The sequence below is a fragment of the Dryobates pubescens genome, chromosome 5 (genome assembly GCF_014839835.1).
Source record: "Dryobates pubescens isolate bDryPub1 chromosome 5, bDryPub1.pri, whole genome shotgun sequence".
NCBI lineage: Eukaryota > Metazoa > Chordata > Aves > Piciformes > Picidae > Dryobates > Dryobates pubescens.
Window position 1 is genome coordinate 6,799,569 of NC_071616.1, and position 264,637 is coordinate 7,064,205.

Consider the following 264,637-nt stretch of genomic DNA (forward strand, 5'->3'; position numbering starts at 1 on the left):
CAGTCTCAAGCTGCGCCACGGGAGGTTTAGACTCGAGGTGGGGAGAAAGTTCTTCACTGAGAGAGTCGTTCGTCATTGGAATGTGCTGCCCAGGGAGGTGGTGGAGTCACCGTCCCTGGAGGTGTTCAAGAGGAGATTGGACGTGGCACTTGGCACCATGGTCTAGTCATGAGGTCTGTGGAGACAGGTTGGACATAATGATCCTCGAGGTCTCTTCCAACCTTTGTGATACTGTGATACTGTTTAAGCTTTGTTAAGTTCAGTAGGGATTTTATGGGATTGGACTAGTTTCCAGAAGAATCTTTAGAGGAGCTGGCTCTTGCCAGCCTGTGGTGTGAAGAAGCAGGAATTTGTGAAGAGGAAAGAGGGTTTGAATGCATTAACAATCTAAGTGGGACTATAAGATATTGCACTACATGCTGATAAACACCTAACCAGTACCTGTGACAAACGGGGAGCTGGGAGAACCGGTGGGGCTTTGGAGAGAAGCTCGCTCTGCATGCTGCAACATGGCAATCCGTGCAGCAAACCCAGAAGGTTGCTGCTTTCTTAGTTAATGTATAAGACAATGATCCTGGCTGCCACCCTGTCACTACCCGAGCTGCGTGGGAGACCGCTGCTGCCCCTTTACTTCTGCTCCACCAATGAATGCCTCTGCAGCAGCCGCTCTCGCCTGTATGACGCGGCGCTAGCTTGGAGCAGAGCCCTTGGGTCACTCGCTGCTGCCTCTCCTTGTTTCTTCTTCTTAAGTTACCTTAAAAGAAAAAAAACAAGGTTCTCACTGCTAGATGATGTAAAGCAGCATGCCTCCACTAACATCAGGCAAGGGTCAGACCTAATTAATGCATTTCACTGCATTATTTGTCTACATTATCCCTCCTCTAGATACACAAAGAGAAAGAGAAGCAGAAATATCTTGCAGGCTTGTGACTGAGCTTACGAGGAGGGACTGAGCTGCAACAGCCTTTTGATGCCTGTGAACCTTGTACCCAAGCTGCAAGGTGGAAGGGCAAAGGAAGAAGCATAGTTGGGGGTTGTGCAGGGGACTCAGACTGCACCTTGGAACAAAGCAGACGCTTAACTGTTGTTAGAACCTGTGTCAAAAAACCTGTGTCAAACCCTGACTTCAAGGCTTGGCGTTCCCTCAGCAGACAGTCTAAGACCCTGCTCCCCCACATTTGTTTGCTCCCCTCTGCTGAAAGTGGGGAGCACGGCAGCCGAGGCTGGCAGTGCCGGTGCTGCTGAAGGTAGCAAGCAGAGACAGCAGAGGAAGCACAGCGAAGGATGAAGCGCGGGCACATGTTTCTACCAGCGCTGCTGTGGGGGTGGAAATCTCCGGCAGAGCAAACAGCCGGTGACTTCTCACACTCCCTCCCCCCCCGCGTCTGATTCACTCCAGCCTGTCTGCCAACACTCCCAGCTACGCCAATGCACGTTCACAGAAGCTGATACGCTGGGCTGTACCTGAGGCAACGGCTGGGCTCGCTACGTGAAACACATCCCACGTTTTCCACCTATTGATGGAATCTCTCTGGGTCACCACTGTAATCACTCAGGGATGCTGCCCTGCCAACAGGCCAACTTCTTCTGCAGGCATCATCAGGCAAGGCTCCAAATGAGAGGAGCTGAACCTATTTATAGCAGAAAACAACACAGATCGATAATGCTCCTTTGCCTCTCTTAATATACTCCAGCAGATCCTGCCAGTTTGCTGAGCTCCGTTAAGTTGTGGGGCTGCAGTGCTGTAACTGGAGATGACAGTTAGCCCACAGGGACCTTATTTGGGGATTTATGCTCTCACTTTCGATTGCCATTGTCTCAGTGGAGCAGACCTTATCCAAGAGGCCTCCTGCACCATGGGCCTGAATCACCTGCTGCTGACACCGGTGTAAATCAGTGAGAAAGGTGCCGATACCATCGGAGGTTGGTTCCCTGGTATGAAAATAACAAAACTGAGAGAAGAATGTAGTCTGTAATCCAGAAATGGACCCAGCCTGCCTTTGTACCGTGCCCTGACCTCTTGCCAGTGAAGGTGACTCGCTGGGATGATGTCGTTTTTCCTCCTCGTGCCTCCTCATCTGCTGAAGCATTACTTAGCACCACCGAGCCCTGGGGCTGATCCCACGGCAGGGGCAATGCGCAGCGCTCCACGGAAGTCCATGGGATGATGATGCCGTCACAGGGCTGGCAAGCATTCAACATCGTGCTTTACAGCTTGCCTGCCTCTAGACTAATTTCTCTTGGCATCAGAAATCTGCGAGCATAGAAGAGCTGCACACACCTTCCTTCCGGGAAGGCTCTGCACTTTCACGAGCGAAAGATAATGGATTAATTTTCTTGGTAAACATCTTACAAATGCTCTAGGCAACAGAGCATCACTGGCAGGGAGCCTGGCAAATAAACAAAGAGGTGTTCTTAGTTCAACGTTGGAGCGTGTAGGGGTAAAACTCTGAAGACAGCAAGGCTTTCTGTGGTCTTGCCAAGCATTAGCAGGGTGAGGTCTCCCTCTGCCTCCCCCACAAGTCTCTTTTCCTGCACCCACTATCACAGGTGGAAGGAAGCAAGGCACTGCCTTGTTTTCACCAGGTAAGGTGGAAGGGCACAACCTACCTTCCCCTCGGTGCAGATGGTGACTGTCCAGTTTCTTCCCACTCACGCTTTTGCTTGCAGAGAGGATGCTAGAAAAAGTTGAGCTGGATGTGCTCAGGTGTTGGTGCTGGAATTCCTCCTGAGGTACACCAAAAAAACTCAGGGCAGCCTGAAGTGGGCAAGGTTTTACCCTAAGGAGGATGGTGCCAAAATGCAGGTTTTGCCCCCCAGGCCACCTGCAGAGAGCTGGCTGCTTCAATGGAGAGCTGGGAAAGCTCAGAGAAGGCAGCAATAGGATAATGTGCCTGTTGGGGACATTTTGTCCTCTGCAGCACAATGCCCGTATCTCTCAGAAATGCTGGCTTCCTCTCCTACAGCAGGAATCAGAGCTGATCAAGGGACTTGGCTGAGAGCAGGCTTTGCCCTGTTTTTAAAAATCCCTCACATTTCACTGTTTACCTTCCTCAGAAATGTGCCTGTGAAAGTGGTTGCATATGGGCCTTTCAGAAAGCTGAAGTCTTGCATTTACGACCTGCACATCTATAGGGAAATCCTTCACCGCTCACCAGAAGGTTCTCTTTCCTCCCTGTCTCTCCCTCCAGCCTGCCCAGCCACAAAATCCTATTTTGCATCCTGCAAATGCAGTTTCAGTACCTCCCCTTGACAACATTCTCCATCATGTCCCTTCCCCATGCTGGGTAGAAAGTCACCACTCTGCCTGGCCTGGGGCAGCTCCAGCACCAATGGCAGCATTTCCGCCCATGAGGGTGCAGTGTGTTCCCATCTATATCCTTTGCCTTGCCAACCAGTTCAAGACCTTTGCCACCATGCCAGAGAACTGTCCTGTGTGTTGAGGTGGCAGGCATGCTACCCCAGGTGGCCTTGGTGCTCTACTCTGCTTAGCAGTCTTGCTGGTGAATAGTGAAGAGCCATCTTGCTTATGTTTCTGATATGCATTTGAATGTGCTTCAGCTGTCAAGAGGGAGCAGCAGGATGCTGAGCAAGAGAAAATTCTGGTCTCTGGCTCCACACAGTCTGAGAGTTGAGAGTTGGGAGACTTTCTTGGCCAGACTTTTACTCCTGCAAAACTACAGCAACTGAAATGAGAATTTGGCCCCAAGCTAGCAATTTTCCTTTTGCATTGACATTCAGCATGAAAAACCTGACGAGATTATGGATGTACAGTTGGTGAGTTCCCCTGTGCAGCCAACAGTGAAATAGGCTTGGGAAAGATGCAGAAACACCTTTGGCAAGTGGGAGCACATAGTCCTTGCAGAGTTTGTTGCATGTTTGCTCCCTAGGGTGCTTATGCAGCTTTGTGATGGCCACTATGTTGCTTATTGGCAGCATCTGTGGAGCAAGTGCTTTGTGTATTTGATGGCTGCCCTGTCTGTGCCATTTTGTAACCTCTCTGGATGCATTTCAGAGAAACACATAATGTGTGGACACTGGCTGTAAGTGGGCACCTCAGCAAGCCCTTGCTTTGCATAAGGATGCCACTTTCACAGTGAAATGTCCTGACAGCCCCCCAGCCCATCGGCCACTGGGGAGTTTTGGCTGAAGCCCCTCTGGGAGATGGGCTGTGGAAATACACCCCCTGCTCACAAGATGCCCAAGGGCCGCTGGTTACCAGAGCTGAAGAGGTGCTGGACTGAAACAACCATCCCTGCCCCAAAACGGGTGCAGCAGAAGCAGCAGGTTGCTAGCATCAGCTGGTTTGGTCTGTCAATATGCTCTGGCTGCAGTACTCTCTGATGCAGCCAGAGCTTTGGAGCAAGTTTCCTTGCCTCAGGGGAGATGTGAGGGCTGGTGCCAGGTGCCTGAGCTAGTCTATGGCTTACCTGCCTGCCTCAGGAGCTTTATTTTTCCTTTGCATCAGCTTCTGAGGTAGAATGTGGGTGGCAGCCAAGCATGCAGGTGCCTAAGGTGGTGAATTGCTCCAGGTGACAAAATTGTCCATCCTACTGCTTAGCTCTGCTAGGCTGGGAGACGAGGGGTGCTGGGAGATGGTGCTTCCCCATACAAGAGGGATGGCTGAAGCTTTGGGCTCCCCACCCTGCTGTGGGCCACTCACACACCCTTGGGGATGGCAAAAATTTTGCACGTGTGGCAGTCCCTAGATAGCTCAAAAAAGTCTGAAGATGGCTTCCAACCCATCCAGCCCTTTCCCCTTCTCCTCTTCCCTTTTCTTCCTTCCTGTTACCCCCAGGGGAGGTCTCTCGCTTTGGGAAAGGGCCAAGGCTTTGGCCCCAAGTGTGCTGGTGAATGAAAGCCCTGCTGGGGCAGAGCAGGAGGGACAAGCTGTGCCTGCTTCGGTGTAAGGCAGGATGGAGAGGCTGCAGGGCAATGCTATCATCTGTCTTTCAGTGCCCTTCAGGTTTTTAATATCATTTGGGGCTCTCAAAGCTGCTTTAAATGAGGATATCAGAGCACAAGAACTACTTATGAGAGCTCCTCCGCATCTGCACAAGGTCCTCCGCACTGTGTTTCAGGAAAGGTTTCTCCCCCACACCCTTGCCTCCATTTATTAACAGGTTTCAGATTTATGCTGTTTTGATAATGATCTGACCTTGCAGAGCTGCCTGCATCCTCTTTCCTCTGCATCCTCCTTCCTCAAAGCTTTGGTGGGAGAAAGGTTTAACCCCTCACTCTGAGTTGCCTGTTACAGTGGGGAAGGGCACAAGACCAGGTTTCAGCCATCCAAGGTTTATTAGGCTGCTGTCCCTTCAAAAGGGGAAAGGGACAGAAAAGGACCAGGCTCTGCAGCAGGACAGTCAAACCTCTGGTGGATAAAGCAGCTGGGAGAAACTATAAGGTTGGAAGGGAAGGGCAGCACTGGGAGAGTTGTTTGTTGTGCCCTCAGGGAGCAATGATTTGTGCCTGTTAGGAACTGGCCCTCAGCAAGAAAGCCAAGTCCAAGCATGTCACTACAGAATTCTTTCCTAGGAGGTTTCTGCTTGAAATACACACTATGCCAAGAGCACACTGCGGAGTGACAGTCATGGTTCAGGTGCTGCAACACACCTCCTCTCTGCAGAAGCACAGAGGGTGAGGGGCTGAAGTACAGTCCTGTTTCTGCCCTGCCTTCTTTGGGCTGGGGAGGGTAACAATTTGGATACTCAGAGATCACAGTTGTCCCTGGCCCCTGTGTAGGGGCCCTGTGTAGGTCCCTCCAAGGGAATATCCTGTGGAGAAGGGGACTTCACTATCCTGCAATCTTCTTCCAAGGAATGGCTGACAGACCTGGAGCTGTTTAGCCTGGAGAAGAGCAGGGGATCTTACAAATGCTTATCAGTATCTAAAGGGCAGATGTCAAGAGGACGGGGCCAGATTCTTTTCAGCAGTGCCTAAGTGACAGGAAAAGGGTCAATGGGCACAAACTGGAAGGTCTGTCTTTACTTTGAGGGTGATGGAGCACTAGAACAGGCTGTCCAGAGAGGCTGTAGAGTCACTTTCTCTGGAGACGTTCAAAACCCTCTTAGACTCAATGCTGTGCAGCCTGCTTTAGCAAGGGGGTTGGACTAGATAATAGAACCACAGAATGGCTTAGGTTGGAAGGAACCTTAGAGATCATCCGCTCCAACCTCCCCGACTTGAGCAGGGATGCCTCTCAATTAGACTCAGCTGCTCAAGGCCTCAGAGGCCCCTTCCAAACTCCACCATTCTGTGATTCTGTAAAAGAGAAACCAGGAGCCCAGACTCAATAGCACAGAGTCTCAGGTGTCCAGAGAGGTGTCTTCATTACAATCAACCACCAACCAGGGAAGCAGTCTGGAGACCTCAAGTGAACTCTTGGTGGGCTTTATTACATCTGTGAAACAAAGCCAACAGTGAAGTTAGGGGCAGGCCCTCTACTTTGCCCACTGCTTTTTCTTGCAGCCTGGACAGGCCTTCCTCTGAACCTTGCTTCTCCAGTCCCAACAGCTGATTCCTAGCCTCAGGATTCCGAAAGCAGAGTCTTTCCTGCTGTGCAATTACACTCCTGCCTTTGCAGCCCTGGTGACAGGCACAAAGCGAAGGTTCAGGCTTAAATCATGATGATAATGCACAGCAGCAGCACCTCCAAGTGTAACCAAGACAACTGATCATTTTTAAAACTTTGCCCAATAAAAAACAGCATTTGGGAACTCTTAGAAAGCAGCCACCACAAATGAACCCTCTCCATGTACCCAGATAAAAAAAAAAACCCGTGTCTGGGATGCAAAATCGAGACAAAAAGCTGTTCAATGCCAGCTCCACAATTACCTCAGCAATCTTTATCTGGTTGCTGTGTGCATAATGCTGATGTGATGAAAAATTCACACATTATTTTCTTTATATGATCCTGAGTCATTCTGTGCCCAGGAAGTTGCATCCTGACATTTTGCAGGCTTTGAATGATTGATTAACGCATTTAAATAACATACTTGAAACACAAGGGTGGGGGTTGCTGTTAAACGCAATTATTGTTGTTTAAAGGTAATTATTTTTACATTATGACTAATTATAAATGGATATTCTTAATGGAAGAGCAAAATCTGTTTATCGGGGTTTGGATGCTGCAGTCATCAGGAATAAACACAGCAGGTAATGAGTTTGGCAATAAAATGCCAGCCTCGGGCACGGAGCAGATTTAGCGCCGCCCTTTCTCCGTGTATCACACTTCCTCCCTCCCACCAGCTCAGCCCACTCAAAACCTGTATCATTTCTTCCTGGGAAAGGATGTGCCTGCTTCTGCTCCCTTTTCGAAAGCACATGCTTTCATTTCCAAATATGGTCCTCAGTGGGAACTCTCCTAATGGATCTCCAGGCCCCTTTTTGTCACTTTTACTGGGATGGGTGAGAATGGAAGAGCTGAAAGAGCTGGACTGAAAGGTTTGCTTTAGAGTGAAGGGGAAGGAGGCCTGTGGTGAATGACCTGCGAAAAGGTGAGCAGAGAGAAGCAGGATAGTGAGTGGGAACCTTCAGGGAAGCCACAGATGTGGGAGAGCAGTGGGCACCCAGGCCACTGGAACAAGCTCCACGCTGCTCCCCTTTTCCCCTTCTTAAGGTTTTATCCAGAAAGGAAAGGAGTGGAAGAGAAGTATTCTTTCTGTCACTTACATCATCTCCCTGAGTCTCTCATGAACTTCAGCTCCCCAATACTCAGCTTTCAAAGCCAACCTGGTTAGTCAGCAAACAGGAGATTCTTTGTAGGTGACAAAAAGCAGAGGGAATGAGGAGCAAAGGATTTTTTTCTCCAAAGCCTCAGTGTGCAATTTGTTAACTTCCCTGCTTCAAGATTACATGCTTATTTTCAGAATGACCATTTCCAAATCTGACTTGTGCAGCAGAAATGTCTTCAGCAGAGCACTTCTGAGATCTGCCTGCTTTGGATAAGGGATGGATTTTGCACTTGGAGACCAAATCACTTTGTGTTGGTTTTTTTTCCCCGCTAGCCATATCACATTGTTGTCTTCTTTCTGCGGTAAGTCACAAATGCCATCAGGTTTCCTTCAAGACAACTCCAGTCAAAATGTCTTTTTCCCCTGAGAAGTAAGTACCAGTGACCTACTTCCCCTGCATGTGTTCTCTTTCATTCATCTGGAGCCCCAGCACCTCTGATTGCTTTTGCATTACTTCATTCTTTCCTGGGCTCACAACATCATTACATCTGATGTCAAACAGTGAATGTAATTTGCACAGCATTCCCTCTGCCTGGCCTATTAAGTAGCACATGTCTTGCAGCTGGGAACTGGACATCACATCCCTCATGGTTGCAGGAACTTCAAAGTAGCCATTGGAACTCAGCCATGCCTTGATCTGCTCAGGGACTCCAAAAAGCCAGGACCTAAACCCACCAGTGGACACCTAAACGCTTCCAAACCTCAGCAGCAGGGTTGCACAAGCCCACCCAGGTTTTAGCTTAAGCACCAGCTAACGTGCTTGCACCATTGTACATGGATGCCTCAAAAGCATTTATCCAATAGGTGAGAGAAGGTATTTTGGAGCTTCTCAGTGATCTGGGATCCAACCACTCAACTCAGTATCCAATTCCAAATGGTCAGTTTTGTTAAAGTATAAATCTACACCTAATTAGACCCCTCCCTTTTAGCATCCCTCCTGGACTCCTAAATTCTCCAAGACGATAGCATGCCTGTGGAATGCTGATTGCTGCCATCACTGAGCTCCTCTCGAGGCCAATACTTCCATCACAGATCAACAAACACCTCTTGAGGCCAAGAGCTCCATCACAGAAGTTTTGGCCCAGGGCTTTCTTTAGTCATATTTTGCTTCCATTTTAAGATGGTTTCCATCACACGGGATCTGTCCACACCCAAGGCAACCAGAAATTATCTTTACAGGCTGCACAAGATGTCCCTCTTCACTGTCACTGCACTCTTTGGGTCACCACAGCTGCTCAGTTCATCCAGCCTCACCTACCTGTATGTGTCCACACTGCCTACAGCTCAGGGGGCTTTGTTTACTTGTCCCATTAGTTCACTTTGGACCCAATACAGACATTCTGGCCGGTCACCTCAAGCATCACCTTTCATCTAAGCTGTGCAGGGGTGTTCTTAGACATACTAACAAGTACGTTCCCATCTTAAAGGCTACCCAACCTTTACTCATTAAAGTCTTTTACCTTGTAATTAATCCCTGGTAGCTATCTAAGTCACTGCTGTAGTTGTGGTTCTGTGGACGCTCAGCAAATACACTCTTCCCCCTCGGAGTCTCACTTGGTACGGAGGTTTTGTGTATGGCAGCGGTAAAGAAGTACGTTTATGAGACACGTAGAACAGCGCTGCAATGGAAGCCGTTCCCTGGAGTTTCAACCACCACTGGAACACGGCGCCCCGATGCGCATAACTCTCTTCTACCGAAGGACAGGCGAAGCCGCGGGGTACCGGCTGCTGCCAGGCCTGCCTGAAGGCGCAGTAGGCGGCGGCGGGCAGAGGTCCCCTGCGCCGTGACGGGGCCGCCGGCAGCCCCACAGCCACAGCGGCAGAGCGCCCACAGGAGGCGCCGGCGGGCACCGCGCGGCCGCCACTGCCCCGCGGGCGGCCGAGCACCCTGTAGCAGCGGTACCCGCCCGGCCGCCGGTCGCCCTTCGCCGCCGGAGCGGGGGAAGGGCAGCCGCTCCCCCTGCCGCCCCGCCGCCAACGGCGAACGCGCGTCCGTGCGGCCCACGCGCGAGCAGCATGTTTCCCTCGCGCAAGGGCGGGGGAGGGGCAGGAAGGGCGTGGCCCGGCGGAGGGGAGCGGAAGTGCGTCGCCGGGCGGCCCCGGCCAATCAGCGGCGCGCTGCTGGCGGGCGTCGCGAGGCAGCTTTACCGCGGCCGCCGCTGGCTGCGCCCCCGCGAGCGCCGCCCGCCTGCCGGACGGCAGCTCCGGTACCCACCTTGTGGGAGCGGCCCTGCCGCAGGGTAGGGGTGGTTGGGGTGAAAGCGAGAGGAAAGGGGCAGGAAAAAAAACCAGAAAACCAACAAGCGGGAGCGGCCCACGTGATGGGCTGCTGTAGCCAATGAAGACTGCAGGAGGTTGCGCGTGGCAGGCGAAGGCCGCGGGAGCCGCGAGTGGGGCGCGTGGGCCGGGACGTTGCTCGGCGCCCCACGCCGCGTGGAGCCGGCGGCGGGAGGCAGGTAGGAGCCGAGCGGCCGTCCCCGGGCGCTGCCCGCCGTCCCTCTCTCCTTTCACCCCCCACTTCCCCCCCGCCCCGATTTTGAAGTTTTATTCGAGGAGGTGGCGTGAGGTGTGCGCGTCACGTGAGCGCAGCGGCCCAATCACACGTGCGCGCTCCCTCCCCTTCGGCCGGCAGGGCCGCGTTTGAAGCGAGGAGGCTGTGGGGCCGCTCTGGCGGAGAGCGGCGGGTGGGTTGTCCTCTCTGTGCGCTCGCCTCCGCGCCGCTTCGCCTAGGGTCGTGGACCGATGGGCGGGGTTGGAGGCTGGGAGGGGCCGGGCAGTGGCTGGTGGTCACCTGACGGGAGAAAGGGGGGGGGGTTAAGGAGCCGAGCGGCTCCGCATCCGGGCTCTCCGGCCGGGAAGGGTCGGGTGAGGCCCGGCCCCGACCAGCTGCTGCCTCCCAGAGCCATCGAGCTCCCGGGGATCGTCCCCCAGTGGGGGCGTGGTCGGCGCCACCCGTGAGAGAGGGTTGGGCTGCCTGCACCTCGCCCCGCCCCGCCCTAGCAGGAGAGCCTTTCCCGGAGACCTGCCCCGGTGTAGGGGGACGTGCCCGCTCCTCTGCCCGCTCGGCGCCACAGCAGGGTGGCTTAGGGGGCGGAGTGGGTTGGCGAGTGTTGGCGGCTGCTGGCGGCTGCTTAGCCCGGCGCGCCGGAGGCGGAGCGTAGCGACTCGGCGGAGCGGGTCGAGGGCGGCCGCAGGCCCGCGGCGGCGCGCGTGCGCTTCGGCACGTCGCGTGCGGCGGCCGTTGGTGGCGGGCGGGGGCAGTGCCACCTTGTAAGCCCCGCGCCCGGCGCCGTGTCCTGCCCGCGCCCCGTGGTGCTCGGCTGCCCGGCGCGGCGCGCCTGCCGTCGTTCTGGTATCTTCCAGCTTCCCCCGACTGACACCGAGCCGAGGACGCGCCAGCGTGGCGGCTTCGTGTGTCGGGATTGCGGGCTCCGCCGGCCGGGCAGCCGAGTAAACAAAGAAAGAGCGGCGCTGTCCTGGGAGAGCGATACGGTGCTAGTGTTGGGTGCCGTGGTTGTTGGTGGCCTTAGTGCCACGCCATTTGATAAGCGATTCGAAAGGGAGTTAATAGCAAGGTGAGCTCAATGCAGTTGGTAGGCATGAGGCCTAGCAGTTGTTTCGTCAGCTTGGTTAAACGAGTGTGTTCCAGTAGTGTCTTTCGAGTTTCTTGCTTGTCTTCTTAAGAAGTCAAAGCTCACACAGTTACGCTGCTTTACTTCTAACACGTAGTGCTCAAACTCATAGGTTGCAACGACACTGATGGAGCAGGCTAAAGCCCTGGAGATTTAAAGTTGCTGCAGACTTTGGAGATAGAAGTCTATGTAAAGCAAAGGGCAGGCTGATGAATTGGTCTTGCCGCTTTAAGGTGTTTTGCCCGATGCAGCAGCTGGCTTTGTGGCTGCAGCACCCTTTCAGTGCCCTCAGGCTCAGTTCCTTTGGAGTGTATTGAGAACCAGAATGGGTAATGGATTCTGTCTGAAAAATGTTGCTGTGGGTGAGCACATTTGTGTGCACGTGTGTGTTTGTGTGTGGGGAAAAAAGCTTAGTCCTTAGGTCTGGCAGGGATGGGCAACGTTCATTCATACACATATTCTGCCTGGCAGCAGCTATTAACTCGCTGGCTGTTAGCTCAGTGTTGGTACAGATGCTGTTGTGCCTGTGTTAGTCCTACTTGTGAATAAATTTTTTTGGTCATCTACCAGAAAAAAAAAAATAAAATAATTGAAAAAAAAATGTTTGAGCTTATGCCACTTGTTCATTTACGCTCAAATTGACTAGATCACTGTTAAAGCATGTGGCTATGTTTTCTGGCTTTTCAAAAACTGTTATTCCCCAAGGAATCAGGAGTCCAAAGACATTAGCAACACAAATAGATCTCTGCCTAGAGGAGTGAGGAGGAGTGACTCTTTTTCTAAGAAGGGTCTCTTGTTTGTTTGCTATTTCATAGCCAGCAGAGAATCTACTAAAATTTAGCTGTGGCATGCACATAGCTAACAATGCCATTAGCTGTGACACTAGCAGGGCTAACTTGATGCCTGGTTCTTCCACTAATGAAGGACATGGTGTGTGTCAGGTTGTCTTTTGGTGTGTTGTTTGGATTCTTTTTTGTTTTATTAATGCTGGGTGACTTTAGAACAAAGAGTCAAATGATGGTGGTGGAGTTCTCTGTCCGCAGAAAGATGGAATGTGCTTTCAACATTGGGTTCTGGTTGGTTTTAGTACTTATCATAAATCCTTGGTGCATCTTTTTCTGAAATGGATAAAGAAGAAAACAGTGAGAAATATGGCTGCAAATAATGATAAAGGTTTGTCATGATAAGAAAGCAACCAGAAGAAAGTTGTGGGGTTTGGGTCTTTTTTGGTTTTGGTGTTGCCTTTTTTCCCCCAGTCAAGCCCAAACCAGAGAGAGGCTGTAAAGGATGCTAACATCATAAGAGACAGAAAACAAATGTGGGAGCCAGATAAAACACATCCAAAATATAAATGTTTGCATTCATTGCAATAGTCATTATATTCAGGAAGGGCCAATGTTGAGAATGACAAAATTGTGACCTAATTACTACTAACTGAATACTTGTGGTGATGAAGTTGTGCTGTCTTGCTAACACTGGCAGTGCAGCGCTTTCTGCTAATACAGTGTAGTCTGCCTGACCACAGAGTCAGTCAATAAGTCAATAATGAGGGTGGATATAAACCTGGAAGCTATCACCAAGTCTGGTACTTTAATTGGTGTTACTCTCCTTTATACTGTAACTTAAAAGGGGAATGACAGTTCCTTGGCAGATTGAACTTGACAAGCCATTGGTCACTCTGTGGCAATGAGTATTGCTGTATGACAAGAGCTGAATGAGTAGGATATACCTGAGCTCAGGTAAGGGTTTTTTCACTTGTCTGACTTGTTTTGGCAAATGGATTTTTTTTGCTCTCATTTTAGTCTTGTGATTTAGACAAAGTCCCCAGCTGAAGATCCATGTATGTGACAAATGTTCCTCGTGATGGCCATAAAGGGACTGAAACCAATCAAAATGGTGTTAGTTCTGCTGATTATGGCTTGTTTCTGTCACAAAAAGCTGCTTTATTCTTTTATTTAGTGATTTTTCAGTAGTTGAAATAAGAGTACATTGAAACAGCACAGCTGCCATTTACTGTGCAAGTTGTGGATGTATCAATGACTTTCTGATAAAATAGGGGAGGTGATGTAAAGCACATTGTTTTGAGTGCTGAAATAATAATAATGTATACAGATTCAAAAGAACACTCGTTTGTATTGAAGCCGTGGCTTTTCTTCCTGGCCTCTCACCGTGGTTCATGCTTTGGATAAATGGGTTGTGCTTTCCTGTTTTGCAGTCTTCAGTGTTTGGCAAGATTCCTGTACTTCCCAAAAGTGTGGGTGACTCTTGGGAGATGGAGAATATCATGCACTGTCCACGGCAGGATTAATGCTGTTAAAGCAGCAGCGCCTTGGGGGAGTGAAAGTTCGGGCTCTCCTGACAGTCAGTACTGGAGAGGAGAGGCAGGTATTTCCCTCCTCCTCCCTCCCAAGTGTTTGCTCTGTTCCTCCAATAGAAACTGCTGCTTTTGTGGGGCTGTAGGTGAGAGCTGGTGAAACACTTCCTGAACTGCCACCTATTGATCTTTCAGTATTTGGGGCTCTGAGAGCTCAGGGAATTTGGTTTCAAGATGAAATAGTTAAGTTAATTTGGGTTTAGTGTAAAGTAATACTCTGGGCTGAAATCTGGTGGTGCAAAAGCTGTGTCACACTTGCTGTGGGGATGCATGCTCTCTGCATTGCTGGAGCCTGCATTTTGGCATGATTGCATCAGCAAGAAAACCTGTATCTGGAAAAGCAGATTTCTTGCACTTTTCCCCTGCAACAGTCTATTTCTTGCCCTTTTTTCCCCCCTTTTCTTTGACTCTCACACATTTAGCTAGATTCTGCCATGACTTAAACCTTTAATCTTGAAACTGGATTTTACTTCCTCACTATAGCTAAAGGAAGACCTTATCTATAAATAAAATGACATGCACTTCTTTAAATTAGATTTGAGGTGAGATTCTGTTGCCTAAGGACAGACGTCTGAAGCTGTCATAGGTGCTGCAAGTTGTTGAAGACATCTGTGTAGAGCAAATACTCAAATCTTGGAGGCAAGTACTCTTCTGGAGAAGCAATTGGAAGCTGGTGGGGCCAGTTATGGTATAGAAAATGGGACCCAAGTCCTTTCTACAGGCAGTGTAATCCAACCCGGAGTTTCAGAATCAGCATACAATCTTTGGGGTGCTGCTGTGTTAATCATTCTCCGAAGTGGCAAAACACTGTCTGAGGAGAGTATGGTTTTGTATTTTAACCCTTCTAGTGTGCACCTTGCACAACAGTTCAGACTGTAGCATCACTGGATTTGCAGCTCTTTGGATTTTTTGTTTTTCTTCTTTTTTCTTGAATGGCCCAAGCTTGGGACTTGGCGTGGCTGTCCAGGCTGCCTGGTCATAGTAATAAGCTTGTAGACCAGGCTCCACTACCTGCCTGCTGCTGTCAATGTACTGCGTTGGAGCAATTGGTTTTGATAGCTGTTGTTTTCAGCCAGTGAATCTAACTTCAGTTAGTAAATTTGAGAGCTGAAAGCCTCTTTTATGCTCCAGTAATGCTTCAGCAGTAGTGCCTTTCAGAGTACACTGTATGACAGAAGTGTCCTGTCCTGTAGTCAAACTGTAAAGGCAAATGTAGTCCGCACAGCTCCTGTGTTTTCCACAGGTTGGCAACTGTAGCTTTGCTTAACTGTTTGTAACATGCATTGCCCTCCCACATAGGGATCTTTAGCAAAGCCTGGGCCATGTGACCCTCCAGCTCCTAAGTGAGTTTTTACAGAATCTTGTTTTTAGTGACAAAGTAGGAATGAAGAACACTATTTTATTTGCTACAGCTCCAACTAGCAATCTCTGAACTGCCCTGTGCTGAAGTTACAGGCTCTGTATTACCCGCGTGGTCTGTACCCTTGAATTGGTGCTTTATGCTTGTGGGTATCACTGAAAGAAGGAATGTAGGTACTAGAATGCAGTTTGTAAAGACCTTCAAGGTGACACAAAGTGGGAGTTAGGTCTGAAAGCAGCGCTTTGGGGAAGAGGGCACTTCTTGGTCATGTCTTCAGCATTTCAGATACAACTGTCACATAACTGTGAGTATAAGGTAGCTCCATCTGATCATGGCAGTGTTCAGCTGGTGCAAACCAGTTCATTTTTGTGCTGCCAACTGGTGTTTAGCATAAACAAGGCCTTAAACTGGCATTTGTGCTGATCTAAATGGGATGTTCTTCTTTACTACAGCACTCCTGTTTTGTGCCAGCTATAAGCTGCTCAGAAATGGATTACTGAAACTGGTGCAAATTTGTGGTATGTGACTACTACAGGTGAAGCTGTTCTATTGATAAACAAGAGGTTCTGTTTGTGCTGCAGACCAAGATTTCTACTGGCATTAGGTAAAACAGTAGCAAAATCCCTGGCAGTGTCAACAGCCTCTGGTGTTGCTGCTTTTATCACCACTGGAACATCTGGCTTGCAGGCCCTGAACTGTCTGTTGTTCAGATCTGTGTGTCTGCTCTTACTCATAGAGATGGTTCTCTCTCGTGCTGAAGGAAAAAAGCTGCATTTTGGTGTTGTCACTGGAATCCCATCACTTAGTGCAAAACAGTGTGGGTGCATCCTGTGACCCTGAAACTTGATGGCTGCTATACCTAATATGTGATTGCTGATGACTACTCTTGATGAGTCTTGGACAGCTTGGCTTAAGTTTTTTAATTAGTGTAATTATTTCTGATTGAATTTGTTATGGGGAAAAGGACTGTGCTGGATGCAACAGCTTGAGGCTGCTGCAGCTCTCTGTGTCTCCAGGTATAAGCAGAAGCAAGGGCAAAAATGTGTTTCCAGTAGGCACAAGTACATAGAGCACAGAGAGGCATGGCATGCATGAGTGTACGTCTGGCCATGAAGGTCAGGCAGACACAGAGGAATACAGACAGCAGTGACTGCCTAATCCTGCTCCCTTCGCCATCTGAGCAGGATAGTAGTCTGCTAGAGTGTGTGTACGTATAAAAATGTTTGTGTGCATATGTGTATATATAGGTATGTATGTACAAGGTAGAATCCCTCAAGTAGCTGGCTTAGCACTTGGTCTGCCTAGCAGTTGGTGCTGGATTCCAGTCTCCCCACTTATTGGCTTCTGGACAGTGAAGCCCCAGAGGCCACAGGCCTGCTTCAGGTGATGGTACATGCTGACTGTCTCTTGGCTGACTGGAACTGCGCCTGATGTCCAGCACCCCTTTGTGCCACATGACCTGGCCCTTCAGTGAGACACAGATGTGCATATACACACAGAGCACCCCCTGGTGCTGCCCCAGTCCCCCAGTAGCCAGGACCTTTGTTAAACTGCACACACATGCACCACACCTCTCCCAGGGTTTATAGCTAAACTAGAATGTTTTCTTGATTCCTTTCTTCCCCTTACCTCACATTTGTTACATGAAAGCATTTGGCTGTTAATTCTTGGCTTTTGTCTTGTGCAAAGGTATCTTAGAAACTTGTGAGAGACAACTGTCATGCAAAGCTGTTGTAGAATGGCTGAACATGACCCTTAGTTAAAAGGATACTGTCTCCCTGTGATTTTTTCCTGTCTCCTTCCTTTCTCATTCCTCTGAGTATTTTTTCCTTTCCAAAGCTGATATTGCCAGGATTTGGGGTGTTTCCATTCCACCACACCAACTCTATCTAGTGTATGGGTGTTGTGGTTTAACCCCAGCTGGCATTAGTTGCTTGCTTACATCTCCTTGGTGGGATGGGGGAGATAATTGGAAGGATGAAAGTGGGTTGACATAAAGACACCTTAATAGGTAAAACAAAAGCTGTGTGTGCAAGCAAAGCAAAACAAGGAATTAATTTGTCACTTCCTCTTGGCAGGCGGGTAGGTGTTTAGCCATCTTCAGGGAAGCAGGGCTTCATTACATGTGATGGTGACTTGGGAAGACAAATGTCATAACTTTGAACATCCCCCTAGTCCTTGTTCTTCCCACAGCTCTGTATGCTGAGTGTGAGGTCATATGGTGTGGTGTATATCCTGTGGGTTAGTCCAGCTGTGTCCTCTCCCAGCTTCTTGTGCACACTAAGACCACTCGCTGGTGGGATGAGGAGCAGAAAAGGTCTTGACTCTGTGTAAGCACCTCTCAGCAGTCATGAAAACATCTCTGTGTTATCCACACTGTTTTCAGCACAAATCTGAAACACAGCCCCATAGCAGCTCTGCCCCAGCCAAGACCAGCACCGTGGTGCTGAGTGCCTCCCTTTTGCTGCTGTCAATATGCCTTCACAAAATGCTGGTAGTGTCAAAACCACAATCTTGGATTCTTTTCTCTTTGCAGAATCCTGTATTTAAGCAGTTTCTCTGTAGAGACAGCATGCCCAGTCCTTATTTTACTTAGCCTCAGCTCATTTTTCTAGTCAAAAGGGAAAAAATACTTCATGGTCTTCTACAGAGCCTACCTATGTTACTGGTTTGAGGCACATTTTTCAAGTGCCTTAAAAATGTATTTCCTTCAGTTAGGTGCTTCTGAGATACTCTCCCACAGCATAAACTTAGGTTCCCAAGAAACTTTGAAAGGGTGCTGGTCTTTGTTGTGTTGCTGCTCTTTTGCCCATTTTCTGCATCCTCACAGTAAAGGCACAACTGTGTTAGTTGAACTGGGGAGCAGCCCTAGTGAAGTTACACTGTAGTAGGCAGCAGGCGGTACAAAATTCTGGTCTACTGGTCGCTCTGGATTGTGATGCAACCCTTCTAACCATGATGCTGTGACTTTGTGGCACCGCAATGTAAATATCCATCCTTATGCAGTGGATGTGGTGTCATGAATAGCCATAATGGAAAAAGGCAGTGTGGGGCTCCACAGAGGTGTTTACCTGTAGCTGTTCTGCATTTTGGTGTGAATTCCCTTACTGTTCTGAGTTGGTTTAGTGGGCTTGTTCTCAGAAGTACCTGGTTGACAAGATGAAGGACTGCTAGTCTAAGCGTGGTGCTGGGTGAGGTGTCGAGGGAAGGAAGACTGTTAGGTTATGCCTAGACTGTGCAAAGCCAGTTTTTTTCATTAATTAGTTTGCCTGACATGGCACAGGACACCAGGCCTTGGGTACTCAGTTAACATAGGGCACGGGTTGATAACTTAGTGTTAGCTGCCTGAAAGCTCTGACACTGCAGGGTCAGATTCTGGCGTGAGCTTTGGCAGTTCAGTGAAGCCTTCCGCAGAGGGCTGGAGACTAATGCTGGTCCGGGCTGTAGTGTTACCTCCTCAATAAACGGTTTCCCCGGGGAGGCAGGAGGTGTGGGTGCTCACATCCGTGTCTCGGCTCAGCTCTCCCCAGGGACTGGAACGTGCGGCACCCATTGTGTTTACAGAGGAGAACCGCGAGGGAGGCGGCAGCCTCCACCCAGGGGATAGCGGGGCCGTGCGGCTGCGGCCTGCCGGCCGGGGAGATGGCCTTAACGCCCCCGGAGCGCAGGCCGCGGAGGCTGGCGAGCAGCAGGCACCTGCCGAGGCCGGCCCGGGGCGCGGCGCTTGTTGCCTTTGCCCAGCCCGGGCGGCCACCGGGAGCGCGTCCCGCCGGCGCCGCCCCCCGGCCGTCGTGTGCCAGCGCGGGAGGTGTCCCCACCGACTCCGGCGGGCGCCAGGCCAGACCCGTGACCTGGGGCGGAGCCGGGTTTCTCCGTCGCAGGGTGGGGGCGAGCGGTGCGGTCAGCCGCGTCGCCCGCTCTCGTCGGACGGCGGCAGAGGGGCCGCGGCTCTGCCTCTCGGAGCTCCGCGGGGCTTCGAAGGCAGCAGCCGGGGCGCGCGGCGGTGCACCCCATTCGAGAAGCTTCCCTGCGCGCGGCGCTGTGCTGCGCGGGACCGGGCTGGGCGCCGGGCCCCGCGCTCGGTGCGGGCACGTGACGAGCAGGCGGGAGGGAGGGGGGAGCGCTGGCCGGCTGCGCGTCTGCGCCCGTTGCGGCGCGGTGACGTCAGCGCGGTGCGCACGCACGTTGTCCCCAGCTGGCGGACACACGGTCCGCGTGAGGAGAAAGGAAGTGGGAGGCCCCTTGCCTCGCCGCGCCGCACGGTAACTACGGGGAAGCGGGGTTGCGCTGGGGCGGGGAGGGTGTGCTGGCTCCTGGCGCCAGTCGCGCCGCGCTCCAGATCCGCGCGCCTCCCCCGCGCCTCCTGCCTGCCTCCCTAACTGCGAAAATTAACACCAGGCGCAGCCACGAGGCACCGGGCGCGGGCCCGGGTCCGCCGTCCGCTCTCCGGCGGCTACGCGAGGCGCCGCTTCGGGGTTGCACCGGGAGAGCCGGGCAGGGCTGCGCCGGCTCCCGGCGAAGAGCGGTACGGCTTTTCCACGTGCGCCCGTGCCGCTGCATTCCGCTGTCGTCAGGTGCCGCAGGCAGTGGTTCTGGCCTCCGCCGTTCCCAGAAAGTCCGTGCGGTTCCTGGCTGCGGCTGCCTGCCCCCATGCCCAGGCTTCCGGCTGGGGGCCGTCCGGCGGCAGGGAAGCGGGGGCGGGCATTGAAAAGCGACAAGCGCGCCGCTCGGGCCGTGACCGTGCCGCCACCTGCCCCGGGCGGAGCGCTACCCTTTAGCCGCATCGGGCGCAGCTCTCCGGGCTGCGCCCGCCCCTCCGGGTGCCCGGGCGGGCGGCACTGCTGCCATGGTGTTGAACGGCAGCGCCGCGCGTTCAGAGCTGTCTGCCATTGGACCCGGCGCCGGGCTCCCGTCGGCAACGCGGCGGCGGCGCTTGGCGGGGTGTGCCGCGGGTCTCGCGCTCCGCAGCTCCCCTCCGCTGCGTGCCGGTTCTCACGCGGGCAGCAGTATGTCGTCATCGGCTCGCTGTGCCTAACGGTCCTGCCGTTCGGGACCAGAAACCCGGGCAAAGCGCCTTCCCTCTCAGCCCTGTGCTCCAAATCGCGGTCACGTTTGCAGGTTGGGGCGGTTGGGCTTGGGTTTGTTTTGAAACGGACTTCTTCCCATCTGATGGTTTTGGCAGACCTCAGTGCAATTTTGAGTGCTTTTGGCCACTGCTGCCTCGTTAGATGTTGGTTTTCAAAGAAAAGGTCAGCATATACGTAGAGATTAAGTCCCAATACCCGAAGCTGCTAGAATTTAAGCTTTCACAAATACGTTTTGAAGTGCTGGATTAGAAACCCCATACTATGCTAAAGTAATAGCCTAGTGTGTATGACCGAGGGTAGTAAAATGTGTGAAATTGTTCTTTTAGTAGGCCATATTAGTGCTGAAATGATGTAGCTTTGGGCTACTCTAATTACACATTGAAACCACACACATCTTAGGCTGACTGGATGCTGTGAGTGGTCCTTACAGTGGAAATAGCTGCAACAGTGCAATGTGAGAACTTCACATGTTGGAAAACAGAAGCTGTGACTCAGTAGCTCTTTGTATGCATAATTGTTGTTTTTTTTTTTCTGAATGCATGGTTATTGAGCTTTTAGGAGTTTTATTTCTACCATGTCTGGAGTTCTACCTTAAGTACATCTTAAAGTTACAGGCTTTCTGCATATCTTAAACCAGATCTGGTTTGTGATTTTGAATCACTTTGATAGTACATTTCCTTAGTAAGTTGATACAATTTTGGTGTCTGTTGCACAGCATTGCTGTGAACTCGCTGTATGATTGTACCTTCAGTGTACATAGAAACATATAACCTGTGTATATAGAAAGGGTAGGTTGGTGGGAAAATCGACAACTTAGGATACAGTTTCTTTCTCCTCATTCCATGTATCTGAATTTTAAAAGAGAATTATGTGGGTTTGGTTGGTTAAGGTTGAGGGTTAGCTTTTTGTGTTGCTGAGACTTAAGGTTATTCTCTGTTGAACAAGTACGGCAGTGTTCCGGAAAATACAAAGCTGGTTTTGAACAGCTGCCTTATTTTGTGTTCTGCACTCTATTAACTAGTCCTGGGTGGGTAGGGGTGTGTTTGTAGACCTGTTTCCTCCTCAGAGTAAAACTGAAAACCAGGTCTTCTAACTCAACAGTTTAAAACCTGTGAAGAACAGTTTTGTTCTTTTCTTCTAATTTAGCTTTTGGGCAGAGTTTTAAAAGGCAAGGTTTAAAGGATGGAAGAAGGTCTCATCTGTTTCCTGGGTGTCAAGAACATTTATCATAGAGTACAAATTGCCTGCCTCCTGAGCTTTGAGGTTATTTCCCACATGCATATGGCAGCTGGTTTGCACAGGGGAGTGTTTCCTCCTAGAGTAACCCAGTCCTAACAAAATATATATATGGAACAGGCTGCCCAGGGAGCTTGGGGAGTCTTCCTCTCTGGAGGTATTCAAAACTCGCCTGGGTACATTCCTGTGTAATCTGGTATAGGTGATCCTGCTCTGGATTGGACTAGATGATCTTTTGAGGTCCCTTCCAGACCCTGAAATTCTGTGAATACCTCGTTATCTTAAAACTCAGGAATTGGGGCTAATTCTCTGGGAGGGAGTATGTTCATTTTCAAGCAGCAACCTGCTTGTGATGGTGATTTGGTCTTGTCCTTAGTTCCTACCATCTATGCATTTGATGCAAGATTCAAGAGTATTTTGTCAGTGTGGTATTCCATATGTAACAGGGATCAATGGTATCAGCATCTAACTGTGGGAATGAATTTGTGTGAGTTACCAGAAACACTTAAGTTTACATTTTCACCGGGAAATGTACAGACCGTTTGAAATACGGAGTTTATGGTCTTTTGTAAGAGTGTTGACATAATGCTTAACCTGTGAGGCAAACACACAAGGTGAAATAGGCAGATGAAGGTAACTTTAGTTCCCTAGACAGGGATTAGGCTGATTGTAACAGTACAAATGTTTTCTTACTTGATGTAAACTATTTCCATCTTTTAGAAGATAGAGGTAGCTAAGGTTACCTGGTGCTTCATGTTGATCCTTTTAAGTTTAGCTGCACAGCCTTTTGGGGGTTAGTTTGTATGTGTCTCCCTAAAGTTTATCTATTTGAACTGGTTTTTCCCTTTCTGTTGTTTGTCTCTGCCTTTGGTAGATGTTTAAAAGCTCTTGGGCTTGAAAGGAAGTACAAAGAAATCCCAATTGCACAGACAGTCTGTTTCAATCAAGAAATGTGGGGACAATGTCTCATCCTCCCCTGCCCCCCTCCTTTCTCTTTTCTTTTCCATTTTTCAGTTTGGAGAAGTTTTGGACCTCTGGGAACTTTTTTGTTCTGGCGACAGCAAGTGACTTCTGCTGGTGTCAGACAGGCACCGTTAGCTCTCCTGTGTGTTTTGCCAAATGCTGTTTGTTAAGCAAATTATCTGAAGAGTTGAGGCAAGATCAGAACAAAGAGCACTTTGAAATATCAAGCAAAGGAAGGAGTTCTGTGGTGGCAAAGCATTATATGAAAATGCAGTTTGAAGGTGTCATAGCCCTTGTGTCTGTGAGGCCTAAATTATATACACACGGGCAACCTTGATTTGATCTGTCCTAATTGTGCTTGATTTCATAGTGCTGATTGTCTTTTAAGTTTCTAGCATGAAGAAGTGTTACAAAAAGGATCTCTCATGAGGCTTAATTACTTTCTTAGACTGTATTTGAATAATTTTAATGTGGTTTTCCTTTTTTTCCAGAATGGTGAACACACATAGGAGATTATCAGAACTGTATAGCACTTGCATTTGATTTGAGAGCTTGTCAGAGCGCTCGTCATGGAGAATCAGCAGATTGTCTTGAGTAGCCGGGATGGTGGGACTGTGTCTGGTGCAGCACCTGCTTTTTTTGTCATCTTGAAACAGCAACAGGGGAACGGTAAAGCTGACCAAGGCATCGTAGTAGCAAACCATGATGCTTGTGCTCTAGCCAGCAGTGTATCAACTCCAGTTGAAACCAAAGCCAAGGCCTGCCTGCCAGCTGAGTGTGTCTCCGGGGGCATTACTGTCACCCTAGATAACAACAGCATGTGGAACGAGTTCTACCATCGCAACACAGAGATGGTCCTGACAAAGCAGGGGAGACGCATGTTCCCTTACTGCCGATACTGGATTACAGGTCTGGATGCACGTCAGAGGTACATTCTGGTCATGGACATATCGCCTGTGGACAATCATCGATACAAATGGAACGGCCGTTGGTGGGAGCCCAGCGGGAAGGCAGAACCCCATGTTCTTGGGCGAGTGTTTATTCATCCAGAATCCCCTTCCACTGGTCAGTACTGGATGCACCAGCCAGTATCCTTCTACAAACTCAAGCTTACCAATAATACCCTGGACCAGGAGGGTCATATCATCTTACATTCTATGCACCGTTACCTGCCACGGCTTCACTTGGTGCCTGCAGACAAAGCCACAGAAGTCATTCAGCTCAATGGCCCTGATGTCCACACGTTTACTTTTCCACAGACAGAGTTCTTCGCAGTTACAGCCTACCAGAACATCCAGATTACCCAGCTGAAAATAGATTACAATCCTTTTGCTAAAGGATTCAGAGATGATGGGTTGAATAGTCGGCCTCAGCGTGATGTGAAACAAAACCGTAACTCGGGATTGGAAGGAGGTGACATTTTTAGCCCTGGTAGCATCTGTGGTCACGCTGCTGAGATTGATACGTTAGACTTACATCAGAAAAGTTCAGATTCTTCATTCAGTGGTCATAACCTATCAGATGCTGATCTGGACAAAGAGTCTTTTAATGCAGAAAGGGACTTCCTGGGTTTCCTGGACGCTGACCTATCTTCAAGTGGTATGCCAAAGCTAAAACAAGAAGTCTCTGAAAGGTGGGTTATCTTAATATTTCTGGCTGCTGGTTGAGAGGAGTGTTCAGTGAAACATCAAACACAGTTAAAAGTTCTGCCTTCAAATGGCAGAACATGTAGTGTTACTAAAAGCTTTTCTTTGCTTTGACAGCAATCTATTAGTCTGGACTTCCTGATGTGTCTGAGGGGGGTGTAAGAGTTCAGTATTCCTGTGTTGCTTTAACTCTTTTTGTAAAGAAGTGTTGAGGGATTTGTCTTAACCCTGTAAGCATTTTAGAAGACTGATTTTCTTCAGAGTTTCAGAGCAAGTTGCAGTCATTGAAGTCTTTAAAGTTGCTTATCATAGCGACGTGTTGTCTTATCTTTAGTTGGTGCGTTAGGATGTGTGGTGTGTATGGGTATTTAGATTGGGGTTGCGTAGGGGTTGCTGCAGGGCAGTTGTAACTGGCAGCATGCCAATGTTTTGTTAAGAACTGCTCCAGTAGGTGTTTTTTTTTTAATTCCACAAAGTAGAAGGAAGCATCCTGCCTCTTGGTGGTCCATTGCTTCATGCTTGCTGTGAGGTAAAAGACCCTGCACCTAGAAAAGTACTTCAGAATAACTGTTATGCTGTTCAGACCATAATTTACTCTCTGGTAGTTTTATGTCTATGTGCTAATCCAGTATTGACTTTTTGAACCATTCTGTTTGTCACACATACAGAAATCAAGGTTATATTGGGAGCCTACTCATAGTGTTGAACCTGCAAACCAGCAAGTGCTTGTAGAGCAAGTCTGGTGAATCTTTTTACTCCACTTGCATCTAAGTTTCCAAAATCTAGGCAAAAGAATACAGCCAGTCTTAGTGAATAGCTAATCTGTGTCAAGAGATGACAGAAATACTTCAAACCTGAATAAATTATTAAAAGTCAAACAGAAAAACCTAACTCCAACCAAACCAAAGCTTTCTCTCATGTTTCTTCATGTCTGTCTGTGAATACCAGATTAATCTGGCACAGTTTGAGTGACAAAACTAGCCTGAGGTAGATCAGTACAGCAAGAAATTATTTAGCTGCAGGATATCAGGATGATGTTAATGGTGTAATTAGAGGCCAGTTCTGGGGGAAAAATAAGTTGTATGACAATTACACAGTTTGTTTCAAAGGCTGTATTACTACTACAATATATTTTAGAGAAGACAGATTTGCCTTTTTTTTTTAACTTTGAGAAAGCCTCTATTTGCCTTTTGAATAACTGAAAACCTTTCAAATTACAAAAGTCTGTATTCTTTGAGGCTTCATTGAGGTTTAACTGTAATCATTCTTAAGAGTGCTAGAACTGTTTTGGGATCTAGAATGGCCTAGCCTTTAGAATAGAACAGAATTAACCAGCTTGGAAGAGACCTTTGGGATCATTGAGTCCCACCTATCACCCAACACCATCTAATCAACTAAACCATGGCACCAAGCATTCCATCCAGTCTCTTGCTAAACACCTCCAGTGATGGTGACTCCACCACCTCCCTGGCCAGCCCATTCCAATGGCCAATAGCTCTTTCTGTGAAGAACTTCTTCCTAACATCCAGCCTAAATCTCCCCTGGCACAGCTTGAGACTGTGTCCTCTTGTTCTGGTGCTGGTTGCCTGGGAGAAGGGACCAAGCCCCACCTGGCTACAACCTCCCTTCAGGTAGTTGTAGACAGTAATAAGGTCTCCCCTGAGCCTCCTCTTCTCCAGGCTAAGCAACCCCAGAAAGCACCACTTTTCTTTGGCAGTACTTTACAGTGTCAGTGTATTAGGAAGAACATCATCATCTACACTTTTTATATTGTCCAAAAATGTAAAAGTCTAGAGAAAACTTGAAGTCTGAAAGTGCACTGATTACAGAGAGGGTAGCTTTCTTCAGTTCTTAAGAATATAGTGTGGAGAAGTGTGTAGGTAACATTGGATACGGGAATTGAAACAGAAAGGTTTATTTTTGTCTTGAAAGAGAGAGGTTTTCCCCTCTTGGGGTCAGCTGCACTAGGAAAAGCTGAAATTTGGGTAATTTTTATTACATGAAGTTCATTGAAGCAGGTTACTCGGAGAACTATTTGAACAGCTTGGTGGTTTGGCTTTCTTGCTTCCCAAGGAATAAATCCCATTGTTTTAAGGATCATCTTGAAGGTCTCTTCCCCTATTCTTCCCCTATTCTTCCCCTATTCTTCCCCTATTCTTCCCCTATTCTTCCCCTATTCTTCCCCTATTCTTCCCCTATTCTTCCCCTATTCTTCCCCTATTCTTCCCCTATTCTTCCCCTATTCTTCCCCTATTCTTCCCCTATTCTTCCCCTATTCTTCCCCTATTCTCCCCTATTCTTCCCCTATTCTTCCCCTATTCTTCCCCTATTCTTCCCCTATTCTTCCCCTATTCTTCCCCTATTCTTCCCCTATTCTTCCCCTATTCTTCCCCTATTCTTCCCCTATTCTTCCCCTATTCTTCCCCTATTCTTCCCCTATTCTTCCCCTATTCTTCCCCTATTCTTCCCCTATTCTTCCCCTATTCTTCCCCTATTCTTCCCCTATTCTTCCCCTATTCTTCCCCTATTCTTCCCCTATTCTTCCCCTATTCTTCCCCTATTCTTCCCCTATTCTTCCCCTATTCTTCCCCTATTCTTCCCCTATTCTTCCCCTATTCTTCCCCTAACAAAGGGTGCATATTGGCATACTTAATTTTTTTGGTCCAGAGCATGTTACATGGTTTCACCTCCAAGACACTTTTAACTCTGAAATGTGCTAAAAGCTTGTAAGCACAAATTATTCAGTGAATAAGTGTTAACACAGTTCTAGAACTACCTTCAAGCATTGCCCAGGTTTTTGTTTTATGTTTTTTGTAGTATGTGGTGGAAAGTCAGACCCTGTACCTGGAAGAGAAAAATTGAGCTCATCAAAGAAATGTCAGAACTGTCTTTATGTGCTGCAGTTCTCAGAACTTTAGTTTTCCTTTTCCCTTCAGATCTGTTCACGGTGTTTTTATGCTGTGCAGCCGATACCTATTCATAAACATGTCAGCCTTGCAAGGACAATAAGCAGGTGGCACTTTCCTTTATGACACTGGGCTCATAAATACTTGCATATTCATGAAGGTTGGGCAATTTGAATTTATTTATTTTTGTCATGAGCAAGCTACTGCTAGTAATTGATGAGCTCTCTCTTGCTTTTGCACATGGTAGTGTTTTCTGCAGAGTTTAGCTTTGAGTGGGAGTCCAAAGCTGGAACTTGATACCTCTCAAATAATATTCACTAAAGGAAGTGGAGTTCCTAGTGCTGTCATGTATGTTATTTCACAGAATCAATAAGGTTGGAAAAGACCTCAGAGATCAAGTCCAACATTTCACCCAACACCTCATGACTAGCTAAACCATGGCACCAAGTGCCATGTCCAGTCCCCTCTTGCATTCCTCCAGGGATGGTGACTCTACCACCTCCCTGGGCGCTGCATGTGGTTGTTGTGGCCAAAGTGCAGCCCCCAGCAGCTGGACTTGCTGAATGCCATCATGTTGGACTCCTATGAATTTCCCACTATTTCCCACCAATGCTTAACTTTTCTGACACTTTTGAAGTGGGAATTAGGTAAAAGTTTACATAGACCTGAGGATAATATTATTCTTGAGTTATTAGCACGATGTGGAAATAAAGTACTATTCTATTTATACAGTGTGGTATGGTTTTCATTGTGGGGCCTGGTAGTATGTTTCCTCAGATGTACTGTAAATGAAATAAATACTCAATTTAAGATGTGGATGCTTACACAGAATCATAGAATTGTTTTGGTTGTTAACTCAGCACTGCCAGACCACATCTAAACCATGTCCTTCAGCACCACATCTGTCTGTCTTTTAAGTCCTACTGTAGATGGTGACTCCACTTCCCTGGGCAGCCTGGTCCAGTGCTTGACAACCCTTGGAAGAAATCTTTTTTAATTTCCAACCTAAAGTTTCCCTAGCATTATTTGAGGCCATTTCCTCTTGTCCTGTTGGAGAAGAGTCAGCTTCCCCACCTCACTGCAACCTCTTTTCAGGTAGTCTCAGAGTGACAAGGTCTCTCATCCTCCTTTGCTGAAGGCTAAACTGCTCCAGTTCCCTCCACCACTCCACTCTCCTCCATGTACATTGTGCTCTAGACCCTTCACCAGTTTTTGGTGCTTGTGCTCCAGTAGTACCTTAGCGTCCTTCCCATAGTGAGCAGCTCAAATCTGACCACAGTATTAGAGGCTTCACCTCACCAGTGCCAAATACATGTGGACTATCACTTCTCTAGTTCTGCTGGGCACACTAGTCCTGATATTGGCCAGGATGCTGTTTGCCTTCTTGGCCACCTGGGCACACTCCTTGTTCATACTCATTGGGCTGTTGACCAGCAACTACAGAGTCTTTTCCACCAGGCAGCTTTCCAGCTACTGTTCCCCAAGCTTCTAGTGTTGCATGGGGTTGTTGTGATCTAAGTGCTGCACTCAGCACTTGGTCTTGTTGGACCTCATCCCATTGGCCTTGACCCATTAATCCAACCTGTCCAGATCCCTCTGTACAGTCTTCCCTACCCTCCCAGCAGATTGCCAGAGCCACCCAACCGCAAATTCACTGAGGGTGCACTTGATCCCCTTGTCCATATCATTGATAAAGACATGAAAAAAAACAGGCCCCAGTCCTATGCCCTGGGAAACATCACTTGTGATATGTCACCAACAAGCTCCAACTCCATTCACCACAACTCTTTGGACATGGCTATCCAGACAGTTTTTTTATCCAGGAATATTTATAGGAATAGTTATGCCTGGAACCAGTCAGATATTGGGGCTGTGAAGGGAGCCACAAGCAGATTTCGGTGGGTTTTAAGCCTTACAGGCTAATGTACTCTTTCTCCATTCTGAATTCCCCTGCTTCAAAGTTACAAATACTGTGGGATTTCTTTAAAGATCCAGCTGTCTTCCTTTTCTATTGTAGTTGTCTTGTGTTTACTCCAACTGTTTGTTTTTCTTCCCTCCTTGTGTTCCTTTTGGAAGAGGAAGGCAAGTCATCGTGAGGTTTGAAAACCTCAGTCACAGATTGCTAGATTAATTCTGAACAAAACTGCTTAGCTCTTTTTCCCCATGGTATTTTGTAAAATGATTTGGGGGAAAAAATAAATCCCTGTATCTCAGTGTTTTCAGTAAATGAGCAGCTAAATGGTTTTTAATGTGGCAGAACGCAAGCAAGTGGTTTCTCTGCTTTTACTGTTTTGCTGTGAGGGTACCAAGTACAGTATCTGGGGTATAGAAAAAGGTTGGTTAAATATGAATAAATATGTGGCAAAGAAGGAGCTAGGCAAGACATTATTTCACCATTTCAACCTGATCTCACATTAAGCCAAGACTTCTGAGAGGACAAACTTGAATCTTTCCTTAGGAAGAGAACTTTTCTGTGGCTGTTATCTTCCACATAGCTCCACAAACCGAGGGCCCAGTGAAATTACTTTGGTGATAAAAAGCAACTCTGGAATTGTTTTAAAAGTTGCTAATTGCAGGTAAATTTAAAAATTCAGAAAAATCATGCTCAGCATTTTTGTCCAAATGCTTGGGTGATGCCTCATTTTTGTCACCATCTTGGCTTATGGCTGAAATTATGCAGACCAAACCAACGTTTGTGTCTGAAAATTTCATTTTTACAGTGGAGCTTCTTTTTTTTTTTTTTTTTTTTGGATACTGTCCAGATCCTTAACAGAAAGGTCATCATTGGCCCAAGTATACATCTTGCAACAGGTAAAGAAAAATGGCCAGAGAAGTCCAGGCTTTAACTGGGCTTCCAACTGGAAAGAGTCAAATTCCAATGAGAAACTTCTAGCCAGCAAATTTATTAGTGGTGTTTTTTCCCCTGTCTCTCTGCACATTGGCCACAGCAGCCCAGTGGCTGGAGAGCAGCCAGGCAGAGAGGTACTAGTCAAAGGTAGGCTGAACATGAGCCAGCAGTGTGCCCAGGCAGCCAGAAGGGCCAGGGGCATCCTGGCCTGCATCAGGAACAGTGCGGCCAGCAGGAGCAGGGAGGTCATTCTCCCACTGTGTGCTGCACTGGTTAGGGCACACCTTGAGTCCTGTGTCCAGTTCTGAGCCCCTCAGTTTAGGAAGGATGTTGACTTGTTGGAGCGTGTCCAGAGAAGGGCAACACAGTTGCTGAGGGGTTTGGAACACAAGCGCCAGGGGAGGTTCAGGCTAGATGTTAGGAAAAAGTTCTATACAGAAAGAGTGATTGCACATTGGAATGGGCTGCCTGGGGAGGTGGTGGAGTCGCCATCACTGGAGGTTTTCAGGAGGAGACTTGATGGGGTGCTTGGTGCCAGGGGTTAGTTGTTTGGGTGGTGTTGGATTGGTTGATGGGTTGGACGCGGTGATCTTGAAGGTCTCTTCCAACCTGGTTTATTCTATGTATTCTATGTATTCTAAGCCCTATGAGGAGAGACTGAGGGAGCTGGGGTTGTTTAGCCTGGAGAAAAGGAGACTCAGGGAAGACCTTATTGCTCTCTACAACTACCTGAAGGGAGGTTGTAGACAGGCGGGGGCTGGTCCCTTCTCCCAGTCAAGCAGCACCAGAACAAGAGGACACAGTCTCAAGCTGCACCAGGGGAGGTTCAGGCTGGATGTTAGGAAGAAGTTCTACACAGAGAGAGTGATTGGCCATTGGAATGTGCTGCCCGTGGAGGTGGTGGAGTCACCATCATTGGAGGTGTTCAGAGAGAGCCTAGGGGGCTTGGTTGCATGGTTTAGTTGATTAGGTGGTGTTGGATGGTAGGTTGGACACGATGATCTTGAAGGTCTCTTCCAACCTGGCCTATTCTATTCTATTCATTTTATTTTAAGATGAAGGAGCAGATGACTTAGATCTTCTTAACAGCATTCAATTGTGGATCTGCTGTACTGAATCTGCCCTAAGCTGTGATGTCACAGGGTTTTGAGTTGCCAATAACCTGGATTTTGCCTTAGGATTTCTTTCACAATAAACTCACTGAAGAATAAAGGCTTTTTAATCTTACAAAGGCTTTTTAATATTCAATTTAAGACTCTTAATTAAATGAAAACTAGAAACTCTTTAATAGGACACTCATTGGCCAGAGAAGACAGTGGATACAACAGGACTGATATGCCCATCTGCTGCCTGGCCATTTCCTCACAAGGCAGGTTTTTGTTTCAAGCTTAATGGTAGTTACTTAGTGTCCTTCTGAATTGGAGCAAGTTTTCTACATAGGTTCTGTCTGGCTGTTTATATATTGTGTTTGTGCACTTTTTACTATAAAGTAATATTCCCTTTACAATGTATTGTTACTACAATGATGTTGACTTGTATTTGAATTTATGTTAGCATTAACTGTCTAAAACATTGTTAACATTTTTATAACATGTGTAATAATAATTTATCATCATTACAATCTTAGTATCATATATATATATATAAAGGGAGTATTGGACTGCTATCCTGTATGTTTAGTAAGTAAGTTCAGAGGCTCATTAGGCATATGAGTTTCTGGTTTCTTAGCTGCTTCCTCTTACAACGGGGAGCCAGGTTCTGATGTGCTTTAGTAAACTGCCAACTGCAGCTTTATGGTTTGTGTGCCTGTTCCTTCAAGAAGGCCATCATGGGAGTGGAGCTGGCTGCACCATTAGCCTTCTTAGTTTAATGCTCAGACTTAATGTAAGACTTTATGGAGCATAATTCACTAGGATGTGCAGGTAAGTGTTTGAACAGCAGCTGAGTTTAGGAATTGTCTGTGTGTGGCTTCAGGGTGAATTAAAAATATTGTTGTTAAATCATGTAAATTGAAGTGCCTTAAGCACTCACTTGGCTGCTCATTTGCCAGCACAGTAGCTTTAGTATGCTGACTTTATGAGATACGCAGCAGACTAAGGCTGCTTCTGAGCATTTAAAACATCATAGTTTAGTGTGAGTTCACGCTGAGTCTCGAGTAGGAAGAAGTGCACATGTCACCCTGCTATTACTGGGGAAGGAAATTGTGCTGCTGCCTTCAGATAAGACGTTGGATTGGTTTTGATGATGGCAAGTTGAAAAAAAAAGGGGGTTTGTTTGTTGGTTTTTTGAGCATGTGCTTCTAAAAATGTTCGCTTGTAAATGGCAGCATGGTTAGCAGAGTCATGCCTTGCAGTGTTTTGGAAGGGTTTTACAATAGCTAGCAAAGGATTCTTAGGAGATAATGGACTTTTGGTAAAGGAAGGGATTTGATAAAGATCTTGTGTGTTGTTTTTGTCCTCTCCTTCCCACCCCAGTCCCATTGCTAACAGTTACGAGAGCAGTTCCCATGTGGCATCTCCACTGGACCCAAAGGGGCACTTTAACGTAGTTGTTAAAGAGGAGCCAGTAGATGACTATGACTATGGCTCAGGTATTTGCACACAAGAAGTCAGTGTGAAACAGGAAGACACAGATGAAGAAACTGATGAGTATTCCAACGCTGAGGAGGATGATCTTGTCCTACAAAAACACCTGATGAGACGCAGGGAAACAGATGAAGTCGACGGAGAGCTTGGGTCTAGGAAGCGTGCGTTAACCAGTCCTTCAGGTGTTGCCAAAGCCAAAATGTTAAAACTGGATAGTGGGAAGATGCCTGTGGTCTATTTGGAACCTTGTGCGGTCACAAAGAGCACGGTAAAAATATCTGAGCTGCCGCAGACCATGCTCTCCTCAGGCAAAAAGGATAAATCTCCTTCGAGTGCAGCCCTGGAGTCTGTGCCTGTGTGTTTTGAAAATCACAAAGACACTTGCTCAGGCACAGCCACTGTGGCTGAGGAGCTGGTTATGAAAAAGCAATCTCTTGGAAATAAAATGTCACAGAAACACGCTTCCATCCGAGGGGCCCAGTGGGCTTTATCTAAACCACCGAGTTTTAATTCCAGGGGCTCAGTAAGTTGTCACTTTTCAGCTAAAGAGATCTCTGAAAGAAAAAGGACTGGCATGCTGAAGAATCCTATGTCCCTGAAAGGCTCTGGTAGCAATCCGAGCACCCTGTCCTCCGTTACGGCTAAAAGAGGAAGGCCACGGAAGCTGAAAATGTCCAAAGGTGGCCGGCCACCTAGAAGCATAGGGAAAACTGTAATAGCAAGCAAGAACACCTCTGTGGGGCCTGGGAGCATCCTGCCAGATGTTAAGCCAGACCTTGAAGACGTTGATGGAGTCCTCTTTGTGTCCTTCGCATCAAAGGTAAAACCTAAACCTAACTATTCTGAGTAAATTGAAAACTCTTGTATAAAAAATGTCTCATTTTTAAGCCCTTTCTACTTAGGAGCTGGAAGTAAATTTTCTTTTAAACTTGAGTTTTGAGGTTTGTGGCCTGCTTCCAAATCTGCTCTTAGCTTGTCTTTATATTACTCATAATATCTTCTCACTTCTTAATAACTTGGGGGAAAGCAGTGGGATCTAGAGTTCCGTATAAAAGAATGCGTATTTATTTAACAGCTTCATGTCTTCCCTATTTCAGTCATAATTTGATGTAGCCTAGTTTGCATCTAAGTCAGTGTTTTAAGGTAATGCACTGATTCAAGGCTCTTCATGTATGCAGGAAGCTCTTGACATTCATACCGTTGATAGAGCTGGAGGAGAAGAATCACAGAATCTTCAAGCTCCCTTGTTGACTACAAATGATCCAGGTACATCTCTGTGGTTTTGGAAAGTGTCTGTTCCCTTCAGTAAGGGAATTTGTAAAGGCACACTGAAAAAATAACCATTTCAGTAATGGTTTGTTTTTCATAGTAAATATTTTTGATATGTTCTCACCATCTTTTTGAGTAGATTGTCAAGCAAGAATACAAGTACTGGAAAAGGAATTGATGGAAGAGCTGAAGACCTTAAGGCATAAGCAAGTAATACATCCTAGCCTTCAGGAAGGTAAGTGGGCAACATACCTGTTGTTACAGCTGGTTGTGCATTATACTTTATCATACTGAGCTGATAATTTCCTGTGGGATGCCATACTGTCTGTGCCCAGTACAGCTGGCATCTGATCTTGGATATTGTTTTTCTAATGTAGGAAAGTGCACGGGTCTGTAGATACAAATATTAGACAATGTAGAGAAATTCCTGTGAAACCATCAGTTTCCCTCTTGCCACTTGTAGCAGTGAGACAAAACTGGGTCAGATGTGAGAGATTCTTCTTCTTGGAGGCTTTAAAAGCAGTTTCAGCTTGCCAGTAAAGATGTTTTCACTTTCACACATTCATCTTGCAAACTAAAAGAGGTGCAGGAGGCAGAAGATGAATTCTGAATCTCCAACAGCAGAGCAAGAGGTTGCATGTCATTACACACCTCCTGCAGAAGATGCTGAGCCTTCAGACTTCAGGCAGTGCCTGGTTTGTAATGAGCTAATTCTTGTAGAAAGCAGATGAAGTTGATTTTATTTCTCCTGGTAGTAGAGGAGCTTGAGATCCAGAAATGTCTCTACAACTACCTGAAGAGAGGTTGTAGACAGGAGGGGGTTGGTCTCTTCTCTCAGGCAACCAGCACCAGAACAAGAGGACACAGTCTCAAGCTGCACCAGAGGAGGGTTAGGCTCGAAGTCAGGAGAAAGTTCTTCACAGAATGAGTTATTTGCCATTGGAATGTGCTGCCCAGGGAGGTGGTGGAGTCACTGGCCCTGGTGGTGTTCAAGAGGGGATTGGACGTGGCACTTGAAGCCATGGTTTAGTTAGTCATGAGGCCAGGAGTTTGCTGTGGGGGACGGTGTCAAAGGCTTTGCTGAAGTCCAGGTAGACTACATCCACAGCCTGCCTCACATCCACCAGGCAGTCACCTGATCATAGAAGGAAATCAGGTTGGTCAAGCAGGACCAACCCACATGCTTTTGCTCCAGCTTCTAAATGAGCAGTGGTGAAATGTGTGGTACCTTCTGAAGGGCGTTGAGCAGTTCACAGATGCCAGAAAATTGATAGGAAAAGTCAAGCATCAGGCTAAGATCTGATCAATTTTGATTTTATTGAATGCTTATGACCATCATTTCCAGTGCTGGATGGTATTCTACTGAGCCTGTTAAATGGTGAAATTGTAGTTCAGCAATGAAGAGAATGACCCTACCTGAATAATTTGCAAAAGGAAAAGCAGTTCTGTGAAGATTATTCACAGCAGGAGCATTAGAGCAGATAGATACAGATGTAATTTGATCATGCTGTGAGGTTTCTTTCTGAGATCCACTGAGGATGTGTTAGATCTGTACCTGAACCCCACAATTGCTGTTGATTTGTCAAGGTTAAGAAAACTACTGTTGAGGCTTTCTGGGTCTTAGAGGCACCAAGTCTGCAGGAAGAAGATGCTTCAACAAGAAGGGAATTTGCCTTAAGCATGTTAGGAGTGCTCCTGCTGGAGTACTGCAGTGCTGTGGGGGTGCCTCTTTTATCTGAGTCTCTTACCATATTCCTGGAAATCAAAGGCATTGCTGCCATGCATCCTATTTCAGATTTATCAGTTGCATCTGGTGGAGAGTTCTTAAGGTTCTTCATCTGCTGTCGTTAGATTATAGCAACTGACATTTAGCAATACTCTGGAGACGATAAGAATTAATCAAAGTGATGCCCATCATGTGCACAATGCCTGTACTGGCATAATACTCTGACCTTCTGTTCTCCTTTGTCTGCTTGTGTTCATGTTACACTTGGTGGAGTCATCCTCTTGTTTTCTGTCTGGGTGTTTTTTGCTTCTGATCCTAAACTGATGATACATTTTGGGGTTGTGGGTTTGTTTGAGCAATAAACAAAGCTAAGCTTGTTTTGGAAGGTGACAAAATAGTTACAGTATCACATTATCACTAAGGTTGGAAGAGACCTCAAGGATCATCAAGTCCAACCTGTCACCACAGACCTCATGACTAGACCATGGCACCAAGTGCCACATCCAATCCCCTCTTGAACATCTCCAGGGATGGTGACTCCACCACCTCCCTGGGCAGCACATTCCAATGACGAACAACTCTCTTGGTGAAGAACTTTCTCCTCACCTTGAGTCTAAACCTGCCCTGGTGCAGCTTGAGACTGTGTCCTCTTGTTCTGGTGCTGGTTGCCTGGGAGAAGAGGCTAACCCCTTCCTGGCTACAACCACCTTTCAGGTAGTTGTAGAGGGCAATGAGGTCACCCCTGAGTCTCCTCTTCTCCAGGCTAGGCAACCCCAGCTCCCTCAGCCTCTCCTCACAGGGCTTGTGCTCAAGGCCTCTCCCCAGCCTTGTTGCCCTTCTCTGGACACGTTCAAGTGTCTCAATGTCCTTCTTAAACTGAGGGGCCCAGAACTGGACACAGGACTCAAGGTGCGGCCTAACCAATTCAGAGTCCAGGGGCACAATGACTTCCCTGCTCCTGCTGGCCACACTATTCCTAATGCAGGCCAGGATGCCATTGGCCCTCCTGGCCACCTGGGCACACTGCTGGCTCATGTTTAGGCAGCTGTCAATCAGTTCAAATGCAGTGTCAAGGAAAACAAAGAGTATACACTTTTCATTGTATTTTAACTGGAGTTTGAAAAGAGATGGATGGTACCTTGTCATTTTGCAGTTGACATGTTTTTATACAAAGCACTAGATTGACTGGCTGGCTGCTCATTTTCCCTGTAGATTTGAAAATTATCTCACTGCAGCATCTTTGATAACAGTGTCTGTTAAAACAATCAGGTCTGAGATTTGTTCCAGCTTGATTGTTTTCATGCTGCCACTAATCAGGTCTCTGTGTTGCCACTTAAGAACATAAATACGTACCAGCAATACAAAAGTTCTACTGTATGTGCAGATGCTGCTTTGTGTCCTAAGCTGTGTCAGGTGATGCATTTCACAGGCCTTTGCAAGGCCTTTGACACCATCCCCCCCCGCAAAGTCCTGGCCAAGCTGTCAGCTCATGGTTTGGACGGCAGCACTCTGTGCTGGGGTAGGAACTGGCTGGAGGGCCGAGCCCAGAGAGTGGTGGTGAATGGTGCCACATCCAGCTGGCGGCCAGTTACTCGTGGTGTCCCCCAGGGATCAGTGCTGGGCCCCATCCTCTTTAATATCTTTATTGATGATCTGGATGAGGGCATTGAGTCCATCATCAGTAAGTTTGCAGATGACACCAAGTTGGGGGCAGATGTTGATCTGTTAGAGGGTAGGAGAGCTCTGCAGAGGAACCTTGCCAGGCTGGACAGATGGGCAGAGTCCAAGGGCATGAGATTTTAACACATCTAAGTGCTAGGTTCTACACATTGGCCACAGCAACCCCATGCAGTGCTACAGGCTGGGGTCAGAGTGGCTGGAGAGCGGCCAGGTGGAGAGGGCCCTGGGGGTCCTGGTTGACAGTAGGGTGCACATGAGCCAGCAGTGTGCCCAGGTGGCCAAGAAGGCCAGTGATGCCTGGCCTGTATCAGGAATAGTGTGGCCAGCAAGAGCAGGGAAGTCATTCTGCCCCTGTACTCAGCACTGGTTAGGCTACACCTTGAGTCCTGTGTCCAGTTCTGGGCCACTCAGTTTAGGAAAGATGTTGACTTGTTGCTGGAGTGTGTCCAGAGAAGGGCAACAAAGCTGAGGAGGGGTTTGGAGCACAAGCCCTATGAGGAGAGGCTGAGGGAGCTGGGGTTGCTTAGCATGGAGAAGAGGAGGCTCAGGGGAGACCGTCTTGCTTTCTACAGCTACCTGAAGGGAGGTTGTAGCCAGGTGGGGGTTGGTCTCTTCTCCCAGGCAACCAGCACCAGAACAAGAGGACACAGTCTCAATCTGTGCCAGGGGAAGTTTAGGCTGGAGGTGAGGAGAAAGTTCTTCACAGAAAGAGTTGTTGGCCATTGGAATGGGCTGCTGAGGGAGGTGGTGGAGTGTTTAGGCTGGAGGTGTTTAGGAAGAGACTGGATGAGGCACTTGGTGCCATGGTTTAGTTGATTAGATGGTGTTGGATGATAGGTTGGACTCGATGATCTCAAAGTCTTTTCCAACCTGGTTTTTATTTTATTCTATTTTCAAATTCAAAACTCACATATTTAATATATAAATTTCAGACCTGTTGGCAGCTGTAGCAACATTTGTAGGTTTTTGTAGCAAGTAACCAAAATAGCTGTTCTCAGCTCCAGACTGGGAGCTGAATTGGATTGGCAACTCTTTCTTGAACTCCGTGTAAATACTTTATGAATAAGCTTTCAAGTCATATTTGCAAGCGTCTTTTTCTCTCAGCATTTCTGTAGCTGTGTTCATTCTGCCTTTGTGACTATGTCAAGTCTTTTGGGGAGTTTTTGAGTGTTTTGGGGAAGCTGATGAAGGAAGGTGATGCCAGCAGGTAAGCAATTGTGATGGCATCAACACTGTGGATTGTTTAATTTCTTTATAACCCTTTTTTTGCTTAAACCCCCCCATCCCAGTGTTATATTACAAAGTGCTCAACCTGGAAACAAACCAACCTATTTCATCAACAAATGAATTGTGGGAATTATTCCCATGCTGGCACTTCAGTTAATATGTTTCTGTGGAAACTTTGGTAGTAGTCAGGAAAACTATGGAAATGTATTTATTTATGTATTACATTTCCTATTCCCTGAAATACTCTTCGTAGCTGCTGCAAATGCAGCATGTAAGTAATGGGCACAGTCACAAATTCTCTTCTCCAGGTCTCTTCAGATGGTGGGTCAGTGCTAGCAAGGCCTGTATATAGCTTAAAGGTTTATTACTTAGCAAATACTTTGACTTTATTTTTCCTGACATCTTGCTGTATTGACACATTCACTGATCCTTGCATCTTGTAGTGGGACTGAAGTTGAATTCTGTGGACCCAACAATGAGCATTGACCTGAAATACTTAGGTGTGCAGCTTCCTCTTTCCTACTCAAATTACTCTTTGTGGAGCTATCCGGGAGCCAATCCTAATTCTCCAGGTGGGTAGCACATGAACACACAGAAGAAATTTCAAGTATTGCCTTCTAATATTAATGATCAGAAGGAGAGAATGGCCATTTAGTTGAACTTGGTGTCTTAAAGAGATTAAAATATTACTAAAATGGCAAAATATGAGAACTGCCTTTAATCACACTGTGGTTAATGGCCAAGGAGTCTTGAAGAATTCTGGCCAGCTTGCCTTCAGCCTTCCCTTTTTGTGATGGTTATGGTCCAGTAATATTCTCTGTCTGGTTTATTTTTAACAGCCATGTTTGTCTGTTTGAACTGAATCTTATCAATGTAAATACACCGATTAGCTAGCCTCAGGTTGCTCAGAAAACCCTAAGCAATTGACATTTCCCTGATGTAGCTCACATGCAAAACAAAGCTGTCTTCCACAGAACTGAGCATCAGAACTTTCCAGAAGAAGCCCGAGGCTCCACTTGGTGGCTAACCTATAACTTCATGATAATTATTATAAAAGTGCTGACCAGTTGTGCTTTTTTAAAACTCACTTGGTATCCAAGCAATGCATTTCTTGTGGTACTCTGTGATTCCAATACTGCTGATAGCATTTTTAATAATGAGCTAGTTGGAAAAAGCACAGGGATGATTATATTTCTCTTACCTCTTTCTCCTACTTTAATATTATTAATAAGAATGGTATTAATAAAGCACAATATTAATTATTAACAAGAATATTATTAATATTCTTAATAAGACTATTACACTCACTGTCTTTCTTAATCTGCTGCTTTGGAAGCTGGTAAAGAGGCAGCTATTGTATCTTGGCTTAATTTAGACTGAAAAAGAGGCAGATTCAGTTCAAAAGCCTTCAGCTCAGTGTCAAATGCAATTATTTCTAGCCTGGTGATGTGTAAGATGGTCACACAGATCCCGGTTAGTGTTTTTACATTCCAACTTACAATGCAGAGAGCTGGTGGGTAACTTGACAGAGATGTTGCTGTCTGCCTTTTGTGATTGTTCTGTGTCTCTACCCCTAACTGGAACTCAGATAAATTTGACAGCAAACGTTAAATGAAGTTTCTACACGTTTTGCAGAACTTCCTGGTTCATTTGAAGGCAGAGACTCAAATTCCTTTCTTTGCTGAGAAAGGTTGTATCTTCTCAAAGCCTGCCTGTTCCTTTTTAAACTACTGCCTAGCTGATTCACACCTTTGAGTTTTGGAATCAACTACTTGATCCATTGCTAAGGAGGAGACTAAAACTGAAAATACAGGGGACATATTTTGTGTAGGATAGCAGCTGCATAGCCATACAGGAAGTTTAGCTTGTTGAGTGTTAATAATTAATTAAAAAAAGCAAAAGCAAAACCCAGCTGCAAACCCCAAAACACACAAGCAAACCAACAGAAGCAATAAACACCGAGTTTCTTTATTTGGCCTTTTGATTTGCTACTGTTCCTCTACTCCTGTAAAGGAGAAAGCACAGTTTGCTAGGATATTGATGCAGTCAAGCTTGGCTCATAAACTGAGGCTAGCTTTCTTCTTTTCCAGATGCTGGATTTCCTTTTGTTTCCAGGACAGGAAAGACAAACGATTTCACAAAAATCAAAGGCTGGCGAGGGAAGCTTCACGGCGCTTCTCGAAATGAAGGTAAAAAAGGGAAAGAGGAGATCATTATACCTATTCCCAACATGTGGCCTTTCTCTTGATCTTGCATAGATCTTGCAATTTAGTAACTGTTTGTATCTTGATGAGAGATGGCTTTTCTATATCAAATCTTGTCATGAGTAAAGGATTTTTTTGGTGATGTTTCCGAGGCCAGAGTGGAGATCAAAGCTGTAACGGCTTTGTTATTTGTTCACCAGTTTTGAGTTTACTTGGAAATAAGCTAATGCCAGAGCTGTGTTGCCCTAGGAACCCTGATGAACTGGAGTAATTTTCATTTATATTGATGTATTTTTAGCTCTAGTTAGAGTAGATGGTTCATAGGCAATTCCTTTGCCCTGTTTCTGGGAGAAATGGGTATTGGGCAATTTGCCATTTTTCACTTTAAATCAAGATAAAGTATTTAGCTTGTGCCTTCTGCATTTTCATACAGTGTTGTGTTGGGGCATTACTGCTGTGTTTGGTTGTAGCAGGAATGCCAGATGTTTAGGACAAACAAAGTAAGTTGGTAGAAACACTGATCAAGGCTTTTACTGGTTTTGTGAACAAATGCACCTATAAAATCTCTACAAAACCAGTTGTTCTGACAGCTGGTTGTGCTTCAGAGTGGATTATATTTGGTCTGCCTGTGTTCTGCTCTCCTAAAAGAATTGTATTTCTTTTTGAGAGCTCCTGATCTCTGTGTTGTTTCATTAGTATGAGATTTGACAGTGTGATTGCCCAGGAAATAGGTGATGTGCTCTTCATTGATTTAGGTGGCAGTTCAGAAGGTTCCTTGAAGAATCGCTCAGCATTCTGCAGCGACAAGCTGGATGAGTACCTGGAAAATGAAGGGAAATTGATGGAAACAAGTATGGGATTCTCTTCTAGCACTCCCACCTCTCCTGTGGTATATCAGCTTCCCACTAAGAGTACAAGCTATGTGCGAACACTCGATAGCGTTTTAAAGAAGCAGTCCACCATAATTCCATCAACATCTTACACGTTCAAGCCTATTCCTCTATCATCTACCTCTAGGAAGAAAAAGGCTCAAACCAGACAGACATCTGCAAACAGCAGAGTAAAATCATCTTACAAGCTTATACTGCCATCACCTTACTCTGTAAGACAGAAACAGAACGCTGCAGCATCAGGGGACAAGGCTACTAGGTCTGTCTCAAATAGCAGTTTGAGTAACCAGGGAGATAATTTTATGGTGCCGGGTCTGGACGAAAACATGCTTCCAAAACAGATCAGTTTGCGCCAAGCTCCGCAACAGCAGCAGGGAGCTCGCCCACCAGGTCTGTCTAAATCTCAAGTGAAGTTAATGGACTTGGAAGACTGTGCCCTCTGGGATGGCAAACCACGGACCTATATTACAGAAGAACGAGCAGACATCTCTCTGGCAACCCTGCTTACAGCTCAGGTATATCTGTTGTAGTTTCTTACCTTTCTGTGTGGTTGCTCTTCCAAATCTGTCCACTTGCAGATGTTATGTGTAGATGCAGAAAACATACATATATCTATATGGCAACTGGGTAGGTTTAGACTGGACATTAGGAAAAAAGCTTTCACAGAAAGAGTGGTCAGAGGGCTGGCCAGGGAGGTGGTTGAGTCACCAACCCTGGATGTGTTTAAACGTCATTTGGATGTGGTGCCTGGGGATATGGTTTAGGAATGAACCTTGTAGAGTAGGGTTATCAGTTGGGCTTGGGGATCCTGAGGGTCTTTTCCAACCTGAATGGTTCTTGTGATTCTGTGATACATGAAATGCATCTATAAATGCAGCTCGAGGCTGCTAAGGTGCATGATAAAGCATGATGTTCCTTTGTGGTGTAGTCTTTGAGTGGAAGTTGAGAAGTGCTGCCTTAGCAGAATGTAAAAAACTAATGGTGATAATAGCATGTTGATATGAAGTGTTAAGTTATGTAGTCTCAAGCTCTTACCATAAAAAATTTCTGGAGAACAGCATAGCATAGAATAGAATTAACCAGGTTGGAAGAGACCTTTGAGATCGAGTCCAACCTATCACCCAACACCATCTAATCAACTAAACCATGGCACCAAGCACCCCATCCAGTCTCTTCCCAAACACTTCCAGTGATGGTGACTCCACCACCTCCCTGGGCAGCACATTCCAGTGGCCAATCACAACCACACAGTTGGAGGGGTTATTCAAGGTTGACTTCAAGTAGCAATTTTGCACATGCTTGATCTAATCATACTAAAAGCTGAGGTGTAAACTTCTTCACAATTTTTCTTAGGCTTCTCTCAAAACCAAACCTATTCACAAAATCATCAGGCGGCGAGCACCTCCTTGCAACAGGGATTTCTGCCGGCTGGGATGCATCTGTGCCAGTCTAGCACTGGAGAAACGTCAGCCCACCCACTGCCGCAGGCCAGACTGCATGTTTGGCTGTACTTGCTTTAAGAGAAAAGTGCTGCTGGTGAAGGGAGGATCAAAACACAAGAAAATGATGAAGAAGGCTGTGCGTGGAAGTCTTGTGGTCTATGGAACACAGGAAGAACAGCAAGGGGATGAAACTAGGGAAGAAGAGGGAGATGGGGAGGAAGATGAGCTGAAGCAGAAGGATAAGAAGAAGAGAAAAAGAGTGGAGTACAGTGAGTATTGCTGGGAAAAAGGGATTGTGTACAGCTGTGCATCCATCTTGATGGGCATTTTTATTGGGGCATAGTAGTGATGCCATTTCTAAATCCAGAAACTGCGAATGAATTCCAAGAGATTCATAGATTCATCGAGTGGTTTGCATCATCTGCTTCCATATAGTTGATGAGCAGCAAGTAACATCTTTTCTCTTATTTGTAACTCCTACCTGTTGAGTGTTTTGGGTACTACTGAGTTGTTCATGAACTTCACCTATCTCATCACAATAGCCAGCTTCCAGTTCCTTAAGAGGTTAGTCTGTAGGACCTCAGGGACAGGGTGGGCAGAGCAGAGCTGGCAGATTTTAAGGACATTATCCTTGATCCCCATGTGTAAGAAATCAGGAAAGGAAGGGAAGATACTAGCACGGCTGAATTAGAGATCTGCTGGTCAAAACAGAGAGCAAGAGGGAATTGAGCAGGCAGTGGAAGCAGGGACAGGTAACCTGAGAGGAATATAGGATACAGGAACACTGCCCCAGTTGTGTAGGGATAAGATCAGGAAGCCAAGGTGTGGCTGCAGCTAACCTGACAAGGGATGCCAAGAATAACAAGAAAGGCTTCTAGAGGTACATGAACCAGCAAAGGAAGGTTAAAGTGTGCCCTCTCTGAGGAGTGAGAATGGAGAGCTGGTGTCAACGGACAAGGAGAAGGTTGAGGTACTCGACATTTTTGGCTCAGTCTTCACTGGCAATTTTTCTCTGTCCCCCTCCCGAGTCAGTGGACCAGTAGGTGTGGATCAGCAGGGTAAAATCCTTCCCACTGTAAGAGAAGATCAAGTTCAGGACCACGTGAGGAACCTGAACATTCATAAGTCTATGGGACCTGATGAGATGCATCCCAGATTCCTGAATGAATTGGCTGATGCAAAGCCACTCTCAGTAATACTTGAAAAGTGCTGGCAGTCAGGTAAAGTCCCTGGTGACTGGAAGAAGGGAAACGTTGTGGCCATTTTTAAAAGGGTACAGAAGAGGACCCTGAAAATTATTGACCTGTCAGCCTCACCTATGTGCCTGGGAAAAGATCCTCCTGGAAGCTGTACTGGAATAAATGGAGGACAGGGAGGTGATCTGAGACAGCCGGCATGGCTTCACCAAAGTCCTGCCTGACCAGCCTAGTGGCTTTCTACGTCAGCAGACAAAGACCAACAGTTGTCATCTGTCTGGACTTCTGTAAAGCCTTTGACACAGTCCCCCTCAACATCCTTCTCTCTAAACTGGAGAGATGGATTTGATGGGTGGACTGTTGAGTGGGAAAGGAATTGGTTGGATGATCCACATACAAAGGGTATTGGTCAACGGCTCGATGTTCACATGGAGACAGGTGACAAGTGGTGTCCTTCAAGGGTCATTATTGGCACCAGTGCTGTTCAGTATTTTCATCAGTGATATTTGACAGTGAGATTGAGTGCACCCTTGGCAAGTTTGCAGACAATACCAAGCTGAGTGGTGCAGCTGATAAGACTGAAGGACGGGATGCCATCCAGTGGGACCCTGAACAGGCTGGAGAGGTAGCCTGAGGAGAACCAGTCCTGCACCTAGGTTGATCCAATCCTTAATACCAATACAGGCTGGGGGATGATGAAATTGAGAGCAGCCCTGCAGAAAAGGACCTGCGGGGTGTTGGCAGGTGAGAAGCTGGACATGAGCCAAAAATGTGCACTTGCAGCCCAGAAGGCGAATTGCATCCTGGGCTGCATCAAAAGATGCATGGCCAGCAGGTCATGAGAGGTAATTCTGCCACTCTGCTCCTAGTTACAGGACCCCCAACACAAGCGAGATGTGGATCTGCAGTGGGTCCAGAGGATAGCCACAAAAATGATCAGAAGGGGTGGAGCACTTGTCCTGTGAAGACAGACTGAGAGAACGGCCTGGAGAAGGGAAGGCTCTGAGGAGACCTTACAGCTACTTTTCAGTATCTGAAGGGGTCCTCCAGGAAGGCTGTGGAAGGAGTGTTCAGTAGGACTTGTAGCAATAGGACGAGGGACAATGCTTTGAAGCTGGAGCAGGGTAGATTCAGGTTGTACATATGGAATGACAGTGGTGAAATACTGAAACAAGGTGCCCAGGAATGTGCTGGTGGCCCTGTCTCTGCAGACGTTCAAGATCAGACTTCATGTGGTCCTAGGCAGCCTGGTGTAGTTGGAAGTGTCCCTGCTCACTGCAGGCAGTTGGACAAGATGGCCTTTGAGGGTCCCTTCCAACCTGATGCAATCTGTGAAAATGAGTTTCTTTTTGATAATTTCAATTCTTGCTCAGCTCTTCAGGCAGCCAAGATGAAGGATGTGACATAATTACTGCTGTCAGTGTTGGTAATCTTCTCTGTGAAAATGCTGTTTTCTCTTTGCATCTTACCCAGTATCTGTATTTTCGGTTACCCAGCTGTGTTTTCGGTTGCTGTGTACAGCTGCATGATTCATTGACCTCAGTGGAAATAGAGTGATTTAGGGTAGTTTCAGGTCAGGTCTAGGGTATACTCAGAAAACTGAATTGCCAGAAATAAACCATGAATGACACTTTCAGTTTCTTGCCTGGCAGTATTTTCAGCAGCAGCTAGAAGTGAACGTATTCCACTGGAATCGATTAATTCTTCCATTAGAGCTGAGATAGGAAGGCTGATGTTTTGGGGGAATTTTGTGGATTTTAAGTATTCAGCATCAATGGAGATCACTAATTCATCAGTGTTTTTCTGTATCTGCTATTACAGTACAAATGAGAAACAATGATTACTGAAGAGTAAATTTGATTTTAATTTCCTCTTTCTTGTAGACAAATCTCAGTTACATTTGGTTAGAACTGGAAACAATAAAGAAAACCAGTAGTGTTTTATGGCAGTTCAAATTAATGGTTACTACCTGAGTAGACCTCAGGCTCAAGCAACAAATTTCTGTTACTGCTGTGAGTTAGATGGGATTTCAAATAGAAGTGTGTTTTGTGTTCCTTCTCTCTTTTTTTTTTCCAGCTATCTGTGACTCGGAGCCCGAACAGCCTGTTAGGAATTGTCCATTGTGGGTCAAAGTAAAAGGTGAAATAGACCCGGAGCCAATTTACATCCCAACACCATCTGTTATTGAACCAGTTAAATCTGTGGTACCATCCAACCCTGAAGTCCTGCCTCCTACTAGGCACAGATCTTCCAGCGGAGTGAAACCTGGCAGAGTGTATACTCCAAAACCCAATCCAGTGGTAAGAGAGGAAAAGAGACATGTTTGCTTTTCTTTGTATTGGCAATTAAAACAGTCCCAAAAGCTCCTGTGCTGGGCCATTTGAGATGAAATTTGAGATAAAGGCCTGAAGTTGACTGTTCGTAAGTATGTTGATAAGCTAGGATGCACTGACTGTATATCCATCTTCAACTCTTGTCTTCTGTTGAGAATTCTCTGTAGCAATATACCGATGGTGAAAAGTGATTGTGATTCACTAACAGCCTCATGTCAAAAATGCTATCATATATGCTATTTTTGGCAAAATGATTGCTGGTCCTGGAATGGTTGTGAAAGTCATTAGCTGCATAATGCAGCCTCAGTAATGAATTACTTGCAAAAACCCCCAAACCTTGAGCTACAGACACACAGTGTTCAGTGTAGTTCTGGAGTCTTGTTTTGGGTCTTTTTGAGGTTTCCCTGCCAATATTGAAAGAATCTGCCTTTGCTTCTCCCCTCACCTTAGAATCTTACAAAAGCAATAACAGTAATAGAGGGAAAACAGCAGTAGAGTTGCATCTAGTTATGTCTGAAGGGCAAACATACTGGAGTTGCTATTTAATGTATACCAGATAATGTTGAACAATGCATAACACTTTGGACTCACTTTCACATTGATACCTATATAAGTATGTGGATGGCTGTAGGTTTTTGGGGCTGTTGGTGGTGGTCTATTTTCCCCCTTCCCCCATGCCCAGAAGCAAAATGTAGACTGGGCTATGTGATACAAAGAGGGCAGATGCGGTTAGGCCTTTCTTTTGATGGTTGTTATTGAGGCATTGGTGTTGAAGCATTGTTAGAAAGCAAAACCCTTTCCTGAATGAGGTGTGCATCTAAAATGAAGAGGTTTTATTTTTGTGTTTGGGGTTTTTGTGATTGTTTTTTGTGGGTTTGTAGATTCGAGAGGAGGACAAGGATCCTATCTACTTGTACTTTGAAAGTATGATGACTTGTGCAAGGGTCCGACCAAACGAACACAAGAGAACAGAGAAAAGGCAACCAAAAGTCAAAAGTGATTCACAGAGTTCTAGTGTAAAGGTAAGAATTCACACTGTAACTAAGATGTATCATAGAACAGGCTGAAATAGTACATGGTGAAGTAATTTTTAACCCAGGAACTCCTCGGTGACACGAGGGCTTGATTTACATCTGATGGTGATAAGGCTGTGGAACCTGGAGCCTAAATCACCTGGCAGTGCTGGTAAACCTAACCTGTTACAGCAAATGTCTTGTCTGTGGAAATTCTTGGCTGCCAAGTGTATTATCATGTGAGGCTTAAAGGTTCATTGTTAAACATTGTCCAAGTTAGCCTCAATTTTATGATTGGGGGTGACAGTGTGATGAACTAGTATAGTCTGTGACAAGAGGACACAGTCTCAAGCTGCACCAGGGGAAGTTTAGGCTCAAGGTGAGGAGAGAGTTCTTCACTGAGAGAGTTGTTTGCCATCGGAATGGGCTGCCCCGGGAGGTGGTGGAGTCACCATCCCTGGAGGTGTTCAAGAGGGGATTGGATGTGGCACTTGGTGCCATGGTCTAGTCGTGAGGTCTTTGGTGACATGTTGGACTTGATGATCTTTGAGGTCTCTTCCAATCTTGGTGATACTGTGATACTGTGTATTTTAGTGTGTTAGATACACAGGATGAATTCGCGTTGCTTTCCTCCCACAGGAGCGTGAACCAGAGCTTCGGCCTCCAGAGAAAGCAACCTGTGAGGCAGACAAAGAGCCTGACAAAGTAAAAGGTAAGAGCTGAGTCTTGAGTATAATTCGACCTCTGTGGTATTTCCACATTTCTGGGGGGGGGTGTGGTGTTTGTGTTGGTGTTGGTTGGGTTTTTTGTTTTCCCAAAAGTTACAGCTACTGATGAAACAAAAGTCCATTTGGGTGGGGGGTGGTGTTACTACAAATGTCAATAAAACCTGACAATGTGCTTACAGATTCCTCTTTTCTGAAGCAATTGTGCACACATGGGAGGTACAGCAGACTAAATATCCAGTGCGTAGAGGTTAAAATGACCGGTACTGCAGTAGCTTGTTTAGCAATAAAAGATAACACTGCACAGCAGAGATGTCTTCAAGTGATAATTAGATACTTGTGAAGGAATGGACATCACTTGTTCTGGTTTGACTCTTTTGGGGGCTTTTTCTTCGTAGTTACTGAAGAGTTGCTAACTGTCCAAGTAGTGGTACAGTGAGGATGGGATCCTAATGTTCTCCACTTAGTCTCCACTGGACAAGGGAGCACTTAATCCTTCATTTAGAGTTGCTTGATGATGAATTCTTTTAGTACAAGTTGCAAGGTTGAATTGAAGTTTTGCTCCATTATGTATACTGGGGTTGATTTTCAAGTTCCTAAAGAAGTAGGCTAGGCCTGAAGTGGCGAAAACCATGTTCCGAACTTTAAAATGAGAGGTATCCTAGAGGCATTGTGTGTGTCACCCACTGATGAAATATAGTTGCCTTTTTGAGCTGGATTTTTTTTACTGTTCAATGTATACAACAGCGCACTTTACGTTTAAGGATGGGAATGGAAAAACTAACACAACTAGAAAATGCTGGTGAATTGGTAGGTGAAATTAAAATGGCCAGGACACAGGGGTCAACATCCTTCCAGTTTTGCAAAAAAGTGACTTTGGATCTTTAATGACAACAAAAGGTCATGCTCCTGATACACATCTTCTGCAAAAGACAGTTCTGCTAGCAGCATGTTTGCCATTGTAGGACACTGGTTCTTTTCTGACTCCAAGAGAAAAGTGCCATCTTTTGAATAACCAGCGATGCTCTCTACTGCATGTTGGTGTTGCTTGGAGCTCTTTCATCCACATACTGAAACAACCCAACTTTGTTTAGCTTGTGATGCAATGGGATGCAACCGGAGATGGTATGGCTGCAGGGAATGAACTGTGACAAATAGTGACATGAGTTTTGCAGTGAGGTTTTGCTTGTCGGTGAACCTCTGCAAGGGGAAGTGATGGTTTGAACAGTTCTTTTATTTGTTGTTGCCCTGCAGCTGAGACAAGGGTGGAGGTGTGGGCAGAATGAAACTGTTTGAATATCCAGGTGATTGAAATCCCACAGTATTGCAGAAACCTATTTCAATTCTTTCTCAGAGAAAAGCTGGTGGTCTTCCCATAGTGAGGTGGACTCTTCTTCCACCTCCTATGTTCATCACACCACTCCAGGTGGACCAACCAAACTTATCGAGATTATCTCTGACTGCAACTTGGAAGAAGATCACAATAAGATCTTGACCATGTTATCACAGCATATCAACAGTAATGCGCCACAGTACCTCAAAGTGGGTAGCTTCATTATTGAGTTGGCTTCGGAACACAAGGCCCAGGATGAGAGCCACCTTCCCATCTACTCCTCCAGAGTGAAAATTTCAGTGCCATCCCACGAGGACAAGGATAAGAAGCCTGAGGTGCCTGTCTTGGAGACTTCTGGCAGCCAAGAGCCATCATGCAAAACCTCAGAAAATCTAAAGTCCTTGCGGGCAAACACTTTGGACAAAGTGCGGGAGAAGTTGCATGGGGGCAAAGGCTTGCCTTTTTATGCGGGAATTACTCCTGCGGGAAAGTTGGTCGTCTACAAACGCAAAGCTAATATGAGCCCCTCAGGCTTGATTCAGGTGGGTCCCTCTGCCTTTACCGTGCAGATTAGATTCAGTTTCATCCAGTATCCCAGAACTCCTTGAAGGAGAGAACAGTCTTTTGGCTGTCCAGAATAGGAGTCTTAGTATCTTGTGGCACTCCTGCCTTCTCCATAAGCTTGTTCCTTTCAAGGTTGGCTTAGTAACAAGAAATCTCATTGGAAGTGTGAAGTCTGATGGTTTAGCTTGTCAGTTTAGCTATTTAAGGCTTGGTGGCCCAAGTACAGAACCTCTCTGAACATCTTTTTGATGCTTTGAAAAACTCCCTGCAGATCCGTTTCAGATGATACTTCTAAATTACTGGCCGTGAGAGGCCATGAAAAGAATCTTTCCTGAGGAAATGTACACTGGGACAAAACTTTGAAAGGAAGCTGTAAATATTCTATTCCCTTTTGCTACAGCTTACTGTTAATCTTCACTAATAGGCAGCATCCTCTTTGCAAAATGCTAAGCTCAAAGTCAGCCCTTTCCCTGCAGTTCTGTTGCTGCCAGCTTGGCAATATGAATCAGTGGTAGGAACCTACTGTGGGGCTAGGATGAAGGTATTCTCCATTGAAAAGTATTTGTGGTAATACCACTTTCAGAGAAGGCATATGAATTAGAAAATCAGCATATAATTTATTTTCATGACACTTTGTAGATACAGCCTCCTCAGAAAGAGAAGGTAGTGGAGAGAAAAATGTAGGAGGAGATACTGTCCTTTAAATAAATTTGATCAGTATGAAGAGTCAGTTACCATGTAGTAGTGGTGTGTTAAATATATTTGGCTTTTAGAAGATTTATCAAACTACCTGAAAGTAAAGCACAACACTAGCAAAACTTAGTATTGATCACTAGGCACGAAGCCAGACATTCAGAAAGATGTTCTGTTCATAATCTCGCGTGCAGGTAGTTGCCACTATGACTGGATTTGAAGTTAGTCAACTATTCCTTAACTACAGTCTCAAACAACAGTACAGATGAGAAAAAAAGCTGATCAAGCTCTTCAGAGTTTTGTCCCAATGTATATGACACGCTTTCTATTGTGATGCTAGGTGCTTGTTAGGTTTGAGGATTTTAGCCAACCCATTTTTATACAGGACTGTAGCATAAGTGAGGGACAGGACAAATAGGTGCTAGCTTCACTAGCTGATTTCAGTGATGCCACGTGCTCATTTGGACTCTGCTTCTCAGAGTCCGAGTAGCATCTAAAATCTGTTTTATGAGGGTATAGCAAAGTTGTTTAAAGTTTTCCGGGGCAGTAAGGAAATTGGGAATTCCCATGCTGAATTGCAGTGTTTTTTAGAAAAGGAGTCCCACGAAATGAAACACCTCTCCAGAGGTGGTGAATTAGCATTCTTTTCACAAAGTTTCCCTTTTCCACTTTTTTCAGGTTAATGATAAAAGGTATCCTCAGGCCAAACTGCTTTTGGGACAGATGGGGGCATTGCATCCTGCCAATCGGCTAGCAGCTTATATCGCAGGCAGGCTGCGACCCACAGTACTTGATATCTCAACCCTCAGTACTGTGATCACCAAGGTAGCATCCAATGGTAAAGCAGCTGCTTCTGGGACACCATCAGTCCAGGTGCCCACATCATCATCTCCCAATACTACATCTTCCACCAGCACTACTTCAACCCCCACTGTGACGACTCTGAAAGCCCATGTCCCAGCACAGAGACAGATAGGTAGGTTGGAAACTTCTTACTGTGTTTTACATTGCGTGAAGCTGAAGTGAAGAGTGAGTGTACAGCGTTGCTGTTGATTTCTGTGCAGCAGAGCATGCTGCCTAGGGCTGCCTTGCCTAAGACACTTTTGCAATAAATAACCTCTTTAAAGCAGAAAGTTGTTTTTTTTATTTACTTCAGAATAAGATTACAGATGCTGACTGTTACTTTACTAATGCTACTAGAGCATATTTTGAAGAGACAAGGAAGAGTGGCTGGACACACACTGAATGTTAAGCTTGGATTTTTGTCTTGAGAGTTTCCTTACTGTGATTTTAATTCCTTTCATCAAACATGGATATGACTTAAACTATTTTGAGTAAAGGATCACTCTAACCTGTGGTTCTTCACTGTTAGTCTTTCTGATGATGTTGCACTTAAAACTGGAGTTCTTGTGACCACCAGCGATGCGTGAAGCAGCAGTGAAAGACAAGATGGTCCAAATCTGGATTAGTGAGACGACAGGTGTGCAGCAGATAACCACACTAGCCTGTAACCTCATTGGATTTCACAAGCTAAACAGGGTTGGACTTAGCACTTTGTGTAAAGAAAATAAGAGTATTGGAAGAAGCATGTGGTCCTTGTGCCTGAGTTGGTACTGAAATGGTTACCCCAGCGTGCCAAGAAAGAAAGTTGCCTTTAACGGTTACGTTTTGCATGACTTCAGAACAACAAAACAAAAGATACCTAGTGCCCATCCACCCACACGTTAATTAAAGATCTGAAGAAACTTTGCAAGAGAAAAGGATGTTACCTGTGTCCTGGCAAAACTTTTAATTTCTGATTGCTTGTTTTGTTTCTTTCTGCCTAAACTTTTATTGCTGTGTAAATGGGTGTGTTGGGTTTTTTCCCTCTTAAAATAAAGCAACTTGTTTTGTATGTTTATGCAGTATTAAAGAGATGGATGCATTTCATTGGAAGGTGAAGTGGTTGTTACCTGTATAAGTGTTCTGGTATCTTTGGGGTTAAAGATGTATGAATATCTACAATATTTAAGTTGGAATTGCTCTGTAATCTCTCTGCTGTTCTACTCACCTGTCTGAATCTGCAGTGATGTAGGTGCAGTATTCTGATGCCTTTGAGAGCAAGGAAAGATGGGAAGGATTTTCCCAGTAGTGATTACTTGACTTTGCTCAAGTTTGTCCCATCTAGTGCTCTGTTGCACAAATGTCACTGCAACAAGAAGGGGACACGGCAAACTCAATTTCCCTCTTGCCCCTTTCCTCCATGGCTGCGTAAGATACGGATGCAGTAAAAGGGGGATGAAAACCAAGAAGCAGTGAAATGTAGATCATACAAGCCATTACAGCAAGAATTAGTGGTTCAGAAAGCAGTTTGAGCCCATTATTCACATAGGTGTTTGTTTTCTTGCACTGTAATTAAAATGATCTGCTCAAAGTTTCACGATACAGAACAGCCCCTCAAGACCTGATTCTTCTGTGTCACCAGGAAGAAGTGGGGAAAAACAAACCAACAAAACACTCCAAAGAACTGTAGAAGTGATATAAAGCAGATGCGTTTGTAATATGTAAGGCATGTTCGGGACTGTGATAAAGCTTTCAGTTACAAGGTACAAAGGAAATGAAGGCTCAGGTTCATGCTGAAATTGCAAGTGTAGCTCCTTATGAAAGGCCCAGGGGGAATTGGTAAAAATTGTAACCTGTGAGTTTTTATTTGCAGCTGCCCGACCCTCACCTGGTGGTATGTTTGCACAGTTTGTTATGAACAGAGCCGGAGCCCTACGGCAGATTCCTCTAACGAGCACACGCCTCCCTTTGTCAGAGTCACAGAATTTCAGTGTCAAGCCTGTAACGAGCACATACCTGCCTGTGTCAGAGCCACGGAAGCTGGCTCTCAAGCCTGCACCAGTAATGGTTGTAGCTCCAGCAGCTCCCTCAAAGCCATCTCCAACTCAGTGCATAGTGTCTCCTCTGGTCACTGCAGCCATCGCCGCTTCTCCCGTTATTGTGGAAGGTCCCGGTGTGACTCCTAGCCAAGCAACAATTAATGAACCTGCCTGTTTTTCTGCAATTGCAGTCACAGCTGCTTCTGCAGCACCTGTAATCGACACCTGTGCTGCTACTTCATCCATCATTCCTGCTGCCACAGTGAACACTGCATCAGCAACAGGGCTTGTTGCACCAGTAACAACCACATTATTGCCTAAAACTGTAGTAACAACACCAACTGTTACTTGTCCTGTTGTCACAACATCAGCTTCTACAGTTTTATTAACAACAGCTGTTACAGCTGCAACAGCAGCATCTGTGGTGACCACACCGGTTTCCTCTCCCAGCTCTGTTCCAGTTATACTACCTGGAGTTAATTCAAGTCCTTCACTGACTCCAAAAAAAGGTAAAGCTTAGGTGATTTGGGTTATTGCTGCAAACACCTACTGGTTTTATTCTGACTTCTTCATAGCTGGAGAGGCTGCAGCTGTCAAACACAATTTAAATACAGGTTCACTTGCCTTACCTTCCTTTCCAAAATAGGATAAGAAATGTAATCTTTTAAGTTGCTTGTTTTATTCCAGCCTGAGCTAATAGAAGAGGGAAAAACTGTAGCTGTCTGGTCAGTGACTGCTATGAAATGAGCTAGGAGTCTCACATTCTTCCTTGTCCCATTAGAGAAATGTACAGCACAATTGTAACTGCTAGAATTTCACAGCTGGCATAGAGTCCAAGAAGTAGATGTGAAATTACTCTCTCATCATTGACACAGAGTTCTTCTGAGTCATGGCTGAGAAATGTTGATGGAACCACCTGGAAAAGACTATTGGACCTGATGATCTCTGGAAGTCCCTTCCCACCTCTGATGTACTGTGATACTGTGATTTTGGCCTGGTTGGTTCCACCTGCATTCTGTCAGTGAAAAAAAATTGGTTTTAAATTTAAAGAGATCCAGTCGTTTCCAAAACACTTGTGCTTGTTTTCATCAGGAATAACACTTGCTTTATAGGCTGTTGTCTCAGGCTGATTTTTATATGCCTTTTCGAATGTTTCAGAAGATGCTTCTCCACAAGCTGGGATTAAGACTCCTCCAAAGCTGTCTCCTGGAACGGAGAAACGCTTGGGTCCTCGGTTATTGCTGATTCCTGTGCATCAGACATCTCCTGCTTTGCGGCTGCTAAACAACACACAGCAGACTCAGAGGCAGAGGATGATCCTTCAGCCCCTCAGGAGCCCCGGCGCTGTGAACTTGTTCAGGCATCCTAATGGGCAGATAATTCAGCTTGTCCCCCTGCAGCAGTTTCGAGCTGCAGGTGCCCAGCCCAACGTGCAGCCAATGATGGTTCGCAATCCAGGTACAAAGTGCAATGATTCTTCCTTGACTGACCAGTGTGTCACCCAGAAATTAACAATGCAGTAAAAGCACCTCTCTGATGTTCCTTCTCCTGATGGAAGTAATTAAAACAGTGTCCTAATTTGGTTCTGCTTGAGTGGTTGAAGAACATAGTGTAATTGTTCAGTGCAATGCACATTATGGCAGCTGTCCTGTACCTGAAAGGGGTCTACAGGAAAGCTGGGGAGGGACTTTTAACAAGGGCTTATTGGGATAGCATGAGAGGGAATGGATTTAAGCTTGAGGAGGGTAGATTTAGACTGGGTATTGGGAAGAAATGCTTTACTGTGTGTGGTGGTGAGACATTGGGATGGGTTGCCCAGGGAGGTTGTGGATGTTCCCTCCCTTGGAGGCGTTTCAACGCCAAGTTGGATGAGACCTTGAGCAGCCTGGTATAGTGGAAGGTGTCCCTGCCCATAGCAGGGGGGTTGGAACTAGATGATCTTTAGAGTCCCTTGCAACCCAACCCATGCTATGAATCTATGAACTTAAATTCCATGTGTCTAAAATGCAGACAGTGCAGAGTCACCAGAATCTGGGAGTTCTGTGCAGCAAGTAAAGAACCTCTGGCAACAGAGCCTTGTTCACTGTACTCTCATAACTTAAATTCTGTTGATCAAAAAAAAATTATTCTTGGAGATTCTGTTAAAAGAATGAACTGTCACCTGTGTCTCAGTGGATGTGCTGCTCTGTTTTGGTTTGGTTTGCAGAGAAGTTAATGCTTTTACCAGAAACCAAGATAAAATGTTACCCTACAGTACAAAGTCACTGTGAGGAGAAAAATAAGTTTTCAGCTGTTTTTCTAGTGCGTAGTTGAAGACAAGGTTGAAAGAGTTAGAAATTGCAGGTGTCTGACAGAAGTTAGGTAGGGTGGTGGTTGGAGTATTTTGTTGTGTGTATTTGTAAGCAATGTTTATAAACTACCCTTTAAATGCATGTTTACTTTCCAGGGGGATTTGTTTTTGCTGTTCTCCCTTTATAAAGAAGCATCTTGAAGTTACAGAGGCAGAGTGGTGTCGAAAAGAGAGAGAGAAGTGAGAGCAAGCACAGCAGATAAAACTGTAGGGAGGAGAGAAAACAATCCTGTGCCTGCCTTAGGTGAAGCTGGAGCAAGAGGTGTAGTAAAGAGTCAGGCAACAAGTTCAAGGAATTATTTTTCGCTTTGGGCTTTTGCTGTTCAAAAGAAACTAGTTGCCAGTGGTGGAGGTTTTCCTCCTGTGTTTTACAGAGCTCTGGAATGCCGTAGAAGGTGAAAAAGATTGTAGTATAATTGTGTAATTTTGTCATAGTTTGTTTTTAAGCTGTGGAAGTCTTTTTTGGAGAGGTGCTGGGGGGTGGAATATTTTTGAATGAATTAAAAAAATAAATCCCCATTTTACTGTTTTCCAGTAAATGGGAAAATAAAATGCAGAGGCCTTTAAATGCAAGGTCCTTTTTGTCTAAAAAGCTTATTGCTAGAACTTGTTGTTAAATCTGTTAACTTTTTTGAGCAGCCACTTGTTTTATTGGGGTGTTCCATGCAAAAATTCAACAGGTCATATGCCTTTATGTAGTACCAGCTCTTTCACCCTGTATGGTTTAGTGGTAGGTTAACAGTTGGACTGGATGCTCTTAAGGGCTTTTCCAACCAGAACTTGTGGTAGAATGGAACAGAATGAAATGGAATAGAATAGGATAGGATAGGGATAGGAATTGGGATAGGGATAGGAATTGGGATGGGATAGGATAGGGATAGGAATTGGAATGGGATAGAAATAGAATAGAATTAACCAGGTTGGAAGAGACCTTTGAGATCGAGTCCAACCTATCACCCAACACCATCTAATCAACTAAACCATGGCACCCAGCACCCCATCCAGTCTCCTCCTAAACACCTCCAGTGTTGGTGACTCCACCACCTCCCTGGGCAGCCCATTCCAATGGCCAATCACTCTTTCTGTGAAGAACTTCTTCCTAACACCAAGCCCAAACCTCCCCTAGCATAGCTTGAGTCTGTGTCCTCTTGTTCTGTTGCTGGTTGCCTGGGATGCCTGATTACATTCTGATCCTTGAGAATGCTGGCTACTTAAAAGACAGCATCAAATACTAAAACTAAAAGAAGAGGAGATTGCTTTGAGTAACTACTAGTTGATGTTTTGTTTTCCTCACAGGATCTGTTGTAGGAATCAGGTTGCCTACACCTTCTAAACCTCTTGAGCCACTTGTGCCTCCCGCTACCGCTCTGTCTTCCACTACTGCCACAAGCTCGACTGTCCAAGCTGCAGTACCCAAGTTATCCCCTACATCTACTGCAATCACTCAAGCATCCTCTCTTCTTCCTTCAGTAACAAGCTTTGTGTCGCAGGCAGGCACTCTGACTCTGAGGATCTCTCCTCCGGCTGCTAGCAGTGTGACAAATCAAACCACTTCCGAGTCTAAAATAACCTGCAGCTCAGGTAGTGTGCCGTCTACCACTGCTAATATCATACCTTTACAATCCGGTAGTTTTGCTTTGCTTCAGCTCCCAGGACAGAAAACTGTGCCAAACTCCATTCTCAACCATTTTGCATCTCTTCAGAGGAAGAAAGATTATAGGAAAATATGTAAGAAAGAAGACTCAGGTGCTGCACAGCAGAAGGAGAATGGGAAGGCTTCGCACTCAGATGACACTGAAGTTACGGAGCCTGAGGTTACAGTGTCAGGTATGAAACAAGAAGAAAATGAGTTGCCAGTTAGCCAGTCCTATGAGGTCGAAGAGTCCACATTTGACACAGTTGCACCTGATAAAAGTTCCACTGTGTTAGAGGTGGTAGAGAAGGACTCAGTGATGCCAGATAGTTCTTGTGATGATAGCGCTTCTCAGCATGATGTTTCTGTAGATGTTGTATCATCTGACCATTCATACATTAGTGAGAAGCCAAATGATGAGGAAGAGGCTTCTGATGAAAAGGAGGATTCTGTCAGTTCTGAAACTGGAGTGGAGGCTGTTTCAACTAACTCTGAAACTGTTTGTGAGCCCTCAGGTCAGTCTCCAGTCGTTTCTCCGGATAATGCACATCCACAGAGCCTTGAGAATCAGGAGACCACACAGTTGAAGAACGACGGGAAGGAACAAATACATGCTGAGCAGGAAGAGAAACCAGTAAAAGAGGAGAAAGGTGATTCACAAACACAGGTGGAGAACAACAAAGCGAGTTCTGGGCAGTCACAGAGTCAAGAGCAAGATACACAGCTGGACAACAAGACAGAACAGGCAGGAACTGAACTGTCTCAGAACAAACAAGAACGTCAGTGTGATGCTGTGCAGCCAGATGTGGAAAGGAAGAAACACAACAACTCTACAGAAGTAGAAATCATAGGAGAGAAAATAGGAAGTAAAAATGAAACCAGTTCAGCAAGAGGGCACGCTAAAGCTTCAGGTGTAGAGCATGCTGTCAAGCTGCAAGGCAGTAACAACAGAGTACAAGTTCCTTTTGATTGTCAGGAAGGACTGAAAGCAGGTCATGATATTGTAACACATGTCAACAGTTCTTGGAGCAAAATATCCAGCATCGTACCTGCTTTAGAAAATAGAATGGAGGTGGAAAACAGGGCTGATACCGCTGAGAAAAGTGACTTCCTGGCAGCACAGCGGAAGACACAGGAGCCCAGGTATCAGAAAAGTACTTACGTGCCCATTATTGACGTCACTGCCGATGATACGGAAGAGGAGGAGGAGGAGGAGGAAGAGGAGGATGAAGAGGAGGATGAAAAAACTGATGATTCTGCTGATGAGATGCTGGATGGCGGTTCTGACTATCCAAGTGAAGAGGAAGTAGACGTTGAAAAAGTGGTAAGCATTTAAGTGTTTTAAGAGGAGATTTGTTGTTTTGTTGACTCAACTAACAGACGTGTCAGAACGCGTGGATTTGAAAGACACAAAATGCGATGTGTGTGTTCTTACTTCTTCTGAGTTCCATGCTTTTTCATAGCCTGGGTTGTAGGGGCCTTGTGAAAACTGCCCATTTTTCAGCTAACTGGAGTTACATGAAGCAACATGTAGTAGAACCTTTGCATGTCTTCCTCTGGTATTTACTCAAGCTACTTAGTTCTTCATAATAGGACTTGTGATCCTAAAATGTAGCAGCCAGTCTAGTATCTCTGTTACTTTAAAGTGTTTCCCTCTGCTTAACTTTTGTAGCCCTCAGTTAATGTTCCTTTCTGGAAGCAATGTTTCAATTTCTCCTTAAATTCCCCTTGAAATCCAGAAATACTCTTAAATTCCCCTTGAAATCCAGAAATACTCTTAAATTCCCCTTGAAATCCAGAAATACTCTTACATTCCCCTTGAAATCCAGAAATACTCTTAAGTAGTGCGTGAAAGCTGTCATGCCACATTCAACAGAAAACAAACTGCTTGGGAAGTCAGAAAATAGGGGTAAAACGTTGTGGCTACTATAGTAAAATCATATTTAGATTTTAATGCTTATAGAATTTCCATCAAATTTCACCCCCAAATGGAAACAATCCCATGTGTAACTTGGTGGCATACCTCTGGATCAGTGTGTTGCTTAAGAAACAGTGTGGTGGTACGTAGAATTTATGAAGTTGAGGTTTTGAGAGACAGTCAAATAAGAAGTAAACGGACGAGATAAAAGGGGAAAGAGAAACCTGGGGGAGGACTGAAGAACAAACAAAAGAAGAAGAGATTATGTTGGTGTCTTCAGGAATTGGAAAGTATGTAGTTCTTTCAGCCCTTTTGTGTTAAATGTAGTCCTCTTGCAGGTGAAAACCAAATCAGACTTCTTTTTCTGCTAACCATATCCAGAATAACTCAATCAAGTTGACAGCTCTGGCTTTTAGGTGATCTATTTTAATTTCCAGGAAAATGGACTACTCAGTTCATATTTCAGCTCACTCTTCTCAGACAAGGTGTTAGCACCTGTACACTGCACTGGTTAGGCCACACCTCGAGTCCTGTGTCCAGTTCTGGGCTCCTCAGTTTAGGAAGGAGGTTGACTTGCTGGAACGTGTCCAGAGAAGGGCAACAAAGTTGGTGAGGGGTTTGGAACACAAGCCCTATGAGGAGAGACTGAGGGAGCTGGGGTTGCTTAGCCTGGAGAAGAGGAGGCTCAGGGGAGACCTTCTTGCTTTCTACAACTACCTTAAGGGAGGTTGTGGACAGGCTGAGGTTGGTCTCTTCTCCCAGGCAACCAGTACCAGAACAAGAGGACACAGTCTCAAGCTGCGCCAGGGGAGGTTTAGACTGGAGGTTAGGAGGAAGTTTTACGCAGAGAGAGTGATTGCCCATTGGAATGGGCTGCCCAGGGAGGTGATGGAGTCACCATCATTGGAGGTGTTCAGGAGGAGACTTGATGGGGTGCTTGGTGCCATGGTTTAGTTGGTTGGGTGGTGTTGGATGATAGGTTGGACACAATGATCTTGAAGGTCTCTTCCAACCTGGTTTATTCTATTCTATAAACACCTCAGCTTCACAAAGATGAGGAAATCGAAAGCACGAGCAATTTGTGGAAGTTCTTCCAAGCTGAAAAGTGAGCTGTTGCTGTCTTGTCTTGAGTCAGAGAGTGACATTCTGATAACTCCTGTGTCCTTCAGTAACAGCTGCAGGGTTAGCATCAGGTTTTGAGAACCACAGCTGATTCATGCCTGATGGTGGATAAACTTTCCAGGCAACAAGGTAGTCTTAGGAACCTGGGTAAGCCAAGAGGTGATAGAGTGTCTGGGCCACAGAGAAACCAAGTTTGGTGTTTTGAAGATGTATTTTCTTTTGTCCTAAAAGAATGATGAACAGGGGAAGAAAGAGGTAATAAGAACTGTTTGTTTTGGCAGAAACCTACTATGCAGGTTGACTCTCAGGTTTGGTAAGCCATAGGGCTATGGCTTTGCCATAAACTCACACAAACATAAGTGAGCTACTTTTGGTTGTAGAGCTGGCAACCAGAGGAATGAGATCTTGGAGGACTGTAAAAGCCTGTCTGGACTTTGGATCTTCTTAACCTGTGCTGCCTTCAAGTGAAGTTAGCATGTCAGTATCTAATGGAGAATTCAGCTTTAAATCTAAGTGAGGCTCTGTTCTTTTTCACTAGGATGTGCTCTTTTATCAGCATAGTGCTTACAGAACAGGCTGTACTGGTGTTGTTTGTCAGGCTTGATGAAGTCAGATCATGTAAGCAGATCATATAAAGAGGAAGTTTGTTTCATTAAGCTAGTGGAAACACAGAAGCAAAGTGTTACATGCATGCCCACTAGTGCTTTTGTTTAGTGCAAATACTAATGACAGCCCTTTCGCTGCTAGTTTGGAATATGGACTGATTTTAATTGTTCAGGAAACAGCCAGTAAAGCCCCTAGAAACTCCAGGGAGATGCAGGATAATTGCTACTTACCTGTAGTAGCTATAACTGTTTATTTTTTTAGTACATTTCCCCACATTAGTTCTTGCTGCAGTAACAACTTCACTGCTCTTTATTTTGCATGTTGATGCTCTTCAGATTACATTCTTGTGTTAACTTTGTGTAATTGACTCGAGAGGCTCTTGTGAACTTCTACTCAACAACAAAGAGAGATGCTTGTTGAGATGGTATCTTTGCTTTTTTGCTTTTCTTACAAAGTAGTGCTTCAAAAGAAGCTTAGCAGAGTTGATTGCTGTGCATTTGGTGATGTGAATAAAAGCACCTGAGAACATCTGTATAAACAAACTAATCAATATCAGGACTTCTTGTCTGGACAAACAAAGTGCAATGGTCTGGGGCGTGATGCTGAACTCTTGATCTCCAAGGCATGTTGATTGCATCTGGAATTTCTCTTTGAGAATGACTACTTGGCCTGGGCTAAGTCCTAGACTGTGTCTGTGAATCATTCACCTAAGTGCTTGTAGCCTTAAGCCGAAACCATGCCAGGGTTGTTGTAGTATTTTAATGCTACAGATGAGTCCCGTCGTCCTGTTTACCTTACTAGCCTTAACACAGCTTTTGTGGCTGGCAATTTGTTTTATTTTAGATGATGCCAAAAGGTGGTTTCCAATCATTCTTTTCCTGAGCTGGACTTTCACACCATTTCCATACCCTTCTAATCATCATAACATTGGAAGCTTAATAAAAAGTGCGAGTGACATATTTTTGGGGTGATTGAACTTCTAACAGACTTTTGCATGTTCTGAACTTGTGTGAAATTTGCAGATGTTGTAACACAGAAGACAGATCCAGAAAGGAGGCATTTGCTTGGGTAAAGCCTAACAACATCTGTTGCCATCTACCCTCCTTCTTTCTCAGCACTGTCACTGAGAATCCTCCACCATGAGGCGGTTTGCTGTTTACGAACCACCAATAGGATGTAGGCTGCCAGGAACAGACAGATAAGAGGAGAGGGCTTAGAAACAGGCATTGAAATACAGACAGGGCAAAAGTGCTGACATTTCTGCAGTGACACTGGAACTTCTGTTTTAGTGCCAGGTTGTGCCCCTTGTGTCTTCATTCCTTAAGGAACTGTACAAGCTCAAAGGCATTGAGAAGTTTGACGTGTGGAAAGACTGCTGTTCAAAGTTTGGGCTTCCACAAGCGTTTAAAAAGTTGTGTACCTTGACAAGAAGTCTCACTAGGCTATGAATAAGGTTCAGCCTCCTGTCAGCGTGGCAGAACTTACAGAAGAGTAGCTGTCCTTATGGCAGAACCTCACTGGACTTCTGACAGTCTTCACGAGGTCAAAGATATATTTTGTGTTGTTAGGAAGTCAGAGATAAAGAGGCAAGATTTACCATCTTCAAGCATTTTTCTTTTGGTTACTAGATGTAAGAACAGACAAATAATGGGCTTTTTTGTGAGCATATGTCCATAATCGGGATTTATGGACTTAAAGATGTGAAGGTCTTGATGGGGCAGTGGAGAGTTTTTAACTGGTGTTTTCCCCTCCCCATTTTGGGGTTTGAATACTGTTTGTTCAGTAAGACAGCATTGTGGAAATTTCCACTATGCCAACAGCTTGAGCTGGGTAATTAGCATCAACCCTTTGGGTAGCCCAGTGTAAGTTATTAGCACTCAAAATCTGTCCATGCTAGTGTTTTTACAGTAAGCTAATTTCCTAGAGTTTCATTCCCCTTACTCTGGGCGTGGTAGTTTCTTTTGAACTATGCTGCACATCTGCCTTCCCTGCACTGTGGTGCTGTCCAAATGAACTCTAGACAGAGTAGTACAGTGTTGGTTCCCATGCATATGGAATCACAACATTGGTGCTGTAGAAAGTGGGAAAGCCAGAAAAAGTGTCAGGAAGTTTCTAGCATCAGGGAGGCTTTATGGATGACCTGTGAGAGCAGGCAAGAATGGAAAGTGTGCTATGTGATCTGTGTTGTCATAAAATGTGATCTGTTAACATGATAACCATGTACCTCTCCCACATGCAATACTTCTAGTGTAAGGGCATGTATCTGTTCAGTAGTTCTGTAAATTAAGTAGTGTCTTTTTGTTTGAATACTCTTTGTTCAGGCAGGATTTTTTTCGTCTGGCTTTAGGATGCTTTTCCTTCTCTCATCAGGCTCTGGGGAGGATTAAAAAAGGCTGTGGAAGCAGCTATGCTGGATATTTACATAACCTGTTGCAGCTCAGCAGAAGGTCTGTGTCAAGGGAGATGTTGCAATTTTGGTATCTTCCAGCATCCTTTCTTTTGCTTTCTGCTTCCTCCACTCTTATCAGTGATCAGACTTTGATTTCCGATTCAAGCTCCTGTTCTGCTCAGCTGAGGAGTTCTTGGCATTTCAGCACTCCTCTAGTTCATTCTGTGCACCTCAGCTCATCAATTAAGGGCTTAGAATTTGAAATCTTCAGTTAAGTTTTTGATTTTCTTGCCTTCCTGTGACTCTGTGCAAATGGATCAGTCTGTTCTCTTAGAACAAAATTACTTGATTAAAAATAATACCCCAAAAGTTGCTTCTGTTGCTTAAAACTGGATCTTTACAAAGTCCATAACAAGTAAAGCAAGTATGAGAAGGCTGTTTGGATAAGCAATATGCCTGAAGCAATGTTCTCCAGCTTCTTTCAGGAGGCAGAACTGTTCAGACAGGAGACAAAGCTGCCTGCTTTTCACAGGCAGTGTTTGAAAGCTGTTGAAATACCTATGCTGAAATGCAGTGTAGCCTTAATTGAAATGTCAGTGGCCCTTGTGTATGAGTTCTGGATCTAGACTGCAAGCAGCATTTGCTTGGACCTCATCAAGGTCCCAGGAACATGACTTGCACTCTGCTGCTGCCTTGGGGGGCAGTAGTGACATGCAGCTTCTGACCAGCCTGTCCAGTTCAAAGTTAGAATGCATCAGCACTGCTTCCTTGGTAAAGGCAGTTTATTTTCTCTGGGCTCTCCCAGCTTGCAGTGCAAACAAGTCTTGCTTTGTGGGAGGATATGTCAAAGATGGGAAAAATGGAGGATGTTACGGGGTTTTGTGTGCAGGCAGAAACAGCACTTCCCTAAGTTCCTGCCAGTACCATGCTTTCCAACTCAAATGAGCATTTGTTCTGCCTCCATAATGCCCTTTATACTCATAACATGAACTGTTAATGGCATAGTACAATAACAGGTGCAAGAAACCCCAGAAGTTAGTACTGGTAGAGCACTAGCTTAATTGCTTTGCCGGTACAGAACTCAGCAGGTATCGTAGCTGCTTTCCTGGGGAGAGAGGAAGTGGTGTCTTTAATGTCAGCATTTTTGGAAGAAACCATGAGAGTGTTCTCAAAGGCTGGTAGTCATTGCTTGTCTGAGGTCACTCTCCCTGCTCTTCTGTCTTCCCCAAAACACATGACTCTGTAGAAGCACAGAGACAGAGAACATGGAAGTGTGCATAGCACCTTGTAGAAGTAAGGATGTGCAGACACACTCTTCTTAATAAGCAGCTATGCTCTTTTTCATATATATGCACATAGACTCACTATGTACTTTGCTAGAGGCTATATTGCTACAAAGTACACATTGCTGTACTTCACAAAGGTTGTATCCCCTGAGTAGCCTTTAGCAAAGGAGTGCAGGCTTGCTTTGTCTCTCATAGTGATTTCTTTTCCAGTTGTCTGTAGCCTCAATCATACAGCCACAGGAGGTGATGCATTAGACAAGGTTTAAAACGTGCTGCTACTTCTATGTGGGAGCATGGTTCATAGTAGTGGTCATTCTGCTTACAGAATGGTGCAGGTTTTGTGTTGATCATTGAGTTTTAGATCTAACTGCAAGTTGTGGGTTTTGGGGCTGTGTTCTTTTTGTTTGGTTTGGGTTGGTTTGGGGTTTTTTTCCTGTTTGTTGGTGTAGAAAAGGCCACATTTAGTCAGTATGAAGAAGCCAAATATGATACCAAATACTGGGTTATTAGAGATCCTGCTTATCTGTCAAGTTATCATCTCAGGTTGGCTCTAAATCAACTAAGTCTGATTACAAGTTTAATCTTTTTAATATAGGTAGAGTAAATTTCATGACCAATGATTGGAAATGTGTGTCCTTAACCACTTCTTAGTCGTGTAGTCAATTTAGGCTGCTTTTGCTTGGTTTTGTTACAGTGGTCTAACCTGTGGTCATCAGTCAGTGCAACACTCTCCTTTCTAATCAGATTTCCTAAACCAGCAGAGTTGCAGATAGCTTCAAATAATCAATACTATGGGAAGCATTTATTAGAAGCCATTTAATCATCCACAGTTGCCCATTGGTTTTTTTCCCCCCTCCTGCTCCACACTTCCTTTTTTTTTTGTGAGTAACTTGTTGCATCTATTTCAGGTAAGTATTCTGTTCAGAGAAGGGGGAGATTGCATCTCCTCAAAAAGAAAGGAAAGAAGGACAAAGAGAAGGAAGGAAAGACAAGAAAAGAATAGGAGGAGGACAAGACTGTGTTAATTGAGGGAACTTCATGAAATAGTCTACAGAATGGAAGTACAATTATATTTTCTTACTGAAGGAGGAGAAAGAGTTCTACATTCTGCAAGCAGAGCAAAGAGTATAATAACTTCAATAAGAACTATAATGTAAAAAATAGGTTGCATAAGGCTTGTTTTGTTTGGGGAGTGGGTGAGGGAGTCACTTGGCACTGCAAATGACCACAAGATTGATATTTAACTCTTGCTAACAGCACTCACTGCAGTTCCCCATCTCTGTCTTCACAGAGGGTAGCAAGTTTTCTTGGTCAGGCAAACATGAAGAAAAAGTGATTTAAGCCTAATTATCTAAAATTATTATTGGGCCTGATTGTATAATGTTCAGACTGTTGCTATCCTAGGTATGGGAAACCATTACCAAGGTGGTAACTATCTCAATTTGTGTCTAAAAAATTTAACTAGAAAGAACCTCTAAGTAGTAGGTTGTAAAGGCAGTTGAATCTTATTTGAAAGTGGAAGCAGGAAAGCTCTGCTCTGTGACAGCCTTTTATCCCACCCATAGCAAAAGCATAAATGAAAAAGATGGGACTTGCCCTCACCAAAATGGATTTTGCCAGCTTGCTAGTGGGAGGAATTCCTGGAGGGGCCAGTTAAAATTAACCACCTGCTTAGCACTGTTTATTGACCCGAGTAGCTGGAGATGTTGATTCTTTAATAGTTCTTATTGTTATGATGTAATCTCTTTTGAGACTGAAGTGAAACTGTTTTGGCCTGAGCTCTATTGCTGAAGCAGATACTCATTTTAAAAAACACAACAAAAACTGTTCCAGGATTCGTGTGAATTCAGTGAGGATGACGAGCAGGTGGACATTGAGACCGTGGAGGAGTTTTCAGAGAAGATTAACCTTGCCCGTCTGAAGGCCACAGCTGCTAATTCCAAGCCTTCCAAACAGAAGTAAGCATCCTTGGAGAGCACTACAGCTTTGCATTTGATTGATGAGCTGGCGCTGAATGAACCTATTGAACAGGTTTAATGCGATGGTAAGATGAGGGGAGGCTTGTGCCAGGTCTTCCTGAGCACTGGTGCTTCCCAGTGCCCTGTGAGGATGGGGCTGTCAGAACTAAGAGCAGGTTCAAGGTGTCTTAGTCCTTTTTCCCTCTTCCCCTCTAATGATTTGTTCATGGGGATGCCTTAGTTTGAACATAAAGTTACTATGAGAGAATGACCTTCCCCTCCTGCAAACAGTATGAGCAGGGTCATCTTTGTTTTACATGTGACTTTGCAAGCTTTGTTTATTCTTGCTGGTAGATTTGTTGCTTTCAGGAGGAGCAGTCATTAGCTTAATCCCTGATCCTGTAAATGAAAGCTTTGTCTTTGGGGCTATAGCCTCAGCAAAGAAGTATTTTCTTACATACAGTCTGCCATGGTTGGATAGCTTGGCTTTTCTTGTTCTGACTTAATAGTTTGTTTTTGTTACCGTTGCTGCCATTGCATTTGTAATGACAAACAGCAAAGTGCAAACATGGCTTGCTTGAGGTATGTAAAGATGGTCATGGTTATTGCTCAGTTGCACCAAACAAAAGAATGAGGAACTTGCATCTGTAGTTTGGTTTAGGGTGTTTTTTCCTAGAAACTTCAAAATATCTTGTTTGGTGATACTATATACCACCCAGAGAGTTCCCCCCCTGTTTTTTACCTCCTCTCTTCAACGATACAGCTCAATTTCTGTCCCTGGATGGTGACTTTGCTGTACATTGCTAAGATGTATTGTCTTTTTTTAATAAGAGAGAAAACCAGATGCAATGCTCTGTAAAAAAGAATTCTTTCAAATGTGTATTGTTCTGTATTTTCTTGAAGCTCCTGAGACATGAGTTAAGCCATTGTTAGGGTAGTCACAAGTGTGAGGATTTTTGTTTGGGTCTTGCTGGGGGTGGGACTGCTCTGCCATCTGTATTGAACTTGTGTTTTATTCTAATAAGAATCAAAACACAATAATAATAATAATACTTTTTGGAGCTGTTGGTCACAGGCTGAACTTACTCTCTTTGGCATATAGTGAAATAGTTTTGTCTTTTGCACTGGGGGTTAATTGTACAGCTCGCTTTTTTTCCAGGACCAAGTGGCATTGGAGATAAGAACAGTGAACTCTTAAAGCTCAGCAGCATCTTGCTTTCATGTAGTCATGCAAGAAGAGTTAATTTCAAGGGATTAAAAAAAAAGGAGCAATTCTGGGCTGGTGGAATGTAGTTGATGAGGACAGAGTGCATGAGATGAGTAGCGTTGGGAAAAACTTTTTACCTTTCTTCCAGATACCATGCTCGTAAATCTTCGGATGAGAAATTGTCAGAAAAACGTGCCAAGGTATATGTTTGCTCTCCTCTTTCCTTACACCTCCATTGTAAAGATAAACCTTCATCTCCAGTGCAGCTCTGAACACTATTTGGCTACCTTCCATACATTTACAGTTAAATGCCAGAAGCCAAATGTGTGTAGCGGGGCGGGGGAGGGGCTTGGTCCAAATCTCATTAAAGAAAAAGGACTGCTGCTGGCATCAGTGGGTTTCAGACTTGGCTGGGTGGGATAGCTGCTTCTTACTTATTTGTATGCTTGCTTAGGCTTTGTGTCCTTGGCATAAATAATTTTTTTGGCACACATAGGACAATGAACAACCGAGAAATGCTTTCACGTGTGGAAGAAGACAGTATGGAAGGTTGGACAGGCACAGGGTGAAGGGTTTCTGAAAGCAGTAGTTGAAAAACAGATATTTAGGGAAGTTAAGCATAACACAGAATCCTTCCCAAAGTCATTGCAATCCTTCCGAAGCTTAGACTGTATTCTAGGGTGGATTTGAATTCATTTCACTACCTGCCCATGATAACTTCCTGTGGTGTACTTGATGTCAGATCTACAGCTACCTGCTGGGGTGAGGTGGGGCTTTGAGGTGGAGCGGGAGCCTGGTACATGTCTTACACATTAGAGCAGACTGATCCGTATGCTTTTGCCTGAGATTGAGATGGGTTCCAGGTTGCTCTGCCTGCTTCGCCTTCTCTGTGTATTCTTCTGTCTGCCCTTCAAGTTTTGGCATGAGGCCCTTCCTTGAGAGGAACCTGATGCCTGACACAAGACCAGATGCAGTTACAGTCTTACTGTACTTGGTATGCCTATGAGGGCAAAGCAGATGTCAAGACGGTCTTCAAATTCCTCTCAAGGCCAGCAGGCTCAGAAATTGTATCACTGCACCTGGGGGAGTAGTTCCACTAATTCAGTGAGGTTTGGAGCAGACCTAAATGGATAGAAAACCCACAGGAGTGCTGCTTTGTAAACATTGCTTTGTCATGAAATAAATAGCACAGTTGTACAAGACCTGTAGGAGCGATGACGAAATAACAAGCCTTCAAATCTGCAGCCATCAGTAGTTCCTCTATCTGCCTGCCAACGGTTTTGGAAGCTTAAGCAAATTCACACTCAGAGCCTGCCTGACACTCTCTGTTCCTTGCTAGATGTCTGGGGTGACAAGTTTCAATGCCGCCTTTCGCATTCGTGCCTGTAATTTCTCTTGGCCCTAACCTTGTGCCCGTGGAACAAACCAGAAATCAACCCAGTTTAGCTCCAGGGGGAAATGCAAGCATCCTGTATTTGCTGTGGTTGTTTCACTCATTAGGAGACTTTTTGTTTGGACAATCAGCCAACAACATCAATTGGCTCAAACGTGTTGATTTTTGCTGTCATTCTGTGGTGGACCTCAGTAGCCTTGTATTGCAACAAAAAGGAAAGCTTATGGCAAGAAGGGGCTGCCCATCGTCTTTTCCTTCAGGGTTGGTGTGATTATGTTGGTCTTTCCTTTTGGTTTGGCATTTCACGCTTGTTGCCTGTGCTGCTGAGGCTGGAGACGTAAGAGCAGAACAGCATGACATGAAACTTTCAGGTGTCTGTACAGACCTTGTAAATCAGGCATGCCTTTGAGCACTGTCTGCCATGACAGTCCCTTTTTTCCTTTAAACTGGTGCCTACGGTTACTTCTTCAGCAGAAACGTCAATTCCAGAACAAGAGGCTGAAGTCTGAAGCAGAAGCCTTTGCTCATTACCGCCAGGCACACACAGCAAACGAGCGCCGGCGGCGTAATGAATTGAGAGATCTCTTTGAAAAGCTGAAGAAGGCTCTGGGGTTAAACAACCTTCCCAAAGTCTCCAAATCCTACATTCTCAAGCAAGTAAGTATTTTGTAGCTTAAGTGAGGAGGAGAATCTCTGGATGCTTGAATGTGTCCAGAGAAGGGCAACAAGGCTGGGGAGAGGCCTTGAGCACAGCCCTATGAGGAGAGGCTGAGGGAGCTGGGATTGTTTAGCCTGGAGAGGAGGCGGCTCAGGGGACACCTCATTGCTCTCTACAACTACCTGAAGAAGGGTGGTTGTAGCCAGGAAGGGGTTGGTCTCTTCTCTCTAGCAACCAGCACCAGAACAAGAGGACACAGTCTCAAGCTGCACCAGGGGAAGTTTAGGCTGGAGGTGAGGAGAAAGTTCTTCCCAGAGAGAGTTGTTAGCCATTGGAATGTGCTGCCCAGGGAGGTGGTGGAGTCCCCATCCCTGGAGGTGTTCAAGAGGGGATTGGATGTGGCACTTGGTGCCATGGTCTAGTCATGAGGTCTGTGGTGACAGGTTGGACTCAGTGATCTTTGAGGTCTCTTCCAACCTTGGTGATACTGTGATACTGTAAACATTGAATGTGGACAGAGTAACTAAGCTAGTATGAGCATTTTGGGTGAGCCCCAGTGATGCCACAAGTAGAGAAATTCTTTCACCATGACAGGACTCTCTAAAACAGTGTCTGAAAGGAGCTGTGTTCCTAAAAGCTTAATCTTGGTGACACATGCATGTTTTCAGATTGGCCTTCTCCTGGTTGTATTCTTTGTGAATGTAATTACAGAAGGTTGCATCTTAATTCCTCAGTGATTTGCTGTGTACACCTGGCACTTTCAATGCCAACTGAAAACTTAAGTTTTATTAATGCAGGAGATGGTAGCATTTTATTAAGTATTATACAGAGATTGAAAACTTAATTGTGAAGTTTTCAATGACAGGAAACAAAACATAAGTTGAAGATACATAATTATGCTTACCAGCTCTACACCTGAGGCTCAAGGTGAGGAGAAAGTTCTTCACAGAAAGAGTTACTGGCCATTGGAATGGGCTGCCTGGGAAGGTGGTGGTGTCCTTGGAGGTGTTCAAAAAGGGATTGGATGTGGCACTTGAAGCCATGGTTTAGTTAGTCATGAGGTGCTGGGTGATAGGTTGGACTTGATGATCTTTGAGGTCTTTCCCAACCTTATTGATTCTATGATTCTATGAAATTGTGGGGTAGAAGATGGATTTAAAATAACCACACCTTGGAGGAAGGAAGAACAAAATGCTTATCACTTCTTAGCTTGTGTTTAGGGAAAGCTGGCATGACATAGCACTTCACATGCTTCCTCTGAGTCCTGAGTCTCAAGGTGATGAAGATGTTTCTGGGAAGGATAATTGTTTAACTGTTATGTATGTTGTTGGTTTATAACTCAGTTCTCTGACACTTTCCTAGGCCTATGAAGAAATCCAAGGATTGACTGATCAGGCAGATAAACTTATTGGACAGAAGAAGTTGCTGTCACGCACCCAAGATACTTTGATTCGAAAAGTTTCCACACTTTCAGGTGAGACTGGTTTTGGATGCCCACTAGCTGGAATAATCAAAGAAAAGGCTTTTAAGAGTGGGAGTGAGTGGAGTAATCCTCTAGATCCTGGTGAGTCATTAGTTCCCATAAAATTTAGACTCCTGAAGACAAAGAAAGACCTGCAGAGCTTTTGACTCATCGTGCTGATAGAACTGCTTTTGTTTTGCTTTATGCCCAAAGGAAGTATAGAATGATCTCTGCATACTCCTGTGCCTTGAGTGTGCTGTGGTGGTGGTGATAAAGTGCCAGCATCCTGTCACTGGTCACTTCCTCAAAGCCCTTTTCTACTCACTGCTTACAAATGTGCACAGCTGTCTTTGATCAGAACTAAAACCTCTGAGTCCTTTGGTCAGCTTGGCAAACAACTATCCTTGTACTGCTTTTCTCAGACAACTAGGGTTAGTAGTGTCTAGCCCTGTCCTTAGTACAGCTCTATCCTTAATACAAAATTGGCAGTATTCTGAGCTGCTGCTCACCTGGGCACTTTCAAGACAAAACCAGGTGGTATTTATTTTGTCTTTGTCACATTTGGAAGTGTAGGAAAGCTGTGACATGCTCAGCTGGTGCCAGAAAGTGTGTGAGGAAACCAAACATTAAATTATTCTTGTAATCTTCTTACTGTCTGGGAATAAACCCAGGAGACTGCCTGTGAAGTAGAAGTAAAAGGTACTTATGCAGCATGTGTGTATGTGAGTCTGCTCATGTGTATTTGAGGTACTTTGAGGAAGAAGAAAATAATTAAGTAAAATTAGAAAGCATTTCAGTGAACCCTCATCTTAATCCAGAAATGTATGCTAGGCCTCTTGGGCAGGGAAAGAAAGTAAGCAACTTCACAAAATAGTTTTGTGATGCTTTGCATTCCTGGTGAAGTACCTTAAAACTGACGAGTTCAAAAATCCTTGCTCAGGAGAGTTAGACTTAATTAAACACAGGCCATGACATCAGAACATAAATACTAAGCAGAAAACAAGCCACTATAGTTGCTTCAACTTTGATCATATGAAGTCCTTCAGGGAGGTTCTCCTCCACTCTGCCCTGATGAGACTGCACCTGCACTACTGTGTCCGGTTCTGGGCTCCCCAGTTCAAGAGGGAAAAGGAGCTACTGGAGAGAGTCCAGTTGAGGGCCTTGAGGATGCTGAGGGGACTGGGGTATCTCTGATGAGGAGAGGCTGAGAGACCTGGGGCTGTTTAGCTTGGAAAAGAGATGACTAAAAGAGAATCTTACAAATGTGTGCAAATACCTAAAGGATGGAGCTCATGAGGATGGGCCTGAGCTCTTTTCAGTGGTGGCCAGTGATAGGGTAAGGGACAGTGGGTACAAACTAGAACATAAGCTTTCACTTGAAGTTCAGGAGAAATTTCTTTTCTTTGAAGGTGGCAGCTCTGGAACACGCTGCCCAGAGAGGTTGTGGAGTCTCCTTCTCTGGAAACTTTATGAATCTGTATCTGTAGAAACTAAAGTTAGGAAACTTTTGTGTTTGTTCATGGTTACAGGCTTCATGTCAGTGGTAGTCTGTGTGAGTTTCCCTCTTGTCCAAGAAGTTTCATACTGGGGAGAGACAACATTTTGTGTGGTAGTCATACACTGATCAGGAGAGATGAGAGGGATATGTTCAAATGGCAGTTGCTCTGTAAGAGCTAGTGCTTGTCCAAGCTCATCAGAATTGCAGGTCATTTTAAAATGCATGGATGTTTATGAAGCAAAACAATATCTCTGGTACTCTTTCTGCAGGGAATACAGAAGAGGTGGTCTTGAAGAAACTAGAATATATTTATGCCAAACAAAAAGCAATAGAAGCACAAAAAAAGAAGAAACAACCTGAGTCAGAGGCACCTGTTGCAAACAAAACTCCTAGCACACAGCAAGAAAGACCACCTCCTCCTCCTCCTCCTCCCAGAGAGCTGACCGAAATACCTATGACAAACAGAAGAGGCAAGCCATTGATCCTCACCAGGAAAGCAGTCCGTGCCACCACAGGTAGGCTAAAAGCAATGCACCTTTTGCACAAAGGGATGACAGACATTGAAGCAGCATGCACCAGGAGGGCAAAACGCAGCCTCCTTGTATAGGCAATTTCATTCTTGAAGCAGCATTGAGCATAGGACAAGGTGGGAACTATTTGTTTTGAGTAAGGATGAGACCAGCATTACTCAGTTCTTCAGATGAACATGACTTGAGTTTCAGAACAATGTGAAGCAAATTCCTACTGAGTTGTCCTGCAGTCTCAGAGATTTACTGCAGTCCTGCAGAAATTTCTGAGAGTCAGAGGTGGTTCTTCTGCTGCTGACTCAAAACCTGAACCACTCTGGAGAGTTAGGATTGTCACACTGCTCAAATTGATGGCACATACTGGCTCTGGCTGTGTAGGTGAAGTTCCTGGAGCCTGCATGGCTTCTGTATCAGCTTTTTAATCTAAGGCTTGTAAACCTTCTAACTGGAGTTTCTTCCACAACTTGTATTTAGTGCTAAATCACAGGGTGTCATTTCCCACCAGGGGTGCTGGGCCAGAACAAATTACTGATTGACAAATTAATGATTGACTGTGTTTTTTACAGAGGACACCACATCCTGTCTCACACTGACTGCGGCAAGCCTAGTGATGACTGCACAGGGGCAGGTGCTTACGCTGAAGAGCCCACTGGTACCAGGGCAGGTAGCAGCTGTTCCTTCCACGCTATTGCAAGCCGAGTTAAACCCTCAGACCATCAGTACTGCCATGACAGCACAGCCAGGTATGGTCATAGGTCATGTTGTTAATGCTATATCAGTACAATAGAACAGAGTAGAATAGAATTAACCAGGTTGGAAAAGACCTTTGAGATCATCAAGTCCAACCTATCATCCAACACTATCTAATCAACTAAACCATAGCACCAAGCTCCCCATCTAGCCTCTTCCTAAAACACCTCCAGTGATGGTGACTCCACCACCTCCCTGGGCAGCCCATAGCTGTGCACAACATTTTGCTAAGTAACATTTTCTTTGTTTTGGCTGAGGTAGAACATGACTCTGATAAGAGGGCTTCAATGTAGTTAAACCATCAGTATATCAACAGGAAAGTAAAATGTGTGAAATATTTGCTATGCCCAAATTAGGGACACAGAAGATTTCTTACTTAACAAATCTATCTATTTTTAATGCTTTTGGATGGTTTTATAGCATCAAGTCTTGCCTAGAGGTGAAAGGTTCTTACTTTCCAGGCTTAACTGAATATCTAAAAAGCTCTTCTTTCCACTTTACCTCCCCCTCCCCTTTTCTTGGATAAGGTATTGCTTCTGTGATGATTCAACTGCCAGGATCAACAGTTCCTGTCCAAGTAAAAGGAATCCTTACTAACTCTGCCATTCCTATTACACTGTCAACTGTTGCTGGGAACCCAGTGCCAACAACAGCAGCACCAGCTGCAGGGCCCGAATCAGGTAGGCTCTTTATTCTTATGGATCTTTCTGCTTGCATACAGAGAACATTATCCTTGGGAAAATTAATGTGAATTGTCTTCTTACTAGGAAGCAATGAGAGGTATCAGTGTCTGGGTTTTCAAAGAAAATCACTATTAAGTGTTTTGCACAGGTGAGAAGGGCCTATAGGGGATTATAGAGGAGAAAGTTTTCACTTCACCTCACTGAGCCCCCTTGCCTTCAGCAAGATTGGGGTGAGGAAGGACTGGAGCATGTCTGTGGAGTAATGCTTCCTTCTGGGAAAGCTGCAGTGCAAAGTGGTGGTGGAGGGTGGTTGAAAATCTTTGCCTTACATTGGCACACCCCCTTCCTGTACCCTGCCTGCTCTGCTGCCCACTGGAGAGATGTTTCCAGGCTGCTGTGTGTTGGATCTAGGTGTGGAGTGATTCCTGCCCATAGTGTGTTCGCTGCCCTCTGCTGTGTTAAAAGCAAGGAGCTGGCTTTCTGCTTCATTGTAGTTATGTCATCAATGGAAATGGAAAGTTCACTTCAGATGTGGGGCTGGGAAAAATCTGAGTGCTTAGAGGCACAAAGTACAGAACCATTTAGTCCCTGACGTGTCCTTGTGGGATTGTGCGCAAAGCCAGCACTGCAAAATGTCTGCATCAAAGTAAAGCCCCAAAAAACAGGGAGAAAAATAGTCACTCTTTTCCTTTGTGCCTCACCATCAGAGGTGTAACTGAATACAGAACTGCTAATAGCCACTTGCCTTTGTGCCAGCCTGCTGAAGGAAGGGTCTGGGCAGGTGGCTCTGGAATAATGGATGTGGAGCTCGCTCTTGTTCTACAAGTTGAAAGCCAAGCTTAGTAGTGTGCTCAGTGTGCTAGTGTGCTTGACCAAACCTGTATAAGCAGCTGAAATTGTGAACTGAATCTGACTTGAGGACCTGAAAGGGAGCAAAGTCTGTTTGGTTAGAAATTACCTTGTGGTTAGCATGGATCCTGATGGGTGCTGCTTTGTTTTTGCAGAAAATGAAGATTCCTTCATGATGCCAAAGATCGTTAATGTAACGTCACTGGCTGCTGAGGAGAGCATGAGTCTGAACCTGAACAGAAGTAATTCCGATGTAACAACGGCGGCAGGGGATCAGGCTTCGGAGAAATCCTTGTCTGCATCACCTCCTGAAAGCGATGACATTCTTGCAGAAGACAAAATCAAGTCGTGTTCTGGAGACAGTGGTGGAGATGGAAGAAATTCCACAGGTCCCACGAAAGCTTCCTTTGAAACTAAAGACGGCTTTCCACAGCTCCGGAACGTGCCGTGTCCAAAGGAGCCTCCAGAGTCCTTCAGCAAAAAGCTCAGTGTTGGTGACTTTGTGGGAACCCAAGCCAGGAGGAAAGACAGTGACCTGGGAGGGGAGAGGGTGAAATCAAAAGAGTTGCCGTTCCGCAAGCTGCAGATCAAAGATTCCAGGATAGAAATGGAATTGAGGAAAGTAGCCTCAGCAATGGAGGAAGCGGATCTGGATGCCAGCGAGTTACTGAGCAGCATTGAGGACAGCGATGACACTGATGAAACCCTCACTTCCCTGCTTAATGAGATTGCCTTCCTCAATCAGCAGCTGAATGATGATGCATCTTCAGAACTTCCCAGCACTCTAAACTCTGACTTTGCTCATGAAGATGCAGAAGGTCGTCGGAGAGCAGCCGGGGATCTCGCTGCTGCGGATGGGTCTTCCTTCCAGTTTGGTCATTTGGGAGGCAGTTTTAAGGACCTTTCTGAAGGTCCAGAGAGTGGTGGCTCTATAAGTCCTCTTCTGCTGCATCTAGAAGATGATGACCTTACTGATGGAGAGAAGAACTCTGGGGAGCCTTCATCTGAACCAGATGTTTTAAAGATAGTAATAGGTACTGGACTGAAGGATACACTTCCCAAGCTGTCCAAAACCAGCGGTGGGAATGGCAAAACCGCCGCAGCTTTGGCAGAGACCTCTAATGTGACTCCGCCGGTTTTGCAGATGAAAACTAATCCTGAAGCTAGTAGTGCTGACACTTTGTGGAGGCCCATGCCCAAGCTGGCACCCCTTGGCTTAAAAGTAGCAAGTCTGCCAGCGGATTCGGAAGGGCAGAGTAACAAAGTGATGCCCTTACTGGCACCTATAGTTGCAAAACTGGCACCCAGTGGGGCAAAAACTCCATTACCAGCAGCTGCCCAGGAGGGGCAGGATAACAAAGTGATGCCCACGTTAGCACCTGTGGTTACAAAACTGAATGCTGCTGGGTCCTTGCCTTCAAATTCATCAGGCAAATAAATGCATCCGTTTTTAATTGGAGATCTGGAGCAGTGCAAACCAGTGGTGGTGTTGAGCAAGCCCCCATGTTCTGCATGGCATCAGCGCTCTGCTCATCCCAGGGCAGGCCCCAAACTCAGAAATAAGTGCTATGAAACTTGAAGCACGTTGGCTTATTTTTACCTCACTGTTGTGTTCTGAGTGTCCTCCTCCCCTTTCAACAAAACAAAGCTGATGATCTCTAACCATTGCTGGGCACATGGTATCCTTCCCCAATTGGGTCCTTCACAGAAATACTTTGTCAAAGGACAAACCTGGGCTAGTGAAAGAGATTGCCTTTTTTTTGGTTTGTTCTGGGTTGGTTTTCCTCCCCAGCAGGAAGGCAGCCAGCTTGTTTGGGGGGAAAAAAAAATCTGGATTACCTGTTTTTTGTAACCAGGCAAATAATCTATGCAGAAATGGGGTTGTTGACGTTTGCTGGGGTTGGGGTTTTTTGTGTGTGTTGGTTTTTTAATGTTTGCAGAATAGAATGAATGTGCAGAAAGGGGGACTGAGGCTACTCTCAAACCAGTCACCCAGAGCAGCAGAAGGGGAATCTGAGACTCTGCAGAGGGCTGAAGTGAAAATTTGTCGTTCTTTGGTGCTAGATGGTTCTCTGGCAGAAACTCTTTTTAGGAGCTCGTGCACAGGAGATTTTAATAAACAACTCTCACTACATGGGGAAGCAAATGCTGTTTCCCAGTGGAATTAGAAGTAGGACAGTACAGTAACAAAACTACTAAACCCCCCCTCACTTTTACCTCCTGCCCCTATACAAATCCCCCTCTCCTCCCATGCTTAGGGCATGTGGAAGGAAAAACTGCAGAGAGTAGGAAGCATCCCGCTGCTTGTCGTGGTTTCCCTTCACGCTGCTGTCGTGCGGGGTGCCGGCGGCAGCCGGGAGTGCCGGTAGGAAGCGTGGCTTCACAGGGACGCGGAAGGCGCCGGGGAGCCAGGTGTACATGTGAATGTATATATGGAAATATGTGTATATCCTTCCAGACCTTCAGCTTCTTGATGAATTCAGGAAAGGTACTCAGAGGTTTCTCACTGCATTTGCACAAGCTGTGTATAGCAAAAACTAATTAGAGAAGTCAACAGACCCGCTCCTCATTACCAGGGAAACAGGGCAGTATTGAATCACAAGATGTATTTTTTATTCTTCTCTGCCACTGCTTACTCAGTAACCCTGTAGAGTACTCTTCAGTGTTCAGCTGTTGGATGTGAAGGGCCTACAGACTGTAAAGATATTTATATTTTTGTACACAGGGGTTTTTTTGTTTGTTTGTTTTCATAGTTTTCTTGGCAAAAAGAGATTTTCAGCCTAGGAGAGATGATTTGTTAATGAGTGTACACACAACCTTTTCCTATTGGGTTTGTAAATAGGAGCGGCGGTGCGCTCGAGGGGCTTCTGGACGGCTCCCAGACGCTAACAAACCGTGCTGAACTTGGTGGTGCATATTGCTTTATGTCTAGGAACGTCGTCCCCCCGCCTTACTGTTCCAGCAACAGCTGCTGGGATGGCCTCCCCCAAATTCCCCACCCCTGGCCGTGCAGTAATGCAGAGGTTTCACCTTTCCAGCACTGAGGCTGTGCGGGTGTCAAGCGATGTTCTTCCACAGCTGGGGAGCAGTGTTTGTGCACAGCGCAGCCCCGTGCTCTGGATGGGATCCACCAGGATCCACACGCCCCTGGAGCGTTTCCTTCTCTTCCCGATGATTTTAGATCATGTTGCAGAGGAGACGTAAAGATACTGCAGAGCCTACATCAGAAAGGCTCTTCACCCAGCCACTCTGGATGGTGTGGTTTAAAGCAGTTCCCTGTATCTCTGTATTGCCTTTTGTCTATTTGCTGTCTTAGTATTTGGTGCAAGTCCTGCGTCGGTGACTGGGAGGAGAGAGTTTATGTTGGCATGGGAGTGATGCAGGGGCTTAGAATTGTCACTGAATGCCTTGGAAAAGGGACTTCACAATATGAATGAGTACTTGGATATGTTGGGTTTTATGAAGGAATTTTTAACCTGATTTTAAACCAGTGGAAATCTGGAGTAACTAAATTATTTTAGTAGCCCTACATTCAGACTTAAAACTTACTTACCTGGGAATCCGGTTCGGAGCATTTCTAATAGGCTGAAGTTGCTCTTGTTTGTTTCCCTGGGGCAGTTGTTTTGCCAAGAGATTTCATTCCTCAGCTGTGGGAAACGGCAGCCAGCGCTGCGCTGTGATTCCTTTCGGATTGCTGATCACTGACCTTTTCTTTCTGCACCCCATCCCTTTACCACTCCAAATAGATAACTGTCATGACAGAATTAGGTGCTAATCACACCTGCATCCTTTTTAAAAACAGGCTTACTTTGCACACTGCTGGGGGCAGAGAAAGCTGCAACAGGAGAACCATGCAACTACTGCCTGAAACGAAGGCTGTGCTGGGGGTGTTTCATCCGTTGCCAAGGTCATGGGGAATGCCTTGGACGTAGTTAGTGTTGGGCGCTGGGCAGTGAGGAACTGCACTGTAATCAAAATGTACTGTGTAAAGCTGACAGCAGATCGTTTTGGAACGTGATCACTGCATTAACTTAAATCAGACCCCAGATTTGGCTGTAAAAAGTAGCAGTTTGTGCAGTTCCAGAAGGATCTGGGATGGGCTCTACCAGGCGACCAAGCGCGTTTGAAACGCTCTTCGTTCTCCCTCTCCTCGTTTCGCTGTCTCATGCCTGCAGCTCAATATTTTGCTGTGGATTTCAATGCTGAGTCTTTTTTAGCTCTTCCCTCGACGCTCCCATTGGTTTGGAACAAACCTTTTTAAAACACTGTGTATGTCTTTTGAGGCAATAATGCAAGAAGAGTCTGGCACGGAACGGCAAGGTTTGGGAACGGGGAGAAGAAAGGAAACCCCTGCAAGGCACCACGTGCTCCCTAGACCAAGAGGACTGGCCATTTCCTTTGGGTTTTTTTACACACCTGTAAATAGACTGGAATGTTTTTAAGAATATAATGAAATGTCAGATTTAGCTTCCCCCCCTCCCCCCCTTTTTTTTTGTTTCCCTCCTCCCCCTTTTATATATTAAAAGATCTCTTTCCTTTTCTGCTTTTGAAAAATGGATATTTTTGTAGAAATCTTAACAGTACAGGACTCTGAAATAACTGTGTGTGAGGGAGAAAGTGTACAACTCAAATAAACCAATCGAGGTCAACTAGAAATCGGCTTTGGGAGTTTATTCCGAGGGAGGGAGAGGGAGCGGAGGTGACGTGGTGGTGTCCCGCTGGCGACACGTGGCGGTGGACCTGAGCAGATGACAGGCGTGGGCTGTGTGCTCTGAGGCAGAAGGTTTGGCAACACAAACAGCTGGGGCTCCGTTCAAGTAATTGGGCAACCGGGAGGAGTTTTCTCTCGTCGGTCTCGAGCAGTGTGCAGGAAGTGTTACTGGTTGTAAAAAGGGATTCTTAACTGGCTGAAGCAGAAAAGGTACTGAAGGGGCTTTGTTTTCGCTGGAATGCATCTTAAGCAGGGAGTCAGTCAGGTTATTGCCTGATCCTAGCATAAAAAAGGAGGAAAAAACCCAAACAACCCAAACCAAACTACAACAGTTGAGGATTAAGTCCATGTAAATTGCTCTCCAGCCTCCCTTTCCCAAGTCCAAACCTATTTCTTTGTTTTCTTTAGAGAAAGAAGCTGTACAACAGCTGTACAAGTCTGCAGTACTGCCTCCCAAGTGAAGTGTCAGAGGAGATGCTTTTTTTGCAAGAAATAGCTTAAATGTCTGTAACAGTCACTGTCTGTTGCTTCCATAGCCACAAAGTGGAAGGTAACACCTGCCCCCCTGCCTTTTTGGAGCAGAGAGGAAGGATCACCTCCCTCCACCTGCTGGCTATGCTTCTCTTGATGCAGCCCAGGATGTGATTGGCTTTCTGGGCTGCAAGTGCACACTGCTGGCTCATGTTGAGCTTCTCATCCCCCAGCACCCCCAAGTCCTTTTCTTCAAGGCTGCTCTCAAGCCAGTTGCTGCCCAGCCTGTATCAATGCTTGGGATTGCCCCAGTCCAGATGCAGGACCTTGCACACAAACAAGCTCAGTGGACTATGAAAAGTTACAGGGAACCTTTGCAATAACTTTTTAGCCATTTTTACTTGAGCCCATAAATTCAACCAAAAGAAAAATGTGCAGAGGAGCAGTTTGTCCATAATTAGCAGTTTGTCCATAATTAGTGAATGGAGTCTAAATTTAATCACTTGGGATCACATGGTAGTGGAGAAATTGTGATCACTTCAGCTCAGTGCATCATCTGTTTGCCCCTTTAACTGCTGCTGCAGCCCAGGAATTTGCTGGGCTGTGTACACAGCTGTGTACTTGGGCATTGCTGTGCATTTGACTTTTGTGTTGCCTCAGCAGGCACTTTTGTTCTCTCTTGAGAGCTGGGGGTCCATGACAGAGTGGCAGCTCTTTTGCAGGTGCCCCACTCTTCATTTTGAAATGGAATTTTGCTCCTAGAAAGAGCTGGAGTCTCCACTGTCCTCACCAGCCACCTGGGGAAGCATAAACAGCCTGTGCAGCATTTCAAGCAGATGGCAAGTCCTTTTCCTCAGCTTTGCAACCACACAACCTCCAGCATCCTCATGAGCACTTCTCTGTACCAGTGAGGCCTCTGGCTCCTGTAGTTAACATTAGTAAATTCACTTACACTCCACCAGCCTGGAGGGTGACCTGCATTAATGCATCTGTGACTGCCCCTGTCCTCTGCCAAGGCTACTGTCTAATAGGACCCATGTGCCTTGAAGCATGAGTGAAAAATCTCTCCTTGCTTGAGCAGTGTTCACTTACCTGGTTCATCTTGCTCTTGTTTGGGGTTCCTTGGCGGGGTTTTGTTAGGACTATCACTGTACAAGGCTGTGGCTCCTCGAAGTTACAGCTGTTAGCCCTGCTTCTCCTCTGGTGAAAAGCAGATGCTGAAAAACAAGGCTGAAGGACTCGAACCTGGAGCTGACTTCCTGACAAGATGTCTGCAGCCTTTGCTCCTCAGCTCTCAACATGAAGGTTGCCGCAAATCTGGCTTCCAGTGAGATGTGGATGGGAAGGGAAGGTCATCGAGGGCAGCCGTGCCCATCTGGGCTCAGCCACAGGCTACGTGGGTGTAAGCAGGAAGGCTGGGGTGCTGCAGGAGCAAGGATCACTCTTCCGTGCCAGCCTTCAGGGACCACCTCTGAAGAGGAGGAGAAAATGGGCTTTTCTGCCTGTGTTTTGGTTTCCTTTCTCCTCTGGCCACTGGCAAGGCTGCCAGCCTCGAGGTCCCTGTCATTCCCCGGTCCAACACGGAGGGGTGTCTCTACAAGCTTCACAGTGTGCAGTGCCTCATGGGCTAAACCCAGGCAATTAAATAGCAGCTAAAAAAAGATACACCAACATAAGCTGTGTGCCATTTTTAGTGGCTTTCAGTTGTGATTAACTCCTTAGATAACAGCTCTGTGGAACCCCTTGCCTGTTCTCAGGCCAAGCCTGGGACCTGGCAGGGCTGCAGCTGAGGCCATGCAGTCAAAACCATGAAGCGGGTAGCTCTGCCCCCATCTCTCCCATGCACAGGCTACAAAGCTGTTAGATGAGGTCTGTAGGCTGGCATGGGTCTGCACAGCCTGTGTCAGCAATGGGCTCCAGCTGAGGCTGCTGCAAGGACATAAAATGCTTCAGAGTGCTGAGGTTCCAAAGTGCCTGGGAAATGGACTTTGAATCCCTGGACTTTGGTATCCAGTCATCTGTGATTGATTAGGAAAAAACGTTGGATACCCCCAGAGTTATCACTGATCAGCTTTAAAACAAAAGGGGACAGAGTTTGGTTTTGGGCTGTGCTGGTGCAAATCTACATCAAAATCTAAAGGGGAGGATGGCTTTATGACAAAGGCTCCCTGCGTTCTGGAATGGCACCGTGTGTTTTCCGCCCATGGGATCTGGGGGACTGAGGATCCCCATCCACCCTTCACCTGGGCCTTCTGCTGCATGAAAGTATGATCAAAGACTTGTTTGATTTGTAGCTGCATGATTGTTGTGATTACAAGAAGTCCCCGAGCAGGACAGAAACAGCTTTACAGGTGTTTTAGGACAACACCCTGCTGCTCCTCTGAAGGACTGAGAATGCCTGCTGCAGCAGCACATGCTGCTGGAGCTTCCAGTTGAAGCCCCGGCCAGGATTTCCTGCAGCAGTTAGAGAAGTAGAGTGGGTCTGTGCCGGAGGTGACAGGGTAGTTTGGCAGAAGCAACTGAGGAAGTTGCTGCTAGCTCCTGCACCACCTTGTCCCTTGCTGCCTCCACAGTACCCTGTGTGCCAGACCCCCTGTAGGAGCTGCACAAGCTGCTCTTGGCCTGAGCGATTGGTCCTCTTCCACCATTCCTTATGCTTGCTCAGGCCAGGATCTCTGAGTTGCCATGCTTTGCATAAAGGGTTCAGATTCTGCTGCTTCCCATGCTCCACCCTGGCCTGCTGTGATGCACAGAGAGCAGTGCCTCAAAGCCCAGGCCTGTGGCTACAGTGGCCTCCTGCCTCAGAGTCAAGGGCTAAGCAACTGCTGGGTTTTCTCCTCTTGAAAGCAAGGCTGAGGCCACTACAGCACAGCCTTGCTGGTCCTGGTGAGTGGAGCTCCGGTTATCCAGTAAGCTGGGAACAGCAGATCCACAGCACCAGCCTCATAAGTATTCTGTATCTATCCAGCTATCTCCTGCTTTCCTTTGGGGGCTGCCTACCTGCTTCATCCTGCAGTCAGCAAACCTGCATCTGGTTGTGTCTGTGTAGCAGGATCTCAGCCATGAGCTCTCCACTCCCTTCTTCTTCCCTCTGGCTTCCCTTGCCCCCTGCACGCCTGAGGGCTTGCTACTTGTGCTCTTTTATCCACACAATGTTTTCCACCCTGAGGTGTCCTAAAACAATGATAGAATTTTAGAAGGGGTGCTAGAATTCCTTGCTAGGTTGCTTTTCTCCTGAAGGAAAAATGCCAGTGGTGACCAGGAGTCTGCTTTCTTTCGGTGTCAAAGGACGCCTGGAGCTGTTTGGGTAACAGCAGCTAAGTATGGCTCTTCCTGCAGGAGCCACTTGTTGTTTGACATGAATGAAGTCGTGCTGTCCTCAGCCATGAGCCCTTGGCCCTTTTTGCATGGGGGCACAAGCTCTTGGTTACACTGCTCTGTCCATCCCCACCTAAGCCTGAGCTTTGACAAGGTGTTGGCTGGTGTTCTACATTATTTCAGAGACCTGCTGGACTTGGGCTTTACTATAAGTTGGTTACACAATAAAACAGGGTTTGATAAGCCATTAGTGTCCCTTTGGGGCCTGGCTAGAGCCACGGTCTGCCTGCTCAGCCTTGCAAAGGCAGCAGGGCCCAGAGCAGGTCCCTCCCATCCAGGCAGTCCTGTGTGGGAGCAGGATGCTTGGGCAGATGGAAGGCTGGTGGGGAGCCCCCACAGACTGTGCCCTCAGATGCAGGGTGAGGGGCAGCTACTGGCTTAGCCAGGTTTTGCTGGCTTTGGGCCACGTGGGAGGAGGCAGTGGTGCCCAGTGATGGCTGCTAGCCCCGCTCTGAGGACATGGCACAGGTTATGGGGCTGGAGAAATCTGGATGGGCTGAGCTTCAGCAAAATTCAAACATATGTGAATGTTTCTGTGCATGAGGTGGATAGCACAGCAGAAAGGATCGTCCTGCTCTGATTATCTTAACAGGGAATATTTTTAGGATGTGGATCTGATGTGATTGAGTTATAACTCGATGGCATCCTGGCCTGCATCAAGAATAGTGTGGCCAGCAGGAGCAGGGAAGTCATTGTGCCCCTGTACTCTGCAGTGGTTAGGCCACACCTTGAGTCCTGTGTCCAGTTCTGGGCCCCTCAGTTTAAGAAGGTCATCGAGACACTTGAACGTGTCCAGAGAAGGACAACAAGGCTGGGGAGAGGCCTTGAGCACAGCCCTGTGAGGAGAGGCTGAGGGAGCTGGGATTGTTTAGCCTGGAGAAGAGGAGGCTCAGGGGAGACCTCATTGCTCTTTACAACTACCTGAAAGGTGGTTGTAGCCAGGAAGGGGTTGGTCTCTTCTCCCAGGCAAGCAGCACCAGAACAAGGGGACACAGTCTCAAGCTGTGCCAGGGGAAGTTTAGACTCGAGGTGAGGAGAAAGTTCTTCCCAGAGAGAGTTGTTGGCCATTGGAATGGGCTGCCCAGGGAGGTGGTGGAGTCACAGTCCCTGGAGGTGTTCAAGAGGGGATTGGATGTGGCACTTGGTGCCATGGTCTAGTCATGAGGTCTGTGGTGAGAGGTTGGACTTGATGATCTTTGAGGTCTCTTCCAACCTTGGTGATTCTGTGAACTCATGTTAAGGTGACTGGCTGCAAAGGCATGACAGAAAAAAACAGAGGTGCAACAGTGGTGATCAACCTCTGCTCCTCAAGCAGCACTCTCACTTCCAGGTCACTGTGACTCTGGTTTCAAAAATGGCTCAAGCAGACTTTCGATTGGTGACTGCTTTGCAAAGCTTTATGCTTTTACTTTCTGGGCTTTTCAATGTCCATAGCGAAAAAAAAACAACCCAGAGAAGAGTTCTCCTGCAGAATCTCACCCCACAAAGGTTTGGTGGCTCTGACACGTGGGGCAATGAGCTTCAACCTGGAGGCTTAGTCTCCAGGAGGAAATGTTCATAAATGGCTCCCAGCCGGCGAGCTGAACTGATGGCAGCCACAGTGGGAATTGTTTGCTCCCGTGGTCCAGCGTAGACAAGGCCTCATTGTCTGGATTTGACAGGGAAAATGTCCAGTTTCACAAACTTTGCTGAGCAAGGGAGAAAATGATGATATTGCAGATCAGCTTACAAGGGGCACATTCATGTCTGAAAGAAAACTCGATTTTCCTGCAGCGAGGAAGAGAGGCACAACTGCCAACGGGAAAAGGCAGCCGCTTCAGTGACCTACTAACATTGCCTGCAGTCAGAAGTTATTCCTGGCTGAAGGTGGGCCCTGGGGGGCTGGATCCTTGGCTCTGGCTGGGAGGCAGGCAGTGCTGGGAGGAGGCAGTGCTGGGAGGAGGCAGTGCTGGAAGGAGGCAGTGCACACAGGAAACCAAGCGCTCCTCTGCCTCCGCAGCTACTCTGGGTACGGCTGGCACCCCTGGGCAAGGCAGGCAGGGCAGATGGCAGAGCCCTTGCTATGGCTGGCCAGAAAGGCATTGCTGCAGCTGCATCATGCTCAGCCCCAGCACCTCCTGTCTCCAAGCTTCCCAATGGGTGCTTGTTGGGGCAGAGCTCTGGTGGCAGGGTTGTGTGTCCCTGTCTGCTGCCTGCTGACTCAGGAGCCCACAGGCTCTTCGGAGCAGGTCAACGTGGTGCTCCTCCCGCCAGTCACCAACCCATGTGGACAGCAGGCTGCCCTGCACTGCTCTCTGGGTGGGTGACATCGTGCCACAGGAGCACTGCTGCCCAGCATCTGCCTGGTTTCAGCTCCCAGTTACCACAGTTGTGGTTCCATTCGCAGTATCTGAGCAAAGCATTGGCAGCATTTTGCTTCACGTGATCTTACTTAGGAGGACGCTGAGGTGAATGCTGAAGGAATACATTTTACAGCGCTGTGATGAGCCACACACAGCTGGCCTGGGCTGCTGACGGGCTGCCTTCCCCTGGGTGCTGGGAGTGTGAGCTGAAGCCATTTTAGCTGTCTCCCCAAGGGGGAGCATGTAATTATCTTCTTGTTGCAAGATTGCATGTAATTTTCTCTCCTCTATCTTAATAAAAACGGAAAGAGAAGCAGAAATGAACTGTGTAACAAGAGGATAACCTATTAGTTCTTTCATCAGGCTCGAAACAAAGCTCAAGTGAGTCTAGAGCTACAAATCTTGATGGGCTTGGTAAGTATTTCTCTCAAGGAAGCACGCACTCTTCTCATACAAGAGAAGCTGCAACACCAGCACAAACCCAGTTTGTTGTCATGGCGATGTCAGTAGCTGCCTTTTCTCTATGCCAAATTGTAGGCACTCACAGGATCACAGAAATACTCAGGTGCAAAGGGACCTCCAGAGATCTGTGGTGCAGTCTTCTGCTCAAGGTAAGGTCAGCCATGAAATCAAAGCAGGCTGCTCAAGGCTTTCTCCAGACAGGATTTAAAAACCTGAGTGGATAGAGGTTCTGCCACCTCCCCGGGCAGTATTTCTGGGCTGTTGCTGCCAGCTCCTAGCTTTCCTTGTCTCAGTCACTCTGACAGTAACATTTTGGGTTTGCTGGGTCTTTGATATTCACTCACTTTGCTCTCTCTTTCTCACAATGCTGAGTCTATCCAGAAGAGGAATTTCCCTTCTGCTTTGTTTTCTTTCTCTGTATGCAGGATTGCTGCTCACATTCATGGCTCACGAACGTACTGGTGCAGGCCACGCTACTGCCTTTCATTGCCTTTTCTCCTGAGGTTTCTTGATGCCATGCTCATCACCATGACATCTGAAGTTCACAGAGGGACCTGTGAACTTCAGATCTGGCTACATTCTCAGATTTCCATCTCTGGGCAAACCCTGGCTGTGCTTTCTTGTGTTTGACATTTGTTCTCTGCCCACGTTGGCACAGCTTCAGGAGGTCATCCCCAGTCAGAGCGATATCTGCGGCAATGGGAACACATCCATGCACACAAGGTAAATGTGAGCTCGCTGGCTCTTCAGGTAGACTCACAAGTGCACAAATGTTGCCATTAATCCCAGTCCTTTCTAATTGTTGTCATCTGTATGCAGAGTGCACTGGGCTGAGGAAAGGAGAGAGTGTGGCTGTTTGTGTGTCCTTGTCCTGAAAGGCTCCCACTTGCCAGCTCTCTTTTGCCAGGATTGTTTCACGAGTTTTGTGTTTCGCCCTTCTCCTGCTCGTATCCTGTTTGGTATACTGTGTCCTTAGGGCAACTGCTGCCCAAGGTTTGCTCTGTTAAATTGAATTATGGTTGCCATGGGTAGTGGAAAGGTCAAATTTCGTTCTGCATGGTGAATTCTGCAAGCCAAGGTATGTTACAGAGGAAGGCTCTCAAAGTCTGCAGCAAGGAGGCAGGGGTTGAACTGGAAGGTTTTTCAAGGGGTTTATGGTAATGTGTGGCTCCACTTCCCAAGGAAATGTGGTTGTGTTGGGTACCAAATTTAGGCTTATTGGAAAACCCCAGTCTCAAGAGTCATGTGCCACAGCTTTTTGTGTGTGTGCCTGTCTCCATGTCATCTCCCTGCTTTCTGGCCAGAGTCTCCTTGGGAATGGAGTTGTGCTTTGCCTCAGATGCCTATGACATTGTAGTTGGCATTTCAGGCCCTGTGACTCATTTCAGCATCTCTGGATCAAAAGGATGGAGCTTCATGTTCAGGGATGCCACAGAGCCAAACCCTCCCTGATAGGCTCTGTACCACTCCCTGTGGGCCTTCATATTGACCTCAGTGCCAACCTGACATAGGGAGCCTGATGCAGCCACAGGCATGGGCACCCCCATGGGAATTGTGGAATTAGAATAGCGTAGAGTAGAATGGAATGGAATGGAATGGAATGGAATGGAATGGAATGGAATGGAATGGAATGGAATGGAATAGTTGCAGTTGGAAAAAACCTCTTAAGATCATTGAGTCCAACTGCCAAAGCAGCAGAAGCTGCAGAACATCTCTGGGAGAGGGTCTGGAACGCAGCAGGAAGTCTTGGAAAAAAGTCTCTTGCAAAGTTTTGGTTTGATGCTTGCTTTTTGGTTTTAGGGATGTGAAAGGCAAAAAGCTGAGCCAGTAGAGAATGCTCATGAGATGTCACTCTGAAGGCAGTTCAAGAGAACAGATGGGGACACTGAGGCAAAAAGCAGTGCTTGAATCTAGCCATCTGAGTGCTGTTCTACAAGAGAAAAGGGAGAGATGTAACTTGCATGCTTTGTTGCATTTGATTGTCCAACATTCGTACTTGAGCCCTAATGGGGAGGGCAGGGTCGTGACATGAGAGGAAATGTCTAATTACTGTGCTAAGTGTGATTGCAGGAGACACAGCTGCTGAAACTGCTACAAGGGGGTGGATTTCATGGCTTGCAAGGCAGCACTTTGACAATCACTTCTCATCAGAGGGACTTTCATTTTCCCTTGCTTGCTTGCTTACAGTTTTGCTGCAGTTCTTTAGTTTTGCCAAAGGCAGTAATAATAAAAGACATCTGTGGAGGCCAGAGAGCCACATTCAAGCTGCAAGATCTGTCACATTGTCTTCTCAGGGCAAAACTCAAAGCTGGCAGAGTTCTGATTTGCACTCAGCAAAAGCAACTCCAGCGAGGGCACCGATTTGCTTTGGACTTGCAGAAGATATTTGTGCTGAATTGTTCTCCTTAATTACTGCTCTGTGGAAACATAAGGCATGGGATGAAGGAGAACGAAACAAACAGGCTCATTTAGGTCAATTACCAAAGTACGGGCTAATTGCAAACAAAGTGGTAAAACAGGAGCAGGCAGGGCTCAGAGGAAAACAATGCCAGCAGTGACCTACATAGTCTGGCGGGGGGAGGGAGGGGAAGGTTAGACAGCAGCGGTGGGGAATGTGTAGCTTAGCCCAAGAGGGGGCTGCTGGCTTCTCCCCTTTCAGGGCCCTGGGCCAGGGCCAGCTTGCACACTGAGTGCCATCCATGCAGGCTGGGCAGCACTGGCCCAAACATGTAAGAACATCCAGGGAGACATCAGCCTGGTGATGCAGAGGCATCATTCCCATGTGACATTTAGCTCCACGGGAAGCTGCAAGACCTCTTCCCCAAGCTTCAGGGCAGACCTGGAAAATGATAGTCCCCTGCTCTCCATGCAGAGCAGCCCTGGAGTGAAAACGGTGCAGTTTGTATGCTCCTGCTTATGCTGCCCGAGGGAAGACAAGTGAAAGACAATTGAGTTGCTCAGACACGCTGGAAAACCTATCTCGTGATCCCTTTCTGTGCCTGTAATGCTAAGTAGAGCACTCTCTTAACCTAACCTGACCCAACAGAACCCAACCCAACCTTTTGGACTCGATGATCTCAAAGGTCTCTTCCAACCTGGTTAATTCTATTCTATTCTTATTCTTTCTTCAGGAAACAGGCCCTGGGGTGATCTTAAAGCAGCAAGGCAGCAGCTTTCAACCCTTGCTCAGCGAGGCCTTCCAAGTACTTTTAAGGTGTTTGTGAAAGCTGTTCTCAGCTACCTTTCACAAACCCCTCCAAACCCACGGCCGACAGCCTGAAGCGTCTGGGTGTCTGCACCTCTGCTCACCGCAAAACGTTTATGGGCCCAAAACTGGGAAAGGCAAAAAGTGCACGTTCTAAGGGAAACCTTTATCACTCCTCACAGAGCTCAATGGTAAGTCCACCATGTGCTTCACATTTCCAGAAAGCAGTAATTAAGGAGAACAATGGAGCACAAATAACGCCTACAAAAGGGAACAAGGGTCTGGCATCCCTTACTTAAGTACCGGCTCAGTCAAATGCTTTCCTATCATGCGGTTTTCTGCTCTGGACTCCCCTTGCAAGCAAGGACCTCTGATCTAACATCCAGTCTCTGTGTGCCTGCCAGCCCTGGCACCTGGCCAGTCAGTGAGAGACAGCCTTCTCCTAGCTGCACACTGCTCTTCTTGTCTCTACCACATCTAAGGTCCCAGACAACTGCTCTCTACAAGAGGGAGTTCATGCAGGACCGCAGTTCCACTGTGGGCTTTGGAAACTGTCAAACCATTTGGTCCTGCGTGTAAATCAGAACGACTGTTAGAGCTAAGCTTACAGAACCCCCCGTGGATCAGCCTGGGTAACGTGTCATGGCCTGTCTGACCAGCCCAAGCTGCGATAGTGGGGAGTTCACAGCTTCCAGATGGCCTCCAGGCTGAGTTTTACCTCAGTGCTTGCTGTGTGCCCCTTCCTATAGGCACCATGTAGATGGCAGGAAATACAACACGTTTACTCGCAGCAGCTACCACCTGGTATTCTGATCCCCTGCTGCTGAGAAATGAACACCACAGGTCCTGCTCCTGCTGGAAGTTTAACATGTTCTAACAATTTGCCTCCCTTCACAAGCTGGCTAAAGCACATGTGTGAGGATAACTGTTCACACCTAGTGCTGCATGAGCTGAGAACATGCAACAGAAGTAGCTGGGGCTGTGACATCACCCCTGGGGAGCTGCCTGCCCCCCCAGCACCCTGGCAGGCTTGTCCACCCTCATGGCATCCAAGCGGTGACAAGGGTCTTGTGAGGACTGTTCACAGCACATGCTGCCTGAGGTGGCTGTGGGAAGCCCTGCAGCCATCCCTTCAGGCTTCAATCACCCAGATTTATTTTTATCAATCACACCTGCCACCTCCCAGCAGGCTGGGAAGCCAGCAGAGCTGGCTGCTCACCTGGCTACACACAGGATGCTTGTGCCCCAGGCACCAGGTGAGTCAGAACGTGGCCTGGGTTTGACAGCTGAAGGGACACAGCGAGGTGCTTCCCTAATGATGGGAACAATAGTTTTAAATGAAGGCATGGATTTTGTTAATCCCTTGAAACACAGGAGAGAGAAATAAGTGGACTGGTTCACCTGTTACCATAGCAGAGCCAAAATGTAAATGGATCTGTAATTTGTTCCTTCCTTTGCTCCCAAGTACACCTGTGCAGCTTTTGTCTCATTACAGAAATTGCCCATCCTTGGTGGCTACAAGCCTCTTCTCAGCAGCATCTTCCTGTCTTCAGCTGGCCTTCCTACGCTAGACATTTTATTCATACTCCCCATGGTTTCCCTTTATCAGCACAATCTCCTGGCAGCCAGCTGGAGGGCATTCATGCATGTGGATTTTCATTTTTTCAGAGCTCAGCTGGGGTCTGTGATATAACCACATTCTCCTGGGGTGCATTACGAGCCAAAGATGTCTACAGGACTCTTCCAGGAGAACACATCAAGAAAAGACCACACTAGCTGGAATCTAAACATTTCAAGTCAGGGACCAGAAGCCTGATAAAAGACCCAGGTGGGAGCTGGAAGCAATTTCCAGAAACTGGTTCTGCTTGTCAGGTGTAGCTGTGGCCATAAAGGAGAGAGAGGAAGGGACAAAGCTCACTGGGGCAAAACAAGTTGACAAAACCAACTAACTCTAGTTGGGCCTCGTGACCTGACATTCTGTACATTGACCTTTGGAGACCTCGTGTCTCTGTGGCTGCAAACTCATCTCTAATTAAGAAGTTAATAATGTAATTATTATAATTAGGCTTGCTGTCATTTTCATAGCTGAAGAACAATAAAAGGCAAAATGCTCTCTCTATACTGCATGGTAGCTGCTTTTCCTCTCTGTGCTCTCTACCAGTCTAGTCTCTCATATAGTTAATTCTGGACTAGACCAATGCTGTTTATCTTTCCTCCTCCACCCACTCTCCACGTCTGAAAGCCTGCTGTTCCCTGTTCTAACAAGTCAACAGGTGGAAAAAGGCATGATGACCCTGCTGAATCAACAACCTGCCAGGCTGAAAGATGGCCATTAGCCTACCTGGAAAGCAGGTCCTTTGCAGGCAGAAGGGTAGACAGCTCTTACAGAAGGCTGAATACTCTTCTTTCACAGGGTTTTGAAGTTTGTGGGAAAGATGTGTTCTCCTCACTTGGCCTGAAAGCTGCTCAGATGTCTGTCCCCACTATTTTTGCAGTGACATGAGCAAACCCATGCACTAAGCTGTCTGGCACTTACGAATCTGCATGAGCGTGACGCTGAGCCCTGACTAACTCACCTCGTCTCTGAGCTGGCCTCAATTGGTCCGTGTTGGCTGCCACCACTTCCAGTTTGGAGCTCCCTCCTCTTGTACCAGGAGAGCAGGACAGTTCTGGCATGTCAGTGTCTGGAAAAATTCAAACATCTCAGAAATGTTTCTCTGACTATGAAATCAATTTAAGTAAGGCAAACCCAAGCTGATCAACCAACCATCCCGGGGCATGGCTGCAGCGCAGTAATGCACATCAGAAGCATGGAGCACCTTGCTGGCCCTGTCACACAATGCTTGGGCAGTGCCCAGCAGATCCACTGATGGGACCCCAGCTAGCCTCATCATGTCAGCGTGGTTGGCTGGAGAGTCATGTCATGCTGCTTGCCTGAACACAGATGGTGAGAGGAGCTTTGTGTGTGAGCAGAACAAGGTCAAGGAAAGGTTTTAATATTGCATCGAGAGGGCTCAGGTAGAACTTCTTCTCTGTTGCTTTGTGTCTTCTTTTACATGCTCTTTTTTAATCATGGTGGTTTTGACTAGGAAAATAGTTCTGTTTAAAATGACATCTGAAATGTTCCCCTTGCTTGGAGCCCTGCAGGAGGATTATGTGATTATTTGCAAGATGCTATTTCTTAGAAAGGCACAGAGGATTTCTACATCAGAGGAAAACATTTCCAGATACTTCATTACCTAGGGCTTAAAATCATAGCATTCAATGTATTGAGGCATCTGCTGTCTCTCATTATTTATGGCATCCCTCAGAATACTACTTTCAGAACAGAACACATCACTCAAGACCAAATGCCACCAATCCCAAAGAAAAAAGGATCTAATTTATTCATGGTACATTGTCCTTTCTTGGAAGGCACAATTCATGGTCTCTAGAGTCAAGCTGAAAATCCTCTTGCCTTTGGTTATCATTAATTGATCTCAGCCAAGGTGCTGCCCAGTGGAGATGTGCCCTACAGGAGCATACTGTAAAAGACAAGCTTTTCATAAATTCATACAATGGTTTGGGTTGGAAGGGACTTTAAAGATCATCTAGTTCCAACATCCCCCACCATGGGCAGGGACACTTTCCACTAGACCAGGCTGCTCATGGCCTCATCCCACCTGGCCTGCAACACCTCCAGGAAGGGGAGCTTTGTTCTGACATGTCAGCTTTGTTCTGACATAAAGGCAACATTGGGAAAGGTGAGCAATAGTGAGAAGACAACAGTGACACAACAAAAGGTGGTTGGAAGGGGCCTCTGGGGATCATCTAGCTTAACCCAACTGCTAAAGCAGGTTTGTCTAGAGCAGGTTGCACAGGATCGCTTCCAGGCAGGTTTTGGGTATCTCCAGCGAAGGAAATTCCACAGCCTCTGTGGGCAGCTTGACTGCTGCTGTAGAAGAGGTTATTTTGGACACTGTGAGCAAGAGCAACATCAGGAGGTGTGTCATGAAAGCAGTGGATTTACCAATTGCTTCTAGATATGCCACTGGATGAAAAGTAAAAGTTTATTTCTCATCATTTCAAGTTATTCAGCACTTATTTTACAAGAAGATGTGGAGAACAGAAGCCATGCAGTTTATCACAGTATCACCAAGGCTGGAAGAGACCTCGAGGATCATCGAGTCCAACCTGTCACCACAGACCTCATGACTAGACCATGGCACCAAGTGCCACGTCCAATCCCCTCTTGGACACCTCCAGGGATGGGGACTCCACCACCTCCCCGGGCAGCACATTCCAATGACGAACGACTTGCTCGGTGAAGAACTTTCTCCTAACCTCCAGTCTAAACCTCCCCTGGCACAGCTTGAGACTGTGTCCCCTTGTTCTGGTGCTGGTTGCCTGGGAGAAGAGACCAACCCCTTCCTGGCTACAACCACCTTCCAGGTAGTTGTAGAGGGCAATGAGGTCACCCCTGAGCCTCCTCTTCTCCAGGCTAAACGCAGTATCACCAAGGCTGGAAGAGACCTCGAGGATCATCGTCACAGACGTTACAGACGTTTAGCATCATCTAGTCTGGTTTCACCCAAACTAAGGCTCTAGTAGAGCTGCAGAGCCAGTGCAAGGGTTTTGCCCTGACCTTTCCTAAGTTGATGTCACCATTAGAAAATCAGGCCCTTCTAATGATGAAATAGGTGTGTGGGAAGGCTCGTAGTGCAATACCTAGAGGAAGCTGGTGATTCCTGCCTGCTTATCCTTTGTATTAATATGTATTTAAAAAAAGGCAAGTCCTTGTACCAATGAAACTATGGAAAAAGGGATTTTTAGATTTAAAAATCACTGGCAAGATCCCTCTTTTTAGGATGAACTGAAGAAACTGTGACACCTCATCCTGCTTTAAAAAATAACTGGAAAAGTAGGATGCTTTAGGGAGAAGACCAGAAGCATTGGTTCCCTGTCCCAGTTCCTTTTCACTGCATTTAGAAGGCCACTGGTGTTTCAGAGCTAGCCTGCCTCCTCAGTGGCTTCACAGACACAAAGAATTGTAATCACAAATCACATCATGCTGTGCTCAGCTTTCCACAGAAGAGGAACAATGCTGGTTGCATTTAAAACCCATCTCCCAAGCAAACATAGAATAGAATAGAATAGAATAGAATAGAACGGGATAGGATAGGATAGGATAGGATAGGATAGGATAGGATAGGATAGATCCGGTTGGAAGAGACCTTCAAGGTCATTGCGTCCAACCCATCAACCAATCCAACCCACCTAATCAACTAACCCATGGCTACAAGTGCCATATCCAATCCCCTCTTGAACACCTCCAATGATGGTGACTCCACCACCTCCCTGGGCAGTCCATTCCAATGGGCAATCACTCTCTCTGTATAGAACTTCTTCCTAACATCCAGCCTAAACCTCCCCTGGCGCAGCCTGAGACTGTGTCCTCTTGTTCTGGTACTGGCTGCCTGGGAGAAGAGACCAAACTCTGCCTGTCTACAACCTCCCTTCAGGTAGTTGTAGAGAGCAATAAGGTCTCCCCTGAGTCTCCTCCTCTCCAGGCTAAGCAACCCCAGCTCCCTCAGCCTCTCCTCATAGGGCTTGTGTTCCAAACCCCTCACCAACTTTGTTGCCCTTCTCTGGACTCATTCCAGCAAGTCAACCTCCTTCCTAAACTGAGGGGCCCAGAACTGGACACAGGACTCGAGGTGTGTCCTAACCAGTGCAGTGTACAGGGGCAGAATGACCTCCCTGCTCCTGCTGGCCACACTGTTCTTGATGCAGGCCAGGATGCCATTTGCCCTCCTGGCCGCCTGGGCACACTTCAGGCTCATGTTCAGCCTACCATCGACCAGTACCCCCAGGTCCCTCCCTGCCTGACTGCTCTCCAGCCACTCTGACCCCAGCCTGTAGCACTGCATGGGGTTGCTGTGGCCAATGTGCAGAACCCGGCACTTGGATGTGTTCAATCTCATGCCCTTGGACTCTGCCCATCTGCCCAGCCTGTCGAGGTCCCTCTGCAGAGCCTCTCTACCCTCCAGCAGATCAACTCCTGCCCCCAGCTTGGTGTCGTCAGCAAATTTACTGATGATGGACTCGATGCCCTCATCCAGATCATCAATAAAGATGTTAAAGAGCATGGGGCCCAGCACTGATCCTTGGAGCACACCTGGGCTGTCCCTTGTTTTCAAAGACATCACTCACCTCTGTCTCAGATGGATCCATTTCCCCCAAATGTGATGACTCTGAGGACTTACTGTTGGGCAGCAGAAATCTGAGAACCATTTAACAGTTTGTTCTGCCTGCCCTGTGCAGTGCCAGGTCCCAGTCCTGCACGGGCTGGTGCATGCTTTAACTTCATGTCCAGCATGAGTAGTTCTGCTCACTAGAACTGATAGTCTGGCTAACACCAAGCACACGTGTAAATCTTCACAGAAGAGGGAGTTTCTTTTTGCAGCAGCAGCAGCTCTGGTTTCTTTCATGAGTTTCTCCTCACCCTTAGCATCAGGGCAGTGTTTTTCAGCAAAAGGACAATAGGGTTGGTAGGATTGGACAACACTGACTCCTCTTCTTATGTGCCATCTCTTGGGCTCCAGGCCATGCTTGGGGCTGAAATCTAAGATACCTAAATGATTCTATGATGAATCTAGGAGAGGGATAATGGAGATAACAGAATCTATTGGGATGTGTACATCCAGTGGCCTGGCACTTCACACTTTCGGAAGTACAGGGCCTTGGTTGACACAGGAGCTCAGTGCACCATATTGCCATCAAATTATCAGGGATCGGAGTCCATAACTATTCTGGGAGTCACTGGTGGATCTCAAGAGTTAAGTAAGGTAGAGGTTAATATAAGTCTAACTGGTAAGCAGTGGAAGAAGCATACAGTTGTGACCGGACCTGATGCACCTTGTATTTTGGGAATTGATTTTCTGAGAGAAGGGCGTTTCAAGGACCCTAAAGGTTACAAATGGGCTTTTGGAGTAGCTTCTGTAGAAATTGATGGACAAAAGCTGAAGCTGTCTGCTAGACCTGAACTTTCTGATGAATCTGCAGTTGTGGGACAACACAAGATCCAGGACATTAAGTTGCCGGTTGCTTCTCAGACTGTGCATCACAGACAATACAGAACCAACCGTGACTCTTTGTTGCCCATTCAGAATCTGATTCGTCAGTTGGAGAGTCAGAAAGTCATCAGCAAAACTCATTCACCTTTCAACAGTCCAGTGTGGCCTGTGCGAAAGCCGAATGGAGACTGGCGTCTGACAGTGGACTACCGAGCCCTGAATGAAGTAACTCCGCCTATGAGTGCAGCAGTACCAGACATGATGGAACTCCAGTATGAGCTGGAATCCAAAGAGGCCAAATGGTATGCTACCATAGACATTGCTAATGCATTCTTCTCTATTCCCATAGCAGAGGAATGCAGGCCTCAGTTTGCTTTCACCTGGAGAGGAATCCAGTACACTTTCAACAGACTGCCAATGGGCTGGATCCACAGCTCCAGCATCTGTCATGCAGTGATCCACGATGCTCTGGAGGAAGGTGGTGCTCCAGAACACATCCAGTTCATCGATGATATCATCGTCTGGGGTAAAACTGCTGAGGAAGTCTTCGAGAAAGGTAACAAAATCATGGACATTCTCTTGAATGCAGGTTTTGCCATCAAGAGAGACAAAGTGAAAGGTCCTACCACAGAGATCCAGTTTCTGGGAGTGCAGTGGCAGGATGGACGCCGACACATTCCAGTGGATGTGGTAAATAGAGTCTCTACCATGGCAAATCCCACGAACAAGCAAGAAACTCTACGTTTCTTGGGGATAGTGGGATTTTGGAGACTACACATTCCTGGATACAGTCAGATTGTGAAACCTCTGTATGATGTGACTCGAAAGAGGAACAGTTTCCACTGGGGACCTGAACAACAAGCAGCCTTTGACCAGATAAAGCAAGAAGTAGTTCAAGCAGTGGGTCTGGGACCTGTGCGAGATGGTCCAGACATTAAGAACATTTTGTACACGGCTGCAGGTGACAATGGTCCAACCTGGTGCTTGTGGCAAAAAGCTCCAGGTGAGACACGTGGACGACCTCTTGGTTTCTGGAGTCGAGGTTACAGAGGTTCAGAGGCTAATTACACTCCAACAGAGAAAGAGATTCTAGCTGCCTATGAAGGAGTGAAAGCAGCTTCTGAAGTGATTGGAACTGAATCACAACTTCTCTTAGCTCCCAGATTGCCAGTTTTGAATTGGATGTTCAAAGGCAAGGGTTCCACACCACATCATGCTACAGATTCCACCTGGTCTAAGTGGATGGCTCTGATAACACAGAGAGCTCGAATGGGAAATCTTGAAAGACCTGGTCTGGTGGAGGTGATCTCGAGTTGGCCTGAAGGTACCAACTGTGCTAAACCTCCAGAGGAGAGAGTAACTCGTGCTGAGGAAGCTCCTCCTTACAATGACCTTTCAGATGATGAAAAGAAATATGCTTTGTTCACAGACGGTTCCTGTCGTCTCGTCGGGAACAAGCGAAGGTGGAAGTCTGCCGTGTGGAGTCCAACACGCCGAGTTGCAGAGGCGAAGGATGGAGAAGGAGAATCCAGTCAGTTTGCAGAGGTAAAAGCTGTCCAGCTAGCTCTCGACGTAGCTGAACGTGAGAGATGGCCAAAGCTTTATCTCTACACCGACTCATGGATGGTAGCCAATGCTCTATGGGGTTGGCTAAAGAACTGGAAAAAGAATGGTTGGCAGAGGAAAGGAAAACCCATCTGGGCAGCCGACCTGTGGCAAGACATTGCTGATCGAATCGAGAGAATTCCAGTGAGAGTGAGACACATTGATGCTCACATTCCTAAGAGCAAAGCTACTGAGGAACAGCAGCACAGCCATCAGGCAGATTTAGCTGCAAGAGTTTCTCAAGTAGACAAGGACTCTGAACTTGATCTCGACTGGAAACACCGAGGTGAGATATTCTTAGCTCGGTGGGCTCACGATTCGTCAGGACATCAAGGCAGAGATGCAACATACCAATGGGCTCGTGACAGATCCATAGACATTTCCATGGATGCCATCACACAAGTCATCCATGACTGTGACATTTGTGCTGCTATTAAGCAGGCAAAGAGAATTAAGCCCTTGTGGTATGGTGACAGATGGTCCAAATACAGGTATGGTGAAGCTTGGCAGATTGACTACATCACTCTACCACGTTCTCGTTCTGGTAAGCAATACGTGCTTACTATGGTAGAGGCGAACACCGGATGGCTGGAAACTTATGCAGTTCCACATGCAACTGCACGCAACACCATTCTCGGTCTGGAGAGACAGATCCTGTGGAGACACGGAACTCCAGAGAGGATTGAGTCAGACAACGGAACTCACTTCAAGAACAACCTTGTAAAGAGCTGGGCAAAAGAGCACGGTATTGAGTGGATTTTCCACATTCCTTACTATGCACCAGCTGCAGGGAAGATTGAACGCTACAACGGTTTGTTGAAGACCACTCTCAAAGCCATGGGAGGTGGATCTTTGAAAAACTGGGAGAAACATTTAGCACAAGCAACCTGGCTGGTGAACAGTAGAGGTTCAGTGAACCGAGCTGGACCTGCACATTCTGATCTGCTACAGAAAGTAGAAGGTGATAGAGTTCCTGTTGTTAGAGAAAAGAATCTGTTAGGTAAAACTGTTTGGGTATTTTCGCCCTCAGGAGAGGCTAAACCTGTCCGAGGGGTGGTTTCAGCAGAAGGTCCGGGTCACACTTATTGGGTAATGCAAGAGAATGGTGAAATTCAGTGTATTCCACAAAGAGATTTAACTTTAGCTGAGAGAGTTTAATTTCAGAATGTTGTACAGCTACAACGCGCCCAAAGGAAGAATCCCTGAGGAATTTACAGTGCACGAACCCTGAGAACCCTGAGAGCCCTGAGTCAACTGAGAGTCCCTGTGTTCCTGTTTGCCTTTTCTTCACTTCGTCTGCGGAGAGACAAGCTGGTTTCCATTTTCTTATTTCCTGACTTTTTGGACTTCTGAATCGTCTACATCTGAGTATAGCCGGAACGGACTATGAACTTTACTCACGAACTGTAAATATTGTTTCTGATTGGATGGACAGTGCGAACGACCAATGAAATTGTTTAGAAGGGGTGGATTGTGGCCGTTTGATGCTGTGCCTTTAAGGAAGGGGCACACTGGCTAAATGTTTGTAAAATGTTTTGGTTTTCTAAACGAATTTCATTGGTAGAATTGTGGGAGGAGAGATTGAACCCAGGGGAGTTGGGAACTTTCTCTCAGTCTTCCTTCCTTCGCTGTCCCTTTCGGCTGGATCTGCTTCTGGGATTCTGGCCAACTAAGATAAGATACTAACTCCCTGTGCAAGGCCTTTATTCTTTTCCTGCCCTGTTAACTGTCCTCGTCTCTTCTTCTACCTCTTTTGGGGGAGAAGGGAGGTAGGGGGTTGAAGGGGGCACAGGGGGAAGCCCCCTCTGTGGGGGGTCTGGTTTCTGGTTGAGTTCATTTGCTGTATATTCCTGTATATATTGTAAAATACCTGTATTTGTTGTGTTACATAGAATCTGTTTCCTTGTAAAATATAATCTCATTTCTCCGACTGGGTTTAGCCGTGGTTTCTTTCTCAGTGGGGGAGGGAAAGCAAAGCCTTTCCTTTCGAACCACCACAGTATTCCTAGCTCCCAGATTTCAGTTGCTTGGATTTGAAAAATATATTACAGCATTAGTAACTCCTGCTTATTTTACTGTAAATCTCACTGCATTTGGTATCTTTTGGAAAGCCTAAGGGTTTATGGGCCCTTAGGACTTTCTGACACAGCAACAAGCATGGCATGCCACACCTTGAGTCCTGTCTCTAGTTCTGGGCCCCTCAATTTAAGAAGGACATTGAGATACTTGAACGTGTCCAGAGAAGGGCAACAAGGCTGGGGAGAGGCCTTGAGCACAGCCCTGTGAGGAGAGGCTGAGGGAGTTGGGATTGTTTAGCCTGGAGAAGAGGAGGCTCAGGGGAGACCTTATTGCTCTCTACAACTACCTGAAAGGTGGTTGTATCCAGGAGGGAGTTGGTCTCTTCTCCCAAGCAACCAGCACCAGAACAAGAGGACACAATCTCAAACTGCACCAGGGGAAGTTTAGGCTTAAGGTGAGGAGAAAGTTCTTCATTCTGAGAGTTGTTAGCCACTGGAATGGGCTGCCCAGGGAGGTAGTGGAGTCACTGTCCCTGGAGGTGTTCAAGAGGGGATTGGACGTGGCACTTTGTGCCATTGTCCAGTAGGCATGAGGTGTTGGGTGACAGGTTGGACTTGATGATCTTTGAGGTCTTTTCCAACCTTGTTGATTCTATGATTCTCTAGAGCAGCTGTGTATCAAAACTGAAACCTAGCCAAGGTCAGAAACTGGCATTTTGAATTCACTCCTTGCAAGTTAGTATGTTATGACTGGAGCTGAGAGCAAGCAGAAAGTTGTCCTGTGTTAATGCCTCTGAGGGTTTTCATCAACACATGCAGGTTTCTGACCAGTCATGCCTTAATATCCTGCAAGCCCTTGTCCTTGCTCAGAACCCCACAATATTTTCCTGACATTCAGGCAGTGCAGGTTCACATAGTCACAAGCTGTGATGGTGGCAGTGTGATGGTGGCAGTGTGCTGGCCACAGTGGGCGCCATTAAAGGGCACACCATAGCCTATGGGGATTGTCTATCATAACAAATCTGTGCCTGAACTTCAGCACATCTTCATGAACTGTATTCTTGGAATTATCATCTCAAACTGCTATCAATATTCCAGGTTTGAATTAGTCACTGAAGATTAGACAGTCACTGAAGATGAGACAGTCACCAAAGGCAAGAGAGGGTGGAGGGCACCCACAATAATAAGCAAGGAGCCAGAAAGATGGTCCAAGGACAGAGAACAGACTGCAATAAATGGCAGAGCATTTTAAGGCGTGGGGTGCTGGCAGGGCTTTTCCACCCTAAAAAATCCTGGTTTCCTTTCTCTTCTGTAGACCTTTGATGTGGAGATGATGTATGCTAGGCCAGTGTGGACACGTACAGTCTCTTTGAACTCTTAGGGAGACCGCTACACCCTAAATGTAAGCTCTTTGATAGCAAATCAAGGCTCAGCGGCCTGTGACATCTGCCTCCCCACCTCCTCTCATGTGGTTAGGCATGGTCTCTTGCATGGCTGTGCCATGGCCATGTATGAAGAATAGTGTGGCCAGCAGGAGCAGGGAAGTCATTGTGCCCCTGTACTCAGCACTGGTTAGGCCACACCTTGAGTACTGTGTCCAGTTCTGGGCCCTGCAGTTTGAGTTGCTGGAATCTGTCCAGAGAAAGGCAACAAAGCTGGGGAGGGGTTTGGAGCGCAAGCCCTGTGAGGAGAGGCTGAGGGAGCTGGGGTTGCTTAGCCTGGAGAAGAGGAGGCTCAGAGGAGACGTTATTGCTGTCTGCAACTACCTGAAGGGAGGTTGTAGCCAGGTGGGGGTTGGTCTCTTCTCCCAGGCAACCAGCACCAGAACAAGAGGACACAGTCTCAAGCTGTGTCAGGGGAGGTTTAGGCTGGATGTTAGGAAGAAATTCTTCACAGAGAGATTTGAGATTGGAATATGCTGCCCAGGGAGGTGGTGGAGTCACCATCACCAGAGGTGTTTAAGAGGAGAGTGGATGAGGCACTTGGTGCCATGGTTTAGTTGATGAGATGGTGTTGGGTGATCGGTTGGACTTGATGATCTCAAAGGTCTTTTCCAACCCGGTTCATTCTATTCTATTCTACAATCATGGTAGGGCAGCTGTCTGGCCACATTGAAAAGCACAGGAAATAGTGTAGCTGCTTCTGAACTCTTCCATGGGGAACAGCTATGAGCAGCTCTAGGGCAAAGCCTGCTTGCTGGCCTGGTGTATATTTGCTTCTAGACTCTCACCTATGAGCCAGCACTCAAGTGATCAAATTTCTGACTTCATAGGCTCCATTCCCACATCTTAGTTTTCTTCTCTACAGATATTCAAGACCCATCTGGAGCTGATTGTGTGCAACCTGCTGTAGCAGGTGGGGTGAACTAGATGATCTCAAGGTCCCTTCCGATCCCTGTTGTTCTGTGAGCTTGATGTTACAGTGGTCTGCCAGACTCCTAGCAAAATGTTTCGAGAGCTGAATGAAGAAGGAGCTTCAGGACCTCATCATAGGTAGGAACCTATGGAGCTGAGCCCTACCATGCCATTGTGGGGCTGTGGAGCCCTGTGGTCATCCAGTACTGCCCAGCACAGCTGCTATGGGTCTGGCTTTGCTGGCAGCCTCTGCATCAGTTACCCCTGTGAACACTGCAACCCCAGTAAAGGACTCAAACACCAGCTGTATAGCTTTAGATGTGCATCGTCCAAGCAAGGCTACCTTGTGGGAGGTCAGTCCCTCAACAACTTCTTCACCTGCATAGTGAGCTGCAGGACCCCTGTCTTTCCAGACACACCCTCAGCACTGCTGCCCTGAAGAAGGCCCCGAAGCCCCTGCATGAGCCACAGCAGCGCTGTGCGTGACAAGGCCAACCTGGCTATTGCCCAGCGCAGGCTGACACCCTCGGGCTGCTCTCCCACCCCAGCGTGTTTGTCCCACGCAGGCCCCTGCCCTGCTGCTCGTCCACAGGCAGGCTGCGGCCCCAGGCCAGAAACGGCCAGCGCAGATCGGCGCTATTCACAGAACACAGTCCAGGACCCTGCAGGGCGGCGGGCACGGCAGAGCGGGTCTCAACGCGCCCCTGCGCTCCTCTGCGTCCCGTTTATCTCATGGATGGGAGACACACTCCCAAGCGTCTCCCCTGCAAGGCGCCCGAGCTCGCCCAGCCCCTGCTCTAAAGCCCGCTAGCGGCCGCTCAGTAACGGTCACCAGCCCCCCACGCTCCCTCGCCGCCCCCCGAGCTCCCCGCCGCGTTTTGAGCCGCGCGGGCCGCCGTAGCACGGGCGGGCTGGCGGCCCGGGGCTGCGGGCGGCGCTGCGGCCGCCGGGGGGAGCGGCTGGGCGGGCGCTCGCCCCTGGGCTCCCGGGGCTGGGCAGGCGGCCTCGGCCCCCCGCGTCTGTCCGAGACCTGAGGCTGTGGAGCCGCCCCCTCGCCGCCGCCCCCGCAGCCGTTGAGGGAGCGGCCCCCGCCCCGCCCGCGGGGGCGGCCCGCGCCGCGGCCCCTCCTCAGGGGAGGCCGGCTGCATGGGCAGGCGCTGCGGGGCACCGTGGCGGCCGACCTCACTGCTCCTGGGCACCAGGTACGAGAGGTTTAACTTGGCGCGTTGGGCTGGGGCCGTTGGGAGCGTTGGGGGGGTGGGGTGGTGGAGGAAAGGAGGCGCGTCCCCTTAGTCCGCAGTGCTGCCGCCGCAGAGAGGGGCTGGCGGTTGTGCTGACTCGGACGTTTCTCTCCTCTCCTCTCTCCCCTTCTCTCTCCCCTTCTCTCGCTCTCCCGCTTTCTCTTACCCTCGCCCCCATTTTGCACGGAGGCCGGGAGGATAATTTACTGCGGGCTTTGACTGTATCCCTCTTTCCCCCCCGGCCACCGTCGGGTCTTCGTGGAAGGTGACGCTTTTGACGGGGGCTCTGTAAATCGTTTGTGGCAGTTACACTTCCTTCTCCATCCCCTTGATGAATGGGAGGTGCGGGGATGTGAAATATTCTCTGCCTTTTATTATTAGATAGCACCCACTCGAACTAAGTGTGTACTTAAAGCAGAGCTAAATTTGTGAGAGTTAAAAACTCCCATGTGTTTATTCTCGGTGTGCTCCAGCGGCTTGGCATTTAATGATCAAGTACAGCCTTGTGCTTTCCAGACCGAGAAAAGGCTAAGGTGGAATGGATGTGTGTGGAGCAAAAGCACGGGGCTGGATGGACCCTGTTAATGGACTCCAAGGGTTGGAATTTGTGTCTTTGTCGTAAAATGATACTGACACATAAAACATCTAATTTTGCATCTGGGAATTGGCTTAGATGTGCGAATCGGTACTAAAAGGACGGTAATTTTCGTGGAAGCCTCTGAGAACAAGTAACACAGCACCTATCCTTCCCACAAACCCAGGCATTCGGCATCTCATGCAAAGAATGAGGCTGGAATTTATTGCAAATGTCGTATTGACCCGCGGATGCATCTTTCAGTTTAGATTACTGCTGATTTGATCCTCTGGAATCTGCAAAAGGAAAGTCTGCCAGCCTCTGTGAATAGCTTTGCAGTGTAACAGGAGTGGAGCTCCCCAGCAGAATCTCCGAGAGATATGTGACCGACTGTGAGCGAGGCTGAGCACATTCGGTATTCCTGCCTCAGACCTGGGCACGGTTTCGGGGGGCGTGTGCGAGTACCCTGCTGGCACCCGGAGATGATGTCGGTCGAAGGGTCTACCATAACGAGCCGGATCAAAAACCTGCTTCGCTCCCCTTCCATTAAGCTGAGGAGAAGCAAGCCTGGGAACAAGCGTGAAGACATAGGCAGCAAGGTGAGTGCTGCGTGGTGCGACCAGCGTGCTTCAACTTTGTTGCCTAAGGTCCCATCTATGCTCACGATACTGCTTTAGGAGACCTGCTGCAACTGCGGAGTGATGCAGAGCAAGTGATAGGTGACCGTGGTCGGTCTTCTAGTTGGGATCTTTACTGTGCTACAGGTGTGTGCTAAAGTCAGGTGCCTCTTCTTCACACTCTTTTTGCTTGTGTGGTGCGTACCCAGTCTGCGTTGGAGAGCTTTTGGGCTTTCCCACGCTGTGGTGTGTGCAGTTTGATACTGGTGACTGACAGGGGTAAGACAATGCTGCCTCTTCCTCCACGTTTCCAATTCTAGCCTGCATTGCCAGCAGCTAACGACACACAAAGACTTGTTCTGTGTAAGCAATTGCTCTCAGCCCTGCAAAGGAGTGTTCTGTGAGTGTGTGGGGAAGGGTAGGATGGTTTGAAAGGTGGAGGATGCAAGACGTGTCTTGGAGGTGGCAGTTCAGATGAGCTCTGTGTTCCACAGGTCTGGTTGTGCTTTTCCCCATGTTCCTCCTCTCTGTGTCTCAGAGTCCCTTCCTTTGGGGATGTCTTGTCTGGAGCATAATTGCTTCTACCTGAAAAGTCTGTCATTCTTCTTGGTGTTGTAAAGAATGCCTGACAGACAGTCAGTCACTGGGAATGGGCTGGTGTCATGAGGAGGATGACTTAACCCTGGCTGCAGGGAGAATAGGAGTTGGGTGGCATTGCTTGTGCTGACAGCAGGCGCCTCTGAGTCAGGGCATCTCATTCTGTCCCTGCCACTGATTCACTTGTAACCCTGGGCAAATCACTCAGCCTTTTCATATCTCTGTCTCCATAAATACAAAGCTCAATCCCTCCCTTATTACAAAGACACACTAATTAATAAGAAATGCTTGTAATCCGTGACTGAAAAGTGCATTAATTTGTCTCAAAACAGTAGTGCTTCAGAATTTATCTCTCTGAGTGGAAAAGTGTGTGATGCCTTGCCTAAACGACCTGTCCTCAGCATGCAACCCTGTTCTTAGAACTCTGGTTCAGGTTGGAGTTTTCCTGAGATGGCTGTTTGATACCAAGGATCACAATATTCTTCTCTTGCCTGCTTGGCTTCCTCAAAGTTGTCTAGAGGAGACAGCTACTTTTGTGACCCTGGTATGTGTGCAGCCTGGGGACTGCCAATGAAGTGTGCTTTGGAGTTGCTGCTGATGAACAGATCATTGATCTGTATTCTGCAGACCTCTGTCAAAAGCCACCTGTACCACCATGTAGAGTGGGCACTAAATTATGCATCTGTAAATAGGAGCTGGGGTCTGCACACCCTTTTCCAGAGTTGGGTCTTGCTGCTACATACCCCAAGTATTCTCTGGTACCTGTTTCATTTTGTTTTCCTTGCCACATGTCTTTTGGAAGAGCTCCATTGTATCCCTTGTGCTGTCTCTCAATGCACAGGCAGGGCTGCCTGATCCCCTGGGGATACTGTGGATTCATTCCACACCATCAAATTAGGGTTTGAGGGCTGAATTTTATGTATCTTACTAGTAAAAGCAGTTAATCAGTGAGATGCAAGGGAACTGCTGGGGAGTTTGCTGGTAGAAGCTGTTTGTCATGATGAGGAGTTAGCTGCTCTGCTCTGAATTTCCCTCAAATGAGTTATGGCCTGCTTTCAGTGGGACAGCTGGAGTGGGCAAAGCAAAAAGGAGTGGGTCCCTTACCAAAGATCCAGCCCATGCTGGGTATCTGTGGAGTTGCTCCCTCTGCTATGTGTGTGCTCCTCTGCCTTCCAAGATGAGAAGTAGCTCTACTTTCTGAAAGAGCAGGAAACAGATCCTCTCAGTCTGCTGTTTGGTGCGAGTGTAAATCCCTTGAGACTGGATTTGAGCATCATACACATCCCTCCCAAAAGACCTTTTGCAGACCTACTGGGAAGGCTTCTTTGTCTCTTGGACTCTTTGAGAAGTGGCTGCTTCAAGAGATGCATGTGACTGTAGTCGCATGGATGTATGGAAGGGCCAGTGAAGCTGGTGGCATTGGCTGGTCATCTCTGCTGAATGCTGCTTGGTTACATAGGATAGAGCAGGACTGGTGCACTAGATTAGTGCCTGAAAGGTGATGCCATGTTTTGTACATGCCCATGTAGGTGAAGACCAAGCCCTCAACACTCCTGTGGTTCCTCAGAGTCCCTTAAACTTTATTGCAACCAGCTGCTCAGTTTAAGATGGGCAGGCACCCTCAATGGCACTGCTTTGACTTCTCTGAGCAGTGATTTTCCCCCTGCGGTGGAGAGTGTCCCTGCTGTCCCTGCTCCTTCCAAAGCAGCCCTTGGGTGGTGTGAGACCTGCCAGACTGCCTCAGTGGTGAGGGACAGACCCCTTGGGCAGTTTGTCATGCTGAGGAGAAGCCCTGTGAAAACTGTCCCTGTGAAAGCAGCTGTGCAGTGCTGGGCTGCATGTGGGCAGGCTGTGGGAGGCCGGCTCTGCAGAGACCTGTTTGTGCATTGCTCTGGAGGGGGAGTGTGGGTAAGCAGAGATGTTTGCATGAGGGCTGTGCCGGACATGCAGTGTGCTCCTTGGGAGCTGTACAAGAGAGAACTTGTTTTGTGACTTCTCTTAGGACTTTTTTCTTGCCTGTAATTAATGCATGGTTTTGCTGTACAGCCCTGGAAGATCTCTAGAGGGGCAAAACTGTGGAACCAATACATAATCATGGGTATTAAAAATCATCATAAATAAAGCCAGGAGAAGGAACAGAAGCTCTTTTAAGTAAACAAGTTGGATGTAGTGTTTGGTTCTGGGGATGCTTTTTGAAAGCAGCTTTTGTTTTGTGAGATTCAAATTGGGTTTTTTTGTCTGCCTGACTAGCTCTGTGTTTAGAACTCTTTTTTGTGTGTGTGTGTCTTCTGATCTTCATGGTTTGAATCCACTTTTTCTGCTCTTTCTGGTTCTCTGGGGGTTTTTCATGTGCTTGCTTGAGTACAGCAGACTTAAGTCTCAGCCTGTTGATTGCTGGGATTGTAACGTGTCGATGTGGTGGCTGGAGGAAAGAACTTCCTCAGATAAGTTGGTTGGCCTGTGTTTGATTTCTAGGGGATTACTGGCCCAGCCAGAGACCCAGCCATGCATCTGGCCACCGTGCTTGTGATTCCTCTAGAGGCACAGAGTTAAAAACTGGGCTCTGGGTGCCTTTGAAGCAGCATCCATCCCCCTGAATGAGCAGCGCTAGCAGCGAGGTGGGGAAGCCGAGGGTTGTGCTATCTCCTGTTGCTAAAATGTCCTGGTTGCTGTAGTACCCTGCAGCTTGGCACACAAATCTGTCTCTCCTCACAGAAGGAATGTACCTGAGCAGGTAGAGCTCCTGCAATTTGTACAGTTAAGCTGGGCTCTTCTAAATACAACCATCTGTTTAACTGGCAGAGCTGTGCTTGTTTCAGGGGGTGTGGGGGTACCATCGGTCAAACCAGATTATCAGTGTCAACCTAGAAACAAATTGCTACAAAACCTGCAACAGGCTTTTTCCCTGAAAGGGTCAGCCAGTGAGTCAAAGGAAGCCCTATGGAATTTGCTGCTTGTTTCTTTGATCTCTCCTGGTTTTTTTTCTAAGCCAGAAATATTTCAACTTGCCAGCTTGAAAGAGAGCTTTGACTAAAACCTGACATTCCCCAGCAGGAAGTCATTCAGCACTGGGACTGTTCTGTTGTGGTCTCCCCTCTCTGAGTATCATGCAAGTATGTGCAGCTGGAGCTCCAGTTCCTGCCCCACGATGCTGGGCTGGGCTGGGTGGCTCTGCAAATGAGCCCTAAGTTGCTCTTAGTGGGACAGGGTTTCCTGTCCTCCTTTGGTGAGACTTGGTCTGCTCTCAGTCTGGCCTCTGGGCTGCCATCAGCCTGATGGTAGCTCCCTTGTTAAGGCATCAGAAGCACGTGCATGTATACCTCTGAGTGGGAACAGATTGAAGAGGGAAACAGATCCATGGAAGCTTGAGTCCCCCTCATGCCTTGTCATGCCCCTCACATTCCCAGTGTACCCTGAGAAGCTGCAGGGCTTGGCTAGGACCTCAAGCTGGCCTGGTCAGAGGCCTGGCTGTAGTTTTCTGCCTTCAGTACACAGGCTTTTTTGTTTGAAAATATTGTAGCTTCCAGCACAAATCAGTTTAGACCACTCCTAGTTGTAACCAGATCAGCTGAGAATTGCTGAACCTGAACTGGAACAGAACCAAAACCCATACAAGTTTGATTCACTGATATAAATGCTTCAGAAATCATCACCTCTTATTAAATCATTCAAGGTGCAGCTGAGGCTTGTTGCAGGGTGGGATTCTTTGTGAGTCTTTGGAAATAACTTAGTCCTGTGGCAGCAGAGCCTGCTGAGCTCCTTGTGGGAGCACTTCCCAGGGAGCTGGATGGGGGGCTGAGCAGCCTGTCTGTGTGGGGGTGAGGATGAGAGCAGCCTGCCTGATGCTGTCATAAGTTTTTTTCCTTGGCAGGATTTGGAAGAGTCTTTTACATAATGGTGGTGCTTTTGAGAAGCTGTTCCATGCAGCATTGCCCTGTTCACCTTCTCCACTCTACTGGAGTCTGAGCAGGGCTCAGCCCACCAGGTCTGGAACAGGTACAGCCTGTGGCACAGATGAATGGGGAGCTTGGTGCCATGGTTTAGTTGATTAGATAGTGTTGGATGATAGGTTGGTCTTGATGATCTCAAAGGTCTTTTCCAACCTGATTAATTCTATTCTCTTCTAAAGGATGCATCTAAACCTGGTCTAGCTTTCTGCTGCTGTGCCTGTTCTGCTTCAACATCCATTAATGTTGCTTGGCCCCAGTTGATAGCTTGGTATGTCTCACAGCTTTGCACTGCTCAGTCTAAACACACCCAATTGCTTCAACAGCTTAGGGGCTGCTGTCCAGAGATAGAAAGGATTTCATGTCTGTCTCTGGTTGGGCTAATAATGATGTCCCTTAAAGCAGAGGGTGAAGGCAGGTTAGTTTCTCTATAGCCAGACCTGCATATCAGTGGCATGTTTGTATCTGTGGATAGAGTCAGTGGAAGAACTGGGAGTGTCATAGCTCAAGGGCAGAATCATTCCCTGCTGGGTTGCTCTGGTCCCCTCTGCTCCATCCTCAAATACATGGTGCTCAAGATGACCTTGTGATGGTTAGCAATTTCACACATAAGATCTTCCTCATTCCATTCTTCACCCTATGAATGTTATGCCTCATGCTGAAATTACAGGGTGACCTGCTTAGCTCTCTGGCCATAAACTGAAGCCAAACATAGGTCTTAAATGTGACTTAGAGCCATAAGGCTTATCAAACCTGATTTTTTTTCTTCTGCTGGTGGACTGCATCATCAGCTGCTTTTGGTTCTTGAATCATGCTGGACATAAAATCATATAGCAATTCAACATGCTTGGGTTTGTAGCCCCAAACTGTATCTATGAAGCACTATGTGATCCTTCTTGCCAATCTTGGGGCAGGATTGCTGAAAAGATCCACTCTTCTGTCCTGCCCTAAATAATGTGCTGTCTTGACCATGAAAGACAGGAGGAAGACCTCTCCATGACAGGGAGGAGTGATGGTGTGCTAACAGCTGGGGTGCAGTCAGCATGAATAATAACACAAACCAGAGGTCATTTGCCTAGTGGGTTTACATGGTTCTTGCTTCCCCTGGGTGGTTATATGCTGCTTATCTGTATGGTCTTTTAGAGCTGCTGAGGTCTTGCCTTTCATGTTGTTCTTCACCTCCTTCAGCTGAGCTGGGTATTCTGAGAAGGCACGTGGGACTTGCCTAACCTGGCTGGGGAGCCTTGTAAGCAGGTTACTCTGCCCTGCTGTACTGGATAAGCCCTCTGCATATAGACTGACAACCCCCTTCTGCCTGTGGGCTGCTGTTCTGCAGGGGGCTGTGAATCATGAACTATTTTGCCAGGCTGGGGTGCTAAGATGGCAGAGGTCAGGGCTGGTCAGAGGTGTTGCAGGTGGTACATTTGCTGCTTGCTGATCAGAGCTGTTGTTCACTGTGGTGCAGGCTGTTGGAGAAGGGAATCTACAGACTAGGCAGGAAGAGACCTCCTTCAAAGTGTACCATCTGTTTCATTAGCTGGGTGCTTGGTGCTACCTGTGCTGTATCACCTCGTTTCTTTCAAGAGGGCAGAACAGTTGAAGTGGTGGTTGGGAGTTGAGCCAGATTGGGCCACTGGCTGCTTTTTCATCACCAAGAGTTTGCAAGGGCCTGTAAAATGACTTGTATGTTATTTTACCCTCCTCTATGTCTAGAGGAAAGCAACTGCAGGGCATCACCTCCATTTCCAGATGAGAAAGTGGTGGTCAGCATTTTATTGCCCTAGTAAATGTGAGTAGGTACTTTGCTTCCTGTTGTTGAGGTCTTAAGGAGAAGTTGCTGGATTATCCTTGGTACAATTTTCTCCATGAGCCTGACAGCAAAGGCATGTCCTAGCTAGTCATGGCTTTTCTAAAAAGTCTCTTTTCTTGGATTTTTGGGGCAGGGAGTGGCACTGACATGGTTTTCAAACACTGCTTGGCAGAATGGAGCCCTGATATTAGTGCTGAGCGATCCCAACTTAAGTTTGAATAATTAATAGCACCAAGGCCATTTTCAGTCACTTCAGGCTTCTGTTTGTGTCAGATGTAGCTGCCTCCCCAGAGCTGGAAGTTTCTGAGGGTTCCCAAACATGTGCAGCGTGGTTGTGGCATGCTCTCTGCTCTGATTCCAGCTCCAGATGTGGGCTGGTCCCTGTGCCTGAAATCTTGCAGGCTCTGCTGAGCCTGTACCCACCAAAGGGTGGCTGCTGCAATTCAGAAAAACCTCCCACTATTTCCTTTCACCACAGTGCTGCTGAGCCTTGCCCTGAGCATGTGTCATATCGTGCAAGGAAAGCACAGCTGAGGCCTGTGGCTGTTGTAAGCAGCAGCAGATGTGTGCCCCGTGATCTGTCATCAACAATACTAGTGCAGAGGTGAGGTGCTGCTAGTACTTGTATGACCAGAGGCTGGAGGAGCAGCCCAGTTCCCCATCTCTGTCTTGCTTTGGTGAGCACTGGACATCTGTGTTTGATAAAGTAGACTCAACCCAGAGGAGGGACCTCAGAAATAGAATAGAATAGACCAGGTTGGAAGAGACCTTTGAGATCATCATGTCCAACCTATCATCCAACACTACCTAATCAACTAAACCATGCAACCAAGCATCCTGTCAAGTCTCCTCCTGAACACCTCCAATGATGGTGACTCCACCACCTCCTTGGGCAGCCCATTCCAATGGGCAATCACTCTCTCTGTGTAAAACTTCCTCCTAACCTCCAGCCTAAACCTCCCCTGGCACAGCCTGAGACTGTGTCCTCTTGTTCTGGTGCTGGTTGCCTGGGAGAAGAGACCAACCTCTGCCTGTCTACACCCTCCCTTAAGGTAGTTGCAGAGGACAATAAGGTCACCCCTGAGTCTCCTCTTCTCCAGGCTTAAGCAACCCCAGCTCCCTCAGCCTCTCCTCAGAGGGCTTGTGCTCCAAGCCCCTCACCAACTTTGTTGCCCTTCTCTGGACACACTTCAAGATTAAAAAAAAAAGAAGGGAAAAAAGGTGTGTGTGGAGCAGGATGTGCTTTCCTTACACAGACATGGCTCCAAACTCCCATGGGAAGTCTGATACAGACCTAGGAATTACATCCTGATCCTCTGTGGCCAAATCTTAGCTTTAGCCACAAAGCCCAGCCTCTTGTATAGATTACCAGGGATGTTTCTCACCTCTCCTACGTGATGACTCTCTGTTCATTTAATATTCTTTGCTTAAAAGCCCCCAAACTGTGCTGCTGTAAATGCTGACCTGGTTCCCTTGTCACTAAAGGTTTTGGTAGTTCTGGTGATGATGACTTTCCAACAGGCTCAAGCAGATTAAGCAGCACACGAATTAGAGCTGTGGAAACCCCAGCAAGCCTCGTAATTTTGCTAGTGTCCCAGGAGACCAGTACTGTTGTTAGTTACTGTAGGGAAACTGGTTGAAAATAGTACTATAGAAAAGTCTATGAAGTGCTGGTGTATTCAGTGTTTCCAAGTCAATAGCAATAAAAGCCAGTCCTGCTTGTTCTCCCAAATACAGTATTAAAATTCACCACTGGCTGAGAGGGCTAATGTGATTGAACAGGGAATATGACATTCCTTCCTTACAGGGATGGATCTTTGATTTCTGCATCTTCCAAGCAAGTTTTGCCTGGTTAGGCTGAAATTTCTCCCAGGGTGGATCTAGAGAGACTCTTCTCTCTGGGGAAAGGGAGATTATTGGAGGTTGCATCGTAGCAGAGGGTCACAACGTGAACAAATGGCTTGAGAGCAGGCAGATGGAGGAGTTTCTGAAAGGGGGAGAAAGCAACTTTATGGCAGTGTCAACAGACTCAAGGTTACAGACTTGTAGAGCTCTCTCCTCCAGTTTATCTTCTGAGAAGGCACTGTGAAAAACAGTGCTGCCTGCTCAGAAGCCCTTCCCCATCGACAGGCAGGCCCAGCGCAGGGCATCTGTTGTTTGAAGTGCCAGTGCTGAAGTGCCAGTGCTGAAGTGTTGGCCCTATCTCCTCTGCTAACAGAGGTAGCCTTTGAGCTCTCCTCAGGGCTTTGAAATAGGCTGCTCACCTTTGAATAGCACATAAGGGGCTGCTGCCTTTGAAGTCTTGTTTGTAGTAGGGATGCTTTCCTTTGCCAAAAATAAAAAGCACCATTGCTCAGCCCAGGACTTTGCAGCAAAGGAGCTCGAGCTCATTACACAGTCCTGAACACAAACCTGATGTGGGAGTTCCTGAAACATTGAGTAGGACTGAGGGTGAGAAGAGTGTGTGCAAGGCTTGCCTTCTTACTTGGGGACTGCTCCTGCTGCTCAGGACTTGTTGTTCTCTATGCTTCAGCCGTACTGTGGGGACCATAAGGGGATGGGGATGGTGTCAGAGGTATCCAGACTGAGCGTGAATGTAAGAGTGTGCTTGGCCCTGTGCTGGAAATGATTTGCAAGCTGAGTTTCCACCACAATCTGTCTTAATGGTGACATGGTATCAAAAAAGTCTGTTGAATGATCCTGCCTCTCAAAAAAACCAGGCTATTCCACAGGGCTTCTTTTTTTGCCAGTTGCATGGCATCAATATTAGTGCTTTTTCTGCAAGAGCTTTGGGCTAAGAGTGAGGGTTTTCACTCCTAACCAGTGTTTCTGTGCTGCTGAAATGTGTGAAGGTAAAGAGAAATTTGAAACAGAGCTGTGTATTTTTGACTTTTAAATGCAATTAAAGAGTCCTGGTTTTGTGCTCTGCTCTTCAGACTGCATCCAAGCTTCTTTTTTCCCCCCTCAATGTAAAACAGACAAGATACTTATCCACTTACTGCAAAGTGTCCTAGCATCCAGGGCTTTAGAACAGCTGCACAACTCCTTGGGTTTGGCTTATCTCCCAGTTTGAACTAGATACAGTGGTCCCAAGTGCATTTGTTTTGAACCTGCTTTGGGGTGTCATCCTTCTTGAGCAGCTGGGTTCTAAAGCATTGCTGACCCTAAACTCTAATAGATCATTTTGGGATCTGCTTCATTTGTGGAAGCCCATCTGGTCCTAACCCACGTGGTTTTCTTGCACTGAATCATGGCCAGACAGGTTAAAAAATGGTTCTGGGTATCTTGCCCAACCATGAGGGCTAACTGGAGGGTGTTTGCCCAGCCTGTGCCCCGAACCCCACTATGAGAGTGAAGGTGGAGGGAAATGGGGACAGGATGACATAAAATGCTCTTAATGAAATGCATTAACATGTATTTCTGATGTGTGTGTGGTGTCAATGGATGCAGTTGTTGCCGAAAGCTGCTTTTGAGGCTGGAATCGGGATTCCACCTTCTCCTGCATGGGGAGGATAATCTTCCTCCCTGATAATCCACGGTTTGCAGTGTGTGTCTCTGCAGGCCTCCCAAGCTAAGCTGTTGAGATGTATTTTACACGCGATCAGCAGCGTGAGTAGCGCGCTGGGGGGGAGGACGAGGGCAGGGTACTCTGGGCTGGAGCCGGCTTCCTTAAGCTGCCTCGCTGCTGCCTGCTTCGGCTGTGACTTCTGGAGGAGGGGGTCTGCGGCACCACTGCTGCGGTGGGTGGCTTACAGATGTTTGCTCTGCAAAGCTCTTTGCCCGCTGTCTGTAGCGGGCTGCAGATAAGCTGTGTGGTGGCATAGATACGTTTGTGATGGAGCCATCAGTGGACAGGAGCACAGTGGTGGGGGAGGTGATTCTGCTCTCCGTTGAAGCTGCTCCACGTCCTTGATATGAACATCTCTGCATGTAAACATGACTGTTAATGAAATGGCCAGAGGGCTGATTTATGGCCTCCTGCGAGGCGGGCTGGAGCTGAGGAGACCGCCGGTGGGCCACCAGCAGCACAGCTGCCGCTGCCCAGCCTGCCCCTGCTGCCCACTCATTGCCCCCACTGCCCCCCCTGCTCCCGCAGCCCTAGGCTGGCCACAGCCACCTCCCCCTCCCTCTGGTCCTGGGGTACAGCCACACTGCTGAATTTAAACACGGGGTTGGGAGAAAGCAGGCAAACCAAGCTCCCCGTCTAGACGACGTTCTGCTCAGTATGGTCTCCAGTGTCTGGGTCCTTCGTGGCGGAGCCCTGGGGGCCGAGGTTCCGAGCTGAGCGGCGGGGCTGGCGGAGCACCAGCAATAACGCTGTCCTCCGCGGTACAGGATACGCTTGCGTGAGATGCATTGGGCAGCTTCCAGCGCTGCCTCTGTGCCGAGGGAACGGAATTGTCCTCTTAGCGCAGGAAAATCTGCCTCTTGTGAAAGAAGTTGTTTTACAGGGCACCCGGGGAGCTCTGAGGTCACCAGGGGTGGAGAACTACTGCTTGCTGTGAAGAGCCCTGTGATGTGCCAGTGGGGAGAGAATACTTGCTGTGTTAAGGCATTTAGATTTTCTGTCACTGCTTTCCAGAGGTTTTAAAACACCTGGGAACACTCATCACCTACTGCCTAAAGGTTTGTTGGCAAGTAACAGGAACTCCTTTCTACTGGTAGTGTTTTCTAGCACTTAGGGCCTGTTGTGCTGGGAGGAGCAACCTGGCCTGCTTTATCCAGCAGCTCTGGCTGAGGAGGGGAGGAGGCTGTGCAGGGAATCCTGTTAACTCTCCAGGCAGTGAGGAACTGGTATTCCTGCTCTGGGCTGTGGGGAAGGGAGTTGTGGGCCTGGAGCGTGTTTGTGTAGCACTTGGGATTAGCTGAGTTGGGGAGCTCTGGTGCTGAGGTGCTGGCAGAACTGTAACTCATGAGTGATCTGTGTAAGCTGCGGAAGCAGCTAGGGCAGAAGGAAGGGCTTAGAGGCAAAATCCATTATAAAAATGTCAAAGTGGGTGAGTTCCCTGCTTGGAGAGGGGGTCCTGTCTCTAGGCAGCCAGGGGAATGATGCCTGGGCATTGGGGCTGTCCCTCTGAAACAGAGATTTATTTCCAGATCTGCTGCCTGGGTTGTGTCCCGTGTCCTGCCCTCCCACTCTCTGATGTGATTTAATTTGGATGCTCTTCTCAGATCCCCCAGAAAGGAAAGTAGTGTAAACAGCTGCCAAGCAGGATTTTGTGTTGTAAAGCATACTTAAATGCTGGGGCCTGGTTGGATGACGGTATGAGTATGTTCCTATTTTCCTGCATGTGTGTGTGTTTAATAGGAAGAACATACTCTGCCCTGGTGGGATGTATGCTACTTTCCGTAGTGTGCCTGCTAGTACAGTCACTTAGAACCCACTCTTTTCCTCAGCTCACAAAGTGTCACTGGTATTGTGTTACAGCTGTAACACACACAAAGTCTTGCACTGCTCTTTGTGTAACTTTTACAGTCGTAATGACCTTGAAAAGGTGAAAAGAAACCTGAATGCAAGCTTTGGCACACTTCCTGTGAATGCTTAAGCATGTCCTTAGTTTCGTGTGAGGCAGTGTGAGCATGAGCAGTGCTGTTTCACCCACTGGGTGTAAAGGCCTCTGGGTCTGATTGCAAGATCAGAGTCTGTGTGTGACGAATCATTTCATGCACATAACTCTGTGTGTGTGTGTGTGTGCACTTGTTATATCATGCAGTTGTCCTTATGTTGTTTTGGCCAGTTTAGCTGCACTTTGTCTGTTAATCCATATACCCTGAACATGGTGCAATCCTCTGAAGCCTGGAACAGAGATCGTTTCTCTTTCCCTGGTTCCTACTCCCCAAGTAACCAAGTTAACCAGAGGAATTCTGTTTTTCTTCTCTAGCCACATCATCATCCTCAAAGTGTGATGTTTTTATTTGATTTCCCCTTTTCTCCCAGCTAGAGACTCCCTGGCAGAGCCTCCTCTGACCCAAGCAAGATGCTGACTTGCCATGTTCAGGAAGGGCAGCTTCATCCCTGAAGTTACAACAGGTTTATGCAAGGATAAAGCTGGGTTATTTATACCCCAGGAGAAGACACACCTGTCTCTGCAGAGACCTGAGATGGTGGCCATTAACTTTTCCACATCATGTAACCAAAGATGCTGTGCCTTTTTAGATACTTCTGAAGTGCTGATTATACTTTCTTCCACTTTAAAGTCCAGTCCCATGGGATCCAGACATAAGAAAGGGCAGGATTTATCCCCCCACCCAGTATTTAGCTGTGGCAGAAAAGCAGGTGATGAAAGGTTGTTTTAATGTAATATGGGAAGACTGGCAGAGCTGTCTTTGCAGCCCTTGTTGGTTTGTGGCTCCTGCACTTTGCCTTCCTTGTTTCTTTTCAGTGTGTGAGCTGATGGGTACTGATCTAAAGTCAGACTCATTAAAACGTGGTAGGGTTACTGATATTTTCAGTACAAGCAAGGTGTGCAAATAGAGGTGTGCAAATCTGACTATCTTCTGTTTGTCCAGCCCTTAAGTCTGTAAGATGACTTTAAATTGCAAGTGGCAGATGGTCTGTGTATTGCAGGGCTGCCCTTGTGCTGGCCCACACCCTGGTCCACCCCTTTGTGGTCTCTTGGCAGTCAGACACTGTATCTCAACGTGACAAGAGCTGGCTGTTAGCCTACAGCTATAAATCTGTTGGGACTGTACTGGAGGTCTGTCAGTGCTGTGCAGGTGGTGAGCAGCTCACTTAGCTTCTGGGTGGATGACTGTTTTGTTTTATTTATTTTCTGAGCATGGCTGAGGTGCTGGAGCCTGGTCACAGTGGAGCAGCAGAGTTAACAGTGTTTATGGGACATTCTTTCCAATTGCTGTGGTCTAAACACATGGACACCAGCATTGAGTTACTTCTGCCTGGAAATAAGCCACAGAGCTATAAATAAAGTAAGTTTGAACTGTTGCAGTAATGTTGTTGGTATAAATAGGAGAATGGGGCAGCACCAAGGCTTCCCTTCCTCTGAGCTGGTTCAAGAAGATGTCTTGGGGCTCCGTCTTCAGTGGAAAAGGTTAGGCAAGGTGGATGAAAGCAACAACAAAATGCCATATGGCTTGCCTTCAGGGAGGATCATGAAGTGAGAGGTATTTCATAGAATCAATCAGGGTTGGAAGGGACCACAAGGATCATCTAGTTCCACCCCCCCTGCCATGGGCAGGGACACCCCACACTAGATCAGGCTGGCCAGAGCCTCATCCAGCCTGCTCTTAAACACCTCCAGGGCCGGGGCCTCAACCACCTCCCTGGACAACCCATTCCAGGGCTTCACCACTCTCATGGTGAAGAACTTCCTCCTCACCTCCAGCCTGAATCTCCCCACCTCCAGCTTCATTCCATTCCCCCTAGTCCTATCACTCCCTGAGATCCTGAGAAGTCCCTCCCCAGCCTTCTTGTAGGCCCCCTTTGGGTCTGAAGGGCTGGCTTCCTGCTTGACAGTTGCTCAGCTCTTTTCTCTTGTGGTGGAACATCTGTCAGAAATCCCACATGGTTCAGTTTGCAGCAACCAAGTGTCCCAAAGCCATGGGGTTTGGTCTTTGACAGTCTCTTGGTTTCCTGTGACTCTGTAACCGTTGCTGAGTTTTCTTGAACTCCTTCTGGCAGGCAGTTCCCTGCTCAAGCTGTTAGACAAGTAGTCTGGGTACTTGTAGAGCTTCCAGTTGCCCTGGCCATCGTGTTGTGACGTATCATATGGAGAAGCATTCTGAAGTGACATCCTTGTGGGGTTTCCCAGCTGCTTTGCTAGGCTGCTGTCATCTTGGTAAACCATGTGGAGTGTGCATAGGACTTCTCTGAGGCAGTGCTTGTATGCAAAGCAGCTTCTGCAATTTCTAAGGCCCTTGCTGGTTCTTTGTATGAGATTGTTCAGTGCAAGTCTTTGCTCGGTCAGCTTGGCTGTGGTAGCAGATTGTGCCAATTTCTGTCACTAACAGATTTTTATCTCACCCCAAAGAAATGTAGGAAGTGACTGCTATAGAAATAGCAGAAAGTGCTGATAAGCACTCAGCAGCCAGTTGTAGTCTTTGCCTGTGGCTGCTGTTAATTCCATCTTTAAATTCTGAAGTGCTTTTTTGTCTTTGGCTAATTTGTAGTGAGATCCTTCCCCAATATTGTCTCCTCAGTGCTTTATTGCAGGTATCAGCTTGTGATGTTCTAAGGACATGAGAGGCTAGGTTTGAAGGTAGGAGTGATGTCTTTTCATAATCAGACAGCTACAACTAGAAGAGAAGCATGACTGTGGACAGCTGGGAACACTTTCAGAGTTCAGTATCCCATGAACAATTCTCTACCATGGTTGCTTTCTGCAATACTTCTTTCTTTTAAGGAATCTGAATCATCAGCTGTGTTCTTACAAGTGTGGCAGGCAATCAGCTCCATTTCATCCCACACACCTTCCCTGCTTGGTGATGAGAATTGCAGCCTGGCTTCATGCAGAGGCCAGTTCCTGTGCAGGGCTGACAGTCAAGCTTGTATTCAGCAGTTGCCCACTACCTAGCTGCCCATGCACCACAGCAAGGAAGGGACACAAGCTGCGTAGAAGTTTACAGCTGTCTTTTTAATGGAGGAATGAAACACAGTTTGAGCAGGGTTAGTATAGTGGTCCAGTACAAAGAGTCAGCAGAGATGTTCTGACTCCTAAGCACTGCTTTGCTCTTCAGTCTTACCTACTTGCCCTTCAAGTGTCTGTCTGCTTTTTAGAGCCTTTGTTTCAACCCTGGAAATGTAGCTGGGACTTGTAGCTTAGGTATTTCTCAGCTGCTCTGAGTGTCACTCAAAAGTTATTTCTCACCAAGACAGGATCTGATAAATGCTTCTGAATAGGTGCACTGGCTAAGCCACACCTTGAGTACTGTGTCCAGCTCTGGGCCCCTCAGTTTAGGAAGGATGTTGACTTGCTGGAACATGTCCAGAGAAGGGCAACAAAGCTGGGGAGGGGTTTGGAACACAGCCCTATGAGGAGAGGCTGAGGGAGCTGGGGTTGCTTAGCCTGGAGAAGAGGAGGCTCAGGGGAGACCTTATTGCTGTCTACAACTACCTGAAGGGAGGTTGTAGCCAGGTAGGGGTTGGTCTCTCCTCCCAGGCAACCAGCACCAGAACAAGAGGACACAGTCTCAAGCTGCACCAGGGGAGGTTTAGGCTGGATGTTAGGAAGAAGTTCTATACAGAGAGAGTGATTGCCCATTGGAATGTGCTGCCCAGGGAGGTGGTGGTGTCACCATCACTGGAGGTGTTTAGGAGGAGACCTGACAGGGTGCTTGGTGCCATGGTTTAGTTGATTAGATGGTGTTGGTTGATAGGTTGCACTCAGTGATCTCAAAGGTCTCTTCCAACCTGGTCTATTCTATTCTAAAGCTATTGACCAGAACATCTTGTGTTGGGAGCATTGACTCTTTGTTGAAGTCCGGAGTTCCATAATCTGTTTGGGGTTTTTTGTGTGTGTGTGTATTCTGCTTTTTACAGCAGCATTTTTTACTAACAACTAAACATGTGCAAAGAGAAGTACTTTGAAGTGTTGAAGGAACAGGAGGTGGTTGTGTGCCTGGGTCTAGGGCTTTCTGACCAAGGGCAGTAAAGAAATGGTGGCTGTAATGGTTTGCTTTCTCGGAAGGATGGCAGGAGCTAGGTGATAATAAATACAAAGGGGTTTTTAAGCCTGTGGATAAAATTTGTTTCCTCTGAGTGTGGTTTTAATTCCTCAGTTCTCACATTTGGTAATGCTACCAGTTGCCCATGCTGCTGAGCCTACATACAGGCTACAGGAGAGCTGGTTTTCCAGCCTTAGTCCCCCCCTTTCAGGGTTTAAATTGCTTAGATGGCAACCTGCTCCCTTTTTCTTTTTGTTAAGCCGCTTCTAACAAGCTCCTCAAGCAAGTTATGTTGGTCAATTGTACTCATTTACAGCCTTTGTTTCCTTCAGGAAAAGAAACTGAAAAAGTGCTTGAGAAAAATCACAGGAAGAAGTGATTTAAGGATGAAGTACATGAAGAAGGAAAGTGGGCTGAACGGATGACTTAATGAGTTTGTTTAGGATTGCTTTGTAGTTATCTTTAGTAGTTATCTTTATGACCTTTTGTCTCTCTGTGGTTTATTGTCTAGTGGTGGTTTCCTCTGTGTGTATGTCTAAGGGAGAGAGGTGTTTCTTGCTGCTGACTTTCAGGGAGAGTTATTCAGGTCTTTGGGGTGCTGGCCGTGGGCCATAAAACCTTGAAGAAATTGTAGCTGTTTGGAAAAGACTAAGCCAGGTTCTGCATCTGGGGTGGCTGTGATTGCGACTGACAGTTGCACCTCTCCTGCAGCACCAGTTTGAAGTAGAAAGATGACCCAATGATGCCTGCTTGAGTGGGTTTGCTGGGCTAGTCCATGCTGGTGGCTGAGCAGCAGGTGCAGTGATGGTGACACAGTGAAGGACTTTCCATCCATACTGGAACAGAAGGAGGTAGCAACGAGGCTGTGGAGGAGATAATGGAAGTCAGTGCTTGTGCTGTTCTCTTGAGTTTGTTTTCTCAATCTTTGGCCTGTGTTCCTGTGTAAAGCTTCTCTTGGATGACACAGTCTCCTTTCTGGCTGACAGGAGAAATCTCCTGAGTGCTCAGCATCCACGCTGACTGACAGATGCAAAGAGCTGCTTAATTCTAGGAAGCACGAAGGACAGATGATGATAAAGGCTCTTCTGTAAGGAGCTTATTCCTCAGGGCAGAGGGCAGGGAGCGGTGCAGGAAGGGATTGCCATGAGCTAGGCGGTGAGTGGTGGCTGGGGGTGGGCAGGAGGGTCGGGTGGCCTCCGTCCATCTATCATGGTTGCATTAGGGAAGGCAAGAAACTCTCATGCTTTCCTTTGGATTAATTTTTTTAAGCATTCTTTGACTATATTGTCCCTAGCCTCAAGAAGTAGTAAGATAACAGAGTGGTTCAGTAGATAGCTGCTGGAATTTGGGAGGGGTGATGATATTGCCAGCTCTGCTGCTGATTTGATGCATAACCATAACCAAGACCTTTACCTCAGTGTTTCTGCTTATTTTGCCACCTTCTCCTCTTGTATCTGGTTACAGATAGCAAGCTCTATGAGAGTGCATGTTACTACCTGCTGTAAGCACAGGAGGCCTTTGTGGCTGTTAGGACTTTTTGCAAGTACAGTGAAACAAACCTTAAATAGTCCAGACAATGTTTAGGGAAAGACTGAACGCTGATCCCTTTACCATCTGCCTCCTTCCACAGGGATGCTGCCTGTGTGATAAATGCCATGGACTTGCTCTGTCCCGTCTGTTATTCCAATCTTAGCATCTTTTAAATTGCTGATAAGTGGGGTTTTAAATATAATTTAAATTGGCTTAAACCAAAACCATTTTCTAATCCCCCAAGGATGCAAGGATGTACTTTCCCCAGTAGCATCACTGCAGTCTTAGGGAGATGCAGGCATGGAAAGACAGGGTGTCCAGTCCTGGGGGGGGGGGTTGGGGTGTTACAGACAGGAACCTTCAAGCGCTGTGAGAGGTGTGGTCTCTGACCTCCTGAGGAGGGGACAGGAGGAATCTGGGTGAGGCTTTTACATACAGAGAGTCTCTTTAAATCTTTCCTGGGGACATAAATATGCTGTTCTCCAAAGAAACAATAAGAAAAAAAGAGTGGTTGCCTTCATGGCAGTGAGGGCTGGGGAGGTAGGGACAAGATTGAGAGACACAGTTTAGAAGTGGCAGATCACAGTATCACCAAGGTTGGAAGAGACCTCAAAGATCATCAAGTCCAACCTGTCACCACAGACCTCATGACTAGACCATGGCACCAAGTGCCACATCCAATCCCCTCTTGAACACTTCCAGGGATGGTGACTCCACCACCTCCCTGAGCAGCACATTCCAATGACGAACGACTCTCTCAGTGAAGAACTTTCTCCTCACCTCGAGTCTAAACTTCCCCTGGCACAGCTTGAGACTGTGTCCCCTTGTTCTGGTGCTGGTTGCTAGAGAGAAGAGACCAACCCCTTCCTGGCTGCAACCACCTTTCAGGTAATTGTAGACAGCAATAAGGTCTCCCCTGAGCCTCCTCTTCTCCAGGCTAGGCAACCCCAGCTCCCTCAGCCTCTCCTCACAGGGCTGTGCTCAAGGCCTCTCCCCAGCCTTGTTGCCCTTCTTTGGACATGTTCAAGTGTCCAATGTCCTTCCTAAACTGAGGGGCCCAGAACTGGACACAGGACTCAAGGTGTGGCCTAACCAATGCAGAGTCCAGGGGCACAATGACTTCCCTGCTCCTGCTGGCCACACTATTCCTAATGCAGGCCAGGATGCCCTTGGCCTTCTTGGCCACCTGGGCACACTGCTGGCTCATGTTTAGGTGGCTGTTAATCAGCACCCCCAGGTCCCTCTCTGTTTGGCAGCTCTCCAGCCAGATGATGACTTTTAGGACCGAGCTGCTGTACAAATCAGGGGTGAGGGATACAAATAGATTGATTTGGCATGGAGTGATAATGTGTGAATAAAGAAACCACAAATGAATCGTGAGCATCTCCTCGGCATGGCTCTAGCTTGTGTTTCTACTCTTGGACTCAAAGTTAACTACGAGGTTCCCCCTCTGTTCTGTCAAGCAGCACACTGAGCCCTTTATACCAAAAAATAAGCCCCAGTGAGAAGAAATGAAGGAGATTATAACATGGTGATTTTCCTGAAGCATTGAGATGTGGCTTCCCTGGTTCTCTGTGGCAGGGTTGACTGTGGGGAAGGCTTTCTGTGCCCTCCCAGCCTATCTTCCCTGTGTCCATGTTTGGTTTGAATGTATGCATTGTTTATAGAGTTCAGCAGAGGTGATTTAGGATGGAACTCCTCACCACAGCTGTGCTGGTACTAGAAATGCTGCGTTCCGGCTCCTGTGCTTCACTTCTCTGGAGTCAGAGTTAGGCAGAGCTGCCAGTTTCCTTGGAGTGGATGCTCATCTCTGACATGAAGCTGTGGACTTTTAGCTGTGGGCCGTTTGTATTTAGGAACAGGCCCAGGGCTGTGGGGAGGGACTTTGGCAAAGCTGCAGAGGGAGCAGCCTTGCCAGCCTGTACCCACATCCCTGTTTGGCTCTTTTCCTCATTCTTGTCTCTTGCTTCTCTTGAGTGCTAAAGCCTGGGCGAAACAGAGGGGAAAGAGCCTTTCCTATCTGGGGAGCGATGATTAATGATGATAAACAGTGACCCTTATGCTGAGAGAACCATTTGTTCCTGCTTGATTTCAAACCTTATATGAGTAACTGAAACGCTGCCCAAGGGAGCTGTATTTACTTCTTTTACTTCTACTCACTGAAGCATTTTCTTTGCCTATATTCAGGCCCTGTGTGTGGATTTGTAGGAGACCAATATATAACCCTGCCAGAAAGTCAGAAGTTGCTTCCTTTGATCTCCACTGTTGGGACAGATTGATAGAGGAGCATTGCAAATCCTCACTTGTACCAAATCCTTATACAGATGGTTTTCCATGCAGGGGAAGGGAAATTGGTTTCCTTTCCTACAATGAAGAAGAAATCACTGGACAAATTGCCTATGTGTGAGGGCAAAGGCACCCCCTGTGTGAAGTCTGGTATTTTGCCTGCTCACTTATGAAAAGCTAATGCACATCTGCAAGTCAGGAAAATCTGTTCCTCGTGAAGAACTGATCCTGCAGAATTCCAGGTCTCAAGAGCTGAAGGTATGGTTTCTTTGAAGCCTGCCCACACAGGATGTGTCTCCTTGCTGCGTCCCATAGGGCTTGCCTGCCCATGGAGCTGGTCCGATTGTCTCCATGTGCAGATGCTTAGTCTGGAATAAATCAGGATTGACTCTTTGTGTGCCTGTATGCAAACCTGCAGCCTGTTTGAAGTCACTTTTTTTTCTGGTTTAAAATACACGTTCATCACACAATCCTTACAGACTTTGCTTACATTGACAAAAAGCATTCCCCACACCAAAGTCAAACAGCATCATCACAGCATCAGCAAAGGCAGACAATTTGCATCCATTCCACCCTTGGTCACATTTGTATCTCTGAAGCACAAATGTTCTGAAAGCTTTGTGAAATCTTGGACAGCAGCACTCTGTGCTGGGTTAGGAACTGGCTGGAGGGCCGAGCCCAGAGAGTGGTGGTGAATGGTGCCACATCCAGCTGGCAGCCAAGCACTAGTGGTGTGCCCCAGGGATCAGTGCTGGACCCCATCCTGTTCAATATCTTCATTGATGAACTGGATGAGGGGATTGAGTCAGTCATCAGTAAATTTGCAGATGACACCAAGTTGGGAGCAGGACCCTCTGCTAGAGGGTAGAAGGGCTCTGCAGAGGGACCTTGACAGGCTGGACAGATGGGCAGAGTCCAACAGGATGGCTTTCAACAAGTCCAAGTACCAGGTGCTGCACTTGGCCACAACAACCCCATGCAGTGCTACAGGCTGGGGTCAGAGTGGCTGGAGAGTGTCGAAACAGAAGGGGACCTGGGGGTGCTGATTGACAGCCACCTAAACATGAGCCAGCAGTGTGCCCAGGTGGCCAAGAAGGCCAATGGCAACCTGGCCTGCATCAGGAATAGTGTGGCCAGCAGGAGCAGGGAAGTCATTGTGCCCCTGTACTCAGTACTGGTTAGGCCACACCTTGAGTCCTGTGTCCAGTTCTGGGCCCCTCAGTTTAAGAAGGACATTGAGACTCTTGAAAGTGTCCAGAGAAGGGCAACGAGGCTGGGGAGAGGCCTTGAGCACAGCCCTACGAGGAGAGGCTGAAGGAGCTGGGATTGTTTAGGTTGGAGAGGAGGAGGCTCAAGGGAGACCTTCTTGCTGTCCACAGCTACCTGAGGGGAGGCTGTAGCCAGGAGGGGGCTGGTCTGTTCTCCCAGGCAACCAGCACCAGAACAAGAGGACACAGTCTCAAGCTGTGCCAGGGGAAGTTTAGGCTGGAGGTGAGGAGAAAGTTCTTCACAGAGAGAGCTGTTAGACATTGGAATGTGCTGCCCAGGGAGGTGGTGGAGTCACCATCCCTGGAGGTGTTCAAGAGGGGATTGGACATGGCACTTGGTGCCGTGGTCCAGTAGTCATGAGGTGTTGAGTGGCAGGTTGGACTTGATGATATTTGAGGTCTTTTGCAACCTTGATGATTCTATGATCTCATGAAAATCAGTTGGGGCTGCTTTTGTGGTGAGATGATGGTAGGGTGGGAGAAGTTGCTGCTTGGTGTGTCTTTAGCCAGGGTTGATAAGGTTCTCTCATCCCTGCAGTATTTTAGAAGAAATTAGACCTGGGTGTGGGGGTGGAGAAGAGAAATTGGGGGATCAGCCTGGTGTTAAGCGAAGAAACAGAAAGTAATAATTTAATGATGGCTAAGTCAGGCTGCAGAAGCTGGTAGGAAATTAACCCTCTATGTATCCTCTTTTGCAGGCCACAGGGATACTTGCAGATGTGTGCTGGTGTCAGGTTTGAGTTCCTTCGCTATGGTTTCTGGTGGAGGTGCTTTTAATAGCTTCCCACCCACTTCCCTGGGGCTGTGCAATGGTATTTATGGCCTCCCTGGGGCTGCCTTAGTCCAGGTGCTTGAAGAAGAAGGCAGAATGCAGATTCAGCACGTAGCCCCTGACAGCTGGGGCTGACGGGTCAGGAATGCAGTCCTGACAGCTGGAATTGGACTGCAAGCAGCCAGCACGGTGGGGAGGCCAGGAGGGGAGAGCAAGCAAGAGGGCCTGTGTGGAGAGATGGACAAACGTACACACTGTGCAGGCACGTGTGGAAAGACAGCCTGCAGGGTCCTGCTCACGTTCCCATTCTTCTGCCTCCTTCCCTGTTCTCTTCCCAGTTGTCTGAGCTGCCTGGATCACTCCTAATAAATATGTGCACACCCCTCTGCAGCCATTGTCCTGGCACCTGGTAGAGCCATTAGAGCTGAGGCTCAGCATTTCCAGCAGAACACCCCCAGATCCCACCTCTGCTTTTGTGCAGGTTTACAAATGTAATGTAATGCTTCCTCAAACTCAGCAATTCAAAACCTCTGGCAAGCTGGTTTCTGCTCGTGCCACTCCTGTGCACGATTTATGTTATGGGAGGTTGTTCCCTGATGTTCTTAGATCTTGAAATCAGATTGCCCAGAATTGGGAACTGCCTGTTGGAGGTGGTGATGTTCTGACCAAGTGGTTGGTTTGGTTGGCTGGTTTTCCCTTTCTTTCTGTTTTTCTTTAAGATTGGTTAAACTGTGAGGGCCTGGTCAATGGTCAGACCTAGCTCTGAATTGTTTCGCCCCATGAAACAATTGAACATTGGCTGGAAACACTTCGAAGTGTTGCAGCAAGCCTTTGTGTTGGATTGTATGAAACTAGTTTGATGATGGTCTTGGAGAAGTTCCTAGAGGGTCAGTTAGGCAACTGGTGCCACTCTGCAGCAGTGGCAGAGAGCAAGGCTTGTGAGATTTGCTGAGAGAGACATGGAAACTGCTCTGGTCAAGGCAGAGATGTTCTGAATTGGAGCTGTGGCTTTTGCAGGTGGAGTATTTTCAGTCTCCAGGCTTGTCCGGACAGTGCTCCCCTAGCACTGGATGCTGAGGGATAGAAAGCTGAGGCTGGAGAGGAGGAAAGGGGTAGAATGTAAAACTGCACATTCTGTGTGCACATACAACGCCAGGGAGGCATTGGGTATGGGAAGGACAGAAACCAACTGTAGAGCTGAGTGGCTTTGTTGTTTGTGTGCTTTTGTAAGTCAAACATCCCCTGCAGTTAATTCCATCCGCCCATCTTCAGCCCTCTCCCAGCCAGGCCAACAACAAAAGCCCCCAGCTCCCCACAAAAACAAACAGACAGAGGAACTCGGGCCAAAGCCAGACCTTTGCACGTCAAGCTCGAGTGCAAAACGACTATTTCACAGCTGTGTTACAAAGCCCTGAAACGTAGGCTTTGCAGAGGGAACGCTGACAGCCCTTTAAGTAGAACAGTATCCTGTAATTAGTGCTCTGTGTTTCATGTGCCAAACGAAGCACCGCAGAGCAAAATGTAAAACTTGAAGCCTTTGTTATTCTGCAGCAGTAACAGGAGATCAGACAGCGTGTTCAGACGGCGGATTAGAGCCTGCAACGTGCGCGCTGCTCCCTGGAGGTTAAACGTGCTGTTTCGCGGTGGGGCTCGGGGGCGGCAGGAGGGATGTACAAACAGGGCCAGCTGTGAGGTTTGGAGCTCTGTATCAAATGTCACTTATGTAAGAAATAGATGGCTCTTTCTTAAGTGCTGACACTGACAATGTCCTGCCGCGATGCATTTTCACATGTGGGATGCCAGGGTGCGTTGATCCGGCTTTGTGGCAGCACGGGAAGCCTGCTGGAGCGTGCGCAGCGGTCCTGGAAACGCTGAGCAGGATGCAGGCAGAGAGATGGGAAAACTGCAGTGCTGTGGTGAAACTCAGGCCTAATGTTGGGGTTCCCTCTCTGAGTGTTTTGCCAGGACTGAAGAACTTTGGGGTCTCGAGTTGGGCCCTAAAAGCATTCAATTTACTTTTTTTAAAGGCAAAAATTTGCATATGACACCAAGCTGGGGGCAGGAGTTGATCTGCTGGAGGGTGGAGAGGCTCTGCAGAGGGACCTCGACAGGCTGGGCAGATGGGCAGAGTCCAACGGCATGAGATTTAACACATCCAAGTGCCGGGTTCTGCACATTGGCCACAGCAACCCCATGCAGTGCTACAGGCTGGGGTCAGAGTGGCTGGAGAGCAGCCAGGCAGAGAGGGACCTGGGGGTACTGGTTGATGGTAGGCTGAACATGAGCCTGCAGTGTGCCCAGGCAGCCGGGAGGGCCAATGGCATCCTGGCCTGCATCAAGAACAGTGTGGCCAGCAGGAGCAGGGAGGTCATTCTGCCCCTGTGCATTGCACTGGTTAGGCCACACCTTGAGTCCTGTGTCCAGTTCTGGGCCCCTCAGTTTAGGAAGGAGGTTGACTTGCTGGAATGAGTCCAGAGAAGGGCAATGAAGTTGATGAGGGGTTTGGAACACAAGCCCTATGAGGAGAGGCTGAGGGAGCTGGGGTTGCTTAGCCTGGAGAGGAGGAGACTCAGGGGAGACCTTATTGCTCTCTACAACTACCTGAAAGGAGGTTGTAGACAGGCGGAGGTTGGTCTCTTCTCCCAGGCAACCAGCACCAGAACAAGAGGACACAGTCTCAAGCTGCGCCAGGGGACGTTTAGGCTGGAGGTTAGGAAGAAATTCTACACAGAAAGAGTGATTGCCCATTGGAATGGGCTGCCCGGGGGGGTGGTGGAGTCACCATCATTGGGGGTGTTCAGGAGGAGACTTGATAGGGTGCTTGGTGCCATGGGTTAGTTGATTAGGTGGTGTTGGATGATAGTTTGGGCACAATGATCTTGAAAGTCTCTTCCAACCTGGTCTGGTCTATTCTATCCTATTCTGTCCTATTCTATTCTAAGAGGACAGATGATTCTGTAGCCGCTCCTCAGACAAGGCAGTAGCTGATGACTTGACATGCTAGGGAAGGCTTTGCAAAGTAGCCCTCATGACTTATGTATCTCTGGGGTTTCTGTGTCCACTGCTTCCCCAGGAGCGCGTGCCTTCACGCATACATTATTAATGTGCCCACATTCAGCCAGGAGAGGGGTGAGAGCAGGCACACTGTGCAGAGGGTGATAGATGAGGTCTGATGGATGTTGTCTTTTCATGCTGACTCAAGTGCTGCTACTTAATTAAATGGATTCAAACGTTAACTGTGTTATACACGGGCCCGTGGGAAGGCTTTTAAAACAGAGCTTGTCTGCATGTGGACATTTATTGAAGTAGCCATTCTGGAGTGGAATGGAGTAATTGCACTGTAAGAACTCCCTCTGAGGACGCTCTTGTTCATGAGTAAGAGTCAGAAAGGCTTTTGGAGAGGAAGGAAGAAGTTGAGACCAAACTGTTGATTCAAGAATAGGATTTTCCTTTCCATAGGGGAGCAGAGAGGAGAGAACAAGGGATTTGTCTCCAAGTGCAAAGCAGCAGTTCTTACCTGTGTCTTTGCTGAGGAGAGTAAGTGACGTCTTTGCTGCTCACTCTGAATAGAATAGAATAGAATAGACCAGGTTGGAAGAGGCCTTCAAGATCATAGTGTCCAACCCATAATCCAACACCACCTAATCAACTAAACCATGCAACCAAGCACCCTATCAAGTCTCCTCCTGAACACCTCCAGTGATGGTGACTCCACCACCTCCTCGGGCAGCACATTCCAATGGGCAATCACTCTCTCTGTGTAAAACTTCCTCCTAACCTCCAGCCTAAACCTCCCATTTAAATGATGTTAAATGTCAAAAAGGCAGATTGCATGTCAGGTAATAATGGGAAAAAAGGATGGAGATCAAACCAGAAGACTTTATTTTTCTGCTCTGTAAACACTTGCTGTGACCACACTCTGGAGCTGTACGTGATCTTTGTGTTTCCTCTTCATCTCAAGAAGATTAGTGGGCTTAGAAGGTGGCTCACAGAAGAGCATCAGGGATGATATGAAATGGCTCTCAGGACACTCAGAAACTGAGTAAGTGTAGACTCTTGTACTTGGAACACATGACTTGTAATAACATAGCTCCTTATAAAACTATGAGCCACCTGAAGATGGTAGGTGGGGATTGGCTCTTCATGCTCTCTGCCATTCAAGAACTAGGGCACATCAATCAGAGCTAGTAGAAGTGAGGTTTAAAACGCCATGTTCTCCTTACAACATGTACCAGACTGGTGGAGTTCTTTGCCAAAAGATGTGAATGATAAACTTTTATAGACAGAGTGGATGAGTTCATGGTAGAGAACTCTACTGTAGCAGGTTAAAAACTGAAAATATCTATTTTGAGACTAAGAGACTGACAAGGAGGTGAGGAAGGTGCAAAGTTGCTTTCCCTGCTCTGAAACTTTATCTATACATTTGATTATCATACTGTGCTTCCTTGCTTTTCTCCTTCACTGGAAACAGGAGCCAGGGTTAGGTAGTGGTAGCTGATCCAGGATAGCCAGTTTTATGAAGTTTGGAAGAGACACATCTGCTTGGTGGGCATGGTTTTCCCAGGCTGTAGCCTCCTGCCTTATGCTGTAGGTACTGGGATATTTGGGCAGCCTTGTTCAGTAACACCAAATTTATTTCCCCTTGGTCTTTCTGAACACTGGAAGGTTGCATGTGTCCTCTTAAATGTGTTGCTGCTTTATTTCCATGCTTCAATAAATTACAATTGTAGAGAATGATGAGTTTTGGGGCCCAGAGGAGAGCATAGTTAATATTAGAAGGTGGGAAGTTAGGTGATTGAGTCAGAAAACTTTAATTTCTTGATCTTATGAGTGTGGGGAATTGGGGCTGAATATTACTGAACTCCTACTTAGTGATTTGTGGGCCTGAGAGGATGATGGGATGAGCAGCAGCATCATTCAGCCTACAGTTGAAACCCTTTGAGGGATACCTGGTGTTAAAAATGGCTTTCCCTGGAAATTTCTTGTTCTTCTCTTTCTCTAAGATGAAAGCAGATTGCAGAAGTCTGCTGGTGGCCAAGCAGGCATGGACACAGGGGCTTCTATCCAGCAGCTATGGCTCAGGAGTAAAACAGTTGAGTTGCAGAGAGTGTCTTTGAATCATAGAATCAGTAAGGTTGGAAAAGACCTCAGAGACCATCAAGTCCAACCTGTCAGCCAACACCTTATGACTAACTATAACCATGGCTTCAAGTGCCACGTCCAGTCCCCTCTTGAACACCTCCAGGGATGGTGACTCCACCACCTCCCTGGGCAGCACATTCCAATGGCAAATAACTCTTTCTGTGAAGAACTTTCTCCTCACCTCGAGCCTAAACTTCCCCTGGCACAGCTTGAGACTGTGTCCTCTTGTTCTGGTGCTGATTGCCTGGCAGAAGAGACCAACCCCCACCTGTCTACAACCTCCTTTCAAGTAGTTGTGGACAGCAGTCTTCCCCGAGCCTCTTCTCCAGGCTAAGCAACCCCATCTCCTCAGCCTCATTGCCCTTCTCTGGACATGTTCTAGAGTCTCAATGTCCTTCTGAAATTGAGGGGCCCAGAACTGGACACAGGTCAGGCAGGACTGTCATTGTGACTGGGCTGTCCCCTTTGGCACATGTTGTGGTGGCAGTTATAACTGCACTGGGAGTGTTTACTACTGCTTTATAACAGCAGGCAGCTTAGATGTGCAGGCCACAGTGTGTACCTCCTGTGTGGCTTTGCAGTGCAGGTGGTCCCAAAGGGATGTAAATGATGGGAAGGAGGAGAGTGTTTGCAGGGGGCTGAAATTAGGCTGATCCTTCAAGGATTTCTGTGTTTTCCTTTCAGCATGTGGAAACAATTGCACGTGGTGACTTCCTCAAAACAACAGAAATAGCTCAATGAAGTATGAAACTTGCTGCGTGAGAGCTGGGAGCAGCTGGTGGTGTATCTTGTTTCCTGAAAAGACAAACAAGGCTGGCAGGGGTTGCTCAGACCAGCCTGTCCAAAAGATTATCTGCACCTCAGCACTGAGGCAGATGTGGCACAGCTTTGTCACGCAAGCATGGGCTTCCCCCTCATGCTGCGTGGAACCATGCCTGAGGGCAGCAAGGGCAGCTCTCGGACGTGTCCTTTGACTTCCAGGTGCAATTGGGCTGCAGCAAGCCCCTCTCCCTGGGAAGAGCTGGCTGGCATGAATACTTGTCTGTATATTGAGTCCTGGAACTCAATTCTCTGCTGGTCTGGTCCTACCAGGTGTGAAGAACTATCTGATGATCTTGGAATCTTCTGTGGAAGGAACAGGGGAAGTGATAGAATAGAATAGAATTAACCAGGTTGGAAAAGACCTTTGAGAGCATCAAGTCCAACCTATCACCGACACCATCTAATCAGCTAAACCATGGCACCAAGTGCCTCATCCAGTCCCTCTTAAACACCTCTGGTGATGGTGACTCCTCCACCTTCCTGGGCAGCCCATTCCAATGGCAACTCACTCTTTCTGCTTAAGCACTAAACATTGTTTGTGTTTGTGCAGCTCCGAGCAGCCAAGTTTAGATTTTGGCCTGGAAAATGAGTGAATCTCAGGTTTTGCAAGACAGGTGTTATCTGCCCAGCTGATTCTGGTTTCAGTGCCTAAGAGTGTGGGAAAAAAGCTGATCTTGAAAGGAATGGAGATGGGGTGGTTACAGGTAGCATGGTGGCAGTGGTAAGTGCAGAAGCAGGTTGTGTGTGGATCGATTCGACAGCGCTTGCAAATTGCATAGAGAACCTTGGCCAAGAGTGCCAAGCGCTATTAATAGAAGCCTCCAGATGAAGTAACAAATGTGGAGAGCCAGCCTCCTCCTCCCTGCACCTCTAATTTAGGCGTGCAAAATGACAGGTTTAATCTTGCAGTTGTTTCCAGGGTTGGAGGAGGGTGCTGAGGTGGCCCATTGATTGCCTGTGAGCGCCTGAGCAAGCAGGGACATGTCCCTCGACTGCGGGAAGCAGACCGGGCCAGCGTGGGAGCGATCGGGAATGAACGTGGTGTCTCAGGTCTGCAGGGGGACTCTCCAGGTTCTGTAGTTAGCTGGGAAAGGTGTGTCAGGTCATTTATTTCTGATTGGGATGTGCTGAAGTGCCACCTGGGAGGCTTGTTTGAAGGGCAGTGGTTCCATGAGGAAGTGGACTCCCATCTGGTTGTAACTTTGGAAGCGGGATAATGGCAGACCTGTGTTCACAAGTTTGCTCTTTGCTAGCAAATTGTAGTTCCAGATTAGGAAATTAGAATTGGTCTACTTCAGCCCTGTAGTAACTGCATTAATATTTTCTTTGTTTTAGCTAGCAAGCTGAGAGGGATCCAGTTTATCCTGTGTTTCTCTCTGAACTCTTTTTTGTTGTTCTCCTGCTGTGTTTTGTGATGAGTGACCGAACCTCTTGCCCTTCTGTCACCTAGTCTGGGGTTTGTTAATGGGGATGAAGCTGTAGTACACTGTGGGCAGGGTGGTGGGAATGGAGCTCACAAGTGTCAGGAGATCAAAGTTTAGATTTGCATGTACTCCTTTTTGAAACAGATTTTGTTACTCAAGGATTGTTATGTGGAAAGTCTTGTGAGAACATCCATTGGACAGGCTCACGGGGTTGTCTTTCAGGTTCTTTACATTAGGAGGGGTTTAAAGATAAGCCTAGGAGCAAAAGAGGGGGAGTCTTTTTCAGAAAGTTAGTTATGGTCACTGGACACGGGTATCTATTTCCATGGCACTAGGTGTATCAATACCAGTGGTACAGCCTTGATACTTGTCTTTTTCTAGTGGAAAGAGTGATCTCTTGGAGGCCAGAAGGTGCTTATTGGCAGTATAATAACTGGACCCCAAGACTGAGCTGGTCCTTTTGGGTCAAGCTTTGTGCTGACCACAAGAGGAAGGTAGACTACCTCCTAGCACTGCCACAAAGATGCTATTGGCAGAGCAGCGTGGGGCTCCCAAAGGCCCTAGAGTAAGAGAGGAAGCTGGGGCAAGCACGACATTTTGTTGCTGGTAGGGTGAGAGTGCCAGGATGAATTTGTGCTCTTGTTCCATTTCCCTCCCTCTTGAAGACCAAGAGGGGGGAGATTTTTCTGCACCACCAAGCACAGGGTGGGCTTTGAAGGTGCAGCTGGGTTGATCTAGTTGCCGCTGAAAGGAGACAGTTTTTCTTTCCCCTGGCCTTGAACTCCCTGTGGCTTCCCCAGACTGGCAAACAGAAAACAGGAACTACACCATGGTTTTGTGCTGTTTTGGCCTGCTGGGCAGGCAGCTGCCATGCCAGTGCTGCCATGAGGGAAATGGCAGGAGGTGTCACTGGGCTGTGTGGGATGAGGAGGGGAAAGAGCTTGACCCCTCCAGAGCAGGCAGCTCTAAGATCGGCTCAGCTGTGGCATAAGACTTAATGCTGAGAGGCTCAACATACATCCTCACAGAGCAAAAATGTACCTGTTGGTGAAAGTAGGTTGCCAAATTGCTGCTGAATGGCTGCGTAGCCAAGGTCAAGTAGTGCCTTGTAGGAGAGTTGCAATTACAGCCGGCCTGAGCTCAAGCCTATGCTAAGCACAGCATTGCTAAATTGATGTTTGCTGACAGCATCAAGTAATTGGTGCCTTATCTAGACTGGAGCACTTAAATGGCACATGTCTCTGCCACTTCCTCCCTCCCAGTCAAGAATGCAGTTTCTATAGAAATTTAAACCTCTTGTAGTTTGTTGGGTTGGGAACTGCTGATAAGAGCTGGAATCTCAGCAGCAGCAGCAGGACTGAGTTCTTCTTTCTGTGCATTTGTGAGGCTGCTTTAGGAAGAAATGTTTTGAAGTGTTGCTAACGAGCCTGGAAGAGTGGATATCCTCCCAGCCTCCTTCCTCCTCCCCAACATTTGTGTTCCAGCTTAACATTGGAACAAAACTATTCCCTTTCTTTACCAGTGGATTTGTAAATAGGTTTTTAATTGTATGTTCTTCTCCTAAACAAAAATCCAGTGGGGTTTTGTTAAAAGCCATGTTTCCAGAGACAGTAATTTCACTGGGGAAGGGGACAATTTGGTGTCCTCTCACACTGTCTCAAAGTATCTGGGGTATATTATTACCAAAAAGTGGGGGGGGGGGGGGGGGGGGGAAGAAGATGTTTCAGGGGCTGAGATATGAAATCTTCCATTTTCCATGTCACTGGTTTGAAAGCAGACCACATTTGAATGGCTGGCTCTAAGTGGTGGCACCTCATCCCTGCTTTACCTGCTGAAGCAAGGTGGTTCTCTGGAGTTCCTTCTGTCTCTGTCTCTAGTGTGTGCACTGGGCCATGAGCAAAATGACACCTGGTGCCTTCACCCCACAGCAGAACTTCTTAGGGCTGGTAAGCTGCATGGTCAGGGTGTCTTGGGGAACCTGCTCTGCCCCTGCCTTTTGTGCACCATGTTGGTATAAACACAAGATGTTAATCTCCAGGGCAGCTATTAAAGATAGTAGTAATTATTACAATAGTCACTTACTAAGCCACGTCCACACCCTTAGGGCTTTAACCAAATATAACTTAGATGATGATGATGATAGTTAAAAACAGGGGACTGTGACCCAGTGAAATGTATGAGTTTGACAGGGACAGCAGTGCTGGGGAGGAATGTGTGCATCAAATACATTATAAATAAAATCAAGCTGTGCAAATGTAAAGGAAAGGGAACAATTTTGTGTCGGTCAAAACAACCCCAGGGCTGAGAACTGGTTTGTGTTCAGTCCTTTCATGTCAGAGAGCAGGTTTTGTGCAGCCTAATCTCACTGCAGCCTTTTACTTTGGGCTAACTGCAAAATCCTGATGCTTTCTCTGCCATGGAATGCTCCCCAAAATCTTGTCTTGTGTCTATTTGTCCTCTTCCCTTTTTTTTTGATTGCTTTGCCTGACTTCTTGCCCCAGAGGCCGGCCTATGAATTTTTCTATCTTCCAAGTAGCTCTTCCCAGTTGCATTCATTTTCTTATCATAGTATCAGTCAGGGTTGGAAGGGACCACAAGGATCATCTAGTTCCAATCCCCCTGCCATGGGCAGGGACACCCCACACTAGATCAGGCTGGCCAGAGCCTCATCCAGCCTGGGCTTAAACACCTCCAGGGCTGGGGCCTCAACCACCTCCCTGGGCAACCCATTCCAGGGCTTCACCACTCTCATGGGGAAAAACTTCCTCCTCATGTCCAGAAGTACTCGTAATACCTACTTCTGCAGCTGCTTCTTCTCTCACCTGCTTTTCTTAAGATGCAAGAGGTGGATGCTGAGCCCAGGGAGTTTGTGGCCGCGCAAGTGTAGATGCCAAAATCATCAGCACTAACAGAGAGAATAGTTAACAGCTGGAAGTTCTTGAGTGTGGCTGAGATGAGAATCCGGCTGCTGTTCTGGACAGGTATCCCATCTGAAAAGCAGAAGGTAGGAGAGAGAGCCACCAGTGTATCTAGCCCCCTCCCTGTACCTCTGTCTCAGAGATTAAGGTCTGCTTAGGGAGATGCCAGTGTCACCTCTGAACCAGTTGATGTCCTAAAAATACTGGAGATCTTTGCTCAGGGGTGGGAGCAAGCCTTTGGGATTACTGTCTCTTGCATTGGTCATTGGTATATGGATTTGTGAACCCAGCCATGTAAGCTGTTCTGTCCTTTGAGATTCCTGGGGAGGGATGCCCTGTTCCCTGGGGGTGATTTCCCATTCCAGCACTGTGGGAAGAAAATGATTCTTCAGTTCCTGGGAACCTGGGACTGGTAGCAGGCTGAATGAGCTGTTAGTGGATGGAGGGAATAAAGAGAGTGGGTCAGCCTAGAAACACTTTATGGGAAAAAGCACCAGAAAAGTGATTTGCTGCTCTTGCTTGGAGCATGGGAATTGCAGGACAGTGAGTATAGCTTCTCACCAGCACTACCTGCTGCCTGCAATCCTCTGTCTTTTGCCACAGACAAAGTAATCAGTGGAATGATGACCCCTTCCCTGTACCCCAGCAGTACTGTGCCTGTGCCTGTGCCGATCACTGAGTAGGGTTGCTTCTCTACCTGGATGCTTGCCGGTGCATTTCTGGGAGCTGAGATTCACCTCGGTGCCAGTGTGAACCAGCCCATCAGCATCTGTGTGTAGGCCCATCTGAATTGTACTCACCTTTCATAATATTTCTTGTTTTGTTTTTCTCCTTCACTAGGTGACTTTGGAGAAGGTGTTGGGGATAACTGTGTCGGGAGGCAGAGGATTAGCCTGCGACCCCAGGACTGGCCTCGTTGCTTATCCAGCAGGGTGAGTCACTAACCACATTCTTCAAAGCTAAGACAAAGCAGGACTGATGTATCAACTTGAAGATTTAGGGTGTTTCCACCATGGTCTTCTGCAGGGAGGCCATTTGCCTTTCTTTACTCTTTTAACACCAGAGAACAATGGGACTGGGCACTGTTAGTGTAATTAGCAAGGGAGAGGATTGCATTTTACCCACCAAGTGTTAATGGGATCCCTTGTGGTGGAACCCCTCTCCTTTTCTCTGATCTGGATGTGGGCTTTTTAACTCTGCTCTGTAGTATGGTGAACTTGCACATGACTCCATGTGCTCAAGCCAGTGAGTACCTAATGGAACAGGTGATGCTTTCGATGAACTGACAAAAGCCTTCTTGCAGATTGTGACTTAGTGTGTTCCTCATCCAAATGAGGAGAAGGATTTTAGGCTGGCAGCCCCTTGCATGTGGGTTCTCTGGAGTGAAACACATCTATCAACTGCAGTCTAAGTCTAGATAGAGATATCCAGAGACTTTGATGGACAGCAAAAGAGATACCTTGAGAGAGGTAGCTGAGGGCTGGAGAGGTGGCTTTGTGAGCTGCACACTTAGCAAAATCGTAGACAACTGAGAACAGATCCTGATTGTGCTGAAGGCAGAGCTCACCCAAAGGGCTTGTGTCCCTGGAGGAGCAGAGCATGTCATTCTTGCTGATCTGTGGGATGGGAATTATCTGAAAGAACAAAGCCCTGGAACTATGGGCTGTGAAAGAGGCAGGCAGAGATATCAGATGGCATTTTGAAAAGCTGAGGAGGAAAAACATTTTACCCTGCCAGTGTAAATGTGGTTATTGAGATGGGATACATTTATGAGTGAGGTCAAAAGATAGGATACTGTAGTGGGAACAGATGGGAAAGACAGAAGACTCTTGATGAGGACCCTTACTGCCTTATGTAGCACTGTGTGGGGATACTCTAGCTGGCTGGGTTACAGAAGTTCACATGAGCACAGCTCTTCTTACAAGCTACTTTATTCTGCTGGTCAGCAAGCTAAAGGAGAAGAGGAAGGGCAGTATCCTCAAGTGGCATTGCACAGCTATGCTCTTAGACACAAAAGCTGAAATTAGAAGTTTTTGTCCATCCTGGTGATAGCCTAGTTCACAGAATCACAAAATCATTTGGGTTGGGAGGATCCTCTTGAAATCATTTGGGCCAACTCCCATGCTTAAGCAAGGTCACCCAGAACAGGTTGCTCAGGGCCACGGCCAGGCAGCTTTTGCATATCTCCTAAGATGAGGATTTGCACAACCTCCCTGAGTAGCCTGTTGGCAGTGTTTGACTGTTCTCACAGGAAGAAAAAACCCTCAACAACAACAACCAACCAATCAACCAAAAAACCCACCACACACATAAAAATAATACCCCCCCAAGAAGCCCCCAACCAAACAAAACAGCAACAAAAAAGAGAAAAAGAGAGAAAAAAATTGAAGACAGAAAAAAGAAGTGTGGGGACTTTGTTCTGTTTTTCTTTTGTGTTCAGTTGGAATTTCTTGTGTTTAAATTTCTGCTCATTGTCTCTTTTTCTGTCAGTGAGCAGTCTGTTAACTTCTAGACCATTTGAGATCCATATCTGCACTTGACAGCATCCTTTATGCTTGAGCTCTTTGGAGCCAGGCAAATACATTCCAGCATGTGTTGCTTCTTCCTCTGCATCTTTTCTGATACTGAGTAAGTTCAGACTTGAAGAGGGCAAGAAGAGAGAGAAGCAAACAAGTGGAGCAAACAGATGTTTTGGGCTCATGCATAGCTAAAGATAGATTAGTTAATAGTGATGTCCTCTGATGAGCTTGTGCATGCCTAACATTGATTTAATCAAGCATGAGGACACCTGGGATTCTTTTGGGTAATTAAAAGGTTATGTGATTCCTTAGGGCTTTACAGAGAAATTCCTGTTCTTACTTGTTGGTGATGGCATCTCATGGCCTGGGCAGGAAACCTCTGGAATATACCAGACATGTGCTGTAGCAGTTCAGTGGCTTGTGTGACTTGCTGCTCTTGTGCCATGGCTGGCATGTTCTGTGATGCTGCTGTGATTTGCTGCAGTCAAGACAATCTGTAACAAAACCAGCATTAGTTAAGGAGTTGCTGTTTGGTTTGTGCTTTTTCTCTGTTCTCATTTCACAGTATCACCAAGGTTGGAAGAGACCTCAAAGATCATCAAGTCCAACCTGCCGCCACAGACCTCATGACTAGACCGTGGCACCAAGTGCCACGTCCAATCCCCTCTTGAATTTCCAGTGCATTTCTCTTGATGTGCCAGAATCCTGGCATTGGCTGTGTTTGTTTTTATTTGTTTTAATTTACTGGACACCCAAAGCCTCTTAAGTGGGGCTGATGTAACAGACTGGATATGGCTCATGCACATTTGGTTCATGACCTGTCCATGCAGCTTGGTCATCTTCACCTGTGCTGCAGGTTCTCCAGTGATTTCCTCAGCCTTCCGCTCAGCTGAGGTTGTGCAATCCTGGCCTGCAGATGCTCTGCTCCTCCAGTCTGCCCTGCCCCTAAAAGCTGGATTTAGGTAACAGCTCTGTATTTTCCTAAGAACGCTTTCAACATACCTAGGTGCATTTGGTTAGGATCAAAACAGCTGCCCCAGGCGCCCTGACTTCACCCACTTCAGTCAGACGAATGCATACCTAGTGAGGACTTGTGCATGAGAAGCTCAGGCATTCTTTGAGCAGCATCTTAGCCATTGCCTCTGGTTTGCCTACAGTGAATTAAAAAAACCCCAACCAACAATCTGATTGCATTGCTGGATTTTCTCTTTCTTGGAGTTTCTGAACCTCCTGAAAGAAGCAGTTCCCAAAGCCGCCCAAGCTCTTTCCAGCTCCAGAGTAATGCCAAAGAACCCAGTGTTACATCATTATTATTTTCTTCCCTTCTCACTGGTTTTTGACCCTTTTCTCCTTTTTCTTCTTTAACCCTAATGAGGCTTTTGCTCTGACAGTGTGTGACAGCAGCTTTACTGACCCTGGTATTGTTTTGCTGGGATGCTTGTGTCACAGGAGGCTTTTTCTTCATGTCTGCCATAAAGGTTAAGGACACCAAATGCTGCACATATATTAGGCCACTGCTTTCATATAAGGCTGTTGTCTTGGGAGATAAGGCAACACAGGTGAGAAAATTACATCCTCTCTGAAGGTTGTACATCTACTGCCTGCACTTGCCTGTTCTTATGCTGGCAAGTGAAATAAACCCAAAGTAGCTTAGTTTAATCTGTCAGAGTTATGCGGTGACTAACAAAGTCAGTTTTGTGGGAGGGGTGAGGGGAGAGAAATGCAATTGTTAAGGACCAATGCTCTGTCCTTTTCTTCCAGATTTCCCCCATCCCCCTTTGCATTTTCTCTGCTCTCATTTTGGTTTATTCTCTTTTGGTGGTGTTTCTCTTTTCCCTTCCCCCCAGTAGCTAGTTGAGGTTCTGTTTCCTAGTAACAAGAAAGGAAACAAAGCTAAGAAAATCCTCTGAGGATGACTTGCATTAAAAAAGTTAAAAAAGGAGTGGACACAACATCTCCATTTAAATTCTAGGGCAGTTGCTCAGATAGCTTGGGTCAGCTTATCTGGTTTTGGGGTTGTGCTTGCTGTTGTTTTTTAGCCCTGTGGGTTTGTATGACTGATTTAGTTTGCTTCTCTTTATTCTTCTTGCCTTGGCTCCCCACTGATAATGGTAGCTGGTTAGGAGCCTTGTCTTCATGTGAGGCACTTGCCTGCTTCAGGGTGCAGCCTTTTTCCTTCATAGGAGCTCTTCAGCATGATCTGCCTTTTTGAACACTATTCTGTTATGTTCTGTCCAAATCAATCCTCCCTCTAACTCTGCTCAGCAATTCCCAGCTCATCCTGATAGAAGTCAGGGATTTTCACCTTAGTGTTCCCTGCTGGTGAAACATATCCCATACATAGCACGTGTGATGAGTTCACCGGTCTCAGCTTGCATGTTTTTTCCCCTACCTTCAACTCTCTAGGATATCTCTTAATATACAGCAACTCCTGCTGAAGGCAGACACAGTTTTAACACAGTGAATCCTCTTTGAGGCACAGTGAAGTGAGTTTCTTTGGGTTTCTCCCAGAAACTATTGCAGCCAGCACCGATGTGGTCCCCTGGCTCTGTCGGTCTGTGTGCAATGCATCTGCTGAACAAATGATTTGGAGGTCCCCATATTCTGTACCATTTCAGAATGAATCACCCTTGTTTGTGGTTAGGAAGGGAGGGACAATGAAAGAAGGAGCTATATCATCAAAACTAAGATGAGATAGTCTCTTTTCCTGCTGCCTTCTAACTGCAAGATCTTGATGAAGACCTAGACTTGTTTTGTTTCACCTTTATCACCCTGAGGGTTTTTTTAAGACAGGACAGCTAATATTCAGAAATGAATAGTGGTGTGGTGTGTTCAAAATCAGAAGACTGCACGGCTGCCCAGGAAAAATGTTATTTTGCTGCTGTTGTGCCATTCATGTGGGACATAAATGCAGCAACCTCTCATGTGCCAACCTGCACTGCAGCAGAATCGAGCCAGTCTCCTTCGTTTGCTGTGTCTCCTTCTGTTCCTTGGCTGGTTTGCAGTACTGAGAGGAAGCCTCTTAGCTCTGTCAGCCCTTCTGACTCATACACCTCCTGGCTCTCTGTCCACAGATCAGGGAGGTAAATGTCAGGTCCTGCAATCACAGGGCTGTGACCATGGTCTGTGTCATAGTGAAGGGAGGAAGAGGAGGAGCACAGTGGGAAATGAGTGAGTTGTTTTTAATCCAGCTAGGAGTCTGCTCAGCACGTGTGGAGCTGTCTCACATAATTGAGTGGTAAATCCCACTGGAATCTGAAAGAATGAGGATTTTTCTTTTCCAGAAGTGGTTGCTGGTTTTGTCCCAGATACCTCTTTCCCGTTCCGGTAGATAGACTGTAAAGCTAAGTGGTTTCCAGCCCATCCTTGGAAAGTTTTAATCATCATTTTCCATCATTATGTAGACAAATTGCTCCACAACATAATAAATTATCCTCTTTGAACAGTTTCCTTTTACCTTAAGCTGCATATAACCCACAATGGAAGAGTAACGTTTAGGATAAATGTTGTGTGGCTTTCCCAGGCGTGATGCTGCTTTGCTCTCTCTCTTTCCTCTTTAGAGTGGAAGGTCTTGGGCAGTGGGGTACAGTAATGAACTGTGAGAAGTACACCTCATAGATGACAGCTGGGGAAAGATGCAAAATGCTGTTCTGAACTGAATGTTGTTTTCAAGACTTGCAACCATTTTGGCCAGGTTAGAAGTGGTGGCTACAAGGACAGTGAAATCCTGATTTATAGGATGATAAGTACCCCTGCCTTATTCCAGGGATGAGCAGAGGGCTGGAGCACCTCTCCTACGAGGACAGATTGAAGGAGTTGGGGCTGTTCAGTCTGGAGAAGAGAAGGCTCCAAGGTGACCTCATTGTGGCCTTCCAGTATCTGAAGGGGGCCTACAAGAAGGCTGGAGAGGGACTTCTCAGGATCTCAGGGAGTGATAGGACTAGGGGGAATGGAATGAAGCTGGAGGTGGGGAGATTCAGGCTGGAGGTGAGGAGGAAGTTCTTCCCCATGACAGTGGTGAAGCCCTGGAATGGGTTGTCCAGGGGGGTGGTTGGGGTGCTGTCCCTGGAGGTGTTTAAGAGCAGGGTGGATGAGGTTCTGGCCAGCCTGATCTAGTGTGGAGTGTCCCTGCCCATGGCAGGGGGGTTGGAACTAGATGATCCTTGAGGTCCCTTCCAACCCTGACTGGTACTATGATACTATCATAATTGATCACTTTGCTGGAGTGTCCCAGTGGTGGTTGCCTTTAGAAATCCACTTCTTTACAGACCCAGTGTACCTTCTGGTACACATTAACTTTGTGCAAAGCTCTCCTGCTCTCTGCAGGTACAGTTCTTCAGTAATTTTTCCTAAGCATAGATGCTAACACTCTTGAGCTGAATCCCAAATGCAGCTTTAATAGGTGCAGGGACACTGAAATACTCAAACTGCTGGGTTGCCAGTAGATAAATGCAGGTCTTCTGATGCTGGCTCCTTCAGTTTTACTTAACCCAAACTTCTGAAGGAGAATGTCTAGGTCTTCCTTGTATACTCTGTTCTAAAGGAGAATCCTGTGGTGTTGTAAAGACTGTAGAAGCCTGCCCTAAAATGAAGATAGTTCTCATCTGTGGTTTAAAGCAAATGTCAGCATCTTTGGCCACACCAGAAGCAACATGCTTAGTCCTTTTTAAAATAGGACCGTTGCATTTCAAGGACCAGACTTCTTTCCCCTCCTTGTCTCCTAGGAATCTGGGCTGTTGTTAGTGCATTTCTTGTGAGTGTTTCTACTGTGCTTGTATGTACCATCTGGGGAGATTTTCCAGCTGGCACAATTGTGGTGGACCTGGAGAGGAAGATAAGCAAATTCCCTTCATTGAGATTGCTAAACATGATTTGAATTGAAGAGCCACAACTGCAGCTGTGTTTGAGTTGGGCCATTACAACCAAACCACACAGATTTGCCTGTGCCAAGAAGGAATAACATCAAGTTTCAGTGTCCTGAAAGGGTCCAAAAAGATGATGAAAAGTATCCAAACCCTTTGCTCCATTTCCTTCCCCAGCAATAGATCTCTCAGAAGGAAGCAGAGATACTTTAACTCTTAAATCTCCCGGTTGTAAATACCCACTGGAGCATATCTGCACTGAGTCATGAAGACCTGAAGTGTAAAATGCTTCCTTTCATTCCTTGCTTTTATTATTGTAGATTAGACTGGGAGGGTGGGTAGAGGAAGCCTAATCCAGTGTTAGTTTCTGGCAAGTGAGCAAACTCTCTGCACTTGTGACAAGAGAACGGAGAACCTCTTTGCAGTAGTGCTTTATTTTCAGAACAGAGAATCATAACCCTGGTATTTAGATTTCAGAGTGGTTTTCAGGGGGCTAAGGCCTATTTGATTCACAGATATCAATCAGGCAGTCCTGAAGCAAATGCCCTTTTCCTATCTAAGGAGCAGTTAAATGCAGTTCTGAATCCCCATCAATGTATTTCAGATAGAAAACACCCTGCCTAATGGAGCAGGTGCATACTTACTCATCAGACCTCTTTCCACATGCCTGTACATCTAGGCAAGACTTTCTACATTAGTTTTTGGCTTGATCTCCTCTTTTTTGGGAGTGCTGGTGTCTCTCCTACACTGTATTAATAAAACTGCAGCTATGAAGAATAGCTGTGTATAGATCCAGTTCAGCTGTAATCTCACCTGCTTTGACAGAAAGGGAGAGGAAGAAGCAGTGTAGGGATAGGATGAAGGGCAGTGGTTAGGCATGTTAGGAACAAGTTCTTTACCATGAGGGTGGTGGAACACTGGAACAGGTTGCCCAGGGAAGTAGTTGAGGCCTCATCCCTGGAGATACTCAAGGTGATGCTTGACAGGGCTTTGGGCAGCCTGATCCGGTTGAGGATGCCCCTGCTGACTGCAGAGGGGGTTGGACTAGGTGAACTTTGGAGGTCCCTTCCAACCCAAACCGTTCTATGATTCTAAGAAACACAACAGCATTAGTGATCACCCAGAGCAGCGGACAAACTCCCCTGTTTGAGTCCAGAGAAGGGCAATGAGACTGGTGAGAGGTCTCGAGCACAAGCCCTATAAGGAGAGGCTGAGGGAGCTGGGATTGTTTAGCCTGGAGAAGAGGAGGCTCAGGGGAGACCTTATTGCTGTCTACAACTACCTGAAAGGAGGTTGTAGCCAGGTGGAGGTTGGTCTCTTCTCTCAGGCAACCAGCACCAGAACAAGAGGGCACAGTCTCAAGCTGCACCAGGGGAGGTTTAGGCTTGAGGTGAGGAGAAAGTTCTTTACAGAAAGAGTGATTGGCCATGGAATGTGCTGCCCAGGGAGGTGGTGGAGTCACCATCACTGGAGGTGTTCAAAAAGGGATTGGATGTGGCACTTGAAGCCATGGTTTATTTAGTCATGAGGTCTGTGGTGACAGGTTGGACTTGATGATCTCTGAGGTCTTTTCCAACCTTATTGATTCTATGATTCTTAGTGGAATGGAATCAAACCTGTCAGATAGACTTCCAGGCAGTTTCCATCAGCCAGGCTCCAGGGGGGTGTGTGTGCAGAGGCTCTTGATGTCATATCTAATTAACTGAAAATCTTTACCTGCAACAGCCAACTGTGGACATGCTATTTGGAAGACTCTTAAATAATGAGATAGCCACAAATCAGCTGCAGCCCTGCAGCAAGCTGGCTGAAAAGGGAGACAAGTAGGACAAAGTGTCAGAAGAGCTGGACAAAAAAGCTTCTTACTAAATCAGAGGGAGACTGTGGTGAGTCTCTGCTAAAAGAGCGGCTGTGTCTGCTGCATGCACTGAAGACTGACTGCAGCACTGAGGTGCTTCACTGCTGGAGGCAAGGTGTTGGAAGCCTGAGCACAGCTGCTGGCTGAGGAAGTGGTTAATGCTGGTTTTGCCTGCAGTGGAGTAGGTTTCGAGCTCTTGTGATGACAGTGGGAATCTTGTGGGATGCTTGGCTTCAGTACCTGTTGTGACTTTGTGTCTTGTGTCACACTTGATACTGAAAAACTAGTCAAGGCAGTGCTGCTGTTTGGCTTTGCCAGCTCCCTTGGAGACAAGCTGGTGTTTTGCTGTACGTAGAGCTGCTGTTTTGACGTACACAGAGCTTCTGGTTACGTCTCCAGAGTGCCATACACTAATCCAGCCTTCAGGTTACAAGGGGATGGGTTGCTGTTCTGTAGCCAGCTGCTAGAGCCTCAGGAGAAGGAGAGATGAAATGTGATGCTTTGTCCCACAGTTGCTATTTGAGGCTCTGGCAGCAGCAGCAGGTCTGATAGGACATCCTCCCTCAAGGCTGCGAGGTACCATTGTGCCTGTTTATCCCCTGCCTTTCCACAGAAGCCAGGTGGTATCAGCCCTTTCTCCCAAAACACTTTCTTTGTACACCCCATCCTTTCTTGAGTGAGCCTGTGCTCATCCATACTTCTGTGCTTCCTCCTTTCTGTCAGGAAAGGGCTGGACTCGTGCTGCTCTATCTCCAGCATGCTGCTGCTATAGAATGTCCCCAAGTGAGGAGCAGCACTCTGTGCTTCCTCTTGTAGCCCTTCCAGTGGTTGGACCCACCCTGTGGGCTCAGGGATAAATCAGAGTTGAAATCTGGTGACCCTTGGTAGCAGAGTTTTAAACAACAACAACCACAAAATAAAACAAACCCCAAACCAGACAAAGCCAAACCACCCAATAAAACCCCTTGACCTGTTTAGATTGTCAGGTGGGATGAGCAGAAAGGTCTTCACAGAAAGAGTTGTTGGCCATTGGAATGTGCTGCCCAGGGAGGTGGTGGAGTCACCATCCCTGGAGGTGTCCAAGAGGGGTTTGGTTGTGTCACGTGGTGCCATGGTTTAGTAGTCATGAGGTCTTGGGTGACAGGTTGGACTGGATGATCTCTAAGGTCTTTTCCAACCTTACTGATTTTGTGGTTTTGACTTTTAGATGGATGTGAGACTTCTTCAAGGGAATGGTCCAATTGCAATGAAACATTTTGGGGCAAGGTTTCACAAATTTGCTCACCAGGAGTTCTGTGGAGATAGGGAATAACACAAATGGGAGCAGGTGCCTTTCCCCAGAACAAGTTGCCTGAGAGCATTGCCTTTGGGTATGGGCTACCCTGCTTTGAGTTGAGCAGAAAACTGGGTTCAGTTCAGAGAGAAGCTGGTAACCCTATTTCTTCTTTCCCTCCTCACCTTCAAAATTACAGTGGGAGGGGCAAGAAAATCATTAAATGATTTGGAAGGCCCTTTAAAGGTCATCTAGTCCAACCTGCCTGCATTGAGCTGGGACATCTTCAACTAGGTCACAGTATCGCAGTATCGCCAAGGTTGGAAGAGACCTCGAGGATCATCGAGTCCAACCTGTCACCACAGACCTCATGACTAGACCATGGCACCAAGTGCCACATCCAATCCCCTCTTGAACACCTCCAGGGATGGTGACTCCTCCACCTCCCTGGGCAGCACATTCCAATGACGAACGACTCTCTCGGTGAAGAACTTTCTCCTCACCTCCAGCCTCAACTTTCCCTGGCACAGCTTGAGACTGTGTCCTCTTGTTCTGGTGCTGGTTGCTAGAGAGAAGAAACCAACCCCTTCCTGGCTACAACCACCTTTCAGGTAGTTGTAGAGGGCAATGAGGTCACCCCTGAGCCTCCTCCTCTCCAGGCTAAACAATCCCAGCTCCCTCAGCCTCTCCTCATAGGGCTTGTGTGCAAGCAGAGCTCATGAAGAGGCAGTGTACCGCTGCCTAAGTGCCTAATGCAGTGTGCTGCTCCTGCCTAATGTCCCACAGCTGGTTCCATACATGGGACATGTGCTTGGGTGATGTTGTGGTAGGCATGTGCACAGAAAGTTAAGGACTTGATTGAGGTGAAGAACACCAGAAGCTGCCAACTCCATTCCCTCTCTGTCCTCTTTTCTGCCTGTTCTCAGTCTCGTTCTTGACAGAGACAGGAGAGCAGAACAGGGTAGTGATGGAAAGAAATGTTCTCAGAATGGTTTTTGTAGAGGAAGTTGGATGGAAGATGCATAGGCATGTCTTCAGTGGTGCATTTTGCATTGTTTTGAACATCAGAGTGTTTTTACATCCAAATGCTTTGATTTCTTCAAAGAAATAAGTAAAAGCTTTTCTTGTTCCACCCCTCTGCTGTTCCATACCATGTACCTTTGAACTTTGGCCCTTCAGAGCCACAGCATGGCTCACAATTGTGTTAACTGAAAGCAGCTTTTCTGCTTGACTGACAGTAAACCTGAGGGTGGCTTTTAGTGTAAGAATGAATTTCAGGACCCTTATTCTGGGCCAAGGAAGGCTCCTTGCCTGCAGTGTGCATGGAGGCAGCTTGAATGTGCTCTTGCCTCCAGTGATGGAAATCCTGGAGAGGTGGTTTCTTCATCCATGTGTGATGCTGCAGCAGGGTGAGTGAGCTGTAAATGAAGTTTGGTAGTGTGGGTAGGGCAAATCTAGTTAGGTAGCTTCAGTCCCACACTGCCTTGCATGACTGGTGTGGCAGGTCCAGGCACTGCCTGTGCAGTGTGTCTTGGGGGGCCTGAAGTAGTAGCTGAGCCCTCAAGAAAGATTATATTAGAGTGTGGATTCTTGCTGTCACCAAAAATGTTAGAGATGAAGAAAGTGAGAGCAGGGAAATGGGAATGCCCTTTTTAATTTTTTCCCTCCACCTTTGCAAGACTGCAGTGAAAATTCTTGTGACAAAGAAAAACCACTTGACTCCCCTGCCACCACCTGAATCCTCCACAGCTTCCCTGTGCTGGATTCCTTAGGCTGCAAGCAGGGAAAGGTAGAGCTTCTTGGAGCAGTCCTGTGACTTTATTGCTCTTTGGAGTGAAAATGACTCCTGCCATTTTCAGGAGATCTCCATGGTACATGCTTCCACCCTAGTTCCAGGGCAAGGGTGCTGGTCAGGGCTGCTACAACAGTTGCTGTTTAATGATTTTCTTGATCATAACTGACTTCCACCTGCCTTAATATCATAGAATCAATGAGGTTGGAAAAGACCTTAGAGATCATCAAGTCCAACCTATCACCCAACACCTCATGACTACTAAACCATGGCCACCAAGTGCCACATCCAATCCCCTCTTGAACACCTCCAGGGATGGTGACTCCACCACCTCCCTGGGCAGCACATTCCAATGGCTAACAGCTCTCTCTGTGAAGAACTTTCTCCTCACCTCCAGCCTAAACCTCCCCTGGTGCAGCTTGAGACTGTGTCCCCTTGTTCTGGTCCTGGTTGCCGGGGAGAAGAGACCAACCCCCTCCTGGCTGCAACCTCCCTTCAGGTATTTATAGAGAGCAATAAGGTCTCCCCTGAGCCTCCTCCTCTCCAGGCTAAACAACCCCAGCTCCCTCAGCCTCTCTTCACAGGGCTATGCTCGAGGTCTCTCCCCAGCCTTGTTGCCATTCTCTGGACACGTTCAAGTGTCTCGATGTCCTTCTTAAATTGAGGGGCCCAGAACTGGACACAGGACTCCAGGTGTGGCCTAACCAGTGCTGAGTACAGGGGCACAATGACTTCCCTGCTCCTGCTAGCCACACTATTCCTGATGCAGGCCAGGATGCCATTGGCCTTCTTGGCCACCTGGGCACACTGCTGGCTCATGTTTAGGTGGCTGTCAATCAGCACCTCCAGGTCCCTTTCTGCCTGGCAGCTCTCCAGCCACTCTGACCCCAGCCTGTAGCTCTGCATGGGGTTGTTGTGGCCAAAGTGCAACACTTGGCACTTGGACTTACTAAATACCATTATGTTGGACTCTGCCCATCTGTCCAGCCTGTCAAGGTCCCTCTGGAGAGTCCTTCTACCCTCTAACAGATCAACACTTGCCCCCAACTTGGTGTCATCTGCAAATATACTGATGATGGACTCAATCCCCCTGTGAGAAACAGTGACTGCCCTCAGTCTCTTTCTGTGCCAGTTGTACCAATTTGATTTTCAAAATGGGAGGCAAGCTAGACATAATCCCATGTAGATGGTTGCTTTGATCCTTTGTGCTGTGATCTCATTAACCAGCATGTCAACTAAAGGGAATCACTGTCAAAAAACCCCCCAAAAACCCAACAAGACAAAAACCCCAACAGCAACATAGAGTCAGTGCTGTGCTGGGGGTCACCTGCAGTTTCTGTGCAAAGAAGCTGGAACGAGAGAGCGAGCGTGTTTGCTTCATTTGATAACAGAGCTAAACACTCTGGTAGAGCTCTGCAAGTGGGAAGCTGTGAGAGGTTTGGAAAGCTATCACATACCAGTGAAATAGGCAGGAGGAGTGGTTACAAAGCTCCTGCTGCCTTGGCTATTTTGGAACATGTAGAACTTTTCTCAGCTTGAAGCTCTGCAACTCCCTGGGGTTTGCTTGAGAAAGGAGGGGGATGGCATAGAGCAGGAGTGCCCGAAACCCTCTGTACTGTGTACCTGCAGGTAGTAACCTGCTCTCTTCTCTACCTGCTCTGCATCTCTCCAGCAGTTGTACCTCCTAGCAACCAGAGCCTTAGTGCAGCAACACGAGTTGTTCTTGAGCCAAGTCCTGAGCTTGCATAATAGCAAGGAGGGGGGGAATGGGGACTGGATAGCAAAGTCTGGGATGAAAATGAGATACCAACTGCCTCAGCTGAGCTCCACCCTTTGCAAGAATCTCAAAACAGGCACTATGTCTCCTGGCAACCTTGACACAAATCACAGAGTTTAACTTAAAAGATGTTCATACAATCCAAAGGATATATCCCACCACCAGGTGTGAACAACAGGGAATTGATGCTTTTTCCTCTTCCTGGGAGATCTAGCATGGGTTTCTCTTGGTGTCAGAAAGCCAACAAGTTAAAGGTGAAAGAGCATCATGTTAGGATAGCCACGAAGTGCCAAGAAGCAGTGTGTATTTGGTTTGTTGTAAGTGTGCCCAGAGGTGCCCTGGTTATTGCTTAGGAACCAGATGTAAGACTTGGCCTGCCCTGCTAGGCTGGCTCTGGAGGCTGTGCTCAGTGCTGGAAGCTGTGTCCTGCACATGAAAACTGGCCTATTGTGCACCTGAACCTGGTTCTTCAGGTTAGCAGTCAAGAGCCAACAGAGCTGATACCAGCCACTTCCATGCCTGTGGTGTCAGCTACTAGGCTTTTGCAGCATTGACCTAATGCTGCTTAATCTTGGCTTCTAACCTGCTATGTTTCTCTGTGACAAAAGAGGTAGATATATGAGAAAGCAAAACTGAGTTCTGTTCTGATTGCTTCTCCTTCCAGGAAAGCTGTCTTTTCAGATCTCCTGACAACTGATGCTCATTAGCTACTCTGAAGAAAGAGTTTAGTGCATTTAAAGTGTTCTGTATTGTGCTGACATACAGACAAATTCGAGATGAATGCTCATCTTCCCTTTAAGCCAGAGCTGTCACAATGCTTGGAGCACAAGCCCTGTGAGGAGAGGCTGAGGGAGCTGGGGTTGCTTAGCCTGGAGAAGAGGAGGCTCAGGGGAGACCTTACTGCTCTCTACAACTATCTGAAGGGAGGTGTTGTAGTCAGGTGGGGGTTGGTCTCTTCTCCCAGGCAACCAGCACCAGAACAAGAGGACACAGGCTCAAGCTGCACCAGGGGAGGTTTGGGCTGGATGTTAGGAAGAAGTTCTTCACAAAAAGAGTGATTGGCCATTGGAATGTGCTGCCCAGGGAGATGGTGGAGTCACCATCACTGGAGGTGTTTAGGAAGAGACTGAATAGGGTGCATAGTACATGGTTTAGTTGATTAGATGGTGTTGGGTGATAGGTTGGACTCGATGATCTCTGAGGTCTGGTCTGGTCTGGTCTATTCTATTCTATTCTCTAAATACCACACAGGCAGAACTGAATTTTGCCAATCTGGCAACATCTGAGCTGTACCTGCTCTGAGAAGGGGCAGTGCTGGAGTACAGAGCCTACAGGAGCTTTTGACATTTGGGTCTGGGACCTGCAGAAGGCTGCTACTGGGTTGTGACACTGACAGCAGCTGTGGGGAGAAGCAGGATCCCCCTGTCCCTTCTTCCAGCATCCACCTGACCTCATAGGGCTCCAAATAGGCAAGGTTGGCAGGAGGCTTTTAGCTGGCCCTGGCAGCCTGCTGCCCAAGGCAGCTGTGAGCTTTGCCTGTGCCTAGAGGAGCTGCAAACAATGACAGTCTGAGTGGGTGATTCTTTAACTCCTTGCTTTTGAAGAAATGGGTTTGGATCTTTATGCCTCTTACACTGTTACAGAGCCGCAGCAAAGCTGAGGCTCACCGAAGCATTCAGGGAGAAAAGCTGCTCCAGTTTCTCTGCCGCAGTGGGGGCTTTCCTCCTCTGCTCTGGAATGCAAAGGAGATCAACGTTGGGTCAATGAACAATGAAGGGGCCTGCCCAGCCTTACCCCTGCGTGTCTGTTCTCTCCAGGGAGATGATGGTGAGGACAGGGCTGGGCCACAGACCTGCCACAGTCTGGTTCTTTCTGAAGGTTAATTAGCTGAGAGCAGGGTGAGAGTTTAAATTGCATTACTTATTGGGTTGCTCCTTTGATGCCACTTTAATACTGACTGTACTGCTTGCTCATGGTTAAACAATTAAAGCCCTGGGGCATCTCTCCTGAGCTGTCATGTTCATCTGCTCCAGATGATTAGTTTGATGTATAGATCTTTGTCCATGGTCCCGAGCTGCTGAAGCACAATGAGGGAATGCTCTGGCTGTGCTTGCTGCTGGAAGCGGTGGTGTCAGCCAGTTGCTTGCAAGCAGGATATATTTTTCCTGTGGGATTTGATTTTAAAGGAAGACACTACTTCAGCTTTTGAAGCTTTTGTGGTGTGATGGGAGCTGCTCCAGCAGAGAAGCCGGTGCAGACCTAAAGTGTAGAGCCAGATGTTCCTGTGGAAGCCCAGCTGGGTTTGCAAATCTCTGCAGGGAGCTGCTTGCTCCCAGGAGGGTGCCTTCAGAGAGGGCCCCCAGCTTCTCTGTTTGGCTGAGGAGCTGAATTTGCTCAGCTCTTGATGGCAGATTGATTATTCTGCAGGAATTTTATTGCAAACTTAACTTCTCTTAATCTCTGCCTTTAGACTAGAATAGAATAGAATAGACCAGGTTGGAAGAGACCAACCCATCAACCAATCCAACACCACCTAATCAACTAAACCATGGCACCAAGCACTCCATCAAGTCTCCTCCTGAAGACCTCCAATCTTGCCTTTCCCTCTGAATTGCTATGTGCCTGGGCTTTTAAAATATTTTCTCTCTCCCTCTTCTGTTTTTTTCCCTCCTCTCCAATTTGTCTTTCATTGCTTGCTCTTCCCCTAGACCTGTATGTTTTGTTTCCTCTCCCCTTGGGCTTTGTTACATTCAGTGTTGTTTACGAGCAGAGAGGAAGCACACCTTGTATGCATGGACTGTGTGTGCACATAAAAAAAAGGCAGGAGTTTATTGTTAGTATAACTGAATTATTAATACTCTAATTCAGGAACCATTTTACTCTGCCACTGATTACTACAGAGAAATAAATGATATTAATAATGTATTAGAATGCTTCAATACAGAACAAGTCTCAGTAATTGTGCTAGTGCAGCAAAAACTCTTAACACAGTTCTTCATTTCTGTGCAGTTTTCCTGGTGTTATGCTTACTCTTATCTTGCCTCTCTGGATCTTAAAGTCACAGTATCACAGTATCACTAAGGTTGGAAGAGACCTCGAGGATCATCGAGTCCAACCTGTCTCCACAGACATCATGACTAGACCATGGTGCTGGTTGCTAGAGGGAAGAGACCAACCGCTTCCTGGCTGCAACCACCTTTCAGGTAGCTGTAGAGGGCAATGAGGTCTCCCCTGAGCCTCCTCTTCTCCAGGCTAAACAATCCCAGCTCCCTCAGCCTCTCCTCACAGGACTGTGCTCAAGGCCTCTCCCCAGCCTTGTTGCCCTTCTCTGGACACGTTTAAGTGTCTCGTTGTCCTTCTTAAACTGAGGGGCCCAGAACTGGACACAGTAGGTGTGGCCTAACCAATGCAGAGTCCAGGGGCACAATGACTTCCCTGCTCCTGCTGGCCACACTATTCCTAATGCAGGCCAGGATGCCGTTGGCCTTCTTGGCCACCTGGGCACACTGCTGGCTCATGTTTAGGTGGCTGTTAATCAGCACCCCCAGGTCCCTCTCTGTTTGGGGTCAGAGTGGCTGGAGAGCTCCCAGCCTGTAGCTCTGCATGGGGTTGCCGTGGCCAAAGTGCAGCACCCAGCACTTGGACTTGTTAAATGCCATCCCATTAGACTCTGCCCATCTGTCCAGTCGGTTGACATCCCTCTGCAGAGCCCTTCCGCCCTCTAACTGACCAACATCTGCTCCCAGCTTGGTGTTATCTGCAAATTTGCTGATGACTGTCTCAATCCCCTCATCCAGATCATCAGTGAAGATATTAAAGAGCATGGGGCCCAGCACTGATCCCTGGGGGACGCCACTGGTGACTGGCCGCCAGCCGGATGTGGCACCATTCACCACCACTCTCTGGGCTCGGCCCTCCAGCCAGTTCCTAACCCAGCACAGAATGCTGCTGTCCAAGCCATGAGCTGACAGCTTAGACAGCAGTTTGCTGTGGGGGATGGTGTCAAAGGCCTTGCTGAAGTCCAGGTAGACCACATCCACAGGCCTCCCCACATCCACCAGGCAGTCACCTGATCATAGAAGATCAGGTTGGAGAGGCAGGACCTGCCCTTCCTAAATCCATGTTGTCAGTCAGTTGTTGGAAGGTAAGAGCACAAATCTTCAGCCTCTGTAGCCCTTTACTGTGACTGTCCCTGGATTCTTCCTCACTCCAGGGCCCATCTGGGTCATTTTTTATGTTTGCTAACAGACTTTCACAGCTTTCTTAGCTGGTCTGCAGCTCCACAGTGCTTCTGAATTCACTATGTACGGTGTCTTTCCTGCATTGTTGGATATTATTTCTTTGTTTTCCCTCCTTAAACCTGTTTTGATCAGCTCCAGGTCTGTGTGTCTTTAACAGACCTTGGGTGAGTTGTTCACAGCCATGGAGTCCTTGCTGCCAAGCATGTGCCTCATCTCTTATCACTCTGTGCCTGTACTCCTCTGCACTGCATCCTGCATCTCCACTTCTCAAGGCCTCTGCTATCACCCCATGCCTGCATTTCTCTCCAGTACATTACTGTGTTAGCTGTAAATATCTCAGTCTAGAAAAATCAACTGCTTGTTACTGTTATTTATGTAAAACTATGGCTGTGTCACACAAAGATAAAAAGATGTGCAACAAATTAGCCATAGACACCTGGTCAGTTAGAGAAATTGCTGTCACAGCTCAAATAAGTAAAACAGAGCTACAGGCAGGTCAAGGAAAGTTCAGAATGGGCAAGCCCAGGAGCTTTTCAGGCTCAGCACAGAGCTTACAGCCTGTTGCTGTGAAGGGCAAATCTGGGGTTGTCATCCAGATGTTGAAGGAAGAGGTTCTGGCTCTTGAGAGCGAGTGGAGGGGTGGAGCACAACTGGTGAGCAAGAGATCCCCAAAGCAGGTGTCTTGGCTGGCCTGCCAGGATGGAGGGTTGTTCTCTTCTACTTGTCCAGGTGCCTGTGACAGCTCTAAGTTTGGGAGGAGACCTCAGCATATGGAGGCCAGTCCTCTCTCAATAATTAGCACAGTATGCTGTGATTCTGTGACATCCATCCTGGAAAAAGTTGCACTCTCAGCCTTATGCAAAGCTCTTCAGGCTTTCAGCCATGTTCTGGCTGTTGTTCCATCCCTCTTGGTTGCGTCTGGGACCAGCCAGGTTCTGCTTAAGGCTCCATTTTCTCCTGCTTCTCAGTCTCTCCTGTCTGACTGGTGGGCACATTTTCTTGTGAACTGTCTCAGTGATCCTTTTATTCCTCCAGCCTTCCTATCATCAGCTGCCCGTTGCTCCCATCCCTGGGGCTGCTGCTCATTTGCAGTGTTCAGTGGGTGTTTGCCAGGAGTGCTGAAATACAACACAGCTCTGCTTCTCCTACCCTCAGCCCAGCTGATTTAATGCCTCATGTAGGTGTATTGCTGGCATTGCTTCCCTGCCCCTGGGGAAGTGAGTGGTTTTGGAGAGAGGAATGTGGACTCTGTGCATGTGTGTGTGTGTTAGTCAGCCAGGGGCCATGTGTATGCATGTGTGTGTGTGTACCTACACCCCCCCCTACCCCCCCCCATATATACACCTGCACACATGTAAGTGTGTGCACATGCATTTGGCATCAGTGCCTTGTGTCCTTTGAAGCTTGTCAGACAGTGTGTATGTGCAGCTGCTGCTTTGCCTGGCTTTGCTGTTCCACCTACCTTTGCTGCGGGCTGGAGGAGAGATGGGATGTTTCACAAGGCAGAGGAGATGGCCTGTTCCCAGTCTGCTGGGGCAGACTTTTATCCCTGTTTTCTCATCCATGAGGTTTTTTTTTCCTTTCCTGGCCTTGGAGTGTTGCAGGGAATGAGGGTTTTTTTGAAGGTGAAGTTCCTGCTGAATCAGTGGTGACTAGGCAGCCGTGAGCCATAGCAATTAACTGGAATCATTTTCATCTTCCTCGCAACTGTACTAATTCCCAGTTGGTTAGCTGGTTTGAATTCTGTGGTTTTCCTCTGAGCCTGTTCCTCCCCTCTGCTTTCCCCACACTCCCTCTTGCCCAAGTCTTTCACAATCTCTGTCTGGCACAACCTCTGCCTCCTCATCAAGCAGCTCTGTGCAACCCTCACTCTCCCAAGGGCACTATTGCTGTGCCTCTGGCTCCAGCATGGCTGCTGTGGAGTTGTGTGCAACTTTCCTGCAGGGAGTCAGGACCTGAGCTGTGTTTTGTCCCTGCATCCATTTTGTGCAAAGTATGGAGTCTGATTTTTTTTTTTTCTGAATCATCACTGCCTTATGTTTGTCCTGTGTCAGAAGAGTTGCTGGTTTAAAAACTCCTCCTTCTCCCTCTTCTGCTTGGCTCCTTTAAAAAGAGACCTTGAAATAACCTAGTGCTGGAGGTTTCTGTGCTGAGATGGAGTTTTCCATATATGATAGTTCCAGGGAAGCAAGGAGATGTTGCAGTGAGATCAACTGGACCCACTAGAAATCACTGCAGCCAGTTCTTGTGAGCAAAGAGTGCCCTTGCACTGTGGCAGGAGGGCTTCTGCAGAGCTTCTCCTCTCTACCTGGTAAAGCCTAAACTTCAGTGGTGTCTGAGTATGCAAGAAGAGAGGTGTGGGCCAGTCAGTGTACAGTCACAATCTGTGCTCTTTATTGGATCTTTTAATCCATTTATGGGTTGGGGTTTTTCAAGTCTTTTTGAAGTGCTTTGGGTGTCTGTTCCCTGCCATCCACAGCCTGAGGTTGGATATGTGGCTGGTGGTTTTAAAGATATAGTCTGGCAGGTGTAAAGTGGCTGTTGAGAGCTGCTGGTGGAAGCTAGTGTTGGCCCTGTGAAGGGCAGGAACTGCAGGGGAGCTTCTTGGGCCCTGTCCCCTCATTTGCAGCAGAGCCTGTGTGTAGGCAGGCACAAACCACACTGGCAGCATCCTCACCAGGTCGTGAGGAGAGGTCTGGTTGTCATCAGATCACGTAGGCACTGGTGGGGTTTTTGGGTGTGGGCATTTTGAGGTTCCCACGTTTGGGGATGTAGTATTTATTCTCTTGCATGGTTTGCTCTTTTCCCTCAGTCCACTGAAGACTGAATGGGAAGGGAGCTGTTGCTGGTGTTACCCTACTTCAGCTGAGGAGAGTAATCAGAGCACTGTCCTGTGGTTACGCAAAGCAAGTGACACTGGGCAGAGACAGAGAGGCTGCTTGGCTCCTTCATCTTGTGTTCCCTCCTGCTGGGCATGTCTGCCCTATCAGCCAAAGAAATGTGGATGATGTGAATTCAATAGCCTGAAATGGTGATGGTGGGGAAGCTGGTGGGGATTATCTCTGCAAATCCTTCTTGCCAGTTCTACTCTGCCTTCTTATAAACTCTATTTACTGGGCCGCTCTCCCTCTTCTTGTGTGTGGGTGTCCACTGGCTTAGGATCTCTCAGAATGTCAAATTTCTAGGCTAGGAGAATAATCTGGGTAAGAGTCTAAAGTCTGCCCAGTTCATCCCTAGGCCTGGGCTTCTGGAGTCAAGTTTGGCCTGGTGTGGCTGTGTTTTCTTGGAGCAGAGCCTATTCTACGGTGCCTTTGAGCTCCCGCTCCTGGAGGTTCGGGGTGCCACAGCCTTTTAAACAGAGCATGTTCCTGGTTGGCAAGCAGAAATTCGTCTCTGTTAGCCTAGCAACACATTAAACATATTGATTATTTTTCACAGTGAGTTCCTCATTCAGCATTTGCAGCTTTAGAATAGAATAGAATAGAATAGACCAGATTGGAAGAGACCTTCAAGATCATCATGTCCAACCTATCAACCAATCCAACCCACCTAATCAACTAAACCATGGCACCAAGCACCCCATCAAGTCTCCTCCTGAACACCTCCAATGATGGTGACTCCACCACCTCCCTGGGCAGCACATTCCAATGGGCCAATCACTCTCTCTATGAAGAATTTCTTCCTCACCTCGAGTCTAAACCTCCCCTGGTGCAGCCTGAGACTGTGTCCTCTTGTTCTGGTGCTGGCTGCCTGGGAGAAGAGACCAACCCCCACCTGGCTACAACCTCCCTTCAGGTAGTTGTAGAGAGCAATAAGGTCACCCCTGAGGCTCCTCTTCTCCAGGCTGAACAATCCCAGCTCCCTCAGCCTCTCCTCATAGGGCTTGTGTTCCAAACCCCTCACCAACTTTGTTGCCCTTCTCTGGACACACTCCAGCAAGTCAACATCCTTCCTAAACTGGGTGGCCCAGAACTGGACACAGAACTCAAGGTGTGGCCTAACTTGTGCAGCATACAGGGGCAGAATGACCTCCCTGCTCCTACTGGCCACACTGTTCCTGATGCAGGCCAGGATGCCATTGGCCCTCTTTCATAATCCTGAGCTGGTGTCTGAAGCATGAATGTAGCTGCACATCTCCCACTCTCACCCTTCTAGTTGTCTTGGTTGTGCTGTGGTGCAGGAAGCTCCGAAGGCTTTTCTGCTCAGGCAGTGACACCCAGATCTTAACCTCTCAACAGTCACATCTTTCTTCTCAGCCTGCATTTCATTAATCAGGCTTGGATGAAAATACTTATTCAGTTACATAGGCAGCGTGCACATCCTCTCCCCTCGCCGTTAGCCCGCTCCCAGAACTGGCTGGGAGTTAAAGGAGCTTTTTGGCAGGAGGAGTTGCCACAGAGAAAATTAACACCAGCTTTTGTAGACACTGCTTCGCTCTCAGCAAGCTTCCCTTGGCAACCAGTGCAGTGCAAGAAAAGATTTTGTCCTTATCAATGTCTTTTTTTTTTCTTTTTTCTCCTTTTTAAACATTTTTTCATACATTCAGTGTGTAGGAAGCTATTCTGCTCTCATTTGAACAGCTTGGGGGGGAGGGGGACGGGGGGGGCGCGGAGAGAGCAGAGTGTGAGCCAGAAATTGAGAAATGGACTGACTTTAAGGGATGGGACTGCTCTCTCTTTTCATTTATTCTTGCAGCAGCATGAAAGGGATGGATTGTGGGGGCAAAAGAAAGCAAACGTTTGTGTTGATGTCTTAATGGAGGTCTTTTTCCTCCACACAACATCTCAGTTCAGGAAAGATGCTGAGTTGCTGGAGTGTGTCCAGAGAAGGGCACCAAAGCTGGGCAGGGATTTGGAGCACAAGCCCTCTGAGGAGAGGCTGAGGGAGCTGGGGTTGCTTAGCCTGAAGAAGAGAAGACTCAGGGGTGACCTTATTGCTCTCTACAACTACCTGAAGGGAGGTTGTAGCCAGGAGGAGGTTGGTCTCTTCTCCCAGGCAACCAGCACCAGAACAAGAGGACACAGTCTCAGGCTGTGCCAGGGGAGGTTTAGGCTGGAGGTTAGGAGGAAGTTCTTCACAGAAAGAGTGATTGGCTGTTGGAATGTGCTGCCCAGGGAGGTGGTGGAGTCACCATCACTGAAGTGTTTAAGAAGAGACTGGATGGGGTGCTTGGTGCCATGGTTTAATTGATTAGATGGTGTTGGGTGATAGGTTGGACTCGATGATCTTGAAGGTCTTTTCCAACCTGGTTAATTCTGTTCTATTCTATTCTAAACCAACTCCTGCACCATCACCATGGAGGACCCTTCAGCCCAGAGTGAAGGAAAAGCAAGGGGAACAGCCATTTGCATAAATTCTTTCCAAACAGCTCACAGAGAAAGGCTTAGGACCCTTGCAGACCTCAACATCTGGATCATTGCTGTGGCCTCTTTTTAGGGAAGCAAGGAGACCCCATTGGAGGTGTTTAAGAAGAGACTGGATGAGGCACTTGGCACCAAGGTTTATTTGATTAGATAGTGTTTAGTGCTAGGTTGGACTTGATGATCTTGAAGGTCTTTTCCATTCCATTCCGGTCCATTCCATTCCATTCCATTCCATTCCATTCCATTCCATTCCATTCCATTCCATTCCATTCATTTATAGCATGGGGTGCATGCATTTAGGAGAGGAGGGCTTGACCTATGAGCTCTGCTTCTCACAAGCTAGGGCAGTGCTGAGATGATGGATAACTTGAAAGGAACGCTGCCACGGGCTTCCCGTTTTCCCAAGCCCTCTGGAGGGGAGGTGGCCTGCAGAGGAAGGAAAGAGGAAAACTGATTTCTGCAGAAATCTGGTTTTTGTTAGCTTGTTGAGGAAGGAGGTGGCTGGAGGAAGGCAGCTGAAACCAGGGGGATGTACATGGAAACAAGAGAGCAATGAGAAGAGCAAAATGCCCAGGAACTAGGATTTTACTAAGAGCAGGAGAAGAAAAGGCAAAAGTAAAGGTGGGGTGTGTGTGTTTGTGGAGTGATCCACTGCTGCTTAGTGAGTCAGATACTTCACAGAATCATAGAATCAATAAGGTTGGAAAAGACCTGAGAGATCATCAAGTGCAACCTGTCACCCAAGACTTCATGACTACTAAACCATGGCACCAAGTGCCACGTCCAATCCCCTCTTGAACACCTCCAGGGACGGTGACTCCACCACCTCCCTGGGCAGCACATTCCAATGGCCAGCTACTCTTTCTGTGAAGAGCTTTCTCCTCACCTCGAGCCTAAACCTCCTGTGGTGCAATTTGAGACTGTGTCCTCTTGTTCTGGTGCTGGTTGCCTGGGAATGCAGCCATGCACATGTCAGTGTGACACTGATGCTCAATTCCTCTCCATTCCTGCTCCTATATTTAGTTTGGAGAAATTGCTTTTTGTATATGTGTGTGTGTGTGTGTGTATAAAATATTCTTCTTTTTAATTTAATTTTTTTTTCTTTTCACTTTTCCTGAAGCCAATGGAAACAGCTCTGACACTCCCTTCTCCTCCCCCTCCTTTGAAACAGCACTGCTTTTTCATAGTTAAGTGTTTCATAGAATCAATAAGGTTGGAAAAGACCTCAGAGATCATCAAGTTCAACCTATCACCCAACACCTCATGACTAATTAAACCATGGCTTCAAGTGCCACATCCAGTCCCCTCTTGAACACCTCCAGGGACAGTGACTCTACCACCTCCCTGAGCAGCACATTCCAATGGCCAATAACTCATTCTGTGAAGAACTTTCTCCTGACCTTGAGCCCAAACTTCCCCTGGTGCAGCTTGAGACTGTGTCCTCTTGTTCTGGTGCTGGTTGCCTGAGAAAAGAGACCAACCCCCACCTGGCTACAGCCTCCTTTCAGGTAGTTGTAGAGACATTTCTGGATCTCAAACTCCTTTGAATCTGCATAGATGGTGCACAGTTGTGCAACCATGGAAGTCTGGAAAGCTCTGTAAGGAACCTTTCACCACTTTCTGGCTGTGGCTGACCCAAGTGGGCTCCCTGATGAAGGTTGTCTTCACCGCACCTTGAGTCCTGTGTCCAGTTCTGGGCCCCTCAGTTTAAGAAGGACATTGAGACACTTGAATGTGTCCAGAGAAGGGCAATGAGGCTGGTGAGAGGCCTTGAGCACAGCCCTGTGAGGAGAGGCTGAGGGAGCTGGGATTGTTTAGCCTGGAGAAGAGGAGGCTCAGGGGTGACCTCATTGCTCTCTACAACTACCTGAACGGTGGTTGTAGCCAGGAAGGGGTTGGTCTCTTCTCTCTAGCAACCAGCACCAGAACAAGGGGACACAGTCTCAAGCTGCGCTAGGGGAAGTTTAGACTCAAGGTGAGGAGAAAGTTCTTCACTGAGCGAGTCGTTCGTCATTGGAATGGGCTGCCCAGGGAGGTGGTGGAGTCCCCATCCCTGGAGGTGTTCAAGAGGGGATTGGATGTGGCACTTGGTGCCATGGTCTAGTCATGAGGTCTGTGGTGACAGGTTGGACTCGATGATCCTCGAGGTCTCTTCCAACCTTAGTTACACTGTGATACTGTGAAAAACCTTAGGCCATGCTGTGAGAGCTGATTCCGTCCTTCCCTTGTGTTTGAGGTTATCAGAATGTGCTACACCAAAGAGAACTGAGAGAAGTTCCACAGCCAAGTTGTTTTTAAAACCTTCCTGCACCATGAAGGTGTTCTTCAAGGTTGTGGAGTGGCATCACAGACCTAGAAATAACACCTTTAACTATGTGTGCCATTGCCAACGGCCTCTGCAGAAACCAGCACGCAAACAAACAGGACACTTGATCTCGGCTGGCGATGGATGGTTTCTACAGCAGAAATCCATACAGGAGTCAATAGTTTCTATAAATATCTTGGAAATCAGAATGTGCTTGTGGATTATAAAGGTGCTGTGGTCATCAAGCCCTGCCTGCAGCTGCAGAGGAGGTAGGGTTTGTGCTGAAACAAGGGTGTTAACAACGCTGACCTTCTAAACAGCAAGTGTGCACCAGGGTCAGCGTTTCTCTCTAAGTCCTGTGTGAGGTGCTGATAGTGCTAGTCTTAGTTCTCATATTGACACTAACAGAGAGAGTGATTGCCCATTGGAATGGGCTGCCTGGGGAGGTGGTGGAGTCACCATCGTTGGAGGTGTTCAGGAGCAGACTTGATGGGGTGCTTGGTGCCATGGTTTAGTTGTTTAGGTGGGTTGGATTGGTTGATGGGTTGGACATGATGATCTTGAAGGTCTCTTCCAACCTGGTCTGGTCTATTCTATTCTATTCTATTCTATTCTATTCTATTTTAAAAGGTCTCTTCAGATAAAGGTGTCTTGAGAACTTGAATTTCTTTTGAAAGCTCCACTTTAGGAAAGGGTTGGAGTGGGTGGGAGAGGTGATGTGGCCATTACAGAAGTGTAGGTTCAAAGTACTTTGCTTGGTTTACATCCACAGTTGGAAGCTAGGAACAAAGAGGTCATTGCTGTCTTCCCTTGCATCCTTTCCATCCCTCTGGCTGTAAAATACTGAATGCAGTCTTCTAGAGGATCAGGTAAAGGTGGAGGATGGATAGATGGGTGTATGCTCTTGTATGCAATTAATTTTCCATGGTAATAGTTTTAGTATTTTAACTGCTGTAAGATTAAAGCCAGCAGAAACAGGAGTAGATCCTTCTGAGTCTCCTGAGGGCTTGGTAGCCTTACCAGACTTGGAGGTAGTGTGGAGGAGCAGGTAGGTCAGCAATCTGAACATGCAGTGTCCCCATTCCCTTTATTTTGCTAGACCAATTTCCTTTGCTAAAATGGAGCACATCCAGATTATTAATGAACTGTGAGCTACCTTGTATGGAGAGCTGCTGCAGGTTGTGCTGGGGAACAACCTTCTGGCTATGTGAGGTGGATGAGCAGCTCTGGTGCCACAGTTAGCTGTGCTGTGAGTGTCTGAGCAGGCAATTGAGGCCACCCTGAACACTCAGAACAAATCAGAGTGCTATAAATGGTTAATTTCTGCTCTTTAGCATGCAGTGGACTAGAAATCTTCCCAAGCATTTTGAGAGTGAGCTAGTTTTCAAAGCTGGATGCTTTCAGAACAGTATCTGTGTCCTGCTGTAAGACTGGTGGGTGGCTTGCCTTCTTGCTGAATAAGGTGTCCTTGGAGTTGGCTGGAGTCCTTGTTGACCCCTGTATATGGCAGACAAGAGAGGGATGGAAATCAGCATAGCAGTGGGGTAGCTCTTGTTGGGTAGCAGCTAATTTAAGAAACCAAGTTTGGAAGACTGGTTTATCATGACTCAATGCCTTTATTGGCATAACCAATTAGCAAGTTAAGTTAGTTATTAGCTTACAATTCAATGTGGCACTGTACAATCTTGTTTGACTGAGTCCATGAGTTAAAAATTACCTTCTTGTAGCATAAGTGGTTGCTTGCTGAGCAGTAAGAATATTGTGATTTATTCCCTGCACCCCCAGTAGAGTTTATCAATGATGGGGTCAAACTCAGTGAACTGAGCAAGGCAAAGTTAAAATATCCATGTTTGTCACAGCTGCTCTGGCACTAGAATAGAATAGAATAGAATAGAATAGAATAGAATAGAATAGAATAGAATAGAATTAACCAGGCTGGAAGAGACCTTCAAGATCATTGTGTCCAACCTATCATCCAACACCATCTAATCAACTAAACCATGCAACCATGCAACCAAGCACCCTATCAAGTCTCCTCCTGAACATCTCCAGTGATGGTGACTCCACCACCTCCCCAGGCAGCCCATTCCAATGGGCTTTCTTCCTAACCTCCAGCCTAAACCTCCCCTGGTGCAGCTTGAGACTGTGTCCTCTTGTTCTGGTGCTGGTTTCCTGAGAGAAGAGACCAACCCCCACCTGTCTACAACCTCCCTTCAGGTAGAGAGCAATAAGGTCACCCCTGAGCCTCCTCTTCTCCAGGCTAAGCAACCCCAGCTCCCTCAGCCTCTCCTCATGGGGCTTGTGTTCCAAACCCCTCACCAACTTTGTTGCCCTTCTCTGGACACGTTCCAGCAAGTCAATGTCCTTCCTAAACTGAAGCTGTGTAGTTACTCTTGAAGTGGTTTGTTGGTTGGCCCTGTGTGAGTGCTGGGTGGCTTTTACCTTCACTGTGGGTTCTGGACTCAGCCAGGTGCTGGGAAGGGGAGAGAAAGCCGGCTGGTGGACAACCCGCTCCAAAGAGCAGCTACGCTGAATTCCTGATTTTAAGTGACCAAAGGCTCTCTTGTGTAAGTTAATGGCAAAGCCCTGGACCTTAGTGGTTCACTGTACTATTCTAGGAAGTGGTTTGTTTGCTTGCCTGGTTTGAAGACCATGGTTTGTATTTTGGATCTTTCCTGTGTTTTTTCAGACTGTTGTTTGAAGTCCTGTTTTTCTGCAGTTCCTCACAGTACAACAGAAATGTAGATTTAAGAGCTGCATAGGAAATCTGTACCAGGATTTTGTGTCTTTCCTTCATTCTTCCTGTTTTTTTGAAGCTTGTTTTGAGCACAATTCATCACTGTCACAACTCAGCAGGATTTTGGTCCTTTAACCCTGTCCAGCTCCACATAATGGAGTTTTGCTTTGCTTTTCTGGCTAGCTGAAGGCTTGGGATTAGATCGATTTTCACATCTGCTAACTTCCTATTTCATATCTCATGATTTGCAAGGCTTAACCTCCCCTGACTTGTTAATGTATCACAAGCCACCTGCTTCTTTACACTAATCCCTAAGAAATATGTAGCATAGCTTTGACTTAAAACTCTCTGGATTGGTTGCCCAGAGTAAAAAGTGCAGCAGGATCAATCCCAGTCAGAGCAAACTGGTTATTTGCTTTCCCTACTCCTCCACAAGTTAACCTCTCCAACCACAGCTCTCTGCCTTAACTATCAAGAGAGTTTGGTGCTTTTATTGCTGTGGCCTTCAGAGTAGGGCATGAGTGGAAAAGAGTAGATGAAATGGCTTGGGTGGAGAGGAGTAGTCTAAAGAGGGAGAGATGTACCTTGTGAATGGTTGGTGCTTGGGAGGGTAATGCTATGGTACCATCTGATGGTGTCCTCCTTGAGCTTCTGGAGCATGACATCTTCTGCCAAGCTGAGCTCAAGGTCTTGATGTGTCAGTCCTCCCTTTCTGCTCTCTTTTCACTTCAAAATTTACACTGCTGCTAGCAGGGTAGCCTGGTCAGACCAAGGGAAATGTCAGCTGTCTGCCCTAGGAGAGGAGATACCAGAGGCACCACAGGCCCCTGTCAAGCCTCAGCTGTGCCTGTAACACTGCTAGCCCTGCTAGCCCTGCCAGCCCTGCCAGCCCTGCCAGCTGCTGGGGGATGTGGAGAAAAGCCTGTAAGACACAGCACTTGTCCTGTGCAGCACGGTGCCGGGGTGTGCTCAGCCCCGTGCGTGAGTGTGCACTGCCTGTCTCGAAATGTGGGTGAGGTCTGCAGTGGGCTTCTCTGATGCCTCAGCTTTCACCTTTTTGCTTGGCTGCTTCAGGCCAACTTCTCTGCTTCTCTGTCCTGTGCATTTCTCCCCCTGACTGACATCTGTAGCCCGGCACACGTTGCAGGCAAGCCTCTTAGCACCGGTGATGTGAGTGAAGTCCCCAGCGTGGCAAAGGCTGCCGGCAGTGGAGCAGGAGACTCCCACAGTGCTCCCCTGGCACTGCAGCGAAGGAGGAGCTGGGACTCACCAAGCCCTGTAGGAGCAGAGGGACTGGTGAAAAGCACAGTTTCTATTTCAGAGGTGAAGTGAGAGTTAGGGCACAAGGTCATCAGAGCAACTGCTGTTCTGCCTCCTCTTACTCAACCGTTACACTTCTGGGAGGAGGCGGTAAGGGCCATGTGCTTTCTGTTACTGGTCCCTGCTGCTCTCTGCTGTGAGACAACTGCTGTTAAGTGAGGATTTAAAAACTGTGTGCCGGGTGAGGAGGGCTCCAGTACCTGAGACTGGTCATGGTGGGCTGAGGCACCAAGGCAATGTGCTATGGGCAAGATGAGTAGGGAAGTGGGGTCTCTTTTCCTTCCCTCCCCTTTCAATCAGCGATTGCTTTGCTCCCAGTGGAGATTATATTGCAGTACTAAAGCAGGAGTTTACTGCTGCCTGCTTTTGCAGTTCATCTTGGAAGTCCCCTGAACAAGTAATTTATTCATATACATCCCTTGGGTCAATAGTTTTTGGCACCTTGTGTCTCATTTCTCAATTGGCCAGCCACTTGTGCAGAATAGTTTCTGTCCTGCCTAGTGTTAGGACCAGGCACAGAAATTTGGCCCCTATGTCTCTCCTCCTTCCATTCCTCCAGACCTTTACTGAAGGCTCCCTTCTTTCTTTCTTCCTGACTGCCTTACTCTGTTGTAGACATGCTGGTTTGGTGCCCAGGACACAGGGTCACTTTCATGGCAGGGCACATAATCCATTAGGGCTGTTGTACAAACCTTCATGGTCACTTTTCTGTCCAGCTTGGGCAACTTGAGACTCATGGCTCCTGGATGCTAGAAAGGTAATTATTTATAGTACTACCACATGGTACTCCTCAATATGGAAGAGACTTTGATCCCCCTCTGGGCTGCTGTTTTTCTTGGTGATTTCTGGTTAACTCCAGCTCAGACTGTGAGATTAGGGGGTGAAACAGCTCTTTGGGGCTGTTTTTGCTGCTACTCTGCCAGGAAGCATACATGTGGTGACAATCAACTCTTTTCTGTTCTGTTTCCCCCATCTAGGTGTGTTGTTGTGCTGTTCAACCCTAGAAAAAACAAGCAACACCATATTCTAAACAGTTCCAGGTGAGTGAAGCTTTACACTGGGCTTGCTTTTTCTGTGGGAGGTGAATTCAAGTGTTTTAATGGCTTGAGTGAAGTGCAAGACCTGCCATTGCTCCAGGCTAAATCCCCTTAGTGAGAGCTGCCTGGGGGAGAGGCTGCCTGCTGGTTTGACTCCAGCTGCTTCTAGTGAGGTGCTACTGCTGCTGAGGTACCACCACTGAAACATTGTGGCCTCGGGAGGAGCTGCTAATAGGCATGACATGGAGGAAATCTCACTTCATGGTGTCTGACTTTTTTGTCTTCACCTAAAACCCTAACCCCTTTATTGAGGCCGGGACTGGGACGTGGTCCTTCATCTGAATAAAGGCACAAGAGTGAGCTTTTGGAGCTTTCCTGGTGCTGTAGGCATGCTGCTTGAAACTCAGGCAGCAGGGAATCCCCACAGCAAGTGGTAGATCTCTGGTAAAGCAAACCCATTGTGTCAGCCTCTTGTGTGTAATTTTAGCCTCCTTCCAGTTTGTCTCAACCTACTCCCCAGTCATGACGTATTGAAATGAAATCACATGTTGGAAATGTTTCTTAGTGCCATTTTCTCTGTTGTAGGAAAACAATTACAGCACTTGCTTTCTCTCCAGATGGAAAATATTTGGTTACAGGAGAGGTAAGTGTGAGAGGCCACACCTTATCCACTGCCTTTGGAAGCAGAGCAGAGGGTGTTAGGAGAAACCAGCCAGCGAACTGCCTTGACAGACAAATGTATTTCAGTATTCATCTCTGGGTGGACCTGCTGGGTTATGAGTGGCTCTGGGTGCTCCTGTTGGCAGATGGATTGTCTAGGGTGGCATCTATGGGTGGAAGGAAGGTAGAGTGAAAACAAGTGGAAGAGTACACAGCAGGGCTGTACTCTAGCATCAATGAAGAGTACTTGGGTGGTCCTTAACCTTGGTCTGAGTTTAACATTGTCCCTTTAGGATTTCAGGATGTAACTGAAGCCAGTAACAGTGCTGTGGAAAAAGTGAAAAGTGCATGTGGAGTGGAGCTTTAGGAATAGTGACAGAAGATGCTGGTGCCTGTGGTTTGGCATTGTGTGTCTGGCTGGGGGCGACAATAGCTTCCTCTTTCCAAACGTGCCCAAGGGGGACTGCGCTGCATGTCTGTTCTGCCTTAGAAGTTCAAGACACAGGCTGTGTCGTGAGGCTGGAATTGCTTGGTGCTGGAAATCCACACAAATGCTGACTGTGCACCATATGGTTGAGCTCAGTTTGTTCTTATGTGTGATTAATGGTTATTTACCACTAGCTTCTGTGCCTCTGTAAGACGTAGGGGTGGGAGCATGTGTGAAGCAGGTCCCCTTCTGAGCCTCAGCCACAGAGAAGTATGTCCCAGGCCTGTGTTGGAGCTGCCAGGGTGGAGGCTGTTCACTCCAGAGGTCTCATGGCAGCTGTCATGTTCACTGGGTGGTTCCCAAGCTGGACCTGAATCCTGCATGGATTAGGCCAAGGATAGAAACAAAGGAGTTTGGGGATGGAGGCTACCTCGACACAGAAAAGAGTGAGCACAATTTTTCCATCAGAGCATCAGGAAGCATTGTTATTAAACTTTTAGTGAAAACATGAGGGTTTATAGCTGTAATTTGGTTTAATGTAGCTCTGGACTTCTTAATGTAACCCTAGACTTCTTAATGTAACAAACCCCCCTTTATATTAGAATAATAATATAATACATATATTTGTCCCTGTTGTTAATTTCTGATGGCTGATGCCTTCTTTTCCCTTTTTATTTAGGTTTTTTTCCCCCCAATCTCTGATGCTGTGTTTGTCTCATGTGGGCAAAGTGGTGAAAAATGAAGGGTGTAGTTTTCTTCCTAACAGCTCAAAGTCTTCAGTTGGAAACTTCATTGGGATAAATGACAAATTGAGTTTTAAAAAGGAAATAACAAAAAAAAAAAAAAAAGGCTTTCCAGTTATACTTGAAAGTTCTTTTTGGGTATTTTTTTGGCCTGGTTGCTAAACATGTCTCCTCTTGCCCTGTTGTGAAACCATTCTGTCTTTGGTATCCTCCCACGTGCTGACGTTTGAGTTATTACTTAGGCTAGCAGTGTCCCCTACCGGTGTCAGCAGCCTGGGCTTAGTTCACCCTCTGTCCCAGAGGGAAATACTTTCCAAGTTCACTTTGTCAAGCTCACTTTTAGCAGCCTCATGCTAGCTCTGCCTAGTAACACTTCAGTTTTCTGCACAGTTGGCTTTTCGGGAAGGAGAGCAAGGAGGTTAGTCTGTGGCCACCAGATTATTAAAGGTCTTTTCTATGTTTCAAGTCCAGCAGAAAATAAATGTTTAACTTTTATTTTTCTTTCTGTGCTTGGAGGTATGGATTCCTCATCCCTGGTGATTTAAGAAGGACATTGAGACTCTTGAACGTGTCCAGAGAAGGGCAACGAGGCTGGTGAGAGGCCTTGAGCACAGCCCTGTGAGGAGAGGCTGAGGGAGCTGGGATTGTTTAGCCTGGAGAAGAGAAGGCTTAGGAGAGACCTTATTGCTCTCTACAACTACCTGAAGGGAGGTTGTAGCCAGGTGGGGTTTGGTCTCTTCTCCCAGGCAACCAGCACCAGAACAAGAGGAGACAGTCTCAAGCTGCACCAGGGGAGGTTTAAGCTGGAGGTGAGGAGAAAGTTCTTCACTGAGCGAGTTGTTAGCCATTGGAATGTGCTGCCCAGGGAGGTGTTGGAGTCCCCATCCCTGGAGGTGTTCAAGAGGGGATTGGACGTGGCACTTGGTGCCATGGTTTAGTAGTCGTGAGGTGTTAGGTGATAGGTTGGACTTGATGATCCTTGAGATTTCCTCCAACCTTATTGATTCTATGATTGCACAGAGCTCACTTTTGATGAGCATTTCTTAAATGGTGGAGTATCACCTACATTTGCTGAGGTCTTGAGATGTATGCTAAGATGCTCAGAAATACAGTTGTGTGTGTATGTAAACAATTAGTTTGGAGAGCTGCTGATTCAGCTCATTGCCAGCCGTCTCGAGACCTGAGCTCTGCCTTGCTGAAGGAAGAACTGTTCCAACTGCAGTAAAATCTGACCACAGCCTTTTTCTAGGCCACAAGCAGCTGCTTGGCAAAACTTTTGAGCAGACAAATGAAACATGCACCACAATTCTGACTTTTGTAAAGCTTTGACTTCTCCTTGTGATCAGACTTGCCTCTCCCACACAATCAAGTGACTTACTTAAAACTGATCAGAAAAACTGCCATTTTGCCAGGTTGCCATGGATATGTTATCTTGCAAGCTACTGTTTTGACAGACTTCAGTGAGCAATCTTGAACAGGCTTTTGAGCAGGATTTGCCCATCCAGCACATTTTGGGCCAGCATTTCAGCTCGTCTTTTGTGCCTTGTTTTATTTGGGTTTAATAGCAAACAATTAAACAAAAGAATAGAATTGTCTGGCAGAAGGTGCTGAGTTGGCATTTCTGAAGTCTATGGCCCTCTGTTTCCCTGGAGAGCAAGAGTAAAACCAGAGCCTCTGTTACCTTTTCCTCTGACACTTCCCTGCCCATACTCTTTCAGGCAGCATGTATTTGGGTGTTAAACTTTGTGACAGAATGATCATAGAATCATAGAATCAATAAGGTTGGAAAAGACCTCAGAGATCATCAAGTTCAACCTGTCACCCAAGACCTCATGACTAACTAAACAATGGCTTCAAGTCCTACATCCAATCCTCTCTTGAGCACCTCTAGGTATGGTGACTCCACTACCTCCCTGGGCAGCACATTCCAGTGGCCAAAAACTCTGTTAAGAACTTTCTCCTCATCTCCAGCCTAAACTTCCCCTGGCACAGCTTGAGACTGTGTCCTCTTGTTCTGGTGCTGATTGCCTGGGAGAAGAGACCAACCCCCACCTGGCTACAATCTCCCTTCAGGTATTTGCAGAGAGCAAGAAGATCTCTCCTAAGCCTCCTCTTCTCCAGGCTAAACAACCCCAGCTCCCTCAGCCTCTCCTCACAGGGCTGTGCTCCAGGCCTCTCCCCAGCCTCGTTGCCCTTCTCTGGACACGTTCAAGAGTCTCAATGTCCTTCTGAAATTGAGGGGCCCAGAACTGGACACAGTACTCAATGATGCTGCTAAACACCCAAAGGCCTCCCTCAAACGGTGTTCAAATGGTGTGATAGTTATCCCAAGTCATGTCATGTCCTTGCATTAGGAGCAAAGAATGTGGTGGCCTTTTGGTTCACTGAATCCAGAGGCATGATCTGTTATAATCCTTTTTGTGAGCTGGCTCTGAGTTTCCATTGCAAAGATCAAAAAGCATCAAAAGCAGCATTCTAGTCTCTGGCTGTTTTGTGAGTAGCATAAGGAAAGGATCAAAGCAGGGGGATGGTATGAATGTTTTCAGACACCTGTTGAAATGCATGTACTCTTAAGCTGTCACTCTCAACATGGGCTTTAAATAATTGAAGGAACCTTTATGCTTATTGTGAGTATTGTGAGTATGCTGTCTAGACACCTTTCTGCAAGCCCCCCCCCCCAACATTTAATGTGTGTGAGGATGTCAAAACTGACCTTGGGAATTATGTTTCCTGTTCTGTCTGGTTCTTGTCCTCTCCAGAGTGGGCACATGCCAGCAGTTCGAGTATGGGATGTGGCCGAGCGAACCCAGGTGGCTGAGCTCCAGGAGCACAAGTATGGTGTGGCCTGTGTGGCCTTCTCCCCCAGCTCCAAGTACATTGTTTCAGTGGGGTACCAGCATGACATGATTGTCAATGTGTGGTCATGGAAGGTAAGTTTCCAGGAGGTTGGGTGGACCACAGGGTATGGCTAAATGAAAAAGAGTTGAGAGCCTGACTGTAAACCATTGCAGGTCCAGCTTTCTGCTTGTTAGAAGTTCTGTTGTTGTGGTTTGTTTTTTTGACATTCTTGGACACAAACAAGTTTGTACATGAGAAAGCACCATGGTCCCTTAGGGAAGGTCTAAGTAATTCCAGTGAAAGGATGTTCTTTATACTTGGAGATAGGTGACAGCTTGCTGTCCAGTTGGAACAGTCTGGCCTCTGAAACCTTGTCAAAGCCTTGTGCTTTTTGGCGGCCTCTTAAAAGAACTTTGTGAGGTTGAGGAAGGGAACTCATGAACCAAGGATTTCTTTTGTGCTGTAGTGGATGCTCTTGGTGTGTTTTGGTTTTGTTGTGTCAGGGTTTGTGATAGTCTGATCTCATCCTTGATGACTGAGAAAAGGAATGCAGGAAAATCACAGCAGGTGAAAGCTGTAGAAGGTCACTGTCTGCCGTGGGTGGGGACAGGGCTCTGGAAACAAAGCCTGTGTCATACTCTGAAACAACATTAAAGTGTGTGCTGTTTGCATATATGAAAGTAAACATCTGTGGTCAGTAGGCTTGGAGGATTTTGTATTAATAAGTGCTAAGCAGTTATTTGGCACCGGCTACTTCTTCAGGTGAAAGAGGTGTGATTTAAAAAACCCTTCAATGTCTCTGTTAAGTCTCACAAGGTCATGAAATCACAGAACAGTTTGGGTTGCAAGGGGCCCTAAAGGTGATCTAATTCCATCCCCATGCCACAGGCAGGGACACCTTCCAGTAGATCAGTTTGCTCAAAGCTCCATCCAGCCTGGCTTTGAATACTTCCATGGAGGGGGCATCCACATCTTCTCTGGGCAGCAGTGTCTGGCCACCCTCACAGTTAAGAATTTCTTCCTAATATCTACTCTAAATCCACCTTCTTTCACTTTGTAACTGTTACCCCTCATCTTACCTCTGCACTCTCTGGTAAGGAGTCCTCCCTCATCTTTCCTGTAGACCCCCTGTAAGTACTTGGAAGGTGGCTATAAGGTCTCCCTGGAGCCTTCTCATCTCTTGCAGCTTTTAAGTCTGTGCTCATTTAGTATGTTTCTCTCTTCATCACATTTCCTGTGCTGTCATTTAAGATCTCACTGTGAGTTCTCCTGCCTGAGCTGGTTTGACCTTGCTATTCTTTTGCATAGCTGAACTGTGTAGTGATAAAACATAGGTGAATTTGAAATTGAATGCTCAGCCTTTTGGTTCTTTCTGGCTGTACAAAGGAAAGCAGTGACTTGGAGATGGCCACAATGCATGGCATATATGAGACAGTACAAGTAGCTTTCTTTTCCCTTGCTTATGCAGATTTTTCTGTTCGCTGGGATCCTGCTATTTATACTTACGTGCACAACAGCTTGGGAGGTGAGGATCATCTCACCATTCTGCACTGAGGAACACACACTTTAAACATGTATTCCACACTCTGCTGTCAGGAGGTCCAGCTAGCCTTTGTTTTGCAGGCTGGTTACTAAAAGTAGGGAGAATTTACCTGACCAAAGTCAAAGATGTGAAAATGTATCTGAAGCACTTTCCTGCATTTTTAACCACAGCCATTCTTCTGTCCGCCCTGCTGCTGCTTTGCTTTCCCTGGTTTTCCTGGCTGGGAGACTTAGTCGTTTGACTGTGGTGGAAAAGAAACCCCCTGTCGTCTGTGGGGTCTCCTTGCTTCCCTAAAGGCCACAGCAATGATCCAGATGTTGAGGTCTGCAAGGGTCCTAAGCCTTTCTCTGTTTGGAAAGAATTTATGCAAACGGCTTTGCTTTTCCTTCACTCTGGGGTGAAGGGTCCTCCATGGTGATGGTGCAGGAATTGGTTTAGAATAGAATAGAATTAACCAGGTTGGAAAAGGCCTTTGAGATCATCAAGTCCAACCTATCACCCAACACCATCTAATCAACTAAACCATGGCACCAAGTACCCCATCCAGTCTCTTCCTAAACACCTCCAGTGATGGTGACTCCACCACCGTCCTGGGCAGCACATTCCAATGGGCAATCACTCTTTCTGTGAAGAACTTCTTCCCAACATCCATTCTAAACCTCCCCTGGTGCAGCTTGAGACTGTGTCCTCTTGTTCTGTTGGTGGTTGCCTGGGAGAAGAGACCAACCCCCACCTGGCTACAGCCTCCCTTCAGGTAGTTGTAGAGAGCAATAAGGTTTCCCCTGAGCCTCCTCTTCTCCAGGCTAATCAACCCCAGCTCCTCAGCCGCTCCTCATAGGGCTTCAGATCTGTCAGCACACAGTCCTGTGGGGCTCTTGTATGCTGAGACCATTGCATTGGTAAGACTAGGAGCTACCAAGACCCTGAAAGGAAGGGTAAAGGAAACAGAAGGGGGATTAAAGTGGTACACTGTTGTCAACAATGTGCTGAATGGCTGGAAACCCACCACAGGCAAAGAGCAAAACTTCTTTATTCTCAGTTCTACTGATCCCTAGGGAAAGGCAGGAGGAGGAAAAATGAGTGCTGGTATTGTAGACAGGGAGCTCTTGCCATCAGACTGTTCTGCTTGGGCAGTGTCTTTCTGTTTTCTGTCCCTGCCATGTTCTTCTTCATTTCCCAAACTCTTTGGCATTTTGAGGTGCATGTTTGAAGTGTAGCAGATTCTGCTTTCTTCCTTCCAGCCCAGGCATGGTTTTTTTGTGTGTGATTTGGGTCTTTTGATACAATGTCACATTTTTAAAGAGGAGAGGGAATTTATGGAGGAATCAGGTACTGTTTTCCCTGCAGGAAATACCTGTTCCTCACCTTGAATGCTTGGCCCTCCTTGCTGCCTGAGAGCTGGGAGAGCTCCTTCCTGTGCTGGCCTGTATATGCTTTTGCTATTTAGAAAGGGAAATGGGTTTGCTCCAAGCTTCTAGTGATTGTGAAACCAACCTGTTTATCATGGCTCAGGCAGCAAGTTCCTGCAGGCAGTGGTACCTGCTGATGTGTTCTCCATCCTAGTCAGTGTGGAAGTGGAAATAAATGTGAATTGCACTATCTGCCAAACCACTGCTCCCAGCTCATGCTGGGGAGGTTGTAATCAGGGGCAAAGGGGAAATAGTTTGGGCCTCATCTTTTTTCACTGCTGCAGCACTTGTCCTGGATATGTGCCTGGAATTGCAAATTGAAGAATGAGTTCACTGAGCAAAGAAATTAAGCTATCTAAACAATTATGTTTCCAGAAAAACATTGTAGTGGCAGCCAACAAAGTCTCAAGCAAAGTGACAGCTGTGTCATTCTCGGAGGACTGCAGTTACTTTGTCACGGCTGGAAATCGACACATCAAGTTCTGGTACCTGGATGATAGCAAAACCTCCAAGGTGAGAGAAGGTGCAACAAGGCCAAGCTGTGAACAGGCATTTCCATCTTACAGCAGGGTGGATTTTGCCCCACTGAGCTGTGGGAACTGGAAACTGTTTGGTTTTGCTGGGATTCAAGGGTAGTCCTCTACCCCTGGGTCTCAAGTCTTAGTCTCCCTATGGGTTGGTAGCACCAAAGTTTGTCTTATCCCACAGTGAGGTAGAGGCATGGCTCCTGGAACCTGCATAGCAGCATGCTTGCTCTTTAGTAGTCACGTATCCCAAAGGGCAGAAATAAACCCCAACAAAACAGAAAAGAGCTGCAGTCAGTGAACATTTTGGAACATAGAGGTGGGGAGAGTGGTTTGATGTCAGTATGAGTATCTCAAAAGGTTGTCAGTGTTACTGTGAAGTGTCAGCTAGATTGTTTAAACCTTTAGCCATTCTTCTCTGAGGGACAGAATCCACACATGATAATGGTTCAGTGTGCTCATGAACAGATGTTCCTGCTTCCTAGCATCAGAATTGTTTCAGCTGGAAAAGATCTCTAAGATCATTGAGTCCAACATGCTTGGGCTCTCCTTTGGCATATGGCATAAATCATGGGTTGACCATGGAAGGGTTATTGCAGTGGTTTGCCCTGCTGTCTCTGGGTGTTTAGATGCGTAGTTTCAGTGGCACTAACAGTGCTCTGTGCTACTGGTGGTCCCCATACACTGCGCAACCAATAGGTCTGCAGCAAGTCAAACATGCCTCTCCTCAGAGGCTGCTTGCAGCTCTCTTTCTTTGAGCCATTTCAGTACTCAAGGCTTTTTCTAGCAAACTGTATTTTATTTCTAGGTCAATGCTACAGTCCCCTTGCTGGGTCGCTCAGGATTGCTCGGAGAGCTGAGAAACAACTTCTTTGCGGACGTGGCTTGTGGAAGGGGCAAAAAAGCTGACAGCACCTTCTGTATCACATCCTCAGGCCTGCTCTGTGAATTCAATGAAAAAAGGTTGCTGGACAAATGGGTGGAGCTGAGGGTGAGTTTTACATCCTCCTGTCCTGCAATATTTGTGCCTGCTGAAGCAGGGCAGGAACAACAACTAATAAGGGTACGGGGAGCGCAAGATGCTGGACCACCAGCAGTGAAAGTCGTTGGGTCTCTGCCACTTTGTGATCTATTCTGGAAGGCCAGGCAAAAATAGTGTTGCTGCTTGGCAAAGGGGGTTTATTAATCATTGAGGCTCTTTCATTCTCAACCTCAGCGTTACAGTTACTGCTCTTCTGGCAAAGCAGTGTCCTCGTGTAACTTTGGCCACCCCTGTGTTGTCCCTCCTGGCTTGACCTGGAAAAGTAGTTCTAGAAGGATTCTGATTTCTCTCTATCCACCAATGTTTTCCTTGGCTTGTGCATCTCAAATGCAGGTTCCCTAGGTACTGGTTAGTTTGGCTATTCTAAACCACCACGTTACGCCATAGTTAGAATTTGGTTGTGCTTATTTGCCTGCAAGATGCTCACCTGAAAGGATCCACTGCATTAAAATCAAGGAGGGGGGGGAATCTTTCCATGCTTCCACTCAAGTGAAATGCCTCTTCTTCTCTTTCGTTTCCTCTCTAAAATCTGCCTTTCCCTCTCGCTCAGAATACAGACAGCTTCACAGTAAGTTGGAAAAAAGCTTTGCATTGAACTCATCCCCCTGTCACCACACTCCATTTTGTGCCATTTTCTGTCATTTGTACAGATCCCAATGGGAGGGGAAGAAAATCCATTCTTTTCTTTCCTTAGTCCCTTGTGACAGGTAATGTATTGGTGTGAGGTGCTGCTGCTGGTCTGCCAGTGGTGCTGAAGGTCACAGAGGAACAAAAAGCAACATTCAGAGTAAGACTCAGCAAATGTATAGCTCTCCTGACCTCCACCACAATGGATGGCAGAGGAGCTGGGCCTTTTCCTTAACCACTTGGAATCTGCAATGCACCTTTCCTAGGAAGCTCCTCAGAAAGGAAAGATGGAATTTTAGGGTCTCCTTACTCCCAGGGCTTGACTTCATTTCACTTCAGCTCTTCTGACCATGGGTCCTTTGTCTGTCAATTTGCTCTTCTCCCTGTTGTGTGTCTGGTGACCTTTGAAGCGAGAACACGTTGCTTATTTGCCTTCTTGTGTGCTGTGTCCTCCCCAGACCACTGTGGCAAACTGCATCTCTGTGAATCACGACTACATCTTCTGTGGCTGCGCTGATGGCACCGTGCGGATTTTTAACCCTCTGAACCTTCACTTTGTCACCACCCTGCCCAAGCCACACTTCCTGGGAACAGACATCGCGAGCATCACTGAGGCCAGGTACCGTGGAGAAGGGTGGAGGGGAAACAAGGGAGGCTTGTGGGGTTAGAACCCCTCCCCAGATCTTTGCTATCTGGTGTGGGCCCTTTTTATGGATTACAACTGGCAGCCTGTTGTAGATCTCCCTGAGTCGCTGAAGCCCTGCCTCACATGGCTGGGCTAGAGCCCACAGCTGGTTGCTGGACTACACAGCATATCTTGCTCCTCTTCTCCCTTGGGTTGCTTGGGCCTGATGGTCTTTTGACATTGGTTGCTATGAGCAAGCAGGTAGAAGGCACAGAATGCTGTGGTGCACATCAGTTGTTCTAGTACTGTGGCAAGTTCTTTGCTTATCTCTGGTGAGGGCTGAAGGCTGTCCTCTGTAGCAATGTAGTTTTGATTCTTCCTCAATTTGTGCATTCCATTGTCTTGTTTTCCTACCTTGCTTCTGTATCTTCTGCCTTGTCTCTCTGTTTCTTACCTTCTGAGGTGGATAGTTTGATTTCCATATAGGTCTGTCAGCTAGCTTGTGAAGGCTTATGCTGAAGAAAACCCTTCATGTCTTGCTGTTTGCCAGGCCTGGTTGGAGACTTTCCCAGTGTTCTTCTGTTGCCCTCTTTCACTTCTGTCACTAGTGGGGAAAGTAATCCAAAGGTGTACAAATCCACCAGTCAACATTCCACTGGGTATCTGGAGCTCCTAAGTCTACAGATAAATACTCTTTGGGTTTCTTTTCTTTATCTTTCGTTCCCCCCTTTGTGTCTCCACAGGTTTTCTTTAAACCTTTTGTAAGAACTTGAGGGAAAGGGTCAAACAATGCATTGGATAGTCTCACAGTATCACTGAGGTTGGAAGAGACCTCGAGGATCATTGAGTCCAACCTGTCACCACAGACATCATGACTAGACCATGGCGCCAAATGCCACATCCAATCCCCTCTTGAACACCTTCAGGGATGGTGACTCCACCACCTCCCTGGGCAGCCCACTGGAATGACTCTCTTGGTGAAGAACTTTCTCCTCACCTCGAGTCTAAACCTCCCTGGTGCAGCTTGAGACTGTGTCCCCTTGTTCTGGTGCTGGTTGCCTGGGAGAAGAGACCAACCCCTTCCTGGCTACAGCCTCCCTTCAGGCAGTTGTAGAGGGCAATGAGGTCACCCCTGAGCCTCCTCCAGGCTAAGCAACCCCAGCTCCCTCAGCCTCTCCTCATAGGGCTTGTGCTCAAGGCCTCTCACCAACTTCATTGCCCTTCTGTGGACACGTTAAAGAGTCTCAATGTCCTTCTTAAACTGAGGGGCCCAGAACTGGACACAGGACTCAAGTTGTGGCAGAGTACAGGGGCACAATGACCTCCCTGCTCCTGCTGGCCACACTATTCCTAATGCAGGCCAGGATGCCATTGGCCTTCTTGGCCACCTGGGCACACTGCTGGCTCATATTTAGGCGGCTGTCAGTCAGCACCCCCAGGTCCCTCTCTGTTTGGGTCTCCCTGCAGAGGATCAGTAGGAGATAATGATGTTCCATTTAGGAAGCTGGAAGAAGAACTCTCTCAATTTCTGGTGTTACCAGTTTCTGTTAGTGCTGAAGTCAAGCGACTGTGTACATGGACCCTTTAAAAACACTCTGTGCTGCTCTTAGGCATCAGCTGAGCAGAAATATTAATGTGATTCTTAAACATGCATGTTGATGCTGGTTACAAGCTTAACAGCAGTTTTAACATTTTTAATGTTACTTCCAAAGAAGCTCAACACAAGACTCCTTATATTCCCATGCATGCCAGAGCTTCTCTGTGGGAAGCCAGTTGCCTGCCATGAACTGCTCCCAGTTGTATCAGTGACTTGATTTATTCATAGGATTTGAGCTGTTCTCTTCTAGTCCTCAAAGCTTTGTACCTGCAGAAGCAGGACTCAAATTGTCTTGTGTGCTGTATGTGCTTTGGCCCTCATCCCTGCATCTCCATTAGTCCTTTTAAATTACCTGCTGTCAACTGCCTGGCACTGAGGCTATAACTACCTTATCTGATGTTATTAGGAGTGCTGTGGGATGGCTGTATTCACCTCAAGTTATGAGAGCAGCTCCTTTTCTGTGTGCATGGCAGCAGGACTTGATATAGGACATACAGGGTTCACATGGTGTGATTGTGGTCTAACCTGGGGCAAAAGGGGTTTTATTGTTCTGCAGAATCCCTCTGGTATTAAGTTTGCATTGGAGAGTTTGCCTATTTAGAAGGGACTGTACCCATCTACATTTTCCCATCTGGTGAGCTCCTTTAAGCAGCACCAAGCTGGGCTGTGTAGGGTGGGGGTGGAAGGGAAGCATGTCAGACAAGCATCTGCTGAAATGAAATGCTTCTTTGTCCCTTGTGCCAGAATGCTCCCGTCTTTGAGTGCAGTACTTGCTCTTCGGCTTGGTCCCACACAAGAGCAGTTCCTGCAATCAGAGAACAAATATAGTACCCACCAAGAGATGGTCCCCACCCTCCCCTGTGTTTTGAGCTTATTTGACTTGGATTTTACCACCTGGCTGTACAGGAGTAAATGATGATCTCTGGTAATGATCAAATGTCCTGTTTGGCCCTTCTTCAGGGAAACTCAGTTGCCTGTCTATGGTGGGACTCTGAGCTGGGTGGCAAGGAGAATTACCGTATCACAGTATCACTAAGGTTGGACGAGACCTCGAGGATCATCGAGTCCAACCTGTCACTACAGACCTCATGACTAGACCATGGCACCAAGTGCCACGTCCAATCCCCTCTTGAACACCTCCAGGGATGGTGACTCCACCACCTCCCTGGGCAGCCCATTCCAATGATGAATCAGCACCCCCAGGTCTCTTTCTGCCTGGCAGCTCTCCAGCCACTCTGACCCCAGCCTGTAGCTCTGCATGGGATTGTTGTGGCCAAAGTGCAGCACCCAGCACTTGGACTTGTTGAATGCCAATTACTTTTACCATGGGACTTCCAGGCTTCTTTTGGGACTCTGTTGTTCAAGAGACAAATCTTCCCAGCCAGCTGCACTCCCTGCTTACACATTCCACAGCATATTGTTATCTCGCCAGTGCCCTGTGGAGAATCTGAGCACTCCTGCTTCACCTCCTGGCTCTGACACCCGGAGGGCACAAGCTGACCAGGCTGTTGTTCTCTCTTTGTGCAGTCGCCTTTTCTCTGGTGTGGCTGATGCAAAGTACCCAGACACAATTGCCTTGACCTTTGACCCCACCAACCAGTGGCTTTCCTGCGTGTACAATGACCACAGCCTCTACGTGTGGGATGTCAAAGACCCGAAGAAAGTGGGCAAGGTGTACTCCGCTCTGTACCACTCTTCCTGCGTGTGGAACATTGAGGTATGCTGTCTGCAGACATGAGTGCTGGATTGCAGCTTGCAGCTGAGGAAGCCATCCAAAGAGCTGCCAAAGCTGAATGAGGACACTAACTGCAGAGAGAGAGTCTCAACTTAAATTTCCTCCTGTGGTTCATGTGGTTGCTACGGGGCTTGAGTTGGAGCTGGGGCCAGTTCTTTGGCCGCATGGTTGACCAAATGTGGTAGAAACAGTGTGGTACTGGGGAAAAAGTCTCACAGGTGAGAGGTGGGATAAGGAGCACAACTGGGCAAAGCTGAGTGCAGGGGCTCCTTTCACAAAATGCACAGCAGTTTACTGCTGACCTCAAAAATTTATTTGAGGTCAGTGGTGAGCAAGTGCTCCAAAGCCAAAAAAAAAAAGGAAAAAGGGCTGAGATCTCACTTTGGGTCTTGCTAAACCTCTTCAAGGACATCCAGAGTTAGCCTTCCAAGTGGCTGTCATCTTCACGTCTGTCTAGTTGGCTTTCCCTCAGGGGGAAAACAGGAAACAATGTAATTGTTAATATGCTGAAATGTGTCCAAGAGTGGTCAGGAAATGGGGAAGTGGAAAGAAAGCAGGAAGAGATTGCAGACTCTATTAATTGCATCTCACCCTTTCCTTCTGCATCATCAATCGACAGTGTTGGTTGGAAGTTGCAGACAGCCGTGCAAGGCTTTTGTTGCATTGCTGTTGCATAGTCTTTAAGGTGTTGTCTTTGAACTGTTGGAAACAAAGGATGTTGGCTTGTCACATGCTTCTTAAGGAGATGGTCTATGTTCAGGGAAGCTCAGTGAGAATTTGTATGAGGTGAATATGAAAAGCATGTTTTCACTAGGAGAACTGATTGGCTCATGCCTTTACAAAATACAGAGGACAACCCTTTTATCTTTAGTTTGAAACTTGCTACCAGCGTCTAGGATGCCAGCTGCCAGGCAGTCTCATTCAGAGGTTGTTTTTACCTGCCCTTAGATGTACCCAGAGGTAAAGGACAACAACCAGCCATGCCTCCCCCCTGGTTCCTTCATCACCTGCTCCTCCGACAACACCATTCGCCTGTGGAACACTGAGAGCTCCAACATTCATGGCACAGCCCTGCACCGAAACATCCTCAGCAATGTAAGAGCCTGGGTTCGATCACCTCCCTGCCCTTGGGGTTTCCCTTTCTCATGCCCAGGCATTCCCAAGTTAATACCCAAACTTCTTTGGATCGTTAAGTCAAGACAAGCTTCTCTGTAAAAGAGCACTAGTCTGCTAAAATGTATGAAAAAACACTAAGGGAGTATCAGGTGAAAGGTAGTTTGCCTGAAAGAGTTTTGGAGACTATTGCTGTTTGCAGAAACCACCCAAGGATTCATCAAGCTTCATCTCTTCCAAAATGGCTCATGCCATGTTCTTCCAGAAAGCTGTTCCTCTGAGATATGTAACCACTTCAAGATTAGTTTGAAAAAGTTGCATTAAATAAAGACAGAGGTTTGGGAGATATCTATATCAGAGGAAGGATAATGATAACAAGCAGTGATTACTTATGGGTGGTTGTTTCCTTTCTCAGTTGAGCTGGAAGATCCATGGGCACAACAGCCCTGACCTGCCTCTTCTCAGCAATCTGCTGGCAGTGGAAAAAGTTCCTGCTTTTTCTGTTGGTTCTCAAAAGGCATGGGCTGACTTGGATGATCCCTAGAAGTCTTGGCAGATTCTGACTGTGTCCCCTGATGTATTGTGATCTCTAATCCCAGAGCTTGTCTGTTGTGTGGGAGGTGCCGTTAGTTTCTAGCTTGAAGTGAAATCTTTTGCAGGAGTGATTGTGAGACAGCTGTGAAACTTTCATCCTGCAGTATGACAGGGCTGTGTGCTTGCTGCTAGCTAAAAGATCCCTCTAACTGCAGCCTTGCTGCCAGTGAAGTGTGTGTGTTGGCCAGGAGCCCAGTTTCTAGGGCCGATGCTTTAATATTTTGTGACCAGCTCATATTTCTGGGTGTGTTGTGTTCTCAGGACTTGATGAAAATCATCTATGTAGACGACAACACTCAGGTACTTCTGGACACCGATTACAACACAGCAGGAAGTGCAGAGAAAGCTGATGCACAAGTGATGGATACAAAGGTGGGGATACGCACTGTCTGCGTGAGTCCCAGTGGGGAGCACCTGGCCTCAGGGGACAGGATAGGCACTCTCAGGTAATCCCAAAATGCTGCTGCTGCAGATTGCAGGCTGGGCAATCCAAATGAATCAAAACCAGGTCTTGCTAATTTTATTAAACACACTGCAATCAGCCATTTTGTGTCTTAGGATATATGAGTTGCAGTCTCTGAGGGAAATGCTGAAGGTGGAAGCCCATGATTCTGAGATCCTCTGTCTGGAGTACTCCAAACCTGATACAGGTAAATGCTGTGGAGCTTCTTCCCTTCTACATAGGAATGTAGTGGTGAGCAAGTCAGAATGTCCAGCCATGCTATTTCAGGTATTTCAGTGATGAGCTACTTCTGGATTTCAGAGCAGGCTTGTAGCAATGGGCCAATAAAGCCTGACATTGAAAAAGGGTTCTTTCTCATACTTGGAATATTTTAGGTTGATCTTGAAACTTCTGTCTGGTTTTATAGTGTGAAATCCAGGGGCCTTCCTTTATGTCCATGCATGGAGTTAGCTACACCATCATGTCTTACCCTTGAAAAAGCCATTTTAAAATAGTGACTGTAAGAGTGAATGACTTTTTAGTAATGGTCTTGCACACTTTTTAACTTTCTGACAGGCTTAAAGCTCTTGGCCTCAGCCAGTCGGGATAGATTGATTCACGTCCTGGATGCTGGGAAGGACTACAGCCTGCAGCAGACCCTGGATGAGCATTCTTCTTCCATCACTGCTGTGAAGTTTGCAGGTAAAGAATCATGGTCTCCCTCTGAAGCTGGAAGACTGCTGTTTTCCCATTGTGGCTGTAAACTAGTTCTAACTGCTTAAACACTGGATTAGGCCAGGCTAAAGCTGAAGCTGCTTTTTTTGTCATCTTCCAGCTGCAGAAGGTGGCATCTGACGATATTTGTGTTCTTTTTCCTTTTTGGTTTTTCTCCTCTGTTTCTTCTCCACTCAAGAAACTTCTCCTGATTGAAGTCCTCAGCATTTCTTTGGAAAGCTATTTTTTTGTTTGTGAGGAGAACTGTGGAAGTCATTCTCCAATAAACCCAGAAAGCCACAAAAACCTTTTGATGATTAACTAGTCACAAATAACTTTGTTACTGCAAACCACTCTAAAACTTTGCATGTATGGTAGTGGAGCACACAGCATCCCCAGTACTCAGTTATTACTGACAGGCAGATGTATCAGTGTGGTGTATTGTGCATTTGTAGGGAAGCAACAAGGGTTGGCTGCTCTGCCAGGGAAAGCCAGAAGGTGAGGGAGACAGAAAGGCCTCACTGGCCGTGGGGAAGTCCCATAGTACCTGAGCAAGGGGGAACAGATCATGCGCAGTAACAGTAACCAGATTCAGCCACTGGTCTGGGTCACCAGACAAATCCATAGTGATAAGACAGGTCAGCAGTTCAAGGTTAGGATCAGTCTGGAGACAGTGATCAGGGTCAGCTGCAGTTCAGTGTATGCCAGGCAAGCCCATAGCAGCAAGGTGGGTTTGAGTTCAAATTAGGAAGCAAATGGGTCAGGGTCAGGATTTGGATCCGAAGGCTGAGTGGCCAGGCATAGGTGTGTTAGGGTTCAAGGGTGAGAGCCTCAGCCCCTAAGTGAAGGGGCCTTGCTGAAGCTTCATAGCAGAGGTTCTCCAAAGCCACTGTGACACTCTTTCCAAGGAGCCCCACAGCCAGGAAAAGTTACTCTGATAGCTCTGTCTTAGCAATGAGCTGACCTCGAATGCAGCCAGCTAAACAACTAGGAGGTGGGGGAGCTGCACTCAAAGGCTGCTAGGGAAGGCCTTTGTGCTGGTTTGTCAGCCAAAATGCTGTTGTTCTCTAAGTGGGTGCAGTTCAAGTGAACTTGTGTGGTACTGGATCCATTTTTATTATGTGGAAGTTTACCAGGGGCTGCAAAAGAGCGCTAAGGGAAGAAGGGAGATCTGATCATGCAGTAACAAAGGGCAGCAAGAAACGTGGCTGACTTGAAGGACTGAAAAGTACCTGTTGCCTGTTTTCAGCTCATACTGAGTGTGAACTTGTCTCCTTGCCACAGTGTGCTGTGGCATGTAGAGAATTGACAGGTGAGCATACTTTGAGGGAGAAGACAGAATTACATCCTAATCTGTTGTGCAAAGCCTCAGTATTAAGGCCTTATGCACCCTGAGCATTAACAAACACTGTGAAGGGGCTTCTGTTTTGCTGTGGTGGGTAGGAGTCAGTCATAGCTAGTCAGGACAGGAATAAATGAGCAGTGGTAGAAATAGCAACATTTCCCCCACCTTGCATCTGCATTCATCTTTGATCAGCTCCTGCTTTTCTGTTCCAGCCAATGACGGGAAAGTGAGAATGATAAGCTGCGGGGCAGACAAGAGCATCTATTTCCGCACGGCGCAGAAGGTAACCTTGCCTCAGCTTTTTGTGCTCTTGTTGAAATAATCTCTCCACAAAGGAGCTCCTTTAAAGAGTGCTATCAGAGTTTCTGTAGGACTCTGTTGCTATTTCAGCTTTAGTGTTTCCCACTGACTCAATGTGAGAGGTTACATCTAGAAAACTAGTTCTGTGAAGCATGCAGCAGCTTCTCCCAGGCTGACCTCGCTCAGTGAGGGGCAAAGCAGAGGATTGTTAGGATATTTGCTTTTCTTTTGCTGCCAGGGCTATTGTGAGGAGTAGTGAAAGAGTATGGGCTGGAAGGAGGACTTCATTGTGCCACCAGTCTGAGCTGCTTCTGGCAGACCTGGTTAGTGGGAATCATAGAATCAATAAGGTTGGAAAAGACCTCAAAGATCATCAAGTCCAACCTGTCACCCAAGACCTCATGACTACTAAACCATGGCACCAAGTGCCACATCCAGTCCCCTCTTGAACACCTCCACGGATGGTGACTTCACCACCTCCCTGGGCAGGACATTCCAATGGCTACCAACTCTCTCTGTGAAGAACTTGCTCCTCACCTTGAGCCTAAACTTCCCCTGGTGCAGCTTGAGACTGTGTCCTTTTGTTCTGGTGCTGGTTGCCTGGGAGAAGAGACCAACCTCCTCCTGGCTACAACCTCCCTTCAGGTAGTTGTAGACAGCAATGAGGTCTCTCCTAAGCCTCCTCTTCTCCAGGCTAAACAACCCCAGCTCCCTCAGCCTTTCGTTATAGGGCTTGTGCTTGAGACCTCTCCCCAGCCACATTGCCCTTCTCTGGACATGTTCAAGTGTCTCAACATCCTTCTTAAATTGAGGGGCCCAGAACTGGACACAGTACTCAAGGTGTGGCCTAACCAGTGCTGAGTACAGGGGCACAATGACTTCCCTGTTCCTGCTGGCCACACTATTCTTGATGCAGGGTGCAATTGGCCTTCTTGGCCACCTGGGCACACTGCTGGCTCATGTTCAGCTGGCTCTCAACCAGTACCCCCAGGTCCCTTTCTGCCTGACTGCTCTGCAGCCACTCTGACCCCAGCCTGTAGTACTGCATGGGGTTGCTGTGGCCAAAGTGCTGCACCTGGCACTTGGACTTGTTGAATGCCATCATATTGGACTCTGCCCATCTGTCCAGCCTGTCAAGGTCCCTCTGGAGAGCCCTTCTAACCTCTAGCAGATCAATACCTGCTCCCAACTTGGTGTCATCTGCATATTTACTGATGATGGACTCAACCCCCTCATACAGTTCATCAATAAAGATATTGAAGAGGATGGGGCCCAGCGCTGATCCTGGGGGGACCCCACTAATGACTGGCCTCCAGCTGGATGTGGAAGGACTGGTTGTGCTGGCTGTGTGAGAAGTTTCATCTGTGTTTAGGAGTTTTCAGTAATGGGTTAGCTACCTGATTTTGACACAGCCTTTACCACACTCTTTAGACAGGAGAAGGGGTTCAGTTTACCCGAACACATCACATTGTCAGGAAGACCACTCTGTACGACATGGACGTGGACCCCAGCTGGAAATACGCAGCTATCGGATGCCAGGATCGTAACATCAGGTTAGTTTACTTCTTGTCTGGAAAATGTTTCTGCAGTAACAACTGAGTTGGCCAAGGTGGTCCCCTCTCCGTAGTTATTCCTCTAGGTTCTTTGACATGGCATTTTCACACAAATCTGAAGCCTCACCTCGAACTCTATGAGGCTGAACTCTACCTTTACTCTCACTGATAAAAAGCTGTGGGTATATCCAAATGCCCATGGAAGTCTTGTGAGAAGCTGTGAGGTCCTGTGGAATAGCTGGGACTGTAGGAGCCTAAAACTAAGATAGGTGTGCCTGCCTTTGGCCTAGTGGAATCCATTTGCTGCTGCTCTCTTTTTATCCATTTCTCCACTCTGTTTCTTCAAAGGAGGTGGGCTGTAGCTGTGTCTCCTCCTGTTTTATCTGGGTGAGATGCCCAGAGTTTTGTTTATAGCTACATACCACTACTGATGTAGTTAGCATTTGTATTCTAATGTAAATAAAGCTGCTTCCTCTCTTAACCCTTTCCTTTAGTATGAAGGAGCCACAGGTATTTTTATAGCAGGGAAGACTTACTGGGGCTTACTATGAGCTGTCCTTGCTGCAAAACCAATAGCCATTACAAGGTGTTCTCCCTCCCATTTGATCTCTCCTGCAGTGCCATGATGCTGTACTTGTCTTTGATTATTGGCTTGGGAATCAAGACTCAATTTTAATTCAGATAATGTGATATTATATTGTCTGGTCTTGTTCCTCTACATTGCTTTCAACATTGTTTCCCAAACCACTGAAGTTATCGGTGCTGATAGTTCTTAGAGGTCATTTCTGCAAATCTTGTGGCTTGACCCTGTATGTCATGTGAAATAAGGAACAGAAAAAGAAAAGGATCCTGGTGACAAGACCCACACAGCAGGATCTGGGCAAGATGAGAGATGTTGTCTTATGTCATCCCCCTCAGGGTTTTCAACATAAGCAGCGGGAAGCAGAAGAAACTTTACAAGGGATCCCAAGGAGAGGATGGCACCCTCATCAAAGTAAGCTGTTTTCTTTCTTTCTCCCATTTTCCTTTTTTTCATTCCTTATGAATGCAGCTCAGGGTTGCATGAAGTGAAATGCAAATCTGAACATGGTAGCTTTTTTCCTTCTTACTGCATACTTTGTCCCTTATCCTTCTGCTGCTTCTTCCTACCTCCGTCCTGAAGGGCTGGTGGTGTACCTGGGTTCTATCAGGCTAAAACAGGCAAGGAATCACTGGATGCTGAAGTTGATGTATAACTTCTCTCTCTGTCCTGTTTCTGAAGTGAGGCATAGGCCCATGCTGTAAAAGCAAGTAGGACTCATGGGAATGGTTTAAAGCTGTGCCAGGGGAGGTCTGAAGTGGACATTGGAAAGCATTTCTTTACCAGGAGGGTAGTCAAACACAGGAACAAGCTTTCTTACAGAGGTGGTTGATGCTCTACATCTGTCAGTATTTAAGAAGCATTTGGACAACACCCTTAATACATGCTTTAACTTGTCAGCCTTGAATTGGTCAGACAGTTGCACTTGGTAATTGTAGGTTCCTTCCAGCTGAAACAGCCTAGTTTATTATTGATGGGTGTGAACATCTGGGTAAAAAGGGAGAGCAAAGCAAACAGCTTCAGCATCAAATCTTCTCTTCTCTTTCTCTTTGCCTATTTTATTTCCTACAAAGAGTGGTTGGTTTTTTTTTTTAGCTAGAGTGATGAAAGAGTCACACTGCACTGTGCTGCTGGTAAACTCAGGTGCTTGATTATATCCTTTTCAGACCACAAACCATGAACTATTGCTGGGAGCTGGATTTTTGGTTTTAATATCCCTTGGTTTGGGTGTTTTGTTGGTTTTGGGGTGTTTTTTTTCCATGTGTGGCTCAAGTAGGGAATCTTAATTATTTTTCATGTTGCTTTGTTCATGTTTAGGACAATTACATAACCAAGGGATTAGAGTTTTCATGTTGCTCTGAGATAATATACATTGCAGTCTAACAAGGGGTAGCCGAACAGTGACACTGGAAGCAAAAGACACAGCAACAAACTAAATATAACCAAATAAAGATATAATTGTTTAGATACCATGTCTCCCTCAAAACCCAGACATTTTTGCTCAGTTCTTTAAAGTTCTACAGAGGACAAAGCAGGACAATTGGTGACAGCGGCTGTATTTGTTGTGTAGTGCCACCTCACACCTAGTGAGGCATTTGGAAGGGATTTTGTGTTTGATCCAAGGTAAAGCAACAAATGAGTATACATGAAAAGAAAAACCAGCTCAACTCAAAGAGTTGGAAATGCTGGAGATTTGATAGCATCATTATCAAAGACAGTTTCTTGTGGTAGTGTTGAGTTCTTTTTTTGTTCCTCTCCTCAATCAATGCAGGAATCATTTAAGAATTCATTAAATCTGTCCACTCTGATAATTTTTGCAGGGTGTTTGTGGCATGTGAGTGTGGCTTTGTGTTTTTCTTTTGATCTTTGTGGTTAAAAGGAGGTAGGAGAGAATAGAATAGAATAGAATAGACCAGACCAGGCTGGAAGAGACCTTTGAGATCATCGAGTCCAACCCATCATGCAACACCATCTAATCAACTAAACCATGGCACCAAGCACCCCATCCATTCTCTTCCTAAACACCTCCAGTGATGGTGACTCCACCACCTCCCCGGGCAGCCCATTCCAATGGCCAATCACTCTTTCTATGTAGAATTTCTACCTAACATCCAGTCTAAACCTCCCCTGGTGCAGCTTGAGACTGTGTGCTCTTGTTCTGGTGCTGGTTGCCTGGGAGAAGAGACCAGCCCCCACCTGGCTACAACCTCCTTTCAGGTAGTTGTAGAGAGCAATAAGGTCTCCCCTGAGCCTCCTCTTCTCCAGGCTAAACAACCCCAGCTCCCTCAGCCTCTCCTCATAGGGCTTGCGCTCCAAACCCCTCACCAGGTTTGAGAGAGAGGTGTAAGTCTGTCCAGTGGTGGTGCTGCCTTCAGAATAGAATAGAATAAACCAGGTTGGAAAAGACCTTTGAGATTATCGAGTCCAACTTATCACCCAACACCATCTAATCAACTAAACCATGGCACCAGGAGCCCCATCCACTCTCTTCTTAAACACCTTCAGTGATGCTGACTCCACCACCTCCCTGGACAGCCCATTCCAATGGCCAATCGCTCTTTCTGTGAAGAACTTCCCCTAATTCCAGCCTAAAACTCCCCTGACACATTACTGCATTCAATATAAGTGTCTTTAACATCTGATTAGGTTGGAGATAGTTTTAAGTTTAGTTGGGTTGGAGATGCATCCTGGGATGCTGGATAGCCTGGTCATCAATTTGGAGTCCTGCAGGGAGCTACTTATGTTTTATTCTGTTAACTAATGTGACTCTCTTGGGTATTCTGGACCATTTTCATGAAGTTTGAAGGCACTTTCTCACCAGCTCTTTGCACTTCTCTCCTAAACCAGGTACAAACAGATCCATCTGGTCTTTATATTGCAACCAGCTGTTCTGACAAGAACCTCTCCATCTTTGATTTCTATTCTGGCGAGTGTGTGGCAACCATGTACGGACATTCAGGTAAGGCACCTGAACTCTGGAAATGGATATTTTCTGCTGATGACTATGCAGCAGGGTCTGATATCAGAAAAAGCTTTCTGATCACAGAACCACAGAATGTTAGGGGCTGGAAGGGACCTCGAAAGTGCAACAAGTGCAACCCCGCTGCCAGATGGGGATCATCTGGGGTCACACAGGATGGTTCCTCCCTAAAACTAGAGTTTACCCTGAAGCTGTTTTGGAGTAGGTTATAGTTGAATGGAGTTGTAAAAGCTTGCTTCCTTGTAATTCCAGCTTTTTTCAGACTGCACTTTGCATTGCAGAACACAGTCACCCACATGCTTGTCAGGCCATGTATTTGTTTACAGAGTTTTTCTAATAGCCCTTAAGGCAGTTGGTGTTTTTTTGGGGTATGTTAAGTTTCATCACATACCCTCAGCTCCTACCACACAGGGGCTGTTGTGTCATAAAGAGACTTCAGTCTTGGTGCTTAATTTTGTTGTTCCCTTTCCATGCCAAGCCTAGAATCCGTGTTAAATGCTTATGGTAATTGGGGCATATTGATCTGTGAAGCGTGTTGGCTTTCATCAGCATTGGAGTTACAGATAGGCTGTTTGGCTAATGATCTCTTCTGCCCATTGGCAGGGAATGTAGTTTTATTTTGTTTTCATTTTCTTGTGCTTTATTTCACACAGAGATTGTAACTGGGATGAAATTCAGTAACGACTGCAAACATCTGATCTCTGTTTCCGGTGACAGGTAAGAGAAGCTTGTTTGTATCAGCTTATGCCATCTCACACTAGATGTATTGTGTGTCCTGAAGGAAGGTAGATTTTTTTTTTTTAATCTTGTAATAAAAAAATGTTTTATGAATTACAAATACATTTCAGAGCTTTCTGAATCTTAATTTTCTGCTGTGGGCTGAGCTCACAGTGCTTGTATTAACCTTCTGTGGAATGAGGCGCTCATTCGAAGTATATCCCCTGTGGTTTTCTGAGTGTAAGTACTGTTCCCTGCTGGAAAGGAGACAGGAATATGGCCTGTTTCCTCACCAGCCTTCAGGTCTGTAATGTAAGGCAGCTTGTGATGTTCTTACCAGTGATGCCAAAACCTTGTCTTACAGTACTCCTGTTGGTGAGGTGAACGAGCCTGTCTTGCAGCAAAAGGGACAGGCCTATCACCATTCTTTGCTCCTGTCCATCTGGTCCCCTTCCCCGCTACCCTAAGTCAGCTGTGCTGTGGCTGACCCCTCATTAAGCTGATTCAGGTCACTACATCAGCCCCCTCCCCCTGAGCTGAGTTTTCTGCTGATTTAGTGAGCTAAATCAGGTCACCAAAAGCTTAAGTAATCACTAGACAGAGCCCAAGGGAAAAAGGGAGAGGATGTGCCTAACGTGATGATTGCAGAGGTGAGTGGACCTGCCACTTTGGGAATTGGTGAATGCTTAAATCTCAAATGCTTAGGTACTTAAACACTAAAATACATTTTTTCCTTTGAGAAAGATGGTTCCTGAAGTAGATTTCAAGGCCAGAGCAACCCAGATTCTCTACCTCTTTTCTATTAATAAAACAATTGAACTGGTAAAAGAGTTTTAGAAGGCGAGTTGTTACAGAACATAGAATATATCACCTTAAGTCTCTTTAGTTGGTTATTTCTGTCTTTCAGTAAGAAGTAAGTTTAGTTTCTCTCTTTCTTTGCCTTTCATGTGAGTGAATAGATTAGGGGAAAAGTTGCAAAAGAGAGTCCTTCTTTTTTTGTGGATTTCTGATAAATTCCAGAAGCATGGAAGGTTTGAGGTCCCTAGTGATCCTTGTAATTTAGGGCAACATTCTCTTGCTCACCACGAAGAAACAAATAGTATTTTTAACTGAGGGTGTGAAGGAGGTGGAAAAGAAGTGAGGAAAGGATCCTGAAGAACTTTGCTGTAAGGACATGCAGAAGCATGTTTTTCAATGGAGAACAGGGAGATAGTCTGTTCACACACATCAGCATGTGCAGAGAATAAAACAGAATAGAAAGAAAACAGATGAGGAAGGGCACAAGGACTGGAAGACCCATGTGAGAAAAGCACTGCAAGGGGAGAAGAAAACAGGCAGCAAAAGGAGTAGGTGGGAACATGCTTTGTGTGGAATGCTTTATGTTCATACTGTTTGCTGCTCTGGCTCTGCAACTGTGGGGGGTGGCAAAAATGAACAAACCAGATTTGCCTTCTGAATTTTGTTTCCTGCTCTTCAATACTTTTCTCAGCAGCAGTTGATGGTTGCTGTTACTCTGGAAAGAGCTGCTGCTTGAGGGGAAGCAGCTGGCTGCCTGGGGTTGCCATAGTTCCCAGATGCAGTGCCTCACCACTTTCTGCTGGCTGAAAAGCTGTGGCGGGAGGATGACGGCACACTCGCTGTTGATGGGAAGCGTCTGTGCATGGCTTCAGTAGCTGGGAGTGATGCTCCTGAGCGTTGTGACAAAGGCAGAGGCACTGGGGGCAAGAAGGGAAGGTTTAGTTTTTCATTCAAATCACCACAGACCACAAAGTGGGGCTTCTGTTTTCTTTTTGAGTGGTAGGGATATAAAAGCCTTTGAAAATGTCTTTTCACAAGAGGAGACAACAGAGAAGGTGCAGGCGTCCAGGATCCTGGCACATTCAGCGCTTGCCTCCGGTCAGGGAGACTGAAATTCGTGGCCATTGTTCAAAATAGCAGAGCACATGGATTTTTACAGACTAGCAAGGAAGAAGGGAAAGCCCCTCACTGAAAACTCCTTTGTGAATTGGAGTGCCCATGAGTATGGTGGCACTGACGGGCCTTGAAGAAGTGGATTAAATCCTCTTTGAATTCCAGAGCGGGCTGCAGGGTTTTGTGAGCGATAGCAAAAGCACCACCTCTGTTTCTACGTCAGTATGAGTGTATCCAGCTAGACAGGAAAGATGGGCGAGATGAAAAGAGTTAGTGCTGAGTTTAAAGTTCAAAGAGAATGGTGCTTATTTTACATTCTAGTAGCTGATGATGAGATACGGTGTTCTCTAACATGATGTGGAGTTTTTCCTTTATTTGATTTAGGTTTTAGCCAGATGTCTAGCCTGGAGAAGAAAAGGATCAGGGGTGACCTCATTGCCCTCTACAACTACCTGAAAGGTGGTTGTAGCCAGGAAGGGGTTGGTCTCTTCTCCCAGGCAACCAGCACCAGAACAAGGGGACACAGTCTCAAGCTGCGTCAGGGGAGGTTTAGACTCGAAGTGAGGAGAAGGTTCTTCACTGAGTGAGTCATTCGTCATTGGAATGTGCTGCCCAGGGAGGTGGTGGAGTCACTGTCCCTGGAGGTGTTCAAGAGGAGATTGGACGTGGCACTTGGTGCCATGGTCTAGTCGTGAGGTCTATGGAGACAGGTTGGACTCGACGATCCTCGAGGTCTCTTCCAACCTTAGTTATACTGTGATACTGTCTGAAGAAAGTGAGATCATGTTGTTTGTTTATCCTCTCTCAAACACTTTTGAATCCATTGACCAAATTCTTTAGGAGTTTCCTGAAGGGCATCCGAGTGAAATATTAGGAGCGCCCTGAGTACAAAAAGCACTGCCCAGAGACTCTATGGGATGGTGGCCATGAGGAAGGCCTCACCCTTGGGAGCAGTTGCAATCAGATGCTTCAGCTTAGCCACTGTCAGAGGGTGCAAAGAAACTCTGTAGGCTCCTCTTATCCTCCTGACCACTGAGGAACTTGTCATGGCATTTCCTCCAGCAGCTGGTCAGATAGGAGTCTGTGCAAATATCTCCGTGGTTGTTCTTGCCCACAGGGAGTCAGCCAGGCAGGTTTTAGCCTTTTGTCATGAGGTTTGTGATGGGATTGAGTTTCTGTAAAGCTGTTTCTGTGTGTGTGTGTCTCCCTGCCACAGGCAGAAGGGTGGTTCTTTGCCTCCACAATGGGAACTGATGTCAATAAACTGAGCTGAGACTTGACCTAAGCCTCACCCTTTCCTCTTCCAGCTGTATCTTCATCTGGCGTCTGAGCTCAGAGATGACCATCAACATGCGGCAGCGACTGTCTGACATGAAGCAGAGAGGGAAGCAGGCAGAAAAGTCTCCTCCACACAAAGCAACTGGACTCATGAGGTGAGCAGAATAGGCTGGGAAGAGGTGACCTGCTTTCTAGGGTTTAATGAAGAGGTATGGCATTGAGATGCAACTGTAAGGTTCCTGCTCTCTTCAGCAAAAAGTTCTCTTGTTCTTCTGTTGCATTTGCCATGGGTTTTGTGCCTCCTTTCTTTGGATACAGAAGCCTGACTATGATCTTCCAGACATACTTAGTGGTGTTTAACTGATGACAATATATATGCAATGCCCCTTGTATCTTTATTGAGTTGAATGTTGTGGTCAAAAGCTTTAATAAGCATCTTACCCAGCAATACCAAAACTGGTACATAGCATCCCACCAGAGAAGCCTTGCTCCTTCATGAAGAAAGCTCTCTGGACCTAGGCTGAATGTGATTTCAAAGCTGTTTTCTGCAGTGTCACTACTAAAGTATGAGCTGTTTGAGTTTGCCATTTTGATTATCGTTCTGGAAGAGTCCTTGCAGTTGTGCTGTTTCTTTGTGAGATATTTTCCAGAGGCTTTGAAAAAGGTCACCTAAAAATAATTGTAGTATAAACAATAAACACAAAAATCATTTCCATGGGAAAAGTTCTTGGCAGCTAAATCATGTTATTATTTTTTGCTCAGCAAACAGCATGTCTAAAAACAGATTTGCCACGGCCTAGAAACTGAGTATATCTAAATTTATCTGGTGACCTTTCTTTAAAAAGTGGTGCTTAAAGACAGACTCTGTTTTTTAAGCAGAGCAAGAGTGACAGGGGATTATGGATTATTAGGGTAATATATTTGGTTTCTCTGTAGTTAGTAAGTAGCTGAGACTGACTGGACTGTTAGCAGTGCAGGAGAGGGTCCTGAAGAAGCCAATGTGGGATCAAAGTGGAGAAAAAAGAGCACACAAAAAACTTTCATGGCATGTTCCGCAATTTTCCCCCTCCAAATGACTACAAATTGAGTTCTGGATACACAATTGCCAAAGCACTGGAGGACTTACCACAGTGGTGGTTGTGTTGAGTATCACAAGGACCTTCCCACTCCCTTTGGGAGCAAGTAATGTTGAAACAAGTCTGTCTGCATAGTTTCATTTGGGAAAGTCTTGATCTGCTCATTCTTGAAACGAGTCTTGTCTAGTAAGTGCTTTTGGTGTGGATGCTGGGAGAACTCAGGAAGCCTTTTTTTCTAGCCAAAATTCTGGAGCTGTCAGGCAACATGCTTTTTATAGCAGACTCTCCATCGCTCCAGCAGCTGCAGCCTTGCCCTATGCAGGCTCAGCCAGTGACAGATAATCCCGGTCCTCTTCCGCATTAGGTGATACTTGTTTCCGTCACAGACGCTTGCTGAAGGGCGGTGTTACTGCCACGCCAAGCCCAGAACTATTAAACTTGTTTGGTAACCTCTTTGCAAGCCTGGAACCTACTTGTCTGGTCAGCTCTGAAAGCTTGTTTTCAGTTTTGATCGACTGCCGTGGTCACTGGCGATCTGCAAAGACAGAACTCCAGAGCATTTTTGGACTGAGAAGTGAATATGGAGGAAGAGCCTCTTGGACCAGCGTTACTGAGGTGGGAGAAGGAAAGCTAATGAACTCGAGTAAGATTGGTTTTCTAGGTGCCCTGTACCTGCTCTGGTTGTGTTGCCAAAATCTGGCTGTGTAGGTTGCAGTGGAGAGCTGGGTTGCTCCTTGCAGTGTAAAACTGTTGTCTCAAAAGGACTTGCAGTAGCATAAGCAAGCCGCCTGCCTGGTGATACATCATTTCTTCTACTAGGTTTTCTCTGGAATAGTGTTGCTAGAATTTGGTGAGAGAAGTGATGCATTCTGCTAGCTCCATACTTTGAGTGTATGACAGGAGGAGTAATCAAAATGATACTGGAGAAACAAAACTGAGCAGAGAAGGCAGTGGGGAGCTGAAAATTTCCGGTTTAGGGCAGTGCTGTCTTTATCCAGCTGCAGCTGGCAGGGAGGGAATTGGCCCAGTTTAGTAATATCTGAAGTGTAAACACACAGAAGATGCCTTTCTGGGTCAAACCAGAGCTCCATGAAGCCCAGTATTCTGCCTGTGACAGTGGTGATGCAAGATGCTGTTTAGTGAGATGCTCTGTGAGCCTTGTTTTATGAACCTTTCTAGCCCATTTGTCTCATGCTCAGTTGTTATGTTAGGGGTGCTGGGAGGTGCATCTCTACCTGTTCCCTTTAGTATTTGGTCACAGACCCATTATCCCCTGAATTTGTGTAAATCCTTTTTGAACTTTGCAATATCATCTGCTTCTGCAACCTCCTTTGGTGATGTGTTCCCAGGGTTCACTGTTGTCTGTGGAGAGAAGGACTTTTTTGTCTCTATAAAACTATAATCCTGCTACTTTCACTGGAAGCTCCCTGCTTCTGAATGTTGTGATCTTTGGTCAACTGTCCTTCTACATCCAGCTATCTCTAGTCCCCGTGGATTTGTAAACCTTCACCATGACCTCTCTTCATCCAGCCTTCTCTCCAAGCTGACCCTTTCCAGTCCCTCCAAAAACTTCTAGAAAGACTAAATCTTCTGAAGGGTTTTTTCTGACTCAACCTCTCTTCATCCAACCTTCTCTCCAAGCTGACCCTTTTCAGTCCCTCCAAAATCTTCTAGAAAGTCTAAATCTTCTGAAGGGTTTTTTCTGACTCAGCCTCTCTTCATCCAACATTCTCTCTAAGCTGACCCTTTTCAGTCCCTCCAAAAACTTACAGAAAGACTAAATCTTCTGAAGGGTTTTTCTGACTCATCTTCATGGGACGTTGTGTTATTTTGGATATCATCTGACCTGTGTGACCCACAGTTCTCCACAGTGCCCCTGGGAGGCTTTCAGTTCTGCCTTCAGGTTGTGACAATTGCAGATGTCTGCTTTTCTTTCATCTGCTGAACATGAGGAGCTTTGATTGTTTGGGATAACAGAACTTGTGCTTGACTGATGGTGCTGGTACATTTTGGATTTGAAGCAGTTATCTTTTCAGAGAAGGAACCCTGTAAAAGCCTTACCACAGGGGTTTGATTTTTGATTCAGGTTTAAAACAGCTTGCCTTAATTTTTGGGAGGGAAGCTTTACATGGATTCTACTGTGGAATGTTTTGCAGGGCTTGTAGTCAGGTTTGAGCTGAGCAGTTCTATATTTTTCATTTTAAAAATCATGTTTTCCATTTCACTGAAGCTCTAGTATAAATTAACACCAGATAGAAACATTATCCAAATTAAATATGGATGCTGAAGAAGTTCTCTGTGTGTCAGATATATTTGGAAGGAAGACCTCCTTATCAAATTCTCAGTGAGGCTTTGGTCCAGCCCAGCAAAGCTGTGTGGTTTCCAGGGTTCCGAACGGGGCATGCTTTTGATGCCAGATCAGAAGTGGTGCCCGAGTCTGTGCTGAATGACTGCCATTGGAATGCCAGGGAAACTTTGAAGTCAGCAGCACTGAGATCTTTCTGTGGGGAAAAGCAGGGTAACTTTCTTTTTAAAACCCTCAGGCACCTTGTGTGTGTGTGGGGGGGACAGGGTGGTAGGAAGTGGGAAGCAATCTGCTAGTGATCCCTGCCACGTAGAATGCTGCAGTTTCATAAACATGCCCCTAAAGCTGAGGGTTTAAGTAGCACAAGATCAGAGTGAGAATGCTGACAAACATACTTCTTTAAAATGGATACTTGCCATTCTTGTCTGTTTTGTTTTGAGAAGAGAAGGAAGAGTTGAATTCAGGACACACACGAAGAGAGAGAGGACCTAACATCAGATATCTTAACACTAGAACTCCAAAAGGAAAAATGTTTTCACTGTGAGGGTGACAGAGCACTGGAACAGGCTGCCCAGGGAGGTTGTGGAGTCTCCCTCTCTGGAGATATCCAAACTCACCTGGATGCATTCCTGTGTAATGTGGTGTAGGTGGCCCTGCTCTGGCAGGGGGGTTGGACTAGATGATCTTTCGAGGTTCCTTCCAGCCCCTGAAATTCTGTGATAAAGATATGTGGCCTTTTAAAGTCTGTGTATGTGTCCTGAAAACTTCCTAATTTAAGGTCCTTCCCTGCCATTGACTCTGTTCTGGCAGATCCTTCAGAGACTAGGAGCTGATTCTGCCCAGCTGTATAGCGACAAGATCCAGGCATGGTACTAAAATGGAATAGTTCTTCAGGAAAAGAAGACGACAAGAGCAAGGGCAGTTAAAATCCTTGCTCTGAGTCATGTATGTGATGAGAACTGGACATGTCTGTACATGCCCTTCTGGAATAGCTACTCTCAAACACTGTTCTGGTATAATGATGCACTGTTTGGCTTTGGCTGAACCCACTCTCAGCAGGAATTCAGCAAAACCCAGAACTCTTATTTCTTTGCTTTCTAAGTACTCTTGTGTGATGTTCAGGAGTATCTCAGTTTCAAGTCAGTGGACCTAAGATTCTTTTGAAAGCCCTTTTCAGTTATCTCCCTTCAAGTCACAGGACTGAGTTTGAAAAACATATTTAAGTTGTAAAAAGGAGGCTGTAGAAGAGGGGCATGGATTTTTGCTGGGATAATGCAAGATAACCCTACCTTTGTATCAAACACGTGTGACTTCATAATTCATTTGGCACTTCCTGTGTGGTATGGAAACCCCTCCCCGCCTCAACCATTCTCTTACTCAGCTCCTTTGAGGCTATTGGAACATGCTTTTATCCCCACTACTAGTTTTGTCTGTCACCATCTGATGGATAGAGGGGATCTTTCTATTTGTAACATGAAACACATTAATAGCATTCTTCTTCATTGACAGTACATGCAGGAGTTTAGTGAAGGTAGCCTTGCCTTGCCATATCACCTCATCATAGTGAGGTATCCAACCAGTTGGATGTTAGTGTTTAATAGTCCCACACTCCTTCCTTAATAAACTCCTCAACCAACTATAATTAATACAAGCAGAAGTAACTATGGAAGTAACTGTTGAAGTTACTGATAGAGGGTTAACATACCATATAGAAATGTAATATACCTCATGGGATGCAATATGGCAGAACCTTAAATGTGCTGAGGGGCTTGAGCTTTGTTGATAATCCCCTGCTTAGACACAAGAATCTGAAAGTGACAACATGGACACAGAAGGAGACAGTAGAAAAGATAGAGAGATTGACAAACTCAAATCAAATGTCAAAAGTAGATGGGGACAACACAAAACTGTTTCACTGAAGAACTCTGCAGACTACTTCCCTGTTTCACTCTTTTTGCCAGAATGCCTCAAAGCTCATTTGAAAGCATAGTTCCTGCTCAGCATTCTCAATCAAATGGAAATTAATGTTCTGCCACTATATGGGAAGGGAAAAGATTAAAATACCTGAACTAATTCTTTCCACATTTTAATCCTGCCTGGTATCTGTTAGCTACAGGAGAAGCTGGTCCTTTGCCAGACTGCTCTGTATTTGGTGGCTGAGCTATTTTTACTTCATGAATAATGCTTGGCACTCAACACCCACCAGTGATACCCTACAAAATGTCACTAATGACAAGTTTGACACTGCAGCTCAAGGCCGTGGAGTGGGTGCTGCTCAGATTGATTCGTTAGAGATTCTTTGTTCAATTATTGCCCCAAGTGAGTTTGTTCGTTTGGTTCTATTGACTGAAGGGGTGGAGGGAGAGGAGACAGGGAAGATAGAGTTTGGTGTTGGTAAGTGCCCTTGATTTGGTGTTGGGGAATTCTATGCAGGGTATGCCTCTGAGGTCTGAGTGGGAACACTTGTCTGATCTGCTTTGATTAAAGACCTGCCCCCAGTATGTTTTACATTATTGTTTGTGGCTGAAGGCTAAGAAAGACAGCATGGTGCTTTTATGGTGTGTGGGCTGTGCCTTCAGGTTCTGCCTGGTGCAATCCTTGATGTGAACCTGTCTCTTATGTGATAATTTACCATATACCAAGTTGTTGTCAAACAAGGAGTATCTCTATGACACTTTTGATGTGTAAAACAGTTCCAGAGAAGAAATGCTTAAGGCTGGGTAAAACATTTGCCTTTCAAATATGTTCTACCATCTTGACCTTATCAGTTTGCAGGGTCTGAAGTGGAAGGCCAAGTTTTAATTCTGTTTGACTTTCACAGACTCATTTACTTCTGTTCTGGTTTCTGCCATCCTTCTGCACACATGAGCTGATTGCTGTGTCAGGCTCTGCACAGCCTTGTGCAGAAGTTAACTTGCCGTTTCTCAGAGATGGGATTTGGTGGAGCAAAGGCAGTTTGGGAGAGTTGAGGCAGCCTGCTGAGTGTGAATGGAGAGAAGGCAAAGAACTGCCTGGTGTAAGGATTGAAATGATGGGCAGTTCTTGAGATAGACCATAATACTCCTTCTAATTCCTACCTCTCAGGCACGAGTCCATCTCTGCTCTGAATTCTGTGCCTGCGCTCTCATCAGACAGCGACAAGGATGGTGAAGACGAAGGGAATGATGAAGATGAATTGCGTGGGTTGCAGTCTTTCCACATTCAGTCCAACTGCAGCACTGAGAGAGACTCAGGTATGAATGGGAGAGGGGCAGACTTGGAGAAAAAAATGGGGTGAATGGGGAGTGGGGGGAAGATGAATGACACTGGCTTATATATAGCAAGACAGAAGGAGAAAGACCAAGTCAGAAATGGGTGGACCAACACCAATGGCTAATGTGGAGTTGTCCATTCCCATAGCTGAGGAGGGGTACACTTTGGAGTTCTCTGACTAGAAATGTAGTTGATAAATTGCCAGGTTTCTTGCAAGTTCAAGCTAGCCAAACAAATATTGGATTAGTGCCCTGGATTTGTGTCTGCAAGCTATTAGGAATCCATAGAAGCCAAAACATATCTTATGTAGGGTTCTAGAGATGTCTGGTAAAACTTACATTACAGATTACTGTTACTAATATGAGGTATTTTTCTACTGATGGTAGCAGTGTATTGGGGCAGGGTTTTTTTTCCCCAGCCTTTGGTGAGTCACTGCACTGTGAGCAGGTGTTCTGCAATAGATCTGCTGAGTCTGTGAAAATCTTACGTAAAACAGTACAGTTCCTTTGAAAGCTTGATGCAATGATTTGGTAGTCTGTGGGAAAGCATATGTGGGCAGTGGTCTGTCCAAAAGGTATAGGAATGCTGTCTTTGAGGAAAGATGAGGCAAGAGGTCTTTCAAAAGCTGTACTGCTGGCCAAGGATGTCAACTAGCTGCATATCTTTTGTCCTTTTCAGATCCAGACCTTACCCTCTCCAGAAGCCTTTCCCATTGGGAAATGAGGAGGGTGAGTTGCTAGACCTTCAAAGTGTATTTCTTGTCATAGGGAAACTGGAAAAGAAATTCTCACAGAGAGTGAAAACTTTTGCACTGTTGGGAAAGGTATAGTTGTGGTGGGAAACCCTTGAGAAGCCTCTCTGTGAAGAGAAACTTGGGGGTGGCAAAATAGAGCCTTGTTTAAGAGACAGCTTCACTTGGGATTTTTGCATTGGTATCTTTCCACGCTTTAGCCCCTTCATTTCTGGGCTGAATCTCATGTGGTGCTGAAGCTGATAGTATACTTGGATCCAAGATGGGCATTTAAATGTTTAGTTCTGCAAGAAGCAGCAACAGAAGTATCGTCTGTACTTGATGGCTTATGCTTAAGGGAGAGACTGTAAGCTGTTTCACAGAGAGCTTTGGGGCTTTTGTGGAGGCAGACATAATGATGTTTCTCCTGTGGGTCCTGTATTTTCTCTCCTGTTTTCCCATTGACAGAACTCTGTCCCTAAGACTGTCTTTCGATTCCCTTCAGGCCAAAGAGCTAGCAGCGATCCAGCGCTCGGAGGCGGCGATGAGCAAGATGCCGCGGCAGCGCGGGCGCTGGTCCCAGCCGAGCAGCAGCATAGAGATGACCGTGAAATCCATGCTCGACCTGCGCCAGCTGGAGTCTTTCTCTGCTTCCCGTTCTCCAAGCAGAGACTCACTGTCTCAAAACAGCAATGGGGATGACAGAGAAGAACAGGCAGATCTCCCTGTGCACATCAACAAAGTAAGGGCAGTACTGCTCTGAGGAGGTGAATCTACTCTGAGCGCACCTGTCCTGCTTCTGTTTGATCACCTATGTTTATTACTACCTGTTACACTATGTTTATACCTATATATATGTTTATTACTAATGTTACAACGTCATCTATAACCTGATGCTGTTATAAAATCATAGAGTCATAGAATTGTTAGGGTTGGAAGGGACCTCGAGGATCATCTAGTTCCAACCCCCCTGCCATAGGCAGGAATACCTCAGGTTGCTCAGAGCCACATCCAGCCTGGCCTTAAAAGCCTCCAGGGATGGGGCCACCTCCCACCTCCCTGGGCAACCTGTTCTGGTGTCTCACCACCCTCATGGTGAAGAACTTCTTCCTAACATCCAATCTGAATCTAGCCATTTCTAGTTTTTTTTTCCATTCCCCCTAGTCCTGTCACTACCTGGCACCCTAAGAAGTCCCTTCCCAGCTTTCTTGTAGGCCCCCTTCACATACTGGAAGGCCACAGTAAGGTCTCCGTGGAGCCTTCTCTTCTCCAGACTGAACAGCCCCAACCCACACAGCCTGTCCTCATAGGAGAGGTGCTCCAGCCCTCTGATCATCCTCATGGCCCTTCTCTGGACACATTCTAGCACGTTCAGATTCTTGCTGTAACAGAGGCTGCAGAACTGGATGCAGTACTCTGGGTGGGGTCTCACCAGAGCAGAGTAGAGGGGGACAATCACATCCCTCAACCTGTTGGCTGTGCTTCTCTTGATGCAGCCCAGGATGTGATTGGCTTTCTGGGCTGCAAGTGCACACTGGTGGTGGCTCATATTGAGCTTCTCATCCCCCAGTATCCTCAAGTCCTTTTCTTTAGGACTGCTCTCAAGCCAGTCACTGCCCAGCCTATATCAGTGCTTGGGATTGCCCTGACCCAGATGCAGGACCTTGCATTTGGTCTTATTGAAGTTGTCATGGGCCCACCTCTCCAGCCTGTCAAGGTTCCTCTGGACCCCTGTTCTTTATGTCTTTAGCGCTGACTCTAAAACCCAGCTGAGAAACTTGTTTAGATAACTCCTTTGTTGTTGGTACTCCTGGGATGTGTGACTCTGCCACAAGTTTCATTCCAATGATGGGGATTACTTCACATTTTCTTTTAGCTTTTTGATTCTTTATGGCAAAAATAAACTGAGAAGCTGAGCTTGAAACAACAGATGTGTACCTGAGTCCCTCATAGCTCACTGTGCAGGGGTGCTCATATGATGCTGTGCTAGATTATCAAGTTCTCTTTAATCTTTACATTGATGGGTCACAGCAGGTAAAGCGTGCTCATACCTCAGAAAGCTAGTGCCTGTGTCACAGTAGCAGCCTGGTGGCTAACATTAGAGATTTTCCTTCCTTTAGAACTGTGTGACTGAGAAGAGGATTAGGTTTGCTGCATGCAACAAGTCAGTGTTTTTCAACTGTGGCCCACAGGCTTCTCTGAACTATGGCTGATCAGTCTATAAAAGGTAATGGTAGAACCTGCTGCCACATGTCTTACACTCCAGATGTGTGGTCAAAGGGTAGGGAGCCCAGTACTTTACCAGAGCTGTTTAGGGGATTGCTGACAGGAAACACAACAGGAAACTAAATCAGGAATTTGTCAGGTTTAGTAAATAAGGAACAGGAAAGGCATAGGAGTGTTGTGTTTTCTGATCTTAGATTTCTGATCGTGTTCTGTGTTGTAATGCATACTTTCTAGCTCTGCACAGCACTTGTTGACTTAAGGGAGAGACACTGGTAACACCTTATTTTTTCTCTTTTGCCTTGTAATATCTCATTTTCTCTCTTTTCAAACCAGGTTGGCAGCTCAATACCTCCCCAGGAGAATCGATCTTGTGTGCGACCCCAAGTGATCCAGCTTGTGCCTTGTGAAGAGGGGATTTTCTCTCAGGAACTGGAGCCTTCTGAGAGTGAGGAGTGTGTAATCTACCCTGAGCAAGATGAGATCAATCCCACAGACACAAGCAGGTTAAATATAAACTCTCTGCAGTGCATGGCTTAGATGTTTCTGGTTTAGTTTGCTTACAGCTTGTGTGGTAACTTGGATGAGTTGACATAATCTGCCTGACTGATGCCAGACATGTTTAGTGGAGGGGTTTATGCCAGCCTGATGCTAAAGGAATCTGAAACTGAGAGGGCACTATTAAAATAGTCTTTCCTCTGAGGAAACTGCACATGAGCAGTTACTCCTCCAAGGTTTTTTTTGTTGTTGTTGAATAAACAACTTGGGAGCAGCCTTTTTGCTCTCTCCCTTATCTGGATTGAACTAAGCAGGGGGAAACTTGAGAACTGGAAAACCACCCAACAGTGACTTCTACAAGTCAGTGTAATGCCTACCCAGGAGAAATGACAGCACACTATTACTTATGACAATCTCAAATGTAATGGGGCAAGAATTTAACAAATGTAGTGTGTGATGACCCTTTTGTGGGAAATAAACAGCTTGCGTGAGACAGATGGAATTGAAAAGGGCACTGGAGACAGTGGAGACCTTTTTTCTGGTCTGATGTTTCTTCTGTTTCAGTTTACCTCACTTAATTTTCTGTTTCATTATGTGCTCCATTTTTTTTTTCCCTTCCCTGAATCTCCCTTCCCTTCTTAACCTGATACTAATAGCTGTTTAATTTCCTGTGTCTCCTCCAGCTCTGTTACAAGGAGTGGGCCGATAGCTTTAGACAGGCTTTTATGCAGCAGTGCGTGCCAAGATTTTGCAGCTGAAGCTGCTAGGTTTCTCCCAGTTTCTCTTTGTTTAGATTTTAAATTTTATTATGATAACATTTGGACAGAGCAGGCCTATGTGCTGCTCCATCATGTAGGAAAGGGAGGCCCTCTGGTGATGTTGGTTACAGACTGGACACATTCCAAAGGATACAGGGCTTGCAAGCTGCCAGGGGTGATTGCCATTCGGTTCTGTTGAGTGACTTCTGCATCCTACCTTGTGTTGGAGAGTGTCTGAAACCAAAACATTTTATAAAGTAGAAAACTGAGGTCCTCAGGCACCAGGCAAAAGAATGTTTAATGAAACAAGGCTCATGAGATGGCAAAAGAAATAGGGAACCCTGCCCTACAGTACTGTATGTTTGTGCTACATTCTTCAGTAAATTAATCTTGCTCAAATCCAGATTTTTCTCTATTTTGCAACACAGATGTTGCCCAATGAACCAGATCATAAGCATGAAAAAAAAGAATATATTAGAGCTTATAGATCTATGGCAAACTGGAGTTTCTATCTGGGTACAGGCTGGTTTTAGTCCCTTTTTCATTATGCAGACCTCTATGTTTGTTCCTCACCTGTGCTAGAAATGAAGCCAGGACAGTTCTGTGTTGGTGCCTGGTGATCCTGGGAAAGTGACAACACCCAGGAAGTCAGACAGTCCCCTTGAGACTTCACTGTCCAAGCTTAATGAAATGCAAAAAAAATACTGTATAATGATGAGAGAAATCAACTTCTTTTTCTCTTTAAAGCCTTACTTTTGTAATCAAGGTTTTACTAACGCAGGTAAGGCCTTATTAAAGTCAGAATGTGCTTCTTTACATGCAAAACAAATATCTCTTCTAGTGCTGTACATTTCCTGTCTCTCTTGTAGTGAGTTCCAGGTAAAAGCATTGCCCCATGGGAAGCTAAGTAGAGGTTATCACAGTAATGGATGCCCAGACAAACACAGTCCTGACAGTGCCTGCTCTGTAGATTACAGCAGCAGTCGCCTGTCCAGCCCAGATCATCCAAATGAAGGTAAGGTGCAAAGACATTATAAATGTCCTTATGTGATGTATAACAGTGGTGAAACTTGCTGTAATGGTTCTGTGCTATGTTTATCAGTAGTTATCCTGATCTGTAATTCTTGATCTTCTTCATGACCTGCACTGAGGTCACACCTGTGTTAGTCCTGCTAATGTTGCTGTAAGGATTTGGGTGCATTTGAGCAGGCACTTCAGTGAAGCCACTGTAGAAGCAGGAGTTGGTTAAAGTGCACTTCCCTTGCATACCTGTGGCTTTCTTTCACCTTGCTAGGTAAGGAGACAGGTTTAGTATTGATTATCCCTTAGGCTATGCTGTTTGTGGGATATGGAGATTAGAGAATTGCACTTAATGTTGACTGGCTTTTGCTTTAATTTCTAAGTTTGATTTAGCATCTTTGCTGAATTTACTTCTTTACCTGGCTAATGTTGCTGTGATTACAGATATTACAGGCTTGGGGTTTTAAATTGTCTTTTCCCAGATTCTGAAAGCACTGAGCCTCTAAGTGTGGATGGAATCTCAGATCTGGAGGGAGAGGAAGGAGAGGAGGATGTGGGTACTAGCATGCCTGAAGGAGAAATCCCCCAGACACCTGATCAGGAAAAGTTCCTCAAGCAGCATTTTGGGTCCCTGGGCAGCACTGATGGAAAAGGTACAGCTGTTTTGCTCAGTGGGTGGACTTTGTGAGGTCACTCCAAATTTGGGCCCTATACATAAAGCAAACCAGGCTACAAGTTCTGCTAGGCTTTTGTGAGTGGGGAAGTGTATGAGGAAGCAAAAATGGGGAACCAGTGTAGCAAGGCCTGAAGAAGAGCAACATCTCCTAACTCCATCGGTCTGTGTGTAAATTTGTGTGGATGAGAGTGGGGCCTGTGTCAGGTTGGGTTAATATTGCCCCTAGAATCCTTTAGAACTGTTCTCCTGTATCAGGAACAGTGTGGCCAGCAGGAGCAGGGAGGTCATTGTGCCCCTGTACTCAGCTCTGGTTAGGCCACACCTTGAGTCCTGTGTCCAGTTCTGGGACCCTCATTTTAGGAAAAACGTTGAGTTGCTGGAATGTGTCCAGAGAAGGGCAACAAAGCTGGGGAGGGGTTTGGAGCACAGCCCTGTGAGGAGAGGCTGAGGGAGCTGGGGTTGCTTAGCCTGGAGAAGAGGAGGCTCAGGGGAGACCTTGCTGTCTACAACTACCTAAAGGGAGGTTGTAGCCAGGTGGGGGTTGGTCTCTTCTCCCAGGCAACCAGCATCAGAACAAGAGGACACAGTCTCAAGCTGTGCCAGGGGAAGTTTAGGCTGGCGGTTAGGAAGAAGTTCTTTGTAGAAAGAGTGATTGTCCGTTGGAATGTGCTGCCCAGGCAAGTGGTGGAGTCACCATCACTGGAGGTGTTTAGGAGGAGACTGGATGGGGTGATTGGTGCCATGGTTTAGTTGATTAGATAGTGTTGGATGATAGGTTGGACTCGATGATCTCGGAGGTCTCTTCCAACCTGGTTAATTCTTATTCTCCTGCCCAGACTAGTTTTTCCCGCTGTGTATAGAAGTGTGTTCACCCGCTCCCGTAGGTGACATTTAGTGGCCTCTAGTGGTACTTTGAGGCATAACAAATGTCACAAAGGAAAATGCTGTAATGCTGGGTGGAGGGAGAGAATGAGAGAGGCATCAGAGTGGCAAGGGAGCTGTTTAGTCTCTATGGACCAGCTCCAGAACAAAGCGTATCATTTTAGAATTGATAATGGTTGCAGGCAGCAATATCTGTGTGAGTTTTCTGTTCTCTCTTTGTTTTTTCCTTTTTTTGTCTGTTTTGGTTTGCTTTTCTTTTTCCCCTTTGATTGGTTTGTTTTCCTCTTGAAGCCAGTCTCACAGTCCTACAGGGAGGATAGGACACAAAGGGAAGTGAAAAAGGAGGAGGCATACCCTTAGGGAGAGTGGCAGTTTAAGGCAGAGTAGGCAAAGGCAATGTAATTATCTCATTCTCTGTGGTTTTAGTTCAAAAAAGGCCCTTGGATACAGGGGAGCATTTGATAGTTGCTGTGGTAAGAAAATGTGCATCAGAATGTTTGTAACTAAACTGCTCCCTTTTTCTCTCTACTTTAACCAAAATTTTTAGGTGGCTCATGTAGGAATCTGGAAAGAACTGAAAACCTCAGCATTTCCTCTCGCTTTCTTTCCCAGTCCCCGGCTCTCAGGTATGCCTTTGCTTGTTTTGAGTGTTTCTGTCTGTTTTTACTGGTGTGAGCAGGTCTTGTGCTGGGCTCTGGGTCAAAATAGTTGAGCAAACTTCTTGCCTTGGTGTGCCTGGCACAGCAGAGTGTTAGCACATCACCTGGCCAGCTGCATCCAGGTCCTGGTGATTTGGACAGGCCATCCAGTACCACTTCAGCTCTTCTATTTCTTCCTAAAGCAACACTGTTGTTTTGTTCTTTTTCCTCTTTCAATAATGTGCTTAATTGGTTCTTTATTAATGCCATGATTGATTAAGTTGGAGGGGATTGCTAATCATCTAATTTACTCTTCACTGTTTATGCTCTGTTTACGCTTTTGCATTTCATTTGGCTTGGACAATGAAAGTAGGCTCGTCAACTTTTCCTTTGTTGTACAGTCCTTTCTTACTCAGCTTTGTTTCTCAGTCCCATGCCTTCTCAGGGTGCTTTGGTGTCTTATAAAAAGGCCAGTGGGGATATTATTCTTCCAAAAATGCCCTTAATCCTAAAGCACCTCACAAGGCCTCTCCAAGCTGTTTCCTTTGTTGTTTAAAAGAAAATTCCCAACAAGGTAAACAACCACAAAAACCTGAACAAAAATTGGGGCAATTCTTTCTGTTAATTGGGGTTCTTGAACAGTTGAAACAAAAAATACTTTTCTATTCCTTTAAAATAACAGCCTGCAATCTGAGCTCCAGTTAATTCCATTGTATAGGAGATACCAGCTGTGCCTACATTCACCATGTCAGGGCAGTTTTATTTTGTCACGGCCATATTCAGATACCGTTGCTGCCACCAGGAGTGCCTCTTAATCTGTCTCCTGTTGGGACCATGTGTTTGGGAAGACAGTGGTTAGCTATTTTGTAAGCTTCTAGAGAGTTGCAGTTGTGAGTGAAGGAGGTCACTAGTGCTCTAGACACCTAACAGGAGAGGTATTTTTAGGTTATGAAAGCCCCTGGGCTTTTAATCTGTTCAGCTGCTTAAACATGCCAGATTGAAAGATTTCCCTTTTCTGAGGTAAGCCCACTGCACTTGTTTGAAGTGGAGAGGAAGAGGAATTAGGCTTTCCTCTTGAAGACACTGGCCAGCTTTCCTAGAAATTATTCTTTCATAATGTTAGGGAAATACCATTACTTTCTCTCAGGGTATCTTAGAATTGAAAAGATGCCATGGTTCGTAAGGTGAGCTGAGAGAAAAGACCTGGCTTAGCTTTTCCCAGTCTTCCCCCTGCCTGGAATTTTCCCTTCTCTTTTGCCTTCACCTTTTACAGTGCCCTCCCTGAAAACAGTGACCCAATGCTATTTGCAATCGCACAGCCTACGGGCAAATGAAAACCATTGCTTCCAGGGTGGAGTAGAATGAAGTCTTAACAGGCTAGGGCAGTTTTGACTTAAAAATATCCAGATAGGGAAGGGCTCCATATCCCAGAGAAAGTGGCTTTGTGCATGAGCCTGTTTGTGCAGGGCAACACATGTACTTGTTTTAACTGGAATGTCTTTGTCATGTTCTCTAGACGATTGTCCCTCTCTTCATCAAATCTGGTACTGGATTCAAAGCCCATCGAGCTGCCAACCCAGTTTACACCAGACCCATTGAAAAATGGCAGCAGCCACCCTGGTGATGCTTTGGAGAACAGCCAGCTCCTGGAGACTGCAAATTCAGATCGGGCTGCTCAGGCTCAGAAGAAGCGCAGACCAGCTTTGGAGGCCAGCAGAGCTGGCACGGCTCCTGACCGGGGTGCAGCGACCTTCCCTGAAGGCCCTGTGAATGCAGGGATGAGAAAGGCGCAGTCAGTTCACGACCTCGTTCATGAGGGTAAGGATGCAGGTTGGAATGATGCTATAAATCCAGGAATGAAGTGGGGAGATCTGGGCTTGAGAAGCCATTTGAGTTAAGCTTGTCTTTCTGCATCGTGAGCTACAGGCTTTGCCTGTCTTACAACAGCCTGTCAAGGGAGAGCATTTTTAATTTGTAATGCAGATGCTGGTCTCCTAATTATCGGTCTCTGATATTTGTCTGGCAGCTGTGGGAGGAGCCATGCCAAGAGTGGAATGAACTACTTGCAAAGAAATTCTCTCTTGCTTGCTCCAGGCCAAGACTGAAACTCCCTGGGGTAGGGAGGAGAGAGAGAGGGAAGGAGGAGAAAGTAACAGGAAGCTTACTGTATCCATGCCCTCTATAGCACTCCATTTCCAAAATAATCAAGTCATGAGCCATCAATAATCACTGAGTTTGGGGTATTTTTATAAAAAAACCCCACTTTATCTCTGCAACACCATGCAGAAGGTTTTGCCTCCTTCCTCTGACCTCTCAGTTAACAGTCACGGTGGTCTGAGGTCTTCTGGCCACACACTTTCCGAACAAGTCTCTGTCATCAGGTAAGCAGCAGCGTGTGAGCAGGATGAGGGACGGGCAAAATGAAAGCTGTGAAGGCTTGGTGATCCTGACCTGAAGGAGTGGTTCTGTACACCTCTCCCAGGTGCTGAGGCACGTAGGCTGGAGCGGTTCTGTCGCTCTCCGATTTTGGAATTCCCTGCTGGCTCTCGTCTATGTTTGGTATGTTTGTCTGTTTAATTTTCACAGATAAGGGTCCTGGAGTCATATCTTCTGCCAAGCAGCGTCCTCAGACTCTTTTGGTGGTTGAGAAGGATCCCAGACCTAACAATTGCAGGGTGTTATCAGCCAGTATGTTGAAGATGGATGGATCTGGTGCTCTGCTGGCCAAAGATGTCAGGGCTGGAAAGCCAAAGTCCTACATGAACCCTACGACCAGCTTCCGGGCTAAGATGTCAAGGAGTGTATCTGTAGGGGAAAATCTGTACCTTGGTTGCTCCACTGAAATGTTGACTGATGGGAGGACTAGCCCTCCAGTGGTAGAGAAGACACAGCTTAGTTCCACAGCTGATGCTGAGAAGATGAAACTACCAGTTAAAGAAAATACTCCAGTGAAAGAAAATGTTCCGGTGAAGCCAGCACTTCAGCCAGTTGTAAACTGCTCTTCTCCCAAGTCCTTCCACAGCAAGTTAGCATCGTCAAACCGAGCACATCTGATTCTTGACATTTCAAAGCCATTGCCTGATAGACCCACACTGGCCTCCTTCTCACCCACTACCAAAGCAAAAACCCTGCTTGAGCCACAGTCTCCACAGTCACCTGCTGGGGCCTGCAAAAAGAAACCCTCTTTTCCTGAGGTTCGAGCCTCCAAGAGGGAGAGCCAAACTGCTGGGTCTCTGGTTCCTGGTAGAGAGATCCCGACAGGACTTACTAAGGAGAGCCCAGTGGAGAGTCCAGTCTCAAGGACGAGCTGCCAGGATGAGCCAGGGGTCACTAATCCAAAACTGAGGGAGTTGTCAGAGGGCCGGCACCTGAGGTCTCCTGAGGGCTCACTGCCCAGGTGCAGGGAGAGGATCACCGGCATCGCCTGTGTGCTAGACAACCAACCTGGACTTTGCCCACTAGACCCCATCAGGCCGAGGTCTCCTACATCTATAGTGGCCTCGGCACAGGTCTCAGGTGTGCATGGATACCCATCTCTTATCTTCCCCCTTCTGTCTCCTGTCTTTGTGAACCGCCTCACGATCCCATCACATTTCTTTACGTCCAGCTTCTGGCCTGTCTCGTCTTGTCTGCACCTGTCTCGTTCCATAAGCCATCCCCTCAATGGTGAGACACTTCTTCAACCTGACATCTTTTTCTCAGTCTTTATTTTCCATTTCCTCTGAGTCTTATGTCAGAAGGTTGTTTCTAGATGAGTGCTTTGTAGACCTCAACACTCATGTTTCAGTTGTACCTGTAATTACCTGCAGAGGCTCAAACCTCTTTCTGCTCAATACTAAAATCTGATGTGCTGGAAATCCCCGTAAGGGTGTGGGTTACATCCCCTGTGTCCCTCTCAGAGCATGTCTGACCAGCAGATGATGGTGTAGGTCAGCATGTCCCAGCAGGTGTTCAAAAAGGGATTGGACATGGCACTTGAAGCCATGGTTTAGTAGTCATGAGGTGTTGGGTGACAGGTTGGACTTGATGATCTCTCAGATCTTTTCCAACCTTATTGATTCTGTGATTCTACGTGCTAGCTGAACCTGTGCAGTGCTACAGGCTGGGGTCAGAGTGGCTGGAGAGCAGCCAGGCAGAAAGGGACCTGGGGGTGCTGGTCGATTGTAGGCTGAACATGAGCTAGCAGTGTGCCCAGGTGGACAAGAAGGCCAATGGCATCCTGGCCTGTATCAGGAATAGTGTGGCCAGCAACAGCAGGGAAGTCATTGTGCCCCTGTACTTAGCACTGGTTAGGACACACTTTGACTACTGTGTCCAGTTCTGGGCCCCTCAGTTTAGGAAAGATGTTGAGGGAGGTTTAGGCTGGATGTTAGGAAGAGTTCTTCATAGAAAGAGAGAGTGCCCATTGGACTTGATGATGCCCTTCCCTGGGGCTGCCCAGGGAGGTGGTGGAGTCACCATCACTGGAGGTGTTTAGGAAGAGGCTGGATGGGGTGCTTGGTGCCATGGTTTCATTGATTAGATGGTGTTGGATGATAGGTTGGACTCGATCTCAAAGGTCTTTTCCAACCTTGTTTATTCTATTCTATTCTATTCTATTCTATTCTATTCTATTCTATTCTATTCTAACCCAACCCAGCAAGCACAGATAACAGTGAAGTTATGCCAGGCTTTGCTTTGGTAATGCACAAGTGTGCAGGGTCTGGAAGTGTTTGCATGCTCTTGGATCTGTTACAGGCCCTGATTTAAGGTACTCCAATTGAATGAAAACTAGCAGGTAACTTCAAACTGAAGTGAAAATCCTGCCATTCAAGGCAGGAGAACTTGTGGTGGCAGAGAACACACAATTTAGTCCCATGGCATTCCGACCTTTTTGGTCAGAACCCAGAAGTTACCTTCTCCTTCCTGAAATACTAGGCTGAGCTGTGCAGGGGGAAGCTGGATGTTAACCACAGCACTGATGCTTTGTACCTTCAAGGGGCCATACAGTCCATGGTTTTCAGTCTCTTTTGCCATGTTGTTCTTATCCATATCTGAGGATATCCACCACAGTGGCTAAGCACAGCATTTCTGCACTGCAGCACTGCAGGGGGTCAGTCAGGTTTCAGTGCACTGTTAGTTTAATTTTGCATTTCTGGAAGGAGGGGTCAAACACTCTAAGACTGAAGTGCTGTTACGTGAAGCAGGAATGGTGTTTGTTGGAGGGACCTGCTGTTCTGATCATAGTATCATAGTATCAGTCAGGGTTGGAAGGGACCACAAGGATCATCTAGTTCCAACCCCCCTGCCATGGGCAGGGACACCCCACACTAGATCAGGCTGGCCAGAGCCTCGTCCAGCCTGGGCTTAAACACCTCCAGGGGCGGCGCCCCAACCACCTCCCTGGACAGCCCATTCCAGGGCTTCACCACTCTCATGGTAAAGAACTTCCTCCTCACATCCAGCCTGAATCTCCCCACCTCCAGCTTCATTCCATTCCCCCTAGTCCTATCACTCCCTGAGATCCTGAGAAGTCCCTCCCCAGCCTTCTTGGAGCCCCCTTCAGATACTGGAAGGCCACCATGAGGTCACCTTGGAGCCTCCTTTTCTCCAGACTGAACAGTTCCAACTCTTTCAGTCTGTCCTCACAGGAGAGGTGCTCCAGCCCTCTGATCATCCTTGTGGCCCTTTTCTGGACACGTTCCAGCACCTCCAGATCCCTCTTGTAATAGGGGCTCCAGAACTGGAGGCAGTACTCCAGGTGGGGTCTCAGCAGAGCTGAGCAGAGGGGGAGAATCACCTCCCTTGACCTGCTGGCCACACTTCTCTTGCTGCAGCTCAGGATCTGATTGGCTTTCCGGGCTGCAAGTACACACTGAGAGCTCCTGTTGAGCTTCTTGTCCACCAGCACCCCCAAGTCTCTCTCCTCAGGGCTGCTTTCCAGCCAGTCCCTGCCCAGCCTGGATTTGTGCCTGGGATTGCCTTGACCCAGATGCAGGACCCTGCCCTTGGTCTTGTTGCACCTCATGAGGTTGGCTGATACCACAGGGTATCTGCTTTGTAGAACAGGGAGTGCATCTGATACTTTCAGACCCTGCTCCCCCAGGGGTGAGGTTTTTCTCCACCAGCAAATGCAGCCTGGACCTGTGAAATGATGTTTTACAGAGGAGAAGTGAGAGTCCAGTTGTCTACTCTTAAGCTGAATGTTCTCTTGTAGACTTGGGAACCAAGCTACATATTGCACTGGTTTGGGTCAGTTGCTAGGGATCTTTGCAGAATTAGCACAGACAGTGCAGAGAAAGAGCAATATTTTTTTCCCCAGCAATGATTATTTTTATTCTTTTAAGCAACATCCAATGTATGGCACACCCTGACAGACTATTTATCTAGCAGCATCCTTGAGCAAGTTAAGATGATTTAGCACAGTGGATCCCCAAATTTGTGTGGTTTGGTTTGATTTGGGTTTTTTTCTCGTCAGGCAGCTGTCAGCCTTCAGCTTCTTGCAGACTAAGTGAGGTCAAATTTGAAGTGGTAGATCTGGAAAAGCTGTTCAGATCCAAGTTGGTTACCGCTGTGGGAAATGTACTGTGGCTTCTGTGAATCATAGTGTGGCAGTTCAGATTAGAACTATAGGTTTGACAGAGACCTGTTCTGCTTCTGACTTGCTCTGTGACTTTGGGTTTCCACTTACCATTACCATCTGTCCTTTTTCCTGCCTGTATAACAACTGCAGGTAAAGGGACTTAACTGTTGTGGTTAAAGCATTTTGACATCTACAGTTAAAATGCTGTAGATGTGCTTAATACTGTTGCTGTGTTTAATATTCTCTGCTGGTTTCTCAAGAGCTCTGCTCTGCACACCTGAGAGGCAGAAAATGCCTGTTACCACAAGCATTTGTGTTATCTTTGGGACCCTTCTCCGGGCTGGCAGCTCACAGAGCTGGAGACCAGCATAAAAAGCATGATCAGTGGAGAAATTCCAGGGATAATCATGAGAAGAAGCAGCTGAGTTTAAAACAATAAGAGGGGAGGAGGGGAGCAGCAAAATAAATAAACAACAGTGGAGGGGGGGAAAAGGCAAGAATCTTGGACTGCACTGAAGCCCACTGTGCTCCAACTCTACAAGACTGGGTGATCTGGGAACAAAAAATGCAGATGGAAGGATTTGTTCATGTCCCTTTGTTCTCCTAGATGTGTTTGCTTATGTATGAATAGATGTTTTTCCAGCTGTATTTGTTTATACTTCATGTAGATGTATTCACAAAATCAGTTAAGGTCCCCTCCAGGCTGTTCAAAGGTGATGGTCTTAAAACTGCCAAAATAGTGCTGATGCAACCAAGTTTTGTTTTCAGGTAACTGAAGGAAGTGAGATGGCCTTTGTTCAGGCCTTTGCAGTTTGAAGATAACTGCAGATGGTGTGCGTGTGTCTATGTCTTTGTGGTTTATGTCTAACTCATGAAAGCACTTACTTCATTAAAACTTTGCAGGCCTTCAAGTCTGATGCTCTGGAGATAATACCTGATGAGGGCAGGGAGAAGATGGTCTCCTTTAGTTGCTTGCTTTTATTTTTGATATTTTAATTCCAGTGTATCAGCAGTGCATGTCCTGGGTTGCTCAGAAACGTGATTCTGTTGCGACTGAGTTGGTTGTCAGCACTCCCCTGGACCTCAGTCCTCACTAGACAGCAGTGTAATCATTCACTGTAATCCTTCATCCTCAGTGCTTGGCTGTACACTGTTCAGAAGGATACAAAGAGGAGGAGCATGTAGATTTCTGACTAGGTGGAGGTTAAATTAGAGGCTTCCTCAGGCCCAGTGCCTTTTGTCACTGGAAGCCCTCATTTGGACTTGAATGTCATTATAATGGAGAACGACATGAGTGATCCGCGACTGTCCTGGGCTGTAACAAAAACGTGCCATCTGAGAAAAACTATTGCTGACTTTGGAAAGGCTAAAGACAGGGAAAACAGGAAGTTTAAACAAGCTGTACCTCAAGGCAGTATGAAGGAAAGCTCGTGCAGAGCTTGCCTGTTTAATGATTGGCTCAAGCCAGCCCTAAACACTGAATAAGTGTGTGCATGTGGTCTTCCAAATGTGCACTTAAAAAACATGCTTTCTTACCCAACTGCTGGATTGCAGGTATTGGAGTGTGTCTGTGCCTCAGTTTGGGTTTTTGTTCTCTCCTCCCCTTCAGAGTCGTGCATCAGCGTGGAGCAGTGTGAGCACGTGGTGTCCGAGCTCCAGGACAGCATGCGCAAGGCCATCCATCTCTACCGCACGGTGAGTCACCCCAGGCATGGCCTTTGTCACGGCCATCAAATACATGAGCTGCCTGCTTGTCCACTTGGCTGCATCTTCAGCTTGAACCAGGGAGGCAGAACTCCTGATTTCCAACTTTTGGATTTTCCAATGGCTTGCCATGGTACTCTGAGCCCACCAATTTCCTTTCCAGCCTGTTTAGCCTATCTGTAAACTGAAGATAACAGTGTGTTCCTTTCTCAGAGGGGTATTAGGGAATTAGTTAATATTTATACAGTGCTTCAGAGAGATGAAATGTTATAGGAGCTTTAAGTTTTATTATCCCCATCTGTTCTCTGTCTTTGATGCCTGGGAAAAGGATTAGCAAATGAGAGGTACCATGGGAATCCAGCTGTGAGACGGAGCATGCAGTCACTTGCCTGTCCCTCTCGCTGCCAGACCAGAGCTGCATGCAGAGCAGGAAGACAGCTCCTTGTTCCTTTGCTTAGCATTGATCTGCCAAGTCTCCTGCAATGAGCCTGAAACTTCCCACGGCACGCTTCTGCCCCGTGGGCCTCTGTAGCTCTGGCCTTAGTGCTTGCATTAGCTCTCTGACCTTGCTGTGTTCCTGTGACCAGCTGCATCTGGCAGAAAGGAAGAAAAGGAGTCTGTCACCCTGTGCTGCAGCTGGGAGACAGAACACCTCCTTATATACAAGGAGGAACCCAAATAGGGGAACACTGCCTGTAAATGTGCATGACATCTTTACCCTACTGTAAAGAACCTCTGGGTTCTGTGTGACTAGCACTGTTGGATGCATGCCTCATTATATGACTAAATTGACAGTCTCAAATGGTGAAGAAAAGGGCACTTGAATAGTCTGCAAGTCTTCATGGCTCCACTTACATAAGGGGCCAAAACTACTTGTTTGGTGCTCTACATAAACCCAAATGCCTTTTTTCCCCCCCACCTCCTCCTTAATTTTAGGTGTTAAATGATATGGAGTCTTCTACTGACAAAGATAAAATAGCAGGCCTCCTGACACAGACATTCTCCTCAATGAAGAAAGAATTGGACTCTTTGAAGGATGAGGAAGGGCTTCCAAAGGTTAAGGAGGTACTGAGAAAGCCACAGGATACCACTACCCCACTGAATGAAGGATGTGGTGCCAATCTACCGAGTCCCAAGAGTTTGGGGGATGAGCAGACACTAGCTTTGCTGGAACAGTACTCGGAGCTTTTGCTACAAGCTGTGGAACGACGCATGGACAAAAAACTCTAAGAAGGGTGGCTTTTGAGTGTTTGTGAGCACACAGAAATAATCCCAAGAAGAGGACCACAGGGAGAGCTTCAGACTGATGCACTGGTCTAGGGCTGGTGGGGAGACCAATATAAATTGATTTCCTCGTGCCCCTACAACTGACTTTCTCCGATTCTTAGCAATGTGCTGGCCACAATTTTAATAGTTTTTCCGCAGTTATCTTCAACTTCCTGTCTCTAGACAAAGAATTGAAAGAGGAATTTGGAGAAATTGCCTTGAAATTTCTTCATAGCCAGGAGGTCAGGATGTTTGGCACCTAAAGGAACAAAGAAAATCCAGTTTATCCAAGAAATTCTGAGCTGCTGATTAAAAACAAAGGCGTCCAAGTGAAGCCAATCCCTTCCTTCTCCAAGGCTTCGTGAGAGTCAAGAAGCAGACTTTTTATGGGTTTATTTATTAATTTATTTTTTCTGACTGTTGCTCTGTGTCACGTTGGTGGCTGTTACCTTTGTCCTTTAACAAAAACTGTCAATCCCTTTGCCCTATCCCAGCGAGAAACAATCTCTGTATTATAAACCCCCAAGAGGGAGACAGGCTGGAGTGTCTGTGCAATTAATGAACTGTTTTCCACTTAAAGCTTGTCTTGCTGTTCTTTCTTTTCCTGCCTTAGTTTTGTTACCTGGAGTAATCCTTCTGTTGTTATGACAACCCTGTCCGCTTTTCTCTTGTTTCAAGACAGTCCCCACACTGTATTTTATCTGCCTTCACCTGCCCAGGAAGGGTCTGCTACCCTTGGACCCTGCTTTGAAGATTACTTTGTGAATTCAGTAGTGATGTTTTTAATCTGGAATCTGATGTTGTGTTGATCCTTCTGACTGGGTTTTCTGCAGACTTTTTAAACATGGGATTTAGATACAAACATGGAAGTTTGTTTCAGCTACCTTTCATGATTAGGAATTGGCTGTTGTCTTTGATATTGCCATGACTGGGAACTGGGAGGTAATGAATTATTCATTGAGAAGTGACATGAGAAAAATGGTTTCCATCTCTTGCAGTGTAACTCTGGATTTGAGAGCTCTTCAGTACAATGGCTCATCCATCTCATTTGTTCCTTTCACTGTGATAGGAAAATATTTTCTTCTTGCTTTTCCAGGCAGGCAATATTTGCAATCCCAAGAATGCTGAGATTCTCTTATCTTTTGTAAAACTATTTCAACTACTCATACAGAAAATGGTTTTCCCAGAACTTTGAACGAGATATTTTGGCTTGTGATGACCACCATTTCCCCTGCCCCCAGCCTCTTAGCTTTTCATGAATTTCTGGTCTGGGGAACAGAAAAATTTCCCTTCTTGCATTTGTGTGTGCAATACTCTTCTTACCCTGTGGAGCTTCTCTAAGGCCATGCTAACTCGTGTTTGTTGTGGCTCAAAACTGTCCAGTGATGTGGTTTTGGTCAAGGATAAGCTAAGACGAAAAGGTTTAAAACCAATGAAATTCTTCAGCACCTTCCCCCGATCTCCCATTCCTTTGCACAACAGGGAGAGTACACAAAATGCTTTATTTCTTCCTCCATCTCCAGTCTGTCTTGTATTTATTTTAAGGCAGAGCAGTGTAATCCCAGTTTATAAAACTAATGCAGGCAACAAGCATTTGGTGGGAGAGTCACTGCATGGAAGCCAGACCGCATCACTTGGTTCCACAGGTTACAGGCTTGAAGCCATTCTCTTTTGTTTTTACCTTCCTGACTGTCTGAAACCCTGTGGCACTTGGAAATGTGATCTGTTGTCTTCTCTGTCTTTTTGTGACTGGAGATCTGCAGTGCAGCCTTTTTTTCTATTGGGCTGTCCAGGCTGGTGTAAAATGGCCTATTTCTCACCAACAATTCTGCAGTTCTCACTCTCCCTCCAACAGGCTTGCTGGCTGATCACACTGCCAAGCACTTCAGGACTTGGCAGTGTGGGAGCACTTTGAGAGCTTTCCACCTGTTCCTGCCTGTAGTTTACATCTACCTAATCATGTTTCAGGTGTCTTGGCTAACTTTTTCTTCCGTGGGCTTGTACTGAAACTTTAAAAACATGTTATTTTCTGGTCCTGTCTTGGCATTGCACTGTGCTGAATCAGCTGATGTGCTCAGTCCCAGGGGCTGCTTCTCTTGCACAGACAAGTTTTGCAGAGGAATGCAAGTTGAAAACCAGGGGGGACGTTTCTGGCCTCTTCCTTGAGTGGAAAGGTTTGCTGGAGATGCAGTGAGTGGAATGTATGATGGCAGTCATGTTTGGTCTGTGATGGAGTTAGTGTGGGTCAAGTTTGCTTTTGAGGTGACTAGTTTCTCCACTTTCAGACTGTGAACATAAGTCCTAGTATACAGGAAATGTCTTGCTGTACTGGGACCACAAGACACTCAGGTAAAATAGCAGTCCCTTCAACCCAGGTATCTTTTGGTACTGGTGATAAAGGTTTGAGGGTCCTTTCTATTACTCCCCTGTGCAATGTATTCCATTTTATAACTTAAACATTGAGGTAGTGACAAAAAAAAGTCAGAGATGATACAGAAGAGCCAGTGGCAAGAATGAAATTCCCATTAAGGTAAAGAGCAACAGCCAGTGAAGCTGGCTTGGAGACATGAAACAAAGCTCCTTGCAAATGAGTTGGGTGAAGCAAATCTGATTTTTAAGCTGATCAGAGTGGCTTTTGCTTCTTGGAATGGATTTTGCTTGTGATCACAGCTGCATACAGGAAGCCAGAGGTTAAATTGCATCAGAATGATGGTAAGAGAAGTGTTGGGCAAGTGGATCAGCGGGAGGATGGTTGTGTAGTTTAAAATTAGAATAGTGTATGTAGGATGCTTTGGAAAACAGAGTAGAAGTAGGGATGGTCTTGGCTTGAGGAACATCATCTGGCCAATACCTGTGAAGGATACAGTACAGAAGGGCCTCAGGAAAGTAGATTTAGGACTGAGATGGTGATCCGTAATTGAAGAATGAATTGGAAGGGGTTGGGTTTTAAATGTGTCCTACTGAGCCTCATGTTTCTCCGCTTGCTGTCCTCTGGGCAACTATTTATTCTGAAATGGTAGTCGTGAGCTGTTTGCTCAAGGCTTGGATGTTACGAATTGAGTAGTAGAAGCCTAGTAAAGGAGATGGTGGTGCCACAAGTTTGTTGCTGAGAGGTGTGAGGAGATAGTGTTGCTCTCTATAATTTGAGACTGATCCAACGGATTCTTCCCTTCTAAACTTCCTATTGCTGGCAGTAGGAAATACTCCTAAAAAAACCAGTTTACAGAACAAAGAGAAGATAAATGTGTTACATTTTGTTGCACCTTGTGAATCTATTTCACCACAGGCTGTCTGTTGGGCCAGGCAGAGAAATGCTGAACAGTTACTGCTTATGAGAGGAGGTAATAGACTTGAGTCTATCCCACTTACTGGGTTGTGTGTGTGTTAGCATAGGCACAACCGGACGCCTGTTCTAAAACAAGTTATTTGTTTAACATAAAGCCTGAAAAAATAATTGAATCTACCACTCCTCTTTACATACATTTAGTCCCCTCAAATCCAACATTCCTCATCAAAACAAGGACACTTGTTGGGGTTTTTTTCCCCATCTTGTAAATAGCGTTACTTTGCCTGTTTGATCCTTGGTTCGCTCTTGGGCTCAGTAGGATGGGCTACAACCTGAGAGGGCACCAAACTCTTTCTGATTTTTTTGTTTGTTTTCCTTCTGGTTTTTTCCTCTCTCTCTTCAGCTGACTGGTAATGCTTTCCTCCTCTTCATCCCTCAGTAGCACCAGTAGAGTATGGGAGCCTGCATTTTTTCCACCTCCTCTCAGGTTGTCCTCTCCTTTCTGTGGGACCTCCCAGGCAATGGTTGGGGCAGGCCTTACTGGAGCCCCCTCCCCAATCCCCCATTTTCCAGACTTCATCATAACTCAGAGGAATTGGGACATTTCTTTCTGGGAGTAGAAACATGCAAACTTGATTTATGTTTTGTTTTGTTTTTAGAAGAAAGAATATGTATATAGTTATATATAAGACAAAAACGAAATACAGGTATTTAAATGCCATTGGTAAATTGATGCATGTATACGGTGTCTCCCCCCACCCCATCCTGTTGGATGTGTAGCATCCAGGATATTAAATGACAAAAACCTCATTAAAATAATAGACAGGTCTCTTAAGCAGCCCCTGGGTGAGAAGGTGTTTCCTTCCCTGCACGTCCCACATTGTGTGTCAGTCACAGGGGGGCTGCTGGGACTGTATTGCTGTGGGTGACCTGCTGTCACGCGTGGAGGGGAGATGCGTGGGGCAGCAGTGTTAAGAATAAGCCATGTCCGCTCTGCATGTCTTACCTGCACTCAAGGCAGGCAACTCCTCACCCTGGGTTCTCCCAACACTACCCTTTCCCTTTCACCCCTTACAAAGCACCCTACCCAAACAACAACTCCCTCCTGCTTTATTTATAAACGTGTGTTTTTATACTTTTGGCTTACTTACTTAAATCCTTTAAAATGTCCTTTTTTTTCTTTTCTTTTTAAGTTTTGGAAAAGGTAATAATAAAAGTCGTTTGTTGGGGGTTTTTTTGGTGGTGTTTTTTTTTTTGCACTGTGAGGCCCCCCCCCGCCGTCGGGAGCTGTTTTTAACTCTGTATTCATTTGTACTCCGTGTCTTAAAACTGTTTCAATAAAAATGTGATTTGTTACTGAGCGGCGGCGCTCACTGCCGACCAGCGCTCGGCATGGCGTGGGCCTGGAGGGAGGGGAGTAGGGCAGACAGGGCGGCCGAGGAGGAAGGGTGGGAGGAGGCAGGCGGCAACTCCTCCTCCGGGGCCGGGCTGGGTGCCGCTCCTCTCCTCCGCCAGCGGCCGGGCTGCGGCATGGGCGCCATGGCGGAGGGCGCGGCGCTGCGGGCCGTCAGGGGCTGCCTGGCTGCCTTCCCGCGGGAGGCCCGCGGTGAGCGCCGGGCTGAGCCGTGGGCGAGGGCGGGCGAGGGGGGCGCAGCCCGGCGGGAAGCGGGTGGGAGGCAACGGGGGTTGGCCACGCCTGTAACAGCCGTGCGGGAGCAGAGGGCGGTGGGGCGGGCGCAGGGCCTGGCGCTCTCCGAGGGCCTCGGGGCGGCCGTGTGGGAAGGACAAGGCGGTCCCCGGCTGCCCTGACCCTGGCTGGGCAGCAGAACCGGCAAATGGCACTGCGTGCCGTGTGCTGCAGCATCCGATTCTGTTTTCACTCACATGTTTCCCAGGTGAAGCGGCAGCAGAAGGGCCCTTGCATGAAGAAAAGGGAACTCTAGAAAATGTCTTATTTTCCTACATATAAAACAGCAAAGCAGTACTCCAGCTTCCCAAATCATTCCTGTAGTATCTGTATAAGGTGCATCTGATGCATGTGTCCTTCATGCCCACTCTTCTCTGGGCCCACAGCGTGGCCATCTGTGACTCATGGCAAGAGAGTAGTGTGTGGGTGGGAGGGGGCATGGTTTAAGCTACCCATCTGGCGCTGGCACCTTTCCCAACTGGCTCCAGCTTTAAACAGAGCAATTTCTGGAGCTGGTGGACAGTGCTTGCTTTCAGCTGAGGGAGTGCCTGTGGTGTGGGGGTTTTGCAGCCCTGGTGACTGCAGAACACAATTCTCTCGAGAGCTGCATAAAACTCTTTGTCTTTTGCCTGGACAGAGCTGGGGTGGTTGGAGTCCATACCCTATCTTGATAGACCTCCGTCCCCGCTGGAGTTTTATCGAGAATGGGTGAGTCCAAACAAACCTTGCATAATTCAGAATGCCATCAGCCACTGGCCGGCTCTGAAGAAATGGACTGCAGCATACCTCAGGTACGAGTGAGCTTTGGAACAGAACCCACTGGTTAATGTTGGTTGATCTCAGTAAAAGGCTATTCATAGCTCAGATTCTTCTGGGATTTGGAATGAAGGTGTTGAGTCCTGCCAGCATGTCCAAAACTCCTGCAAACATTGTGCCCTGTCCATTTCTGGTGGGGTCCAAAGGGTGGGTGTGTGCAGCTGACAAGATCAGGTTATCTAAGCCAGTCCAATTGCTGTGCTCTGGCCAGTGCTCCACCCTGTAGCTTTCCAGTTGAAGTGGAGCTGTAGTGCTGTCTCAGACTGACTTGTTTGTGGCTGAGTATGCCTTGTTTTCCTTAAAGAATCTCAAAACAACAACATTTTAAAATCACTGCATTTTCAAGGAAAAGTTCACTTAAGAGGGGGGATTTATGGTTGTCTGTGGATTAGACCTGAACCTCTGGGTTTAGAGCTAGATTCCTTGTGGAACTAAAAGCTGTTAGCCTCATAATGTGTGTATCTGTAAGTCTCTCTGTCCACCCTTTCTCCCTCCTTGTTTGCTTTTGTGCATGTGGCCACCCAAATTTGTCTGAGTTGAGTGGTCTCCAGAATAATCAGGCTCTGTCATGATTCATGACAAGAAGTGGCTCTACCTGCATGGAGGGAAAGGAAGGCCCTTTGTGAAGGCACCTTTTAGGAGAGAATTTGGAGGTACAAAAACTGCTACAATTGCCTTGACCACAGGGATCAGTTGAAGCAGAATGTGAGTCAACACCAGAGAGTAGAAAATCTAGTCTGGAAACAACCTTTCTGCGGAAAGCCAGGCTTACGTTTGCTGCCCATGAAATGATGTTTCTAAAGTAACCAGTGTCCATATATGGGGCAATTGCAGGTCTGGATATAAACCTTTGATTTATTTTGCAGGGAGGTAGTAGGTCCCAAGGTAGTGAGTGTGGCAGTAACACCAAATGGTTATGCAGATGCAGTGTTTCAGGACCGTTTTGTCATGCCAGAGGAGCGCCAAATGCCTTTCATGGACTTTTTGGACATCGTGGAGAAGAAGGTGACCTCTCCCAACGTGTTCTATGTGCAGAAGCAGTGCTCAAACCTCACTGAGGAGTTCCCTGAACTTGTCTGTGATGTGCAGCCTGACATACCATGGATGAGTGAGGCACTTGGTAAACCTATTTCTCCTATATTCAGTAAATGTTCTGTATGGAGCTCTAAAACAATCATGCTAGCTACACGGTGAACGTTTGCTCTCTTTCTGGATGTTATAGCTCAGTTTGATTTCATCCCTGTAGAAAGCAGAAGTGGTAAAATACTTCATAACAGAATAATCCAAGTTTTGGGTTTGGATTACTCTAAGCGTTGGTGTCTCAGTTGTGCAACTGGGTCGTCACAAGGGAGGCAATGTGGTGGCAGTGCCACATAGCACTTCTTTACGTGTAGCAGCTTTTCTTTCCCTTGGAGTCATGTTTCAATGTGGCTTCACACCATTGCTGCCAAAGCTGACATAACTGTGGTGGGTTGAAATTACCCCCCAAAATAAAATGGCCAGACCAGTTCAGTTGAAAGCAAATGAAGCTGTATTTACAAGCATCCTACAATCCACAAGTATGGAATGCAATGAATGTGTACAAAATATACAATGCTTAGGTGTTCAAGAGGAGATTGGATGTGGCACTTGGTGCCATGGTCTAGTCATGAGGTCTGTGGAGACAGGTTGGATTTGATGATCCTTGGGGTCTCTCCCAACCTTAGTGATACTGTGATATACTTACAATTTATAAACAACACAAGAGCCCTCCTGGACAAAACTGGGGTGGGTATCAACAGCTTCCTCTTCTTCTCCCCCTCCCCCCCTGTACACAGGACAAGAGAAGAAAGAAGAAAAGCAGAGAGAGAGCTTATTGGTACTTATCCAAAACAAAGAACATGGTCAAGGCCAGCAAGCTAGCAGAAGCAGCAGTTAGTATCTGCCAGAGCAAAGAGAGAAAGCTAGTTTATACAGACTAACTTTATGTTACTAGTCAGACCAATGGGATTTATTTAGACCTTGCCATTATTTTGCATCCAATATTGATTTATTTATGTGCTATCACTTTCTGTTCAAGATCTGTAGAAAGTTTTCTAGGTGCAGCCTAAAACTACCATGATAACAAAGGAGTGAAACGCCACACAGCCCTCACCGCCCTTGGTGAAATTACAGCTGTTTGTTTCTAGTTAAACACTGTTCTGTTCTGGTTGGTTTCTATTTTACAGTGTGTCTTTCCTTAAAATGTCAATGAAAATTATTTGCTGTGATCATAGAATAGATTGAGTGGGAAGGGACTTTTACCAGTCATCAAGTCCCATCTCCCTACGAGGAGCAGGGACAAATTCAACCAGATCAGGTTGTTCTGAGCCTCATTCAACCTCCTCTCTAATGTTTCCAGGAATGGGGCATTCACCACCTCTCTGGGTAACCTGTGCTGTTGTGTTTCACCATCCTCAGTATAAACAATTTCTTCTTTACCTGTAGTCTAGATCTGCCTTTTCAGTTTAAAACCATCACCCCTTGTCCTGTCACAAGAGGCCTTGCTAAATAGATTGTCCCCATTTTTCTTATAGACCCCCTTTAAGTACTGAGAGGCCACAGTAAGGCCTCCACAGAGCCTTCTCTTCCTCAGGCTGAACAACCCCAACTTTCTCATCCTATCTTCATAGGAGAGGCGTAGGAGAAGGTAAACATGTACACAGATGTGCTGTGGTTTCTCTGTGAGCTAGGTCTTAGGGATTCAGACTGTGGAAACAAAGTGTTGTAGCCATTGATTCAGGGATGGATGATAACTATGTCATGAAGTCTGATGGGCACTACAGTGGCTTCCCAGTGTAGGAGGTTGCTGTTGCTCACGGAATGCTGTTTGCAATGAAACTTGTCATAGTTACCTAGGAAGTTAAAGAACAGAGTTGGGGGAAAAAATAGCTGAAAATTATTTGAAATGCTTTTAAACATGACACCTGACATTCAGTTTTTGTTGCCAACATTGCTCTCTAACCATGCAGGGAGGAAGCCTGATGCTGTGAATTTCTGGCTTGGGGAGTCGGCTGCAGTGACATCTCGTACGTATCGTGTGGAGCTGTGGATCTTCTGTGTGCTTTCAGCACAGCTTTCAGTGGGCTTGTTCTGAGTTCGTGGCTCAGTAGGACTGGGTGCTTTCTCTGACAAGGCAGTTCTACTTTAGGATGCTTTTTTGCTTTCTTTCCTCTGCACTTCAGCCTCTGGGTGAATCTACCTGGCAGTGAAAATTAGCTTGGTTGAATACATTTGATAGAACATCACATTCTTACTTTCCACTCTCAATGGCTGCAAGAGAAGGAATGATGGCAGGACAAACTGACAGTTTAATATTACTGTAGTTTCTGGTGTGGAAAAGGAATTAACACTGATTTTTCTCTCTGTTTTCTTTTGTTTGCTTGTTTGTTTTTCCCTTCTTCTCAATCCTAGTACATAAAGATCATTATGAGAACTTGTACTGTGTGATATCTGGAGAGAAACAGTTTCTACTGCATCCACCCAGTGACCGTCCCTTCATCCCATACGGTACATGGTTTACTGTGCAGTATGTCTGGAGGTTGGAAGGGGGAGAGACTAAAATACTGGAAGATATGGAAGAGGAGGCAGAGACACTGTCCCCCACAGCAAACTCCTGGCCAAGCTGTCAGCCCATGGCTTGGACAGGAGCACACTGAGTTGGGTTAGGAACTTGCTGGAGGGCTGAGCCCAGAGAGTGGTGGTGAATGGTGCCACATCCAGCTGGCAGCCAATACAGTGCTACAGGCTGGGGTCAGAGTGGCTGGAGAGCAGCCAGGCAGAGAGGGACCTGGGGGTGCTGGTTGATGGTAGGCTGAACATGAGCCTACAGTGTGCCCAGGCAGCCAAGAAGGCCAATGGCATCCTGGCCTGCATCAGGAACAGTGTGGCCAGCAGGACAAGGGAGGTCATTCTGTCCCTGTACACTGCACTTCTTAGGCCACACCTTGAGTCCTGTGTCCAGTTCTGGGCCCCTCAGTTTAGGAAAGATGTTGAGTTGCTGGAATGTGTCCAGAGAAGGGCAACAAAGTTGGTGAGGGGTTTGGAGCACAAGCCCTATGAGGAGAGGGTGAGGGAGCCGGGGTTGCTTAGCCTGGAGAAGAGGAGGCTCAGGGGAGACCTTCTTGCTCTCTACAACTACCTGAAGGGGGGTAGTAGACAGGTAGAGGTTGGTCTCTTCTTCCAGGCAGGCAACCAGCACCAGAACATGAGGACACAGTCTCAGGCTGCACCAGGGGAGGTTTAGGCTGGAGGTTAGGAAGGAATTCTACACAGAAAGAGTGATTGCCCATTGGAATGGGCTGCCTGGGGAGGTGGTGGAGTCACCATCATTGGAGGTGTTTAGGAGAAGACTTGATGGGGTGCTTGGTTGCATGGTTTAGTTGATTAGGTGGTGTTGGATGATAGGTCGGACGTGATGATCTTTGAGGTCTCTTCCAACCTGGTTTATTCTATTCCTATTCTATTCTATTCTATTCCTATTCCATTCTATTCCTATTCTATTCTATTCTATTCTATATGATAACATTTTGATGTTTAGAAAGTGTTAAGACTTCCCAGCACGAACAGAAACCTTTTCTGTTTTGTGCTGCAAGTAGTTTGTAATACAAACATTATTCTGACACGTCACAGCCCTGTAAAGTAATAGATTCATTGATGCTTTGTGGCAGCCTCTTCAGCTTTAGAATATCTAAATTGTTTAAGTCAGTATTGTAGCATGGCATCTTTGATGTTTAACAGGTTTTGCATTCTGCCTCTGATTCTTTTCCTTAGGGAGATGGAAAATAAGTGGTAATTTAATGAAATATTCAAGTTACTAACTGAATCTCTGAAAGCTGGAGGAATGAAGAAAAAGAGATTCATATGGCAGCTTTACTTCACACTGCCCACTTTCTGTTTCTTTATATTGCTTTCCTCTGTGCCCAGTAATACTTTGTTATATTACAGTGTCATCTAGAAGATGGAAAGCTTAACTTTGTGCCTCATAAAATAAGATTTTATTTTCCCATTCCTTCACTTGCAAACCTTCAGACTAAGTGAATGCAGAGTGCTATGGGACACAAATATAAATTCACATAGATATGTGCCCTGCTACAGTATTTTATCTATACTGGGTTTATTTTCTTCACAGCCTTCCAGTCATAGAATCATATAATGGTTTGGGCTGGGAGGGAACTTTAAGTTAATCATCTAGTCCAGGCCTCCTGCCATTCCCTAGAACAGGTTGCTCAACACTCCATCTAACCTGGCCTTGAACACTTCCTGTGATGAAACATCCAGTTTCACTGGGCAACCTGTTCCAGTGTCTCATGACCCTCAGTGTAAAAAAATTGATTCACACAATCAGCAAGGTTGGAAGAGACCTCAAAGATCATCAAGTCCAACCCGTCACCACAGACCTCATGACTAAACCATGGCTTCAAATGCCATGTCCCATTCCCCTCTTGAGCACCTCCAGGGATAGTGACTCTACCACCTCCCTGGGCAGCACATTCCAATGGCTAATGACTCTCTCATTGGATTCCTTACATCCAGGCTAAAACTACCCTTTTCTCACTAGGAAACTTTGGTAAAAAGTCTTTCCCTCTTTTCTCTTAAGCCTGTGTTATACACTGAAGGGCTGCTATTAGATTTCCCTGGAGCCTTCTCTTCTCCAGAATGAACAACCCCATCTGTCCCAGCCTTTCTTGTCAGGAGAGGTGGTGTCATATGTATACAAATGTATGAAATACACATACATGGTGTGAATCATGCTTTGTAAAACCAGTTACTGCTGTCTACAGCTACCTGAAGGGAGGTTGTAGCCAGGTGGGGGTTGGTCTCTTCTCACAGGCAACCTGCAACAGAACACGACGACACAGTCTAAAGCTGCACCAGAGGAGGTTTAGGCTGGATATTAGGAAGAAGTTCTTCACAGAAAGAGAGATTGGCCATTGGAATGGGCTGCCCAGGGAGGTGGTGGAGTCACCATCATTGGAGGTGTTTTAGGAAGAGACTTGATGGGGTGCTTGGTGCCATGGTTTAGTTGATTAGATGGTGTTGGGTGATAGGTTGGACTTTTTCTCTTCTCTTCTCTTCTCTTCTCTTCTCTTCTCTTCTCTTCTCTTCTCTTCTCTTCTCTTCTCTTCTCTTCTCTTCTCTTCTCTTCTCTTCTCTTCTCTTCTCTTCTCTTCTCAAGAAGGGAGGTAACATCTACTTTTTATAGCATGTAGTGAAGACAACTCTTATCTTTTTGAACACCAGGTTAACAGAGAGAAACTCTTTGAAGGGTGGGCTTAGAAACCACATGTGCTGAAGCCATGGGAAAAAAAAGCAATCTGTAATATAGGAAGCAGTTGAAGAGCCTTGTCTGATAAAATTAGAAGTGAGGGGCTGGCCACAAGTCACCAATAACTCTTGTTGAGTGCTGTCTTATTTGACTGACCTGAGGAGAAACACCAGAATATGGAATGATGTGTAAGTCAGGGATGCCTTTATGACTTCTGAAAGGGAAACAAGACAAAATAGGAACTAAATTGGACCAGGAGAAAAATGGGGTTTGGGGATAATCATTGCTGTGAAGAAAGAAGGGTGGAATTCCAAACACTGAGGCAGTTCAGTATTCAGAGTGACTTAAAAAATTGAAATAATTAAGAAACTGGATAAAAATCTAAAAGGGCAAAGGGAAGGACACTAAGTTGAAAATAGTTTTGTCTTACTTTTTCTTACATGTGGTGAAAGTGTGACATGCCCTGCCATTGGTTTCTCTAAGAGCTGCTCTGAGTTGTGTCATTTAATTCACTCTGTGGTTTCAGAGCTCTATCAGCCAGCAACTTACCACGTATCAGAAGATGGCACATTTGAAATTGTGGATGAGGAGAGTGCAGATAAGGTAAGAAGTATACAAAAGAACACAAGGTAAGAGGTGTATAAAGGACATAATCAATACAGTAAAGGTAGTTTGGGGGACTGCTGAGCCCTCAAATCCTTCATTACTGGACAAAGAATGCCTAGATATTTCACTTACTATTCACAAAGGATTGTTACTGCACACCTCAAACCATTGATCCCAGAAACTGTCTTCCTTGCACCAAACAAAGAGATTCAGTAAAGGACTTTTTGATGAATCAGCAATAAAGGGATTCATAGAATCAGAGAATCAACAAGGTTGGAAAAGACCTCAAAGATCATCAAGTCCAACCTGTCACCCAAGACCTCATGCCTACTAGACCATTGCACCAAGTGCCACGTCCAATCCCCTCTTGAACACCTCCAGGGATGGGGACTCCACCACCTCCCTGGGTAGCACATTCCAATGGCTAACAACCCTCTCTGTGAAGAACTTTCTCCTCACCTCCAGCCTAAACTTCCCCTGGCACAGCTTGAGACTGTGTCCTCTTGTTACGGTGCTGATTGCCTGGGAGAAGAGACCAACCCCCTCCTGGCTACAACCACCTTTCAGGTAGTTGAAGACAGCAAAAAGGTCTCCCCTGAGCTGCTGCTTCTCCGAGCTAAACAACTCCAGCTCCCTCAGCCTCTCCTTGTGCCTGAGGCCTCTCCCCAGCCTTGTTGCTCTTCTCTGGACACGTTCAAGTGTCTCAATGTCCTTCTTAAATTGGCAGGCCCAGAACTGGACAGAGTACTCAAGGTGTGGCCTAACCAGTGCTGAGTACAAGGGCACATGACTTGATGTCATTAAGACTGAAATAGACTTCTCTGCATTGACTTTATTTTGGTTCTCTACTCCGGGCTCAATTTTGCTCTACATCAGTGTCACCCAGAACAATAACAAATACCTGTCTCAAGGAATAAATGGTGTATTCATAGCAGTACCAATATTTATTTGATTAAGATATACAGATCTGAAGGTACTTTACAAAAACTCAGTAGCCTTTTGTATCTGATGTCTCCCATTTTGCCTCTGTAATGTGTGACTAAACACTACAGCTGAACCTGAGCTGGGACTTCTGCTCTATTTTCAGAGCAGTGCTCATGGAGTCTTGTGGGAACATTCCTGTGGCACAGTAAAGTGGAGTCATGAGGTAGGGCATAGAAGAAATGAATGTAGGCAGGAGGGATTTCCCAGCAGGAAGGGAGGTTTTAGCTCTAGGGAATAAAATTAGACCAGAGAGCTTTAGAAGAAGAAAGGAAAGAGCGGTGCAGATAAAATACTCAAGTACTGAATGTAGGAGGAACAAGAAACTTCAAGGGCTGGAAGTGTTTTGAAAGTATGCCACAAGACTGAAATGTTGTGGCTGACATTTAGCACCTTTGTTCCTAGTTAGCAGTGCTTCACCAAAGGAGACAAATCTTTGCTTCCTTTCTTGTGGAAGGCTGTGTAGCCATGCATTTGTTTGCTGGGCAAAATACATGCTTTGTAACCTATTGAGTTTGGTTAACAGTTATTTTTCTGGAAGCTTTCTGGATTCTTTTGCCAGAGTCAGTAACACATACATGCACTTTTGCTTTTAGGTGCCCTGGATCCCCCTGGACCCCTTGAACCCGAATCTGGAACTATATCCAGAGTATGCTCAGGCAAAGCCTTTGCAGTGTACAGTGAAAGCTGGTGAGATGTTATACCTGCCTTCTCTCTGGTTCCATCATGTCCAGCAGTCACATGGGTGTATAGCAGGTAAAATAAATTGTGTTTCCAGATGCCATGGAATCATGATTTGGGTTGGAAAGGACCTTAAAGACCATCTGGCTCCAACTCCCCTGCCATAGGCAGGGATACTTTCTGTTAGACCAGGTTGTTCAAAGTCCCATCCAATCTGACCTTGAACACTTCCAGGGAGGGGGCATCCCTAATGTTTCTGTTGCAGTGCCTCACCACTCTCACAGTGGAGAATTTCTTTCTAGTATCTAATCTAATATCTTCCTAATAGCTAATCTTTCAATTTAAAATCATCTTACTGTTACACTCTCTGGTAAAGTCCCTCCCCATCTTTCCTGCAAGCCCCCTTTAAGTACTGGAAATCTGCTATAAAGTCTCCCTAAAGCCTTCTCTTCTCTAAGTGAACAATCCCCAACTCTCTCAGCCTGTCCTCACAGAGGCTATGTTCCAGCCCACTGATAGTATGTTTTGGAGCTGTGGTGAGTGTGTAGCTATATATCCCATAGCAAAGCACAGCTGAGACCAAAGGTCCTTTTCAGACCATCTGCCTCTTCTCAGGAGGAAATAACAATCTTGGCAGATGCCATGGAGCTGCCTCCTTGCAGTCTGTTTTGCTTATAATTCATATAATTGTTGGCAAGTGCTGGGGATGTAGCAGAAGAAAAAGTCTTTCCTAGTTGTCAGGTCTGGAGAAGGATAGCTATTTCAGTGATCCTCTCCCAGTTTCTGTTTCTGACATGGAGCTAAGCAGTCAGTCTGCTGAGCCTGCCAACTGCAAGCTGGTCATCTACATACCTTGCACAAAGAAGCTGTGTGTTTTATGTGCTGTTATCACACCAGCAAAAAAGGATCTGGGAGAAGAAAAGGAAACCAAAAACTGTATGAGTTTCAGATGTGGATGCAGACACAACGTAGAGGATACTGACTTGTCATGTGAGCTGGAATCTGCTCCCACCCAGTCTCTCACCCTGCTAATAAGCCTGTGCTTGTGTTACTGTTCCTCAAAAGCCTGGTCACCTCTTTCTTTGTTAAGATTTATCATCATCATGCTCTCTATTTTTCTTTCATTTTTTATTCATTCCCCAAAGGAGTTCCAGAATTTCAAGCATTGCTTATTTGGTGGAGGTGGAGGGATGGGGATGGCATGGAGTATGATTGTTATCTTGTGCAAAGTTTGCAGGGTTTGAGAATGCAGAGGTTTTGCTCTGCTTTACCTGGAATAGTTCTGTCTGCACAGGATGAGTAAACACAGTATTTCGGGCAACATAACATTACCATTTGTGTAACACTGCAAATATTGCAAGCCTCTCCCTCAGCACTTTGGTTTTTTCTTTCAGTGTTTGCTGTACTGTGATAAAAGGACAAGCTAGTAGAGCATTCTCTTTTCCCAGTACTCCTGCATCAGTCCTTAGAGATTCTTTACAAAAAGTAGGGCTGTTTCCGATTGCAAAGCCCAGGCCACTCTCTTTAGCTGTCAGAAATATTCAACAGTTGATGAGCTTATTTAGTCTCCAGTCTGTTGACTGCACTACAGTCTGTATGCACTTGGAAAATCTGCATTCTCTGGCTCTGGTCTGAAGCTAGAGCATATGGAATGGAATGGAATGGAATGGAATGGAATGGAATGGAATGGAATGGAATGGAATGGAATGGAATGGAATGGAATAGACCAGGTTGGAAGAGACCTTCAAGATCATCCTGTCCAACCTATCATCCAACACCACCCAACCAACTAAACCATGCAACCAAGCACCCCATCAAGTCTCCTCCTGAACACCTCCAATGGTGGTGACTCCACCACCTCCCTGGGCAGCACATTCCAATGGGCAATCACTCTCTCTGTGTAAAACTTCCTCCTAACCTCCAGCCTAAACCTCCCCTGGCACAGCCTGAGACTGTGTCCTCTTGTTCTGGTAGACACAGTCTCAGGCTGGAGGTTAGGAGGAAGTTTTACACAGACCATTGGCACAACATAGTCCTGCTTGGCTTGTTTGTTGTTTTTTTCTAGAATACATATGCCAAAATTAAAATGAGAAGCAGAATTAAAGCACTGTCTAAACATCTTGCCAGCTTCTGCTTCAAGGAGTATCCAGTGTAGAGCCTGAAAAAGAGTTGCTTTGGGTTAAGACAGAGCTGCATTGGCAGCACTATTCAAGAGCTCTAGTGTTTACTTACAGTATTTTTTGGTATGGTCAAAGGTTTGCTCATTTCAAGGCTCAGTCACTAAGGAGAAGCAGCCTGTACTAGCTGAAGTCTGTTTGAGGTCTGTGATGACAGGTTGGACTCGATAATCTTTGAGGTCTCTTCCAACCTTGGTGATACTGTGAAGTCTGTAACAGAGTCTATCAATGTGTTTGTAAATCATTACATTCTAGCCTTAGAAGTGCTTCTCTTTTTCCTTGTCTCTTCAGTGAACTATTGGTATGACATGGAATATGACCTCAAGTACAGCTATTATCAGCTACTAGATCATCTCACAAGAGCTGTGGAAGTGTTATAGCAGAGGTGGGGGACTCCAGCTTGTGATCTCTGTCTTTGATGGGATACAACCATCAGCATCTGTGACTGGAGAACAAAGGTGATTCAGGTGAAAAGAACTGAATGTTAAATTATCCTCAGCAACATCCGTCAAACAGATCATGGATATTTTGCTTGATTTCAGAGTCCAGATCACCTGACCAGATCTTTTTTTGTCTGCAAGTTTGGTAACAGTAGTTTTAGGTTTGTGTGTGTTGCCTCAGTGATGGTGAGCAAAACAGAACTGGAAGGGAGGCAGTCTTAAGTTTTGGAAACCCAGAAGAGAAGCCACAGCTGTTTGTTCAGATCTACAGACTGTTTTCACAACAGCTCAGGCAGACAAGGAGAAACCTGCTCCTCCACCCACTGGTGCATCAGGCTGCATCAGTCCAGCAAATGGATTCTGCTTAAGGCAAAGGTCCTGCCCGGTTCTGATTCACTAAATTCAGTATTTGTGGTGTTATGATGGTGAGAAATTGGAACTTCTTCAATAAAAGGTCAGTTTAAAAGCTTGCTTCTCTACTAATTTCTTTGTGTATCTAGGAGGACATGCAAAAGTCAGTGCTGGCTGTTTTCCACGTTAAGCTACATAGTTTTATTGCTGGTTTGGTTTTTTTTTTCCCCCCACTGTTGTATTTAAATGTGGCCACACTCTTTTATGTCTTGAGTGGTGACTTTGGAGTTGCTTTGCCAGATCTACAGTCAATCTGTACATCACCTGTGGTCTCGTGGCATGATCTGTGATTCTGCAGCTGAATGATTGTTTCACTCCTTTGCAGCCTAGCACATGCTCAGGTCAGCTGTGTAAGCCAGAAGCCTGCTCCTGCAGCCTGAATTCCCATTTGTATTTCTACAGAATGGGATGAGACTACAGGACAGGACTGGAAGGTGATCATAGAATCAACCAGGTTGGAAGAGACCTCCAAGATCATCCAGTCCAACCTATCACCCAGCCTTATCCAATCAACTAGACCGTGGCACTAAGTGCCTCATCCAGTCTTTTCTTGAATATCTCCAAAGACAGCAACTCCACCACCTCCCTGGCAGCCCATTCCAGCGGCAAATCACTCGCTCTGTGAAGAACTTCTTCCTAACATCCAGCCTGAACCTCCCCTGGTGCAGCTTGAGACTGTGTCCTCTTGTTCTGGTGATGGTTGCCTGGGAGAACAGACTGATCCCCACCTGGCTACAACCTCCCTTCAGGTAGTTGTAGACAGGAAGAAGGTCTCCTCTGAGCCTCCTCCTCTCCAGGCTAAGCAACCCCAGCTCCCTCAGCCTTTCCTCATAGGGCTTGTGCTCCAAACCCCTCACCGGTTTCATCACCCTTCTCTGGAGACGTTCCAGTACCTCAACATCTCTCTTGAACTGAGGGGCTCAGAACTGGACATAGTACTCACGGTGTGGCCTGACCAGTGCTGAGTACATGGGAAGAATAACCTCCCTTGTCCTGCTGGCCACACTATTGCTGATATAGGCCAGGATGCCATTGGCTTTCTTGGCCACCTGGGCACACTGCTGGCTCATGTTCAGCCTACTATCTACCAGCTCCCCCAGGTCCCTTTCTGCCTGGCTGCTCCCCAGCCACTCTGTCCACAGCCTATAGAGCTGCTTGGGGTTGTTGTGGCCAAAGTGTAGAACCTTGCACTTAGCCTTATTAAATCTCATCCCACTGGCCTCTGCCCACCCTCCCAGTCTGTCAAGGTTGCTCTGCAGGGCCCTCCAACTCTCCAGCAGATCAACACCTGCCTCCAGCTTGGTGTCATCTGCAAACTTACTGATGATGGACTCAATCCCCTAGTCCGGATCATCGATAAAGATATTGAACAGGATGGGGCCCAGCACTGATCCCTGGGGGACACCACTAGTGATTGGCTGCCAGCTGCATGTGGCACCATTCACCACCATTCACTGGGGCTCAGCCCTCCAGCCAGTTCTTGACCCATTGACACCAGCATTGCAACGATGTGGTAAGATTGTTTATGAAACCCCAAAGCTGGTATTTCTCCTCAAATCTTCAGACAGTTCCTTAGAAACATCAGTGATATGGGGGAAAGTTTATTTGACAACTACTAATTAGGAAAATCCTCGTTTGGCAGGATTGATTACTGTGAACAGAAACAGAATCATTCTTTTACTTTGTTTCTTTTGGGTTTGTTTTTGTTTTGGTGGGGGTTTGACGTTGTTTTGTTTTCAGGAAACGTGGTTCAAGTGTAAGGCATTGTTTTGCCTTTTGGCACTCATTCAGAAATTGCTGAAACCTCCAGAGGAATTAAGGGCAGGCTTTGTCACAGCTGGGTTAAGATGTCACGTTACTTCAGGCTTTCCAGCTCGTTTGTGCTCACTGTGCCTTAGCAAAGGTGCCCAAGCCAGTTTTTTGCAGTCGAATCCGGACTTCCACACTGCTGACTTTTGAATTAGTCTCTTTCTGTAGCCAGAATTAAGGCTAGCTTTAATTAAGCCAGAGAAGGCCAGCTTGGGCGCGCTGGTGGTACTGCGTGCCCTCTGAGCTGGAGTATCTGGGGGGGAGAGTGCTCTGAACTACATCTCCCAGCAGCCCGTGTGTGTCGACTGAAGGAAGCCGTCATGGCGGTGCCTGCTGGACTTTGGGCAGGGATCGAAGCCTGGCAAGGCTTGTGGCGAGCCGTGTCACGCAGTTTCAGGCAGCCCGTGTGTGGCCGCACAGAACGGGGCAGCTCCGGCGGCAGCAGCAGAGCCGGGATGGCGGCGCGGGTGTCGGTGCTGCCTGCCCGCAGGTGCCTGTTCGATGACCCGGTGCAGATCCTCGTTGCCGGTCTCCAGCCGCAGCAGGCGGTGACCCTCCGAGCCAGCCTGGTGGACGAGAGCGGGGAGCTTTTCCAAGCCCACGCTCTCTACAGAGCTGGGAGCCGCGGCGAGCTCGACCTCAGCCGCTCCCCAGCGCTCGGGGGCAGCTATTTGGGAGTGGAGCCGATGGGGCTGCTGTGGACTTTGCAGTCTAAAACGCCCTATAAGCGACTGGCAAAGAGGAACGTCCTGACCCCTTTCCATGTGGACGTGGAAGTTTACGATGGCCACGGGGACATGAGCCACTTGCTGGGAAAATGCACACATGAACGATGGTTTTTAGGAGAGGGGGTGAAGAGGATTCCAGTCAGAGAAGGTCGTCTAAAAGCAACCCTCTTCCTCCCTCCTGGTGAGTGTTAATTGAGTTCTGGTTTTCAAGGTGTGACTTACACCTGGTATTGTGCCCTATGGCCCCTGGATGCACTCGACAACCCAGAGCAAGGCCTCAGGTAATGGTTTGCTCAGGATGTGCTTGGTTCAGCTACTTGGATCCTCACAGCAGAGCAGGGAGGAGCAAGTGTTGCCCAGATAGGTCAAGTGCTGAGGCACGAGGATGCAGGGATAGCAGATTAAAAGTCTCTGCTGTTTTTTGGGGGGTTGTTTTGGGTTTTTGTTTGTTTGTTTGAATAGAGGGTGTTGAGGATCTCTTCTGTGGTGAGAACTCTGGGAAAAAGTGTGCTTGTTTCTTAGCTCTTCTGTTTAGTCCCCCTGGTCTTCAGCAGAGCTGTGAGGTGTGACAGCTGTGGCAGTGGAGTGAGGAATGATGAGGTGTGATGGGTGGGAGCACTACACTCAGTCTGTAGCCAGCCTAGGCTGGTCCAGCAGCTGCCACAGATCTCCCTGAAGGCTCTAGACTTATGTGCCTCTCTCTTTGGCTAAGGAAAAGCCAAAGAATGAAGTCAGTGGTGTCTACTTAGTGGAGTAGAGACTCCACTGAGCAATGTCACTGTATGGAATGCTTAGGAAGATGGGATATAAATGGAAGAAGCAAGGTCTTTAACTAAACAGGCATCACAGTCCACAACTCCATACGGAGAGCGCTGGGACTGGCTCCAGTGTAAAGCTGCTCTGAGCCTGAACTGCTTACGTTCCTTGGGTAGTACTTAAAATACAAATACCTTGCTCTGTAATGAATGAAAAGTCCCTGGCAGCTGCAGTGACACCACATCTTGTAATGGAAATCTGGCTATAAGAATGGGCAGAGCAGCAGCTGTAAAGAAGAGCTGCAGGAGAGCTGAGAAGGCCAGGGCTAGTTACCCGGATCATGCTGAAACCTGAAGTGGTGCAGGTTGGTGCTGACCTTTGTGGTGTATTTCATAACCCAAGTATTCCCTCTGTGGAAAACCTGTCAGCATAGTTGCTAAAGAAGTGCAGCTATGCAGCAATACTGTTTGTTCACTGACCCCCAGTGGCCTGGGAACATCTAGGCCAACATCAGCTGAAATTCATGGTGGGAGAAGGATGCCCAAGTTCCTATAATGGGTTCCTAAGAGAAAAAAGAAAAATCCAGATCAGTGTCCTTACAGTGATTGTATGTGAGCCTGAGAATGACAACCTCCCCTTCAGAGGATCATTTCTGATATCTGCTGTCCTGATGTGTGCTGAAGGGCCACTACTGGAAGGACAGCTGTGGAGACTTTCCTCTTTGATTATATACATACCCACACACATCTTTCATTGCAGGACCTGGTCCATTCCCTGGACTTATTGATTTGTATGGATCTGGAGGAGGTCTTGTTGAATACAGAGCAAGTCTTCTGGCTAGCAGAGGCTTTGTGACTCTGGCTCTTGCTTACATGGCCTTTGAAGATCTCCCTCCTATGCCAGAGGCTCTTGAACTCAGCTATTTTGAGGAAGCTGTGAACTTCCTGCGGAAACAGGAGCAGGTGAGAGAAGAATTATGATGCTCTTCCTGTTGGAAACTACGTTCCAGTTTTCTGACTGGAATGCTATGTGTCCCTGAATGCAGCTAAGTCTCTGAGAAGTTACAGGGGGACAGCATAAGTTGGTTTAAACAGTTACTGTGTTTAACCAGCCTCAAATATAGTGAACCCTATGCACTCGTAGCTAAACTGGAGGATAACAGGTTGACTGGAGGAGACTGTAAAAGAACAATAGCATGAAAGAAAGTCAATGCAAGTAAACCCATGAAAAAGTGGTATTCCAAAGGGGACCTTGAGGAGAGAAGATCAAGGGGGCTTGGAGATATAATAATGAGAGCAAATGTCTCACCAGGATGTAGAGCGAGTAAAGAGGCTTTGTCTAGAGGTGTCACCAGCAAGAAGTGTTGCAAGAGGAGAAATGTTGAGGAGCCCTAGAATTCATAGCCTTCTGAAGGCTCAGCTAAGGGATAGATAGGGGAGTGATATAATGTGAACAGGGAGAGCTCTAGAATTCATAGCCTTGTGAAGGCTCAGCAGAGGGATAGATAGGGGAATAATATAACCTGAACAAAGAGAGCTCTAGAATTCATAGCCTTGTGAAGGCTCAGCTAAGGGATAGATACGGGAGTGATATAATGTGAACAGGGAGAGCTCTAGAATTCATAGCCTTGTGAAGGCTCAGCTAAGGGATAGATAGGGGAGTGATAGAACCTGAATAGAGAGAGCTCCAGAATTCATAGCCTTATGGAGGCTCAGCTAAGGGATAGATAGGGGAGTGATATAACCTGAATAGAGAGAGCTCTAGAATTCATAGCCTTATGAAGGCTCAGCTAAGGGATAGATAGGGGAGTGATATAACCTAAACAGGGAGAGGGAAGGAGTAAAGTGTGGGTGGTCTTAGGTGAGGAGTGAGGAAGCAGAGCTGGAGAAGTTAGGTCAGCCCAGGAACTGAGAAGTTGGTAACGCTTGTCTTCATAACTGTGTTTCAGGTGAAAGACACTGGGATTGGTGTTTTGGGCTTGTCTAAAGGAGGTGATCTAGCCCTTTCCATGGCCACATTTCTACCTGGAATCAAGGCAGCTGTCAGCATATCTGGAAGCAGTTTTAATTCTTTCGTTCCCTTGCGGGGGGCTGGCTTCACTATTCCTGCCCACCCGTACGATTTGCAGAAGATGAAGACCAGTGATGAGCCTGGCGTGGTGGATTTCTCAGATATCCTGGTGGATCACAGGGACCCAGCAACCTGGGATTGTCGCATTCCCTTGGAGAGGTCCTTGGCCAAGTTCCTCTTCCTGTCTGGGCTGGATGACAGGAACTGGAAAAGTGACCTCTATTGCCAAGACGCTGTCCAACGCCTTCAGCGGCATGGGCGGGAAGCGGAGTTCTGCTCCTATTCTGGAGCTGGGCACCTGTTGGAGCCACCATACTTGCCCCTGTGCCAGGTTTCGGTCCACAAAGTACTTGGGATGCTTGTGCATTGGGGAGGGCAGTGGAGGGAGCATGCCAAAGCCCAGGAAGATGCATGGCGCAGGATACAGGCCTTTTTCTGGCAGCACTTGACGGACTCAGGTATCCCAAGGAGCAGACTCTAGTGGAAGCTGTCAAAGGTGATGACCTATTTCAGCTCTCACCGAATCTTGGAAGCTCACTGAAAGTTTCCTGGCCTGCTTTCCTCTAAACCCCAGTGTTGCATAGTTGTTAATTTTCATTCCCCAAATATTTTTCCAGTTTTTAGTTGAATTTTGTGTTGTTTTCTGCCCCCTGCTGCACTGTAGATTGGCACCATCTGACCTGCCCGTGTGCTGTAGTCATCGGAGAAAACCTGGCAACCCATCATGCAAGAGTGCATGTGTACTGAGCCAGCTGCACTGCCCTTCACCCTCCAAGCATCTCCTCTGGTAGCAGGGAGTACTGTCAAAGGAGCAATTTTGTGCTGAGTTGGTTAGTCTTTAACTAACCTAGCTCTAACCAACAGGTTTTTGGGACAGCAGACCGGTGCACTCTTCTTTCCTCTTGGTATCATCTTCTCACATTTCTCAGCAAAAATGTTGTGGCAGGTCTGATCTCGTCTAAGTGAAGAGGCACTCCTATGGCTTGTTTTGAAGTGCAGCAGTAATATTTTTTTTCCTGGTACCTCAGAAGCCAGAAGCAGTGAACCTTACCCAGGTTACTTACTGGTAGTGTCTCCTGCTGACTCCAGATAAGTTACATACCAGGGCAAAGCTTCCACTGTCCTGCTCAATAAATACCATGTATGTTATGTGTGTATGCACACTTTACTTGACATTAACACAGGGTAGAATCATAAAATGCATTGGGTTGAGAGAGAGCTGTAAAGGTACCTAGTCCAACACCCCTGCCCTGAGCAGGGACATCTTTAACTAGCTCTGGTTGCTCAGAGCCCCGTAAAGCCTGACCTTGAGTGTCTGCAGGGATGGGGCCTCCACCATCTCCCTGGGCAAACTCTTCCAGTGTTCACCACCCTCCTAATAAAGAACTTATTCCTGTTATCCAATCTAAATCTACCCATCTAGTTTAAAACCATTGCCTCTTGTCCTCTCTACACACCCTTGTACACAGCCCACCCACTCCACCCCCACACACTTTTAGGAAGGTCCTCTTCAGGCACTGGAAGGCTGCTGTAAGGTCTCCCTGGAGCTGCCTTCAGGCTGAACAACCCCAACTCTCTCAGCTGACTTCAAAGGAGAAGTGCTGCAGCCCTCTGATCATTTTTGGGGCCCTCCGCTGCACCTTCTTAGAGGACACAGTCTCAAGCTGTGCCAGGGGAGGTTTAGGCTGGATGTTAGGAAGAATTTCATCACAGAAAGAGTGATTGGCCATTGGAATGTGCTGTCCAGGGAGGTGGTGGAGTCACCATCACTGGAGGTGTTTAGGAAGAGACTGGATGAGGTGCTTGGTGCCATGGCTTAGTTGATTCGATGGTGTTGGATGATAGGTTGGACTTGATCTTGAAGGTCTTTTCCAACCTGGTTAATTCTATCCCCATCCCCATCCCTATCCTATCCTATCCTATCCTATGCTTTCCTATCCTATCCTATTCTCTCCATCTGCCTCATGCCTTTGTGTTGAGGACTCCAGAGCTGGACACAGTACTCCAGGTGAGTTGTCACCAGAGCAGAATAGAGTGTCAGAATCGCCTCTCACAACCTGCTGGCCACACTTCTTTTGATGCAGCCCAGCATGCCATTGGCCACCTGGCCTGCAAGTGCACATTGTTGGCTCACATCCAGCTTCTCATCCACCAGTACTCCTTTTCTGCAGGGCTGCTTTCTATCACCTCATCCCCCAGCCTGTAATGATGATAAGGGTTGTCCCAACCCAGGTGCAGGGCCATGCATTTGACCTTGTTGAACCTCAACAGGTTCACCCAGGCTCACTTCTCCAGCTTGCCCAGGTTCCTCTGGCTGTCATCCCATCCCTCTGGCATATCAGCCACACCATTCAGCATTTGCAAACTCACTGATGGTGCACTTGATCCCACTGTCTGCATCACTGATGAGGATGCTAATCAGCACTGGTCCCAGTACAGATCCCTGAGACCAGAAATTATCTGAATGAAGCCTTCAGCTGTCTTTATGCCGGTAAGTACTCAGGCAGCAGTCCTGGTGGAGTCACAGCTGTTTCTTCATCTGGCTGAAGATCTGCTGTACAGAAGTGTTGGAAGCACAAATACTGGACATAGGAAAGCATAATTTGGTGATAAGCATCTAGATCTGAATGAGACACTGCTACTGGGTGAAGGCCCAGCTGTCTGTGTTTGGTGATGAGTTCAAACCAGGGATGTTGGCTGAGGCCAGGTATGGCCCTGGAATGCCTTTGTCTTGATTATCACAGCAGTTAGCTGTATTGGCAGAAGATGATTTTTTTTTTCCCAGCAGAAGACATGAAGTTTGAAAGGCTGTGAAGAAATGTTTGTGGTGATATGGCTACGGTCCCACCCCACACTTTGACTCTTGAAGGTGTCCACAGAAGGGCAACGAGGCTGGGGAGGGGCCATGAGCACAGCCCTATGAGGAGAGGCTGAAGGAGCTGGGGTTGTTTAGCCTGGAGAAGAGGAGGCTCAGGGGAGACCTTATTGCTCTCTACAACTACCTGAAGGGAGGTTGTAGCCAGGAGGGAGTTGGTCTCTTCTCCCAGGCAACCAGCACCAGAACAAGAGGACACAGTCTCAAGCTGTACCAGGGGAAGTTTAGGCTGGAGGTGAGGAGAAAGTTCTTCACAGAGAGAATTGTTAGCCATTGGAATGTGCTGCCCAGGGAGGTGGTGGAGTCCCCATCCCTGGAGGTGTTCAAGAGGGGATTGGACGTGGCACTTGGTGCCATGGTTTAGCAGTCATGAGGTGTTGGGTGACAGGTTGGACTCGATGATCTTTGAGGTCTTTTCCAACCTTATTGATTCTATGATTTACACAGCAGAAACCCGAGGTGTCAATATTAGCCTTTAGAACCCAATGTGTGGGTGAGAACTTGGCAAATAAATCCCTGGGGACACTTTGGTGGGTTTGTCTTCCTCACCCTCCCCAGAATGGGCACCCTTTTGACAAGCTGCACCCCGGGTAATGACGTGAGTAGTGACAACTGCATTTTCTTACAGCTGCGGAGCGATTGCTGAAGGTGAGTCCCTATCACTGGCAGTTGTAAAGCATCTGAGTATGTGTTACAAGTCTCTGTTTCTGTATCTGATGTCAGACCTATAAAAAACCACCCAAACTGGCATCCCTGTTAAGAGATAAATCCAGCTCATAGGGTTTGAAGCACAAACCCTATGAGGAGAGGCTGAGGGAGCTGGGGTTGCTTAGCCTGGAAAAGAGGATGCTCAGGGGAGACCTTCTTGCTGTCTGCAGCTACCTGAGGGGAGGTTGTAGCCAGGTGGAGGTTGGTCTCTTCTCCCAGGCAACCAGCACCAGAACAAGAGGACACAGTCTCAAGCTGCATCAGGGGAGGTTTAGGCTGGATGTTAGGAAGAAGTTCTCCATAGAAAGCGAGATTTGCCATTAGAATGGGCTGCCCAGGGGGGTGGTGGTGTCACCACCACTGGAGGTATTTAGGAAGAGAATGGATGGGGTGCTTGTTGCCATGGTTTAGTTGATTAGGTGGTGCTGGATGATAGGTTGGACTTGATGATCTCAAAGGTCTTTTCCAACCTGGTCAATTCCATTCCATTCCTTCCATTCCATTCCATTCCCTCATGATTCTATGATACTCTGTTGTCACCATCAGCAGTCAGGTTCAAGGAAATCAGTATTGAAGCTAAAGGATGAAGGGAGCTTTATGGCACCTCCATCAATGACAACAGCATGTAGGATCTCTTTGCGGTGTTGCTCTGACATGAAAGCTTTGCCCCTGCCCTACCCCCCCCCCCCCCCCGTTTAAAAGCCCTTTATTCATCTCTTGGATGGCAGAAAAAGTCTGAGAAAGCTGGCTTAGCTGTGCCACATACAAACAGCAAAATACACCAGCCAGCCCAGGTGCACTGAGAGCTCCTCTTACATCATCTGTCCTTCTTAAATTAAACCCAGCTTTGAAACTTATCTCCAGGAAACAGAAGCTGAAGGGAGACTACTATCAGATAATTGCAAATGGCCTGACTTTGATAAAATGCTCATGCCTGTTCTTCAGAGGCTTGCTGAAGAGTTGGACAGCTTAGCATTTCTGCTGCTGAAGAGGTGGTTTGCACTAATGGGGCTCAGACCACTTTTCTTTTTCCCTTTTCCCAAGTATTAGTGGCAAAAACTCTTGTAATTGCAGCCTGTAGGGTCAGGGTGCTTTACATCATTTCTCCAGGCTTACAGATCACAGACAGCAGTCTTCAAAGGACATCATGGAAGCTGTTTAATTAAAGATAATTGATCTTCAGCTGCAAAAAGACAGGCTGATAAAACTAATCAAAATTGGATGGGGGAAAAAGCTCTTCTTGTAATCCACTTGCAATGGAAAAGTGCTTCAGATATAAATAAGAGCATCAAAGGACTAGTTGGAACGGAAAGATCTCGGCTTGATGCTTACAGCAGTCATGCCTCTGCTTAGCACTTTGCTCTACATTTCTGTTACAGGAGTGAAAAATGCTTGTGACAGGTCTCTTGAGAAACTGAGAGGCAGTCTCCCCCCCAGGTAACCTGCCATGAACAAATTAATCCTAAGGGAACAGTACATCTTGCAGTGCTCCTCTGGGGCATTTCCTGAGCTCATTTGGAGTCAGGCAACAACAGGGGTTGCAGATCTGCCAGTGCATACTTAAAACTTCCCCTCTTTGCTCTAGTTCAACTTGTGCTCTCTCTACAGAGAAAGGAGCCTACCCCCAAAAGAACTGGTGTGAAAAAAATGTATCTCTAAATTCTATTCTAGCCTTACTGCCCAGGGCCTATGATTCTCAGATAATCTGGATGAATGCATTCTAAGATAAGATAAGATAGGATAGGATAGGATAGGATAGGATAGGATAGGATAGGATAGGATAGGATAGAATAGAATTAACCAGGTTGGAAAAGACCTTTGAGATCATCAAGTCCAACCTATCATCCAACCTAGCATCTAATCAACTAAACCATGTATGAGGTGTACAAAATGAAGTGTCCCTGAAGCAGGCCACAGGCTGTTTGCACACTGTGAGAACTCGGGAGAGGTTTTATTCTTTCCTTTGTGGGCTTTCTGTATCACAGTGCAGATTATTTTCTTTATATAGCTCCATCCTGCTGTCTGGAGAAGAGGAGGCTCAGGGGAGACCTTCTTGCTCTCTACAACTACCTGAAGGGAGGTTGTAGCCAGGAAGGATTTGTTTCTTCTCCCAGGCAACCAGCATCAGAACAAGAGGACACAGTCTCAAGCTGCACCAGGGGAAGTTTAAGCTCAAGGTGAGGAGAAAGTTCTTCACAGAGAGAGTTGTTGGCCTTTGGAATGTGCTGCCCAGGGAGGTGGTGGAGTCACCATCCCTGGAGGTGTTCAAGAAGGGACTGGACGTGGCACTTGGTGCCATGGTTTAGTTAGTCATGAGGTGTTGGGTGACAGGTTGGACTTGATCTTTGAGGTCTTTTCCAACCTTAGTGATTTTATGATTCTATCTACTCAGTGGCCCTTCACAAAAACCCCTCTAGTCACTTCTGACAGTTTGGAAACACTTGGGCACTGCATGGAGCAGGATTCTCTGTACTTCTCGAGGCTTCTTTCCCCATACTTTGCCATGTGTGTTGTTAAGCTGTAAAAAGCAGTTCTGGATGTTCTTTACTGAAGACTAGGTCCAATCAGGTATTTCATTGAGCACAAGCTAAAGCTGATCCTGAAGCATTTTGATGCACCTACAGTATAACTTGGAAGAAACTGCAGAATGAAAGTAGCCAAAATGCCTTTATTAGAGAAGAGTGAATTATTTTTTGTGTCTCTCTCACTTGACAGAGACCAGACTGTTAGAAGTGGGCACCAGGGCTCAGTACACGTCTTTCATTCCCCAGGCTGTGGCTCTGGCCCACTGCCATTGGCTTGAAGACAGACCACACTGCTTCAGCTTTGGGGATGATCCCAGGGAGCCTGTGCTGTCTGTTGGGAAGTGGAGCATGATAATGTTATTTTCCAGGGAAAGGTTGTGTTTGGAAGGCCCGTATCTGCTCATAGGCTTGTTTTGTTCATCTTGCAGGAAAAGATTGTAAGTGACACTTCATAGGGGAGGATTCTCTCAGCTGGGCTGTTCTGAGTAACTCCATAGTCTCCTTTCTTAAGATCTATGCAGATGCAATTAAAAACATTAAATTAATAAACTCTTTGTAGTCTATCATAGTATATCTGGAGGCAGTTTTGTGCTGTGATACTATGATACTCTGACAGCAACTGAGACACTGTGGGAGGTGGTGGAGTCACCATCCCTGGAGGTGTTCAAGAGGGGATTGGACGTGGCACTTGGTGCCATGGTCTAGTCATGAGGTCTGTGGAGACAGGTTGGACTCAATGATCCTCGAGGTCTCTTCCAACTTTAGTGATACTGTGATAGTGTGATACATGCAGAAGAATTTTAGTATGTGCAATGCTAAAAATCAAGATCATAACCCAGCTAGGCAGAACCAAAAATCATCTCCAACAGAGGTATGAATTGCACCATTCTAAAGAAAAGCAAGACAAAGAGTGCATTCAAGGGGTATCAGTTTGTGGTCTTGAGTGACAGGTTGGACTTGATGATCTTTGAGGTCTTTTCCAACCTTATGGATTCTATGGTTCTATGAAATTACCTCCAAAATAAAATCGAGGGACCATCTCAGCTGGAAAGCAAAGGAAGCTGTATTTACAAGCAAAACTACAATCTAGAAGTATGGAATTCAATGAAAATGTACAAAATATGCAATATTTATGTGCATTTACAATTTATAAACAACACAACCCCCTGCACAAAACCAGGGGGTTACCAACAGTTTCCCCCTCTCCTACTTTCCCCCCTTACCCTGTACTGGGGAAGAGAGAGAGGAGAGCAGAGAGTTGCTTGTTAGTATTTAGCCACTAGAATGCAGCCAAGGTTAGCAAGAAGCAAGCAAAAGCCACCAGGTAGTATCAGCTAGAGCGAAGAAGCCAAAAAGAGAAAGAGTTAGTTTATACAACTAACTTTATGTTAGTTATCAGACCAATGGGATTATTTAGACAGAATACAGAATTAACCAGGTTGGAAAAGATCTTTGAGATCATTGAGTCCAACCTTTCACCCAACACCATCTAATCAACTAAACCATGGCACCAAGCACCCCATCCAGTCTCTTCCTAAACTCCTCCAGTGATGGTGACTCCACCACCTCTCTGGGCAGCACATTCCCATGGGAAATCACTCTTTCTATGAAGAACTTCTTCCTAACCTCTAGCCTAAACCTCCCCTGGTGCAGCTTGAGACTGTGTCCTCTTGTTCTGGTGCTGGTTGCCTGGGAGAAGAGACCAACCCCCACCTGGCTACAGCCTCTCTTCAGGTAGTTGTAGAGAGCAAGAAGGTATCTCCTAAGCCTCCTCTTCTCCAGGCTAAGCAACCCCAGCTCCCTCAGTCTCTCCTCATACGACTTGTGCTCCAAACCCCTCCCCAGCTTTGTTGCCCTTCTCTGGACACATTCCAGGAACTCAACCTTATGATTGTTTTTCTTTTGCATCCAACAGTAATTTATTTACATTCTACCACTTCTCTACTCAAGCTGTGTGGAACATTTTGTAGACATCAGCCTAAAACTGCCACGCAACTCTTGAAGTATGCAGGGGTGTGTGTCTGTAGAAGACTGTGTTGGAAAGGATGGGAGGAATGGAGAGTGGAAGGAAAAGGAAACCCAGAAGGTTAAAAATCTGTTTTGTAATGACTTGTATATTTTTTTTGCAGAATGTAGGGTCTCCCTCTGGCAGAAGAAGTCCATATGCTAGTGGAAGCAAGATGGCTCAGCTCCCCAGCAGCTGGCTGCTTTCACTGTGCAGTGCCAGAGGCGAGCACATGGTAAGCCCGCCGGCTCCAGGATTAGGGGAATCAGCAATGGTTAGGAGATGCCGGTTGCTCAGCCACAAGGTGAATCCATTTTGCTCCCTAAAGCACTGAATCACAGTGTCACTGCCTGCCACAGGACACAATGCCTCCTTAGAAACAAGCCATGGAAGTCTGTGTTTTGTACACTTTCGTAACTAAGTGGCTTTGCAGTTGGTTATTATTAGCGCGCTTGCTGTGCGCTGACAGCACAAAGCGGTAATAACTGCTTTCCATCACTCAGCCTCCAGCGACAGCTCATAGACCTTTCCTCAAGATCTCTCACTTTGAGGTCGAGGTAGAAACCAAGGAACAAATTCTGCTTCTTTCATTTTTTTTGTTGCTTTCACTCAGCTTTTCCCCTCACTACTCAGACATGAAAATAACACGGTGCTTTGTTCTCCAGCTGCTAGAGAGGCTTGAGGTAAGAAAGGTGCTTAAAAAAAAAGTGGGGTTTTTTCCTCCCCCTGGGGAAAAGATTAGCACTTAGTTGCATAACTCTGTTTTATCCTCTTAAAGGAAGGTGGGAAAAGTCTCCTTGAAATAACCATTAGACTAAAACCTGGGGCTTTCCATGGGGTTCTGGAGGCTGAGACTCGTGCCTGGGCTCTGATTGATGAGGTTCTCCCACTTGTCAGTGTAGTGTTCTGATCAGCAGGATGCTGATTGTTGCTACACAGGTGGTTATGGTGGGTTCAGAAGAAAGTCTTGATTTTTATTCCCCATTAGATGAGCAAGTTTTGAAGTCTTGGTGGGTTTTTCCCTCCCCCCTTCATGGTTTAGTTGACTAGATAGTGTTGGATGATAGGTTAGACTCAATGATCTCAAAGGTCTTTTCCAGCCCGGTCTGGTCTGGTCTATTCTACTTCACTTCACTTCACTTCACTTCACTTCACTTCACTTCACTTCACTTCACTTCACTTCACTTCACTTCACTTCACTTCACGTCTAGTCTAGTCTAGTCTAATTTAGTCTAGTCTAGTCTAGTCTATTTTCTATTCCATTCCATTCCATTCCATTCCATTCTATTTTCTTTTCCATTCCATTCCATTCCATTCTCTTTTCTTTTCCATTCCATTCCATTCCATTCCATTCCATTCCATTCCATTCCATTCCATTCCATTCCATTCAATGAAGGCTTTCTTGTATCAACCATTTCCTTCCACATCATATAATGTGACCTTAGCCTTTTGGTAATTCCAGTTCCCCAAGATATATGGCTCATGCTGTGCTCTGTGCTTCCCTTGGTTCACCTGGAATATTATGCCCAGAAGAGGGGGAAGGAAGACCTGAGATAAACACAACTTTTTCCTTTTCTCTTTTATTTTTCCGATTTTCTCTCTCTACTAAATGCATTTTGTGTAGGCTAAGGACCACTGCCTACTAGCAAAAGGACTGTTTGGAAAAAGTCAATCCCATTCATATTCTCTCTTCTCTTCATTGTATTTCCTGGACAAGCTGTCAGCTCGTGGCTTGGACAGCAGCACTCTGTGCTGGGTTAGGAACTGGCTGGAGGGCCAAGCCCAGAGTGGTTGTGAATGGTGCCACAGCCAGCTGGCAGCCAGGCACTAGTGGTGTGCCCCAGGGATCAGTGCTGGGTCCCATCCTGTTCAATATCTTTATTGATGATCTGGATGAGGGGGTTGAGTCCATCATCAGTAAATTTGCAGATGACACCAAGTTGGGAGCAGGTGTTGATCAATTAGGGGGTAAAAGGGCTCTCCAGAGGGACCTTGACAGGCTGGACAGATGGGCAGAGTCCAACATGATGGCATTCAACAAGTCTAAGTGCTGGGTGCTGCACTTTGGCCACAACAACCCCATGCAGCGCTACAGGCTGGGGTCAGAGTGGCTGGAGAGCTCCCAAACAGAGAGGGACCTGGGGGTGCTGGTTGACAGCCACCTAAACATGAGCCAGCAGTGTGCCCAGGTGGCCAAGAAGGCCAATGGCATCCTGGCCTGCATTAGGAACAGTGTGGCCAGCAGGAGCAGGGAAGTCATTGTGCCCCTGGACTCAGCACTGGTTAGGCCATGCCTTGAGTCCAGTATCCAGTTCTGGGCCCCTCAATTTAAGAAGGATATTGAGACACTTGAACGTGTCCAGAGAAGGGCAACGAGGCTGGGGAGAGGCCTTGAGCACAGCCCTGTGAGGAGAGGCTGAGGGAGCTGGGATTGTTTAGGTTGGAGAAGAGGAGGCTCAGGGGAGACCTTATTGCTGTCTACAGCTACCTGAAGGGAGGTTGTAGCCAGGAGGGGGTTGGTCTCTTCTCCCAGGCAACCAGCACCAGAACAAGAGGACACAGTCTCAAACTGCCAGGGGAAATTTAGGCTCTAGGTGAGGAGAAAGTTCTTCACAGAAAGAGTTGTTAGGAGTACAAAGGGCTGAGGCAGGTAAAACCTCTCTGCCTTTCAATTCCCAAATGAAAAAAAAAAGGTAACTTGAATTGTTAAGAACTTGAAGGAGTCATTTGGTCCCTGTTATTTGCATGTGCAAGTTCTCCCTTCATTTGTGTTGAAAGGAGATGAGTATTTTTTTCAAGAGAGTAATTTATTGTCCTTCTCCATTCCTTTCAGCTGCCCACATAAGGCTCTTTGGCTTTCCAGTGCTTTCCTGCTTTGCTTTTCTTCTCCCTGCAGAAGAGCATAATTTAGCGCTATCAATGAACATAAATTCAGTCCTCAAAGGAATTCAATTTCCTGGGCTCAGGAAGGAATCCAGAGGTTAGTTTTATAAATCCTATGTATGGTCTGTGCCTGTTCCAGCTTTTAGCCAAGTCTGGCAGCAGAGTAATTTCAGCTATCACTCACGTAGTAAACCACATTTCTTTATGACCTCTTAGCCAGCTGTTCAGGCTAAATCATTGTACATACAGTCATGACCTGACTAATGTGTGTGCATGCCTCAGCTGCTTTCCTGTTAGCCTGTCTGTAGAATGGTGTAAAGTTCTCCTTATGAGGTGGTGTTCCTGGAAAACAGAACCTTCTGCTACACATGTGTCTCAGTCCGGAGAGGGAAAGAGACTCAGTTCTTCTGAATATTCCTGTGTTATGAAATTAGAGGCACAAGTGAGGCCAAAATACCAACAGCTAGACTATGTATTGCACAAATAAAGTGGATGGATCAGAAGGAGAGAGAGAGAAAACAGAGGGAGAGAGAGAAGAGGGAGAGAGAATGAAGAGGGAGAGAGAAGAGGAAAGGAATTATATTACCACACCTCTCACCCCCCAAGACAGTTTGAGTCTGTGGAGGAAGGGTGCTGCAGCTTTGGATGTAGAGGAGGGGTCATTGCTGTCCTCTGAGCAGCCTCTTCAACTCCATGAGTTGTAGCAGGCAGAACTTAGGACACAGAGAGAGGGTTCCTCTTGGTCTGCTTCTTCCAGGCTCCATGGTGATGTCTCTGTCCTTTTCTCTCCTGGTATTCTCTCCCCTTTTCTTCAGAGCAGCATTGCCCCGGGCTTTTGCTTCTCTCGTGTTTTCCTTCCCAGTGGCATTGTCCAGGTCTTTTCCTTCCTTGTTTTCCTTCTCTTGTGTTTTCCTTCTCTTAAGCCAGTAGTTGCTCAGAGCTTTTATACAGGTTTTAGGTATGTATATTGCAGAGAGTATTGATAGCAGTGGCCTCTGCCCATTTCCAGGGCAGCTGCAGTCTGGTGAGCAATCTCTATCTATGAGCCTTCCCGAGTGGTGACTACCCAATACACATCAGCTACTGTCTGGGCAAGCAGCAAAGGTGATTTTATCTTTGTTGAGTCACATTAAGAGAGACAAGATTTAGTCTCTCACACTGTGAAAAACAGGCAGTGGTTTTCCTGTGGGTCAACACAGGCACAGGGCACAGAGTCAAGGAGATTGTAGCTGGAAGGAGGTGGTGGAGTCACCGTCCCTGGAGGTGTTCAAAAAGGGATTGGATGTGGCACTTGGTGCCATGTTTCAGTAGTCATGAGGTGTTGGGTGATAGGTTGGACTTGATGATCTTTGAGGTCTTTTCCAACCTGATTGATTTGATGAGTCTATGATTGTATGATAGTGTAAGAAATCTAGGTCTTTTGGGAGTACATGGGTGTCTATGGCATGTAAGGATGGTTCCTCCTTGCTGTGGTAGCCAGTTCTCCAGTGCAAGGTTCCATGTGGAGACAATCAGGAATGCTTTTATCTGTGAGATTTTTTTTTCTTCATGTGTTGTCATTAAGGAAGTGTGGAAACAGAAAGCATGTTTAAGCACGTTTTCAGACTTTCCATGCCTCTGAAAATGTTAGTATCATGCCATGTGCCTCCAAAAAGACTTTTCAGCAGAAAAGGAGGGAAAAGAAAAGCTTTGGTTTCTCAAAAGCCATTCATCATCTGGAAATGTTTCACTGAAACAAGAGATGCTTCAAGACATTGAGACTCTTGAATGTGTCCAGAGAAGGGCAACGAGGCTGGGGAGAGGCCTTGAGTATAACCCCTATGAGGAGAGGCTGAGGGAGCTGGGGTTGTTTAGCCTGGAGAAGAGTAGGCTCAGGGGAGACCTTCTTGCTGTCTACAATGAAGGGAGGTTGTAGCCAGGAGGGGGTTGGTCTCTTCTCCCAGGCAAGCAGCACCAGAACAAGAGGACACAGTCTCAAAATGCGCCAGGGGAAGTTTAGGCTCGAGGAGAGGAGAAAGTTCTTCACAGAGAGAGAGTTGTTAGCTATTGGAATGTGCTGCCCGGGGAGGTGGTGAAGTCACCATCCCTGGAGGTGCTCAAGAGGGGATTGGACGTGGCACTTGAAGCCATGGTTTAGTAGTCAAGAGGTGTCAGGTGACAGGTTGGACTTGGTGATCTCTGAGGTCTTTTCCAACCTTATTGATTCTATGATTGTATGAGCTTAGGTCTCATGACGTTGCTTGCTTGACTGGAAATTCTGGCTTCATGCAGGCACAGCAGAAAGAGCAAGCACAGCATTTATCTACCTCCACTTTTGGGGAAGAGCCACAGACTATGCTCTTCTGCTGTTGCCCTTAGTGCAGCTAGAGCCCTGAGCACCTGCTATTAATCCTTCCTTTGTCATTGGTCCTTTGTTTTATTCTATTTTAGCCTGTGTCTCTCTGCTAGGTTTTCTGAATCCTTTATTCCTTTCTTTCCTCATGTCTCTCATAAGAGGAATGCCAGCTTAGTTTTGAGCTCTCATTGTTGAGAAAGATCATAAAATAAGTTCTGTGTTTGTTATGATAACATAGGTGATCAGATTATTGTGATGAAGTAGGCTGAAGGATATATTGTTAGGTCTCAGGCTTTAGTCCAGTTAGTAGGCTCTCAAACTACAACATTTTTTCAGGTGACAATGGTATGGACTTGGATCTTTGTGAGCACATTAGCTGTTTGGACTGCTACTGCAACCTGAGTCCATTCTGGGAGCAGGCTGTATCAGAGAAGGAAGAGCCTGATTGTCCTGGTTTTGGCTAGGACAGTGTAATTTTATTTCCTAGTAGCTGGTGCAGTGCTGTGCTTTAGATCTAGTGTGAGAACAGTGTTGGTAACACACTGGTAGTTTAGGTGGAGCTCAGCAGTGCTCATCTTAAAGTAAAGCTTTTTCAGCTTGCCATGCTCTACCAGAAAGCAGGTGCACAAGAAGCTGGGAGGGAGCATGGCCTGGAGAGCTGACCCAAACTGGCCAAAGGGCTATCCCATACCACAGGATGTCATGGCCAGTATGTAAACTGGGGAGAGTTGGCCAGGAGGGGCAAATTACTGCTGGGGCATTGGTCAGTGTGTGGTAAGCAATTTGTCTTTTCTTGGGTTTTATGTCTCCTCTTTTTATTTTCTTCCTTTTCATCCTAATAATAACAACAATAACAATAATAATGATAATACATGTAATAATAATAATTTATTTTAATTCTGAAACTGTTCTTATCATAACCCACAAGTTTTATTTGGTTTTGATTCTCCTCCCCATCCCACTGGAGGGGGCAGGGGTAGGAGTGAGCAGGTGGCTGTGTGATGCTCAGTTGCTGGCTGGGGTTTAGCCATGCCACAGGAGTGTTGCAGTAATAGAGAGGAGATTATATATTAGAGAGATTTAAAGATGGTATTTGCTCAAGGGCAGAGGGGCACCTCTTAAACCCTCCCTGTGAAATGATGAAGAAATGGCAGGCCCAGCAGAAAATAAAATACCTGTGTGTCTGGAGCATGGCAAATGCTGCCATGGCAAGGATTCCTGCAGGGCAATAGGCCTTCTTACCTTCATCATTAACACAACTGTTCATGTATGTGGGTTGCCTGTGAGAGACTCTGTTTCCTTGCCACCTATAGGTCTCCAAATGAATCCTTGGCTTACTATCATCCCACAAGAAACATAGCAATCCCTGAGCTTTGGTCTGGATTCACAGAGGTTTTCTGATAACAAAATTCCTCTGCTCTCATAAGTGGGACTTCTTTCAGAGGAAGGGAAGGGTCTCTAGCAGTATCTGCCTGCTCTAAAGGCTTCTTGTTTCAGCTCACCTGATGAAGTCCTGGACACTGTCTCCAGCATTGCTGACCACAAGGCTGCTGTGAGACCAGATGTCACACATCCTGAAAGGCCTCCAATGGCAGTCTGTGGGATTTTGCACATCCAGAAGTACTGGACAGGAGATCAGCACCTTACAGAAATGAATGCTGAGTGAGTACAGGGATTGATTTTTCCTCTTTCTGTATTCCAGGACCATGATTTACCACATGGATATGAAGCCAGGAATGGAGCAGTCGGTAATGGAGACTCATAAACTGGGGCTAGAGCATTTCTCTCTGCAGAGATGAGATGTCACAATTGTTTGCCATTGAAACTCCATTCTATTTGTAGTCTGAAGGCTGCTCTGGAGTTTCACTGGTACATTGCCTTCAGCTGACCTTTTGCACAAGAACACACTTTATCCAGGCCCAGCAGAAAGATTAAATACTTTATTGGCTGTGGAGGAAGGTGGCTGTAAAAGAGGCAGCAATAAAAGATAAGGGGACAGGCAAGCTGGATCTATACTTTTTAATATATATATGTATATAGACTCCATTCTCTTACTTGGATACAACACATTAAAGATAAGCTTTGATGTGAGATGGTTTCCTTCTTCTGCAGCTTAGTTGAATAGTAGATTGGGGTTTCACAAAGGAGGAGTAGCTGCTAGAATTTCCTTCCAGCTCCAAAGAGTGGATCAGAAAATGGCTTTCCAGAGTAAAAAGCATTTACAGTTGCAGAACCAATAATTTGCATGTCCTTTCTGAGCCTTTTGAGAAGGCTCAATACCCCAGCTGGATCTCACAGTGGATTTAGACTTTTACAGTTAGATTTTCCTGGGTCACAGGCACTTCAGCTGTGCAGGCTGCAGCAGTGTGCTGTGCCCTGTCAGGTAGGTCATTGCTAACTTGCAGCACAGTGTCAAGGACTCTCTTTCTGACATGAATGTACCAAATGTCTCTCCTGACAAACAGCTTTGCTGTCAGGTATGTTGGAAAGAAAGGAGAGAAAGAGAAAAGAGAAAGAGAAGAGAGAAGAGAAGAAAGAGGGGAGAACAGGAGTGAGAAAGGAGAGAGGAAGAGGAGAGAAAAAGGAGAGAGGAAGAGGGGAGAGGAAGAGGAGAGAAGAGAGAAAGAGAGGGAGAAAGAAAGAAAGAGAAAGAAATAAATAGAAGAAAGGGAGAAAGAAAGAGAAAGAGAGAGAGGGAGAAAGAAAGAGAGAAAGACCTGAGACACCTTCCTTGTCCTCTGAGTAAACAAGTGCTGAGGTCTGTACCTATCATTGGCGACTCACTGAGGGACACTTACCACATGACTTCACAGTCTTCTTTTTTTGTTATTATTCTTAACTTTGCAAATGGATTCTCTGTGAGTCTGCCCAGAGCTTTGCACTGCCACAGCAGTAAGAGTTGTTATAATTCCCGTTGAAATGCACTGCTAAGTCTCACAGAGATGATTCAGCTGCCTGTGTATTTCCATGGATATTTTGGTATTATAAGAAAGTATAAAGCCCCCACTGTCACAGGGTTTGAGAGAGTCCATTTATAGAGTCAATGCAATGCAATTAACCTCCTCCAAAGCAGGGAACAGGCAAACATAACCTTCAATTGCTAGCTGGAAACTCTCATTCTGCTGTGCTATATTCTGAAGAAAAGACAGGATGTTCCTGAAACTAATCAGAGCAAGATGCTGTGATTTACTTTGGCATACAAGGATCAGAGAGAAAATACTTCAGTAGTTTGAGTGTATAATGGTGCTTGTGGCTTTGACAATGAAGAGGAAGGTCTGATGATTTGTCTCCAGTCAGATATTTTGGGGAAACCTTGTAGCTACTCAAGCCTTCTGTGGGATCTCTCCAGCATGTATTCCAGGTTATTGCAGCTGCTCTGTCAGCTCAGAGCTCTCAAGCTTACTTTTACCTGGCATGTCCCTGGTCCTTCCTTGCACCTGCATTTCAGATTGTCAGCATCGCAAGGTTTGGTTCCGTGTCTTCACTTCTGAAGTGTCTTGGGAGTGAACACTGGTGGAAGAACACACTGCTGAGGAATAAGGAAGAAATTGGGGAGGTGGATTCCCAGTTGGTTTTCAATGTGATTGCAGCCATGCTAAGCTTCTTCCAGGTATTCCCAAATGTTGTGTCAGCATTCACTGCAAATAAAGCCTGTCTTGTTTCAAGGGAACAGCATAACCACTTTGCCATACAGCTGTTTTATTTAGTTTGACCAAAGGGAACAACCCTACTTGGGTTCAGAATGCAAACAATTGTAACACAGATTTGATTTGTTTTGTTTTGTTTTTCAAAGCAAGGAAAGTTCTACCACAAATACAGAAGCTTTACACCTGGGGAGGTGGAGAGGAAAACTCCATCATCAACCTGCAAAGGTGTACCATTATTTGTAATCATTCAATGTGATTGCAGCCATTCTAAGCTTCTTCCAGGTATTCCCAAATGTTGTGTCAGCATTCACTGCAAATAAAGCCTGTCTTGTTTCAAGGGAACAGCATAACCACTTTGCCATACAGCTGTTTTATTTAGTTTAACCAAAGGGAACAACCCTACTTGGGTTCAGAATGCAAACAACTGTAACACAGATTTGATTTGTTTTGTTTTGTTTTTCAAAGCAAGGAAAAGTCTACCACAAATACAGAAGCTTTACACCTGGGGAGGTGGAGAGGAAAACTCCACCATCAACCTGCAAAGGTGTACCATTATTTGTAATCATTCTCTTTCCCAGCTGTGAAGAGTATGTCAGTGTTTAATGTCAATTTCAAAGTGTGTTTTGCTTTTCACTGTGTCCTCTTGGCAGCAGGAGGACATTCTGTAGCCCTTACTACAAAACCCTACTCCTTGTCACCCCCTCTTCAGGGCTGCTTTCAATCCCTGCCCAGGCCTGTCCAAGGACAGCACTTCCATTGCAAATTGGTGTGATGGCGAAGTGAAGGCTGCAGTCTGTGAGTCACAGGTAAGAGAGCTAAGGAGAGAACTCCTGAGCCTACATAGCAAAGAGGCCTCAGCTGCAGCAGGCATGGTCACTGCACGTGTGTAGCAGGGTGACACGCACACTGGCTCGGGGAAACGTTGCTGTCACTGTAGCAAAGTAAAACTGACAGGGCACAAGGTGGCAGCATAATCTCACTAGTCAGGGTGGCGGCACTTGAGGGGCAGGTCGCAGATCTTCTGATGGAGAGGAGTCTGAAGGAGGAAAAGGCTCCAAGAAGACCATATTGTGTCCTTCCAGTATCTGTAGGGGCCTACAAAAAAGATGGGGAGGGACTTTTTAGGGTGTCAGGGAGTGATAGGACTAGGGGGAATGGAGCAAAACTAGAAGCGAGTAGATTCAGATTGGATATTAAGAAGAAGTTGTTCACCATGAGGGTGGTGAGAGCCTGGCACAGGTTGCCCAAGGAGGTGGTGGAAGCCTCATCCCTGGAGGTTTTTAAGGCCAGGCTGGATGTGGCTGTGAGCAACCTGATTTAGTGGATGGCAGAGAGGGTTGGATGTTGAGTTGCTGGAACATGTCCAGAGAAGGGCAACAAATCTGGTGAGGGGTTTGGAGCACAAGCCCTATGAGGAGAGGCGGGGGGAGCAGGGGTTGCTTAGCCTGGAGAAGAGGAGGCTCAGAGAAGACCTTCTTGCTGTCTACAACTACCTGAAGGGGTCTCTTCTTTCAGGTAACCAGCACCAGAACAAGAGGACACAGTCCCAAGCTGCACCAGGGGAGGTTTAGACTGGATGTTAGGAAGCAATTCTTCATAGAGAGAGTGATTGCCCATTGGAATGGGCTGCCCAGGGAGGTGGTGGAGTCACCATCACTGAAGGTGTTTAGGAGGAGACTTGATGGAGTGCTTGGTGCCATGGTTTAGTTGGTTAGATAGTGTTGGATGATAGGTTTGACTCAATGATCACAAAGGTCTCTTCCAACCTGGTCTGGTCTATTCTATTCCTATTCTGGTCTATTCTATTCTATTCTATTCTATTCTATTCTATTCTATTCTATTCTATTCTATTCTATTCTATTCTATTCTATTCTATTCTACTCTACTCTACTCTACTCTACTCTACTCTACTCTACTCTACTCTACTCTACTCTATCCTTGAGGTCCCTTCCAGCCCTGACAATTCTATTATTCTATGAACTCAAACTCCTCTTCTAACTATCAGGCAGTCCCGCATCCAACTAGCTGCTGATTCCCAGGCTCTAAACTACAGTGTACAGGGGTGAAAATGTGTTATGTATGTAGGTGAAAATCCTGTTACATCACTATTCAGACTAACATATGTAACATCAAATCAGATGTACTGTGATGGTGTTGAAATAAATTGAGTGCCTGGAGTTCAACTCTGGACAAAACAATTGCAGCAGCCTGTTAGGTAACTGATCAATAAAACAGCAGCATTTAGGGAACATGGACTTTGCAAAGCCTATGCAGCTGAGAGTCATGTTTGTTCTCTTTGCCCTTCCTTTCCTCTCTTGAGAGCACACTATTCTTGAGAGCACACTATTTTTAGTCTCTTCTCCCAGGCAAGCAGCACCAGAACAAGAGGACACAGTCTCAAGCTGTGCCAGGGGAGGTTTAGGCTGGATGTTAGGAAGAAGGTCTTCACAGAAAGAGAGATTGGCCATTGGAATGGGTTGCCCAGGGAGGTGGTGGAGTCACCATCACTGGAGGTGTTTAGGAAGAGACTGGATGAGGCCCTTGGTGCCATGGTTTAGTTGATTAGATGGTGCTGGGTGGTAGTTTGGACTTGATGATCTCAAAGGTCTTTTCCAACCTGGTTAATTCTCCTATTCTAATTCTCCTTTTCTCCTATTCTGTTCTGACCCTTGCCTCACACATTTCTTCCTGAACATTGATTTTATTATTTTGGTTAATAGTAGTGCTGAGTGAATGTATTATCTGTGAAGAGCTTTTGTATTGTAGTCTTCTCTTTCTGGTTTAGCTATATGTAAATAATCTGTATTCAGTTTTTCATCAGCCTATCTGCCTGCCTACCTCTGTGTCTCTTCAGAGAAATCTGGCCACTCTTAACCAGTCTTCATCAGCTGTGCCTTTCAAATGTGCAGTCCCTGATTTGGGCAGCAAGAACCATAACAGGGAGGGATGATTCATCACATCAGTCACCACATTACATAAGCAGGGTGATAACAGAGAACATTTCTAGCAGCAGTATTGAATTTAAATACTTCCCTCAGGAACAAAACGACACCAGGGGAGGTTTAGGCTGGATGTTAGGAAGAAATTCTTCACAGAAAAGAGTGATTGCCCATTGGAATGGGCTGCCCAGGGAGGTGGTGGAGTCACCATCAGTGGAAGTGTTTTAAAAGAGACTGGATGAGGCACTCAGTGTATGGTTTAGTTGATTAGATGGTGTTGGGTGTTTGTCTCGATGCCCTCAAAAGTCTTTTCCAACCTGGTTAATTCTGTAATTGTCTGTAAAAATAAATGGAGGTATTTGCATATACTAGAAACAAAAACAAACCATGAGATTAAGGCCAAAAATATGTTCATTTTTAAAACCAGTTGCAAGGGTGTTGTTGTTGTTGTTGTGGTGGGGTTTTTTGTTTGTTTGTTTGGGTTTGGGTTTTGTTGTTGTTGCTTTGTTTTGGTGTGGTATTACATCAGAATGAAACCATAGGTAGTTAGATCATAGAGTCATAGGAATTGTTTTGCATGGAGAGGACATATGATCACAGAATCACAGAATATGGTTGGAAGAGACTTTCAGGATCATCAAGTCCAACCTTTGACCCAGCACTAAACCATGTCCCTAAGTGCCAGGTTCACATGCTGCTTGAATACCTCCAGGGATCATCTAAGACATCTAAAATCACAGAATCATTGAATTGTTTTGGCTGGAGAAGACCTTGGTGATCATCTAAGACATCTGAGGTCATAGAATGGTTTCTGTTGGGAAAGACCTCATCTAAGATCATTCAAGACATCTTTCAGGTGCTCTTTTTTGAGAAGAACATAGAATCATAGCATTCTCAGGGCTGGAAAGGACCTCAAGGGTCATACAGTTCCAACCCTCCTGCCATGGGCAGGGACACCTCACACTAGATCAAGTTGCTCACAGCCACATCCAGCCTGACTTTAAAAATCTCCAGGGATGAGGCTTCTACCACCTCCCTGGGCACTGTTCCAGTGTCTCACCACCCTCATGGGGAACAACTTCTTCCTGGCATCCAATCTGAATCTACCCCTTTCTAGATTTGCTCCACTCTCCTTAGTCCTTTCACTCCCTGACACCCTAAAAAGTCCCTTTCCAGCTTTCTTGTAGGCCCCCTTCAGACACTGGAAGGCCACAATAAGGTCTCCTTGGAGCCTTCTCCTCTCCAGACTGAACAGCCCCAACTGTCTCAGTCTGTCCTCATGGGAGAGGTGCTCCAGCCCTCTGATCATCCTTGTGGCCCTTCTCTGGATACGCTCCAGCACGTCCAGACCTTTCTTGCAATAGGGGCTCCAGAGCTGGACACATTTCTGGTAGTTGGTTGCATCTGCTGAGTGAATGTGATGTTTTGACACATATGCACACTGTGCTTGCAGGTATTTCCCTGCTGCACTTACAGGTATGTTTTTAGAGGTCACTTTTGCAAACATTATACTTCTGGAGATGTGGTGAAACGCCAAACAGTGCCTGCCTTTGGTTCTGCATGCCTGTTTAGATGGCAATTGCTCTATCCAGGTTTACCCTTGCCAGTCAGTATAGTTTCATCTGGGAATCTGTAACCTAAGTTTAATGAAGTAAAATACAGATGAGACCATTGCACACTACCCTTTCCACCAGCCCATCTTCTGGGATAAGCAGTTTGCCACATGGTGTCACTGCGACTTTAGACAGCAAAACCTTTAACACACAACCCCCTAGCAACTCAAAGCTGTCCCAGTATCCCAGCCATGGGATGTTATCTATGGACCTGCTTCAGCAACAAAGGCAAGGTTGTGGAAGCTTTGCTGTAGGAGTGTTGTACGAAAATGCTATAGAACAAAGCATCTGTTTCCTGACTTCTTCTACTTTCCTGGAATGCATCAGAAATGTTTTTAGCCCCAAAGTGCTTGTTCTCCAGATGTCTGCATCTGGAAGCAGGCTTATATGGAAAGTTCTATCTTAGATGGTTGCAAGTCA

General features: G+C 46.7%; 4 protein-coding genes across 4 annotated transcripts; all 4 read left to right on the forward strand.

The window, feature by feature from the left end:
• The first annotated feature begins 19,279 nt into the window (after positions 1-19,279).
• MGA (MAX dimerization protein MGA) lies at positions 19,280-78,110 on the forward strand. The gene is made up of 25 exons (XM_054161508.1): positions 19,280-19,361; positions 22,877-24,018; positions 32,260-33,190; positions 33,549-33,636; positions 33,779-33,874; positions 38,716-38,844; positions 40,363-40,461; positions 41,232-41,881; positions 42,720-43,077; positions 46,081-46,304; positions 47,219-47,359; positions 47,990-48,062; positions 49,430-49,950; positions 51,344-51,641; positions 53,361-54,035; positions 54,685-54,984; positions 57,173-58,833; positions 66,664-66,788; positions 68,144-68,195; positions 69,860-70,045; positions 71,409-71,520; positions 73,276-73,521; positions 74,100-74,276; positions 74,811-74,963; positions 75,971-78,110. Exons 2-25 carry the CDS (start codon positions 22,955-22,957, stop codon positions 77,251-77,253), a joined length of 9,642 nt encoding a protein of 3,213 aa, XP_054017483.1. The 5' UTR covers positions 19,280-19,361; positions 22,877-22,954; the 3' UTR covers positions 77,254-78,110.
• Positions 78,111-104,408: 26,298 nt separating this feature from the next.
• MAPKBP1 (mitogen-activated protein kinase binding protein 1) lies at positions 104,409-223,613 on the forward strand. Its single transcript, XM_054161510.1, has 31 exons — positions 104,409-104,618; positions 105,496-105,830; positions 138,826-138,917; positions 169,007-169,069; positions 169,652-169,709; positions 173,656-173,826; positions 177,062-177,199; positions 178,019-178,201; positions 179,338-179,498; positions 182,629-182,818; positions 183,785-183,931; positions 184,805-184,989; positions 185,102-185,193; positions 185,562-185,687; positions 187,257-187,327; positions 188,776-188,897; positions 189,816-189,891; positions 192,325-192,436; positions 193,111-193,174; positions 196,393-196,518; positions 202,829-202,977; positions 203,675-203,724; positions 204,232-204,468; positions 206,286-206,455; positions 208,075-208,220; positions 208,708-208,878; positions 210,331-210,409; positions 211,938-212,239; positions 213,008-213,937; positions 218,593-218,678; positions 219,624-223,613. The coding sequence occupies exons 2-31, from the start codon at positions 105,714-105,716 to the stop codon at positions 219,915-219,917; spliced, it is 4,908 nt and encodes a 1,635-aa protein (XP_054017485.1). The 5' UTR covers positions 104,409-104,618; positions 105,496-105,713; the 3' UTR covers positions 219,918-223,613.
• A 1,165-nt stretch (positions 223,614-224,778) lies between these two features.
• Positions 224,779-237,373, forward strand: JMJD7 (jumonji domain containing 7). Its single transcript, XM_054161509.1, has 8 exons — positions 224,779-224,845; positions 225,564-225,717; positions 226,609-226,862; positions 228,733-228,789; positions 229,175-229,270; positions 232,555-232,631; positions 234,212-234,371; positions 236,765-237,373. The coding sequence occupies exons 1-8, from the start codon at positions 224,779-224,781 to the stop codon at positions 236,851-236,853; spliced, it is 954 nt and encodes a 317-aa protein (XP_054017484.1). The 3' UTR covers positions 236,854-237,373.
• Positions 237,374-239,472: 2,099 nt separating this feature from the next.
• Positions 239,473-243,478, forward strand: LOC104298858 (acyl-coenzyme A thioesterase 1). Its single transcript, XM_009898968.2, has 3 exons — positions 239,473-240,042; positions 241,377-241,579; positions 242,566-243,478. Exons 1-3 carry the CDS (start codon positions 239,589-239,591, stop codon positions 243,166-243,168), a joined length of 1,260 nt encoding a protein of 419 aa, XP_009897270.2. The 5' UTR covers positions 239,473-239,588; the 3' UTR covers positions 243,169-243,478.
• Positions 243,479-264,637: the final 21,159 nt, after the last annotated feature.

Bases quoted from the DNA above. Each gene is read 5' to 3' on its own strand.
- LOC104298858 (XM_009898968.2), top strand. From the start codon at position 239,589: ATGGCGGCGCGGGTGTCGGTGCTGCCTGCCCGCAGGTGCCTGTTCGAT. The intron at 240,043-241,376 runs GTGAGTGTTAAT...CTTTCATTGCAG, and splicing joins AACCCTCTTCCTCCCTCCTG to GACCTGGTCCATTCCCTGGA. The intron at 241,580-242,565 runs GTGAGAGAAGAA...ACTGTGTTTCAG, and splicing joins TCCTGCGGAAACAGGAGCAG to GTGAAAGACACTGGGATTGG.
- JMJD7 (XM_054161509.1), top strand. From the start codon at position 224,779: ATGGCGGAGGGCGCGGCGCTGCGGGCCGTCAGGGGCTGCCTGGCTGCC. The intron at 224,846-225,563 runs GTGAGCGCCGGG...TTGCCTGGACAG, and splicing joins CTTCCCGCGGGAGGCCCGCG to AGCTGGGGTGGTTGGAGTCC. The intron at 226,863-228,732 runs GTAAACCTATTT...CTAACCATGCAG, and splicing joins ATGGATGAGTGAGGCACTTG to GGAGGAAGCCTGATGCTGTG.
- MAPKBP1 (XM_054161510.1), top strand. From the start codon at position 105,714: ATGATGTCGGTCGAAGGGTCTACCATAACGAGCCGGATCAAAAACCTG. The intron at 179,499-182,628 runs GTACCGTGGAGA...CTCTTTGTGCAG, and splicing joins GCGAGCATCACTGAGGCCAG to TCGCCTTTTCTCTGGTGTGG. The intron at 193,175-196,392 runs GTAAGAGAAGCT...TTCCTCTTCCAG, and splicing joins ATCTCTGTTTCCGGTGACAG to CTGTATCTTCATCTGGCGTC.
- MGA (XM_054161508.1), top strand. From the start codon at position 22,955: ATGGAGAATCAGCAGATTGTCTTGAGTAGCCGGGATGGTGGGACTGTG. The intron at 49,951-51,343 runs GTGGGTCCCTCT...CACTTTTTTCAG, and splicing joins GCCCCTCAGGCTTGATTCAG to GTTAATGATAAAAGGTATCC. The intron at 73,522-74,099 runs GTAGGCTAAAAG...TGTTTTTTACAG, and splicing joins AGCAGTCCGTGCCACCACAG to AGGACACCACATCCTGTCTC.